A 278,440-nucleotide genomic window follows, 5' to 3' on the forward strand; every position below is an offset into this window, starting at 1 on the left:
GTTGGCTCTGAGCGCGACGTCGGTGCTGCGGTCTCGGCCACGAGGCGCCCCTCACCTCGCGTTGAGGCAGCGAACCTCGGCGGGCTGGCGTCCGCGGAGTTCCCACAGGCCCCTCGGAGGGGCAGCGGGCACTGGCCTCGCGTCCGCGTGGACCGTGGGGCCCCGCCACACGCTGTCCTCCCGGCTCGAGCGGCCTCCCTCGCGGACTCTCGCGGCTGTGGGGGCAGCCGGACGCCCCGGGCAACTTCGACGTCCCGCGTAGACGCGCCGCGAATGTGTTAACCCGTCTGCCTTTTAAAACAGCCTCGGCAGGCACGGCACTGACCGGAAGCGCGCCCACGGCCATTTCAGGCGAAGGGCAAGGACAGACATCGGGCAAGACGGACGTCCGGAGCCTGGGGGCTTGGTGCAGCTGAACTGAGACCGCTCGCCACCCCCGAGCCCTGGAGGGGCTGGTCCCCAGCGTCGGGAAGCCATCTGCCTGGTGCCGCCGTGGGCTGTGCTGGACGCGAACCCCGCACCTGCCTGCGGAGGGCCACCGTCCCGGGCCGATCCTCCCGGGGGAGGCTGAACAGGCAGGAGGACAAAGATCAGGCCACTGGGCCCAGGCGGGGGGCCTCTGCTCGGAAGCGTCTGCTCCAGGGTACAGCGGACTAACTTCGTTGTTGGGCCGGTGTAGCCCTCTACTGGCTCTGCCCGACTCTGCTTCCTCCTTCTTCCCTTCACACGTGTTGACACCCGGTAAACCGCTTGTGCCCCAAACTCTATCTCACCGTCTGTTTCTGGGGAAACCATCCTGCAACAGTTGGTACCAGGAGTCTGAGAAGGCAGGTGACAAGATGGCGTTTGAGGCTGAATCACTCACCACTTGTGGGGGAACACATACAGCCTCTGGCTGAAAGTGATCTAATTGTTAACTTTTCACCCATTTTGAAGTAGGAGAGTGAACCAGTCAAGTGAAATGGAATACACTAGTGGCCCTTTATGTATGATGGAAATGTGGAAACAGCTATACAGAAGGGTAACAGAATTGGGAAGCTATTTCTCAGTATTACTGATGTCCTTAATGGACAGCTGCCAGCTGCCAGCTGCCAGCAATGCACCATGGAAGCTATGGAGTCACTTTGGTTGCATGCAGAGAAACTCTGATCTACATTGAGACAATAAAGACAAGGGCCAGACCTAAGAATTAATACCTCAGAGATGATAAACACCCAATCAAGGCAGTTCTGTTACACTAAGTTTGGGGCCCTGGTTGGGGAGACCCGGGCCCAGAGATACCTGAGATCAGGGTAGATGCCCTCAAAGGTTTTGACTACCCCAGACGGCCTTGAACCTTTGCAACCTGCCCATGTGGCTCACCTTTCTCTACCAACCTAGCACTCCTTCCCTCAACCTATTGGATACTAGGCATATAATTATGACTATTAACATAATTAAGCTGGAAACATGGTGAGATAGAAAACACTAAAGCGCCCCCCCCTCCCCAAAAAAACCACTGTGCATTAGTTTGCTGGGGCTGCTTACAGAAATGTATTACAGATCTGGAGGCTAGAAGTTAGAACAGGGTGACCGAGAGCTATGAGGGAAGGGTCATTCCTGTCTGCTGTATTCTGGTGGTTTGTGGCAATCTTTGATGTTACTTGGCTTGTAGATGCATCATGACAGTCTCTGCCTTCATGTTCAGATGGCTTTCTCCCTGTTTGTTTCTGTGTCCAAATCCCCTGTTTTTAAGGACACTAGTCATTGGATTAGGACCTACCCTAATTAATTCATCTTAATTTGATCATCTGCAAAGACCCTATTTCCATGTAAGATGATATTAATGGGTACTGGGGATTAGGATGTCAACATCTTTTGGGGGGACACAGTTCAACCCATTACAGGCTGTAAGATCCAGCCAGCTGCCAGGAGCTAGGAAAGTTTGTGTGGGACTATGAGTGCTTGTTGAGTGGTGGTCCCCAGCATCCTTGTTTAGTTCACCAGCATGACCGCTGCAGAATTCAAGAGAGAGCTGGAGTGTAAAATCGGGTAGAAGACTATTATGAGCAGTCTTCTAAGATACAGGATTTAACACCCAGGCAAAGAGTGGTAGCAAACTCACTGAAAGGATGGCTCCTAAAATTGTGCTGTACCTTTGCTACATAACAAATTACTACACACACTTAGTGGCTTAAAATGAGAATCATTTATTAGCTCTCCAGGTGACTGTGGGTCAGGGCATAGTGGGGACGGCTTATCTGTTTCACAGCATCTGGGGCTTCAGCTGGAGCAGCTTGAAGGCTAGAGGTTGGAATGATCTGAAGGTTCATTTACTCACATGTCTGGCCATTGATCCTGGCGCCCAGATTAAGGAATGTTGGCCGGCATACCCACACATGGCCACCCCTTGTGGCCTAGGCTTCCTCACAGTGGGATGGCTGGGTTCCAAGGGCAGTTGTCCAGAGACAAAGGAAAGCCACAGCCTTTTTGTGAACTACCCTCAAGAGTAACATACCATCACTTCTGCCACTTCTGTTAGTAAATCTCACCTATAGTCGGGGAAGAGGAATTAGACTCCATCTTCTGAAGGGAGCTATGTTAGAATTTGCAGATATATTTTTAAAACACTACACACGGAGAAAGCTATGGCCCACAATAAAAAAAGCTGAAATGAGAAAATTGCTGGGATGGACTCGTGGAAAGGAGTAAAGGAGACAGGGATATAGTTGTGCTGAAATTTAAATACTCCGTGCTCCCTGAAGACCCACCAGATGATTGTATTCCACATAAAGGCACAAATAACACATTTACAAATAAACAGGCTGACGAAAGGGGCATTGGTGTTGTGATTCAGTGGTGGCTCAGCTCTGTAGGCAAGAGTGGACAGCAGGAGAGGCTGCTCCAGTACCTGCCTGGGCGACAGCACTGGGGGTGGTAGGGCCCTACAACAAGAGGCCAGGGGCAGCACTTAACTGAGAAGTCAGAGTATCACAGTTACGATCGCCAGCAAGGTCTGAGTGGCAGCCAAGGAAGCATAAGTGCAGAGCTGCAGAAATGGCTAATGAAACAGGGCGTCCCCAGAGGAACAGATAGCTACTGAGGCTTCTCCCAGCTGAAAAAGGCCGAGGATGGGTGATTTTGATATCCAGACACCCAGATCATCACCATGGCTCCCCCGTCAGAGTGGCTGCATATGGTGGCCAGATAATTAATGGGTCCTGTCCAAGGTCCAGCTTACGGGTTCACTGGGTCTCTGGACCTGCTGGGTGGTCATTTCCCCTGTCCCCAACTGAGTAATTGCATTGACATAGTCTCATGTGGGGTCCCTGACCTGTAGGTTTAGAGCTGTCACAATATGCCAAGTGGAAACCTCAGAAAGTGCCCTATTCCTATCAAGATCATAAAACAGTATCACATGTAGGGCTGGGGGGTATGGCAGAGATTGGTGCCACTTTAAAGGATCTAAAGGATACAGCATAGCGGTCCCCAAAATCTTTAGTTCACCAGCATGACCCCTGCAAGAATCAGAGGATGACAGCGTATTACAAACTCAACCAAATAATAGCCCTGATAGTAGAGACAAGGCAGGTGGCTATTGACTGGGTGCTCTTTTCTGTCAGAAAAGAGTATTAGAAGCATTTCACAAAGATACAGTTTTGCCTGAAGGCTGTGTTACCCTTCTTGCCCTCTCTCAGTCCAAAGACTTCACCATCTTGAAGAATATCACATTGTTCCACTGTATCAATAACATTATGTTGATTGGCCAGATGAGCAAGAGATGACAATGGTGGAGGCCTTGGTAAGACACAGGTGCTCCAGAGAATAATAGATGAACCCTATGAAAATTCCAGGACTTGCTACGTGTAACATTTTTAGGAGTCCAGTGATACCCTAGGCCATCCCTTCCAAAAGCCGGAGACAGTTAATGTGTCTTGCACCTTCAGCCATTAAGAAAGGAAGACACTGTTGGGCCTCTTCAGGTTCTGGAAGCAGCATATTCCACACCTTAGGGATACTGCTCTGGCCCGAATACTGGGTGATTTGGAAGGCTGCCAGGTTGAGAAGAGCCTAGAACAAGAAGAGTTCTGTAGTAGGTCAGGGCTGTGATGCAGGCAGCTCTGCTGCCTGGGCCATGTGTTCTAGCTGGTGGTACTGGCGGTTGCTGGCGGGGAACAGTGCAATGTGGAGTTCCTGGCACATCTCAGTAGAAGATCCACAAAGCCCGACCCTAGGTTCCACCATGATACTTGGAGCAGGGCGTTATGTACCTTTTGGGGGAAACACCACCGCCTTGGTGTGCTTCTGTGCTCTGTTAGAGGTGGAACACCTGACCTTGGGACACCAGGTGACCATGCAGAAAAAAACAGCGCTTTGTTAGGTGGGTTCTGCCAAACCTGCCAAGTCATGAGGTCGGATTGGCCTGGCAACAGTCCATCAGAAGGTGGAGAGTAGTAGATTCCAGTGAGTGTGAGACTGTTCGGAGCACGTGGCCCAGACCCACACGGCATCCACTGCTGTTGTGTCAGGGCCTCTCTCATCTCACCTGGGATCATGTGGGGAAGCTTTGAAGACCAGCTGACAGAGGAGGAAAAATCTCGAGCTTGGATCATACTAGATTGGCTTGGTATGTGAGTTCAAAATGAAAATGGACAGCAGCTATACGACAGCCTCACTCAGGGTGGCCTTGAAACGACATATCCTCTCAATAGGCAGAGTGCCCAGTCATTCACTTATTTGCGTGTAAGGAGTGGCCCAAGGTGAGGATCTATACGGACACTCGGGCAGTGGTGGATGGCCTGGGTGGCTGGTTAAGGGCCTGGAAGGAACACAGTTGGAAACTGGGGACAAAGGTCTGTGGTGGAAACGTGTGAGCAGATGTACCGGAATAGGCGCCAAGTGGGATGGTCTTTGTATAAACGCTGGTGCCCACGAGTGTCCGGGCAAGTACTAAACAGCCAGGCTGACGCTGGACAGCATCTCTTGCACGATCGGTCCACGTAATGAGCTGGAGGCTGTTCACAGGCCCGACGGGGTGGCTGCCTGACCAAAGCCTGGTCTAAGCACTTGCTGCCACTGAAGGTCTAACCTGCCAGCTGAAGAGACCAACGCCGAGCTCCCAGTGTGGCCCCTTTCACCGGGAAGTTCAGCCCAGCCGCATGCGCAATATTGGACTCGTCCCGTAAGAGTCACAGGTTTTCCCAGAAGCAGATCCACGTTCCACATACAGTCCCGTGTGCTGGTGTGTTAACTGCACAGATTAGCAAGGCGGCAGGCCCGGCAACAAGGGAGAAGTCTGGGTCACTGGAGAGCCTGCCTTACTGAGACCTGACCTCGTGGGTCTTGGGAGAGGATTCGAGCATCTTTGTTTTGAAGAATCTGTGCCCCACATCAGGCAGGTGTGTTTTGGCGATTAAATACAGGTGGATGAGGACAAATTCTTAGTAGCCAAAGGGTCATCTGCCGACGTGCCTTCAGATGGACTCCTGCCTGCCCCCGTCGGGCCTGGTGCACGGGAGGGCAGGAGGGCAAGGGCACCTCTCCCCTCCACGGAGCTGCAGGCAGCATCTCTAGGAGCTGATGCATCTCCTCTGGGGTTGGCTCCTGCCAGAGGCACCCTATCCCTGTCCCAGTACCAACTCTGCTGACCCTCCAGCCCCAAGGAAAGAGCAGCTTCTGACACAGCCTGTCTCTGGGTTACCACCTGTGCTGCCAGCCTCGCGTCTCAGCTCCACATCACCACGGCCATCATCTTTGTACCAAATTCCCTTGGTGTGAAAGCCCAGCGTGGTTTGTTTTCGCGCCTGGGCAGGCGCAGAACCCTGTAGTAGGTCGAGATGTCCTGGCCAGACTTCAGTTGGCTATGATGTGTTTTCTTCATTTTCATTATGAAAAATTTGAAAAAATAACTGCATATGAACTATGATTCAATCCAGATTCAACATTTTTAGAAGAGTTTGCATGTCTACCTAATGTTTACTTAACCCATGTAAGCACGTGTTTTTTTCTAACGGGACAATTCACAGTCCGTTGCTCCGGTCGTGGCTCCTTTTTCCTACAGTTCAGCGCACAGCTCCCAGGGACAGCTGCACTCCCAGCCATCGTCACACCCAGGAAGATGACCACCACGTCCCCTAACAATTCAGTACACGTTCAGATTCACCCAGTTACTCCCAGAAATGTATTTACAGCTGTTTCCCTCCAATTTAGGAACTAAGTTTCACACATGCACTGATTTTGACTCCTTAGATTCTTTCAGCATAGAACACAAGGCTTCTAACTTTTGTTTTCTAACACTGTTGATTTGGTGAAATCCAGCCAGTCTCTTAAAGAAGGCCCTGTCTGTCTCTGTCCTCGTGGTTTCGCGTCACCTGCTCCTCCATCTGTAAACTGGGAGCATGCCGCAGGAGCCGCCGGCACAGTGGACCTGCCAGGCCCTGTGCTGTTGGAAGTCCCACTCCCCCGAACGTCACCTTAGTTTAGGACCTGCCACTGAGCCTGACCAGAAGTGATTATTTTGCGGGGGCTGCAGAGTTGGAGATTCTCTAATTGTATTGTCCCCTCTGGCTTGTCAGCTAGTGCTTTACTGTGAAGAACTTCCCTCATCAGCAAGTGTGACCCGCATTCTCCCATGAAAACCAGGGAATGTCTCTTTCTTTTTAATTATCAACCCCCAGGGTAACGAGCTGGCGTCATGGTCACGTCCACTAGTGGCTTTAAATAAGCCCTCCTTCCCTTATTAGCTTGAGACTGGTGCACGTGGAAGTTCGTTTTTGCCACACTTGACAACCAACCTCAGTCATCATCCCTCCGGATGTGGAAAGTGAGGGACAGTTCTCGGGTCCCTCTTCCAGAGGCCCATCAAGATTTCGGCTTCAGCAGCGTCGAGCAGCAGAATGCAGGCCTCGGAGGAAACAGGGAAGGTTGTAGACAGCGACCCCGGCAGTGTGACTGCGAGGCAGAAAATGCAGACTTGCACCATGTTGTAGGTTGAGAGAAAATATCTCCCCAAAATACGTAAGTGGTGGTTTAGAAAAAAGGAGCTTAATATTAAAACCAAGCACAGCAGAGTAAATGTCATGTTCAAGGGTCCCAGAAACACACCGAGACACTTACTAATACTACATGGCAGGCAGACTTTTGGGCAAAGGGTGCCGAGTAGATACTACCACGTGGCACGAGTGGGCATGAGCAAAATGCAGAAGGCCACGGCGTGAGAAGTAAATACACGGTGGCAGCAGCTCACAAAAGCAGAATAAACCAGTCACGATTAACCGGTGCACAAGTGGCCATTTGTCTTACCAGGTGAAGAGTGCTTTCAGTTCCACTGAAAATTTCTGACTTGCAGGAGTTTAACATAAATTCTAAGTCTATGTTTTATTTTTTTGCCAGTGATAAAGGAAACTAGATAAAACTAAAAAACAAGGGCTATTCACAAATACAAGAAGGCTTTGATTTTATTATCTCTTTTTGTTTATGTTTTTGTTCTTAAACCAAGTTTCCACCAGTGCACTTTAAGAAAATAAACATCAGGAAGCCACCCCCTGCTCACCCTCCATGGAGGTGGCCAGGGTGGCTCTGCCGACACAGAACCGGCCAGCTGCCTGTCACTCATGAGCACGTGGCAACCCCTCCAAGTCAAGAAGCTAAAACGCACTGAAATTACATAGAAAATACTCCATTTGGCTTTGTAGCAGCATGAAGATGAGGACACCTAGGGGCTGGCGCCTCGGACATGTGCCACACATGAGCGTTCCTCAGAAAATCAAATCTTCTCCTCAAATAGAATGATCACAGGTCGGAGCCACAAGGATTTTATTCACTGTTTCGTCTTCTGGTAGCAGGGTTTCTTTGAAGTAGAATCTAAATACAAATAGAAATGAGGTAGCAATTTGTCAGAAGTCTTTTAGGAAGAATTTCCCAATTTTAAAATGCTAACACTGAATTAACTTATTTTTGGTAAAAATAAGAATTACAATTAAAACACACAGTGGTTTAAGGGAAGATTAAGACCCACTGGACAAACTCCATCCCGGCTGAAACACCATCTTCACGTTCGCTGAGAGAGAGAGAGAGAGAGAGACCTGGCTGGTGCCCGAGCAGCTCCAACCCGCCACAGCGCGTCCTGAAGGCACCTCCGACACTCGTCACCCATCTTCCGGTCCCACCTGTGATGGCTGGTCAGCCAGACTGAAACTAGCTGGCCACTAGCAGTCCTCCTCACACTGCACACTCCTGGACCAGTGAGACTACTTCAGAAAACAGGACTTTTAGTACCTGGTGGGACGCCTTCTAGTCTTTGCTGGATCATTTCTAAATGATGAATATATTCCGTCAAGGAATGTTCCGGATCTTGAGAAGCAGTCAGGGATCTTTCTGATCTGGAATTCAGAAATGAAATGGATCTTGATACAGATGAACCACACCAAGAAACAAACAGAGTTGAGCTCAGCAGATGGTCTGAATGCAGTGAGCGCAGACGGCAGTGGCGCTGGGGAAACGGGGAAAAGCAGGTGGCTGGTACCTCCATATTTCTTATTTACCTCAAAAGAAAGGCTTTTTTAAAAAGATGCTACATAGTGCTTTAAAAACCAACTTCTATACAACGTCTTCGAGTTAAAACAAGTAAAAACTATCATATATTATTTACTTCACTAAATCTTCAAGTAGGAATCTATTACCCCCACCGGATTCTGCCCAGTGTCCCTAAGACCCACACCTCTGTGCCCTGTGCGGCGCCCCTCCCTGACCAGCACAAACTGTCCCACTGCCTGGCCCCTCGCTCCTGGCCTCCAGCTGGGCCCAGGGAGCCCCGTCTGCATCACTGTTCGCTTTCTCTCCAGGGCAGGGAGTGGTTCTTAACCATCCACATGAAAGAGGCCTGGGCCTCGTCTGTTCTTTCAAAGGAATCGCCAACCTGGGCCCCAGGGAGCCACAACCAGACAGAGAACAGACTCACGCTGCTGCGGCCCCTGCCTTACTCTGGGACCAACACCTTCAACGTGCATCTCCCCGAGGAGCACAGACTCTGCTGGGACACTGTCAGCAGAGACGCACGGTGAGCGGGGACCTCGGCCTGCTCAGAGACGGCTCCTGGCTGCCGGGGCCGCCATGGCTGCGGCTTCTCCCATCATGGAGGGGCCGCCCAAGGCTGGCTCGCTCTTACCACGCAGCTCGTACAGAGTGCCCACCATCACCAGAGGCCAGCATCTCATCCCTGCTGGTCTGATGGCAGAGGTGGAGGACGCATTTCCCTCCAACAAGCTCCCTTTAGAACCCTGGGGGAGCACACGCAGAGATCGGAGCCGATGCGCTGGCGGGAGCCTCTGCGTGCGCGTGCAACACCACAGACAAATGGGCGTTTCTGTTCACCTCAAGGGAAGGTTCCAAATATTGGAAAAGTCAGAGTTGAAAGAATTGAATAAATGACTCATCATCATATTCAAGCATCTGGTAGGGTGATTCGTGTCATTTACGTGGTTCGACCTGGAGAAAGAGTCACGTCTTCCACGAGCTGCACTGGGATGAGAAGTCTTATCACGATGAAGACAGTGAAGGGTCAGCCCCGCACAACAGGCCACACCAGACCACTGCGCGACCCCAGGGCCTCAGAATGTGACAGTGACACCAACCACAGCCCAGACCATCAAAGCCATCAGGGAAGACTTTCTTCACAGCAATTTTTACACAAAATTACATCCTACAATCCAACCAGCAAGTCCCCTTAATTGTATTTTCATTGATAATGGGTTTTCCCCCAAATACGTTATGGATATTTAACCTTACCACTGTAACATCTCAATTGCCAAGTGGATCGTAAGTCTAAAGATACATCACATGTGCAATAAAATCCCAACTCCAAAGAAAAGAGATCATGTGAAGTTCACACTAAGGCCTTGCACGTGTGTATGTGTGTACATGTGGGGGTTCATGTGTGCCTGGGCACCCCCACAAACTGCCCAGGACACACACCTCCATGGACGGCCTTGTCTCTGCAGACGGGCTCCCACCGACGGCTACACCCGAGGCCCCGTTCATTCTTGCACTGGAAAAGCAGCCAAAGGCACCACAACTCACCTTTCCCTTCTGCGTGGGGAGGCTTTTGCCACAGGGTCCCTGGCGTGGCTGGAGGACACGTCCCGGGTCGGTGGGGACTCGCTGGCGTCGGGTGAGGACTGCTGCCGCTGCGGCACTGGGGGTCCTTCCCCCAGAATTATTTAACAAGAAAGGGGTTGAGAAAAGAGATGCCAGATGCACTTAGTAAGAAGGCCCACCCACCAAAATTTTAAATTTATGAGCTTTTAAGAGTGTGCATGGCAAGTTCAAAACATGTTAAGGGTCCCTGTTATAAAAGTTATATTTTAAAAACCTCTACAAGAAACCTGAGTTTTGATCACCTGCATTTCATTCCTACAAGGCCGGCCCTGACCCCTGGTGTGTGGGCAGTTCCCGGAGGAGCGCCCCGTGCCCTGAGGGAGGAGCCTTGAGGAGTAGAGGGGCGGAACCTGGGGACCACCGGGTGCCCAGAGGGGAGGCGGGGGCGAGGGGCAGGCAGGCAAACTCCCCTGAAGGCCTATGAAGCAGTGTGATTTCAAGTGTGATGACTCATACATGGACATCAAAGCTGACTGGCACGGGTGGGGAAGCCCTGAAGGTCGGCAGGGCCCAGGAGTGCGGCCCTGCACTGAGTGGGAAGTTCTCTGTGCAAGGCTGCCCCTGGGGGGGGGCCTGTGTGATGGGGTGGCAGACAACAGGAGACGAGATGGGGCTGAGGCAGAGGAGGCAGCGATGCCCCCACAGAGAGGTGCACAGGTGAAGCAGCATTTCACTCAGTTTTGGAGAAAAAGGACTTTTTATTGAAGAACATAAGTTATTAATATATTTAGCATTTCTACCTTCAATCCTCATTGCGCTCCTCTGAGCCACTTTTATTCCCCAGCGTGAACTGTACGAACTTGTGCTCGTTCCCAAGATAAAAACCATTTCCCTTCAAAAGCCCTGTCTCTGGCTGACTTTCTGATCCCTCACTGTGCGTCACTGATCCCCCGGGCCCTGAGGTCAGACGGGCATTGAGGAGGTGCTGCGGGTGGAGGACGTACCTGTGCGCGCCCAACCAGGCACCACGGCTCCTCTCCCGTCTACTTGTTGCCATTTCTTAACCAAAAAGCGCAACCTACCAAGAAAAGAAAGACACTGAAAACCAGAGCGAAACAGAAGTGAAAAGAGCCACGCAGATCCGGACGTGACCCGACTCCCAGCGTGGGAGCACAGTCAGGTCACCAACACACCTGCCGGGCTCAGGACAGCAGGGGAAACAGAGACCCTGGCCCTCCAGTTGTTCACTCCTGATGCCAGAAGGTATGCCATGTGGGGGCCCCTCTCCTCGACGTTCCCTCCCCGGTGGCTCCCCCTCAGCCCAGCTGCCTCTGAGCCCCACGGCCCCAGGAAGGCCACTGCTCCATGCTGGTGGGAAGATGGGAGGCAGGTTTGGGATGGATGGAGCGAGAGACAGAAGGACAGGCAGGTGGGTGGTGGCCTGAGGCCAGGAGAACCAGGAGGGAGGGTATACGTGGCTCCCACCCCCACGGGTGGGTGGGTGGACCAGATAAGGCAATGGGAGTCCTGCTGCCCCTTCCTACAGCCAGGCAAGCATGGCCTGGAGGACCACAGGGTGGACACAGCTGCACGGTTCTTAGTGGAACAGTTTTAGAAAAACAACCAATTTAAAAATTGTAAAATAAAATAGATTTTCACCACTGTTACTTCTGAAATAGTCAAAATCCCCCATCACACCAGGGAGTCCCATCCCCACTCCACAATGGCGCCCTGTGCAAATAAGGGCGGGGACGGGCAGGGCTGCATCGGGGGGCTTGGGGGCGAGGGTCCCCCACACACTTTGTGTCCGCAGCGGAAGCTGGGCCGTGCCCATGCCAAGCACACACCTGCTGGACCACGTCTTCTTGGCAATGCCCCACCTTGTAACACAGGATTGACTAAAATGAGGGAAACTGAAGTGTACCGAAAGGAAACGCAGCTTAAACTTGATCAACGTGCCTGTTGTCACAAGGAACCCCATTAAGGGTAAGGCTTTGTGTCACAAAAACTCTCTCCATTTCAGAAGGTGCAATTTTGCACAACGTGGCTTCCGGAGACAAGGATCATGGACTTTAAGGCCTCAAGTGTCACCCATCTCAGAGGAGAACACAACTGTAGCATTTCCCAGACGACAACGACCTAACGCGGAAGACGGGCACGTGCCTCCGATACCTGAGGACTGCGATCACCACCCGGACGGCCGTGCGGAACTTCGTGAGCGGGCGGGATGCCACAGCACCCTTCTCCGCTTTGGAAGGAAACACTCCCAAGTGAGCGATCATGGACAGCGTCTCTTGCTCAGAGTCCTGGAACCCGCCGATCAGCAGCAGGAGGTACTTCTTCTGATAGATCAGGGCTTTCCTAAAGCTCTCTGCTCGCAGATAGCGCAGGTACAATTTTTCCATCTCAAAGGGAAAAACAGTGAAGCTTAAGCACAGAACAAGACCTTCTGGTGTGTACAGCACCCTCATGCTGGGTGCTTTTTCCTCGGGGATCACAGGAGTCAGCCCACACGACATCTGCACCCACAGACAGCCCTGCTGTTCAAGGCTCGATCCTGTTTACCAGACAATACACAGAGACCAACGTCCCTTCACCCGCGAAGGCCCCGCAAACCTGACCATGAAGTTAGGTCCAAACTGGGGGTGGCGTCGGGGCGTGGGGAGCCGGCAGAAACCTGGATTATAGGCCGAGGCGGGTGTCCGTGTCCTAACACAGATATTCCCTCAAGAGAGGCCCACAGCCCGTGCCTCAGTGTCAGAGACGCGGAGGGTGAGCTGCCGGTCAGACCGTCTCACTATCATCTGGGGACTCGAGGCATCACAGGTTTCTCCCTTAACCCAGGATTTCAGAAGCACCACGGGAGCGTGGGGACTGCCGGGCAGTGAAAACATGTGCAGGACACTGTGGTGGACACGGGTCCTCGCACACTTGCCCAGACCCACAGAACGTACAGCCCCAACAGCAGCCCGCTGTGAACAGGGCATGTAGGTCTGTGGACTGGACACACCGTGGGAGGAGGGGTGGTCAGTCTGCACACCCCCCACCACACTTGGGCTCGGTCTCACCTTGGCTACTTCCGGCGTGGGCAGAGCTGGGTCTGGGGGTCGTGCTGAGCTGGGCGAGACTGTCCTGTCCTGCCTCCACACAGACCTGTCTGACCTCTGCAATGACCACAGACAGCATGTCCACACCGCTGCTCCCGTGACAGCATCTCGAGAGAAGCGGCTCAGAGCGGAGCGGTGCCCCCAGCCTGGAGCCAAACCCCGCCGGCTGCACCTCCCGCCCTGGCCCCGGCCAGCCTCTCCTCAGTGGTGTCCCAGCTGCTACATGGTTACTAGCCAGACCACCCACACGCAGGGGGCTGCTGCGCACCACTAACTGAAATGTGGCTGCACAGAAAGCGTATTTTCACTAAAAACAAGACCCCTAATATTTGTGAAGTCACCCTGAATACAAAGCCTTGAGCCTATTAAACACTCAGAGCTCCCTGGTCCTAGAAATGCTGACCCCTGGCAGATGCAAACAGCTCTGCTCCAGGGCCATCGAAGACCACACCTGGACCCCTGAGTGAGGGCAGCACACCTGGACCCCCGTGGGCGGGCCCCACATGGCAGCCACACGTCCAAGGGCCAGGCACCGGGCAGAGAGGGCAGCGTGAGCAGGCATGTGTCCCAACATCAGTGGCACAGCCTGGACCCCATGCTGTGCAGAGCACCCCTGGGGACACACAACAGAAAGAGAAGGACCCACGGTGAGGGGTCATGGATGCCGCCCACCACAGACGGCCAGGACCCGCCTGTCACTGTGGCCATGTGGTCAGTGGCCTCAAGGCAGCCTGGCTGTGCTGGCCACGACTCCAGGGCAGGACTAGGAAGAAGGAGGTGCAGAGCAAGGTGATCCCCGATGAGGCAGAGGGAAACAGCCACACTCTCCTGGTTCTAACAACAGCGTGGTCTTCTCTGGAAAGAGACACCAGCACAGATGTCATCTTGGGCACAAAGAAGGAAACATTCCACCTGCCTTCGGGCTGCACATCACAAGCACGTACCCCGTGCCTCCTCACACTTCACAGGAAGGACAAGGGTGTTCGGGCGACCACGCGTTAGTTCACACAGGGTGCCCTGAGCAAGGAGCCTCAAAACACTTCCCGGAGCAGCTTCCAGAGGCGCAGACAGGGCTCTCGTCAAGATGAAAACGTCCCGTCTGGGAGCAGACCCTGGCGCTACCTTGTGGCTGGGCCCAGCGTCACCAGCACAGAAGCCCCTTCACCTCCCACAGAGCCTCACAACAGACAAGGTGGGACTGGGTGGAGCCGAAAAGACACACAGACCCAGAGTTGCACCAGGACATCAACTCTATCCTCTCGGTCCTGACAGACCAGCAGGGACAAGGCCCAAACGTCCCCATGGACCAACTGGACTCAGCTGCCCTTTACGGGACCCTCTGCCCAACAGCTCCAGAAACTCCTTCTGAAAGAGAAAACACTGGTGCAGCCAGTCTCGCTGGTGAATTTTAACAATATTTAAGGAAGAAACAAATACCAGCTCTACATAATCTCCTTCAGAAAACAGACAAGGAGGGAACAGCCCCAGCTCACTTCAGAAGGCCAAAGCCAGGCAGAGACAACGAGAAGAAGCCCTCCAGGCTAACACCCCTCACAGAGCCAGACACAGAAACCCTCGACAGAACGTAAGCAAATCGAACGCAGCAGTACCTAAAAAGAGTAATACATCATGACCCAGTCGGGTTCTTCCTGGGGCCACGAGAAACTCCACGTGACCCACCACAGGAAACACCTCATCATCACGTCGACAGATGCAGAAAAAGCCTGACAAATGTCAATGTCCATCATGACAAAAAGTCTCAGCAAACCAGGAACAGAAGGAGCGTCTTCAAACTGATCCAAGGGCATCCGCCTTGGTGAAGACGGAGGCTCCACCCGGGATGGGAGCTGCATGTCCCCCTCCAGCCTGGGGAGGCCCAGCCAGTGCAACCAGCATGAAAAAGAAATCAAAGGTATGCAGACTGGAAAGAAGGACATAAACCCCCTTTCAAGAGCATACGACAAGACTGTCTATGGAGAAAATCCTACAAAAAGGCTCAGGGGACTAAAATATGAGGCTAGCAAGGCTGCAGGACACAAGCTCAGCCTATGAGCAGCAGTCACACCTCCGACACGAGCCACAAACAACTGGAAAACAAATACCTGAAAACTGCCATTTACAACGGCCCCCAAAAGTGAAATACTTGTGTAACAATGTAACAAAACATTTACAGGATCTGCAGGCTAATAGCTACAACACATTTAAGAAAGGAATTTTAAAAGATCCAACTACATGGAGCGACACACCAAGCACATGGATAAGAAGGCGCAAGTAGTTAAGCTTAGATACAGTTACAGACGTCAATTCCTCCCCCAATTTTTAATAACAGCATTACTGAGATATAATTCACACCATATAATTTATCCTCTTAAAGTGTGAAACTGAACTCATTTTCAGTCTGTTCACAGGTTGTGCAACCAGCACCATTACCCAATTTCAACACCCAAAGTGCTGCACCCCAGCAGTGACTCCTGACCCCTCCCGCCAGCCGCTGACCTGGGCCCTGGGTCTGGACTTGATTGTTCTGGACGCTTCCTGTCGATGGGGTCCGGCTCCCTTCACTGTTGTCACGTTTCCAAGGCTCATCCACCCTGTACATCCATCAGTCCTTAACTGCTTTTTATTGCCAAGTAACATTCATGGATATACTGTATTTTACCATACACTCCTCAGTTAATGGACATTTGGGTTATCCCCACATTTGAATGAGGACTCACGGTGACAGGAAAGCTTATGAGCAAGGTCTTACGTGGACACACATGTATTTTCACTTGTGAGTAAACACCAGAGTTGGGGCTGGGGTGAGACAGCAGCCCCACAACTCTGAGGACCTGCCAGACTGTTGTCCATCGTGGCCACACCACTTCTCCTTCCCAGTCCTCCCCACATCGATCTACAGACTTAATGCAATCCCAGAGTAACCAGCAAGATCCTAAAATTCATGCTGAAGTACAGAGAGACTACAATAGCCAAGCCAAACAATTTGAAAAAGAAGAAAAAACCAGAGCACTGCTGGACCCCAACATGTCCATAAATCTATGTCAATCAGGCAGCTGGTGGAGGACAGACGTACGGATCAGTGCAACAGAACAGAGGATCCAGACACAGACACGTGCACCAACCGGTGACTTCTGACGCAGGTAGAGACAGTTCAGGAGGGGAGGACCATCTGGTCGATGAAGCATGTAGGAGTAACTGGAGACCAAAGTGCATGAAAACGGGCCTCAACCCACCCCTCAGGCCACTACAAAAACTAACCCAACGCAGATCGTAAAGTAAAAAGTAAAACTGTAAAACTCCAGGCACAAGCCAAGAACAAGCTGATACGTACGACACCATCAAAATTAAAACCTTCTGTTTTGCAAAGGGTCCTGCACAGACAGGACAGCGCAGACCCGGAAAGAAGCATCTGCAGGTCTGAGGAGGGAGTCACGCCCAGGCTATTTAAGGAGCTCCCAAACTCAGCAATGAGAACACAAATGATCCAACGTAAGGAAAGGCAGGAGACGTCAATGGGCACTTCACCAAGGAAGACGTAAGAAGCTACTTCACACCTATCGGAATGCTGACGTAACAAGGGGAAACGCCACCAACACAAAGGTGTGGAGTAGCCAGAACACTCATCAAACCGGTGCCGCCATTCTGGAAATCACCAGTGGTGTCAAAGGCGGAAGTTCACACAAGTTGCCGCCAGACCCAGGGAGCCCACTGCTGGGCCTTTACCCAGAGAAAAGAACCCTCCGTCCACACAGCAGTGCGCCTACACAGATGTTTACAGAGGGCCCCTCGTAAGCTGGGTGCATCCGTGCCAGGTGGAGCCATGTGACAAAGAACAGGTCTGAGCCGTGGCCCACGGCCCCCCATGGACCTCAATTGCTTTACAGAGAAGTGAAGAGGCCCCTAGGCCCCAGCCCTGTGGTCCCACTCACAGACGTTCAGGAAAACCGGCAGCAGAGCACGGGGGCGCCGGGAGCCGGAGGCTGGGGGCCGGGCGGGACCGCCTCGCATGCTCTGCCAGCATGGTGGCTTCACGGTGAGCAAAGCTCAAACACCATCGTGCCAGCAAGAGGCAGGTTTAACTGGATGTAAATTTAAAAACAAGTTTTAAAAGATTTCATTAAAAAAAAAAAAGAGCAATTCACAAACAAAAAGGCTGAATATAAATAGAAAAACTGAGACATTCCAGAGAAAATGTCTATCAAAATACACAACCAGGAAAATTGTAATTGTTTTCATTAGGTGAAGGTCAAACAAAACTCTCATTTCATCAGCTTATTCAATTCCTAGTCAAAGTTTCCTCTCATGAGCAAGTATCGAGCACTGTCTCAGGGAAAGGGTCACTCATGAGAGTCCGAACACAGCATAAAACCCGGCCGCGGCCAGCGGGCCCGGCACCCGTACCTTGCGCGCACAGCCCCGGGGGGGCCTCTCCAGCTGGGACAGTGCCCGGTGCAGCTCTGCCTTCTCCCGGGTCACCGCGCTGAGAGCTCTGGTCAGGGACTCATTGTCCTTCAGCAGGACGTCCACCAGCTGGACCTGCAGCTCTGCCGCTGTTTTCTTCTTAAGGAGAAAAAAACTCCATGTATGAGGATTCTCTTTTAAAAGGCACGCACGTTATTCATGGCTTTTACTGTTGGCTATTTTCAGGGATTACAATTTTAAACATGTTTGGGCTTGGTGGGAGCTTGTGGGGCTAGGCAGAGTCCACCTAGGGGACGTGAAATAATAAAAACCATCAAACCACCAAACCACATTTCTTCTCAATCCTCTATGAAATAAACTCTGCACAAAACTGGGCCGCGTGAACAAAGTACGCCTGTTACAAAACGGCCCTCTTTCTTTGTTCCAAAAGCACTGCTGGCAGAGGCTGTATGTGACAGGTGGCCGGCAAGAGCGTGTCCCTCCCCGAGGGTCCCCCGGGACAGGCCCATTCCCTCTGGTCAGCCCCCGGCAGGCGTGGGACACTGAGGAGGCACTGGAACCCACCAGACAGGAGGGCAAGACGCACCAGACCATCTGAGGGTGCTCTGTGCACGCAGGTGGGTCAGAGGGAGAGCGGGCTCCGCGCCCCACTGCCCGCTGCTTATCGGGCACTCACAGCAGTAGCCAAGACCCAAAGCCCTCCGGACGCAGCAGACGGGCAGCTGGTTTCCAGCCCAGGGTCTCGACAGTGCACTGAGTGGCCCCTCCGGAGGCAAACCACAGAAGAGGCAGGCTCCAAGGCGGGCAGGCAAGCAGGCGGGCGACAATGAACAAGAAAACTGGACTCACCCGGCAGGAGCTGGATGCACCCAGTTCAGACTTCAGTGTCTCCAGCGTGTGCAGCAAAGACGCCACCGCCTTCTCGTTCGACGACGTCCAGTCACTGATGGTCCTGGGGAAGCACATGACACTCACGAGGGGCACACGGGTCCAGCCAACAGGCGGGCACCCAGCAGGCCCTCCAAGTGATGGCGGCACCGAGGGGCAGGTGGTCCCGGGGTAGGCAGTCTGGTGAGCCCAGAAACCTCCAGAGGCTGACCGCCGACCCCAGGGCTTCCTCAGTGTGCCCACCCCCCACCACAGCTCTCTGCATGACTCTGCGTCTGTTACCAAAATGCCGCCCAAGGCGAGGCTTCACTGCTTCATTAACCAAACCCAGTGCAGACTGGAGAGCCGTGCTAGCTGAGTGTCCGTGTGCCCAGAAAAGGGCACACAGAACGAATGCTATCGTGAGTAATTTCTGTCCATGCCAAACGGCAGGGTCTCGGCTCCTCACCCAGGCAGACGCGTCCCCCTGGGGCGCAGACACGGGCGCCACCTCAACCTAGTGGCTTGGGCAGAGGGGTGGGGCTGGCCTTGGACTGGACCCTCTGGGCGGTGAGCAGTGGTAAACGGCAGGGGAGAACTGCTCTGAAAGGAACCTGTGTTTCCTGTTACACTAGAATGCAAGAGACACAGTTTCATCAGCATCTTCCCCGAGTTCACCCTCACACGCGGGCAGAGAATGGAGTCCATTTTACGGAAACACGGATCTGAAATCAAAGACACGCCCCGAAGCCGGGCTTCTTCCTGACATCAGCGGCGCTGACCCGCCATCACGGTCCCGGGAGGCCCACCTGTCCACCATCTGGTTGATGAAGCTGGTCAGGAGCCCAGCCGCGCAGAGCAGCTGCTGCCGCACCTTCTCCAGGCCCAGCTGCTGCTCCCGCAGGCGCTCGGCCTCCGCCTCAGTCTCGGCCATCCCCGCCGCCTCCGTGGGGCAGGGCCGCGCCCCTGCCTGCTGCTCCCTCAGCGTCCGCTGCAGCTGCTGGATCTTGTGCTCGTCTCGCTGGTGCTGCAGCTCCAATTCCCGCTGAGGGTGACCGAGAAAACCGAAGAGACATCACCCACATATCCTGGGGCAGAGACCTCGACACACCCCCTCGACATGCTCTCGGCCGGTGCGACCCCTCAGATGGTGGAGCCACACTGCAGGGTCCCCTTCCTTTCTGAGAACCATTAAGCTTTTGCCAGGCCCAAGGTGAGCACCAGGGGACAGAGGAGGGACCTGGGACGAGGACACAAACGTGAGGACGATTCACAGCCCGAGTTCTGGTCCCTCCATCTCAACACATTCACGCAACACAGTGCGCTGCGCATGTGAACGCACACACCCAGCACCGTGCAGCCCAAGTCCTGGGAGGCCCTCTGGCCTCCAAGCCCAACCTCACCAGGTGGAAACAACTCCCTCGTGAGATCCCTCCACTGTGGAGGTGCTGGAGAGCCCGCCAGCCAGGCACTGCTCCCTGCCCCACATCCAGGACCCGAGTCTCTGTGGGGCAGATGGCAGATCACCCAAAGAAACCAGTCCATGGACTGAGAAGTATGCTGAAGACAGCTGAGGCATGGAGAGCATTGGGGCCACTCACAGGGGAGGAGGGCTGGGGTGGGATGGAGACGATGGGCAGGACTGAGCAGGACAGGACAGGGAAGGACAGAGCAGGACAAGGCAGGACAAGGCAGGACAGGGCAGGACAGGGCAGGACAGGACAGGGCAGGACCAGGCAGGACAGGACAGGACACGACTGGGCAGGGCAGGACAAGACAGGACAGGGCAGGACAGGACAGGACACGACTGGGCAGGGCAGGACAAGGCAGGACAGGGCAGGGCAGGGCACGGCAGGATAGGACACAACTGAGCAGGGCAGGACAAGGTAGGACAAGGCAGGACAGGATAGGACACGACTGGGCAGGACAGGAGGGCAGGACCGGGCAGGACAGGACAAGACAGGACAGGACCAGGCAGGACAGGGCAGGACAGGACAGGGCAGGACAAGGCAGGACAGGACCAGGCAGGACAGGACAGGACAGGACAGGACAGGACAGGACAAGGCAGGACAGGACAGGACACGACTGGGCAGGGCAGGACAAGGCAGGACAGGGCAGTACAGGGCAGGACAGGGCAGTACAGGGCAGGGCAGGGCAGGACAGGGCAGGACAAGACAGGACAGGGCAGGGTAGGGCAGGACAGGACCGAGCAGGACAGGGCAGGACAGGACAGGGCAGGCTGGGCAGGGAGCCCGCTACAGGCCAGCAGGCAGACCCTGCCGGCTTCCAGCCAAGCTCCTCCAGCCGCCACATGTGCAGCTCAGACCTGCCCTTTCCCGCATTGTCCCAGTCAGTGCTTGAGCCCCGTGGAGAAACTGGGACCCTCACTTATCCATTTTCCAGATGAGCAAAGTAACAAACCGAGGGACCGACAGCTTATTTCCATTAGAAAAGATGAAACTGGCCTTACATAACTCTGAGAGGCCTGGCCTCTGTGGCCAGAGAAAGACCCCAACAGTCCAGATCAAGTTAACCATCCACAGCGGAAATGCACCGAAAGGACCATGTCGCTTAAAGACACACCCTGAGGTGCATCGTGAAGGACAGTTACTGGTTTCACTTAGAAGACACTTTGTATTAATTTTTTCAAGCAACTATGTTATCACATAGTTTTACAAAAACAAAAGCCAAAAAAACCCCCTAAAATTGAATAAAACGGTTTGGCAGAAGACTCTACATGTGGTTTGGGGCACCCTCTGGGACGCTCGTGAAAACTATAAAGCCCTCTTCCCACACCCAAAACCCGGAACACGCCCTGGGGGCCCTGGGGGCCAGGCCCGCCCGCCTCCTCCCCCTCCGTCCTGTAACACTGGGGACACCTCCCGGCCACGCTCTGCCCCCACAAAGACTCCTCCACACCCAAGCCCTCCAGCTCCTCTGAGGGCTGCTTAACAGCACAAAAATCACAGACGGTCGCCAATGCGCCCCAAGGTGAGTGAACCCTGAAAACACCACGACATAAGCCAGAAACAGAAGCCCCCCGCCCCCGTAGGGGCCCAGTGATGAGAAACATCCAGAAGAGCAGACCCACAGGGGCGGGAAGTAGGCGGGTGGTGCCAGGGGCTAGGAGGGCCGCACAGGTGCAGGGCTCCATCTGGGGGACGAGCATGTTCTGAAACTGATCATAGTGACGGCTGCTCAACGCTTTGAATACAGCAAAAGCCACTGAATTGTGCAGTTTACACCGGTGAACTTGGTGGTGTGTATGAATAATAATGAATATTCATTTCTCAACCATTTCACGGCAGGCTAGCCATTAAAAAGACTGGGCCATTGGTTTTCATTGTGCGTATTAAAAGCTTTTTATAATTTCACAAAACACAGAAATAATAAAGGTGTGTTTTTTGAAGTTTTAAAATAATATTTTTAAAGAGAGCAAAATGTCAATTCATGAGAAGACAGAAGATATACTTCCCTTAGAAATAAAGGCTTCTATTGACATAAAATATGTTTAAAATTAAGGCTCATCCAAAAAATAAAGGAGGGAACATTTCCAAGCCCATCCTGCAAGGTCAAAATCATCCTAACAACAACAACAACAAAAGAGCCAAAACCAAAGCCAAAAAAACCCCAAAGCATCACAAAAGACTATAGAACAATACCCCTTCCACATATAAATGCAAAATACAATAAAATCCTTAATAAAATACCAGCAAACTGAATCCAACACCGGGAGAAAAGAACCTACACCAAACTCAAGTGGGAGCCTCCCGAGAAGGCAAGGATGTCTCGACATGTGAGAGCAGCACCAGGTATTGTAGCAACAGAAGGACAAAACCACAGATCTCAAGAAAAACTGAAAAACCAAATCCAGTGCCCTCTCATGATTGGAAATAAAGATAGGAAAGACCGCATAAACCAGAACAGACGGGCATTCCCCTGCTGAAGGTGTCCACAGTCCCACAGCTGCCATCAAACTCGGCGCCAGCAGACCGGCTGCTCCCTAATTTCAGGAATCGGGCTGGACGCTGCCCTCAGCCTGGCTCATGGTGCACCGGGCGTCCCAGCCAGGCGTCGGCAAGGCGACGAGAGAAGGGAACCCTGGTTGGAAAGGAGCAAGTGAAACTGTCTATTCGCAAATAACGTACTCTTTGACATGAAAAATTCCAAAGAACCCATTAAAAAAACCAGAACTAACAAACCAGTTCAGCAAGGCTGCAGGATGCAAGATGAAGGTATAAAAACCACCTGTATTTGTTACACGCTAGCAAACAACTATCTGAAAGTGAAAGCAAAATCAACTAAATATGTAACAGCATCAAAAAGTAATATTTATGAATAAATTTAACAAAAGAAATACAAAGCTTATCACCTGAAAGGACCAAAACATCTTTGAAAGAAATTAAAGAAAACCTAAATAAACGGAGAGAACTTCCAACTTCGCGGACAAGAAGACCTAACGTTGTTAAGGGGATGGTACTCCCCAAAGAGAACCACAGATCCACGCAACCCTGACCAAATTCCCAGGGGCCTCACTGCAGGGATGGGAAGGCCATCCTCAGGTGCTCATGAAGCTGCCAGGGCCCTGAGCACCCAAACCCACTTGAAAAGCAAAGACGGCACTCACACACTTCCCGACCTCCAACCTGCTACAAAGCGGCCGTGTTCTGAGGAGGGATGCACGGACACCAGGACAGGCCCCCAGGCCGCAGCGGGCTCACCAGCGTCTCCTTGTCTCTCTGCCACCTCCTCCACTTGTGCGCGTCCGCTCTGCTGGGCCTCAGCTCCGCTCCTGTCCTCGCGGCCTTGCGTCCTTCCTGCTCTGCCCGTCCCGCGTGCGGCTGCTCTAACTCTGCCTGGCCCCGCGCAGGCCTCTCCCGCTCTCTCTCCAGGGTCTGCAGGGCCTCCACGGTGGGCCTCGGCACGGCACTTACCTCCTGCTCCCTCTCGGCCTCCTGGGCCCGCCGCCGGGCTGTGTCCAGCGCCACCTCCAGCTCCCGCACGCGGGCCCCCTGGCTCTTCAGCTTCTGCAGCAGCGCCTGGTGCGCCTGCTTCTCCTGCGCCCGCCGGCTCAGCCGTTCGGTCAAGAGGCGCTCATGGTGCAAGGCCTCCGACAACTCCCGTGCCCGGCCCTGCTCGGCCTCCAGGCTCCGCTGCAGCTCAGAGAGGTGGCCGCGCTCCTGGGCCAGCAGCGCCTCGCAGCGCGAGGTCTCGATCTGCAGCTCCTTCCGGAGGTTGTCCTTTGCCGTCTGCTCGTGCTCCAGGGCGACACACAGCTGGTTACTATGAGCAAACTGCTTCTCCAAAGACGTTCTTAGCTCCTGTGTCATGCACGGAAAGACAGATCAGAAGAATTAAATCAAGGGCAAAAGTGTCTAAACAGTTTTCCTGCCCACGTCTGTTTGTGCCCCCAACCCAGCAGGTAAACGTTTGGACGTGATCCCTTGGGTGGGTGAGAGGAGTGTGTTGGCCCCCGACTGTGGGAACCAAGGGCCGGAATGGTAAACAAATTCTAAAAAGCTGCAGACTCAGAGGTGAGAAGGCTGGTTAGCCAAGGATGGGTAAGATCCCCAGAGGGAGGGCAACCTAAAACAGGAACAGCCGCCTGAGTCCAAGAAGAACGTTGTAAAGCAGCCGTTTCTCATACATTCCGCCCTGATAAGCTGTAAGGCTCACTGGTGCCAACATGAACATGATTTACCAAAACAAAGGGTCTTCTGACCTTGAGCCAGACGCTGCCTGTCAACTATTTCCTTTGTCATTCTTCTTTGCTATATAAGACCGTGCAACTTAATAAAGCTTCAGAGTAGCCATCAGCTCTCTCCACATAGCAGTGTATATGTGTACATGGTATCGCGACACCGACAGAGTATGTGTGTGGCTCCTCCTGTGACTCTGCCTGCCTTGTTTGCGGTCAAGGCACTTCTGACAGCAGCGTACACGTCCGGGTTCATCTCCCTGCCCTCAGCCACAACACCCAGGACTCAGTCATACTCGCCCCCCTGTGTCAACCGCAGCTCTGTGCTGGTAAACGGCAGCCTCGCCCTAACCACTGACGGTGGTCAGCTTGTCCAGGACCATAAAAGACCACCAGATATGGCCACTATGGCTGCCACACAAGGCACCACTGCACACAAGGCACCGCCGCACACACAGCCTCTGCCACAATGCTCTGATGCTGCGTCCACCTTGCAGAAGCAAATGTGCGGAGGTGGTGGGAACTGTGAGCAGCCATGCCGTCCGTCACCAAAGAGACACTCTGTGACCTGAAGGTGTGGCCCCCTCACCACCCCGAAGCCTCATCCACGGGCAGGACCACTGGCTGCAAGCCTCACCTCCAGGGTCTTGGCGCTCTGGCCCTCCCTCTGCAGGTACTGCAGCCGCTCCTCCTCCAGCCGGCTCTGCAGGGCCTGCCCCTTCACCCGCTCGCCCTCCAGCTGCTGCAGTGCGTTCGCCAGGTCCTTCTCCTTACTGTCCAGCACCGACCTGTGTGGGGACAGCACTCTCAGAGGGACATGCGCCAGCACCCGAAGCTCTCAGGCAGGGAAGGCAGGCCCTGCCACCTCCTGGCCCAAGTGCTCAGCCCTCCACGAGCACGTGGGAACAGAATGGTCCCCTCCAAACACGGCAGGAGCCATGCGAGTTCCACTGCTCCTCCTGAGGAGTGGAAGCCAGGGTGGGTAGAGGTGGCGAGGGCAGGCCAGTCAGGTGTGGACACACCTCAGCTGGAGGACCTCCTTCTGCACATCGTTGAGGGACCGTAGCAGCCTTTCGTTGTCCTGTTTGCACTCGCACAGCTCGGACTTTAGGTCCCTGACCGCACTCTGTTCCACCACCAGCAGCTTCCGAACATGATTTGCTTTCTCCTGCTCTTCGTTCAGGGTTTTCTGCAGATCGCTCGCTATACACTTTTCCTGCTCAACCTTATAGGCCAGTAACTCAACTGAAAAAGAGATTAAATGTGAAACATCATTATTCAGGAGGCCACAGTGAGCTGCAAATGACTTAACAAAATTAAAAGCAGACCAAGGGGACAGGATGTAATCATTTCGGGAGACCATGAAGTTTCCATGACCCAGAAGCGTTGATTCTGCTGAGAGAGGACATGTGGGACACACGCCCTCTGCTCACACCCCCGTAAGCCTTGCCCTCGTGGCTGGTGAGGAGCAAAGAGACACAGGGGCAGAGAGTGGGCAGGACATCCTCCAGCCTCGCAGGCCTTGCAGGTGCAACGCAGCCCCCCGGGCGTGGTCTCCCAGAGGCAGAGTTTGGAGGTGGGCCGAAAAGGACCTGACCAGGAAAGGCTGCTCAGACCCAACCCTGCCTGGTGCACGGAGAACAGATGCAACCATCCCTGTAGTCACCCCGAAACCCACCTTACCCACCACTCCTACACTGCCTGCCTCCCACCAGGCTTCACTGGAGAACTCTCCCAAAACCAAGGAGGAAATAATCCCATTTCTACAGAGTCCTGTGGAGAACACAGGGGCAGAGACACGGGTCCTCCAGGAGGCTGGCATCCCCCTGACACCAAAACCAGGACCGCCATGAACAAAATGCCAAAGACTAGCAAATCAAGCCCAGAAACATGCAGCATGAGGCTCCAGGCTGGGGTCGTGGCTGGAACGCAGGCCGCCCCAGGACAGAAACGGCCTGTCACCCAGCACTCGGGAGCCCCGCGAGCAGTGACGAGAACGGGAAGTAGACGGGGAAGAAGAATAAAGTAAAGTACTCTCTGCTCACAGACGTGTCTGTGTGAAAACCCCAGAGTCTAAATAAAACGCAGAAACTTGCAACAGGACCCTCAAGCCTCATGTGAGCTTGAGACCCTCATGCAAGTGGCCCTGTGGCGCCCCCAGCGCCGGCCCTGATCGGCACGTGTCCTGTGCTCTGGGGCCCAGGGAGCCCGAGGGCCGCGCGCACCCTGCCTCCGCAGCTGGTGCTCCCGCCGGCTCCCGCGGGCCTCTGTGTTGGTCAGTGCCACGCACAGCTGCTGCAGCTTCTCTTGGTTCTGCAGGTGCGTCATCCGCAGCTGGGCGCGCAGAGCCTGGATCTCTGACAGCAGGCGGCTCCTGTCCGACAGGTGAAGGTGCTCCAAGGACTTCTCCTGCAGCCCTCCCTGCAGATGGGGCGGGGAGGGGAGCGGTCAGGGGACATCACAGACATGGCAGGAGAAGGAGGTCCCAAGGGCTGCGGGGCCAGGCAAGAGCAGCCCCTGCTCTGCAAACTCAAGCTCCCAGCATCACTGCCACAGCTCACGGGTCTCAGTCTAGTCCTCGACCAGGGCAAGAGCAGGCTCGCAGGAAGACATGTGTGACAACTGTGTGGCACGGAACGTGGGCACAGTGGCCCTGGGACCCTCAGATTGCCCCTAGCACCTTGGTCTCACTTCCTGGGCCTGGTCAATGCCCGGCATCTGGACTCCAGTGCCCTCTCAGTGCAGACCCTCCAACCCTCAGACCCCAGGCTCAGCGCTCACAAGCCAGGGCTGGGCCGCCTGGAATTGGCCTTTTGCTTTCAAGGAAAGGCCAGTTATTTCCAGAACAGAGTGAGGCTGTGAAAGAGGGTCAATCTATAAAGCTTTCCACTTCACTGGAATTCACACATAAAAACGCAGCATTATCCTTAGACTGAAGCAGGGTCTGCCCCTCAATCTCCACCACGTTCTAAGGTCAGGTGAAACATGGGAACCAAAGCTCCCATCACCCTCTGTTAGGGGTGGGGGGCTCCGGGGGTCGAGGCTAGCTCACCTGCTCCTGGACCACCTTCTCCAGCCTCTCCAACAGCGTGCTGCAGCCCCCAACGTCCGAACCACAGAGTCGGGGCCGCAGCTCAACTTTCAGCATCTCTCGCTCTTTTTCAAAGGCTTCCTGGACAACCTGCAGAAATTCTCCCCTCCAATCGAGGCCCAGGTCAGAAGGTTCCTAAAGTATCAGAACAAGGAGCTCGGTGTTCCTACATACGCGTCCTGCAGATCTGACAGAACCTACCCCGACTGAAGAGGGTGCACAGGTGCCCAGGACCAGCTGGGGCACGAGGAGCCAGGGCTGCCCTCGAGGGAGGTGAGACGGGGCAACCCCCACCTAACTGTGCACCAGCCCCGGTCCAGGAGAGGCCAGGGCCCTGGGTGGCAGCAGGGCGTTTGCAGGCGTGTGTGCCGTGCAGGCCGTGAGCGGGCTGGCTGCCCTTTGCCCTCTGCACCCAGCCTGTGCTGCCCACCCCCCGCCCCTGAAGATCGAAGGCCGGCCTTGGGGTCTGGCCCACTGTTCCCTCCGCCCCGTGGCCTGTTGGCTCCCCTTGGGCGGCTTCAGTACCCAGCCATGACCTCTGTGCTGGCCCTCAGCTGCAGCGTGGACACTGAGACCCTGTGGCCTCAGGCCCGGCCTGCATGCCCATCTCCCCATCCCATCCCTTCCCCGCAGCCTCTCCTGCCCTAACAAGGCCTGGAAGGTGCCGGCATGTGGCTGGAGCCTAGAGAACACAAGTGAGGGGGTGGCTGGCTGGGACACGGTCTCGCTGCCGCCGCTGACCCACCTCTCGTTGCCTTATTCCCACCCTGTGGCCAAGCAGAGCCCTCAAGCTGGCCCAGCCCACTGCTCTTCTTTTACCCAGAATGCCTGTACCTTCTCTCCCTTTTGGGGTGCTGGGGTGGGGTGCCCCCTCGGAGGCGCTGCTGCCTCCAGCAGCCCCCGGCACCCCTGTGGGAGGCGCTCGAGGGGGGTGCTGGGCTCGCCCCTGCTCAGGACGCTGGGCGGTCCACGGCACTCGGACAGGGCCAGGATGTGGTGGCTCTCATCACACACCATCTGCAGCAGGGCCTGGAGTGGACAAACACCGCAGGAATAAGGAAAAGTGGCCGGACCCTCTTCTCCACCACTGCCCCACTGTCACCAGGCTGCCAGTGCGGCTTCTGCACCAGACACCAGAGTCCACTGCTCTATCTGTGAGGTCACCACTGTCAGAGACGAGTAACCGGATCTGAACGAGTCATTTCTGTGTGAGCTGCTCCAACGACAGCCCCCACAATTCAGCCGCCCCACCCACTCCCTCACCGCAGACACTCAGTTTAGGGACGTTCAGGGCCTTGGGCCAAATTGCACAAACAGGTCAGTAGGATGCCGGGCACCTCTCTGGCTCTCCTGGGACCACAGCTCCACACCAGGAGGTGCCTTGGGGGAGGGCACCAGCAGACAGCACTGGGCCAGCTACTGACCATGCCAGCCTGCCTGTGCCCCCGTCCCCGCCACAGGGCCTCGACGGGCACACCGGCCATCTGTCCCTCCCAAGGAGGCTGAGAGAAGGCAGCTTCTCTACCCAGAGCTGTCCCCCCAAGAAGCTGGTGCCGGACCCACACAGAGTTCAAAGTACTGGCGCCCGGCCTCACTCCACGTGCAGGCACAGATTCACACAAAGGGCACGGCAGGGAGCCATGTGGGGAACATGGCACTAGCAACCAAGGGGCCTACAACCAAGGACCAGTAAACTAGAGATTTACCTCTAATGGTGCGACCAGAAAAGTGAGACATTAACATAAAAGTGCTGGACACCAAACTATGCATCTTGTGTTCTGTGCAAGCAGCTATCTTTAACAATCTAGGACAACTTCACTTTATAAACAAGGCATGTGACATGAAACGATGCGAGTCACAGCCCCTGGGGAAGGAGAGAGGCAGGCGAAGCAGCGGGACACCCACCACCCCTGCCCCGTGCGGCTGCCAGAGCTGTCCGTCCAGAGAGGCCGACGAGACAGCATGACAGCCGCTGCCCTGGCTGCAGCCAACCAGCCACTTTCTACATGGGAACCCTTCCTGGATTGCAGCACGAAAAGAAATGCATCCCAGAAAGAACAGCCGTGATGAGTGAGGTCCTCCGCCCTCGCCAGCCAGGAGCACAGCCGCCCACGGGCCCCGTCCTACGGCTCTGAGAACCAGCATGGAACAGCACCCCCAGCCGGTGCTGGCCGGGCGTGGGGACCACAGGCACAGCACTGGGCTGAGAGGACCGAGGCACCTCCACTCTCAGGACCATGGCGTCCCATGGAGGGGCTGCACCGCCGTGGCCTCCGTGGGCAGTCTCGTGGATCCGCCCGTCACCCAGTGCCCCGCCTGCTCCAGCTGACACTCTTCCCGGCGTGGGGCCCCTCACACGTGTAGGACCTGCACCTGTGTCCCCGACTTCGAGGCGGCTAGGGCTGCGACCACACAGGGCCCCCGGGACCTGGCCCTGCGGCCGCACCCCACTAGGAACTACCTGGCTGGACGGGCGGCTTCCCTCACGGCGGCGGGCAGGCGGCTTCAGTCCACAAACAGGGTTGACACTTAAAATCAACCAAGGAAACCCCTAGTCCACAAAAGCCTGGGGAACGTGGGGAACACAGGAGGCCAGCCACCTGCCCAGGTGCCAGCGCCTGACTTCCCTCCGCTGCCTCCTCGTGGCTGCTCAGGAAAGGGTGCCCGGGCTTTGCTGGGTTCTCCCTTCCAATCACTAAGCATCAGGTGGTAAAGATCAAGGCCTGAGCATAAACACTCAACCTTTTCCCCAGAAAATTAGGAATTCTAGTGTTAGGTTGGAGATGCCAGCAGAAATGCGTCTTTAATGTTTTATGTCATATAAAAAATTGAGAAATGCAAAAAAAAAAAGCTAGAAAACATTACTGCAATTTCAATTCTTAAAGGAATAAAAACAGTTTCATGTTTTGAATACAATTTCAGACAAGATTTTACTTAACATCAAAACTGTTTCCTTCGGGAATACTTTGACACCCAGATAGGACACAACAGAGGTGTATTACCATTTACCTAATCAGTCAAGCTTACGTCACTGGTTTTGCCATAAAAAGTATGCAGTAGTGGAGAGAGAAGAAAACCTAAGAAAAGCTTCCCAAACACTCTGCCTTCTGGGGGTAGAGGCGCTAAGTGACCTGACTGTGACCGTTCTGCAACTGACACACGTGTCAGATCATCACAGTGCACACCTTAAACCCCTCCACTCTCACATGTGCATTCGAGCTGGGAAAAGTTTCAATTCTGTCTCCACGTTAAACCCCCAGACGCCGAGAGAGAACCCCGGAGAGAACCAGCTAGGAGGGCGTGTGCAGGGCGCAGCAGGCCAGCAGCCCCGCGGGACGGCTGAGGCTGACGTCTGGGCTTCCAGGAAAAGGGAAGCCGGGGCCCCGGTCTCTCCCGTCACCCCAAGGACAGTGGTCGGGAACATACAGGTGACATCTCGGGAGTGACCTGGGCCACCCGGAAACCTCTGCATGTGCACCACTAAGTGTGAACACTGAGCCGAGCCCAGGCTGAGACGCCCACCAGAACCACCCCGCCTGCCGTACAGGCCGAGGAAGAAACCGCGCCTGTTTCGGGCTCTGGATGAGACAGAAGCACCTCTTCTGTGCCTCAGGCTCCGACTTGGCCCACGCCCCCATGTCTGCAGGATAAGGCCCCTCCCCACCTCTGCAGGTGCCCAGGGTCGGGGGGCAGCCCTGGCACAAGAACCCCTGGGTCATCTCCGGAAAGGCTGAAGGTCAATCCTCAAAACCAAACAAATCACAACTGCTTCCCAAGACAGGGTCATATGTTCAGATGCCAGAGGGGGCCCTCACCGCCCATCCCATGCCCCTCAGCCGTTACCTTCACTTGCTTTGGATGGACCTCCTTCTTCACAGTGACCAGTGACCGTCGGAACCCTCTGGGGGCAGGAGGGGCCGCAGGACCAGCAGTGGGAGCTCCTAGTCTTCCTGAGCCGTGGGCTAGCATCTCTCCAGACCCCGAGCCAGCACCTAGAGGCACAGTAAAGGCAGGGGAGAGGATCGCAGCTCTGGGGGGCTGCTTGGGGTGAGGCCAGGCCCCCAAACGCCCAGGAGAGCCACGGGGGCTCCTCTCACCAGAGAAGACATCCAAGGAGCCCCAAGACTGGTGAGAGTACTTCACAAAAACGTAAGATGAGAACTACACACGTTAAGTAAGAAAACATGCAATCTGCACGTTTGATACGTGAACATCCACAACCTGAACATAAACCTTCAGGGAACTCGGCTCATTTTCACACAGACGCAGGGTCCAGGCCGACGCCCTGGGAGCCAGCACCGCCACGGTGGCGAGGGGGCCCCATGAGACACATGCACACCAACCCGTCTGCTGCAAATAGAAGGGCCACCGCTTGTGGGGTCCACGCCACACGGGGCCCCGGCCCAAGCGCCCCGCCAGGCACCTGGCCTGCCCTCACCAGTGTCCACCCCACAAGGGACACCTGGACACTTGGTGCCATCTGGTGCTCATTTCTGTAACAGGCACTGACGGGGCAGTGGGCAGAAACTCAGTGAGACCTGTGGACCGGACGTCACAAAACACACGGTGACCCTCCCAGGAGGGGACTGATAACAGGTCAAGTGACGCTCAGTGCACAGACCCAGAGGCAGACAGACGTGGGGGGAGAGGCAGAGGGGAGCAGGAGCAGGCAGACACGCCAGGTTACCACGGGTTGGTAGGGCAGGGGCGCTCCCCCTGGTCTACACGCCACAGCTGCAGAAGTAAAACTGTGACTGACTCACTTTTTTCAGCACTTTCTCCTTCTAACCCCAAAGGAGGTGATCTTGACTTTTCTTGAAAATCAAGAGATGTTACGATAAAATCTTCAACATCTTTCTCCTGTTCAAATAGGGAGATTTGTAAATGGTCATAAAATAATAACTTATTATGTCACAGAGTTCAACTTGCCAGCTGGAAACTAAGATCTGAGGCTGTCATCTTCCCACACAGAACCCAAACCCAAAAAGCGTTCAAAGCTGGTGGACATGAGGTTAAACGCTCATAATTTAATCAAATTCATCCACATTTCTCTAGGAATATGTTAAAGAAGTTACTGGCAAATATTTCATATTTTAAAGTCGTGCCTGCTGCAGGAGCACACAGACAAAAGACGGAAGCATGTGGGAATGAATGGTCGTATATGGACCCCTTAAATTACACAAACCGCATAATTTACCTGCCACTTTATCTAATCCAAGATACACAAAGTCTCAAAATTATGTCAGAGAAAATATAATCCAGCCCAAAAAAAATAAATGGAAGTGTTCCTGAAGTTAATTAGACTATATGTTGAACTCACTAAATATGAACTGCAACTGAAAATAAATCTAAAAAGACACGTTCTAGACCAAGAACCCTACGCAGAACACACGTAAAGATGTGTTTATGATTATACTTCCCATGAGTCAGGAAATGTGGGTCTGCTGTGAATTTCCGAGTAAGGCTAATGCATTTCAAGTGTTCTTAAGAACAACTGAAGTGCTCTATGTTCCTATCACAGTCGGTTTGGGTTCGTCCTGCAGGATGCTGACCATCCCACACCTGCTGACCAAGGGACTGCCAGATGCCCACCCAGGCCTGGCCACCAGGCCACATCAGGAGGTGAACCAACAATGGCTGCAGCTGTGACCCTGCCGGCCAGCCCCGCGGGAACATGCTGGGGCCTTGGGCGTCCCCTGGACCCGAGCCAGGACAGCACCCAGGAGACCACTTACCACAGCCCCTCGCTGAGCATGGTGGTCAGTAGAGGGAGTCCTGTCTGCAGCCAGTGGAGACTCCGCCCACCTAGGGGCCGTTCCTGCTGTGGACTCGCCCAGGTAACAAAGCAGCCCTGACTGGTCGGCCTGGAGCAGTGAGGTGACCGTCCCGTCCCATAGGGAGGTGTCCAGGCTACGCTGGCTCAGGGCATCCGAGCAGGGTGTCAGGGGCAGGCTGGGCATGGGCTCAAGGGTGGAGTCCTTCCTGGCGACCTCAGGGGAGCTCCAGGAGGCCAGGTCCATTGTCCTGAGCCCGAGCTTCAAGGGCTCGGGCCCCTCGGCGTGGGCGGGGTCCGGGAGGCATCTGAGCGAGCCCACCTGGGAGCAGAGCGACCCTTCCTGTGCAGCAACCTGCTCTACCGTGGGCGCATCCAGCATCCCACTTCTCAGCCACGAACCCTGACTTCCAACCGCGTCAACTAGATCCCAGGTGGTTGTATCGACACTAAACGCATCGACGGGAGGTGAGCTGCCAGTTTCTTCACTGTTACTGGAACCATCACTCAAACTATTTTCTAGAACATGTGAAGACGCCAGTGCCTGCTGAGATGTAAAGCCCTTCGTCTCGACGTCGACGTCTGGGAAGCTCATGGAATGCACCAGACGGCTCAGCTTCTCCTGAAGTTGTCTCGCCTGAGCTATGAGATCAGCTTTCCGAAGCTGACAACCTTCCAGTAGTTCGCCTTTATCCTGCAGGTAAAAAAGGACACACACACAGTGGAATAACGAAATTGCACTCTGCCACGTCTGTCTGTCTGTCTGTCTGTCTGTCTGTCACTTATGAGCCAATTTCAGGGTCTGAGCAAGTAAGGATGAGAGTCCATGATGAGCCCTCGGGTCCCTCTAGACTCCTACAATTTCCAGTTTTGTTTCTGTTTTGTTTTAATTCCCCTGAACCCCTGCCCAGCCTGCCCCTGACACCCTGCTCAGATGCCGAGCCGGGATCCTAGAGAGATGGCAGAGCAGGAAGCACCAGGAATCCCTCTCCCCACCTGGACAACCCGCACTGGCAGAACTGTCCAATACAACCATCCTGCCAGTCTGGGGTCTGTCAAAGACTTGCAACCCCCAAGGGGAAGACTTGGAGGTAAGCTGCTCTCAGCACTTGGCAGGGAAACAGCTACCTACCCCTCCATCGAAGGGCCCAGCAGGAATGATGCCTGTGTCCCTGGAGTACCTGCAGGGCCTAGGGTGGGCAAAAAGGACCATGTCCTCCAAAAACTGGGAATCTGTGCTCTGACTGCTGCTTCTGGTCACAGGGGTGCAGACAAAGAGGCAGGAGGCCAAGGCTGTTGCACCTGTCCCCCTCTTTGTTGCAGCCCCTGCCCCTCTGGCTGAAGTGACTTCCAGGGGAATCGAAGGGCAAGTGCTCTTTTTCCCTACCGTTGCATTTTCCTCTTTTATCTTTTTGGGGAAAAATTTAAAACTAGGACATTCAAAAACAACTGCATATATAAGGGAAATTCTGAAGTGACTGTGTGTGCCTAGGGAAAAGGCACAGGCTCAGAAAAGACCTGAGAACTTAACTTTACACCCCAGGCTGATCCTTAACTCAGAGACAACAATCTAAAAAAACAAAACAAAACAAAACAAAACAACAAAACAAAAACACCCAAACCAAAAGCCAAAAAAAATAAACCAAAAAAAAAAAAAAAACAAAAACCAACTCTCAAACAAACACAATAACAAAAAATAGCAAACACTGAGAAAGAGAGTCTGATTTCCAGATTTACCACATTATTAGGTTAAAAAGGTTCCATGTTCAACAACAACAACAAAAGTCACAAGCAAACAATGAAACAGGAAAGTACGGCCCAATCAGAGGAAAATGAATTAACAAATGAATTAGAAAATGAATTAACAAAAATTATCCAGGAAAAAGACCTGATGATGGATCTACCAAAGACTTCAAAAAAAGCCATTCAAGGACACATAAAGAATGAAGGAAAATGTGGAGAAAGTCAAAAAATAATGTATGAACAAAATTAAAATATCAATAAAAAAGGAAAAAAGAAATCAAAAAGAAATTCTGGCTGAAAAGTACAACAGCTGATATTAAAAACTCACTTAAGGGACTCAAAGACAGATCTCAGAAGGCAAAAGAAAGAATTAATGAACTTGAGAACAAAGGAAATTATCAAATCTAAGGAAAAGAAAAAAAAGATTGGGAGAAGTAAATGGAGCCTACGGGACCTGTGAGACAGCATCAAACAAACCAACACATGCATAATGGGAGTCCCAGAAGGAGAAGGAAGAGAGAAAGAGGCAAAGAGAAAATACGACGATACAGTGAATGAAAACTTTCCAAATTTGATGAAAGATATGAACATAAATACCCAGGAAACTCCACAAACTCGAAGTAAGATGAACTCAGAGACCACTGCCAAGACACACCGTAATCAAACTTACAAACAAGCCAAAGATAAAGAGAGAATGTTGAAAACTGACTTGCCACATGCAAAAGAACCTCAGTAAGATCAACAGATTTCTCCGCCAGAAACTTGTGGAGGCCAGAGGACAGTGCGTCAGTGTATTCAAAGTGCTAAAAGGAAAAGCACTGCCAACTAAGAATCCTAAATACAGCAAAACTGTCCTGCAAGAGTAGGGCAGAAATTAAAACATTCCCAGAGAAACAAAAGTGAGGCAGTTTGTTACCACTAAGACCTGCTCTGTGAGAAATGTTCAAGAGAGTCCTGCAGGGGAACTGAAGGAACCCTAGATAGTAAATGCAAGCTGTGTGGAGAAACAAAGATCTCAGTAAAGGAAAACGCGTGGGCAATTACAAAAGCTAACGTCACCGTAACAATGGCTTGTAACTGTGCATTTTGTTTTCATCATGAATTAAAAGATTTTTTTTATCTTTTAAAAATATTTTCTAAGTTATTAGTCTGAAAGGTAGTATTGTAATTTGATTTTGTGACTCCACATGTTTTCTACATAAAGAGATTAATGAATTTTAAAGAATTATTAGTTTATGTTTTGAGGCATACAGGCATAATAAGCATTAGCTTTTGTAAAAGAGAAACGAGAAGGGAATTTAAACATTTCACTATTGAAAAAAAATCAATCAAACACAAGAGAAGACAGTAATGCAGCAAATGAGGGACCAAAAACGCTACAAGGCATAAAGAAAACAAATAGCAAAGTGACAAGAGTACAGGGCTCTTTATCAGTAATGACTTTAAATGTAAATGGGTTAAGCTCTCCAAAGACAGAGATTGGCAGTATGTATAAAAACGCATGATCCAACTATATGCCGCCTACAGAAGCTCACTTTAGACTCAAAGACACAAATAGGTTGAAAATAGAAGGACAGAAAAAGGTATTCCATGCAAATAATAACCAAAAGAGAGCAGGGTAGCTATTCTAATATCAGACAAAATAAATTTAAACCAAGAAAAGTTACAAGAGACAAAAAAGGAGACTGAATCAGTAATTTAAAATCTCCCAACAAAACAAAGTTCTGGACCTGACAACTTCACTGGTGAATTCTACCTAACATTTAAGGAAGAAGTTACACCAATTCTTTAGGGTCTCTTTCACAGGACAGAAGCAGAGGAAATGCCCCTAACCTATTGTGTGGGGCCTGCAAGACCCTGAGAGCTAAAGCCAAAGACACTGCAAGAAATGAAAACTGCAAACCAGTATCCCTTATAAACATTTGTGCAAAAATCCTCAACAAAATAATAACAAATCAAATTCAACACTAAAGGGATTATACACCGTAATCAAGTCGTGTTTATTCCTGAAATTCAACATGGGAAACTCCGTCGATGCAACACACCACATCAACAAAACGAAGGGAAAAAAGCCACACGATCTTCTCAGTTGATGCAGTAAAAGCATTTGAAAAGCAAAACCCAATACCCTTTCATGATTAAAAAAAAACAAACAAAACACGCAAGTCAACACACTAGTAGAGGGAAACTACTTTAACATACAAGAGCCACACACGAGACACCCTCAGGGAACATCACACCTGAGGAAAGGCTGGAGACTTTTCCTCTAAGATCAGGAACAAGGAAGGAGTGCCCACTTCCCTTACACACAGCACTGGAAATTCTAGCCAGAGCAATTAGGCAAGAGAAAGAAAGAAAGGGCATCCAAGCCGGAAGGGAGACATAAAGTGATCTGTGTTCACAAATGACATGATCCTACATGTAGAAAACCCTAACGGGTCCACAAAGTATTAAAACTAATAAGTCAACTCAGCAAAATCACAGGACGCAAAGCCAGCACATAAAAATCAGCTGCGTTTCTGCACAAGGACAATCTGAAAAGAAAATGAAGAAAACAGTTCCATTTACAATAGAAAAAACAACAACAACAAAAATTAACCAACAATTCACCAAGCAAGTGAAAGACTCGTACAATAAAAGAACAGACATTGCCAAAAGAAATTAAGGAAGACACAAATAAATGGAAACACATCTCATGGTTATGCTCTGGAAGACAGTACCGTCAAGATGTCAGTATTACCCAAAGCGATCTACAGATTCAACGCGGTCTCTAATCAAAATTCCAGACATTTTTGCAGAGATAGAAAAACCCGTCCTGAAATTCATATGGGATTTTAAAGGACCCCAAACAGCCAAAACCACCTTGGAAGAGAAGAACAAAGCTGAAAGACTTACACTTCCTGGCTTCAAACCTTCTGACAAAGCTACAGTAATCAAAACAGTGTCACACTGGCATAAAAACAGACACGGGATAGAACAGGAAGTCCAGGAATAAACCTCAGCGTGTACTGGAAAAGGATTTTTGACAATGGTGCCAAGACCATTCAGTGGGGAAAGGACTGTTTTCACAAATGACACTGGGAGTACTGGATTATCCACACGCGGAAGAATGAGTTGGACCCTTCCCTAACACCACATACAAAAATTAAACCGAAAAAGATCAGACTTAAATGTAAGACCGAAAACTATAATACTCTTGAGGAGAAAACATGGCAAAAGTTTCACATCATTGGATTTGGCAATGATTTCGTGGATATGACGCCAAAGGTACTGGAAACAAAATATTAGACTTCATGACATTTTTTAAGTTTATGCATCAAAAGATACTATTAACAGTAAAAATGCAACCCACAAAATGAGAAAAAATGTCTGCAAATCAGACACCACAATAAGGGATTCATTTATCCAAAACTACAGAGAGAAATCCTAGAAGAATTAAAAGAACCAAACATCCTGATTCAAAAATTGCCAACGGACCTGAACAGACATCTCTCTAAAGAACATACACAAATGGCCAATAAGCACATGAAAAGATACTCAATATCACTAATCATCTGAGAACTGCAAATTCAAAACTACAATTAGGATGGCTACTAGCAGAAAAACAGAACATAACAAATACTAGCGAGGCTGTGGAGAACTTGGAACCCTTCTGCACTTCTGATGAGAATGAAAGCAGTGCAGCCACAGTGGGAAACACTATGGCAGGTCCTCAGAAAGTGAAAAATGGAACCACCATGTGATCCAGCAGCTCTGCTTCTGGGCATACACCTGACAGAGGTGACACAGTCTCTAAGAGGGATCTGCACACCCATGTCTACAGCAGCATGACTCACAACGGGTAGCGTGGGGAAGCAGCCCAGTGTCCACCAGCAGATGATGGATAAGCAAAATGTGGTGTATACACACAGTGGAGTATTACTCGGCCTGAAAAAGGAAGAAAATTCTGACACATGCTACGACATGGATGAACCTTGGTGACAACATAATGAGTGAAATAAGGCAGAGTGAAGACAAATGCTGTGTGACTCCACTTATGTAAGATTCCTAGAGCATCTCAGAACTCACAGGAACAGAGAGCAGAATGGTGGGCGCCGGGGGCAGGGGGGCTACTGGTCAGTCACACGGGCAGTTGCAGTTTTACAAGATGAAAACAGCTATGCAGACGGACAATCACACAATATTATGACTTTACTTAATATCACTGAGTATACATTTCAAGTTGATTAAGATGTATTTTTACCACACACACACGTCAAAACCTACTTTTTCAGGAAACAAAGCCTGGAAGGTTCTATATGCAAACACTGGAAAAAACAAAATTGTGATTTATGAAATGAATTTGGAATTTCCTTGTCAGTGTATGACTTCTAAGAATTTGGCGACCAGCTCTTGGGATCCAGGGCTAAGCTTTCCCTTAAGAGTCCAAATAGATGTTCCTACCACAGGGCACTGAGACAAGTTTGCCACAAAGTCAGTGAAGAGGTTCTCTCCAAACAGAATATATCTTCTGAGGGGACCTGATAAACGCACAAAACCAGATTCAGGTGTCCTCTATGAAACTGCAGGCCTTGGCCTGCGGTCCTGTGCGCTGCAGGATTCGGAATCTCCCAGTCTCCCAATCCCCAACATGGTGCCTGTGGCACAGCACAGGGGGTCCCGGGGGCTCAGGCTGGAACCCGAGCACAGTGTGCAGCGTGCACACAGCAGGGTGACGGGCTCTCACCCGAGCACCTGTCAGGTCTCAGAGCGTCTCAGCTCTATGACAGTCTGATGCTGCTGACTGCAGCCTCCCCACCTGGGACAGAAAAGTTGGCTTTCTTGTAGCTTCTGTCCTGGTGACCAGAATTTTAAACCTGCTGAGTTGAAGACTGCTCTGCTCTACTTGGCCAGGAGGACGAGCGAAAAGATGAAGGGAAAACCCTGGAGGGTCAGAGGATAAACGTGACGCCTTCAGGTGAAGCCGACGCTGCCAATAAAGGCTGCGGGCCACTCGTCCTCATGGGAAAACTCCAAGACACAGCCCTGGCCCAGTCAGACCCCCACCTGTATCAACCACAAGGGAAAAATAACTGCTCATTTTTTACAAGATGATTAGACCACGAGAAACGTGCGGGTGAATCAAACGTGGGAAATTTCAAAACGGATCTGAACGAGTGGCAGACTGCGGGAGGACGTCACTGTCTGCAGCCCATGTGCGTGACGCCAAGGGGTTCTCTGTCCATAACCAGCCCCCGTGCTCTGGGCCCCCACCCGCTGAACATGGCCAGGCACCCTCACCGTTCCGGACACGTGGTCGTGGTCCTCCACGCGCGAGCACATTTCCTTCTTCACCAGAAGCAGCTCGGACTCCAGGAGCCTCTGGCAGACTGTGAGCACGGACATCACGTCATCTTGCTTGCAAAGGCCTGCGCGGTTCAGCGTCACCAGGGCTTTGGCAGGCTGCAAGTCCGCCGTAGCTGGGCTCTGCAATGAGCAGAAAAAACCACAATGATGCCTGCGAACACGCAGCCTCAGACTCTGGGAGCTCCGGAGCCGGCTCGCCCGCCAGCAAGTCTCCCAGGGAAAGTCCACAGCTCGTGACCCACATCACACAAGTGGGGCAGGAGACCAGAGAAGCACATGCCCACAACAGGCCAAGACGTGCTGGAGGCTGGGGCAACCCCACAAAGCACGGCCTCCCGCAGACATCAAGCACACTGCAGCTCCTCCAGCTCCTGCCTGCACCCCAGTCCCCCTCCTATACTCCAGCTCCCCTGCCTGCACCCCAGTCCCCCTCCTACACTCCAGCTCCCCTGCCTGCACCCCCAGCTCCCACATGCACCCCCATATCCCCACCTCACCCAGCTCCCTGCACACAGAGGCTGCACAGCTGTAGCCCAAGGAGGAAGGACCCACCTGTGGGTCACCGCCATGGCCGTGGGGAGCCTCCTGCTCCAGCCCTTCATCACATGGCGCCTGGCACTGGGTGCTGTCGTCCATACAAGGGGGTGGGTGGACCCCGCACACCTGCTCCCTGTCCAGCTCCCTCTGGCACCTCACAAACTGCTGGTGGAGCACCTGCAGCTGGCGGCTGAGGCGGCGACACTGTGCTCGGAGCCGCTGCAGCTCAGGGGGCTCCTCAGCGGCAGCCAGGGGCTGCTGCTCCAAGGCATGGCGGAAGCGGGCCACAGCCGACAGGAGGGCCTCCAGCTCAGAGGAGTGGGCCCGCCTCTCTTTGTTCACGGCCTCGATTTCTAGGTCTCTTTCTGCAATCTTCACGTCCTTGGCTTTCAGGGCAGCTTCAAACTCCCGGATCTGGGAGGCCAGGCCTTGAACCTCAGCCTCCCTGAGGGCTGCACTCTGCTCCAGCTGGGCCAGCCTCCGCGCGGCAGCCTCCTCCGCATCCCGCAGGCGCCCCTGCAGGGCCTCTAGGGCCTGGCCGTGCAGGCGCTCCTGCTCACTCAGCAGCCGGCCCAGGGCTTCCTTGGCCTCCAAGGCGGTGTGCAGCTCGCCCTCCAGCACCTCGCGGGCCGCGGCTCCCTCTGCCTGCAGGCCCAGCAGCTCGTTTTTCAGGCTGCCCGCCCCGCCACTGTCACCGCCGCTGACCTCGTGCAGCGCCGGCCCCGCGATGGACAGCTCCCGCTGCAGCTTCTCGATGACCTCGTGGAGCTGGTCCACCTCCTCCGCTCTATCCTTCTGTAGCCGCTCCTGGTTCTCCCGCAGATTCTCAATAATGGATTTCAGCTCCTCAATTTCAGAACCCCTGTCACACATGACCTGAAGAAAAAGCACGTTTCAGAGGAAATTAAATGGCCGACTTCAGAATTTCCCCTTTCACCTTGCAGTTCAGCCTGAACTCACTCCCACAGAAGCGGAGGGACTCCACAGCTTAAACGACCAAACAGCTGTGGAAGCTGGCTAACAATGCCACCAAACAACACGAATGTCTGAAAACCACCCAAACATCCAGCTACTTCAGGTGGAGCGAAATGGTCAAAAAGCCACACGCGCCACCGCTGCCCTGCCGCCTGTTCAAATGCTTCGATTCCGGCCACGTCCTGCTGCTTCCAGACCTCACCCAACGCGGCTGCCCAGGCTCAGGGGACACTCTAACTTGGCCACATCTCAGTCACCTTTTAAATGTATTTTGTTAGCATGTCAACAACTTTGACGTGTTTGATTTTCCTAAAGGGGGCATTTAGATTGTAGGTGTCATTCTAACAGGAGAATAAGAATAAACGTGAGAAGTCGGGCTGGGGAATTTGCATTGGTTAGGAGTGTGAAAGAGCCAGCGCACGCAGCATGCTTTTCACACTGTGCGCAGCGGGGACAGGGGACTCGGCACGCCAGGTGCTGAAGGGTGCTTCTGCCTGTGCTATCTCACTCTCAACAGTCCGAAGGTAAGAAATGTTACTGCTCCTACTTTAAAGATGGGACAACTGAAATTTAAATATGAAGAATCTTGCCAAGACTGCAAAGACAGCAAATGGAAAATCAGGACAGAAACCTGTGTCCATACGGCTCCAAACTCCATTCTGTTAAGATTACATCACCAGTAGTGACCAAAAAATAAGAAAGTTCTAACCAATCTGTATTCTAGTTAACAATTTTCAACCAAATTGTCACAATACTGTTTTGCTTCCTAAAACAGGCCAATTTTACCCTGATACCAAAACCAGACAGACATCACAAGAAAAGTACAGACCAATATCCATGATGAATACAGATGCATAAATTCTTAAAATACTAGTAAATAGAATTCAGCAAATATAAAAAGCACTATACACCATGACCAAGGGGAGCTTACTCCAGGGATTCAGGACTGGTTCAGTATTTGACAATCCATCAATGTAATCAACCATATTAGAATTTAAAATTAAACAAAATGTAGCATTTTTTAAAATTAAATGAACATATCATTTAAGATAGCACCACAAAAAAAATTAAGTACCTAGACATAAATCTAACAAAATATATGCAGGACATGTAAATTGAAAATTATACAACATCAATGAAAGAACTGCAAGAAGACAAACAGTCATACCATGTTCATGGATTAGAAGACTCAACATTGTTAAAACGTCAGTTCTCTCCAGATCAATCTACAGATTCAAAGGGGCCACACAGACGACCAACAGGCACATGAAAAGATGCTCAACATCACTGATCATCAGGGAAACATAGATCAAAACCACAATAAGATACCACCTCACATCTGTCATAATGAACATCATCAAAAAGAACACAAAATAGAAATGTTGGCGAGGATGCGGAGAAAAGGGAACCCTCCTACACTGTTGGTGGGAATGGAAGTTGGTGCTGTCACTGCAGAAAACAGTAAGGAGGTTCCTCAAAAAACTAAAAATAGAACTACCATATGATTGAGTAATTCTATTTCTGGGTATATGTCTGAAGAAAATAAAAACACTAATACGAAAAGATACATGTACCCCAATGTTCATAGCAGTATTATCTATAATTGCCAAGATACAGAAGCAAACTAAGTGCCCACCAGCAGATGAATGGATAAAAATGTGGTGTATACACACACACACCACACACACACACACACACAGGAATATTATTCAGCCATTAAAAAGAATGAAACTCTGCCATTTGCAACAACATTGATGGATCCAGAGAGTATCACACTTAGAAAAGTAAGTCAAATAAAGACAATACTGTTATCACTTATATGTTGAATCTAAAAACAAAACAAATGAATAAATAAAACAAAAACAGACTCACAGATGTAGAGAACAAACTAGTGATTATCAGTGGGGAGAGGGAAGGGGGAGGGGCACGACGAGGTGGAGGATTAAGAGGCACGAACTACTACGTATAAAATAACTAAGCAAAAAAGATAACGTACAACCCAGGGAGATGTAACCATTATTTTGTAATAACTTTGAATGGAGTAGAATCTATAAAAATACTGAATCACTATGTTGTATACCTGAAATTAACACAGTATAATAAATTGATTAGACTTCAATAAAAATTTTTTTTAAATTGCAAACATTTCACCACCATATGGATGGCAAACAAGCATGTAGTAAGGTGTCATTAAGGAACTGCAAAGAAAAACTCCAAGGACACCCACCACACACCCATGGGAACGGCCACAGTGAAGAAGACGGGCCACACCAAGTGCTGGCGAGGACGGGCGCAGTCCTCGCACACTGCTCCTGGGGGCGTAAGATGGCAGAGCAATGGGCCAGAGTCAGGCAGTTTCTCTTGAGGTTAAACACACACTTACACGTGAATCAGCTGTTCTATTCGTAAGTATTTATCCTAAAGAACTGAAAACTTTTTTTCACACAAAAACCTACACATGAATGTTTACAGCAGCTCAACTCATAACTTTCAGTCAGAACCTAGAAACAACCCAAACACACCTCAGTGAGTGAATGGATACACAAACCACGGATTAAAGTATTAAAAGAATTAGTGGATGAACTGCAAACACATTGTGCTAAGTGACTGACAGCATTCTGCAAAGGCAAAAGCCGCAGGGCTGGGGGACAGATCGGTGGCTGCAGGAGTGGGGTGGGGGAACGGTGGCCACAAGGGGCAGCACAGGGCTCAGGCCTCCTGGGTGAGGGACTCAGTGAGGCGCCGTCTTGGTTGCAGTGGTGCTTACAGAACGAAACGCAGTTTTCAAAACGCATGGAACTGTACCCTGAAAAGGGAATTTTACTGTGTTGTGGATTTTTTAAATACTTTGAAATATTTATCAATAAGAAATGGTTATATTAAAAATAAGATCTGTCTAAAATTAACAACTGAAGGTTTCACCTAAAGAAGCTAGAAAAAGAATAGCAAAATAAATCCAAGGTACATAGAAGGAATCCAATAACAGAAATGAGAGAAATCAAAGAAATAGGAAAAAAATTGACAAAACTAGTAAAGCCAAAATTTGGTTTTTTAAAACATCAATAAAATTAATAAACCCCGAGAACAGAAAGATGTCAGAAAAAGAGAAAACACAGATTCACCAGTAAGAATGCAAAAAGGGTCATAGATGCCAAACTTACAGGTATTCAGTGACTTAACAGGAAATGGTTAATACGACTAATAGTTAACAAGGAAAGATTACAGATTCCTTCATGCCAAGAAATTTGACAATCTGGATGAAATCGACAAACTCCTTGAAAAACGCAACTTATCAAAACCAGCACAAGCTGAAACAGAAAGTCTCAACACCCACATACCTAATAAAGAAACTGAGTTCATCACCAAAATGTCCCCACTAAGTAGCCTCCAGGGCCAGATGGTTTCGTGTGCATTCTATCAAAACATTTAAGGGAAAAAAATCACATCCATTTAAATAACCTCTGTCAGAAAATGGAGAAAGTAGGAGAATTTCAGTTTACAAGCCCAGCAAAGTCTTCATACCAAAATCTGATAAAATATCACCAAAAACAAATACAGACTGGAATCCCTCATGAACACAGACGTGAAATCCACTAAAAACATCAGCAGCTCAGCCCCGGCGACGGCGACGCACTGAGAGCCGCCCGTCGGCACCCAGCAGGGCTCGCCCCAGGCGAGGCTGGCTGAACCTCCCCAACCACCCAGTGTAACGCACCCTGTTAGACAACGAGAACAAGAACACAACCACTTCTGAAGAGTCGGAGGACGGAAGCAGAAACAAAAGGGAACCGCCTCAACCTGAGGAAGGACCGCTAGGAGACCTGCAGCTGACACCCACCCCACGTGGGACAGCGAGGGGGCGGGGCCAGGACGGCCGCCTTCAGCGGTTGTGCTTAACCCAGCACTGCAAGTGCCCGCCCTGCAATAAGCACCAAAACGAAGAGAATACAAAGACTGGAAAGAGACAAGGCGGGCTTTACTTGCAGGCAGTGTGCTCTTCTGCAGAGAAAGCCCCAGAAGTCTGTCCCAACACTACCAGTATGCGTGAGTTCAGCAAGGTAACAGGGTACAAGGTTAACACGCAAAAATTACACACATGCATGTGTGTAAGTGTGCTCACGGCAAACAGCTAGATAATGAAAGAAGTTTAAGTCTGTTTACAATAGTGCAACAAGCCAAAAATACTCAGGAGTGCATCTAATAAACGACGTTCAAGACCTCGTCCTTGAAAACTACAGAGTAAGAGGGAAGGTCAACGAAAAATGAAAGAAACACCACTAACCAGGTACTAGAATAAACAATGAAGGAAGGGACACTGTGTGTTGAGAGTAAGGGGCCAGCTCGTCCAGCAGCTGCTGGAGAAGCAACCACAGAAAAGAAAGAACAAACACGTCAGAAGAGGTCTGAGCAGCGGGGGGTGGGGGGGGCAGGAGTGTTCAGTTTCCCACAAACCTGCAGACACCACGAGTCTACAAGATGAGAGTCTTCACTGACAGAAAATAAGGGCAGAAAATGCAACAAAACGTGGTATCCTTCGAAGAGTTAGAAGCCTACCAGGAGTTAGTCCTACAAACGGGATTTTGGTTTATTTATTGTATCAAAGCAAAGATATCATCAATATTTTCACAAAAAATTACAAATAGAATTACAGAAAACAAAGCATGTACAGACTGACATTTTTAGAAATAAACAAAAACCTCAAAGAAAGTATTTGAGATTATCTTTATAAAGCTTTCTACTATTCTTTAATTTTTTTGGGGGGGGGTAGTTAGGTTTATTTATTTAGTATCATTTATTTTAATGGAGGCACTGGGGATTGAACCCAGGACCTCGCGCATGCTAAGCACGCACTCTACCACATGAGCTATATACCCACCCCCTAACGCTTTATATTCCTAATAGAACTAAAATATTTTCCTCATAAACTATTTTCAATATTTACAATACTTGAGCATTCGCATGGCCAGTTCTAGAGCACTGTGGACAAGAAGCAGATATAACCTCCTGTTTTAAAGGCATTCCTCTAAGTAACACAAAAGTATATTTTAAAATTTTGCCAAATAGATAAGGTACCAACACAGACCCTAACTTCCCCACAGCCTGTCACGGCGACACTTGGGGTCATGAGGAACTGCAGACAGACTCCTTGTCCCCGACGGCCCCACCATCCTCACACCTCCTCCAGCATTAATGACAAACCACTGTGACCTCGTGTAAGGACACAGGCGCCCCCGCTGACCCCCAAACACCTTACAAACTACTGAGAACGTCATGCCTAAAACATCAGATCAGACTGCGGTCCCGCGCAGCGCCAGGCAAGGCCCACCTCGCTGAGGGCGCCATAGCCCGTCCCTGCCAGCTGCTGCTCGTTCTGCTCGCTCACACACGTCATCTCCCTCTCCTTGTTTTGCAGAAATGCCTGTGGAAATAATAACAATAAGACATAACAATAATGCCAACAAAGCATTACTATGGGAAATAGTCCTGACCCTGCAGATGCCAAATATCCTAATCAAACAAGCCTGCAGTTCTAAATACAAACGTTCAGTTTGAAAATGTTTTTCTATTAAAGTACTTCCTGCCTAAAATGACATATTAGTTCAGCTTTTAAATTCAATTACTGCATTTTTCCAGGCAATCTTGTTTCAAAGCAAGCACCAAAGAGCACGCAAAGTGTGCCTGACCCACCACTCACCTATTAACTATGGACGAACTCCCACCAGAAGGACATCCAGGGACTAGGGATGGCCTAAAACCCTGTTTTCACTGAAGATATTTTAAAACCATGCAGATGCAACCTTGTGAGGAATGGGCACAGGTGGCGTGACCTCCAGCTTCCCTGGAAGCGGTCAGTTCCTGCTCACCAAACCACCGCCAGGCTGCACCCACCGGCAACTCATCCAGGTCTGATTACCATCCGCACTATACAGAGCCTGTTTTTCATTTCTGCCTCAAAAGCACAATTGCATTAAGGCAACAGAGAAGACTTTAAAACCGATTTTTCTCCCGCTGCTGACAGGGAGTGACCAGGAACCCAGAGTCCGCCTCTTCTAGAATGTGGCGCCCCCGTAGCGGCCCAGAGCAACACCATGGTTTCAGAGTGACGATTCATTCCCTCCTTACAGTGTCCGTCATTAGGGAAGCGCCTCCCTCTCCTGCAGCTCTGCTCCAACAAGAATCCCCCAAAGGCCCGATCAACGGTGCTGCAGGTGGGGGCGAGGCCTGGCGCAGGGGGCAGCAGGGCTCTGCCAGGCCCAGTGATACTGCTTTTCCACTAACAGTGCTAGGAAGCTGCTTCCACCGCACACATTCCAGAGCTGCCCCGAGCACCAGCCTGGCGCAGAAGTCACACATCTGCTGAGTCACCTGCCAGCACCACGTCCCTCTGACTTCAGAAAGAAGGTCCCGTGTGTCCGGGGAGGCCCGAGGTCTGACCCTGTGACTGACGCCTGGCACTCACAAAACCGACTGAACGTAGGTGTCTGCGGTCTCCCAGCTCACCTTCAGACCGGCACTCTCTTCCTGAAGTTCTCGGACGCGCGTGGCGGCACTGCTGTCCTGCACGCCCAGCGTCCAGTCCAGATGGAGCACTTCTTCGTTTCTGCTCACTAAGTCATGTTTAGTTTTTTCTAATTGTTCTTTTAAGTCCAGAACCTTGCATTAGAGAAGGTAAGCATGAAAAGTCACCTAATATTCTGACTTAATAATCATTGAATTCACTTTGAAAGATTTAAAAGTACACGCCAGAGAAAGCCATCAACCCCCCACAGTCCACACAGAAACGTGCTTATTGCAGAGACAAACAGTCATCACAAAGCACAAACTGTTCTCACGGACACAGACGTGCAGACGCTGAGCAGAGGAGGCTGCCCACACGGACCTCGTCCTCACGCTCCAGCAGCGCCCTCTGCAGCGCCTCCAGCCGGACCTCTGGGCCCTCAAGACTGCTGCCCGCAGGAGGTACCGGGCACTTGCCCTCGTCCAGCCTGGACTGCAGCGTGGACACCAGAAGCAAGTTGCTCATCTGCTGCTCCTGCAACGCCGCCTTATCCTATTTAAGAGAACAAAGACTGATTTTTAGGCAAGCATTTCAGGAAATCAGAGCCTCAAACCACTGTTTGTTATTAAAGCACAGACTGTCCTCCGCCCGCCTGGAGACACCTGTGTGTACCAGTCCCACAACCCACAGGCCCAGCCACACTCCAGAGCAGACGTCTGCCTGGTGGAAGGCGCACCCCAGGCAGACCACAGTGCAAACCCGGGCCTCCGCCACGAGAAGCTGTCCTCAGTAATTACTCAAAAAGTACAAAATGGTCTCAGGACTGTTAGTGGTTTAAAAAGATTGGACAGAACTTGCCAAGGAACAAGGCAGTGGCTGACAAGACAGCCATACAGTGAATATTAACAGCCCTTTAAAAAGGTTTCAAGGAGCTTTCAACAGGAATAAAAGGGTCACAACATATTAAGCGGGGAAGAAACAGGAGTCCAAACTCGTACATGCGGTCCAGCTTTGAAGAGGAAACGAAGGCGTTTTCCACACCCGCACTGCTGCCTGCTGGGGGAAGAAGCCGCCAGAACGCCCCCCGCAGGCAGAGCGGCCGATGTGCTGGGCGCCCTTCCCAGACAGCAAGTCCTCAAGGAGGGCCTTGGCTTCATCAATGGTTCTCAGCAGTATTTTCGAGAACCAAACACCCCGATAAAAATTCCCCTCCTTGAAGCAGGATTTTCTTAAGGCCAAACCAGTGGCTCCAAAATAAGGTTTCTCCCTGAGCCTCAGACTTCCAAGTAATCTTTAAACCTCCAGTGACACGAAATACAAGAAACTTCAACTCCCTCAGACTACATGCGTGAAGGAGGGGGCGGCGCTGACTGGAAAGGCCGTCCCACCCCCGCCCCCCTCGCTGAGACTTCCCGCCTCCCCTCCAATGTTCGGACGCCAAGGTCTGAACATCGCAGAGGTGCGTTCCAAGCTCCGATGTGAAGAACGAGCACTGTTGGTGTTATCACTGAGGAACTGACGTAAACTCCTAGCTCAAACAGTGAACTAATCACAACTGGGCTCCACGTAAAATATTTGACGAAATAGGCTTTTCAGCGTAAAATCTTGATCATTCATTTTATTACTAAGGACAAGCTCGTCAGGTAGAGGAGCACTACAAAACTGGCGCAAAGTGGTACACGCTGCTGTCACACGAAGCGTGACGCTGGGATGTGACAGGAAACGCACAATTGGTTTTCATCCACCTCCTGGCACGGAATCCTGACACCCTTGGGGTCTCCGGCGCAGTGGCGGTGATGAAGGTGCCTCGGTACTCGTGACAAGCCCCTCCCGCCACATCTGAGTCTGTGGTACTGAGCGGACATTCAGGGAGACCCCAGGTCACCTAAGGATGGGGGCTGCTGGGCAAGTGAGCCAACCATGTGATTAAAGGGTCAGAGCTTTCCATCTCGCCCCTGACCTCCGGCGGGGAGGGGGCTGAAGGGTGAATCAATCATGGCTGCATGAGGAAGTCTCCACAAAAACCCAAAAGGACAGGCTCCCGGGCTTCTGGGTTGGTGCACCCCTCCCCACACCCTGCCTTCCACACCTCTTCCATCTGGCTGTTCCTCAGTTGTATCTTTTTTCTGATAAAAACCGCTCATCTAGTAAGTAAAATGTCTTGAGTTCTGTGAGCCACTCTACTGTATTCGTTGGACCCGAGGAGGTTGTGGGACCCTTTGATCTACGCCATCTGGACTTGAGATGGACGTCTGGGGGCAGGGGCAGTCCTGTGGGTCTGAGTCCTTAAGTTGTGGGGTCTGACGCCACCTCCTGGAAGACGGTGTCAGAGCGGAGCTAAGCTGTAGAACACCCAGGGGGGTCGCTGAGGATGGGGGACCTCACCTCTGGTGCCCCGAGTGTCATAAGTGTGGCGAGGAGTGCCCACAGGGGTCAGAGCCAGGGCTCTGCAGCTCAGCCCCACAGAGCAACGGGCCAGGAGCGCCCCAGAGCCGCACACCCTGCTGGGACCCCCACCCCGAGCACGACGCGGTGCTCACCTGCTCCAGGTCCTGCACAGTTCTCCTCTGTCTCTCCAGGTCTTCCTGGAGCTGCACGAGTCTCCTCGCGGTGCTGGCATTTGTCTCCTTGAGACGTCTAATCTCCTCTTCCTGGATTAGCACTTGTCTATCCGCCAATTCTTTCTTTAATATCAACTCATTAAGTCCATCTGATTTTTCTCGCAATTTTTCTTCTAACAATTCAACCTAAAACAACCAAAAAATGCTTCATAAATATTGGAAAAAAATCTTCTAAGTTAAAAAGTGCACAACGAAACTGCAAGGAAATCGACCTCTACGCGGTTTTCCAGACCTGAGCTGCATAGCAAGGCCTGGCGAGAGCGCGCGATGGAGTTCTCCCAGTAAAAAGACAGACTTTGTTAGTAAAAGAACTTAATTTGGCAGTATGGAGCAGACGCCCCTCAGCAATCACAAGGGCCAGGTGCGGTGCAGCTCAGCCCATCTCAGTCTCCAGAATCAGGCTGTGTGAAAACAGCCACCCTCCAAAGGCCACACACCTGCGATGTGTTTGCACAACAGCACAGAAACTGCAAAGCTACGGGGAGCGGCCAGGTTAGCAAGGGCCTGCGGTCTCCTGTCTGCATGCCCACCCTGGCCCTGACCTTCTGCAGGATGGCACCACGGGGTGGGGGGACTGGGTCTCACTTCTTAACAGCTGCGGGTGAATCCACAATTGTCTCAAAGTAAGTTTGCGTCTTAAGAAGAAAAAGCACATCGACCACAGCTAAACAGACAGGAGTGGCAGGCAGATCCCGCCCCAGGCAGAGGAAGCAGGACAGACAAGCCGAGAGAAGGGTCCTGTGCACCCCTCCCCGCGTGGCCGTGCAGTGGGCGGGCGGGCGGGCGGACACCAGCACGGAGCTCCCTACCTCCTCATCCAGCTGCGTCCACTGTCGCTGCTCACAGAAGGAAAAGCATTTGCAAAGATAAAGCTTAATACCGTCGCAGAGAACAGCCCCCCACAGGCACAAACCCGCGCGCCGGGCTGACTCACGTCGCTGTCGCAGGGGCCCCGGGGCTGCAGCCTGGCTGCCTGCCGAAGCTGCTCCTCCAGCCTCTGAATCTCCTGCTGAAACTCCTCGCGTTCCTGCTCCCTCTCCGCAGCCTGCTCCTGTCAGAGAGGCGGCCTGTTGGGACCCTTTCCTCTGAGCACCGTGGCGCCCACTACACAACCCCGCCCCGAGAAGACCAGTGCGGGTCTCAAGCGAGAGGGCAGAAGGGTCCCTCGCTGTGGGCACCATCAAAGGGTGGCCCTCGGGGGACCCAGGGGGCTTCTGAAACGTGGGCAGGATGGAAAGACAGAGCCACGGGGCTGCAGGTGCCTCCTGGACAGCGGTGGGCTGGGCGCGCAGTCCTACACCGGGGCTGTGGAGTGGAGCGTGGGCACCTTAACCCTAACGTCACAGCGAAGAAGTTACTTAAGGACCTGGGGAGAAGTTCCGACTACAATTCGACCCCAAAGAGATCAAAACTCTTACGTCCATGAACTGGCGCTGGCGACGCAGCTGCTTGTCCAGAGAGCCCATCTGCTGGCTCAGGGCAGAGAGCTCCTCAGCCTGCCGGGCACACGCCTGGTGCCGGGAGAGCTGCTCCTCCAGCTCGGCCTCCAGAACCCGCATCTGCGCCAGCAGAGCCGAGCGGTCCTTCTCACACTGCTTCCTGGCCTCTGACTGCTCCTCTGTGAGAGAATCCACCTCCCTGCGAAGAGCTGCAGGTGCAGAGAGAGCAGGCGGGCGCAAGCTGAGCTCAGGGTGCCTGTTCCCACAGAAACACAGAGCATCCAGCCGCCAGGGCAGCCCGAGGCCTCCCGTCCCCCACTCCCGCAGGCGTGTGACCTGACTGAGGATGCACGGCCGCCTGGAGAGGCCGAGCCCACAGCCTAGGAACAGCCACGACTCAGCCAAACACCCACTGAAACGAAGTCTAGAGTTCCTACAGATACTAACTAGCCTGTAAAGAACAGACAAGCAGCCAGTCCACGCTGTGCAGCACGGGGAATGACATTCAATGTCTGGTAGTGGCCTACGGTGGAAAAGAATCTGAAAACGAGTACACGGTGTCCGTGCACGACTGAAGCTTGTGCTGCCCCCGACAGGACACAGCGCTGTGAGCTGACCATGCTTCAACACAATACATACATACCGAAACAACGCTGAGCGCGTTCACAAAAGGGAAGGGAGGGGGAAGAACCACACCTTTTATTTATTTACTTATTTGTGTTGGGGGGGAGGTAATCAGGTTTACTTATGCATTTATTTTTAATGGAGGTACTGGGGGACTGAACCCAGGGCCTCCTGCATGCTGAGCACACACTCTGCCACTGAGCTCCACCCTCCCCCTCAATTACTACTTTTAAATGAAAATCAGCTAAAATGCACATTTTTAAAGCCTGAGAAGAGAACACATCTTGGTGTCCCCCAGTGACAGACCAGGTCACATACACTCTCCACTATGGAAACACACACTGTGAATTAAACCTGCCCCCGAGGGAGCCCAGTCCCTGGCAGACCGGCCACCAGCACAGGGCTCACTAAGCCGGGGATGACAAGGCCACAGCCCAAGGGGAAACTGCAGGTTAATAAGCACCTATGGGAAACGGTTTTCCCTGTGTGGGTCCTGACGTGTTGAAACAACCCAGAAACTGCAATATTAAGTTCATAAGTTTGTATCTACAAGTCATTAGCTTTCAAAAGTTAATTATTTTAGTTTGTAAAAATCAATCTTTTATAGCAAAGTACCATCACCACTGATATAACATTCTCAATAAAATTCCATGCTAGTAAGTCAGCAACTATGGTAAATCAGGCTTAAACATGCAGCCAGAGCAATGTCATTCCCAGCCCTTGGGGACTCAAAACGAGGGCTCGTGTGTCACTGTGACACCCGATACCCTGACAGCACCACCTTCAGGACTAAGGAGAGGTGTCCATGCAGCCACTGAGGCCACACTCGGGCTGAGTCCAGAGTCGGGAGGCTCCCGGGCCAAGCGCAGGACCCCGCCCAAGGACAAGCATCGCAAGACGTGGTCCCTGCAGCAGCAGCGTAAGCATTATGAGACCGACGCCTGCCCGCTTTTACGTGCTGAATACTGAAGATCAAAGTTATCGTTTTATGTAACCGTTTGCCACAAAAGCTCTGAAGCACTTTTTTTCTTTAGTAAAAACTTTCCAAAACCCGACGCAAACACAGCGCATCACAGAAATAACGCGTTTGTTCTCACAAACCTGAATCCTTGTGTGCTACAGTAACAGGAAGGCCTGCAAATGAGAACACACAGCATTTTCAGGGATGAAAACAGAGAACAGGAGGTCTGGGAGTGAAAGTCAGCAACAGAGAAGGGAGGGTGGCAGCAGCAGGGTCCCGGGAAGCGCTGGGGCCTCATGTGTCTCTAAATTTGTGCATCTCAGTAACATCTGTGCCCCCAGGATCCAGATGCTGGTGCTGGGGTGCGGCCCCACGATGGGGTTCGTGCCTTGATGGTAAAGGGGCCCACGAGCTCCTGCCCTCCTAAATGGGACGGACGGCCCAGAGAGACGGCGCCTGTGACCCGACAGCGGCTCCCGCTAGGAGGCAGCTCAGCTGGCGTCTTCACCTTGGATTCCGCCGCCAGGACCATGTTAGAAATGCCTCCAGCAGCTGGGCCGCCAGGTCTCTGGCATCAGCCACAGCAGCCTGGACGGACTGAGGCCCCTGTGGGCCCCGGCTCCCAGGGGCTCTGGCACCGACGTTTAAAGACGGTAAGGAAAAACACAGTACAGATGGCATCGCCCTGAAGGTGCCAGGGGAGGTCCAGGCCCAAGTGTGGGTGGATCAGGGCCTGCGGGCCAGTCCAGGCAGAGTCACTGGGGCCTTGGGCAGCCGGGACGAGGCTGCTCCCCGGCTCAGGGCTGTGTGGCCGCTCAGCCGGCCCCGCACTTCGTGTCTCCCACGGGGTCCCGACTCTGACGCACTCACACCCGACGCAAGGAGGGTGGGCTGCAGGCGTGAGAGGTCACGGTAACAAACACGGGTCTCAGACGGGACAGGCCAGGGCGCTAATACCTGGGAACAGGGCACTGCCCACTGGGACGTGAGGCCCACAGCACGTGTGGACAGGAAAGTATCAGGCAGAAGAGACGACGTTGAGGAAATAATGACGGACAAAGCCCCGGATGCAAGACGCCGGGCCCCCGGCAGAGCGGGACCTCCTAGACACAGTCCTCTGACACGTGAGAACATCCCAGCAAAGAGAAGCACCTGAAAACACCCGCAAAGACACACGACCGACACCTCAGCCGAGAGCGGGGTGCCAGAAAACGACGTCTGCGGTCTCGAAGTGTTAAAGGAAAGGAAATCAAGCCTAGGGCTGCATCTTCCAGCCACCACTTTATTTAAGGATGAAAGTGAAACACGGAAACTTTCAGGTCCTCAGGGTCTTGAAAGTGCCCCTCACAGTCCTTCTCTGAAAGAGTCCAGTCCACAGAGTCGGGGCGAAAACCACCCCCATCTCACTGCCACCAAGGGAGCACCGTGCACACGACAGGGACTCGCGGAGCACACGTGCTCTCACGCTCACACCCCCGTCCCTGGGCCTAGCAGAAGCCGGAGGGGAGAGAGGACCAGTTTCCATGCTGGGGGAGCAGACGGCCGCACGGTCAGCAGCGGCCAGCCGCCACCCCTCAGCGGCGAGGCGGGAGGGGAGCGAGTCCCAGGAAGCCCCGAGGAGACACAGAACAAGAAGACGCCGCAGGTCAGCTTTTAATGAACACCACGTCCATAAGGGACACAACCCAGAGTATAAAAAAGACTGAAAGTGAAGGGGTGAAAAAAGACGTCCCAGGGGAAAAAGCAAGCAGGTAAATTTTTTTAACATCAGAAATTTACATCAAAAAATGGAAAAGAGACAAAGGGAAGTTACACGTATTACAAGAAAACTGAACAAGAAGATCAAGTCTAGAAATGGCCACAGACAGTTTAAATAACTCGTGTGGACAGAAATTAAGGCAACGGTACAATCACTCTTTGCTTCAGGAGACTGCAGGCCTGTCAGGCTCACACGTAGACACAAGACCAAGGGTTAGCATGAGTCACAAGTCCCACCCCAGAGAGGTGACAAGGACAAAGGCAGAAATTAACCAAGCAGACAAAACAGGAATTTGGTAGTTTATCAATGAGAAAAATTAAAGAGAAGAACTTGGAGGAAGAGAAATGAGTTTCCTGACTGGCGGGGATGGAGCACGCCCAGACCCAGCTCAGCACAACCCCCGAAAGGCAGCAGCTCCCTCAGGGATGAGATGGGGCAAGGGCCCCCACACACCCCCATTTGCCTGGTCGGGAGAGGTCTGGGAACCTGGACCAGAACTCACGCAGAATCACATCTTACAGACCCGCTGATGACACCGCCTGCAAATGTCACATTGTAAGCTTTTTGTTTAAACTGTCTTTATATTAAATATTTTAAGATCAAAACTAAGAATCTAAAACTATCATGAACTACTTTTGCTGGAACTGCGTCTTCCTAGCTAAAGTTAACATTAGGCGCTTAGTTGGCGACTTTAAACAGAACCTTAAAGCAGCCCTCATTTTCTTCATGGTTTTGGGCTGTTTATCTTGTGAAACGTGAAGTAAAACGGAGTCGCCATGTCAAGGGGTTTGAACGCGGAGCCCGGGCCACTGAGGAGTGTATGGTACACATGTGCCCACAGGGCGCAGCCGGGAACTTCGGAACCAGGCCAAAGCATGGGAGTCCAAGGACTCGGCCAGAGACCTCACCTGCCCCTTGTTCCCGTTAACAGACTCATCCTCCCATACGGGACGGACGGCCTGAGCGCCTGGCACGTTCAGCCCAACTGGCTTCTGCCTCCAGTGAAAATTCCTTGTAAGGCAAATCTGCCTTCTGTGCCTTTAAAAGCCCCAACTTTGTTCCCCAGGGGGAACCGAATCTCTCTGCTCCAAATTGCAATTCTTCGATCCCAAATAAACACTTTCTGCTGCCTTACTGCCTTGTGGGACGTCCGGGCTGACACTGACAACCAGGCGAGCAGTGTTCTCAGCATCTCCTCTCGCTGGTGACCAGGCCTTGTGGAGAGCTGGGCACCGGCCATGCCCCCTGGCAGCCTGACCCTGAGAAGCCCACGCCCGCACCCTCACCTCCTTCACCTTAGACCTCCAGCCCACGAGCCAGCAGCTCCACCCGCAGCCCAGCAGCTCTATGTCCTACCGGCTTCTCTCTCTCCCGCTGCCACGGTCATGGCCTCCTTCTGGCCCTGCAGCGTGTGGTTCTCCTCCTGCAGCTCCGCCAGCTGCTGGGTCGCCCGCTGCAGCTGCTGCTGCAGGCCCTCCAGCTCCACCACCAGGCTCCGCTCACTCGCCTCCTTCCGGCCCAGGGCCTCCTGCAGGCCGGCCTTCTCCTCCTTGAACCCCTCGATGATGCCTGCGGACAGAGGACAAGGGGGACACGGGGGACACAGCAGCTGAGGCCCCGCTGGGAGCTGAGCGGCCAGGCCTGTGTCCTGCTCCCGCACAGATGGCTCGGGCCGCCTGCGGGCCAGTCGAGCGCCCGGCACACGAGGCCTCCGTGGGCGCCAGACACCAGGGCCGCGGGTCACCGAGGCCACAGCCCCTCCTGCCAGGCTCACCCCCCGCCTCGTGCAGCTCCAGTGTCAGCAGGGTCTTGGCCGTGCTCTCGGCGTCCAGGCACTCCAGCAGCTCCTGGTGCTTTCTCACCACCTGCGCTGTCTCCTCACTCTTGCAGCTGAGCTCCCTCTCCAGGCGAGAGTGGATCTGACGCGCCTCCTCCAGCTGCGAGACACGTTTGACGATGGGATTCGGTACCGAAAGTGATCAAAGCTTCACGGACACTGACAGGATGCTCCTCGCACAGAATTCGGGTGAAACCACAAATACCCCGTAAACAGCAACGTCAGTGTGTGCTGCCATGTCAGTCACTAAATAATCAACACATTCTCAACACAGAAAAGCTCTGTGCCCGCAGACAGACTGCCTGCTGCTCGCAAACACTGCCCCCACGTGCGTCTGTGGGTGGCACTGAGGGGAGAGCATCTCAAAGGGCCCGGGCAGGGACAGGCCACCTGGTGACCCGCAGGTGGAGGGCATGGAAGGGCTCGGTCACCACACCGAGCAGAAAACTCACCGCACCTCCACTGCCTGTGTGCGACTCTCCCTCCCCAGCTGGGTCACCACGAAGCCCCTCCTACGCTCCCCTGGTGGGCACGTCCCGTCTGAGGCTCCCAGGCCATCCACACAGGCTGGGGGCCCAGATCAATTTCTCAGTTCAAAACATGCACACACAACTATCCCGACAGAAAGCTCAGCACCTGGCCTGGGCCCCTCCGCCCCCTGCGTGTAACCAGCTCTGACCCGCCCAGGGCCTGGCCTCTTAAGGAAACCTGTCAGCTTCCCCTTGACAACAGCCCTGAAGCGGCCTGGCTGCCGTGGCCCCTTCCACAGCCCCCGCCCTCTCGAAAACCTGCCCGACTCCAGCTGGCCGGCCACCACCTGCTCTTCCTGCAGCCAAAGGCCCTCAGGCGGCCCCCACCACCGACCCCGACCTGAACAGGGCCCTCCTGCCAACCCCCACCTCCCACAAGGCTCACCCACCTCACCAAGCCCGCCCGCTGCCCCCACGGAGCACACTGGTGGGGGCAGGACTTCTGACGAGCCAGCGAGGCCCCCACACACCCGCGCACGAGCACAGATGCGATGCAGGGCCTGGCGCCGGGTCAGACCTGCAGGCGGGATGCCTGCCCACAAGACGCACCCGAGAGCATCTGCTTCCATTAACTGCACTTGGGAGACAGTCAAAAGCACCTGATGACTTCTCAGACGCAGCCCAACTCCGTCCAGTTTTTGAGAGAAGATGGAAAGAAACTGGAGGAGAAACGTCTGAGTTCAGCACTGCTGACCTACTTGCTTTCACTGCAGGGGCAACACTTTCTCGGTTTTTCTGAGATGGCAACAGCCTCACGTGAAAACACTCATCTTCTAACTGGACAACTTCGGAAAAAGGTCTCTATTGCCTTCCACATTTTCCTATTTAAGGTCTTCGATAATTTTCTGAAATTTTCTAAAAAGTTAACAAAAACTTCTCATTTTCGGTAACAATCTCTAAATACAAACATATTCAATGTGGAATTAAACCAGTGTACGAAGTACACTAAAGGCGGGTGGACACACATGCCCTAAAGTAAGTACACTGAGGGTCTAGTTTTCATCCACAGCAAGCATCCTTCCTCGAGAATTTCGGCTGAGGAAAGACTCCTACTTGAGGAAGCCACGTGGGTGAAATCTCTGGAGTAACAGGATCAGGACGGCACCAGCGGGAGACCCGGGAGAAGTCAGGGTCGCCTGGGAGGGGACACTCCCCGCCTCGCCTGCAAACCAGGAGTCAGGAACGCTGCAGGAGCAGCGCCCAGCAGAGCATCCAGGGCAGCTGCCGGCCCCGCTGCCCACTTGCTCAGCACCTCCCTCTGAAGAGGACCAACTGCAGGCCCCACGTGGGCACGTCTCACCTGCCGCGTGGAGTCCAGGACCATCTCCAGGAGGCTATCGACCGCCAGGCCCAGGCTCCGGTAGACCCTCCGGATGGGCTGTTCGCACTCCAGCGTGCTCTCCGGGCTCATGAAAAAGCTTTCGCGGATGTGACTGCTAATCTCGGCCACCGAAGACGTCTCCGCACACTCGGGCGAGGTCCGGTCCAGCTCCGGCGGGGCCGCGTCAAGCCCAGGCCACGTCTCATCAGGCACAGAGGCTACGACGTGAGCGGACAGGGGAGCTGCAGGCGGACAGGCACCCCCACCCTGCGGAGCGGCCTTGAGCGCAGGGCCGCGGTGCTTACCTGCGGGCGCGTCGGGTGGGCTCTCCTCCTCCAGGCATAGCCCCACGCGCTCGCCAATCCGGCTCCTCAGAGCGACGGCAGCCTCGAGCGTCTCTCCAAACAAACCCAGCAGCCTTCTCAGCGCGTCCCGGAGAGCTCTCCTGGGGGGTGTGCGGCAGGCGGCATCAGCCCAGACCCCAGCCTGCCGGCCCCAGGCAGGGGCCCTGAGCCACACACCAGCTGCACCCAGAGCCGCCTCACAGCTGCTCTCCCCTCGGCGGGGCTGTATGCGCCCAGCCTGTCCCACAGGAGCAGAGCCAGGCACCAACGTGGCCACGCAGGGTTCTACCCTCTCGTGAGACACCTCCTCGAAAGTCAGAAGTCACACCTAACCCACTGCCAGTATGCACGGTGAGCACTCCTGGTGCCTCCCTCTGGGGCCACACGAGCCTGGGAGGTGAGGGGCTCAGTTTCTCACAGGATCACAAGACAGTCTGCACCCTACCTCTGAGCTGCATCCTTCTGATCCGGCCCTTCCAGCTGGGGCTCATCATCTGTGGCATGGTGACCCCACTGGGGACGCGGTCCTGCCCCCGCAAGACGTCACCCCATCCATTCACAACTCACATCCCTCCCTCGGGCCCAGCACAGAAACTCCACTCAAACAGGAAGAGCCACCCCTCGGGAAGCGAAGCTCCAGGTGAGGGACAGAGACAGTGAGAACAGGGTCTGTGGACTGAGACAAGGCGGGCAGGAGCAGACTGCACGTAGCTGGGGCCCTGCCTCTGCAGGAGGCTACCAGGGCCGTCAGAGCCCTGCGGCGGGGGTGGACGGGGCAGCGTGAGGACCACCCTGGAGACGGGATTGGGCAGGCGGTGTCTGCTCTGCTCTGAGATAAAACACCAGAAGGCGCTACTCTCCCCCCCCCCAATCCTTGTACCGTGTCCAGGCCATGCCGACCCCTGGTCCCCGTCATGATCCTCACAAACGCCAAACGCCTGTGGGTGTCGGGCCATCTCAGCCACCGAGCACGCCCTCCAAAACCTCAGGTGCTTTGCTCCGCCACGCCCTCCCAGGTTCGCAGCCGGGCCTGTCACCCTCTGCCCGGCACACACCTACCAGCCACAAGGCAGCTACGAGCACGTGCTGGCAACAGTGTGAAAGGTCCTCAAGGAGACAAAGGAACCGGAAAGGGAGTGAACGGAGACTGCACCCGTGTGACAAGACACCTCCCCACCTGGCCTCCCTGACCCACAAGCCGCACACACCCCGACCCCTGAGCTCAGACCAGGGGTCAGGGTGGCAGGGACCACAGAGCACCGAGCAGCCGGACCAGACACTGGCAGCGATAGGCCAGGGGCTGCAGAGGGGCCCAGAGAGCCGGCTCAGGAGTTGCCTTTCCCAGCAGTGCCACTGAGCCGACTCCGCAGAGGAGACCAGCGCATTCCCTGATGTCAGGCGCAAACAACTGAATGGCCCCAGGCCAGGCCAGACCCGCAGGGGAAGCCAAACTAAGACCACAAGAAGGCACGAGGGGAAACGTGCGCGGCTCCAGGCAGGACACTGTTTCTTACGTAGGGCTCCAGAACAAACCAGAGGAAGGGACGGGTCGGCAACTGTGCCTTCACCGCGGCAGCAGACTTCACAATCTGGCAAAACGTGAAGGTCTGGCAAAGCGAGGTGGAGGCATGTGGTTCTGTGACATGACTCAGTACTTGTCTGGACGTTTAACATCTTCTTGAACGAGGGGGTCCGAGCACAGGGGTCCTGTCCCGCCAGGGGCCCATGCACACTCTGGCCATGAGCAGGGCTCGGGCGGCGGCCACTGACCTTTCGCCGTGAGACAGGTCGATGTCGGACTTGAGCATCGAGATGAGGTTCGTGCCCTCCTGGTTCTCCCGTTCCCGCCTCTGCTGGAGCCTCTCCAGTTCCGAATGACACTCTTCTATCTCGTGGTTTAAGGATAAAATTTGGTCTTGTAGCTGTTGAAGAAAAACAAAGCTTTAGTTAGAACAATTCAGTTAAAATTAAGTTTCTGTGAAGGGCTTTCTTTCTCCAAGAGCAGGTTTGTGGGGAGGAGAAAACAGATGAGGGAGCAGCAGGGGTCCCGTAAAACAATGTCAGAAAGGACACTGAGAGGACACCAGCCAGAGGAAGAGAGAGTGAAACTGTGAAACCAATTTACTGAAGAGAATGAAAGAAACTGTAAACGGCTTCAGTGTTGGGGGCAGAGAGAACTCAGGAAAGAGTGTAGATTCGGTAAACCACTCGTTATGACAGGCTAAGACATTCAGGTAGCTGAAAAAATTAGAGAAAATGGAAAAACTAAACAGGGTTCAAGGTGGCAAACAATGACCAAAAAATGGACAAAAGAGACAGAAGAGGAGCCGCGCCGCCAGCACAGGAGCCGCATGCCCGACGGGTCAGGGCTGCTGGAGTGCAGGCGGGGGCGGCAAATCCACGCAGAGCCCACGGGACAGCAGACTTGTCCCTCAGCCAGTCCTCCTTCCTCCACTGCTGAGAGAACACAGAAACTGGGGGAGAAAACCTAACAGGGATGACAAGCAACTTTGAACAAGAAAAAGTGCAAATAAAAATCTTAACAACACAGAAAATATGGTCTTATTACACTTTAAAAATCAGATTTTTACTTTAATGTCTTCCCACAAAGAAAGTTTAAGTGTAGGCAGCTTTCCCCTTAAATGATTTCATTAAACATTTAAGGAACAGATCATTTCAATCACATAAAGACTCTTCCAGAGAGTAGAAAGGCTGCGGGAGAGGACACTCCTCACTTGTTTTGAGACTGAACCGTGAAAGAAAGGAAAATTATAGTCAATCACAATGAAAAGAAACACGATGCCAAAGGTTTAAAAAGGATACTAGAAAATAGAATAGAGGAATACCTGGAAATTGTGTCTCATTTTATCACATAGATACGCTGGTTTAATGTTAGAAAATCATTGAAGTGATTTATGTTAACAGGTTAAATGAGAAAAATAATATATCAATAAATGGAGAAAAAGCAAATTTAACACCCATATGATAAATATCTATCACAAATTGGAGAGACGAAATCTTCCTTCACCTGAAAAAGATCACCAACAACTTCCCGTAGCAAATACTACCCTTAGTGTTAAAGGCGGAAAGACCTGTTAAAGACCTGACCCAGTCAGGTCAGGACACAAGAGCGGCTGCATTTCACACAGACCTTCCTCAGCTTACGACGGGGCTGCGTCCTGACAAACCCGTCGTAAACTTCAAACTAGACCTCTAAGTCGAAAATGCACTTAATACACCTGACCTACCAAACATCACAGCTTCGCTCCGCCTGCCGTTAACGAGCTCGGACACTCAAGCCGCCTACGGCTGGGCACAATCTTAACACAAAGCCCGTTTGATACTGAAGTGCTGGCTGACGCTGTGTGGAAGGGAGAAGCTGGAGGGCTGTCATCGCCAGCTGTTCATCCTCCTGACCCACGGCTGCCCCATCCTGCATGAGAGGGGATCGGACCATAGCACTAGCCCAGGAAAAGACAAAAGTTCAAAGTATGGTTTGCACTGAATGTGTATCACTTTTGCACTGTCATGGAATCCAAAAATCCTAAGTCAAACCATTTTAAGTTAGGGGCCATCTGTACTCAATAACCATCGGTTTTAAAGTGCAATTAAAGCACCTGATCACAAGTGTTGAAATACAGATCTAACAAACGATATGCAAGGTCTCCATGGAGAAAATTATAAAATCCAGTGGCAGCAACTACCAAAATCAATTAAAAAGAGGTATTCCAGAATCCCAGAACACATCCATCTTGTAAAGACGTCAGTTCCCCCTGAAGGAGTGCAGAGACAATGCATTTCGCCCACAACCCCGCAGAAGACTTCCGAGCCTGGTGCTCCCGAGAGCTGGGGGCCAGCAACAGCAAACATCCCTGAAAAGAGCGGAGCTGGGGCCGCGAGCTGCGGGCCACGTGCTGGGCCCCTGGAACTGCAGGGCATAGCTCGGGGCAGACAGACTGACCAAACAAACCTAGGAGGCAGGCCAGAGGCCACGCACATGCACATGTGAGCCTGACCCATGACCCATGACCCCGTGGCCCGTGGGCAGCAAGCAAGGCAGGGATAGACTCAACACGCAGGTCTCAGCCCTCATGGGAAATAACTCCGCTTCCGTGTATCCTTCCAAGTGAATTAAAACGACAACTCGGAAAATAATCAGAGAATGCTTATGTGAAATAGGAAATGATTTCTTAAGCAAGGCAGGCAAAGTACAAACTGCAAAAGAAAAAAGGTAATCGCATTAACTCATCAACCAAGAACACCTGCTTGTCAGAAGATAACAAAACGAAGGAAAAAAACACAAACTAGAAAAAACCCAGAAACACAAGGGACGTCCCTAGACCAGCAGGGAGCAGGCAGGCAACTGTTTCAAACAGAAAATGGCCAAAGACACAAAACGGCGTTTTCACAGATGGGGAAACAAAAGTGGACCACAAACACAGTAAAAAACACAGTCTCATCAGCAAATTAAGACCACCACGAAACAGCACTTCGTTGCCACAGAACTGGCAAGAATTAAAAAGCAGGAACATCCCAAGTCCTGGCGAGGAGGTGGAGTAGCAGGCACTCGAGGGCACGCGTGGTGGACGCACTCAGAAACAGGCTGGCGCCGCCTGACCAGGCTGCACGCGGGCGGAACACACTTGCAGGGATAAGAAGCTCCTAGAAAACTCAGGGCGGCTCGACTCATAAAGGCAGAAAACCAGTAATAAGCCCAGTCCACTGCTGAGCCGCTGGGGCACATGCACCGGACAGAGGACATCCGGCAACGAGGATGGTGGGGCAGTCCTGCCAGCGACATCGGGGCACCTGCAGTCAACCCGGTGACACAGCCACTTGTGAAGGCTGAAAACAGCCAAATCCCCACAGCAGAGCCTCAGGAACACGTCAGTGAGTGAGAAACCTAGGCAGATCGAAAGCGGTCACCTCGGTGGATGGAGGGTGGGGGAGGCCGGAGGAGTCTTTCAGGCACCTAACCTGGGTGGCAGGACACAGGTCCTCACTCCACAGCGTCACTTTACCCAACAAGCACATTTTAAGGGCACTTGTAAGATAACTTCACAGTGAAAACAGCTTCCTGCAAGTCCAGTCGGCCTGAAGGCCGCGTACCCTTCTCCCTGACCTCTGGGGACACCCCTGGGCGGCAGCAGAGCCCCAGGCCCATGCACCTACGCAGGTCTCCTGCTGCTCCAGCCCCACGTGTTCACACGAGAGCCCCCCCAACTCCCAGTGCCTTTCAGTCTTTCCTCTGCAATCCTCGCTCACACCCCTCCCAACTCTAAGTGTTAACCCACCTTTAAAGGTAAAGATACACTTTGCAGTTTCTCTCTTAATTCAGAGTTTAACATTTCTTCTACCTGTGCCAATACTTTAAATAGAATTGTCGTTGCTTTTGGGCTTTTGGAACTTGTTATAAAATCAGAGTTTTTCCTTTTGTTTAACTGAAGCGTAATCAGTTTACAATGTTGTGTTAATTTCTGCTGTACAGCACAGTGATTCAGTTACACATGCAGATGTATATTCTTTTTCATGTTCCTTCCATTATAGGCCTTCACAAGGTACTGAATTTACTTCCCTGTGCTGTACAGTACAACCTTCTCGTTTACCTATCTTGTATATAGTAGCTTGTACCTGCTAATCCCAAACTCCCAATTCATCTCTCCACCCTCCGCCTTCCCCTCTGATAACCGTAAGTTTGTTTTCTATAGCTGTGAGTCTGTTTCTGTTTTGTAAATAAGTTCACTTGTATCATTTTTTTAGATTCCACATGTGAGTGATATCATATGGTATTTTTCTTTCTTTCTGGCTTACTTCACTAAGAATGACAATCTCCAGGTCCATCTTATGTTGCTACAAATGGCATTATTTTATTATTTTTTATGGCTGAGTAGTATTCCATCGTATAAAAATACCAGTTTCTTTACCCAGGTCATCTGTTGATGGACATTTAGGTTGTTTCCATGTCTTGGCCATTGTAAATAGTGCTGCTACGAACACTGGGGTGCTTGTATCTTTTCAAATTAGAGTCTCCTCCAGATACATGCCCAGGAGTGGGATTGCCGGATCATAGGGTATGTCTATTTTTAGTTTTTTAAGGAATCTCCATACTGTCCTCCATAATGGCTGCACTAAACTGCCTTCCCACCAACAGTGTAGGATGGTTCACTTTCTCCACAGCCTCTCCAGCACTTACTGTTCATGGACTTTTTAATGATGGCCATTCTGACTGGTGTGAGGTGATGATACCTCATTGTAGTTTTGATTTGCATTTCTCTGATAATTAGTGATATTGAGCATTTTTTCATGTGCCTATTGGCCATTTGTATGTCTTCATTGGAAAAATGTTTGTTTAGGTCTTCTGCCCATTTCCGGATTGGGTTGTTTATTTTTTTGTTATTACATTGTACGAGCTGCTTATTCTGGAAATTAAGCCCTTATCAGTTTCATCTTTTGCAAATACTTCCTCCCATTCCATAGGTTGTCTTTTTGTTTTGCTTATGATTTCCTTTGCTGTGCAGAAGATCATAAGTTTAATTAGGTCCCATGTGTTTATTTTTGCTCTTATTTGTATTGCCTGGGTAGACTGACCTAGGAGAACACTGCTAAGATTTATGTGAGAAAATGTTTTGCCTATGTTTTCTTCTAGGAGGTTTATAGTGTCTTGTCTGATGTTTAAGTCTTTAATCCATTTTGAGTTTATTTTTGTGTATGGTGTGAGAGTATTCTAACTTCATTGATTTACATGCTGCTGTCCAGTTTTCCCAACACCACTTGCTGAAGAGATAGTCTTTTCTCCATTGTATATTCTTGCTTTCTTTGTCGAAGATTAATTGATGGTACTTCTGTGAGTTCATTTCTGGGCTCTCTATTCTGTTCCACTGATCCATAAGTCTGTTTTTGTGCCAATACCACGCTGTTTTGATTATTGTAGCTCTGTAGTATTGTCTGAAGTGTAGGAGGATTATTCCTCCAGTTTCATCTTTTTCTTCAGTAATGCTTTGGCAATTCTGGGTCTTTTGTGATTCCATATAAATTTTAGGATTATTTGTTCTAGTTCTGTGAAAAATGTCCTGAGTAATTTGATAGGGATCACATTAAATCTGTAGATTGCTCTGGATAGTATGGCCATTTTAACAATATTAATTCTTCCAATCCAAGAGCATGGGATATCTTTCTATTTCTTTAAGTCATCTTTAATTTCCTTAGTCAATGTTTTGTAGTTCTCCACTTACAAGACTTTTACTTCCTTGGTCAGATTTATTCCTAAATATTTTATTTTTTTGGATGCAATTTTAAAAGGGAATTGTTTCCCTACTTTCCTGATATTTCATTGCGAGTGCAGAGAAATGCAACAAATTTCTGTATGTGAATCTTGTGTCCTGCTACCTTGCTGAATTTGCTTTATCAGCTTTAATAGTTTTTGTATGGAATCTTTAGGGTTTTCTATACATAGTATCATGTCATCTGCATATAGTGACAGTTTCACCACTTCTCTTCCAATTTGGATCCCGTTTATTTCTTTTTCTTGTCTGATAGCTGTGGCTAGAACTTCTAAGACTAGGTTGAACAGAAGCGGTATGAGTGGGCATCCCTGTCTTATTCCAGATTTTAGTGGGAAGGCTTTCAAGTTTTCACCATTGAGTATTATGCTGGCTGTAGTTTTGTTACAAATAACTTTTATTATGTTGAGATATGTTCCCTCTGTACCCACTTTGGTAAGTAAGAGTTTTTATCATGAATGGATGACGAATTTTATCTAAAACTCTTTTTGCATGTATTGAGATGATCATGTGATTTTTGTCCTTTCTTTTGCTGATGGGATGTATCACATTGATTATCTGGGTATGTCGAACCATCCTTGTGTCCTGAGATGAATCCAACTTGATTGTAGTGATCTAACAGTATTTTGCCCACGAGCCATGTTACTTTTAGTATTTTTTACAGAATGAGAAGTTTTTTTAAGAATGCATATATTGTATCAGCAGAAATGCCTGGAACTTTGAAAAGTTTAAGATATACTTCGAAAGGCTCTCTTCCTCATGGAATCCCCTTCCTGCCTAAGCCCTGGTGCCTTCCTTGCTCTGCTGCACCCACCCCCAACCTCTCCTCCCTTCTCGTGGCTGGGCTCCTAGCACATGAGGGGCTTCTGCAGCTAGGAACATGCTCCTTGATCTGCAGGTGATGACTGACCTCCACAGACACATGCTGCCCTGAATCTGGCTGGGAGTGATTTTTACACCGTTGGTACCAAACTAAGTCAGACACACCCATGTGCAGAGTCTGCATTCAGAAGCCCTGGCCAATGGACCACTAGCAAATTAATAGAACCCTCCTAGGCCTCAGTGTCCCGAGAGGGAGAAAACTGCCTCATACTGTAACGCGCCTGTCACAATGCCTACACACACTCACAAGACTGTGTTAGTAAGTTCAAATCCAGTGACCCTATAATGATGGCAGAGTCAGAAAAAAAAGAAGCAGTACTACTACAACTTTGAAAAAGCTACACAGTGGGACTGTCTCTAAAAACAGTATGATTATACATCTATATTTTCAATAATAATGAACAACAACAAAAAAAAACCCAATTCAAAAATTCTCAAGGACCTGAACGGATGAAAATGGCCATTAAACCCATGAAAAGCTGTCCAACATCACTAATCAGTAGGGAAACGCAAATAAAAATGAGGTATCATCTCACTTCCACTACGATGGCTATTATTTTTAAAAATGAAAAACAAGTATCGACAAAAATGTAGAGAAGCTGGAACCCTTGTGCACTGCTGGTGGAAATGCACCATATGCCACAGCCTCTGTGGACATCTGCTCAGCAGTTCTTCAAAAAGCTAAACATGGAATTACCACGTGACCCATCACCTGTCCTAGACATACACCCCAAAAAGCCGAAAGCAGGAGTGGAAACAAACACCTGCACCCCAGTGTTCATGGCAGCACTGTGCAGCACAGCCAAAAGAGGAGACAGCCATCAGCAGATGGACAAGGGAACAGAATGTGTCATCTACACACAGCAGACGGACAAGGGAACGGAATGTGTCATCTACACACAATGGAATATTGCTCGGCCATGAAAAGCCGTGAACGGTGGTACGTGCTACAGGCGGATGGACCTAGAGTACACGTGTGAAGTGGAATAAGCCAGACAGAAGAACGAGACTGAGAGCCGCCAAATTCACGGAGGCAGAGAGGCCAGCGGTCAGTGCCCAGGCTGCAAGGAGGGGACGGGAATCACTATTCTTGGGGACAGAGCTTCTGCCTGGGATGAGGAGCAGGTTCCGGAAACGGATGGTGCTGATACCTGCACAGCACTACAAATGGGGTTAATGCCACCGAACTGTACACTTACCGTGGCTGAAAGGGTAAAAATTATGTTATGCACATTTTACAAAGAAAGTCTTCACCGAGAAGACACGTTCCACGAACCTGCAGAATCTGGTGATCCTTCTCCTGAAGCTGCAGAGACAGAGACTCCTTCTCTTTCTGGTGACGAGACTGTACCTGCTCCTGCTCAGGTCTATGCGTCTCCTCTTCCTCCCACAAAGCAGCTTTCTTCTCACCTTCAAACTCACCCTGCACAAAAGAACACTGTTAACAACGAAAGACTCAATTAAGCTATAAAATTACGCTTGCTTCACTGCATTGCTACCCACCAGAACCTAGCTCATTCAACACGTATTTACTGAGTCTGTACTCTCATAAGGCCAAGGCCAGCACCCGGGTGAATGTGTGTCCAACGTGCTTATCTCACAGAACACAAAGAAACGCCTGCTGCCTTCCCCACTGGTCATATTAAGGGTTCTCCATCCTCAGGGTACCACGACCATCAAAACCCAGAATACTCAGAAACCTAAGTTCCTCTGGTTTTAAAAAGAAAAATCCTGTTTCTTCCTAAACAGTAAAAGTATTTTAAACAACGTTCACCTAATGAATTAAACTATATTAATAAAATTACTTTTTTTTTAACCAGAGGTAGCACTTCAAGAATGGCAGAATAAAAATCCGTTCCTCTATAAAAGCACCGAGAGCACTGGCAAAAATTGTCAAGATCAACTTTTTCAGAGCTTTGGAAATTAAAGTGTTTATTGAAAACAAAAGTTGATTCTCCATCAAAATAGCAAGCTTCGGGGTGTTTGAACCTGCCCAACCCACCACTCAACCTCTAAGACAACCTTGAAAACGCAGCCCAGCAGCCATGGGCGAGGGGTGGGGGCAGAATGGGTCTGCATCTCCCCCAAAGCACCACTGCTCACTGCCACCAACTGACCTGTCTGGCAGCTCGCTGAACAGCTCTATTTGTAAATCTGGTCTTTACTTGATCTGATGCAAAGCTCACCTCAAAAGCCTAGCCCCAAGCTCTTTGTTAAAAAAAAAATCCGCAGCAACTGAGGCGGTGAAAACAGGAGGAGACAATGACCAAAACCCTAAGAGGAAACACTGGAGGAGGAAAGGTCCAGAGGCGGCTCTGAAAAGCTCTGGTACAGTCCTGGAAGCCACTAGTCCAACTGGGTAGGACTGTGCACCTGCCCTGAGGACCAGACAAGGCTCTCAGCTCTCACTGCTCACTGACCTTGCAGCTCTGCACAAGCAGGAGGTGACAGCGAAGGCAGAGATGGAAACTACCTGCCAGAGCACTGGAGGCATGCCCCAACCAGAGCCCCTCAACAAAGAGACAGGTTATAAATGAAACCAGACAAGATTCTGAAGCTGGAAAGCACAATTACTGAAATAAAGATTCACTGAGGGCTCAACAGCAGATCTGAGTGGACAGAAGGATCAGCAAACACGAATTCAGGTCAAATGAGATTATTCAGTCTGGGGAACAGGAAAAAAAAAAGAATGAAAAAAAGTAAGTAGGGCCTCAAAGTCCTGTGGGACACCCTCAAAGAACAGCATACACATAATGAGGGTCCCAGAAGAAAGGAGAAAGGGAACAGGGCAGAAGAATACTTGAGGAGAACATGGCCAAAAATTTTGCAAATCTGATGAAAAATATTAATCTACACACAGAAGAAGCTCAATGAACTCCAAGTAGGATAAACTCAGAGAGATGCACACCTAGACCCATCATAATCGAAGTTCTGAAAGACAAAGAACCTTGAAAGCAGCAAGAGAGGAGCAACTCAACAAAGCAGACCCTCAGTAAGATTAGCAGCTCACTCATCAGAAAGCACGGAGGCCAACAGGTAGTATCATGGCATACTCACAGCGCTAAAAAAAAAGTGTCAACCAAGAAAGTTACATCCGAGAAACTCTTTCTAAAATGAAGGAGCAATTAAGACATTCACAGATAAATAAAAACTGAGAGAACTCATCACTAACAGACCCTCCCCTGAAGAAACACTAACAGGAGCCCGTCAGGCTAAAATGAAAGGAAAGCAGACATTGCCAACTAAAAACTGGCACTTGCCATCTACCTCTGCTTGTATTAGATCACGAGCCGCAGCCGCGGACCTCCGGCATTCCCTGATCAGCACGCGGATCAGGAAGGAGGCGCTCTGTGCTCTGGGAAAACTGGCCGAACAGACCTTCAGAAAGTTGGACATCCTCAGAGGTTTTTATGACCCAAATTCTTGCGTCTCCTCTTATCTAGAAAAGCACTAAAATCATCAACAGTGACATCTGCTCCTGGTTTAGGCAAGTCTCTGCCTAAACGTGTGCTTGACCGCACGTCCCCCCTTCACTGAAATCGTCCGTGATACTGACGTGCTCCCCCTGCCTCTCCAGTGCAGCTCCTCAGAGCTCTGGGATGCTGTCTCCTGGGCTACAGTCTTCACTTTGCCCCCAAATAAAAACTGAACCCACAACTCTCACGTTGTGTAGTTTTATTTCAGTTCAACAACATTAACCTCAATCCACATGAAAAAATAAAAAACACTGGAAAAGGTAATTATACACGTTAATATAAAAGACAAAATAAACATAGTTTTTGTTTGCAATTCTTTTTTCTCCTATCTGACTTAGAAGACAACTGGATAAAGCAATGAGCACAAAATGTCCACGGATGTTCTTTGTATGACAATATTAGCACAGAGGGAAGGGAGGAATGAAGCTACATGGGACAGTTTTGTAAACTATAAAATTAAGTTGGTGTTAATGTGGACTAGACTGTTCAAGTGTTCGCTGTAATCCCTGGGGCAAGCACTAAAAAACAGCTCAAAAAATACGTAGAAAAATACACACCAAGGAAATTAAAATGAACGAAGGCAGGAGTGAGGGACTGGAGGAACAAGACAGGCGTGAGATGTGGAGACAGCAAACAGCAAGCACCGACACTCCCTACAACGTGCACGAGCCCACAAAACACTGTTCTAAGTGGAAGAAGCCAAACTCGAAAGGCCACATATTGCATCATTCAATTTCTATAAAATGTCCAGAAAAGGCAAATCCACAGAAACAGAAAGTCCACCAGTGGCGCCAGGGATGGGAGAGACGAGGGATGCTGGTGGGTGGGGCTCCTGTGCGGAGACGCAGAGGCTCGGGGACTGGAGGGCAGCAGCAGCTGCACAACCTCGTGAATACACCAAAAACCACCGACCTGTACACTCTGAAAGAGTGACTTTCAAGGTGTGTGAATCCATCTCTCAGTAAAGCTGTAACTAAAAAACGAAACAAACCTACAGTAAAAATCATCATGCGAAGCGGAGCTGAATCCTGCACAGACACCCTTCCATGAAAATAGGTCCATCAAAGCAAGAAAAGGCTGGACGTGGCTGCTGCTGAGTCACCAGGGCAGACAGTCAGCAGGACTCAGACTTTCTCAGATTTAAAGTACAACTGCCTTCTGAACATGGGTTTGAGCTGTGTGGGTCGGCTCTTGCACGGTGAATGACACAGCACCACTCGACCCACGGCTGGCTGAGCTGAGAATTCAGAGGAAGGGTGGGCACAGAGGGACCACATGCACTGAGAGCCAACAACAAGTCACAGGCAAATTTCTGACTGTTCGGACTCAGGGCCCCAATTCCCACGTTGCTCAAGGGTTAACTGTACTTGGTGACAACTTCTTAGCAGAAAGGTATGCTAACTAGTCAATTTGAAGATAATAATGAATGAAAAAAGTTGCCTGTTTCTAAGACAATCAAAATGTTTTAATTTTGCATATCAAGATTGTGAATAAACTTTCTCATTTACTTTGCAGACAGGAAAGGACAGCGCTAAAACAGATGACTCTTGATCCCGGTCCCTTTAATCGCGTGACCCGCTGCCCCAGCGCAGGGCTGACGGCCCCCGGGCTGCGTGGTCTCCTCCTCCAGCCCTGCCAGGGGAGCCGAGTGCTGGGCCCCGGCTGCCCTGTGGGAGGAGGGGAGCTGTGCTGGGCAGTGACCCTGAACCTGCAGCGCTGGCACTGGCGCTCACCCTCACTCCACGTGCTTTCACTGTGACAACACACAGGAGTCGGGTCATAGCTCCTAGAAAACTTCAAGTCACCGTGTGGGGCCTCCGACTCTCACCGCAATCACGACAAGCAGGAGACGGGTTTGCGCGGCACAACGCTACGATTATCCTCTCAAGTCCTAAAGGTCATTTCTGAATTGACACAGATCATGTTTTTAAACTTTCTCTCCTGAAAAGACTTAATCCCAATCTTTTAAAAGGAAGGATTCAAACACAACTTCAAGTTAGGACACACAGCAGCCGCAAAGCCCTTTAACTGCCCCATTCGCACCGCAACCACCTGCAGGAAGGGTGGGTCAGCCAGACAGCTCACGGCGCGGGGAGTGGCACCCCGAGAGCAGCTGGGTGTGACAGGGACGCCGGCGTGCTGGCGAACAGGAATAAAACCGCGCGATGGGCACCACAGACCGGCAGGGCGAGGCCAGGGACAGGGGACAAGCCACATGCCCTTTCCCCCAAAACAGACACCACTGAACCACTTCTGCCCACAGTGAAGGGCACTCAAAAAACTAAGAAAACATCAATGCCCAAGAAAAGGCAAATCCGCCAAGGCACGTGGTAAGCCGCGGCTAACGGTCAGGCCGGAGGCTGAGCCATGGTGTGCGGCCCTCTGGGCCCCGGGCCGCGGTACAGGGAGGGCTCTTTCCTCTCGGCACCCTGGGCGATCGGTCCCGGCAGCACATCCTGTGCGCCCCACACCTGCTGAAAGCTCTGCTGCAAGGAGGTTTAAATACGTGGTTCTTGAGAAACCTTTTTGAGCCACAGATCACATTCTTCAGGGAAAAGTCTTTCACAGAAGCCAAATATCTACAAACAGATAAATGCAACTTCCGTCTGAGGTCAGGGCAGGAGTCCAAGGGCACCTACACCCCACATGCCCTCATGGAACCTGGTCCCGAGCCCGGGGCCTGCCCTACACCACCTGGACGAGAGCCCCACACGGGCCTTTCAGGCCTCGGTGTCATTGCCCACACACAGAAGGGCACAGGGTGGATTCTACATGGGACCTGCGCCAGGAAAGGGGACCAAGAACCAGCCCACTGGCGCCACGCCCTCCTGCGTTTGCCCCGCGAGGCGCCCACGGGACCCCAAGGCAGAGCTGCACGTGCTGAGGCCGGCTGGAAGCCCAGTGCGACTTCTTTCTTAACCTTCACTTTGTCTCAGACAGCGTTTTAAGGCAGCTGAGGAGGCACGCCCAGCACAGCAAGAGGTCACCAACGTCAGTGGGAGCAGCAGACACAGCCCACCCACGTGGACCGTGGACGGGAGGAAATCACCCTCACCCGACACCCGCAAGGGCGGTGGGACCTGCGACCTGCCTGCCCTGTGCGCACCCTGGCCTGGAGCAGGGCCTTGCTGTGCACCAGGACGAGGTCCAGGCTCTGGGGCCGAGCCCCGCCGCAGCACTTGTGGGAGCTGGGAAAGGCCACCTGAGGGGACAGGCTCACAGCAGTTCTCACTCGCGTGACGCCCCCACCCCACCCCACCCCTCCTTACAGCCAATCGTTCTACTCGTAATTGGTCATGTTTTGAGTGGTAAAGTCAGTGTAAGAAAGGGTGTTGTCTGCAGGGGGAGGGTGTAGCTCAGCACGCGCAAGGTCCTGGGTTCAATCCCCAGCACCTCCATTAAAATAAATAAATAAATAAGCTTTTTAAAAACATAATTACCCCCAAAACAAATAAGCAAGAAAAGTTATTCATAGGTTTTCTAAAAATCCACAGAATTATATGGGAAATTTGTATTTTTTAATCTTAAAAAAAATCACAAATATGCCGGAAGAATAAAAACCAAGCAGCACTGCACGAGGAGCGCCAGCCCGGTAACAAGACAAACCCAGCTGGTCGCGGGCCACAGACACTCAGACATCACCTGAGACGACCACAGGCTTGCTCTCTCCGTATTTTCAAAAGTCACATGAACACATCTTTTTCCCAAGAGAGGCGAGCCTGCCTGGGCGTGCCTGGCGGTCACGCTGTGGTCAGGCGCTGCCCTCCCTCCGCTGCCCAGTGGCACCAGCACAAGGCGAACTTCTTCACAGGGTGCTTATCTCTAAGAAAACGGAATCAGGCTTACGTTTTCAGGGAACTTTTCTCACAAGCAGACTGCAAAGGGAAGTGACCTGGAAGGTAATCCGATCGCCTCACACCCACAGCAAACAGCTCTTCTGACAAGTGACAGCTTCTCCGACAGGTGCAGGGGTATTTGTGGCGGACATACAGCTCGTCCCTGCTATTTGGGGACAGTGACCACAGCCTCCCAGGAGACGCCAGCAAGGCTCTGAGGACATCTGCCTGCGAGCAAGCCTGAGGGAGACCAGGAGGCACACACCCGCCCAGGGGACTCTCCCCAGGACAGGAACCCGGATCCGCCCGCGTGCAGACATGGCTCCGGAGCGAGGGACGCTCCGCAACCTCATGGGGGGCAGTAAAGCGAGGCCCGTGTGGGTCCTGATTTGAGCAGCACAGGCAGAGGCTGGGACGTGGGTGGACATGTGAGGAACCTAGGGGAGCACCGTCAATCCCGTGGGTTAGGATGGAGAAGGGGGCACTGAGGCTGCCACTAGCCCCGTGGGCCACCGCATCCAGAGGTTTCCTGAACTCTTCTGCTCTGTCCGTGAAGCTTTCTCCAATAAAGTAAAACAGCCGGTCCCATGTCCCCACAAACCCAGTTTTGTGTGTGCGTGAGATCAGCTGGACAAACAGGGTCACTAAAACTGTATCTAACACTCACGTTCTTGGGAGCAAACAAAAGGGATAATGCACTTGAACAAACGTGCCCCCGACTAGAAAAGTTCTTCCAAATGCCCTCTGCGTTCAGACGAAGCTGAGCGAGCGACGTGAGGACTGGCGTGGCCAGGAGTCAACGAGGTGGCAGGGTGAACACAGACCCTCTGCAGGGCGGAGGGCAGAGCACTGCCAGCTGGGAACCAGGAAAGGCCCCAGGAAGGGCGGGCGGCAGGGTGGCCTTGCCAGAGGAGGCAGGAACGAGCACCAACACCGAAGCGGAGGATGGGCGCCCGCTCGGTCACCCCGACACCCGCAGACCCAGCCAGCAGGACGGGGCTCAGCCTCACGCGGAAGTCCTAGGCTCTCGGACCCGTATCCCTGCCCGGGGGGGCCGTCGGGAGACTCTCAGGGGGCCGGGCACGCAGGGCCCCCGGCACCCACGGACCTGCTCAGCCCGAGAGCAATGCGAACGTGGAGGAGCGGCCGGGACGGCAGGACCCACACGGTATCCGTGGTGGGACAGCTCTGGCAGCCGCTGGACCCTCTGTGATGGCCACTGGCTGACAGTGAGGGGCACCGGGGGGCTTGGGGGACGGAGGGGTCTTTATTCTTAAAAATGAAACTGAGCAGGAAGACGCTGTGGAGAGAAGATGGTTTGTGTGACACAGTCGGTGACCAGCTGAGTGCCTGGTCTCAGCCAGGATCACACCGGAGCATGTCTCTGAGCCGTCTTGGGGGCACAGGCCTCCCCTCGTTCATCCCTTCAAACCGGGGAAACCCACCCAGACTGGCCCGATCCAGGGCAAGTCAGTGTTCAAGGAGCAAATCAAGAAAAGTGCCAACTCCCAGGCTTTTCATCCAAAGGAGATGAATCTCACTTCTGCGCTTCCCTTTGTTCTTGTCACCTCCCCTCATTCTCACTCTGGGAACTTTCACACAAAGAAACAGTTTAAATACTAACTTCAGAGCAGTCAACGTGGACACACACAGCTAAGACCCTGACTTTAATCTAGGAACCCAGGTGATCGCTAGGGCCTACTTTGTAGTCAGAGATGAGACGTTAGCATGTCCTTTTGAAAAGCCCCACACAAACAGCACTTGCAAAGGTTTATAATCTGAGCAGTAACTCTGCACACACCTCACGTAAAACACCTACTGTTCTCACGCCCAGAGAGATCAGGAGACACGGAGGCACCAGCAGTTCAAATCCGAGGACGGTGCCCTCCGGCCCGCAGGGAGGAGACACCACGGGAGGTGGCGGCGAGGCATCCCCTGCACCAACTCAAAGGGCACTGAGGCCATGAGCCCCACACGGGTCATGAGGACCTGGTCAGGTCCCAGCCTCCATGGCGTCCCACGTGCTCAGAGGGCTCCAGCTGCTTTGTGAGACTTCACCAGAAGGACAACCTCACAACCTGGCACACTGCTCACTCACATTTTGATGCACCAAGTGTAAAAATCGGAAGGAGAAGCCACAGCGTGTGCAGAGTACCAGGAGCGTCTGCCGAGGGAAGCAGGGTCCGTGTGGACGCAGGTCAGCACACCCAAGGAGCCTGCCTGCTCCAGCCTCCACTCCCACAGCGAGGGCGCCCAGGCAGCCGCTGCCACCTCCTCCCACACAGCCAGACCCACCCCACCAGCCCCCCTAGGCAGTGCAGGCACCACAGCCTCACTGGGCCCCTCCCAGCGCCCCTAGTCTGGCTCCAGCAGACCCGAGGAGCACTTCCCTGGAGGGCCTGGGCCACCCTCAGCAGCCCCCCCATCCCCAGGCTTCCCAACAGCCTGGCTCAGCTCTTGCCTCGACTGGCGCAGTCGCCTCCACCCCTCCATCCGGCCACCAAGTGGCCCACGTGTGGGACTGACCCGCTCAGGGACCCCACCCGGACCCCAACCTCCGGGTGCACCACAGGCGGGCCCTGCCGCCCTCTCCACCCCCTGACCTCTGAGGTCGTAACCCGGTGTGGCAAGGCCTCAGACACCTCGGCGATAACTGCCCTGAAGAGGTCTGCAGGGGGGACGAGCAAAGTTGGTCCCTCGGCACCAAACCCTCTGGGCCCGCTTGCCAGGAGGTCACGGCCTGGGCGCCGCTGCGGGCCAGGGACGCGGGGCGGACAGAGTGTAAGCCCGGCAAGCCCCACACGGGGGCCGTGCTGTGGCCGCACGGGGCTGGGAGTCCTGAGGGGGCCGTCCGAAGGGCTCACTGAGAAGGCATTTGATGAGAAGGATGCGAGGGCAGGAGAGTGCAGGCAGGGGACACAGACAAGCGCAGGGGAGAGCACAGCCAGGCTGCTCCAGAACAGGAGGCAGCATGTGGCTGGGACCGCGAGAACCAGGGCGAGGACGGCGGTCAGAGGGTGTGGCGTGGAGTCCGTGCAGGGTCGTGTCCCTGGGTGGGATCGTGGGCCCCAGGGTTACGGGTGCGGCATGGGGTGCAGAGCTGGCAGCGCCTGTGGGGCACTCGGCACAGGTGCCCACTTCTGGACCTGACACGACCCCAGCTGACCCCTGCACACCGGCCATGGGGCCCAGCCCACAGAGGGGGGGCTTCACAAACGCTTGGGCTGCAAGCCGTGGCGCCGGTCACGAGAAGCCCAAGGAGGCTCTGCCGGTGTCACTGGTGGCCCGGTGGGGGCCAGAGTCTGCCCCAAGGCCGTCCTGGAAGCTGCTCAGCCCAGGAGAAGCCACACCGCCGATCAGAGCCGCCCCCCTGCGCAGCCTTCCTGGGGCACCTGCTGCTTCTGCATCTCACGCGTGTCCCCGAGCTCCTCCTGCCGAGCATGTCCACAGGGCGCTGCACCCCACACACCCGTCCCCCACCACACGCCTCCCACCTGCTTCTTACAATCGAATTTTGCACTAATACAATTAAATCATAGTTTTAAATACACAGGTTTTGCGTGTAAAACATACTTTCCTCTGTCTCAGTGTGCTCTCACAACGTCATTATCTTCAAATCACGTAAACCAAGAGAATCAGAATTAAATCCACGGGCTGGGAAGAGCCGTGTTCCCCGTGGCATGTACTAGTCTGTCTGTCTGCGTGGAAGGAAACTGAAGCTGACAACCGAGGGCCTGAGGCTCGTGAAGCTCGGACCTGCCAGGGGCCCCTCCCCAGCACCAGAAGGCCCTCTAGACCAGACCTCAAGGCCGACAGGGCTCCAGCTGCTTCCAGGGAGAAGTTCTGGGGCCCAAACGCAGGGACAGGCCAGAGGCTCAGACACGTGACAGTCCCTCCACCCCACGCAGAACCGGCCCTGCTCCGGAATCAGGAATTCATGGGAGATCCTGCCTGCAGACCACACTAGACTGGAGAGCCACCCATAAAATGAAGCCACCACACCCATCAAGGCGAGGCTGCTTCCTTCCTCCCATCCAGAGACACGCTGAACGGAGGCAAACGATACACTAACTTCTGGAGCGGAGCCCCTCCCACAAACCTCCGCTCGGAGTGTGCCTCAGTCCAGAGGGACAGCTCCTCCTGGTCCTCGTGCTCTCACGAGGTGGAGAGCTCCTGCTTTACGACGTGGAATGTCTAGTTTAAAAACGCAACAAAGCATTAATTCACCAGAACGGCGACTTTCAATCAACCATACCATCGCTGTGGACCATTCCGCCACCTCACGGGCAGCACCCGCCACCACCTGCCCCCACCTGCCCCCACCTGCGCCACCCCCACTCCAGGCCTGGTGCACACACCTAGCCCCGCAGGGCACACAGCAGCCATCCACGGTGAGGAGGTGAAACCCCATCCTGACTTCACGCTATGTGACAAACTTCCAGGCCAAATAAACGTGTCCTGTTCCTGAGACAGGCGCCACGGGTCACAGGGGAGCAAGGCTGGGCACCAGCCAGGGCGGCAGGGCCTCCCGCAGAGACCGCCTCCAGAAAAGCAGCTGCTGCCCTTGACGCGGGACACAAGGCTAGTGCACAGGGGTCGCCCGCCCAAGGCCCCAGGAGCACCCAAACCTTGGGGCCCCATGGAGAGCACTGCACGCAGCGGCACGTTCTCCAGGACCAGAGACCCAAGCCTTCCAGGAGCCCGGGACCAAACACACCTGAAAGCCCACAGCCCCAACACCCGCCTCACCTGGTGAGCCCCCCGCAGGGCTCCCGTGCGCGCCATGCCTAGCTCCTCTGCGGACGCAGGCGCGTCTTCTTGCTGCAGCTCCAGTTTCTTGAAAGCCCGGGTCAGGATCACATGGTGAGGAGCAGCCTCCTTCTGCAGCTGCTCCTCCAGGTCCACCCGCAGCAGCTCCAGGGCACGTCTGTGCTGGCCCCGCAAGGTCTGGATGTCAGACAGGTAACGGGACTCCAAAGAGTCCAGGTGTGACACGTGCCTGGCCTCCAAAGCCCTGATTTCGGCAGCAAGTTCTGCCTGCAGTTCAGCCTCTCGAGCGTCTGATCGAGCCCGCCGCTCACTCTGGAATGAAGCCCGCAGCTCTTCAAGCTCAGCCTGGTGCCTGGTCTCCAGCTCGGCCCTCAAGGACAGGACGAGCTGCTGGTGTCTCTCCCGGAGGAGCTGGAGCTCGCTGGCTTGCTTCTCCTGGGCCTCCTGCAGGAAGGCATCTCGCTCCTCAATGAACTTCTCTGTGATTTCTCGACGTTCTCCTAAGAATCTGAGGTGACCAGCCAAGAGAACACAGAACACCAGCATGGTCACAAGTGCTCCAGCCCCACGTTTCCTGCGGGAAACACCACGCCTCCTGGGAAGACCACCCCTCCTGGATCTGACTGTGCCTCTCTCTGCTGCAAACGGTCTGAGAGCCCACAGCCAGCAGGGAGCAGAGAGTGACGGGGCCCACGAAGCTGGAGGAGCTCAGAGGCCAGACTGTCCCCAGTCAGACTGACAGGGGGGAGGAGGGAGACACAGGATCCCCAGCAAGAAATCACACACGCGTTTCCACCAGACACCCCGGGAAAGCAGGCCTGACTACAACTCAGCAAAGAGAGCGCCTCAACAGGGAAGGCAGCGGGATCCCTCCGGGGAGCCGCGGGGCCGCACGTAACATCAGAGGACCTGAGACAGCTCTTCGGGGTACATCAGGGACGTGAATTCAAAGAGCTGCTGGTGGCACCGGCTGGCAGACGAGCAGGAAGACGCCTTTCTGATGGAAGCACCCAGACCCCAGCAGGAAGGGGGCGCCCAGTACACATCGGTGCGCACGGGTGACGAGAGCTGGGCTGGGCTCTCTGTGCTCACTGTCCCCAGAGCACGCCCTTCCGCCGACCGCCCGACACAGGGAGGACACGGAGGCCTCGTGAGTCTGCACGCTGCGTCGTGTCCGTCCAGCTCACACACGGTGGGCCGGGACCTGACGGATTCTCAGACCCCAGAGCAGCTCCCGCCCGCATCTCCCTCGCACACGAGCAGCAGAACCAACAGCAGCCCCAACGACCTCCAACCTCGGACCCCCACTACAGCCCAGGTTTGCAAAGAGGCACCAAACCAAGTCACGTTCTACGTTTGCTTAAAACTTCAGGGAAGTGGGCAAACAGCTTAGAAAAAGGCATGTGTTGAAAAGAACATCTGTTTGAGTTTAAAGTACAGAAGAAACCCGATGAATTCAGGCTGCACCGCCTTGCAGTAAACGAGGCCTCGGCTCTGCTGCCGGAGCCGTAACAGGTGCGGAGAGCACAGGTGACGAGAAGGCCGCACGCTCAGCCGCGCCCAGCCCGGACACGGGACGTCACCCACCTGCTCTGGGCCGGCTGCAGATGGTCACCGTCCTCCTTTGGCTCCCGCTCCTGGTCCGCTGGACCCAGGCCACCGGCCAGCTCCCGGCCACACTGGCTGCACCGCAGAGACTCGTCCCCGGCAAGGCTGAGCTCTAGCTGCCGCAGGCGGCCCTGCTGCTCCGTCAGGGATCCCTCCAGGGCCAGGATCTGGGCCGCCTGCTGGTCCTGAAGTTGCCTCATTTCAGCTTCTCGAAGCTCAAACCTGTCTGTCAAGGACCGCTTCTCAGATTCCGCCTGTTCCCGCAGGTCCAGGAACACCCGTGCCAGCCTCTCCTCCGCGCCTTGCCTCAGGCCCTCGCTGGTGACGTTCCACTCTGCCTCTCTGTCTCTGAGCTCTTGTTTCACCAGCTCGATCCTCTCCTCAGCGCTCTTCAGTTCTGCCTGGTGATCTTCCACTAAATTACGTTTTCCCTGTAGACAGCACGATTCCACTTGAGAGGGAACAAGTTAACTGAAAAGACCATTGGCAGCAATGACCCAATCCACGTCTGGAGACAGAGAAGTCCCGCAGCACATGGGCATGGTGCTGAACACAGCAACGGGAATGTGTCTGCCCTGACAGGAATGAAGGGGCTTAATGCGAACAGATTTAAAACCATTTGCTTAAGTAAAACGTGTCCCCATCCAGGCAGCCGGGACCGTCTATTATCTGCGGGGCGGGCAAGCCTGGGCACACGTGTGGGGCGCCTCCTCTGCTGTGCCAAGACCAGCACAGGGGAAAGCAGACGCATCGGGGCCCGCGGTCAAGGGGAAGGCCAACCCGCACACAGAGAACCCACTGTCGGCCGGGGGACCGAGCGCCACAGGAGAGCAGCAGCGGGCGGGGTCAGGCCCCGAACACACGGCTCACGCTCCAGGGTCACAGGGACCGAGCGGGAGGCTGATGGGCTAGAATCAATGCTCTCAAAGGGGCCTTTGGAAGGGAGGTGAGTCAGGAAGCGGAACGTAGGCAAACACTCTGACATTCAAAAAAGGAAAGAAAGCAGGTCAACTGATGATCAAAAAGAAGTAAAACCAGACCAAAAAGGTATGCGAGGTTGACCTCAACTCCTTACTCGAGTTGTTAGAACACAGTTTAGGGCCTGCCCATGGTGACAGCTGAGGGTCAGCTCTCATCAGACCTACGCTCCCAGACACGACTGCGGACTCTGCATAAAGTCCAGGAAAGACCCTGGGGTCGGGGCCTGAGGCCCAGAACAAAGATGCGGCCCTGCAGGGCTGACCCCTCCATGCAGTGAGCACAGAAACCATCCCCAACCCCAAGTCTTACTTGTTTGAACCAGAGCAGCTGGGAAGGGAGGGGGGCCTGTGAGGACGGAGCCGAGGAGGAGAGCTGCCAACTCTGCGATCACACGCGCCCCGGCCGACCCTGACTACACACGTGTGCACAGACGCAGGGCAGCCCTGCACCCAGAAAGCGGAGGGCTGGCCTCTGAGGGCGGGGGCGTCCTGTGGGGCCGAGACCGTAACCGGCGGGGTCGGCACTAACCTCAGGTCGACACTGTCACTAGATTAAAAGTACCATGGACAGGAAGAGGCACACCATCAACAAGACACAAGCAAAGCTTGGAACAAGCACGTGAATAGAGAAACAAGCAGATTTCAGCACCAAGACCACCACCGGGGCAAAGGGGGTCGCTTCACTGATGACAAAAGGGTCCACTTCTCAGGAAGACGTAACAGTCCTAAGTGTGTACACGTGGAATATCAGAGCTTCAACGTACTCACAGCAAAAGCCGACGATTAAAGGAAGAGACGGATAACTCCACACCGCTCTTCTAATAATTTATGTAAGTGGATAAAGGGGTGGTCCAGGAACGTCAAAGGCCATCGAGGCAAGTCTGTCCTTGAGTTAGGGTTCAGGTTTAGGCTCAGGCTGAGTGCCGACAGCTGCAGAGGCTGGCAGAGGAGCTGCCCGGCTGGGGCCACAGGCCCTCCACAGACCTCAGTCCCGAGTCAGCCTTGCCCCCGTCCTCACCCCGCCTTAGTATGGGGATAACACACAACTGGCCTTGCGGGTAGTAACGGCTTCTATGAAACTCTGCTCCGAGGAGAACGAGACCCCGAGGCGACCCCACCGGGAAGAGCCCAGGAAGAAAAGCTCCTGACGGGCCCCACGGCACAGTGAGGCCGGGCCCCGCCGGCCCCCAAGGAGGCCGCTAGTCACTTAGGGCAGTTCACGTCTCAGCTCGGTGAGCGAGCAGCCTGTACGCTCCACAGAAGCATGACCGTGGCCAGCGGGAAGAGCTGGGGGCTGAGGACACTCCGGGAGACACGGAGGCCTGGAGGCGGCACACCTCCCTGGTGGAAGGAGCGACAGGCCCCAAGGAAGACCCCACGAGCACTCCAGGGAGGGCCCTCCAGTCCCCACGAGGCCGCGGTGGACGCTGCGCAGCGAGGGGTTTCAACTTACCTCCTCCAAGTCCTCCCTCAGGCGGGCCTCACGCTGCAGCTTCTCACGCAGACTTCTATTCTCCACCCTTAGGAGGTCGACTTCGTCCTGGAGCAGCATCTGAAGCAGTGAGAGCTGAGCCTTGTGCTCAGGTCCCACGTGTGAGACTCCGGCCACCACCTGTGCCTGCGCCTCCAGGGCCCCGTTCTGCGCACACAGAAGGGGCACCCGGGCGAGCTCTGCGGGGACAGGGCGGGGCTTCAGGCTGGACAGGCCACCTACCTCCAAAAGCCTCAGACAACATCCCCTCTGACTCTGACCCCGGTGGGCTTGGTGGCAGAAGTGGCCCTTCAGCCGAGTGGTCACTGCAGGGGTCACTGTGCCCGGGGCCCAGACAGCAGCCCGTCCTGAGCCGCCCACACCTGCTGCTGCTCCTCCAGTCTGGGTGCCAGCTGACCCACAGAGGAAGGGAGCTCTGGGCCGCAGGCACCCGGCCCCCAGGGCAGCTCTGCCAGGGCCTGTGACCGTCCTAGGCTCGAGAAGGAGCCAAGCGTGACCGAGGCGCTCAGGGCACTTCCACCAGGGCCCAGCGACTGGAACGTGCTAAGAGGTGACCGCAGGGCACCTCTCAAGCAGGAGAGAAGGGTGAGGAGCAGAGAAGACAGGCCTTGTGCCAGAGCCCCCAGGGGACCCAGACCTGCTGGCCCTCATGCTGGGACCCTTTGCCCCACCTCAGCCCCATGCAGGAAGGCAGCAGCGCCCGCCCTCTCCTGGACTCCGTGTCCAGGGCCGGCCTCACATCTGCTCTCCTGGGCCCCACCGGCCACGCCCTGGGGACAACAGAGCTTCTCTGTCCCCAGCCGCCACGCTGCTGCCTAGGCAGGCCCCTCCTGACACGCCTGGCCTGCCCCTCGACCCCGCCCTGGGGCCTCAGCACCAGCCCTCTGGAGCACGGGCAGCATGTGCAGGTGTCCAGAACGTTCCCCGCTGGCCGACGCCCAGGACCAGCAAAGCAGAAAGGCACGCACCTTGGTCGGGCTCTCCTGAGGGCCCCACAGGCTGCTCCCCCTCCAACACCGGGGGGCCCACGAGGTCCACATCCTGCTGGACCTCCAGGCAGCACTTCCGCACTGCTAGCTGGCACCAGCGGTTTTCTTCTAATCGTGGCAAACACAGGCTCTCCTGCGGGGAAAGCACAGAGCAAACCTCACAACAAGTCCCCACCTGCCTCCCTCATCACCATGTCCACGCCATCTGCTGCCCCACCTGTTTGCAGAAGGGGGAGGGTGCGCCCACTGAGGCCGACCCGCGCCTGAGACTCGGCGCCTCCGCCACACCCGCTCGCCTGCCCACCAGACTCCGTCCTCACCCTCCCCGCCCCAGGTCAGGCCTCCCTGACCAGCCACGTGTCCAGGGCCTTGGCCAAGGCTGCCCTGCTCGGCCGCGGGGCTCCCAGGTCTCTCCTCACCCCTGCCCTGCACTTCCCATCCAGAGCCGGGAGCTGGGCCCACCCCATGAGGTCACTGCCGTGACCAGCCTGACAGGGCCCAGCCCGAGTGTCCCTGTTGGAGGGAGGGAGGGAAGGAGGGCAGAGGGGCTCAGCGCCACTTCCACACCTCCCACGAGGGTGTTTTGACACCCCTCGAAACACAACCAGTCACCCCCTTTCCCTCAAAGCCACTCACACAAGTCATGTCAACCTAAACGTCAGACTCTCAACAAGCTCGAGTCAACATTTAAATCGAGGCTCATGCTTTCACGTGGCCAAGGCGACCAAGACAAAACCTAAGTCAGGACTCGAAAGAACCAGAGGAAAACACAGGGAAACGCTGCGGTGCCCTGAGAATGGTGCGGAGGAGCTGGGGGCTCGGGGCTTCCGGCCTCAGACAAGGCGTGGGAACACGCAGCGATGACCAGACAAGGAAGAAGACACTCGGCCTCGTGACAACCACAGAGCTGCAGCCAGAGACAGTGGCCAGGGGTCGGCGAGGGTGAAATGGGTGAAGGGTCAAAAGACACAAACCTCTAGTCAGAGGTAAACAAGTCCTGGGGGCGCCAGTCAGGAATACTCTATTCTGTGTCTGAAAGCTGTTAAGAGAGTAGGTCTTAAAAATTCTCACCACAAGGGGAAAAAAATGACAACTGTGTGGCGACTGCCTCACGACACAGCCAGGCAGGGAGCCATTATGCTGTGCGCCCAAAATGAACGTTACACGTCCGCTATCCCTCAACAGAACGCAAGGCCGCCGGTCACCTCGTGCTGCTCCAGATGAAGGCTGAGCTGATCGAGGTGGTCTCTCTCTTTTCCAGACATCTCTTCTGAAGGGGCCCTGGATGAATTGAGGGAGAAATACATTTTAAGACCTTCCCACGTGGCACCTTCCCACCGATCCCAGCTTTGTCCCTGGGATCCTACTTCTGTGCCGAGGACAGGACGACCAACGGCTGTGCAGATCTGACCATGACAGTGACAACTCAGCGAGCGGCACAGCCCGGGGGAGACGCGGGGACCCAGCAGCCCACCCACCCACAGCCCAGCACGAGGAGCAGACCAACTCGCAGCTCATATGACATCTTGTTCCGAGACCCAAATATCAAGTGTTTCTAAAACAAAAGGTGCCTTGCCTGCACTGGCATAAATCACAGACCACACTAGACTCCTATTCAGCTCAAGGTGCCGATTCCAAAAACAAGGTTAAGGTGGAAACTGCCATGTCTACCTGATCTGCACAGACTCCAGCAGAGAGTCCTCCTCCATCTCCTGCAGCCGCTGCTGGAACAGGGCCAGGTCTTCCTGGTAATCTTTCTCAGCCTCCCTTAATTTCTTTTCAAAGTAAATCCTCAGCTGTCCCAGCTCAGACTCATGCTTGGTCCTCTCCTGCTGCTGCTGCTGCTCGAAGTCCCGCCTCAGACGCTCCAACTCCTCCACGTGGGAAGTGCGGGCCAGGAGCTGGTCGTGTAACTCTTTACGGGACGGAATTAACGATCATCTTAAAACGAAACACTCAGGGAAAACCAGGAGACAGTTAAGACCTGGGATGTGTACAGAGAAGACTTGTAAAAAGGGGCCCCAGTCACAGAGCCCATGAACTGACACGGGGGCCTCACGGGGAGGCCAGCTGGGTGGCCGCAGTGGGCCCCGGGCCCCCAGGGGCAGAGTGCATCGGCAGCTGGTGGCAGAGTCAGAGGGACCAAAGTGTGAGGAACATTCCACGTGCCGCTGGGGGCTCTGAAGGCAGAGGGGCCGCAGGGCAGGGAACGTGGGCAGTGGGCAGCCTGTAGGTTGAAGACCAGCAGGAGAGCAGGACCTCGGTCCCACAACCACAGGGCCTGGGTTCCGCCACAACCCGAGGGAGCAGGTCAAAGGGCGGCCCGACACCCGGACTTCGGCTGCAGGGGACTCCACCTCAGGCCTCCTGCCACTGCGCGTGGCGGCTGTAAGCTGCTGGGCTGGCGGTGCTTTGTTAGCAGCAACGACCGGTAACACAGACCACAAGAGAACTGGCACCACCACTCCTCTGATGAAGAGGATGCTGCCAGCCGGTCTACCACAGCCAGGGACTAGCTTTCAAACAACGTAGATGGAAATAGGTAACTATCCCGTACTCCAAATCACAGTTCCCTGGAGGGCCCTTACAGGCAAGCCTGAGGATTTCCAGTGGAACACGCACACGCTGAAACACATGTGTGATAGCACACATGAAGCCACCAGTCCACGAGCGCTGCCCACGGCCTCGTCAGTGACCCACAGACCAGGTGCTGGGCTCACCCACCCGCCAGAACGTCCAGTGTAGTTTCAGGTCCTTTCTCCTAACTCTGTTTGTTCCTAGTAACACTCACCCTCCCCAGGCAGTTCTAGATGTCACAGGCCATCTGGTGAGCGGGGGCAGGAAAGCCCCCGTTTCTCTGCCCTGAGTCTCATGACCTCCCCCAACCACCCCGAAGGCATCTCCTGCAAGAACAGATCCTCTGGCTTCTCAGGAGGCAGAGGCAGGTGTGAGTCAGAAGGAGAACCCGGCTAAGCTGCCCTCAGCAAATGTGGCGTCACTCTCCTCCAAGACCAGAGCCAGGCCACAGGGGCCTGAGCACACCAGCCCAGGGGAGCTCACGGGACCCAGGAGGCAGCAAGGCACATCTGCGACCCTGAACGCCCACTGAGAACGGTGCCCAACCAAGCCCACCCGCAAGCCCTGCCTCACACATGAACAGTGTGCAGTTAGCGCAGGAGAGACATGGGCTTCCCGACGTGCCTGACTCGTCTGCGATGAAGCCAAGGCCGCCCACCCACAATTTCCACCCTGAAGCCACAGACGTCAGTCTCCACGGAAGTTTACAAATCACTTTCTGGGGTTTTCAAAGCCATCAGATTCCAGCTGGGGGTTTCAACAGTTACAAATACAGCTGTTCGTGGACCTGAATTTTCAACACAAGGCTCCTCACCACTCAGCTCCTGCCTGCTGGACCGGGCAGACTCCAGCTGGACCCACAGGCGCTGGATCTCCTCCTGTGACTGGGCCTGCAGCTCCTCGTAGGACACCCGGAGGTTCTCTAACTAGAAGAGGAGGACGACAATGTGGGGCCCGACTGACCCAGCCCCTGGGGCAGGGCCCACAACACTAAGTGGGCCAAGTGCCAAGAACACGAGTTCTCACATGCAGGGCTGAATGCCACGTGTAGGTCAAACCCACAGATTCTATGTCCTGACCTGGTTACCTACCAGCTCCACCAAATGCTGAGAGTCTTTTTAAATAAAGGCTTAAAATATGGAGGTCCCTTAAAAAACCAAAAAATAGAACTCCCATATGACCCAGCAATTCCACTCCTGAGTAAGGGAAAAAATGAACACTAATTCAAAAAGACACCGGCACCCCAGTGCTCACAGCAGCACTATTTACAACAGCCAAGACACGGGAGCAAACTAAGTGTCCATCTACAGATGACTGGATAAAGAAAATGTAAATTTATACAATGGAATACTACTCAGCCATAAAAAAGAATTAAATGTTGCCATTTTCATCAACGTGGATGGACTTAGAGTGCATCGTGCTAAGTGAAATAAGTCAGGCTGAGAAATACTGTGTATCGCTTCATGTGGAACCTAAAACATACACAGACAGGTATATACACAAAACAGAAACAGACTCACAGATGCAGACAACAAGCTAGTGGTTTCCCGCAGGGAGAGGGAAGCGGGAGGGGCGAGGTGGAGGATCAAGAGGCACAAACCATCAGATAACAGTAAGTACATGGAATTGTGTGCAGCGTGGGAACAGCCAGTATTTTACAACAACCGTAAGTGGAGCACAGCCTTTAAAAACTGGAAACCACTAAATTGCACACCTATAACATGCAATATTGCACATCAATTATATTTAAATTTTTAAAATATGATAGTGTCAATTAAATACATAAGTAAACAAAATTTAAAAACAGTACAAACTACTACGTATAAAATACTCTACCAGGATGTAGCCATTATCTTACAGTGACTATAAATGGAGTATAATCTTTAAAAATTGTGAATCACTGTGTTGTACACCTAGAACTTACATAATGTTGTAAACCAACTATACCACCGTTAAATAAATACACACACGCGTGTGTGTCAATCAGGGCTTAAGTTCTGGCCAACAAAGAATGCACAACGACCCCAAGCCCAGACCCCGCCCACACTGACACTCAGACCCAGGAGCGCCTGCCTACCTCCAGCTGGCTCTCCTTTTCCCCTTCTCTGAACTTCAGCTCCAGGTCCTCCAGGCACTGGACACGCTCACGCTGCAGGTCCGCGCGTAGCTGCCTCAGGGCCACTTCGTGCTGAGCCTCCTGAGTCCGGAGGGAAACTGGGGGCGGGCATGGACCTCGCTCAGCCTGTGACCCAGCGTCCCCCTCAGCGCCGGCAGCTGTGCAGGGCGCCCCGGCTCCTTCCAGACCCCGTTCTCAGAACCCTGCTCCCTCTGGGGACAGAGGGCGGGGACGCAGGCCGGCTGACCCACAGACGGCACCTATCGCCGAGCAACAGGCAACCCAGGGCAAAGCGTGAACAATCGCGTGGTGCTTCTTGGGCAGCAATTCAGCAGCAGAACACGCAGGAAATCTCTCCGAAACGAAGGCCTCCAGGAGGGTTAGGAACCTGGAGGGGCTTGTGACCAAGGGGGGACCCGAGGCTGACGCTGCGCCGCCCAGCCAGCCGCAGGGCGTTTGCGCTCCGGCCACACAGGAGAGCGCAGTCCCTTCCTCACTTGCTCGTTTCAGTTAGATACTCACGTTCAGCCTGATTTTGGGCGTGAAAAATCTTCTCCAACTCAGCTTTCTGTTCTGCCAATTCTTTCTTATACTGGTTTTGTAAATTCTCCAGTTCTGACTGATGCTTTTCCAGTAATTCTCGGCGTAGGTTTTCCAAGCACTTACTTCTCTCAGATTCCCAGTCCTGCTTCAGGGTCTAGTTAAATAAGGAAAAGGGAGATGACCACCAACAGCAGATGCTCCACAGTAAGAAACATCAACAATGCGTCTGAAACCCTGGGTGGGCGGTCACCCCACCGAGGCCAGACCAGCAGCCCAGGACCCGGCTAGGAAGGTCCAGTCAACGGCCCCCCTACTCTAGAGGGACAGAAGCAGAAGCACCTGCAGGCAAACAGCCAGGACAAGAGCGAGGACCGCCTGCCACAAACAGAACCAGGCTCTGAGCAAACGCACACAACTCGGCCGATGGTCAGGCCCCCATCCCCTACCAAGACCCAGGCGCCACTGCGACACCCCTAAGCTGCCAGCGCCGGGCTCTGTCCCAAGAGCCCTGAGACACGAGCCCTCTCGGTCCAGCTCAGAGGGAGGGGGCAGGGCACAGCCCTCCCCCACGGATGGCCTGGCCAGCGTGGCCAGGACACAAACGTCCGCATGCTCTGACGTCTCACATGTCCTCCAGCGTCACCCGCGCCCCACCCCCACATCCTCCACCGCCACCAGTGCCAACAGCTCTTTTACAGACGTAGCCCTGAGAAAGGGGCAGGTCACAAGGACCAGGAGTTCAGTGACAGTCTTCCTAGAAAAGGCCCTAAAACAGAGCTCCTGCCCCCGAAGGGGCGCGGTGCGGGAGCAGCAGGACGGCCACAAGGCGCGGCCAGCACGCTGGTCCCACGCCACATCCCCCGAGTCCCCAGGGCCGTCCACCCAGACCACGGTGTGCCGGCGCACAGCCAGGGCCAAGCCGTGGGGCCGCCCAGGAAACCAGGCAGGGTGGAGAGCCTCGAGTCATACGGGCCACAGACACCGCGGGACGAGCTGCTCTGGGAAAGGAGCATGTCCTGCTCCCACTGACGCAGCTTGAGCTTCAACCGGGCTTTGTCAGAACTGAGGTGAGGAGCCCGGGCGGGGCCCGTAGGAGGGAGGGAGGAGGAAAAACACCGCGTGCACAGAACCACACTTTCCCATCCCAGCACCTCTATCATCTGGGCGTTCTTCTCCACTTCCGACTGTAGCTTCTCCTTCAGCTCAGCTGCAAGAGAAACGAAGAAAGTCGCTCAGATTCCCGAGGCTCAGACTGTTCCACAGTCTGATCCCCTAGGAGGCGAGAGGGCTCCCAGCACCACCAGCCGCTCCACCAAACCCCTGCCAACATTAACAGGACAGTGGGACACATCTATGAGAAACAAGGTGACGATGTCCAGTTTAATTAGCAAATCATATTCATGTCACAGCAGAGGACAGGAGAATCCAGCCCACAAGACAATCCAGGAGAAGCGGGCAAGGCTGGCCCTGGGGCTGCACAGACCACTGTGCCCTGAGCCCATGCCCTCTGGTCAAGAGGACCTCAGCCTGTCCACTCCGCTCCCAGCCCTGTGGTCCAGGATCCCTCCAAGCCAGGTTCCAGGCTAGGCGGTGGAAGAAAAGTAAATGGAGCAGGGCCCAACAGCTCTCCACCCGAGAGGGAGGACACACCAGCAAAGAGGTGCGGGCACCAGGGACAGAGGAGGGAGGGGGGGCTAGGCCAGATGGCGGGCTGAGTGTGGAGGAAAGGGGTGCACAGTGGGGGTGTAGCTGGGAAGGATGGCACCACCGGGCGGGGTCCACAGGACCCCTCCTCCCACCCCCGGCAGAGCCTCAGGGAGCGGAGAGTCGGGTGGGCTTCTCCGCAGGCCTGTTTCTGCAGCTGCACCTGGAGAAAACAGCCTTGGAACAGGCTTGACTAAGGTAGCCATGTTTCAAATTTTAAAAATTTAACAAAAGCAGGGGAGAACGAGCAACAATGCCTGAACCCACATGAAGAAGCAGGAGGCGCTGAAGGGCCCGCGGGGCTGCTCCTCTGGGTGGGCGGGTCCCCGGGAGAGGGAGGCTGCTCAGCAAACGGGCAGGAGAGCAGGGAAACGGGCACAGGGTCTCCTTAGGGGTGAAGAATGTCCTAAATGCAGACTGGATATGCTTGCCCAACCCCGTGGATCCACGAAAAGCCACCGAGTGCTCCCTTTAAACACTTCAAACGTGTGAATCACATGGTACGTGAATTACAGCTCGGTAAAGCTGTTTTGTAAAAAAACTGACTTGTACAAAGAGTAGTGACTAACAAAAAAATGTACCAAGAAACATTAAAATGAAAACAAAAGTATACGTCAAGGCCAGAGAATCAGCCCATGGAGAGGTGGTCCGGGCCCAGTGAGGGGCAGTGTGAGCTAGGCACCTCCGCTGATGGCCCGGAAACCACACAGCCTGTCGAGGGCCGGAGTGCGGCGCCAGGTGCGGAGACAGCCGAGCGGGACGCAGCGCCGGGCCAGCGGAGCATAGGAACTGCAGCCTCGGGCCGCCCCGCGCCGCCCACATACCTGTCTCCCGGCTGTGATGCAGCGCCATCTCCTCTAGCTCCCGCCGCGACTGGCTGCGCAGCAGCGCCAGCTCCTGGGCGTGCCGGCTGTTGAGCATCTGGCGCAGCTCGGTCAGCGCCGTCTCCTTCTCCCGCTGCAGGTTGGCCTGCGTCAGCTCCAGCTGCGCCGCGTGAAGGTCGCTCAGGCTCAGGCGCAGTGCCTCCAGCTCCAGGGGCGGCAGCGGCTGCAGGGAGAGGGCGTCGTGGGGCGGCGCCACCCGGGCACACCGTGCCTCCCACCTGGGTGGCGGCAGGACCAATCGAGGGGTCAGAAATTGTTTTTAAAAAGAGAAATGCACACAAAGCACTGCACGCCTGCGACGACGGCCACTTCCAAAGACACCGAGAGCAGGTGCCGGGAAGGGCGTGGAGGAACAGAACTTCTGTGCGCAGCTGGTAAGAATGTAACGTGGTGCAGCTGCTGCACAAAACAGTGTGGTGGTTTCTCAAAAAATCAAAACCAGAACTTCTACACGACCAACCGCCCCATGTCTGGGAACACACATATGCAGAAGAACCGACACAGGGTCTCAAAGAGATCATCTTCCCACACCCAGCTCCTCAGCGGCTGGGATGTGGAAGCAACTCAACTGTCTGCAGACAGGAACAGACGTGCCAGACATTGTCTAACCACACGGTGAACTATTATTCAGCCTTAAAAAGGAACAGCACTCTGACACAGGCTGCCACATGCACGGGCCTGGAGGGGGTCATGTGCAGGGAACTGTGCCGTCACAGAGGACAGCTACCTGAGCCTGCGTACACGAGGCACGCAGAGCCATCAGCATCAGACGGGAGGAGAGTGGCGGCGGCCGGGGGCCGGGGGTGGGGGATGCTGTTTCATGGGCAGAGTTTCCACTTCACAAGGTACCAAGAGCTCTGGAGATGATGATGGGACGGTTGCACAGCATTACGAATGTATTACCACCACTGAGCCGCCCACCAAAAAATGGTCAAAATGGCACAATATTGTAGAATATTGTATATTCTACAATTAAGAAGACCATGACGAGAACGTAGGCTTAAGGAAGTATAAACGGAGTTTGAGTATTTAACTAAGCCAGGTGAAAGTGAACTGCTGATTAAATTTAGACGCAGATGAAGTGCTGTGTTTAATAAGCCCTCCACTCAAAGAACAGAAACCATACATTACTACTTCAACATGTGTAAAGGGAGAATTTTTTCCAACCCCCTGATAAAAAACAATCCAAAGAAGGCGAAAAAGGAGAAATAAAAGAAAACAGGCAGGACAACAGAAAGGCCAAACTAAACGTCTGGCGTAAGAGCAGGCACCGTGGTGACTACATCAGACGTCAGACAGTTCACTGCCCAGTGAAAAGACAGAATCACTTAGAAACCACCCACACAGTTCGCCAGTCACACGCCCCAAACATAAGGTGCAGAGACATCTGAAATACAGGCAAGGAGAGACCAGAGCCCCATCTGACCCATTCACACACGGCTCTGCAGCACAACCGGCACAGAAGCCAGGACGGCGCCCATGTCAGGGCCTGCTGGGGCCGGGGGTCAAGCACCGCCCTGCTGCTGCTGACCTGCAGAGGGACAATGCGTTCACGCTGGGCTGCGCGGAAGTCTTCTGTACATTTCCACACGGACGCTACAAGTCAGAGTTTAAAACAAGCACACAAGTGTGTTGTTAAGGGTAGGTTTTATGATCCCACGAGACACCTTTTCTCCAGGCCCTGCTAGTGCAAAAATGCAGATTAAAAGCCAAAACTGCTCACTGCCTGAAAAGTCTAGCTAGAAGCAAATGTCTAAAATTTAGAATTTCAATTATAGCCATTATTTTGTACTAATTTTAATGGAGTATAATCTATAAAACTACTGAATCACTGTGCTGTACACTTGAAACCAACATAATATTGTAAATTGACCAAACTTCAATAAAAAGAAAAATAAAATAGAAGAAAACGAAGACTTTTAACATAGCACTTTGAAATTGGTCAGTATCTAATACACTTTCCTCCAAGTGCTAACAAAACTGAATCAATTAAAGAAAAGTAATCAATGCAACACATGGAATCCACACCACGCACTGTGCAGAAACTGGGACAGTAAGACTGTCCACAAGCCCACAAGCTCTCCTCCCTGCGTGTCTCCAGGTGACACACCCGCACACTCCTGCTGGAGCCCTGCCACACACGCACATGACCAACAAGAGGGCCACGAGGGCAGGGCCCAGGAAGCACCTGAGCAGTGACAGCCACCCTGATGCGTGAGCAGCAACTCCTCCCTTCAGCATCCAGGAGATGCGATCAAAGGGCACAAGACCGCAGATTCAAGGAGACCTTCCGTGCAGGGCGACTCAGGAGGCAAGACTCAGGGGGCAACTCAGGAAGCGAGGCCTCCAGCTTCTCGGCCCGGTTTCCACCTCTCTGGCTTGGGTTTCTACCACGCGGGGAAGAATCTTCCCACAAGGGCACACCTTATTACAGAATCTTGGAGAAGAATACCTTTGTGATGACCCCAGGCTGTTCCAGACAGTCGCCATCCAGCTTCTGCTGCGGCTCTGAGTCCTCGGTCCTCTCCGGGTCAGGGTCCTCCAGCTGAGAGGGAAGGGCCAGGGAAGAGCACTTACTGCAGCGCCCAGGGCACAGCCTCAGGCCCTTCCAGCCCCTCCACTCCCACCACCCCCTCTGCGCTCTTCCCCACAGCTCTCAAGCTCTCAGCATCTTCACTGTGACTCGTTCCCCTAATGACGCTGCTGCCCTCTTCTTAAGGGATTCTGCTGCTTCAAGTCATTTACCATGGGCTTAACGCTTAAATCACTACATTTTAGTTTCTCAACAAATTCTGTTCTTTCAGATTCATGCACATTTTCGAAGCTCTTAATTTTGTATAAATTCAAGTATTTCATCCTTCAAGATTTTCTTTTAGATAAATCTTTTCCTTAATTTGCAGAATAGTATTTTCAATTTCTTTTCTCAAACTTGAGTTTAAAGTTTTCCAATGAATTTTTCTCCCATAGTTTTGACCCATAAGTTTACAATGATTTGGAAGGGAGACCTCAGACAGAAACAGGGAGTGAGCAACCAGAAACTGGACAGAAGGTCATCCTGTCATAACATGCGGGGGACCTGGCTGGGCCCGGGTCTCCCACCTGGGGGAGGGCGGGCCTGGCTGGGCTGGGCTCTCCCGTCAGGGGGAGGGCAGGCCTGGCTGTTTAACGGAGGAGACTCCCAAGCAGGGTGCTGAGGGAGCTGCCGGCTTCTCTTCCAGCTGAAGGTAAAGTGTGGGAGGAGAGGGAAGCTGAAGGAACGGTTAAGCAAAAAGAACCAGGACTGGAAGGTTTGGTCAATCCTGAGCAAAGCAGGAGATGCGTGCTCCGGAGAGAACACTGCGGGTGGCTGGACCCTTGTTTCATAAGGAGATGGTGGCGCGAACATGGGGTTGACCAGCCGCCTTAGCAGAGGCCAGGACTGGAGATGCTGCCCGTCAGGACAGAGGGGGTGGAGAAAGCGGGAGGGGACACAGGAAGGTGTCACCTCTGGGATTTGACAGGACAACAGAGCCACCCACTGGGAACAGGACTGTCCTTCAAGGAAGGGGAAGGTTGACCCTGCAGGTGACTCAGAGGCCATCAGGGCTGCAGACACCTGGCCCCACCAAACCCCCTCTAAGCTCCAGGCCCAGCACCTAACAGCCAGGTCACTAGTGTCAACCTGCGTCCCATGGGAGCAACTCCCTCAACCAGAGCACGTGCCTGTGAGCAGGTCGCTCTGCCCTCAGTCCTCAGACTCACCCCCACCCCACAGGGAGGTGGTCTCACACCTTGGAATGCAGTCAGGGACTTTTGTTACACTCTTGAGTTCCATCCTGGGATCCCCCAATCTCCTGAATGACATTTCTAACTTGCATGCAAATACTTTCTGGTTTTTTAACTGACATTACCATACAGAATAGTTACACTGCTCTAAAAACCCCCACGTTTCCCCTGTTTAATTCTCCCCTCCACCAACCTCCAGCAGCCACTGATCCGTTCACAGCCTCTATAGTTGTACCTTTTCCAGACGTTATATAAATGGAATCTTAAGGTTGTAGCCTCTCAGACTGGCATCTTTCAACTTAGCAATGTGGACATAAGGCTCCCCTACATCTTGAATGCCATTCCTTTTTATTGCTGAATTTGTATTGCTGGTGGGAATGCAAAATGATACATCCACTTTGGAAAACAGTTTTTGGCAGATTTTTAACAGGCTAAACACACACCTACCACAGGATCTAACCACGCTACTCCCGGGTTCTGACCCTAGAGAAACGAGATGCTAAAAATTCCAAAGTGTGATGAGACTGTGTTAACGAGGCTGTTGGGAAACAGGTGTATCACAGTCTGCTGATGAAAATCCAACTGGTATATCCCTTATGGAAGGGAACTGAGCAGTACTCCAAAGAACTTTACATGCACTTACCTTCTGAATTACTTCCAGGAACTTACCCTGAAAACACATGTCCTAAAATATAAATTACATCCCAACAAGGTTATTCACCACAGCACTGCATGGGAAGCAATGGAAACAGCCTAAACGCTCTTTCCGGGTGAGCAGCTGAGACCAAAGCGTGCCCACTCGACACATGTGCTGTGTGGCTATGAAAAATGAGTGAGGGAGAGCGCTACGAACTGACACAGAGTGAGTCCAGGCCTGCCGCTACAAGAAAGAGCCATGTGCAGAAGATCGTCGCTAGCACGGAGCCTTGCCCATAAACAGGGATGTAAGAAAACAAACATGCACTTACTCGTCTGTGCAAAAGAAATACAAGGACAAACCAGAAATTAAAGAGACTGTTCGTCTGCAGGGGTGGGTGTGAATGGGGTGACAGGAAGAGGAGGAAATGACATTCTCTGAACACAGCTCTGATTTTTAGAACCCCGGCAATTAATCTTTCACTTACTCAGAAAACAGTTACATAAAATCAACCTGGATGTGAGAACCAAAACAGAATACAAACAACGAAACAAGTAAAACTGTACTGTCAGTGAGGAAAATAACCACAGCGAAGAGATAAGGAATCGAAAAGCCAAGCAAAACGACTTGGGACGCCAGACAATTAACCTTGGGACGATAAAGACAAAAAGAACCACAGGTTCCCCCACAATCCAAAAGCACAGTGCCCCTATGAAACCTTTCATAGGCCAAAATGGCCTCAAGTGAAGCAGCAATGACCTTTCTTCATAAAAGTGAAAACCCTTTTTGGAGTGCTTTCTGTCAGCAAAAACAGGTACTAACGTAGGTCCTTCGTAAAAATGAACGGGTGTAACGCAAACTTCCAATAACTGGGGAGACCTGCATGAACAAATACTCTAGTTAGTAAACCTGTTTTTCACAGGGGTGTGGATTAACAACTCTGAAACTAATCTGTGTGTATTTCAAGACTGAAAGAATACGTACAGATATTGCAGAGGAGGAAACCAGGTCTCTCACTATGGGAAAGGGGAGCTTAAAATAAGGAGAGAGGAAAAGCTAGAATAAATTCTGTGGTGTTGCACTGGAATTGAAGATATTGGTGTGAATTCATGGTTTGTATTGTACATACAAATAGACAAAGAAACAGATGTAGCGGTGTGTGTATATACGTACATTTATATTTTCCAGCTCTGTCTGTTGAAATAGCCTAGAAGCAATGACACCCACTGGCAATAAGCATACCTGGCACCCAGCTCTTGGTTTCTGAAGACCATTTTCCACTGAAAGGAACCAGGGCTCCTTAGAGAAACGGCTGATCTCAGGGATGCAGCAGGGAAAGGACAGAATAAGCCTGAGAAATCCTGGTGCCAGAAAACGAAGGCGTGTTGAAAGGTCACAGACAACAGTTCAAAAGTGTTCCAAATGGCCAAATGTGTTTATTTCAACAACAAAATAAACACAGACATGATGGATTAAAACTCACAGAGTAAGTATCCAGTAGTCCACGGCTGATACAAATTACTGAATAAATAAACAAACTGGAGAGCAGCAACAGTTTTTCCTTAGAGTAAAATGCCAGTTAATATATGTAGGTGAAAAGATAGAAACAGAAAGTCACCACGTGGCCACCGCCACCATATTAATTGCCGCAGGCAAGAATCTTAGATGGAAGCTGAAACTAACGGAAGAAAGTATGATAAGAAGCGGGATGTTTACAGGGTCTCCAAGCACCTCCACACAGCACACGTACTAACTACAAAGGAGAAACAGAAACTTTCCATCAAGACAAACCTGGCCAGCCCCTCCTTAGTTAAGAGGTCATGGTCGGCATCACCAGGAGTGAGACGCATCGAACACCAACACCACCTGAGCACGCAGCGCCGTCACCTCCACAGTGTTCCTGCCAGAACGCACACCCTGACTTCAATTGGAAGGAAACATCAAACAGACCCAAATCGACGGGTATTCTACAACATACTTAGCTAGTGCTCTGCAAGTGTCGAATTTATAAAAGACAAAGACGACTGAAAGACTGTCCTGGACTGGAGGAACCCTAGATGACAAGGCACTGAAATGCAACACAGACTCCTGGGCCAGAAAACAGGAGAAGTCAGAATGAGCTCTACGAATGAGCTCACAGTATCATTTCCACGTTAACTGAGCCTGATTTGCGATTTATGCTATGATTACAGAGGTGTCAATATTTCAGGAAGCTAGGTGAAGGGTATACAGAAACTCTTGGCTGCTTTTTGCAAGTTTTTTTGTAAGTCTGATGTTATTTGAAAATGAAAAGCTAAAAAATATAAAACTTTTAACTTAAAAAAGACTGGTCTGTGCTCACTTCCACAGCACACATCCTCTCCACGAAGCCGTTACTGACTCAGCTGTGATGAGACAAGGTTGCTGAGAACCACTGCTCCACCCAGAGAAGCAACAAGAGGAGAACATGAAGGCCACTGACCTCCGACCTCAGACCTGTGAGACCACAGGGAGTGGAGGGAGATTGATCCAGTCACAGGCTGGTCCAAAGGGTCAGCCACCAGAGGTCCGGCCAGCTGCTCCGGGCAAAGCGGGAGCACCATGGCTTGGGCTTCCAACTTTTCACAAGAAGCAACATTCCAGGTTTGCAGGTCGAATGTCATAAACTTTATATGCTGGCAGTCATTCCACTTTTTTCAATAAGGCAGCCCAGACACAGCACGATTTTGAGTCAAATTCTGCCCTGAACCCCCAGTTTTCAACCCATCTTCAGCCCAGCACACAGCTACACCCACCCTGCTGCACACAAGCAAAGGGTACCCCCAGTTCAAGGCCCCTTGCTAGTAACACACACAGCACCCACACACAGCACCCGCACACAGCAACTGGGAGGCCCAGGGCGGTCCTGCGCACTCAGCACCCAGGTCCACACCTGCCCTACAGCTCACAGGGCCACAAGCAGCAGACAGTGCCGCCCCGTCCAGCAAGACATCCTGACAATTAGGTGGATTTGAGAGCAGGTGAAGGGCTATTACGGTGTAAGTGTCCAAAAACCCGCTAGAGGTGCTGATGCACTCAGCCAGACCCCAGGGAGTCACACGTATAAAACTCCCAGCACCAAAGTGACACCAATACTGACACCAGCCCTCAATCAGTCTATCCAAAATTTCTCAAAAATCATGTAATAAAGACAAAACTTTAGTTAGGAATAAAACCACAAACATATACTTCCCTCTCGTAAGCTAAAACAAAGCCCCCTTCCCCTACTTGTGATGGGCCAAAGACCGCTCTCAGCAGATTGTGCCAGCAGTAACCAGAAAATAAACAGGAAACCTACCGGAGCTGCTCCCGCGCCAGCAGGGAGGTTGCCACACACCGAGCTCCTGCAAACGCCCCGTCCTCCCAGGAGCACCCCGTCCTCGGCGGCTACCGGGCTCTCCTCCTGGACAGGCGCATCGACAGCCGGGCCCTTCCTCTTCGCCGTCTTTTTCTTCGGGTGCGCACCGTCACCTTCGGTTTTTCTCTGTCGGAAGTGAGCAAGCTGCGCAAAAATGCAGAGAAGTAGTAGAGACAGAGGTATGCAAGGAAGGAGTAACAGAACCACAAAGCCGACAAGCTCGCGGGGGACATGAGGCCCCAGGGCTGGCTCAGTCCACTCGGCCCACCTGGCCAGCTCCCGTCAACCGACAGATCCCTGTACCACCAACACTGCCTCCATTAAAACCCACAATACTAGGATGTAAGTTCAGAATTACACCCGAAGAACCCAATAATGAGGACTGTTAACAATGCCTACAGACAAAAGAAAGCAGTAAGGCTGACTGGCAGGATAGCTTCTCTAGCCCCTGACAGTTTATAGGAAAAATTTTTTAAAAATTAAAAATACATCTATTTTAAAAACTGACAGTTTAATCAAGGAATGTTTAGGGTTTAAAACTACAAGAAAGCTAAATCTCTCCCTTTTTGCCCCATTTTCCCCCAATCAGGGAAATTTACAGCCTAGCCATCCTTGCCATGGATTCTGAGACAAGGTACAGAAATAGCAAAAAATTAATTAAGCCAGGTCAACCTAACATTCTCCTTTAAGAAATCAGATGTTCCATTTTTCACGACACAGCTCACCAAAGCACCAGGGACCTCCACAGAATGTCCCCGTCAGAAGGCACTGCTCAGTCCCTCAAATCTGGGGGTTTAGGCTCTGTCCACACACCATCACCCACTAGCCCATTATTCAAAGGTCCGACATCTAACATCAGCATTTCACAGGGGGAAAGAGCCCTCAAATGACAACTGTGGTCACAACAACAAACACATTTCACAAATGTTTGTGTGAATGATGACAGAACTGTACAATTTCATGGACGCAGAAAATCACATGAGGCAATTTACGTGAGAAAAACCATCTCAAGAACAGACCCTGGCTTCAAAACCAGCCCTGGACCTGTCTGTTTTGTGCCCTGTTCCATCAAATCTAACCATCCGTGAGCTATCTTCCTGCACCACAGTCCTGGTCTCTGGCCTGTGTGGTCACCCCAACGAGGGGTGTCTGTTTCTTCTTGAAAGGAAGTTAATCCTCCTTATCACCCTTAAAACTCCTTCAAGCAACATTTAGGCACACTTACAAACACTGGCAAGCTGGGAAAACAGTATTAAACTCCAGCTCCCTGGCATCTCCTGACCTTCATGTGTGCCAGGCATGTGCAAAGGGGGGAGAACAGGCTAAGGCCTCACTCTTCAAACCCCAATCAGGAGTTTCACCTGCAGTGAGTGACCTGAGGAGGCCACTCTGTCCTCTGCCTGTCACCCTGCTGTCCCTGCCTCTGCCTCACAACACTCTGAACGTTGTGCTCCGAATGATCTCTTAATGCAGCAGCCATGTGGTTTCCTCAAGGGAAGAAACTAGCACTGTATACCTCTTACTAGCTGGTCCACGTGAAATTCCCAACGTCTGGCCATGTCTGACCTCAACAGCCACTTCACAGGGCTCAACATTGCAGCGGCTCCCCCTTGACCAGAATGGGGTGGGGTGGGGCGGGGCTCACAGCCTTCTCCACAGGCTCGAGGGCCCGGGTCCGGTCAGCATACGGCTTAATTGCACAATATGCCCCAAAAGAATGAGAACCAGTCCGTGGATGTTAAACGCTGACCCCAGGACCGCCCTGAATTCTAGGGGGCATCTGCAGTTCAGGGATGTGACATCTCCCGGGAGGCTCTGTCCCCGCGTCTGGAGCTTCCAGGCCCAGCACGGGGACGAACCGGCTGAGCCCCTCAGCCCTCGCCAGCCCAAAGCTATCCACCTGGGCCCCAAGCAGCGAGGCGGCGGCACGGGCGCTTCGGGGCCCAGTACACCAGGGGTTGGGTCAGCGGGAGGCATCCCTCAGAGTAAACAAGTTGCGGGCTCTGGAACAGAACTCCGAAACTTTTCAAAACGAAAAAGAACCGCAGAATTCTGGGTAAAACGAGTATCTGCACGTAGTTCTGATCGAATGGAAGCGGAGCCGAGCCGTAGGCTCCTAACGCCCGACTGCAGTTGAGTCTCGGCCTCCAAGCCCTCCAGGAATCCGGGCAAGGACAGAGCCGCGCAGGTGAGAGCAGGTGTACACAGGTGCGCAGGTGAGTGACAACGCCCGTCCCTGCACCACAGGCTCCGAGAGCGGGCGGCCGTCAAGGACCCCGCGTCCCGAGGCCACCGCGGTCCATCAGCTAGGCCGCCCTGCCCACTCCCCGTGCAGACGTCGTTGGGGCGGGTGGGTCCCCGTGGGGGCGGGGGGGGAGAGGGCCGCCGCCGCCCCCGCCTGCGCAGGCGCATCCTCACCAGTCCCGGCGTGCCCCGCGCCCGGCTTCCCTGCAAGGCGCCGCGCGCACCCGGCCGCTGATTGGTTGCGACCGGGAGGGGGGCGGGTCCGGGCAGAGGGCGGCGGATTCAAGATGGCGGCGACCAGAGGGCGGCTTCCAGCCGAGTCGGCGGAAAGGGCAAGAGTGCGGCGGCGGTCCCCCTGGCGCGTCCCCCACTGGCAGGGGGCGGTGGCGGGCACTGGAGCCCGCCCTGAAGAGCCTACGCCGAGACAGCGGGGGGAGGAAGCGCTGCCGTTTACCTTCGCTCTCCCGGCCTCCACCTTTCTGCGCCGCTGCTCCTGCTCATCTTCTTCCATCTTCCAGGGCTCTCCGCGGGTCGCCCGGCTGCAGCACGGTCGACGCGGCGCCGCCTTCGCTCTATTTACACTCCCTCCCCCTAGCCTGGGCTCACCCTCCCCCCGCGACAACTGTCACGCAGATGTGGGTCCGCCCCGCGCCCGGCCCTGCCCCGCGCCCGGCCCTGCCCCGCGTGAACCGCCTGCGCGCGGCCAATCAGGGCCCGCGTTCCTACCCTCGCGCACGCGCTTTCAGCACAGCGCGCTCAGGACGGTGAGGCGCGCCGGAGCCCCGCCCCTGTAGCAGCCCCTCCGATTGGCGCGCTAACGGTCCCGCCTCCTCGGGCTGGACCAATGAGCGGGGCGCGGCGGCCTCTGTGCTCGCTGTGGTTGGTCGGTTTGAAGGGCTCCGCGCACGTGGGCGGTCGGAGTCCGGCGGGATTGGCCAGGCGGCGGATACTTGTTTCCCGCAGGCGGTGGTCGCTACCGGGGAGCCCTCGCCCGCATCCACTTGGGTCAGCTTCGCGAGCGCCTGGGGACATCCCAGGAGGCCGGCCTCGCTGGTGCGCGCCAGCCCGGGTCTGCCTCAGAAGTCGCGTCCGGCTCGTGGCGGGCTCCGGGTTTGCAAGACCCAAACCCTCGTCTCCAGGGTTCCTTTCGCCGGCCGGGGTGCTGGCCTTGTTCGTGTCACGGCCGCAGGTAGCCGACAAGATCACTTGATTCCGTTCCTATGCGTCCTTCTCTTGGGCCCCGCCAGCACCTGGACCCAAGGAGCCGGAGTCCCGGCGGCGGCCGGGTTGGTTCAGTGGGAATCGGATCCCAGCCCACAGACCCTAGAACTGCAGGGACAAGAAGCCACCCGCGGTGCTGACTCCTGGACCCATGGATTCTTCCTGCTGGGGACACGGTACCTATCCAGGCATCTGGTTGAATGCCCTACCCCGAGCTTGCAACTTCTGGGTGGTGCAGTTCACGATTTGACCAGTGGGTCCCACAGTCATGGGTCCATGGCAGTCTGGCACGTGTGCCATAAAGCAGTGCCCTGGGTCAAAGAGTGTTCGGAGGACCCCATGCTGGGGGTGGGGGTGGGGTGCTTCGGAGAGAAGGGCAGGAAAGGGAAACCCATACCAGGAATACGTGCCTATTCCTGTTAGGACAGTCCCTGGAGCCTTAGCGTGGAAGGGGCTGGGTAGCGCTGACTTGCCAAGTTGCCTGAAATTTTGAATAACACAGTAATTGTACCCAGTTCTAGATCACCAGAGGGAGAGAGCTGTTTCAATGATAAGCAAAAATTCATCACATTGAGATGTTTTAAGGCCTTGAAATGTTTGGGTAAATCATTCCAAATATACTGTAAATTATTATTTTAAAGGGAATATGCTGTTCCTGTTCAAATGTCTGTGAACCTAAAACTGATGTAAAAATGAAATCTATTAAAAATCCAAAAAAAAAAAAAGGAATGTGATGTTGGTTATGAATTCATGGTCTGTGTGGGAATCTGAAGCCTCATGAAATCATTGTTCCTTGACTTCAAACTCCACTTGAACCTGTCTGTTCAGATAAGGAATCAGTGCAAGGTTTTATTCCTAGCCCACAGTTTGGATTAACAGTCAAATACTGTTAGTGTAATCATGCTCACTGGAAGTGGATAAGCTCTGACTAGTTGACATTAATCCATAGCATCTCACCTGCACCTCTTGTTACTCTGATGTAACTGCCTGGTGAGTGTTCCCAACCATGTGGGCACGGTGGTGGGGGAAGGGGAGCAGGGATGCTCCCACCAGCGGGTGACCTTTACCTAAATGGGCTTAACCTCCTGGGTCTCATTTTACCTTTACTCCTCTCTGTGGGTAGCATCCTATTTACCGTTGAAAGGGAAATGAACGCACCACCTTGGGTTCGAGGCTGGGACTAGCACCACGTTTCATTGCAGGGTTGGGAACCGCAGAGTCCAGGCAAGTGACAAGGATGGGGGAAGAGGCCCAGGAGACCCCTGAGCAGCTGCGCCTGGATTTCCCTATGCGAGAAGTGGATATACCCATGAACTCACCCATATGTCACATCTGGGCCGTGGTAGAGCTGCATGGGGTGACAGTACTGCAAGTGGCCACTAGAGAGAAGGTGGCATATAAAGCAAGGTTGGGCAGGTGACTTTGTGCAGGGCTGTCCAGCAAACACACCTGGGTTTCTGGGTTTCCTTCACCCACTCCTGTGTCTTTACTGGAATGTGTTTGTGTGCGGGCCTCGTGCTCCCTTTCCACTCTCAGACTGAGTGGGCACAACTCCGCTCTTCCACTAATGTGCTGTAGTGACACCTCCCTTGACACAAGCTCATCGTTCATCCTCAGTGCAATCCTGGGAGTCTGAGCAGCCACAGCTTACACAAACCTTCAGGGAGCCCCAGAAACTCAACCACGTGAGTCACACCACAGTCCCTTGTGTGGTGAGTGGAGTTTCCAGTCTTGGCTCGCAGAATTAAGCAGCTGGAGCAGAGATGAGGCGGTGGGCTCATGAGACCAGGAGTCAGCAGGCAACACCAGCAGACCGAAGGATCAGACTCAAGAGCAGTCAGACTCCGATCTGTGCCTGAATCTCTCAAACTGCTCACGTTGCAATACATCTAAAACTGTGGGGACCCCGTGCACTGCCCACACTGCTTAGACCAGTGGTTTTCAAACTGTGTTCCTCAGAACCCCAGAATTATTTCCATAGATATTCTGTAAATGTTGGGTCTGCATCTTTATTTTTAACAATTAAAAAGCTGTCCAAATATGTAGATACTCTCAAGGAGGGAATCATAACCCGCACTCCTTATGTATGGGCTGTGTACACACACATACTACTTCCTCCAGCAGAGGGCAGTGTGGAAAGGGGGAGGAAAATGGTAGATGTGCAGTGGAGAAACCTCTGCCTGGTGACCAAGGTCATCGTCACTGCGAAGGTCATGGTGACGGCACGCACCCCGGATGGAACGTGATGAGAAGGGCCCTTCGCCTCCAGGGTCTTCCCCCTAGACCCACAACCCCAGTCAGATCATGAGAAATCATCAAACAAATCCCCATAGCAGAGGGACACCCTACAAAACAGCAGGTACAGTAGGTACTGATGTGCTCCAGCACTCCTCAGAAGTGTCAGGGTCGTCAAAGGCAAGAGGAGCCAAAGGGGGCACGATAACTAAACATCACGGGGTGTCCTAGACAGGGACCTGGAGCAACAAAGGAACGTTAGGCAAAATAATGAGGAAGTCAAATGAAGTGTGGGCTTCAGTTAATGTATCAATACAGGTTCATGAATTGTAACCAATCTGTCATACTGATGCAAGACGTTACTGATAGAGGAAGCCAAGTCCGTGGGAATTCTCTGCACTGTCCTCTCAATTTTTCTGTAAATCTAAAACTGTTCTGGGGGACAAGGTAGAGCTCAGTGGTAAAGTGTGTGCTTAGCATGCACATGATCCTGGGTTCAATCTCCAGTACCCCCATTAGAATAAACAAATAAATAAACCTAATTACCTCCCCCACCCAAAAATAAAAAATACTGTTCTTAAAAACAAAGCTTGTATTTAAACTAACAAACACCCACTGGAAGGTGTTAATTACCTCCTAGCACCCTGAGTTGACAAGTTAGCTCATTAGTGTGCACACTCAGACCTCCTGTTTGAATCTAAAGGTTATGATACATATAAAACTACAAATACTGAAGTGTATGGGCAACTTAAGGAACTTTTAGCCCAGTTTTGGCCATCTGATGCAAATCTCTTGATCCATTGCATTGAGGAGGGGCTGCAAGCAAGCAGACCCCCTGCTCTAACCCCAGCCGTGGACTGCTGTCCCCATAAATCTGAAATGGAAAGAATACAAGTGAAGAGCTGCTCTTATCTGTTCAGTGCCCTACCCTCCAAGCAAACCACCCTTTATAAAAGGTTCCCCTTTGCTGGGCATACCCCCTACCCCACAGCAGCCCTATGGACATGCACTCTAGCCGGCAGGTGGGTCACCCACCAAGGGCTGACCTGCTCCCAGGTGCCCCTGCAGCTCAGCCACCAGGATCCCCACCCCTCTCTGGGCTTGAGTCCCAGCCAGGCAGTCCCAGTGCTGGAATCACAACTGCCCTGAGGGATAGTGGCCCAGGGTGGCCTCATGTCCTCTGAGGTGCTGGCTGGGTGCCTTGGGATGGGCCCATCTGAGCCCTCAGCTGGAAACCCCCAGATGCCTCATTGGCCAGCTCCCTCGTGCCACCCCTTTGCCACCCAGAGTTTCCTGAAATCTGCTGGGGGTTGTGTCCACACCCTGTCCTCCAGGGGTCCGGCCATGGCTCTCATCTGGCTGGCAGGATCCCTAGGAGGGACAGGGGCTTGCTGGCCTCCTGGCAGCTGTAATGGACTGGGGGTGGAGGAGGCCCCTGCAGTGCTGGGCTCTGTCCTGAGGATGGGGCACTGGGGTGGGGGTGTCGGGACTGTCCTCTGGCCCCAGCTACTGCCCACTTTTTCCTTCCTCAGGAGCCCCACCTGGTCACACCTCAGAATTGGTGGTGTTTACGGGTAACCCCTGCATGGGCACCAGGCGGGGCTGAGGACTCAGCAGAAACCTGGCAACCCAGGGCCTCCCCACGCCTGCGGCACCTAGCAACCACCACGGAGGCACAGGCGTTGGCTGTGGGCACTCTGCGTCCTGGGGCAGGCGGCTGCCCTCCCAGGAGCTCTTCTCTGGCCCAGCGGCTGGTCTCCAGGAGCCGAGCAGAGTGCGGGAGCCCTTCCATGGCCCAGGTCTGGGCTGCTGCTCCCGCTGAGTGGCTTTCCTAAGGGAACTGAGAGCTGGGGGGGTGGGGAGCCTGCGGCGTCCCCTCCTGTGGTCCTGGGATGCTGGACTCCTCGGTGGCAGATCAAATGGCCCGACTGGCTCTGAAACTCCTAGAGAAGGTAAGACAGCTGGGCACTTGTGTTTTTAACAGCTCATTACAGGAGCACAGCTTTGAAAGGTAAGGTTATAGCTGTGAGCATGCCGGCTTCCAAGTAAAACCCTTCTCAGTGGTTTTAGCCTTGTAATGAAGAGCTGTGGTTTCCTGGTTCTTCTTTGTGTTTGTACAGAACCAAGTAGGCTCTCTGTCAGGTTCCAAGGCCAGGAGGCAGGCGCGCACCCTCAGGCTGGAGCACTTCCAGGGCCCCACCAGGCTCCCCCCCCCCCGGAGCCTCCTGGCTTCGTGTTTAAGGGAACACAGACTCTGCACCGTGCAGGACCTGGAGTCTCTCAGGCCAGGCCTGGGGCTCGCAGCCTGGTGGACCCAGCTTCACACCAATATTCTTCTCTGAGGGTCTGCGCGGCCCTCACAGGCTGCCCGGCCCAGCAGCCCTGCGGCCCCGCCACATCTGCCTGCTCTGTTCTGCTGCTGCCCTCACCCTGCAACAGCCCCAGCCCAGGTGGCCAGGGGCTGCCACAGAGGGAGTGGCAGGGGTCACCCCAGGTCAGCCCAGGGCTCAGGTGGGGCGATCAGGGTCTTCAGAAAGTGGCCTGCAGGGGCCTGTGTGTGTCAGAGCATCCCCTTAGGTTTCAAGGCAGGGTGTGTGCTCATCGTGTGGAGAGTGTGACCACAGGGCCCCACACTGGCCACCTGCCCCCAGGTCTACCTCACTCCCCTCCTGCCTCCAGCCACTCCTTCCGGGGCTCTGGGGCCTGGCTGGGCCCCTCACACGGAGCAGGTGCCTGAAACCTGTGTCCTGGTCGTGGTCTCGTTTCCCTACAGAAACTGGAGCAAGAGCGTGAGGATGTGGAAGGGGATTCTGAGGACCCCCGTCTCAGGCCAGGCAAGCGCCCCTGGGGCTGCGCAGGCCGTCGCGGGAAGAGCGCCCTCAGTCTTCTCCTTGACTTCCGGGTGGAAAGGCTTTTCGTGAACCTTTAGCACACACCCACACATACCCCCCAGTGCTCTGACCAGCACGCCTCTAGTCCGCACACCCAGGAGGGCACGCCCATTAACCCCATCTTGCAGATGAGAAGGAGGCACAGAGGGGTTAGATCAGAAGGGCCACGCTCGCACCAGACTGCCTTGCCCGGAGCCTGCTGGGGTGGGACGGGGGCTCACCCCACCCCCATCAGTCTGTGCATCCTTGGCCACCCAGACCAGATGCCCCATCTTCCGCCCATGTGGCCAGCGGCCCAAAGCTCAGGCCACAGGGACCGAGAGGGCACTGCTGTCCCTGGGCTCAGGGACATCCGGGCGAGGCACTGGGGAGATAGTGCTTGTTCTTTACTACGTGATGTAGCTTCTTGAGCTATCAGGGACCCAGGCAGCCCCTGGGCAGCGGGCAGAGCCCACGGCCCAAATCCAGATAGAAAATCCCAAACCAGGTCACCTGACCGAGGGCAAGCACAGAACATGGAGCAGCACAAATGGGGGACTCCTGGGGGAGTGGGGACCCCTGGGAATGTGGGGACCCCTGGGGAATGTGGGGACCCCTGGGGGGTGTGGGGACCTCTGGGGGATGTGGGGACCCCTGGGGAATGTGGGGACCCCTGGGGAATGTGGGGACGCCTGGGGGTGTCGGGACCCCTGAGCACCCCCAAAGGATAGGTGGTTCAGGCATCCCCAGCTCTGGGGGGAAGGGCAGGCCTGCTGCACCCAGAGGAAAGGAGGCTGGGGACCACCAGACCCCTCCCAGAGCCCTCTCTTCTTGGAGAGGCATGGACTCAAGGGTGCTGTTCACTGGACCACGCCAGCCTGCAGGCAGTTTGGGGCCAGTGGGTGGCTCCAGGTGGTGGGAGGCTGGGCTTTCAGCCCAGTCCTGGGCCCTGTGGGGCTCCTTCCTCTCATGGTGCCCAGCGGAGCCCAAGGGCTTTCTGCCGCAGATGCAGGAGCTGCGCAGTGCTTGGGACCAGCAGGAACCCGCACTCTGACCTGTGGCCCCTTTCCAGGAATGAGACTACCTACTGGGCAGGCCCCGAATCAGACACTGAGCTCTCTGAAGGGGGCGCCTACCTCCTTCTGTAGGACAGCATATGCAGGTCCCAGGGCGAGAGGCCAGGCGCTGGGACGGGTCTGCGGGGGCCGAGCCCTGATGCGTGTGCTCCCTCAGGAAACGGGGACGAGCCGGAGTCAGCCCTGCGGAGAGCTCGGAAGAGGAGGGAGGCTCTTCTGCAGAGATTCTGGGTAGGTCCACGTGGCCACATGGAGCCTCAGCCCAGCTCTCAGGGCTGAAACTGTGGGCCCCACACTCAGAGCAGAGGCACGGAAAGTCCTTCTGGACCCAGTACTGGTTCTGATGTTTGTGACGTGGGGGTGGACGCCTGATGGGCTGAGCAGCTGGGGGCGTCACTCCTGGATCGCGGACTTTGCAGAGAGCAGAGCACACAGGACTGCTTATGCAGGCTGGGCTCCAACTGGCTGAAAACACCTGCTTCGGGTGCACATGGTCCAAGTGGAAATGCTGTGGAAAGGGCCCGGTTTCCCGAGAAGTGGGGTCCCAAGATGCCCAGGGCTTTGTCCACACCAGACTCACCAGCAGCAGGGAGTGACCTGGGTCCAAACAGATAATTGTGATAAAAATACTGCTTTGTAGTGACGTAGATATGGACGCGTGTTAGAGACAGAATATACTCTATCAACTGGAAAAAAAAGTAGTTTTTGGTAAATTCCTCATGTGTGCACCACGTGAAGGGCCTGCCGGCTTTGCCTCCAGGGGCTGCCTCCAGTTCCAGCAAGGCTGTGCAATGGCCTTGCTCCGTGTGCCCTGGGTGGGGCGAGGGGAGAGCCCAGTGGACACCAGGGACACCAGCTGCTCCCACACAGAAGGCCGCACTCCTGGGCACTGGCACTGCCGTCTCCCTGCCGGGCCCAGGGCTCTCCCCTCCAGGCAGCAGGCTCTGCTCTGGTGTTGCAGGAACAACACCTCCTGGAAGAGGTCGCCCAGGCCTGTGCCCGGAGGGGGTTGAACAGAGGAGCCCGTGGGTCAGCGCTGCCCCAAGAGGTGCCCTCCATGGGCGTCTACCCCGCTGCCTCCTTGCCCCCGTCAGCCCTGGAGCTGCCTCGCATCATCCAGCCCTCGGTGAGTCTCCCTTGTGGTGCACTTGGGGGCAGAACCAGTGTGGGGAGAGACCCCCCCCAAATGGGGCTCAAAGAGGCTCAGTTGGCTGAGAGACCGCAGTGGCTGCAGGGCCGTCCAGCTGGCCTGTTGGGCACCTCTGCCCCCGCGTCTCATCTCCCTCAGGTCCCACGGGTGCCTTGATAACAGGCTTTGGGGGAGGGCGGTCTTATCTCCTGGTTACAGATGAGAGGCTGGCATCCCAGCTCGGCCCCAGGCCCTAACCCTGCACTAGGAGTGGAAGTGTTAGGGGAATTCAGTGTCGGGAAGACCTCAGGTTGGGGAAGAAGTGCGTCAACTCTCTTCCAAAACGTCCCAATGGCCAGGGAAGCTTAGGCCCCTAATCTCCAGGGCAGACTTTTGAAGGGTGAATGAGCGTCGCACTTTGAGAGCCTCACACCTGTGTTCAGCATTTTGGGCCCCAAGTGATGGAAAGCAAGCCTGGCTTTCTTAAGCAGAGGGGCCATGTTGGAGAAGGGCAGCTGCTGGGACCTGGCACATGGAGGCCTTGGGGACCTGAGTGCGTGGGAGAAGAGAAGGCGAGAGGTGGGCAGGGCCGAGCTGAGAAGGTTCTGGATGGGCTGGTGGAGAGGCTGAGGGTGCTGGCAGGCTGGGTCCGCTACCTGGAGGGCGTTTGCCTTTGGCAGAGGCCCCGGCAGCACACGCGGAGAAAATGGAGTGGGAAGGGGCGGTCTCAGGGGGTCCTACACCTGGAGCTCTTCCAGGAACGGGGGCTGGGGGTGGTGCTGGGGTTGCCGATGCAGGAGGCTCCCCCAATCCCAGGTGTGTTCACGCTTACTGCAGGTCCTCAGGGCCCAGCTGGGCTTGGGTGCTCCCTCTCAGCCCCAGTGACACCACGAGGGCAGGCAGGGCCCTTGGTTGTTGTGACGGATTTCCCAGAAGCTGGCCTCAGAGACTGAGGTGGGAGGTCCTGCCTGTCAGGATGGCACAGCCGCTCTGACTGCCTCGCCGGCCTGTGCCCCGGGGCGCAGGCTGTGGCTGCAGCCGGAGCTGGCCTGCCACTGTGTGTGCGTGACCTGCGAGCTGAGAGGGGTGGTAGGCTTTTAAACGTCCGGGAAAGAATCGAAGGAAGAAGATAGTTTGAAACACATGAAAAGTAGCCCTTTCTAGAAAACCCTGTACACAGCGCTTGTCTGTGTCGCCTTCCCACGAGCCAAGAAGGGAGGGGCAGGGCAGAGCCTCGAGGGCTGAGGAGGGGTTCAGCTAGGAAGTCTTCCAGTGCTCTGACACCGGGAGCGTGCTCGAAGTTCTCGTGCATTTGTCTGAACCCTGGAGAGAAGCCGGGGACCTTCCGCAGCGAGCTCCCTGGGTGCCTCCATTAAAGCAGAGCTAATGGGGCGAGGGTGAGCCTGCTGAAGCCAGGAAATGCGGAAGCATTAAAAACACTGTCTCTTACTCCGCGTGGGCTCCAGAACAAGATGCCGCGGGTGGCAGCTTACACACACACTGACTTTCTCAGGGTCTGGAGGCTGGACGGCCCACACAACGTGCCGGCCAGCCCAGCTCCCATGAGCTCGCTCTTCCTGTCTCGAGGCGGCCGCCTTCTCTCCTGACACACACAGACCTCTGGTGTCTCATCCTCTTCTTACGAGGACACCGACCCTACTGCGTCAGGGCCACCCTCATGACCTCCTGCCCCTTTAACGCCTCCTCACGGGCCCACCTCCAAATACAATCACACTGGGGGTTAGGGCCTCGACACGTGGATTTGGGTGGGGGCAAACTTGCAGGCCATAATGTGTCATGTCCTAAGTGATGCCCAGGCTCAAACACTTAACCTATTCGGCCATCTGTCCAACCTCAAGGGTGACTCATCTGAAGTTCCCCTTGGACGGAAGGATGATGGATGGATAGACGGAGGAACAGATGAATAGATAGACAGATGGGGTGGTGGGTGGTGGGTGGTGGGTGAGATGACTGTTTCCAGGGCACATTCAGGTGACGGATCACCTGGCTCTTCCAGGCCCCCCCACCGCCTGCGGTCATCATCCAGCAGCTCCCTCAGCAGCCTCTCATCGCCCAGCTCCCCCCTCCCCAGGCCTTCCCCACCCAAAGGGCAGGAAGCATTAAGGAAGGTAAGTGTCCATTGTGAGTGCTGACGTGGTTCACGAAATTCTCCACTGGAAGGAAAAATACTTCTGTAAGCAGGGCGGTCACTTAGGGCTGGGCTTTGGCTCCTCAGCTGAAGCTGCACATTTACTGGCATGAAAATAGCTTTACCTTTGCAACACCCGTTCTGATGGATACCTCCGAGGGGAGGAAGTAAGAAGCACAAGGAAGCAGCCTGGGCTGGGCGCCGAGGGGCTGGGCTCCAGCCCAGCTCCCCCAGCCGCCAGCCGCACAGAAGCCTTGGTTAAACTGCTGCTTCTCTAAATAACTTCTCAATACTCAGATTTTAAAATAGCTTTGTTGGGGTAGCACAGGATGAATCGCACACAGTTAAACTGTGCAGCTTGATAGTTCTGACACGTGTCCACACCTGTGAGCCCCTCACTAACCTTAGACGTGAACACAGGCGCCAGGCCCTGTCTCCCCACCGCTGCCTGCCCCCCCAGCAGTCGCCAGTCAGTTTTGTCACTGTGCATCAGGCTGTATTTTCTAGGTTTTTGTGTAAGTGGAGTCACTGAGGACACACCCTTTCTCGTGTGGCTTCTTCCCTCAGCATGACTGTCCTAAGACACGGCACCCTTGTTGGGTGCATCAGATTGCCAAGTGACGGTCCCCTGTGTGGATAGACCGGTTTGTTTATCCTCTCACCTGCTGGTGGACATCTGGTTTGTTTTGGTTTGTGGTTATCACTACAAAGCCTCCATGGACATTCACGTCTGAGTCTGGACGTGTTTTTATTTCTCTTGGGTAAATGTCTAGGGGTGGAACAGCTGAGTCACGGCAGGTAAGCTTGAAACTGCCCAAGTGTTTCCACAGGGTCTGTGCCCGTCGACGCGCCCACCAGCCCCCCGTGGTTCTCCTCAAGGGTCTCTGCTCTCAGTGGGGCTGCCAGACAGCCTTGCCACCAGCAGTCTGGCTCCACCCCACCATTGCTCCCCAGCCCTGTGCCAAAATCTGTGTCTCCCCAGAGAAGGAACCACAGAGAGAAAGGTGTATTTTAAGGAATTGGTCCACATGATTATGGGGGTCCACCACTGCAGGGAGGACCCAGGGCAGCGGTGGTCTGAGTGGGAAGAGCCTCTGCCCGCAGCCCCAGCCCCCGTGCGCTGAGGGGGCCCCCCACAGGGCCTTCAGCCCCTTTCTGCTCGGTTGGGAGTGTGAGTGGTCCTCAGGGGCTTGCCTTCCTCTGCTGAGGCTGACAAAGCCTCCAAGGCCACCTAATATCCAGGGCCTACTTGCTGTGGAAAGAAGTGATGTCTACCGCTCACAGACAGAAATTTGCTTCCCAGTATCCAGAGTTGGTGAATGCATTAGCTTCCTGGGGCGGCTGTAACAAAGGACCACAGCTGGGGGGCTTAGAACAACAGAAATGTGCTCTCCCACGGCTTGAAGGCCCGATGCCCGACGTCAAGGTGTCTCAGGGTCGTGCCCCCCGGGAGGCTCCTTCCTGCTTCTGCAGCTCCTGGGGCTCGGGGCGTCTCTCCAGCCTCTGCACCATGTTCTCTCCTGGCCCAGAACACCCTCAGCCACTCTCTCATGAAGACCCCTGTCCTTGGTTAGTGCCCACCTGGACAACCCGGGGTGATCCCGTCTCAGGACCCTCAATCACACCTGCAAAGACCCTTTTCCCAAATAAGACCAGGTTCGGAGGTGCTGGCCATTAGGACGTGGACAATGTCAGGCCACCACGTGGCCCCGCAGACCCACTGGCTCTGTGCCGGCTTGAAACGCGCAGGCGCTGTTTCAGCAGAGCGTTGTTCCAGGAGAGGCCCAGTCACCATCTGCGAGTGACCGGGCGCCTCCTTCCAGATGTGGTAGAGCTGATGCTCATGCAGAACGCGCAGATGCACCAGGTCCTCGTGCAGAGCCTGATGCTCCGAGCCCTGCCCCCGCCGCCCCGCGCCCCCGCCGCCCCGCGCCTCGCCCCACAGGTAGGCTTGACCCTGGGTGAAGAGACCACCCCAACGAAACCAGAGGGCCTGGTGGCCTTTATTCCGGGATTCTGTGCATCTGGGCAACTATGAAAAGCACATTCTGGCTCCAAGTCTGTGATCCCCAGTCCCACCCAGATGAAGAGTAGGTTGTGCAGTTTGGGGCCCAGAAAGCTGCCCCCTTGAGCCAGATGAGCTGTGCTGGACCCCTGTCCACCGCTGCTCTGACTGATGCCATCCCAAGTGAGGAACTAGGTGGAGGGAGGGAGGCTGGGGGCGGCTGGGGCCTTTGCTGAAACGTCCTGGTGTGTGTGTTGCGCTGAGGACCCGCCGTGGGCTCACACCACCTTCCTTCGAGCGGAGAGGCAGAAGCCATCGTCCGTGCACCACCACCACCACTACGCAGCCCCAGCCCTGCTGCAGGCGGTCCCTGCACCCGGCTCTCCACTGGATTACCCCACATGGCCCTCGGTGGTCTCTGCCACCACCCTCCCACCAGCTGCCGGCTTCCTGCCCACCGTGAGGCACGTGGCTGGCCCCGCAGCAGCCACCCTTAGCACGTAAGTCTGGGCTGAGCTCCAGGCCAGCCTCCTGGGCCTGCTGGGCAGGATGACCCCAGGGCCTGGGTCACCCCCTTGCCCTGCAGCAGGGAATTAGGGAAGGCTTTGCCGGCTCCCCAGGGACACATGGGGACCATGGCAGCCTGAGTCCCGGTTGCCATGGTTGAATGTTGACCCCATGCCAACCTTCCAGCAGTGCGCCATGAGGTTTGGGTCATTTGTCCAGCCCAGCGGTGGTTCTGGGAGTGTCTGTTAAAATCATGGCTCTGAGGGCCCCCACCGAGTCCTGGAGGCCAGACCTACCTGAGCATGGTGTCTCTGGGCCAGACCAGGGCAGTAGCTGCACCCAGAGACATCCTCTTCCCCTCAGGGTGGCCTCCGATGGCGTCCTGCCTGCACAGGCTCCCGGCCTGTGACCCCTCGGCTGGGCTTGGGTAAGAAGCAGCGCCTCAGGGGAATCCGGCTTGAAGCCCTCAGTACGGGGGTAGGGGCAGGGGTGGGGAAAGCAGGCATAGAGGGTCCCTGGATGCAGGCCTGCGAGGGTGGGAAGAGATGGCTCAAGGGCCAGGAGAGAACAGGTGGATAGGCTGAGCCACGGAAAATATAACCTTCCTCTGGGAAAAATGCCATGAACAAAGTCACACCTGTGGTGCCTGGGGAACCATGTGCACGTGTGGCCCAGGGGATGAGTCCTGGGGCAGTGTGTGCCCCGTGTGATCTGCGCATGGACAGAGCTGCAAGGTGGCTTGCACAGCTTCTCCTCCGGGAAACAGAACACAGGGACACTAGTGTGGCCCTCCTGGAGAGGGCCGAGGGAGGGCAGCTGGCTCCCCTGCCCTGGTTCTCCCATCTCCCCAGGGAACACACTACCTCTATGCTACTTTCTGCTACTCTTTCATTTTTCTCTTGGTGGAATTGTTTCCTTGCTGCTTTAATATAATTTTCACGTGAATGCCATTTTAAGCACTATGCATGTGCTCACTGGCCCCTTTCGGGGTAAATGGTCTCGCTCCCAAGTTCCACACCAGCAGGAGCCCGTCCTGGTCTTGCGTCCTTGGACCTTCACAGTCACCAGAATGCCCATCAGAGGAAGTGCGATGACCTTGGAGTTGCCTTTTGGCTGCACACAGACTCCCTCCAGGCTGCTCGGGCCCTGGGCGAGCTGCCCAGTGAGGCAGTGCAGGAGGCCTGGGCGCAGTGTGTCCCCAATACCCACGTGTCTGGTTAAATGTACAATTAAAGGTCTGACCTCATTTCCCTTTTTGCATTGACTTTTCTAACATCTTTTCACTTTCCTTTTATTTCTCTACATAATTATTAAGTTAACAGAGGGGAGGCACTGGATGGAAGTTAATTGTCTTCGGACGGCCTGGTAAGTTAGAAGAACTCAGTTGTCTCCGGCCCGAGGAGGGAAACTCAGCTCCTCCCACCTGCGTCTTCCTCTCCTGTGCACCTCCTTTCACTTCACTCTGTCACCAAACCTGTTTTCCCCACAACAAGCAGTTCTCTGTAACCCAGCTGGTGCCCTACAGTTCAGTCCAATTCTGACTCCATCTCCAGGTGGTAAGGTGTCAGACTCCATAGTTTCAGGGCTCAGTCCCACGTGACCGCCTCCCAATACCCCCGTCACGAGTTCAGGTTGTCACCTGTGCTTCCCGTGGACCTGGGGCACATCACCCTGCCAGTGTGGACGTGCTCAGCAACCTGGAAGCTCCGTGAGTCCCAGACCAGTGGGATGTCCTGGCGGCCTCCTCCTGCAGGGGTGCTCCTGTTAACTCCATTTCCAGCACTTCTCTACTCAGGAGGGTGGGGCGAGGCTGAAAGCTCCAAGGTCCCAGTCCTGGCTTGGTCCCTCTGCTGAGACCAGCCCCCACCCAGGAGCCCCCCCGACCCAAGTCACCTCATTAGGACACAAGATGGTCCCAGTGCTCATGTCACTTGGGAATTTGCAAGGGTTTCAGGAGCCCCGTGTCAGGAGCTGGGGGCAGAGACCAACACCTATGCTTCCTCCCACTGCACACCCGGCTTTGCCAGGTCAACAGGGACGAAGGAAACCTGTTCCCGGATCTGGGAGAGGCTGGGTGCTGCCTGAGCCCCAGCAAGGCCCTGGAGCGGGGTGAGGTCCAGATGTGGGGGTGCGGTGGGGGTTCGCGTGGCTCAATGAGACATGCTTGGTTCTGTTCTGGTTCCTGGCACAGATCGAACTCCTGAGATTGTGCTGGAGGGGACTCGGGCATCTGGAGAGCTGCAGGGCGGGGCTGGGCGCTGGAGGAGCCACCCCACTTGCAATCTGGGACTTCCAGCCCCACCAGCCTCGGGAGGGAGAGAGGCTGGAGGCGAGCTGATCACCCATGGCCGGGCCTCGTAGCAGACCCTCCACAAAACCCCCGAGGAGATGGGTGGTGAGCACATCTGGAAGGGGACACACCCAACTCCACGGGGCAGAAGTCCCTGTGTTCAGGACCCTCCTAGACCTCTTCATCTGTGTCCTTCACAGTAACCCAGGGTCTCCCTGAGTTCTGTGGGCCATTCGAGAAAACTACTGAACTAGAGGAGGGGTCATGGGAACCCTGATTTCTGGTGAAGCTGTACGGTGGGTGCCCTGGTCTAGAGTGTGGTGGGAGGAAGCACAGCCTGGTCAGTCTTTGGGCCTGAGCCCTTAACTCGTGGGTCTGCACTCGCTCCTGGCAGTGAGTGGCAGCAGTGTCGTGAGCAGAGGAAATCTTTTTTTACGGGCCGTGCCTTGTCCTGGCGGGGTGCTGCAGGGTCTCCTGAGATGCTGAGGGCCGTGGGATGAGAGGCACTGCCTGGGCTCAGCCCGGAGCCTTCAAGTGCTCAGTGGCCTGCAGACCTAACGTGATTGTAACGTGACCTCAGGGCGTCCGGTGCTCAGGAGCTGGATCTAGGAGACACTGGAGAGTAAAGGGCCGGGGAGCCCAGACGACTCCCGGAGAGGGGCCTCAGCACTGCGGGGTTTGCAGGGAGCTCTGGAATCCGGCAGTGTGGGCCCCGGTGCAATGGGCACGAATGACATAGAAAAACTTGACGGCCCTGTGGCCAGGGGCAGGCGGCCCGGCTGCTGACGGACAGCGGGGCAGCCTTCTCTCAGATTCAGGTCAGGTCACTTGCTCATGTTCTCTTTAAAATATAAGGGTTCTTCTCAATGATACATAAAACACCCCTGAATTAATAAGAAAAAAAAGTAGAAAGTGGGGATAAGACACAAGCAGTCACCTCCTTGGTGGTGGGAATTCCGAAGGGTCACTGGTGACAGGAAGTGCACAGGGACACTGTCCTAGTGGAGGGTCAGGGCACACCCAGGTCACTCGGTACCTGGGAGCAGGTAGCAAGACCACAGGGCCACTCCTATGGGCTGCTGATGAGGGGGGAAACGAGGGACCCAGCCCCTCGGAAGCATTCACAGGCCTCATCCTATAAAGCTGGACCTTCCACCTCTGGGCCCCCAGAGCCTCCAAACCCCTCACTGACGGGACCCCAGGTCTCAGGACCCCCTCAGTCCCTTAAAAATACCTGAGGAGCAGAGCTTTGGGGGGTTATCTTTGGTGTCTGCTTCACTTAGACTTAAACTGACAGCAAACTTAACTGGCTAAAAGCAGGCCATGCAGTAAGCAGTGACTCATGTCCCTGACACCCAGGGAAAGTCCAGGCTCAGTCAGGACAGAAATCCACTGGGAAATGCGTTTTCCTGTTTCTAAAATTGATTCACGGGAGAAAACCAAATTCTCAGAGTTGTAGTATCTTGAGCTTTAGGGCCAAATCGGGCCTCTGAGCTGCTGTTTTATTGCCTGACCTCTTTGGAGTTCCTTGAGGGATCTGTGCACTGTGGTCAAAACCAGTACCTGGGGGTCCAGGCTCAGCACCCGCCTCCTCCACGGCCTGCCCCAACCCACGAGGCCCTGAGCCTTGCACAGGTCTGGGGAAAGCTCTGTGACAACTCCGGGGTTTAACATTCAGAAGGCAGAACAGGAGGGAGGCTTTCCTACACGTCAGGTCAGGATGTGCAGTCGGAGCTCGGCGGGTGGGAGGGGGAACTGGGCGTGGGAGGTCCGCCACGCCGGGGCCAGGGCCACAGCAGGACAACTGCGCAGGGTCACTGGGTGTGGGCTCGGCCTGGCCTGGCCGCCCCCTGGGGTCCGCAGCGTCCCTCCCCTTGTAGAGGCACCAAGCAAAGGCTCCAGGTCTGAGCGCTCCTGCGAGTTGGAAGGCACGGACTCTGACAGGGTTCCAGCACTGGAGAGGGGTCACCCACCTGGCTGCTTGTTTTGTTCTGAGCAGCTGCATGGGTAGGAGAGAGACTCCTCTTCACCAAAGGCAGAGCCCAGGGAGGAGGCTCGCAGGCCCCATCACTCCCTTCTGAGAGTTCAGAGCTACTTTATTTACGATACTGAAAATGACACACTCGCTGTGTTCTGAACAAAGAAAGAGTGGACGTTTCTCTTACACTTTAACAAACTGTCAGGTTCCACTCATGGAGTTCAGCACTTCTGTGGCTCCCCCGGACAGCAGTGACCAGCAGGGCCTCCGTCTGGGGGGGCCCCCAATCCCTGGGGCCCAAGGTGGGGTTCACCTTCCATCCATACTGTGTCACTGTCGTCAGAAGAGGCCCCTGCTCAGGGGCTGGAGCCTGGTCCCCACGCGCCGGCTCAGCTCCTCGAGAACCTGCTTCTCCTTCTGGTACATCTGAGAGGAGGGAGCGGAAACCAGCTGCAAACCTGCCCTGAGGCCCAGCCTCCCTGGGCAACCGCTTGGAACCCCCCACCGCCTGAGGCCATGGTCCTGGTTCTGCTCTCCAGCCATGTGCTGCTCGTGGTGTGAAAGGTGGAGCTGGCCAGGGCTGGGGCCGGGGGCTGAGGTGGTGGTCACGGCTACGAAGAGAACCAGCTGGACCAAGTGGCCCGGCCCAGGAGGCACGTGGGAGTGTGTGTGTGAGGACGGCCCCTCCTGGGAGAAAGGGCAGGTGGGTGGGGAAACCTGGGAGGGCTGGGGTCCCGGAAGGCCCGCCATGCTTGAGGCTTTCCTGGAGATGCTGCCCATCTGTGGGTGGGGGCAGCGGTGGGGCTGAGGAGGGGAGTGAGGGGGCCGCTGTAAGGTCAGCATCTGACGGGGGTGGGGAGGCAGACAGGCTGTGGCCAGTGTGGACTCAGCAGCCTAGGAAGGCCTGGGGAGATGCCAATTGCATCAAGACTCTTTTTTTTTTTTAATGAGGAGGAGGTAATCAGGTTTCTTCGTTGATTTCCGCATGGAGGAGGTATTGGGGATGGAACCCGGGACCTCGTGGGTGCTGAGCGTGCGCTCTACCACTTGAGCTATGCCCATCCCCCTGAGACTCTTTTTGTTAATAAAGAAGTTTTCCTATTCCTTTCAGGGAAACTGTTTGATTACAAATACAATTTGAGTTTATAAAACACAATGTGGTGAATATACCAACACAGACCTTTATAAGCAGAGTAAACATTGGTACGTTTTGGGGAAATAAACCACCACGTAGCTTTACATGATGGGTCTGTAGCAGACAACCGCACATTCTAAACCCTGTTTCTAACTGACAAGTATCATCACAATTTCTCCTGTAAAGATTTTCAGCTTTAAGCCATTAGAATTTTATAGAATTTATACAACGTAGTCTTTCTCCTCAGACCTTCCTTTCAATAGAGAATAAATACGCGGTCAACAGCATTTGGGGAGTCCAATATTTAAAACAAACACTGTGAGACTTTTTCTATAAAGCAGGCATTTATAAAATTCCTTATTTCACTGTTTCTCCCCATTTGGTTTTTGTACATGACTGCAAGGGGCAGGCCAGGCAGCCCTGTCCCTGGGGTCCGGTGCACACTGCAGTGTACCCCCACGTGTATGTGTTGGGGATGGGATGGCTCCTACCTTCTGCCACTCGGCCTCCGTGCTGTGTGTGAAGCCCAGCAGGTGACAGAGCCCGTGGGTGGCAGTCACCTGTCAGAACAATTAAAAAGCCGCCTCAGGGGGTGGTCATGACTAAGCTATAAGCCAGGGAGGAGGAGGAGGAGGAGGGAAGTCAGGCAAAGGTCAGGGAACACCTGGTGAGAGGATAGGAACCCTCCCCCGGGCCCAGGGCTGCGGGCCAGCAGTGACGTCATGGGTTGGGTATGGGGAGCAGCAGGCAGGCCAGACCCCCATTGCAAGGGTGGAGATCAGGAGCTCCTCTGCAGTTGGGTGGGGAGCTGTAGACACACGGAGGGCCAGGGCAGGGGCCAGGGGAGGTATCTGGGGCCATTAGAAGGTACCCAAGTGCAGCTGGGCGCCAGCTGGTATAAGAGTGGCCTGGCCGGGCCCTGTACTGGGGGAGGATGGTCCTAGGGCTTGTGGGCTGGCCCTTCACCACAGGTTACGGAATCTTCAGGAGGCGTGGCGGGGGGGGGGAAGCAGATGCCCACAAAACTGCCCCAGACCTCCCAGGGGTGCACAGCTGCTGGCCACAGAGATCCCAGAGCCAAGACCCATGCTGAGCAGTCCCACCTGCACAGGGGGCCCACCAGTCTCAGGAAGAAAGCACATCCCCCTGCCAGCAACCCCAACGCCTGTGCTCACAGGGCCTCACAGGGGAGCTCTGCTGCAGGCCTCAGGAGCACTGAGACCCCCAGATGGTAAGTCAGGGTGCGGATGTCAGCTGAACAAGGACCCCTCAATTGAATCCATCAGGGAGTGAAAACATAATTCAATTGCGTGCTACTTTTCAGAACCCCACCCCCTCACTTCCTCACCAAACTGAGGAGAGACAGGTCTGAAAGTTTCGGAGGCTGGAATCCTGTCCGCTTTGGGCAGTTTAGTGAGAAGCATGTTTAGCAGGCCTGAGCTGGCCAAACACAGTCTGCTGATCTCCAGATGTAAAAGCCAAAAACAAGGCCACTTCTGGGAGCTTCCACTTTCCAATAGTTCATACAGATGTTCCCTGTCCTCTCCCCTCACCCACTGCCAAGGGACATACCGACCCCTGCCAAGCCTCTCCTCTCTCCCTGAGGGATGAAGAGAAAGGGCGCTGCTCGGGCTTGTAGGTCTCCCCGCCAACCCGTCCTACATGAGGATGACAGTGTGGCCGCCGGTGTCACCGCCCCAACCTCTTCCCAGGGCCTGGAAGAAGGACACCGACTGTCGTTTTGCCAGTCAGGGTCTGTGATTTCAGCATCCCACTTACAGTCAGGATGTCATAGTAATCCTCGTCCTCCTTGCACTGCTGGAATATATACTCCACTCCCAGGAAAATGTCTCCCAAATTGTAGTCATCTGGAAATTCAGGCTGGGGAATTTCCCCTGCTTTCAGATTCTGAAAATGGGAAAACACACTTTTGGAGAACATGACCTCAGGAACACGAACTGACCACGGGCCTGCCTGCGGGTTTCATCTGAAAGCCCTCGTGTCTCCAGTCCCAAGGCAGAGAAATCGGGGACTTGAGACGTCTCCACTCTGTCAAGAGAATTCCTTTCCATTTTTTTCATCCCATCCAATGCACCAACACCCAGATGCACAACTTCTATGGAGCTAAATCACGACATTGATGCAATTTCCTACTTCTGTTCTTTCTGCTTGTTCTTTTGTCCTAAACAGTCTTTCACATTTTTCCACATAAAGATCAGTCCGTTCGGCTCAGGACTATTCACACTAAGCCAGTGACCTGTGGTTTGGTGTTTAGGGTGTCAGCATTTTACATCCTACTACGGAAAATACTAAGTGGACGCGCTAATACATTTTTGTATTGCACATTAAACACGTTATTTTCACTCTTCTTTTGATTTATTTCCTTAGATGTAGCACTAGTGGATTAAAAATCAATATTCACTTCAACTAACTGGCCAGACTGCTTTCCGAAAAGCCCACGCCAATTTATGCTGCTATTAACAACGTGGGAAACCTCCAACGAAGCATTCACGGAACAGGGAGTAACTTGACGCATAACACGTTCGAGGGGAGGACCCTCAGCGGCAGAGCGCGTGCATAGCATGCACAAGGTCCTGGATTCAATCCCCAGTGCCTCCACTTAAAAAAATTTCAGTGAACCTGTATTACCTCCCCGCAAAATGTAACAAAGGGGGAAAAAGCGGAGATCATACAATTGTGTGTCTGCCCTTTACTTTCAAGTGATGCAGTAATTTCGATCCATACACACCCATACTGGGTCAGGCAAGCTGCAGAAGCACCCTCTCTAAGGCCCCGACAGCTCGTCGGGGGCCAGTCACAGCGTGCCCTCTACTTCTGTCAGAATAAAACCGTCGACACGGACCTCCACAGGAGGTCGGCAGGCAGGCAGGGCGAGGAGCGCGCTCCTCACCTCGTGAAACGGGAACGCGAGCACGTCGGTCGGGACGTCCTTCCGCCGGTAGCGCCGGTTAACCCGCCGCATGCGCTCGTTGTCCACGCAGACGACGCCCAGGTCGAAGCGCCGCACGCCCAGGACGCTCCGGAGCGCCTGCAGCCGCCCGCGCAGCGGCGCCCGGCGGAGCGGCACGGCCCGCTGCAGGTCCCTCAGCACCAGGCTCATTCCGCCCGGGCGGCCCGCCCCGGACGGGCCTCGTCGGCCCGGGCGCGGCGACGAACCCTGTGGCCGCGCGACGACGGCCGTGGCCCGCCCGGCGGGGCCCGCTGCAAACTGAGACGGCTTTGCCCGTCACCCCGGGGAGACGTACGGACGAAGGGAGGGGGAGCGGCCAGAGTCGGGCGCGCGGACGGGGACGGGCGGAGCGGCCCGACCGGAAGCGGGCGGACGCGGAACTGGCCGCTGCGCACCGGAAGCCCCGCCGCCGCGCCGCCGCCCGCTGGAGAGCGGAACTCTCGCGCGAGGGGCCCAGGCGGGACGGACCGGAAGTGCGTCCGCCGAGTTTTCCGCCCGCGGCGGGCTGCCCAGCGCTGCCTCCGGCGACCGCTGTCCTTGCGTGCGGCTCGTGCCCGGGCACGGCGGGCGGCGGCGTCTCTGAACCGAACGGTGAGCGCGGCGCGGGGCCTTCCCCGCCTCGGCACCCGTGTCGCTAGCGGAGCTGGGCGGGGGCGCGGGGGGCCGCGGCGCGCACGGGCGGCCCACGGTTTGGGCGGCGCTGCGCCCGCGTCCCTGCCGCCCTGCGGCCTGGGGGGCGGCCTCTCTGCTTGAGCGCGCTTGTCCTCTGAGCCAGTCTGGGGGGGTCGTCGCCGCTGTGTTGAAACGGAAGTCATTTCTTTGTCTGGCAAGAGTGTTCGGTGCCCTGGTTACCGGGAGAAAAATTAGAGGGGAGGAAACACTGAAACACTGACGTTTTAACAGTGTTACATTGTAGTTCTCTGGCTGTGGAGGTCGAAGAACTCAGAAGACGCTCCTCGTTCAGTCGAAAATTGTACGCCATTCGTTTTCTTAAGTCCTGTTTGAGGTCTCCTGTGAATTTACCGATGCGGTAAAGTGTTTTGTTTTGTTTTGTTTTTAGTCTTAAAGGATCATGCTTTAAATCTCTGTAACAAAATAATTGTTTGTACTAACTTCTACCCCCAACTCCAAAAAAAAAAAAAAAAATAGAAAGAAAAAAAGGAACCAATCGGCTCTTCAGAAAACGAGAATACTTAACCCTTTGTTTTGCCTTATATGTGATTTAAAATTCTTTTCTTAGTCTTCCAGCAGGACATCGCTGTGATGGATAGTCTGCGTTTTTGTCTTTCAGCTTATTGTGAAGATGAGGGGAGCTCCCTAGTTGAACAGACTGTTTGAGGAAGACGACTGCTTTTGTACACATAGTATTTATTATCTTTCATTGATTGGGTCAGAAGATGAATCCGACTAATCCTTTCAGTGGGCAGCAGCCTAGTGGTTTTCCAACATCTTCCAGTAGTTCCATAGGAACATTTCAGACTAAGCCACCATTTCGGTTTGGACAGCCCTCTCTTTTTGGACAAAACAATACGTTGTCTGGGAAAAGCTCAGGATTTTCACAGGTGTCCAGCTTTCCAGCATCTTCTGGACAAAGTCATTCTTCGGCGCAAACATTAGGGTTCTCCCAAACCTCATCCGTTGGGCTCTTTTCTGGACTTGAACACACTCCAGCCTTTGTAGCTGCTTCCGGGCCTTCGAGTTCATGTGTGTCTGGAAACCCAGGATTTAGTTTTAAATCCCCCAACCTTGGGGCATTCCCAAGTACTTCTGCTTTTGGACCAGAAACTGGAGAAGTAGCAAGCTCTGGTTTTGGGAAAACAGAATTTAGCTTCAAACCTCTGGAAAGTTCAGTGTTCAGACCAATATTGGGGGCTGAGTCTGAGCCAGAGAAAACTCAGAGCCAAATTACTTCTGGATTTTTTACGTTTTCCCACCCAGTCAGTGGTGGACCTGGCGGACTGGCCCAGTTTTCTTTTTCTCAGGTGACAAGTAGTTCAGCCACCAATTCAAATTTTACCTTTTCAAAATCAGGTAATAATAATTCACCATCTGCCTTTACCCCCACTTTGTCAAATCAAAATGTTGAGGAGGAGAAGAGAGGCCCCAGATCACTATTTGGAAGTTCCAGTAGCAGCTTCACTAGCTTCCCCGTATCTTCTTCAGGGTCCTTGGGTGAACCCTTCCCCAAAACAGGTGTCAGGCAAGGATGCGAAGAAGCTGTTTCCCAAATGGAGCCACTTCCCAGCCTCATGAAAGGACTGAAGAGGAAGGAGGACCAGGACAGGTCCCCAAGGAGGCACGGTCATGATGCAGCAGAAGATTTGGACCCTCTGTCGAGGGACGATCACCCTCCAGATAAACGACCTGTTCGCTTGAATCGACCCCGGGCAAGCACTTTGTTTGGTCGGACGATACAGGATGTCTTCAAGAGTAATAAAGAAGTAGGTCGTCTGGGAAGCAAGGAATCTAAAAAAGAAATTGGCTGTGCTGAGTCTGGGGAAAATGACCACGTGGCCATCCCAGGAGGGAGTCAGTCTGTCCTGGCAACTTCCCGGCTTCCAGGTGTGAATAAAGAGGAAGAAACTGAAGGCAGAGATAAAAAAGAAGGTGAGCTCTGCAGACGTGCAGTGTGCAGTGAACCCTGCTGACAGGTTCTGGTAAAACTTCCCTGGGTGTGTGTCTGAACTTCCTGGTCAACCCCTAGTAAACGTTAGGGCCCATAGGATCTCGGCGCAGGTCTTACAGCCATGAAAATTTCGTTTGCTCACCTAGTTGGTGTCTCCTGTTGCTTGAAAATGTCACATCTGATACATTTCTGTGCCCATTCTCGAATCCCCTAGATTCTCTGAGAGGAACACCTGGCCGTCAGAGTAAAAGAAGTGAGAGCACAGACAGCCTTAGGGGCGTGTCTCCCTCTGAGGTCACGGCAATCCAGTGCAAGAACATCCCTGACTACCTCAATGACAGAACCACTCTGGAGAACCACTTTGGCAAAATTGCCAAAGTCCAGCGCATCTACACCAAGCGCAGCAAAAAGCTTGCAGTGGTGTATTTTTTTGATCATGTGAGTACTCTAATGAAGTTCAGAGTGAAAAACATAGGTTTCAAAGTGGCAGAGTTAGAGTGAAATTTGCCACTTTAAAACCTATTTTTAAAAAAAATCTGTCAGTTATTTGCTTGCTAGAATGTAAAAAAGCACTCTTAACTTGGAGAGGCTGGAACAGCACTGCTTATTTCATAACTGGGAGTCATTTGTGGAAAGCTTGCAGTCCCCACTAAACACAGTGTTCTGGAAATGCCAGGTGAGCGAGTCTCATGAAGTCAGTTTCTTCAAGCACGCGGGAGTGGCTCTGTAACCACACAGCACTTTTTCAAACTTGAGTTTGCTTGCTTTGCTTTTGATTTTGTTTGTTTGGTTGTAGTACATTTTGCTCACTGTAAACATCCAAAACAATGCTGAAAAGTAAAATCCCCTGTAATCTCATGCTGTAACCGTTCGGCGTATCCCCGACTTAAATACCTGCATCTGCGTGTGTGTACGTGACAAGTTGGCTGCAGGGTGTGTGTGTACAGGGGTTGCTCACCTTGTGTCCTGTACACCTTTGTTATATTTCTGAATGTTCTTGTGGGGAAAATTGAGTTCATTTGGAATTTATAAAGTAGGAAGTATATTTCATACTTTCTAAAATAATAGAAGTATTACCTGTCGACATAGGGGAAGAAAACCCCAGAAAGTCCTGTGGGAGGGGGCACAAAATCTCCCATGGTTCTGCAGTGGATCACAAAATACTTGTTCTTTTGTGTCTGATTTATTTCATGTCTCTGAGGTTCATCCACGTGGTTGTACTGCATTTCTTTATTCTGTTGTACAGATGGACCACATTTTGTTTATCCATCTGTCCAGGGACATGGGTTGTTTCCATCTTTTGGATATTATGAATAATACTGCCATTGTGAATATGGTGTGCAGATGTCTCTTCAACACCCTGCTTGAATACAGTTCTGTTGGGTATATACTTAGGAGTGTAATTGTCGGGTCATACAACAATCTTGTTTTTTGTTTGTTTTTTTTTTTTAGTTATTTTCTGACTGTCACAATATGCTTATTCTTCAGCTGAACCCTAAAAATATAGAAAAATACAGTACTATATAAATACATTGTCATTGTAATTAGTTCATTGATACCTGCAAAGTTAGGTCCCCTCCTCACCCCATCTCTCCTGTTTGGGCAAGCACAGTTACCCGGTGTGGTATATGTTTTTCTGGACATTTCGTAGGTACAGCTATAGGTATACTAACATGTAGTTGGTTTTGTGTTTGTATATTTTATGGTAAGTTGTACCCCGTGTGTGTCATTTTGCAGCTTCCTTTTGTGTTAAGTGTGACTTAGCAGTCCTTCCATTGTTGCACAGGTAATCAGATGGTGAGAATCATCTCACCAAATGCCAGTGAGGCCAAGCTTATGGGTTCTAGCACAGTGAAGTCATTAATTTTAAAAAGGAGAAGAGCAAATACATGCTTGTGAGACAGGTCAGGGAGGTAAGGACTGTGGCTGCTGTGGCTAGAGGCAGACGGTGGGGTGGGAACGGGGTGGGAACGTGTGGCCGGCAGAGGCATAGAATTCTGCTAATTGCGTTTGACAGTTTAATCTCATTTCCACTGGCCTCCTGATGTCCTCATACTTTGTGTTGTGGACTCTTTTCCAGGCATCTGCAGCCCTGGCTAGGAAGAAGGGGAAAGGTTTGCATAAAGACATGGCTATCTTTTGGCACAGAAAAAAAATAAGTGAGTTTTCAGTTGTTCTTTGCACAGTCTCGAATGCTCTGTGTGCAAGGCCTTTAAGCTTGGAGTCTGAGCCCTTTCTCAGTGCTGGGTGGGGTGCTGTCTCACAGGGTTTCCTTGGGCTCCTTTTACCTTCCTGTAACAATTATAATAATACTTTCTGAGGAAAAAATTAAAAAGCCCAGTGACTTGTGGTATCATAAACTCTGTTCTGACTGTTGTGTCCTCAGGTCCCAACAAGAAACCCTTTTCCCTCAAGGAGAAGCAGCCCGGCGAGGGTGGAGCTGCCCCGAGCATGGAGGACTTGCCCTTTCAGCACTCCCCTCTGGGCAAGACCGCTGGCCTCCTGAGTAAAAGGTGCGGCTGCTCCTTCCCGGTGCCTGTGGTTCTTGGACTTCTGCTGTCACTGACCTGGAAGGCTTCACAGCTGTCCTGGCGGAGCAGAAAATCGGGTGGGGGATGTGCTGGCCCCCGAGTGGGGGCTGAGGGGTGGGGAGAGGCCCTGGAGGAGGCCAGGAGGGAGCTGTGCCATGAAGAGGCCGTGGGCTCTGCATCGTCCGCCCAGCCCCATGGCCCGCCAGCTGCTGTCCTGCAGTTCCGTCTGATGGATAAACAGGCAGCAGCTTTCCCCTAGAGCATCTGACCAACCGTAAGACCTGCGTGTCCCCAGTGGCCACTTCTAGCACTTTGGTGTGACTTCCCGTAGGTCCGGCTCACCCCTCCCCGCGCTACGACCGCACAGCCCTCAGGCGGGTCTGACGTCGTGTACGCCTCACAGGCCCTCGCTGTCCGAATGGGAGTCCTTGCTCCCAGCGGCCTCTTGCCCCTCCCGCCCTCCCCTTGTCTTCTGGCCTGAGGCTCCTGAGTGACCCCCACCTTGGTCCCCCAGCAGGCCTGCTTCTGTTTAATCCTTCACATGCTTTGGCCCGTGTATAGTTTCCCTCACTTTCGTTTTGTAGCTCACAGTTTAGTTGCAGATTTGCTTTTGCTTTTTCCTTTCTTTACATCTTCTTCAACACTCAAGTCCACAGTGTTGAAAGCCAGCTAGAAAAGGGGAAGCTGAGAGAGGATGCCCAGTTCTCTCTAGTGCACCCTGCCCCTAGGTGGCGCTGTGTGTGAAAACACGCAGGCGTGGTCTTTCCTCATGATGCCAAAATGGTGTATTTTCAGTCTTAGTTTCATTTCTTTCAGAAGTCTGCAGATAATTCATTTCAGCTGTTTAAGTGGGCGCATCTCACTTTTAAAGAGTATGGAATCGTTCAGGGTTTTTACATCACCGTGAATAACGGAGCCTTTGTGCTCACCACCAGCGCTCCGGACATTCATCTCTGGGCGTGCAGCTTGCCAGCTAGAGCCGCAGAGCGTCTTAAACAAGGAAGGGCGTGTTGGGTGTGGAGGTGATAGCCGCGCCTGGCGGGTGCGCGGCCCTCAGCGTGTCGTCCTCTCCGCAGCTCCCCGGTGAAGAAGCCGAGCCTCCTGAAGGCCCATCAGTTTGAGGGAGATCCTTTTGACTCGGGCTCCGAGGTCTCCGAGGGTCTCGGGCCGTGTGTGCCATCCCTCAGTGCCCTGATAGGTACCGTGGCTGAGACATCCGAGGAGAAGTACCGCCTGTTGGACCAGAGGGACAGAATCATGAGGCAAGGTATGGGTGCGCCTCGGCAGAGGGGGTCTTCCCGGGAGCCGTGCCCCCGTCTGCGGGGCTCCGCCGTCACTGAGTCTCTGGGCCTGTGATGCTCACACACGATCTCTTGCTCACTGGTCTCCCGAGGGGGTGAGTGTTGACGTGTACACAATGCAGAAATGCTTATAATTTCGTCTTATTTTTGGAAGAAAGTTGATAAGCCATTGATCCTTGCTAAATCAAAATAATTTGAAGGGTAATTTTTAGACATTGAGAAAGCACACGTAGAAAAGATAAAAATTTTCCATTTAACAGAAATCACCTATAAAATAAACTGTGAAAGATGTCAATCCAGGGGAAGATCTTGAACTCATCACACACAAAGGGCTGATTGCCCAGATATAGAAAGTACTGTAGAGTCAGTGTGAAAAAGACCAAATCCAGTCGAAAAATGAGCAAGAGGTCTGAGAAGGAAGCCTCAGGAGTTGGCTCTTAAGTGTGTGGAAAGTGTCCCTGTCACACAGCGGGAGAGGCAGACCACACCCCGGGCGTGGCGTGTCCCCAGCGGCCAGGTGCTGGCCGTGGGCAGGCTGTTCCAGAGGATGTAGGTTGGCAGTATCTTTCAGGCTCTGAGGACTCATGCCTTTGACCAGCATTCCCTGTAGGAGTGTTTCCCACAAGCATTCCCCATGTGAGTGTAGTTCGCTTGCAAGGTTGTTTGTGATGACAAAGATTGGAAACGGTCCACACAAAGGGATTCTAAACAGAAAGAAGACTGGGGTTTCTTTATGAAAATGGTCAATATTTATTGTGAAGTGGGAAAAGCAAGTGTTGGAAGTGCCTACCAGTTGTGTACGGAAAGGGGGCTAGGTGTGCGTGTGCCCATATATACGTGAGTGAGCCTGCTGGTGTGTGCATGAAGGTCAGGACATGTGGAAGGGTTGGTTGCTCATGGTGATGGGGCAGAGGAGGCAGGTGGGGGGCCATCTTGCACATTTTTGTACCTTTGGCACATTGAACCGCGTGGATGTATTTAAAACCTATTCAAAGGGTAGGCACCCTATTAACAGTGGATACTATGCGCAGCGACCAAAAATAAAAGGGGACAGCACACGTGCTCTTCTCTGCAAAGTTTTTTTAGAATTAAATTTTACCTTTAGGATTTTCTTCTTTGTAGAAGCTTGGATAAGTGGAATAATCACAGTGCCTCCTTAACACAGTAATAAAACCTGAAAATAATAAGAATAATATGTTATGGCGTTGACATGGTGATTTTCATATTCCAAAAATAAAATTATTACTAGATACCGGAATTTAAAAAAAAAAAAGTAAGATGTCAATGTGTTGAATTGTGAGGTCATTGCATTCCATTTCATTTAAGATACTCTTACAACTATTTCATTCTGTGGGTATTAATAGTGGTTTATTCAGGTCAGGACCCAGGTAACTTCCATTATGTGATTCCTGTTGTATTAAAAACGTGATGAAATACTGGCATGTTTAGAATACTGGTGTTTACCAAATGGACCCTGTTAGCAAGTACACCGCAGCAAGTATGTGAGCCCTGAGGCGGCGTTGGGGGCAGCAGATGCCCACGTGGGCTCCTCTGCCAGTGCCGGGAGGGTAGGCCGTGAGGATCTTCGTGACCTTGGTGTCCTGTCGCCCGGTGTGATAGGCTGTGCTTTCCTTTCTCTAAAGCCTGGTGTTTTTTAACGTTTTCTTTCCTTTCTTTTGTAGTTTGTGTGGTGTTTATTTTTATTTTTCCTTTTATCATCATGGAAATGCACCACTCTGGCGTCCTCATAACTGTGTGGTGCAGTCTTACTTTTTACTTGATGTTGTTCAGCACGAGTGAAAAGAACCGACCTGGATAAAGCGAGGACTTTTGTTGGGACGTGCCCGGATATGTGTCCTGAGAAGGAGCGGTACATGCGAGAGACCCGGAGCCAGCTGAGCGTGTTTGAAGTGGTCCCCGGGACTGACCAGGTGGAGTCCCGCGTCCCCGGGGCCCCCTCTCCAGGCTGCTGTCCCCGTTGGGTCTTCGGGGTGGAGGTGGGATGCGCTGGGGACGGAAGGCTTGCTTTATAATTTCTGTACACGTTGATCCTTGATTCGGATGTTTCCTCCTCTGGGGGTGGCGCGGATGTGCTGTTAACAACCATGTCACATTGTTCATGCTGTGAGGTGTGTGTGTGTGGCTGGACCACGTGGCTCCCTAAGGTGTAGAAGTAGACACAGACTTGTTTCATTTATTAAACTTTTTTTTTTACAGTTCTTTTCTCCTTTCACAATTTTATCCCTATCCTTTTTTTATGTTTATGTTTTGTGTACTTGAGACTATGCTCTAGAAGTGATCTGGCGTGACTCTTTTAAGATTTTATTGTGAGCATTTTCTTTTGTTATGGTAAAGTCTTCATAAGCACTTGAAATTTTAAATGTAGGCATATGATTTGATTGCTTAGCTCTTAAAGCTCCCCGTTTTGCAGCCATTTAATAGGCTGCTTCTAGTTTTTCAGTGTTGTGAATGGTTCTGTTGGGCATGCTGTGTGTGATGTGTCTGAGGTTCAGGTGGTTTCCTTCTGATGAACCTGAGGACGAAGAGCAGCAGCAGAGCTGCAACTTCCTTAAGGCTCCTGAGCGCGTCAGTGCGCGCGCCCAGATTGTTTCCCCAGAGCTCTGCACCATTTTAGGTTCTTTTGCTGTCTGTGAACTTGGCTTGCGTCTTCTCCTTTCCTGGCCGGTGGTTTTACGGCTGCCTGACTCGGGGTCCCCAGCACTTGTCCCGGCAAAGGCCAGGGCTCCTGCCCCCGGAAACTGAAGACAGCTGGTGGATGCCCGGGGCCCAGACTTGCTTCTACCCTCAGACATGTCTTCAGCCTCTTTCTGCAGGTGGAAGGTGCAGCTCCCCCACGCCCTGCTGCGCCCTGCCCCGAGGCCCTTCTTACTCTTTATATCTGTGTAGACTTAACCTGGCGTTTGAACATGGCTGAGACCGTTTAAAATCTTTAGCATCCTCTGCCTGTCACACCTCTGTCCTTGGAGCCAAGCAGGTGTATCTTCACTTACATTCCTTCTGCTTTTTGATGTAACAGCCTCTTATCGTCACTTCTTGTCATGTTTGCCAAAAACAAGTTCCTCAATTTGTTTTATTTTTGAATTTTGTCACCTCCAAAGAGAAATTTTATGTTTTAAACTTGTATTCTGCAGTACTGACCAAATTGGAGTGTGTGAGATTTCCCCCCTCATTTTAGGGCGCAGCAGCTGGAAGACTGGCCCAGCACCTGCCACCTAGCAGCTTGTTCCTATTTGCGCCCTCAGGTGGACCATGCAGCGGCCGTGAAGGAGTACAGCCGCTCCTCGGCCGACCAGGAGGAGCCGCTGCCACACGAGCTGCGTCCCTCCGCGGTGCTCAGCAGGACCATGGACTACCTGGTGACCCAGATCATGGACCAGAAGGAGGGCAGCCTGCGGGACTGGTACGACTTCGTGTGGAACCGCACACGGGGCGTACGGAAGGTACCGGCCACTTCCAAGAGGGGGCTGGAAAACACGTGATTCCAGAGTGAGGGCGAGAGTTCTTGTTTCTTTACTCAGTTACGTTTCATCTGTAACCAGAAACACGCTATTGTTTAAAACCAGTACAAAGCCCTGTTAAAATGTGCTTCAGGGGCTTTGCTTCCATTTAAAATCTGAGAAATTCAGGTACTAAGCGTGATTTTTCTAATAATGATTGATTCTTACAATGGGAATATGTTCATGAGATCTGTGTGTATACGATGTATACAAGGGTGTGTGTGTGTGTGTGTGTGTGTGTGAGAGTGAACGCGTGCATACAGGGCCGCCTGCGTGCGTGTGAACCGTGTGCACGTGTAACGCTCCGCCCCACTGTGCCCAGGACATCACGCAGCAGCACCTGTGTGACCCGGTGACTGTGTCCCTGATTGAGAAGTGCACCCGGTTTCACATCCACTGTGCTCACTTCATGTGTGAGGAGCCCATGTCCTCCTTCGATGCCAAGATCAACAATGAGAACATGACCAAATGCCTGCAGAGTCTGAAGGAGATGTATCAGGACCTGAGGAACAGGGGCGTCTTGTGTGCCCGCGAAGCAGAGTTCCAGGGCTACAACGTTCTGCTCAGTCTCAACAAGGGGGACATCCTCAGGTGAACCTCCAGACGCAGGAGCTCGCCTGGGCTGTGGGGGAGGGCAGGCTCTCACGGGGGAAGCGCTGCCAGGACGAGTGGTGCCGGTCGCATGCTTTCTCTGGTGTCCAGCGCTGGGACGTCAGTGGGAAGGCTGGGCAGTCCCTTGAGCTGAGCCACCAGGGGTGGAAGGGTCGGGGTGTGCACCGTCCCAGAGGGGACCCCAGGCGCTGCCGGAGAGCCCTCCCTCCTGTCAGCAGGAGAAAGTGAGACGGAATTGGCTCCGTGGGAAGAGCAGGCGAGGGGAGCAGGGCAGGAGCGCTGAGCGTCCCTGTCAGAGCTGCTGATGTGCACTACAGCTCGGCAAAGATCTGAGCGGTAGGAGGGGAAAACTGGGGGAGAAGTGCTCAGCGTGGTTAAGAATGAATTTAGACCTTGCTCTGATATGTCCTTAGGCATTCGTAGGAGAAATACGTCCGAGTCCCCTGGGCCCCTGTTCCTGGTTTGGGGAAACTGATTCCCTGTTTGTGCCGAAACTCTTTCCGCTTGGCATTTTCTCTGAGAACCTGGCTGCAGAATATCTAGATTTGGGATTGATTTTAAGTTTTAAAATTAAGCCTCAGAGATAAACTAGTTATGGAAAATGGCTTTGTAGTCTTCATATGTGATAGGCATTTGTCCCCTTTCTTGAAAAATTCAGTCGAATCAGTTTATTTTTAAACAAAACAAAGCTAAACTCTCTCTTAAATGTCATCATCAAACACAGCTGGCAGGCAGTTGGCACTGAAGTAGCTCTTCGATCATCAGTTCTTAGTGTTGCTTAAATTTGTTTACTTTATGCATCATCGCTTTGAAGAAAGCCTTTTACCGATCCAGCCCAAGGCTGGCGGCTTTGAACATTCGTGAACCGTGAAGGTATTGGCACACGTGACCATCTCAGTGAGGCTGAAATCTGTTTTATTATAAGATCTATTTTCATGGAAATTGTGTCTAATTAAAGATGAATTTTTAACTCCTGTCATCTCCTTTAATTAACAGAGAAGTGCAGCAGTTCCATCCTGCCGTCAGAAACTCCTCTGAGGTGAAATTTGCTGTTCAGGCTTTCGCTGCGTTGAGCAGTAATAACTTTGTGCGATTCTTCAAGCTGGTCCAGTCAGCGTCTTACCTGAACGCGTGTCTCTTACATTGCTACTTCAGTCAGGTGAGTGCTGTTGCTGTTGCTGCAGAAGGGAAGATCGCAGGTTGCTCTTCAGACCCGTGACCGGAGCGTCTCCGCAGGTCCTGGCTAAGTCTTTGCGGCGGCCCTGAGTGGATTCTGGTGGCACCCCGTTTACAGGGTTGGCGCTGCTGATCACCAGTGGACAAGACTATCCAATGGAAAATACTGTTCTCATGGTTCAAACGAGAAATTTCTTTAGAATGACCTAACGAGTTCAGCGCTGTCATCCGACGTGGAGACAAAGAAACCAAAAAGCAACCGTTGCACGCACAAATCCCTGAGCTAAGCTTCTTAGTGATAATCAGCCTTAATATTTGGAGCGAGCCTGATGGGTGCAGAGTTCATTTCAATAAATATCTTAAGCACCTGCTTTTTGTTGCCTACTGTGCTGTGCACTGGGGTTACAAAGACAGGGGAAGACTCGTCTCTCACCTGGTCTCACATTTCCAGTCGGGTCTTCAGCCCAGCCCCGTGAGGCACCTGGGGACGATAACAAGGCAGCCCCCAGGCCCGCCTCACAGCACGCCTGGTTCTGCCGCCGTAGCTGCGGGGGTGCAGGGGTGCCACCTGGAGTCCTCTCTGGGAGCCCCTGGGGGCCACTGGGTGGGGAGGGCCTGCCTGGGAGACCTCAGGAGCCCGCCTGGGGCTGCTGTTGTGACTCCGGGTCATCTTCCTTCTTCGGCCACAAGTCCTCAAGTGAACAGTGACTAGAGCACCGGCACTCCCCAGGCAGAGACTCTCTGCCTGTTGCTCATTGTCAGACCTGACCGTTTCCAGCAGGACTGAAATTCTGGAACAAGCGATGTGCCACGAGGGCATTCTGTAAAGTTGATAAATACAGCTAATGGTTCATATTTTTACAATGATTACTTAACGTTACTAGAATGTTGACCATTTGTGCCCATCTTAATAATTAAACTAAAGAGAAATTTAAGCGTTTTTTCTTTAGAAAAATGAAGCATTTCATAGCAGTGGCCCATGGGCCCAGTTTCTCCTGGACCTGCTCTCCTGCTTCCTCTGTCCTCAGCTGCACCTGCAGTGACACCTTCCGCCCCTCTAGCCCCCGGTGCACTCCTGCCGCAGGGCCTTTGCACTTGCTGTTCTCACTGCTGTTCTTTCTCCTGCAGAGCCGTGCAGCGCTGCACCCCTGGGCAGGGCTGTCTTGGCCACCCAGCCTGTCAACGCCCTGCCCTCCTCCTGTGCTTCCCCTCTGTTATGCTGTCACTGTTAAACGCACTGCATTTTGTATATCCATCTTGTTCAGTGTTGGTCTCTCCAGATGTCAGCTCTGTAAACACAGGGACCTTGTCTGTTCACGGCTGTGCTCTCAGCACGAATGACGCCAGCCACGGAGTGAGCCCTGTGAGTGCTGGTTGGGCTGATTACAGAGCACTGAGGAGGGGTCTCAAAAGTTACCGAGTTCTGGACCAGACCACTTGTCCGCATTTTCATGTTTCCCATCTAGTTTTAAAGCACTTGTTATGAGGGTGAAGCAGTTTTGTCTCTGACTTTTGTTAAGTTTCACTTTGCACACCATGCTGTCGTCCCCGTGGTGGTTTTAGCAGCTACACAGCTTTTCGTTGCGTGGATAACACACAGTGCTCTGCCCGGCCCTGCTTCTGGGTGGCTTGTTTCCTAGTTTTCTTATAAATAAAGCCTTCATGGCCCAGCCTTTTCTGTGTGTGAAACTTTGCTTTGCATCGTTCTGGCATATTCCACTGAGCAGACAGCTTGATGAGCACTCAACCTGGGACCCAAGTGGCTTCCTGGGGGCCTGAGCCACCGCAGGAGCTGGTCCCTGCACCGGCAGGTCTGTGGTCATGGGGCACTTGACCCATGAGACCACAGCGACTTGGCTTCTCCTTTCAGATCCGCAAGGATGCACTCCGGGCACTCAATGTCGCATACACGGTGAGCACGCAGCGGTCCACCGTCTTCCCCCTGGACAGCGTGGTGCGTATGCTGCTCTTCAGGGACAGTGAAGAGGCCACGGACTTCCTCAACTGCCACGGCCTCACCGTTTCCGACGGGTAAGAGCCGAGGGTGGAACTGCTGAGCCGTCGCCTTCTTTCCCTTTTACCTCTGGTCAGGGCAGGGGAGCAGGGGAGCGCGCTAGCTGGCCTTTCATAAGCTGCTGAAGGACCTGACGGCAGAGGCTGGGGCCTTTCTCACTCCATCCCTTAGATTCCTCGCCGGCCGACCGGTGTCGGCAGGCCAGGCTGGGACTCTGCTGCAGTCAGGGCAGTCAGAGAAGCTGGTGAGACTGTGGACACCCCCCTACCCCCAGTGCCCCCAGGAAGTGGCCTCTTGTGTCCGGAGTGGGTTTCCTGGCCCGTCCCCCTCTCACTCCTCACCCCACCCTTGCCTGCTGCCTGCAGACCTGCCATCGGGATGAGCCAGGAGCTCGCAGGCGAGTGTCGCCCCTGCGGGGCTGCTCGCAGCTCGGCCAGGCGGCCCCGTGTCAGAAGGAGGTGGCGGGCTGGCAGAGTGGGTGCTGTGGGCCAGGCCGTGGGATCAGCCTTTGTTGTCCCCCTCGTTTCCATGTGGCCGTCTGGTGACGCAGTGACTGCTGGGCACCGAGAGGGTGGAGGCTGGCTTCTCACTGTGTGGCACCTCTGTGTGGCTCTTTGTGGTTTCGGTAGCTGTGTCGAGCTGAACCGGTCCTCGTTCCTGGAACCAGAAGGCTTATCCAAGGCCAGGAAGTCGGTGTTCATCACCAGGAAGCTGATGGTGTCAGTTGGGGAAATTGTGAACGGAGGGCCATTGCCCCCCATCCCTCGTCACACCCCAGTGTGCAGCTTCAATTCCCAGAACAAGTATGTCGGAGACAGCCTGGCCGCGGAGCTGCCCGTGGGCACTCAGAAACCTGGCATGGACGCAGTGGGTAAGTGAGGCTGTGGTTGGGAGGGGCCGGTCGTATGTTCCTCTGCTGCCCCTCATGTGGGGTCGTGGACACCAGCTCTGTGCAGGAGCGGCCTGACGGCTCCCTGGGCCACAGAGCTTAGTTCCCACTGGTGGAGCGTACCCTGCCCTGTCACTCCCCAGGGGGTGCCCGTGGCGGTCTGCTCAGGGAGGGTGGCCTAGGGGGTCCTCACTGCCCATTTTGGCTTGTCCCCTTGCAGGTGGTGGGGGAGGAGAGGAGTGTGGTGCAGAGGCGGACGCACCCCCGCCGGCTCTCCCCCCGCAGCCTCTTCCCACGCCTGCACCAGCACCTCTGCCTCACCTCCCGGCACTGGCCCCAGGTGCTGCGCCCAGCCTCTTCCAGGCCCCCGTGCAGCCGGAAATCCTGCCTGCGAAGCCTGGACCTGGGTACTCCGATGCGGTAAGGAGCCTTCAGGCGGGGCTCTGAGGAGCCTGTTGCGCACGAACACCCCGCGGTGTCTGATGTCCGGTCTGACCATTGTCTGTGGACTGAACCCACCGAGCTGGTTGCGTGTGTGGCCTAGCATGGTGGATCACAGGACCCTGGCCCACAGGCCCAGGCCTCTGCCTCTCAGACGAGGAGCCTGAGGCAGGTCCCCTGCTCTGAAGGGCTGTGGTAAAGCTTTGGAGGATAAACCGAAGGGTTTTCGTCAACCTGATGCTATTAAACCAGCACTGCCTTGCGCCACGGGCTTCTGGAGCGGAGAGCTCTGTGCACATGCCTGTCTCTGTGGACCCCCGTACACTCCTGTAGTGTGGGCTGTGTTGCTGGTCCATGGAGGGCCTTGCCCACAGTCACTTAGCCTCAAGTGGCAGAGCTGAGGCCACCCCACCAGGTTCACCAAAGAGCCCTTGTCTTCATTGACGCCATCAGAGCAGTACCTGTTAAGTGCTCCCTGCCCCAGCGCTGTCCTGCGCCCCTTACGTGTCTGCCTTAAATGATGCTCGGGTGAGCTGGGAGACACATCGACTGGGGACATGTGAGATCACAGACAGCACTGCATGCCCGCTTGTGGGCATGTTCCTGGGGTCAGCATGCCCCTGACGGGTGGTGCTGGGGCCAAGCAGGGCCTGTTCACTACACAGGTCATGTGACTCAATCTCGCCGCCCTGTTGCTTGGGCAGACACTGGGCACCACCCCCCTGGGTGTCAGGGAGGCCTGAGGAGGAGAGTGAATCTGGACCACAGCAGCTGTGGATGTTGGATGTGGGGGGTGGCACTGGGGCCGTCGAGCTGGCGTCCAGGCGGGACATTCTGTAGTGTCTCTGTGGCTCTGTGCCCTTGACTGCAGAGTCAGAGTGTTTGGCTGTAAGCTGAGTCTGGATTGAGTCAGTGTTTCTCATGGCCTGCGCTGCTGACCCCATCTGACCTCTCCTTAGGACCTGGCCCAGGTGGTGGACGAGCTCATCCAGGAGGTTCTCCAGATGGACTGCGAGGAAGTTGGTGCCGCCGGGGCAGCCTTCGCAGCCACAGCCCTGGGGTAAGAGCTCTTGAGCGTCTACACTCTCGGGGGCCACTCTCTGCCTCTAGATGCTTCCTCCTAAAGCTGCGCTCAGTCTTCAACAGGAAGCTGCCGCTACCCGCTGGCACAGGTGTACATGTTGGTCTTGCCAACTAGGTGGGTGGAAGTCCCCAGGTTCTTGACCTCCTGAATGTCACTGGTGGGTAGCTTCTGTCTGTATGCTTTTTGAGAAGCATTGGATTTATTAACGTTGTAAATTAAAAACGTATTTTTCTTTAAAGGTTAAATATGACTTAAAAATCTAGTAATGATTAGTTCATTCTGTTAAAAAATAAAAACCCTCACTTGATCTTGGATTAAATTTCACTTTATAAATTTGACAGATTAAATTCCCTGAAACATCTTATACCATTTGTATTTTGCACTATGATGAAATTTCCTTAGGCATTTCAGTCTTCACTTATAAATTTTATATATCCGATTTTGTCTAATACTTCAAACATCTAGTCTTGTTAAATTTAACAATCAAAAATCTTTCTAAAATCAAGTAACTTTTGTAGTTAATAGTTAATTAAAATCTGGTAAATTTACTAAATCAGACTTCCCTAAGGATTTCAAACGACTTTTAAAAATCCTAGTAGACGTAAAATGACACAAAGATATGGAAGGGCATTATTTCACCCGTACAAATGTAGTTTACACAGAAGGCTTGATCTTGTTCATACTCTTGTTCATTTTTTTAATGCTAGAGATAGGTACATACTGTATGTGACGGAGCTAGAACTAAATAGGATTTTCATGGGCTTAATAATTTTTTTAAATCTGCGTAAGATATGTATAATAAAATTGACCATTTTAACCATTTTTAAGTGCACAACCCAATGGCATTACGCATGTTAACACAGTTGTGTGTCTTTCACCACTATTTCCATGTCTGTTTCTGAGTGGCACCCTGTTAAACGTGTGCACATGCGTACACACGTACACCGACCACGTTCCGTTTATTCGCCTGGGCTCGCGTTGTTTCCGCCACTCGGCTGTTGTGAGTAACACTGCTGTGGACACTGGGGCATGGGTGGCCGAGTCCCTGCTTTCAGATCTCAAGGGCGTCTGCCTGGGAGTGGAGTTGCTGGATCATATTTTCTATTTAAAATTTGGGAGGAAAATCATCAGACTGTTTTCCATAGTGGCAGCACCATTTTTGCATCGCCACCAGCAGTACACAAGGTTCCAGTTTCTCTGCGTTCTTGCCAACACACGCTATCCTTTTTTTCTTTTTTTAAATAGTAACCATCATAATGTGTGAAATGGTAGTGCATTGTAGTTTTAATTTGCATTTCTTTAATGACTGGTGATGTTGAACGTCTTTTTATGTAATTACATTTGGGCCACTTGTGTATCTTTGCAGAAATGTCTGCTTAGGTCTTTTGCCCTTTTTTGAATATTTCTGGTTGTTGAATTGCGGGGCGTTTTTCCCGTTCTGGGCATTAGTCCCTTATCAGACACATGATTTGCAGGTTTTCTTCCCATTTTGTGGGTTGTCTCTTCACTCTCTTGATGGTGCTCTTTGATGAACAAAAGTTTTCAATTTTTATGTAATCCAATTTATCTATTTTTTTCTTTTGTTGCCTGTGCTTTTTGTATTGTAGTCAAGAAACCATTGCCAAATTCAGTGTTGCGGAGATTTTCCCTTTTTTTTCCCTAAGAGTCTTATAATTTTAGCTCTTAAGTCTAAGTCTTTGATCCATTGTTACTGCATTTTTATGTATCGTGTAAGATAAGTATCCAACATTTTCCTTTTGTGTAGGGGTATCCAGTTTTCCCAGCACCAATGCTGAAAAGACTGTTTTTCCCTTTTTGAACGTCCTTGGCACCCTGTTGGAAAGCATTTGACCATACGCATGAGGATTTCGGGGCTCTCTGTTCTATTCCTTTGATCTGCATGTCTGTTTTCATGCTAGTACCACGTTTTTTACTTGATTACTGTGGCTTTGTAATAAGTTGTTATGGAGTTTTGAAATCACAAAGTGTGAGTCCTTCAACCTTGTTTCGACTTTGTTTCTCTTTTTCAAGACTGTTTCCCTACTTGGAGACCCTTGAAGTTCCCTGAGAATTTTAGGATGGGTTTTTCTATTTCTGCGAAAAGTTACGTCGGGGTTTTATTGGTGATTGCGTTGCGTCTGTAGATTGCTTTGGGTAGTGCTGACGTCTTAACAATATTAAGTCTTTCAATCCATGAACACGGATGTCTTTTCATTTGCTTATGTCTTCCTTAACTTCTTTCAGTGGTGTTTTATAATTTTCATTGTACAAGTCTTTCATTTCCTTAGTAAAATTTATTCCTAATTATTTTATTCTTTTTGTTGCTTTTGTAAATGAAATTTTTTCTCAATTTCACTTTCAGAACATTTGTTGCTAGCATACAGAAATGGCATTGAGTTTTGTGTATTGATCCTTACATTCCAACATAGCTGAATTTTTTTTATAATAGGTTTTGAGTGTATTCCTTCGGATTTTCTATATATGAGCATGTCACCTGTGAATACACATAGTTTTCTTCTTCCTTGCCAGTTTGGATGTTTTTTATTTTTTCTGTCAAATTGCTCTGGCTATAATTTTCAATATGGTGTTGAATAGAAATGGCGAGTAGGGCGCTCTGCCCTGTTCCTGGTCTTAGAGGGAAAGCTTCCTGGCTTCCACCGCGGAAGGCGGTGTTGGCTGTGGATGTGTCATGTATGGTCTTCATCATTTTGAGGAAATGCCCCTCTTTTTCTAATTATCGAGTGCTTCTGTCATGAAATGGTATTGAGTTTGTCAGATGCTCTTTCTTCATTAATGGAGGCGATCATTTTATTAATGTGATTGTATTATAGCCATTTTCACTTGTTGAACCACTGTTGCATTCCATGGATGAATACCACTCCGTCGTGTTGTATAATCCTTTCAATATAATTGCTTAATTTTGGTTTGTTAGTGCTTTGTTGAAGATTCTTACTTCAGTATCCATAAGGGATACTGGTGTGTCGTTTTCTTGTGGTGTTTGTGTCTGGCTTTGGTATCGGGCCAAGGAATGCTGGCCTTACAGATTCGTTAGGAAGTGTTCCTTGTTCCTCGTTTTTAAGAAAAGTTTGAGAAGGATTGGCGTTGTTCTTGAAGTGTGTGGTAGAATGTGGTCTTTTCTTTGCTGGGAAGGGTTTTAACACCCAAACTCTACTAATCGTGGGTCTGTTCAGATTTTCTGTTTCTTTCTGAGTCATTTTTGATAGATTGTGTGTAACTATGTGCTTGATTTTTATGTTAAAAGGCTAATAAGTGTTTTTTTCCTTGCTGGTGTTTGAAGTTTAGTGATATGATTTGCTTAGCTTTTAGTTATTCTAAAATTCAGAACAATATCTGTTTGCTCCATTAGGGTTGCCAGTGCTGCTATGGAGGAGCTGTTAACAGCTGCAACCACGGGCATTTTGAGGCACATTGCAACCGAAGAAGTGACCAAGGAACGGGAGCGGAAGGAGGAGGAGAGGCGGCGGGCCGAAGAGGAGAGGTGAGTGCGTTGTGCCTGCGCGGCACACAGGGCTCGGGGTGTGGACGTTGGGGAGCCCGCCCTAGCCTGGCCACTCCCGCCTGGTCCCCTGCGCTGGGGTCAGGCCTGTGCTCAGCCCGCACCTCAGGCACTGTGGCCGCGGGAGCTGGAGCGGGGTGGCTGTGTGGCCGTGTGGTGCGCCCAGGGAGTCAGGCCTGCCACTCCGGCGGCACAGCGCAGACCCCGCGTGCGAGCTCCCAGAATGTGCAGCACTCAGCTCTCCTGCCCTTTTCATCCTGCCCTTAGGCTGAAACAAGAGAGGGAACTGCTGTTGACCGAGCTGGGCCAGGGCCTGGCCGCAGAGCTGACGGAACTCGTGGTGACGGAGTGTGTGAGGGAGACCTGCTCCCAGGAGTTGAAGTGAGTGCAGCGCCGGCCTGGGCTGGAGGGAGTGGGACGGCTGTCGAAGCGCGGTCTTGACAAGAGCGTATCTTCTGATTTTCCAAACACTGAAATGCTGTCCCTGCTTCCAGAGAGGGCCTCTCTTTCCCACTCATCCTCCCGTGGACCCTGCCCGGGGCGTGAGGACATGTCTGTTAGTGGGAGAACGTGCTGGTGGTCTTCTCCGCTCAGGTTACTGGCCGTTAGTTTTTCTCAAGTAGAAGATCCTTTCACTTATTTTGAACGTTAGAAGATTTCCTTGTATCATCTCACTTAAGAACGTCATTAGTTTCAATGCCAGGCTTCAGGGAAGAAACAAGTTCAGTTGTGCAGGGAGATCTGTCCTTGGGCTTAAGCTCCCCTGAGAGCCCTGCCGCCTCCGGTGCAGGTGGGGAACACAGGAGGCGAGCGTGCTGTTGAATTAGTTTCTTTCCATTTCCGTTAACTGGGGGTCTAAGCGAGAGACCTCACAGTGATGGGTATTTGTCTGTTCTTAATCCTGGGGAGAGGCATTAGGAGATGAGTAAGACCCAGGACTCACTGACATGCAGGGAACCCCAGGGCTGTCCCACCCACCACAGCGGATGGCTGTTGGAAGTGGGTCTTGCCTGTTTAAGTGTCTTTGATTTTGGATATCTATCTACCTACCTGTCTATCCATCCATCCATCCGTCTGTCCATCTTTATTTTTTCAGTGGGGCGACTGGGGATTGAACCCAAGACCTTGTGCATGCTAAGCACACGCTCCACCACTGAGCTGTGCCCCCTGTGCCTAAACACCCTGGGTAAAGGCCTCTGTGCTCCCTTGGCGGATAGGACTCTCAGACGCTGGTTTACCTACTGACCGCTGACACGTGACCTTAGTCTGTCCGCCTCAGCGGTTGCCCTATCAAGTAGTGGAGACTCATCTAACTGCAAACATCAGATATTGCTGATGAGAAGATACTTCATTATCTTAATGGTCATTTAAAAATTAAAATTTCTAACTACTTTTTTAAGGTAAATATTTGCTTCTTGCCTATTTATAAGGGCCCTGCTGGAGCTGTAACCTGGCATCCTGTGCCATTTAGTTCCTTTTCCTCTGTCTTGCCAGATGTCTGTGCATTATATAAAGTGAAAATCTTAAAGCTTTTCTTGCAGCAAAGACATCGTTACATTTCAGTATCAAGGACGTGGACTCCTGCACTTCTGAGGCAAGCCCTCGGCATGGGGTCTTGGGTGCAGCGTCTCCCATGCACTTGCCCTCTTCCCTAGGAGTGCAGTGGAGACAGACCAGAGAGTCCGCATGGCCCGCTGCTGTGAGGATGTCTGTGCCAGCCTGGTGGGCTTGTTTCTCGGGGAGGAAATTTTCCAGACTGCAAAAGAGACCCTCCAGGAACTTCAGTGCTTCTGCAAGTATCTCCAGCGGTGAGCGCCATGTCCTTATGGATGAACTCAGTGTACACAGGGAGAATCTTTTACAAAGATTATACTTTCAGAAACAGTTAATCATCCACACATAACAGGTTGCTTCCTGAAGGGTATAAACTAAGGGGATAAATGAGGAATTAGACTGGGAAGGGGGTGGGTCTGTATTTCAACAAATACTCACAGGCAGCTTTCTGTTGTTTACCCTGTGTGCTGACGCACTGAGGTGGCTGTGAACAAGCCAGGTTACGTCTGCACACACGCATGTGGATGAATTTCAGAAACATGATGTGTGATGCCAAGCAGCAGTTCTTAGGGAAATATGTGCAACAGACAGTGAATGTCACACTCAGTAGGCTCTTTTGGATTTGTGTACAGTAGTCTAACCCTCAAGGAAGGACGGAGAACAGTGACATGAACCCAGCGTGACGGTTTCCTGTGGGGCGAGAGGGCACGTGACTGACTGGGGCTGTGGGCGGCAAGCGTAGGTCCGGCCACCGCTCCTCAGCTGGACAGGAAGGTGTGGGTGTTCGCTTTGTCGTGAATCTTTAAGATGGGTGCACGTGTGTTATGTATGTTGTGATTCATTTCACAATAACGTTTAAAATAAGGAGCAGTGCACTTGGCAGCTGCAGCTGTATACAAGGGAGTTCCGTGAGGAATGAGTTCCCCTTCCACCGAGACTCTGTCTCCCTCCTCGGAAGCAGCAGCTGCTTGTGTGCCCAGCCAGAAACCTCTGCCCTCTGTGTGGTGCTCGGCACGGTGGGCACGCGTTCCCTCCCCTGTGCTGAGCTTTTCCCAACTCCCTTTGGCAAGAGGCGGAGGCCTGACTGCGGCAGCTCCGTGGCCCTCCTGCACTGAGGTGTGGCGTTGCCAGAATGCACCACGAGTGACCCCACTGGTGGACTTTCACGTGGCTTTCTCTCTAGCTGAAAAAGACCTGAACATATTGCCAGAAACCGTTTTTTGCGTGTTAAGCTGGAGGTGTTTGAACCGTGAAAACACCCAGTGATGACGCTTTGGTTTGTGCTCCAGGTGGAGGGAAGCTGTTGCCGCCCGGAAGAAACTGAGGCGCCAGATGCGGGCCTTCCCGGCGGCGCCCTGCTGTGTGGACGTGAACGACCGGCTGAAGGCTCTGGCGCCCAGCGCAGAGTGCCCCATTGCTGCGGAGAACTTGGCCAAGGGCCTCCTGGACCTGGGCCATGCGGGGAAAGTGGGCATCTCCTGCACCAGGTCAGTGCCCAGCCTGCCCAGGGCCTCCAGTTGCCCCAGTTGCCCCAGCCGGCTTTAGAAAGAGCGGGGATTACCTTGTGTGTTTATGAGGAAGGCAGGTGGAGTCTGGGAAGGTGGAGACAGATGCAGGTTACTGTGGACGTCCGACTTGCTCTCCCCGCCGTGAGTTCACACGCATTTTCCCCTAAAACACTCCTGGTCCTGCTCATCAAGTTTTCCCTGGACTTACCTTTCTCCTCGCCTCCCTGGCTGAAGGACACATCCCGTGCACACTCGGTGGTGGAGCCAGAGGCCCCCAGGGACCTTGTTCCTCCCCACCTGTCCCCTCTGCTTCTCTGTCGTTCCCGCTGCTGCCTCGCTCACGCTGCCCTTTGTCTTCTGCGGCAGCATTTTAGCAACTCCTGCTCGCACCCTCTGGTCACTCCACTCGCAGGGCTCCCGCCTTGCATCCCCCAGGCATGGCCCTCCCTGCCTCTCCTCCCATCACCCTGAGCACACCCGGCTCCCTGCTCGGGCCCTTGCTTCAGCTGCCTAACCCTGGTCGTGCCGGGTGTGGCCTCTCTCTTCAGGCCACACCACTGTCACCTCTCAAGGGGGGGGCCTCCCAGTGGGGGCCTGAGGAAGGGGCTGCAGCAGCCCCCGTGCTGGGGTCTTGAGGTACACCTCGTCCTCCCCGGGGCTGTCACAGGACATTCTCTCAGAGAGCCATCTCCATGGGTTTCGTTCGGCTCTAACAACAAACTTCATGTGGTTGCCTGTTCTTGGCATCTGTAAGCAGGGTGGTCAGGGCGTTCAGGGTTCTCTCTGACCCATGGTGGCCTCTGCCTGGCCTCCTTGCAGACGGGGCTGCTTCACCTGCATCAGGACGGCTCTCTGCCCCCTCCCTGCCCCTCCAGCGCAGCCCCTGCCCCCTAGTCTCCCGTCCACCCCTCCCCCTTTCCACCCTGCATGCTGACAGCTCCTTTCAGCCGAGGCTTCTGCCCTTGTCCCCAGCTCAGTGTGGGAACTTAACCAGCTCCATCTGCCATGCTCAGTGCCTCCTGTGGCTCACAGGGTGCCAGCTGCCCTCGCTAGGCTGGCCACCCTGGACTCACCCACCTGTGCTCACCACGTCTGCTGCCAGCCCTTCTCTCATAGCCACCTGTCTGTCTGCTGGCTCCTGCCCTTGGCCATACACCCCGGCGTCCTCACCACCACAACAGGGTCGGGCCACCTCACGTCTCTAGCTGACGCCCCTGTGTGCTGCTCCCTGAGTTCCTTGTGGTGGCCCACAGCCACCCTCTGGCTGCCCCCCAGCCTGGGCTCGTTCTGTGTACACACCAGGCCCACTGCTGACTTGGAACGGCCCCAGAACCGTCACGCTGGCTCCCCTTCCTTCCTTCAGGTCTTTGTCACGTATCACCTCTGGCCACCCCGTGTCAGTCCACGGCGTGCCCCGGCGCCTGCCCGGCCGCCCCCTGACAGGCCCTTCTCTGACAGTGTGCCTCCTGGAAGGGAGGGTTTCTGTCTGTTGAGTGCTGATCTCCCGTGCTTGGGGGATCTCGGAAAGACTGCTTAGTATCTGTGGAGTGAACGAGTCCTCTGACTACACTGTTTCTTTGTCAGAAAAAGTCCTCTTGGTCTCCAAAGTGTTCCCACTAGGAGACGCTCACTAGCCAATTACTTTGCACTCAGAACATCAGTGGATGCTTCTCAGGTTCATCCCGCAGGCACTGAGCAGGCTCAGCAGGCTCAGTGCTGCCCTTTCTTTGTAGGTTACGGTGGCTCAGGAACAAGGTGGAGCGCCAGATGAAGGTCCAGCACTTCCACCAGCGCCTGCTGAGGTCTGACCCGCCCCCGCCGTGTGTGCTCCCCCGCTGTGTGTGCCGCCCTGCCTGGGGCCTGGCACAGTGGCTCACCTGTGGTGCTCTGTCCTTTCTAGTGACGCAGCGTGGGCGCCCCTGGACCTGCCGTCCCTCGTGGCCAAGCACCTCCCTGGGAGGCGGGAGCGTGTGTTTTGGAAGCTGGTGCTGATGTTGCCGGATGGAGAAGAGCAGCCCCCAGGGAGCCCTGGCAGGTCAGGACGGGGTCCCTCTGACGGGCGTGCTGCCGAGCAAGCGGCCTGGGCGGTGGGGCGACTTCTAGAGCGAGGGGCAGCAGGGCGGCGTGCACAAGGGTGTGGGTGTTGGACCCGCGTTCCCCTCTCACGCTGGGTGCCCTGACGCGTGCTTTCATTTTGCTGCTTAGTCTTGCAGGCTGTTTTTCTGTGGTTTGAAGTTGATGCTTTGGATTGTTCACATTTTTGTTCTGTATACTTGGCAACAGTCTTTGTGCAAAAATATTTAAGACTTGATTTTTGTGTAAAGCTATGCTAAGGTTCACTGGTTTGAGTCTGCTGTAATTCGTACTCATGGGGAAGACAGTTTAGTTTGTTTGCTATAGTTTAGCTTTTGGCATTTAAAAAAAAATCCAAAAAGTTGACATGGCATTATTTCCTGTAACCAAATTGCTTCCAGAAACCATACTTTTAAGTCAACTACAGAACATGTTACTTTTCTTTAGATGTAATTCACATGTCATCAATTTCACCCACATAACGTGCACATTCATTGGTTTTAGGGTAATTGGGCAGTTGTATAACCATCACCACTGTCTATCTGCAGGATATTGTTTCACCTAAAAAGAAACCCCACGCCCACTAGCAGTCACTCCTTTCCTCCCTACCCTTGGTCCCTGGCAGCCACTGATCTGTTTTCTGTCTCTATGCCTTTGCCTATTCTGGACATTTCACATAAATGGAACCCAAAAATATGTGGTCTTCTATGACTGGCGTCTTTCACTTAGCCTAAATTTTCTAGGTTCTTTCATGTTGTTGCATGTGTTAGTCCTGCATTGTTTTTGTGGCTGAATACTTGATTATGTGAACATACCACATTTTATTTCTCTGTTAATAATTTGATGGGCATTTTGTGTTGTTTCCACTTTCTGGTTATCATGAATAGTGTTTCTGCGAACATTCGTGTGTAAGTGCGTGGACACAGGTCTGCAGTTCTTGGTTATATACCTAGGAGTGGGATTGCTAGGTTGTATGGTAAACTCTGAAGACCTTTTCTAGTGCTCAAAATCTTTTTAGTGCTTCAGAAACTTAAATCACTATAGAATAAGTGCCCTCTCCTCGTCCCCAAATACATAACCCAGTAGCATTCCTAACTCCATTTAAATCACAGCCTGTTTTGTCCAGATGCCTCAGCTTCACAGTCAGGTTTGTTGTTGGCGGATCTGCATCTGTGTGGTTCTTCTCTTTCGTAGTTCACATTCAGAATTAGACTCTTCTTCACGTGTTATTTCCTTTATTCACAGAGTTCTAGCAAATTGGTTAAAAGTCAAGTTCATGGGAGGCGATGGCTCAGTGGATGACACAGACCCCGATGCTGGTGGGATCCAGACACTCACACTCTCTAACACGCTCAGCAGCAGAGGGGATCGGACGATTTCCGTCAGTGTGTGTATAAAGGTGAGTGGCAGTCACTTTGTGTATTTACTCCCTTGATTTTCTTATTTGCACTCACTCCCACACACCACTACGATCATGTAACTGCCCTGGAGTGGTTTTGAAACAGTGTGGGAGGCTCAGAAGCAAGTGTCACGTCTGTTCCTCCTCACGTCTTGTCAACATCTCATGGACACCTGCTTGGTGTGAGACCAAACTAGATTCTCAGGAGTGCAGCGAGCCCTAACTCCCTTGAGTCATGGACCTCTTTGAGAAGTTGATGAAAACCCAGAACCGTCCTGAAAAATGCGTTCTGCACATAATTCAGAAGCTCTGAACAACATGGGTCTCTGGTAATTAACCCAGGAGGGATGAGAGACAACATTACACAAAAATGCAGTGACTTTACAGCTCACGTGGTTTGCCAGCTGCTGACATCTTTGCTTCAATGGCTTCTTGGCACATTAGGTCATACCAAAAGATGGATGGATTTTAATCCTGTGCAGTTTTCTCTGCCTTGGTCCCAGCTGGTACATAGGTTCAATATTGGGCATTTCAGGTTAGTTGTTTTTGTCTTACATTCACGTTGTCCACAGGTTTGGATTATAAGGTCTTATTTTTGTTCTTTAAGGTGTTTGTACAACACTGAGCTTAACTGATTCCCTGAGAGATTCTTGTTTAATGAGAACCTGTTTCCTCATTAGATTCAAACCTGCATAAGTGAATTTTAGGTCTTACTGCGTGTGTTCAGAAATGAAACCAGATGTGTATTTTATTGACTTAGAAAAAAGAGCAGTGCAGGTAGGAAGTGTGGGCTTCAGGGTTGAGCAGATCTAGTGTTAATAGCTGCTCCTCCTGCCAACTCTTTGAGCTGGGCCTGTGCCTTCCACAGTGTGCTGACCACTGCGTCAGAGGCTCGTGAGGGCCGTCTGGGCTGCAGGCTCAGAGCAGGGCTCGGTGGAAGTCGCCCCTCCTGCCATGCCCTGACTGGCAGGCCTCCGCTCCAGGCCTCTCCCCTTCCTAACAGAGTCCCCTTCGTGGCATGCCCGGACATCTGCATGCGACACTGCAGTCCACGTCCTCTGTCCTTGGAACTTCTTCAAAGTGTAGTTTGATTATAGGGCTTTTGTTTCATTTTTTTTTCCATGTTAATACTATTTATCATGTTTCCTAAATGTGAAAGTAATACATGTGTAAAACTTCAAACATATGAGGAAACATAGAGGAAGTATAGAGTTAAGAGCCATCTGTGCTCTCACCATTCAGGGAGAGCAGAAACATCTTGAGGCATATTCTTCCCTTTTTACTATGATGATAAAGTCAGACTTTACCTACAGGATAAGTAATTTGTTCTTTTTGCCTTTATTCTTAAGTTAAGTCAAAGTAATACTTTGATGTTGTTAAAAAGTCAGATAGCACCACATGATTTATGATGAGAAATCACGGCCCCTGCCCCCTCCTGGCCCTTTCCCCAGGATGTCACGTGCTGACACTGCCATTTTTCTATCCACTTGAGATGTTCTCTGCTGACTTCTCATTAAAATCAGCATGTTAGTTATCTATTGCCACATAACAAATTACCTCCACATGTAGCAGCTTTAAATAACAAACATTTGTCACTCATGGTTTCCTGGGGCAGGAGTCCGGGTGCGGCTTAGGTGAGGCCTCTGGCTCAGCACTTGCCACTAGGTAGAGTTCAGGATGTAGGCCGTGGCTCCAGTCTCCTCGGAGAGGTTGCTCTCACTGCGGGCCGGCCGTGGCCAGGGGCTTCCTTGGTTGCCTGCCGCCTGGGCCTCTCTGTGAGGCGGCTCACGACAGGGCAGCCGACCTCCACGAGCTGAACAAGTGTCATAGTCCCTTTGTAACCTCGTCTTAGAAGGGGCTTCCCATCGCTTTTGTTTGACTCTGTGTGTCAGCAGTGTGTCACTGGGCCCAGCCCACGCTCCTGGCAGGTGGTTGCGCAAGGACCGCAGCACCAGGAGGTGGGACCGTGGGCGCCGCCGTGGGGCTGCACACCCCCGGGTGAGGCGTGAACTCTGACACCACGGTCCCGTGCAGCCTGCCCCGTCTCCCCAGGGTGCTCCCCAGGGTGGCTCCACTCCATATTGTCTCAGTAAGTGGGGTCACACGTTGGTGGCTGGGTGAAAGCTGTTTGTCCCAGAACCAGCAAGTGTCCTGTGACTACGTGTCTTCATCTTTTGCAGGTGGGGGTTGCCTCATTACCTCACCTTGGTAGTTTTACCTTCATCTCTCATTAACATTCCCCTAAGTGTGCGGCAGGTGGGCTGTATGCGTCTTAGAGCTTTCCAGGTGTTCTGCTGCTTCATTTACCCCTCCCTCTCAGAAGGGGCCATCCTCCTGCTCTCCTCAAGCTGATAGCGTGTCCCTGGGTGTGGCTGCCGCTGGGGCCTCCATGCCAGTAGCACAGTGCGGCTCTTCCACCTCCCACTCGGACCTTGGGCGAGTTCCTTGTGTTTTTGAGTGTCTTCTGGGCATGGGCACTTTTACTGAGGAGGAAACTGAGGCTCAGAGGAGTTACAGTAAATTGCCTCAGGCCATACAGTTGCGCTGTGGTGGCACCAGGCAGAGGTCCCCTTGAGGAGGAGCTGAGTTTTACGTACAGCCTCAGAGTGATGCCTGACAGTGCTGCTGCTGGTGGCAGCAGCAGTGAGATTTTTTTCTTGGTTTAGTCTTTTGTTTGATTTAGCATGTTTTCCACTTTCCTCCTAAGAAAGATTGCACGGGAGGAGAATTTTCTGAGTCCTTGCCTGTCTGAAAATGTTTTGCTCCGCTGTCACCTGGCGTCCAGCATTGCTGTTGAGATGTCTGAAACTGGGCCTGTTCCTTTCTCTGTGGCCTGGGCTTGTTTCTCTGGAGGCGGCTCTCTGTCCCTGCAGTCTGCTTGGGTGTGCGCTGGCGCCGACTCCCTCCCTCGTCACCTGGGCGTGGTGGGTACCCGCAGGCTGGAGACTCGCTCCACCTCAGGGATGTGCTGGCTTCCTAATGATACCTGCCGTCCTTCTGCTTTTTTCTGTTCTCTCTTCGACTCCTGTTAGACTGTTGTTGACCGCATCAGTTGAGCCTCTGCTCCTCTTCATCCTTTCTGTCCCGCTTTCTAATTGTTTTTCATACCGTGTTCTGGGAGACTTCCTTGACTTTATATTCCAGATGTTCTGTGGGCCTTTTATTCCACATAGAGTCCGTTTTTCTTACCCTTACTTGACTTTTTCATATCATCTTGTGATTATTTCTGGACACCTCCTCAGAGGACATTAGGATTTTTGCGTAAGTTTTCTTATGTTTCATGCATTATCTGTTTACTTTGGGTTTCTATTTCTTTGTTATTCTAGTCTCCCTTTTATGCTGGAGGCTCTCCTCAGACACCTTATCTGAGGCTGCCAATACCTGAGTGAGGCCCTAAAAGGCTGGTCGTAAGCTCTTGTTTGAGGTCAGGTAACTGAAATGGCTGGCCAGCCATTTTGGGGGGACCCCCAGATGTCAGGATCTGGGTGTCTATTCCCTGGGTTATTTGGTTTCTCTGGAAGGACTTGTCTCTTCCTCAGGCAGCTGCTGGCACTCTCAGGGTGCCTGCTGCCAAGTCCCCTCCTCTGTGCCTGACAACGCCCTAGTGTCTGGAGCCTCAGGACAGGACGCCGGCCCAGGGCCCAGGGGCAAGGCTGTGCTTACAGGCCACCTGCAGGTGAGTGGACGACCTGTGGGCCACTGCAGCATGTGTGACTCTTCCTCCGGGCCTGGAGCCTTGGGCACGAGGCCTTCTGCAGCCCTAGCCGGCCTGGTCCTTCCTCACTGTGGCTGCAACCAGTCAGTGTGGCTTCCTCGGCGTCCTTGCCCCAGTGTGATCGTTCTGTCTCTGCACAGCTCTCCAGGGGTGGGTAGGAACCCCTTCTCGGCTGCTGGCTTGCCTCTCCGCTTCCCTGTCATTATGGGCTTACCTGTTTGTACTCTTGTTTAACGTAACGGTTAGATTAAGTTGCTCAAACACAATTCCAGCCAGGGGCTGAATTACCTGTGGACCCACCAGTTTCTTGTACTACTTTTTGGCCTTCTGGGGGGAGGCTGGCCCAGAGTGCAGTGAGCATTTGGCTGTGTGCGCTCTGGGGCTGAGGTTCACTGTTTTTTTGTTTTAATTAATTTATTTTTTATTGAAACATAGTCGATCTACAGTGTTATGTTTGTCTCTGGTGTACGTGGTGTACAGCACAGTGATTTAGTTATACACACGTGTGTGTGTTCTTTCTCGCTGCAGGTGTTGAACGTGGGCCCCTGTGCTCTGCAGGTGGCCTTGTTGCTCATCGGCAGGCTCGCGGCTCGGGCTGGGGAGCACAGCGGGCCGTCTGGGGTCCTCTCTGTTTTGCTGTGCTCTCCTCTGAGCCTCTGAAGCTCCCTTTCCGTCCTGGCTGGTCTTCCCGCTGGTGAAGCGGCTTCCCAGCGTGAGGGATCATTCCCTCCTTCATCACTCTTTCCCTGGGGTGCAGGTCCCGTCCCAGCTCTTTCCATGGGGATTCCTCTTGTCTCCCTGCTAGTATAAGATCCTCTGCCAGAGTGCAGTGGATTTTCTGCTAAAATTGTTCCCTGTGTAGTTGTTTTTGATATATTTGTGGGAGGAGGTGAGCTCCACATCCTTCTATTCCACTGTCCCGAAGCCCCGCCTGATGGCCACTGTTGACCTGTCCCTGGGTGCGTCTATCTTGATGTTCCAGGTGGCCCGTGGCGCTCTTAGCGACTGTGTCCTCGATGCGGCAGAGACACAGAAGGAGCTCCTGGGAGCCAGTGGGCTCATGCTGCTGCTTCCGCCCAAAGTGAAGAGCGAGGACATGGCAGAGGAAGACGTGTACTGGCTGTCGGCACTGCTGCAGATCAAGCAGCTCCTGCAGGCCAAGCCCTTCCAGCCTGCGCTTCCGCTGGTGGTTCTTGTGCCCAGTCCGGGAGGGGCCGCCGTGGAGAAGGAAGGGGAAGATGGTTTGTGAAAGCTGCCCCGTTTATGGACCGGCATGTTTACTAAGTGGGTGGAGCCCAGGGTCTGAGAAAGTGAGGTGTCGGGAGTCTCGTGACAGCAGCCACTGCAGTGACGGGAGCTGGGCAGGGCAGGGTCAGGGCAGTGAGATGCCTCAGCGTGTGTACAGGCTTGCGAGCAGAAGATAGGTGACCTCCATCTGTTTCTCTTAAAGGTCTAATGCTACAGGATTTGGTTTCAGCTAAGCTGATTTCAGATTATAGTATTATCGAGATCCCTGATTCCATTAATTTGCAAGGCACAACTAAGGTAAGATTTCATCTTTTTTTTTTTTTTTAAATGTTCGTTTTTTTAAATTGAAGTACAGTCAGTTACAATGTGTCAATTTCTGGTGTACAGCAGTGTCCCAGGCATGCGTATACATACATATATTCGTTTTCATACTCTTTTTCGTTAAAGGTGTTACAAGATACTGAACATAATTCCCTGTGCTGTACAGAAGAAACTTTTATTAAAATCTATTTTTATATATAGTAGCTAACATTTGTAAATCTCAAACTCCCAAATTTATCCTTTCCCACCTGCTCTCTCTCGTAACCATAAGATCGTTTACTATGTCTGTGAGTCGGTTTCTGTTTTGTAGAAGGTTTCATCATTTTTAAAGGTCCAACAAGGTATTTTAGTTTTTCCTCTTTTGCTTTATCTTGAATTTAGTGTATGTTACTGCTTGCATTTTTAATTTTATATTTTGATAGGTAACTTTCTAAAAACGTAAGCAGAAATCAAAATAAAAGATAAAATTTGCCCACAGTCCTGCTATCTGCAACAAATTAAATTGTTCATGTACATTATCTTTTAGTGGCTTTGTTGTTACGGATTTAAAATACGACGGTTTTTGTCTTATATCTGAAGGTCAGATATGTAATTATTTTTGTAGGGTGATTGTTCTTGGAATACGAAGAAATTATGTTATCAGAAGTTTTCTTTAAAAAAGGAAGTCTGTGCTGACAATTACATTTAGGGAAAGAAGTCCTGGGAATTAAAATAAAAGTCACTGAAAGAGGAAAGATAACTACAGGGTGTGAGCAGCCAGGCACATAGCGAAGCTGTTGATCCTACTAAGAACGGGGAGATGTGGTTTCCCTTTCTGTTGTGGTGAAGGGGATGTGCAGGGCTGCTTTCCCTTACGTCCGCGGCCCTTCCGGGGGGATCCTGTAGGCCACACTCCTCGGGGATGGGGGAACGTGAGCCCCAGTTGGGTCCCCCCCCACCCCCATGTGGGTCTCTAAGGCTCTGGGAGACCAAAGGCAACTGCAGCAGACGCTTCTGCCCCGCTTCCTGGAGCGGTTGAGATGCTGGTGCTCCGGTGGCACTGCTGTGGCAGCAGTGGGGTGGGGGGGGCACTCCTGGAAAACAGCATGAATTGTTCACCCAGATCTTTCCAACTGTCTCTGCTTCTCAGGTTTTGCAGGCTGTGCAATGGCTGGTCTCCCACTGCCCCTGTGCTCTTGACCTTTGCTGCCAGACCCTTGTTCAGTACGTGGAAGACGGGGTTAGTCGGGAGTTTAGTGGCCGGTTTTTCCACGACAGACGAGAGAGGCGGCAGGGCGGCCTGGCCTCGCAGGAGCCCAGCGTGGTCATCGAGCTGTTCAACAGTGTGCTGCACTTCCTGGCCTCTGTAGCGTCCTCCGAGCAGCTCTGTGACCTGTCCTGGCCTGTCCCCGAGTTTGCTGAGGCAGGGGGCAGCCAGCTGCTTCCTCACCTCCACTGGAACACCCCGGAGCATCTGGCCTGGCTGAAGCAGGCCGTCCTTGGCTTCCAGCTTCCGCAGATGGACCTTCCGCCCCCCGGGGGTGCGTGCTTGTGCCGAGGGTTACCGGGTGGGAAGGAGTGGAGGGGCAGCCGAGTTCCCCATCTCCTTTCTTGCTGGAAAGACAGTCTGGTGGGTGTTGGGCACCAGCATGAGGTTTGTAGCCCCACCGCCACCACTGTGCACCCCGCCCACACTACACCGTTCTCACTGGCCTTGGGGTTCAGGGGCTGGGCTTGTGGAGTGGGAGCTGTTGGCCCTTCACCACCCACCACAGTCTGTGGGTATCTGCTCAGCCTCGGCGGGGAGGTGGCAAGTGGTGTCAGGAAGAGTGCCGAATCCAAGGCCTGGAGTTTCTGAATTAACAGCAGTTCCCATCCTGTCTGCACCACAGGGTTTGGGAGCAAAAAGCATGGGGACGGGGCAGCGCTGTCCTCACGCTGCTGGCTCCGGCGGGGCCACGGCACTCGGTGCTGCCTTAACACTGGGTTTCCTTCTCCGTCAGAAGCTCGTTCTCTGGCTCTGGCTGTGCCCGAGTCAGGCCTTTGGGCTGTTCTGATGCAGACTCTGTGGATCCCTGTGCCGTGAGGAAGCTGCCCCTCCCCTTGCTGATGCTGTTAGGAGGGAACAGGGCTGTTCATGCTCACCTGGCACGGCATGTGGCCTTGGCAGGGCCATTCTCCTTCAGACTGCGTAAAACAGAGGCCTCGGGCATCTTTCAGAATTTTGAGGGGCAGTCTCCTATAGTTCTGACAGACATTTGTTAACTGAAGGAGCCCAAAGGGAAACAGACCACACCATGCACATCCTCGGCTGTGAGCTGGGTCAGGGCTCCCCAGTGCCTCTGGGACCAGACCTCCCTGGGTGCTCGGTCAAATACAGATTATTGGGTGCAACCACAGGACTGTGCAGTCAGAGCCTCTGGGACGGACCCTCTGTTGTGAATTCTGACCTGGGTGACTGTTTGCATCCCTTACCTGGATGGTAAGGGAGCGGGAGATGCTTTTCCTCAATAGCTGTAGTTTGTTGTATTCAAAGTTGAAGGCAAACTTCTCGATTTCACAGTTGCTTTTTCCTAGGAAGATAGAGGGTGAAGAACATTTTACACAGGTTTCCACTTGTACTTTGGCCAAAGTGTGACTCACCAGGTGCTTTCTCTCCAGCTCCCTGGCTCCCTGTGTGCTCCATGGTTGTCCAGTATGCCTCCCAGATCCCCAGCTCTCGCCACACGCAGCCCGTCCTCCAGTCCCAGGTGGAGAGCCTGCTTCGCAGCACGTACCGCAGGTGGAAGAGCAAGAGCCCCTCACCGGGCCCGGGGCCAGGGCCCTCCGTTGCCGAGATCCCATGGGATGACATCGTTGCCTTGTGCATCAACCACAGGCTGAGGGACTGGACACCCCCCAGGCTTCCTGTCACATCAGGTGCTTAGCGCTCGGCACTGCAGGGCTGGCTCCTCGTGAGACTTTCCTGGTCCAGTTTTAGCTAAGAAAGATGTTTACTTGATGTTTGTTTCTTTCCTATGGATCCCCACCCTTCCTTTCCTTAGGACTGCCTCTTCAGGCCAGTGACTTCCAGGTGACTTATAAACATTGGGAAGAGCTGAGAAGGTTCTGGGAGAGCCTGGACTCATCTCCTTGAAATGGGTCCCCTGGGTTGATTTTAAGTTAGAGCAACTTCTGAAGCTCTGAGCAGTCACACCGGCTGTGCCCGTCTGGACTTGAGCCTCTCGGGACCTTGAATGACCATGGACACTTGGAGCATATTTAGCTCAAGTGTGGGAGAAACAGAATTGTGTGACTTTAATTAATCAGAAGGGCTTGTCCTTAAGTCGGTGAATTTAAGCAAACGTCAAGTGGTCACTTACTGCTCTTTTGATACTCTTGTCTCTTCTTATTTTTGTGTTGTTTTCTCAGAGGCACTGAGTGAAGATGGTCAGATATGTGTGTATTTTTTTAAAGACGACTTGAAAAAATATGACATTCCTTTGTCGTGGGAACAAGCCAGAATGCAGACGCAGAAGGAGCTACAGTTGAGTCACGGCCGGTGAGATCTGTGTTCATTGTGTGTTTCTGTCATCCCTCAGTCAAGACAGTGAACTATATTCTCTTCCAGAGTTCACAACCGAAATTCACTTTCTATACACAGAATCCAACCCATTGTGGGACAGTTCCCACAGTTGCTCAAAGAACAGATCATTCCCATGTAGTAGAAACTGATCTAGAGCTAGGAAAAGCAAGCATCTCATTTTGTTTATCAGATGAACCTGACCCTGAAATCCATAATATAACCACAGACTGCAGAAAGTTGACATCTTATCTCACTTATAAACCTGGGTCAGAAATACCAAGTAAAATGTTAGCATACGCAGTCATGCAGTACATAAAAAAATTCACAAGCTCACTTAAAAAAACTCACAAGCTCGGTTTATACCACACTAAACAATGTCAAGAATAGAAATGTGTTCGTGTAATTTGCTGCTGTAAGAGAAAAATAAATGATCATTTCAGTAGGTGTTGAAATGCTTTCCTTGAGATTTATACACATTCCTGCCCCCTCTCCCCGAGAAGAAAATTGGACACCCTTTCCTGATAAAATTTCTTATCAAATTTGAGTAAAAAATTCCTTAGCTTGATAGGGCTATCTACTGTAAAACTACCAAAAAAAAAAAAAAAAAAAAAAAAAACCCCAACAGAACATGCTTCTTGGTATTCTTGGTAAAACAGGAGAAACACTAAAATTTTAAGTTGAGCTCCCTGACATCACTGCTGTTCACTGTTGTCCTGGAGACCCTGCCCAGTGTAGGGACACAGATACAGTGGCATAAATTATCAAGAGGAAGGACAGACTGTCATTTCCAGACAGTAAAATTGTCAGTTCAAGATAATCAACAGTCACACCCTTCGAACTATTCAGCATTCAGCAAGATGAACAGACAGATCAACCTACAACGTACAAAAATTCTCATTTACAGCAGCAATAAAACTAGAACATATGGACACAAACTGACCAGGGGAGGTGCTCAACCCCTGTGAAAGTGATTCTCAGGGCCCTGAAGGTGCAAAGGAAACCAGAATAAATGAGGGGCAGGCTAGGCTTTGTTGATGGGAGGACACAATGCTATAAAAATGTCAGTTCTCAAACTAAAGTCAGGGCATTTCTGCTCAAAAACCCAAAAGAATGTTTTATCCTGATCTGGACAAGTTAATTCTAAAATTCATCAGGATGAGAAAATGTGTAGCAGTTGCTGAGAAAATTTTGACAAGAAAGGTTACTGTAATAGTTACTGTGGCCAAATGGGTCAGAATAGGAATAGAACCGTATGTGACACAAGTGCCACTCCAAATTAATTGGTGGAGGGAGGACAGACATTGGCACCTGTTTAGAAAAAACATTAGACCCCTGTCTCCTGCTGCTGTAAACTTTACTTCTAGATGGATTTAGGAGCTAGATGCAAACATAAGAACCATGCCAACGTTAGGGGAAAACAACCTGCTGATGACCCTGGAATGGGAATCAAAACTCAGCACAGAGAAGCTCTGAGAGCCCAGCTGCCCGGAGAGCAGAAAGTCTTGGAAAAGCAGAGGCTGCCCACCCTCTGCGCCCGTGCCTGACCCCGAAGCACCCCACTCTACCTGATGCCAGAGGAACCCTTCCTCCCTCTCCTGTTCTTACAGTTTCGGGATAAGGCCTCTTCATCCTTCTGCAAACAAGCTTTCCACCCCGTCTCTTCACATGCCCCGCCAAGCGAAGAGGAACGTGGAGCGTGGCCGAGAGGGGCGGCTTCCTAGCGCGGAGGAGCTGACGCAGGGAGCCTCTGCCCAGGAGCTCCTGGCCCAGTGTCTGTCTAGCGGTCTGCTGCTGGAGAAAGAGGAGAGCAAGAGGTGAAGCCCGTTCCCTGGGGTTCGTTGTGTCCTTTGGGCTGCTTCATGCTGGGTTAGCAAGGACGAGACTGTTTAAAAAAGAAGGCAAGTCAGACACGTGAAGTGTAAGCTCTCGGAGGACAGATGCAGTGCCCTCGGTGGTATGGCTTAAACTGTTGTTATTTGAAATCAGTTTCATTGATGGTTTATTCCTGAAAGTTTAAAGTTTCCTAGAGAGAAGTGAGTGCGGCTGGCTGGCTAAGCCCCTGGGTGGGCGGGGAGCGCTGGCACCTGCCCGCTCCCCCTCTAGGCTAGCCTCAGGGCCTCGATGCCACCCCGAACAGCAGGCCAGACCCTCCCTGCCTCTTCTTCCACCCTTGTTTATGGTTTTACTGAGAAAGAACCGGCCAGAAGGGAGTTTGCTGGGTCCTCATGCCCCCTTGCCCCTCCCCTCCACCAGCCTCCCTGTGTCTAGCCTGTGGGCAAAGTCAGTCTCTCCCCTTGGCTGGAATCTCATCTGCACCTGCTCAAGGACATTCGTCCAGTGAGAGTCCTTCATGTCCCCTTCAGCACACAGACGTGAAAACATGCTGCCATGTCTCCCTGTCTTGGCCCCATCTCCCTCCGTAGTCACCACCCCCATGTTTCTGCTCCCTCAATAGTCAATTCAAAAACAGTCTGATTCTCACTTCTTCGGTCCTCTTTCCTAGTCTCCTGCAGCCCGTCCCTGCTGCTCATATCTCCTCTGGTCAGGGTCACTGCAACCTGCAGCTGAACTGACCATGAACCCGAGGCTCCAGCAGCCCCACATGTCCTCTCCCACCCCCCACCTCCCTTGGCTAAGTGTGTTATCTGTACCCAGTCCCCAGTGATTTCATCCAGTTTGATGGATTTTTAAGTAACATCAATATTCTGACAACCCCAAATTTATATCTCAGATCCTAAGATCACTTCTGAACCCCAGATCTCAGTATCCTAGTCCTCCCTTAAAATCGTCATTAGACATCTATTAGATGCCTGGCAGCCATCTCAGAGCTAACATACCCAAATCTGATTGCCAGTTTCCCCCAACCAGCCCCTCCTACAGCGGTCTTCTCAGTTGATGGTGGCTCCACCCTTTCAGCTCCCCAGGCCAAATGCCTTGGGACCATCCCTCTACTTCCAGTCCACCCACAAACCCTGTTGGCTCTATTCAAAATGTATTCAGAATTGGACCATTTTTGCAGTAGTCTGTAGTCTAGTCTCAGCAGACTGGTATAAGCCTTTCAAGTGTAAGGCAGAGGTCGTGGTTCTCCTTTGCTCACAACCTCCCGGTGGCTTACTCTCACCAGGTCAAAGGCAGAATCCTCACAAGTGGGCAAGGCCCTGTGTGGTCCACCTCCCGTTTCCTTTCTGATCTCTGCTCCCTCCAACCGCCAGGTGGTGCCCAAGCAGGCCTTAGGATTAGCTTTTCCTTTTGCCTGGGACTCCCCAGCCACCCCAGTAGCCCCTTGGCTCACCTTGCACCCACTTCTGGTCTCTAGTCATATCTCCTCAGCGAGGACTTCCTTACTGTCCCTGTAGTCCCGCCTGTCTCCACGTCTGCTTGGTCTCTCTCGTCTTCAGACATCTCCCTTGTCGTATGTTCCTTGTCTGTCTCCCTCACTAAAGTGTAAGTTGCCTACAGCTGGGCCTTGTCTGTTTCTGTTTTTGTTTTCAGTGCTGTATCCCTGGTATGCAGAATGGCTCTAGTGTTTGGTAGGGGCTTGATAAATACATGTTGGAAGAGTGAATGAATGTGTCATGATTTCTAAAAGTAGATTTTCCTAGGTCTGTATCATTTAAGCAGTTTGGATCAGATTGTTTTTCTTGAAAAGACTAGTATTTGGAATGGACAGCTCTGGAGTGTGTGGGGTGGCAGTGAGATGTTACTTTGAGTTAATTTTAAATTGTAAAGATCAATCCATACATTTGGATAATCCAAAGAGACACAAATTAATTATAGACACACAATACCAAAATAAGCTGGAGAAGATAAACCAAATGAGAATATTACAAGCAATGTTAAGTAACATGTAAAAGCAATTGTTTTGGATAAATGCCACCTTTCTCATTAAATATAAATAGGATTTATAAGTTAAAGAGAAGATATTAATTTTTTAAGAGTACATTTCTGCTTCTCAGTTGATGTCATAACTTAGTTCCATCCTTAGTATAAAGCAAAGCTTTAAAAATTTAAAGTATACATAGGAGAAAAGTGAGTGATAGTTAAATTTTTGCTTCCTAATGCTCAAATGTTTCAGGTTTGAAGATCAGCTTCAGCAGTGTTTGTCAGAAGACTCAGGAGCATTTACAGGTTCGGTGTCCCTTCCGCTCTACCTTCCTCAGACTCTGGTGTCTCTGCCTCAGACTGCTGAACCTGTGATGAGAGCGTCTACGACCACCAGCCCTCAGGTGAGAAGAAAGTGCATTTGGCATTTGTATTCGAGTTAAAGACTGAGAGAATGGCTGGGGAAAATGTCATGTCTTGATTCATCGTATGCTATGATGACCAATAAATTATTATCTTAAATTAGATTTTTTCTTTAACTTAATCTGTCAATGTTAAGGTGGCTCAACGAATTCTGAGTTTCTGCTTATGAAATGAATGAAGAACGGAATTGAAACATGTTTAAGAGTTGAACAAAACCCATAGTCCTGTGCTGACACGCAGCAAAGCACTGAGGAGAGTAACAGAGGTGACCACAGCAATCCAGTTTCCGGAGCCCTACTGTCCAATCTGGGGCATTACACATCTCTCCTTTTCTGGGGTTAACTTTCCCTGAGGAAAATTAATGAGTGAGGAGGGTACGCTTATTGAAGTCAAGGGCCTCACCCATGAATGTTCAGTGGGTCAGTGGCAAAGCTACTTTTCAAAGCCAGACCCGACTGGCTCCAAAGCTCGAGGTCTTTCTACCTCAGCACCCTTCTTTCACTGGTAAAAGAAGCAAAAGCAGAGTTTCACTCATAGGTACGTGTACAGCTCTGGACAGGTCAAATGTGTGCTCCTGGAGTGGCTTTTAGGAAGCCCTTCATTGGGGAGAAAAACACATTAAGATGACATACTGTTTCCAATTCTTAGTTGGGCAGATACCTTAAAAATATTTGTATGCTTTGACTTAACAGTTCTACCCTAAAGAAAATACTATATATGACAAAAATTACTGTATTTTTGTTCACTGTAGAGTTAATTATGCATGAAAGTGGAAACTAAATATCCAAAGAGGGAAGTTTGGTTCAGCAGTTACAATATATATGATGTAATAGTTCCTAGCCTTTGAGAATGATATTTTACAAAAATGACTGGAAGTTGTTCATGGTAGAATCAGAAGAGAGGCATTCCATGTGCAGATGATACCAGCTGTACGTATACGTCCTGGAAGACACTGGCAGGATGTATGATAGATGCCAAGAGAGGGGTTTGTTGAGCCCAGCAGGTCCCAGCAGAGGTTTCTGACATGAGCCAGATTTAGTGCCTTTAAAGAGAATTTATCTTGGTTTATGGATATCCCAAAACTATTTTTAGTTTCTCTTTTGTTCAAATAGAATAAAAGGACAGGGGAGCAACTGCAGTTGTCAGAGGTAACAGGCACATCTCTGACTGAACGGCTGAAGCACCTAGAAGGGCTGATCCGGAGTTCAAGGGAAGAGGAAGTTGCCTCTGAGCTCCATCTCTCGGCACTGCTGGATATGGTGGACATTTGAGCTGCTGTGAGAGAGGGAGGGTCTCTCCAGAAGATTTTCTTTTACTCAAAATAATGTTATTCTCAGATGCTTGATGCATGTTGGAAATACGATTATTAATCATGCAAAATAAACCACTGGAATATCTAGTGAGGTCTTCCTCAGTTTCCAGAATGAAAGGCTGTTTCATCCTGTGTAATGTCTTTGATACTCTTACCTGTTGTCATGACCTCTTCTGACTGATGTCTGCCAACTCGTGTTTCTGTGTGTAACATTTATTTATTTATTTTTGAGTTATAGTCAGTTTACAGTGTTGTCAGTTTCTGGTGTACAGCACAATCCTTCAGTCATACATGAATATACATATATTCATTTTCAAATTCGTTTTCACTGCGAGCTACTACAAGATACTGAATATATTTCCCTGTGCTATACAGTGTAAACTTGTTTATCTGTTTTATATATACCTGTCAGTATCTGCAAATCTTGAACTCCCAGTTTATCCCTTCCCACCCCCCTCTCCCCCGGCAACCACAAGTCTGTATTCTATGTCTGTGAGTGTATCTGTTTTGTTTTGTTTTTTATATAAGTTCATTTGTCATCTTATTTATTTATTTTTTTTTTAGATTCCACATATTAGCGATCTCATATGGTATTTTTCTTTTTCTTTCTGGCTTCACTTAGAATGACATTCTCCAGGGACATCCATGTTGCTGCAAATGGCATTATGTTGTCATTTTTATGGCTGAGTAGTATTCCATTGTATAAATATACAATAACTTTTTGTCCAGTCATCTGTTGATGGACATTTAGGTTGTTTCCATGTCTTGGCTATTGGAGATAGTGCTGCTATGAACATTGGGGTGCAGGTGTCTTTTTGAATTAGGGTTCCTTCTGGATATATGCCCAGAAGTGGGATTGCTGGGTCATATGGTGTCTATTTTTAGTCTTTTGAGGAATCTCCATACTGTTCTCCATAATGGCTGCACTAAACTGCCTTCCTGCCAGCAGGGTAAGAGGGTTCCCTTTTCTCCACATTCTCTCCAGCATTTATCATTTGTCGACTTCTGAATGATGGTCATTCTGACTGGTGTGAGGTGATACCTCATTGTAGTTTTATTTTGCACTTCTCTGATAATTAGTGATATTGAGCATTTTTTCATGTGCCTATTGGCCATTTGTATGTCTTCACTGGAGAATTGCTCATTTAGGTCTTCTACCCATTTTTGAATTGGGTTTGTTTTTTTCTTATTAAGTGGTATAAGCTGTTTATATATTCTGGAGATCAAGCCCTTGTCAGTCTCATCTTTTGCAAATATTTTCTCCCATTCTATAGGTTGTCTTTTTGTTTTGCTTATGGTTTCCTTTGCTGTGCAGAAGCTTGTAAAGTTTCATTAGGTCCCATTTGTTTATTCTTGCTTTTATTTCTTCTAGGAGAAAATTTTTGAGATGTATGTCAGATAATGTTTTGCCTATATTTTCCTCTAGGAGATTTATTGTATCTTGTCTTATGTTTAAGTCTTTGATCCATTTTGAGTTTATTTTTGTGTATGGTGTGAGGGAGTATTCTAACTTCATTGATTTACATGCTGCTGTCCAGTTTTCCTAACACCATTTGCTGAAGAGACTGTCTTTATTCCATTGTATCTTCCTGCCTCCTTTGTCAAAGATGAATTGACCAGAAGTTTGTGAGTTCATTTCTGGGCTCGTGTATTCTGTTCCATTGATCAATATGTTTGTTTTTATACCAATACCATGCTGTTTTGATTACTGTAGCTCTGTAGTATTGTCTGAAGTCTGGGAGGGTTATTCCTCAAGCCTCTTTCTTCTTCCTCAGTAATGCTTTGGCAACTCTGGTCTTTTGTGGTTCCATATAAAGAAATTGTGATTTGATCTAGTTCTGTGAAATATGTCCTGGGTAATTTGATAGGGATCACATTAAATCTGTAGATTGTCTTGGGCATTTTAACAATATTGATTCTTCCAATCCAGGAGCATGGGATATCTTTCCATTTTTTTAAGTCTTCTTTAATTTCCGTAATCTTTTGTAGTTCTGCATGTATAAGTCTTTCACTTTCTTGGTCAGAATTATTCCTAGTTATTTTATTACTTTGGGTGCTATTTTAAAATGGATTGTTTCTTTGCTTTCTTTTCCTGTTGATTCATTGTTAGTGTATAGAAATGCAGCTGATTTTTATACATCAATCTTGTATCCTGCTACCTTGCTGAATTTTTTTTTATTAGTTCTAGTAGTTTTTGCGTGGAGCTTTTAGGGTTTTCTATATATAATATCATATCATCTGCATATAGTGATAATTTCACCTCTTCTTTTCCAATTTAGATCCCTTTTATTTCTTTTTCTTGCCGGATTGCTGTGGCTAGGACTTCCAAGACTATGTTGAATAGAAATGGTGAGAGTGGACAACCTTGTCTTGTCCCAGATTTTAGTGGCAAGGTTTTCAGTTTTTCACTGTTGAGTACTATGCTGGCTGTAGGTTTGTCATAGATAGCTTTTATTATGTTGAGATATGTTCTCTCTATACCCACTTTGGTGAGGGTTTTTTAAATCATAAATGGGTGTTGAATTTTATCAGATGCTTTTTCTGCATCTATTGAGTTGATCATATGGTTTTTGTCCTTTCTCTTGTTGATGTGGTGTATTACATTGATAGATTTGCATGTGTTGAACCATCCCATGTTCCTGGGATGAACCCAACTTGATCATGGTGTATGATCTTTTTTATGTGCTGTTGGATTATGTTTGCTAATATTTTGTTGAGGATTTTTGCATCTGTGTTCATCGGTGATATTGGTCTGTAATTTTCTTTTTTGGTAGTGTCTTTGTCTGATTTTGGTATCAGGGTGATGGTGGTTTCATAGAATGAGTTTCTGAGTACTCCCTCCTTTTCAGTCTTCTGGAAGAATTTGAGAAGGACTGGTATGATTTATTCTTTGTATGCTTGAAAGAATTCCCCAGTGAAGCCATTCGGTCCTGGACTTTTTGTTTGTAGGGAGGTGTTTTACTGCTAATTTGATTTCATTTCTAGTGATTGGTTTGTTCATGTGGTCAGTTTCTTCTTGATTTAGTCTTGGTGGACTGTATGTTTCCAGAAACTTGTCCATTTCTTCTAGGTTATCCGTTTTGTTTTCATATAGTTGTTGATAGTATTCTCATATGATAATTTGTATTTCTGTGGTATTGGTTATAACTTCTTCATTTTCCTTTCTTTCTTTTTTTAAAAATAGACTATTCTTCTAGATCAGTTTCAGGTTCACAGCAGAACTGAGTTGAAAATACAGAGAGTTCACCCATAACCCTCCCTACCCACACATATGTACTGCCCTTCCCTCAATATCCCTCATCAGTGTGGCATATTTGGTACAGTTGATGAACCAACATGGGCACATTATTATCAACCAAAGTCCATAGTTTACATTAGGGTTCACTCTTGATGTTGTACATTCTATGGCTTTTGACAAATGCATAATGACATGTATCCACTACTATAGTATCAAACAATAATTTCATTGCCCTAAAAATCCCTTGTGCCCCATCTGTTCATTCCTGCCTCCCTCCATCTCCCCAAACCCTTGGAAACCACGATCTTTTTATTGTTTCTGTAGCTGTGCCTTTTCCAGAATGTCATTTGGCTGGAATTGTACAGTTTGTAGCCTTTCCAGACTGGCTTCTTTCATTTAGTAATATGTCTTTTAAGTTTCTTCCATGTCTTTCATGGCTTGCTAGATCTTTTTTTTTAACTGCACATATATTTTTAAATTTATATATATGTACTGTTCATTGTTTCTAAGAAACTTTAGAGCTTTAGCTTTTTAAACTTACATAGTTATCAAAGGAATAAAGCCAACCACAAAATAAGAATTAATTCAAAAAGATACACACACCCTATTAACAACTATTAATTATTAACTATTTATAATTGCCAAGATATGGAAGCATCCTAAGTGCACATCAATTGTTGAATAGATAATGAAGATGCAGAGTGTGTGTGTGTTGTGTGTGTGTGTGTGTGTGTGTGTGTGTGTGTGATGGAATACAACTCACTCATAAAAAAGAAAGATATTTTGCCATTCGTGGCCCTTCATTCACTTTTTTTTTTCACTTCAAAAAGCAGAATTTTATAACTCACAGAGACATTTCCATTACATCAAAAACAACAAAATGTGTAGATATAAACTTAAACAAGGAGGCTACCTATACTCCGAAAACGGAAATGACACAAAGAAATGGAAAGCTTTCTTGTGCTCTTGGATTGGAAGAATCAATACTATCAAAATGGCCACACTACCCAAAGCAATCCACAGATCCAACACAACCCCCACCAAAATACTCACGACACTCCTTGCAGAACTAGAACGAACAATTCCAGAATTTATAAGGAACCACAAAAGACCCCCAACAGCCAAAGCAATCTTATGTTGATCTCTTTTTTTCTCTTTCTTCTTTCTGTTCTCTTTTCTTGTGGTTTGATGACTTAGAGAAGGTCCTTCAACATTTGTTGTAAAGCTGGCTTGGTGGTGCTGAAATCTTGTAGCTTTTGTTTATCTGTGAAGCTTTTGATTTCTCCCTCAAGTCTGAAGGAGAGCCTTGCTGGACAGAGTGTTCTTGGCTGTAGGTTTCCCCCTTTCATCACTTTAAATATACCGTGCCACTCCCTTCTGGCCTGCAGAGTTTCTGCTGAAAACTCAGCTGATAACCTTGTGGGAGTTCCCTTGTATGTTGTTCGTTGCTTTTCTCTTGCTAATTTTAAATATTTTCTCCTTATCCTTAATTGTCAATTTGATGACTGTGTGCTTTGGTGTGTTCCTCTTTGGGTTGATCCTGTGTGGAACTCTCTACGCGTCCTGGACTTGGGTGACTGTTACCTTTCCCAAGTTGGGGAATTTTCCAGTGATTATCTCTCCAAAAATTTTCTCAGGTCCTTTCTCTCTCTCTTTTCTTCCTGGAACACCTATAATGTGAATATTAGTGTGCTTCATGTTGTCCCAGAGTTAACTTCATTTCTTTTTATTCTTTTTTCTTTTTTCTGTTCTGAAGTAGTGATTTCCACTAATCTGTCTTCTAGCTCACTGATCTGTTCTTCTGCTTCATTTAGTCTATTCTTGGTTCCTTCTGGTGTATTGTCCATTTCAGTGATTTTATTCTTCAACTCTGGGTATTCTTTTTATTTTCCAACTCTTTGCTAAAACTTTGTGCATCTATACTCCTCTTGAGTTCTCTGAACATCTTGGCCATCATTAAACTTTAAATCATTAAACTCTTTCTCAGATAAATTACCTATCTCCTGATCACTTATTTCTTCTTCTGGGATTTTATCTTGTGCCTTGGCCTGCGAGATATTCCTTTGCCACCTCATATTGTCTATCTTTCTGTGTATTTGTGGATTTCCTTCCACAGGCTTTGGGATTATTGTTTTCTTATTTCTAGTATCTGCCCCTGGTGGATGAGGCTGGACTAGAGGCTTATGCAGGTTTCCTGACAGGAGGAACCAGTGCCTGCCCACTGCTGGCTGAAGCTGGGTCCTGGGCCTCTGGTGGGTAGGGCCGTGTCTAGAGGCCTCTGTGGCTTGGGAAGTCTGCTGATGGGTGGGGCTGTGTTCCCACCCTGTATGTTGTTTGGCCTGAGGCTTCCCTATAGGCTGTTGGATGGGGCTAGGTCTTGGTGCTGATGATCCAATCAAGATGTCAGCCTCCAGGAAAGTTCATGTAGATTAACACTCCTGGAATGTCCACCACCAGCTTTTATGTCCCCTGAGTGAGCTGCAGCCATCCCCCACATCCCCAAGAGACCCTCCAAATCCAGCAGGCAGGCCTGGCTCAGGTTCCTATGAAATCACTGCCTCTGCCCTTCGACCCGGTGCACGTGAGTTTCTGTGTATGTTTCCCAAGCAAATGGAGTCTCCATTTCCCCCAGTCCCGTGAGGCTCCCAGAGCCAAGCCCCCCTGGCCTTCAAAACCAGATGTCCTGGGGGTCTCCTCTTCCCAATGCTGGAACCTGGGTTTGGGAGCCTGACGTGGAGCTTACAGCTCTCCTGTGGAAGGGCCTCTGCGACTTAACAAATCTTCAGCTTGTGGCTTGCCCACCTGAGGGGTATGTGGCCCAATTATATCGCAAGCATGCCCCTCCTACCGTCCTGCTGTGGTTCCCTTTTTGTTTCCAGTTGCAAAGATGTTTTTTGCTAGGTTCCAGTCTTTTTTCGATGGTTGTTTAGCATTCAGTTGTGGTTTTGTTGTAGTCACAAGGAGAGGCAAGCTCGTCATCCTACCACTCCAGCATCTTGACTGGAAATCCATTTTCCTTTCTTATTTTGTTTATTTTTGCTCTCTCTTTTCTCTTCCTTGTGGGCTTGGCCAGAGGTTTCTCAATTTTGTTTACTCTTTCAAAAAACCAGCTCTTGGTTTGATTGATTTTTTTTCTATTGTTTTTTTTATTTTCTATTTTACTTATTTCCTCCCTGATCTTTATTATTTCCTTCCTTCTGCTGACGACTTTTTTTTTTTTTTTTTTGGCTCCTCTTTTTCTAATTCTTTTAGCTGGTAGGTTAGATTGTTTATTTGAGATTGTTCTTTTTTGAGGAAAGCGTGTATCACTATAAACTTCCTTAGCACTGCCTTTGCTGCACCCCATAGACTCTGTGTGGTTGTGTTTTCATTGTCATTTGTCTCAAAGTATTTTTTAATTTCTTTGATTTCATCATTGACTCATTGGTTTCTAGTAGCATGTTGTTTAATCTCCATGCTGTCATTTTTTTCTCCTTTGTTTTTCTATACTTGATTTCTAGTTTCATGGCATTGTGGTCAGAAAAAATGAAATAATTTCTATCTTCTTAAAATTGTTGAGGCTTCTCTTGTGCCTGACTACATGATCTATCCTAGAAAATATTCCATGTGCACTTGAAAAAAATGTATATTCTATTGTGGGAGGATGTAGTGTTATGAAAATATCAACCAAATCTAATTGTTCTATTGTATCATTTAATTTCTCTGTTGCCTTATTAATTTTCTGTCTGGAAGATCTGCCCAGCGATGTTAATGGGGTGTTAAAAGTCTCCTACAACGATTGTATTCCCATCAATTTCTCCCTTTATATCTGTTAGTATTTGCTTTATGTATTTGTTTAGCTGCTCCTATATTGGGTGCATATGTTAATGAGTGTAATATCCTCATCTTGTATTGCTACTTTAATCATTATAAAGGCCTTCTTTCTCTTTCTTTATGGCCTATATTTTAAAGTCTATTTTGTCTGAAATCAGTATTGCTACTCCTGCTTTCTTGTCATTTCCATTTGTGTGGAATATCTTTTTCCATCATCTTACTGTAAATCTGTGTGTGTCCTTCTTCCTAAAGTGGGTTTCTTGTATGCAGCACATTGTAGGTTCTTGTTTTATTATCCAGTCTTCCACTCTATGTCTTTTGATTGGAGCATTTAGTTCATTGGCATTTACAATAACTATTGATAGATGTGTGTTAATTTTCATTTTGAACTTGGTTTTGCAGTTGATTTGGTATTTCTTCTTTGTTCCTTTCAGTTTTCTTTTTGTGGCTTCATAATTTTCCTTTGTATTATCTTGGTTTCTTTTTAGTGCTTGTAACTGTATTGTAAGCTTTCGGTTTGTGGTTACCCTGTTTTGCACATATATTAACCCATTACTATATCTGTTTGTTTTAAACAGATAGTAATATAAACTCAAACCCATCCTACCAAGAACAAAAAGAAAAAAGAAAAAAAGAAAAGAAAAAACTCCATTATATTTTCTTGCTCCCCTCTCCCACCCTTAATGATTTCGATGTCCTCTTTTACAATTTCGTGTTTATTCTGTTGTAATTCATTGTAGCAATCACCTTTCCAATCATGGTTTTCTCCTTTTTGTAGCATCCTGCTTCTTTTCTGTTTAGAGTAGAACTTTCAATATTTCTTTTAGCATAGGTTTAGTGTTGCTAAATTCTTCTAGTTTTTCTTTGTGAAATTCTTTATCTCTCCTTCTATTCTAAAGGATAGCCTTGCTGGATAAAGTATCCTAGGTTGCATCTTTTTTTTCATTCAGGACTTTGAATATATCTTGCCACTCCCTTCTGGCCTGCAGTATTTGTGTAGAGAAATCACCTGAAAGCCTTATGAGGGTTCTTTTGTAATTAAGTCTTTGTTTTTCTCTTGCTGCCTTTAGAATCATTTCTTTATCCTTAACTCTGGCAATCCTGATTATAATATGTCTTGGTGTGGGTTTGTTTGGGTTCTTCTTGTTTGGGACCCTCTGTGATTCCTGTACATGGATATCTGATTCCTTCTTTAGGTTTGGGAAGTTTTCAGTCATGATTTCTTCAAATACCTTTTCAATCCCGTTTGGCTCTTTCTTATCCTTTTGGGACCCCTATTATGCCTAGGTTGGCACGCTTTATATTACCCCATAGGTCCCTTATATTGTTTTCATTGGTTTTTGTTTTCCTCTCAGCTGTTCTGATTGGGTGATTTTGTTGTCCTGTCTTCTAAGTCACTTATTTGTTCCTCTGCATTATCTAGCCTACTTTTTACAGCCTTTAGCTCAGCTCTCATCTCAGCAAATAAGTTTTCCAATTTTAATTGGCTACTCTTTATAGTTTCAATTTCCTTTTTGACATATTCTCTGTCTCTATATACAGTCTCTTTTAGTTCCTTCAGTATTTTGATCACTGCTTTTTTGAAATCATGATCTAGTAGACTATCAAAGTCTGTTTTATTGATTATTCTTTCAGGGAATTTCTCTTGTTCTTTTAATTGGGAGTGGCTCCTCTGCTTCTTCATTTTACTTACATCTCTCTGATACTATGGCTTATGGAGTATCAGTTATCTACTGTGGTCATTAAGGGGTTTATTTATTTATTTATCTAAAGTGGATGCAGAAATAAAACAAAAAATAAATTTAAAGAAAAAAATATTTAAAAACAATATAATCTATAACAGAAGAACAAATTGAAGAGACATAAAAATCGAGTTGAGAGCAAATTTTATAAAACTTAAAGGAGGAAAAAAACGTGAAAACAGTGTAAACAGTAACAGAAGAACAAAACAAAAATAAAGATCAAATTGAGACAAAAGAATAATAAAAATATTTTAAAAAGAAAAATTTAAAGGGATTAAAAAATAGAAAAAAAATTTTAAAAGTAAAAATTTAAAAAGTTAAAGAAAAAAGAAAAGAAAAAAAGTGGATGTATTCCCATGGAGATTGTTCACTCTTAATCATTTTGTTGAGGGGTCCTTCTTAAGTTTGGGTGGTTGCCAAGTCTTCCTTCCCTGCCTTTTGCCTGTTATCCCTTTGGTTGGGGGTGTAGCTGGTGATCTGGTAGCCAGAGCCTGCCCTGGCTATTGAACAGGGCCTCCTTTGTGTTTTGTGGTTGTTGCCGATCCTGCCTTTTCCCTGCTGTGAGAACTTCACTCACTGGTCCCAGAGGCCCTCTGGTTGTGCCCCTGGTCTGTGCTGCTCCCAGTGTTGGTAGGGAGGTGGGTCACATCCCCCTTTGCTGAACTAGTGCATGGTAGGCAGGTGGGTTGCTCCCCCGCTCCAAGCAGCTCCCTGCACCATGTCAGGTCCGTGCTTCATAGGTGGACTCAGAAAATGGCTGCACCAGCCCTTGCCCTTGCTCTGTGCCAGAACTCTGCTCCTTGTTCATTTGTCTTAGAGGCATGAGTTCACAGAGGCACCGGGGCAGAACATTCCTATCTGCCTGGGGCTATAAACAAATCAGTCCAGCCTATGAAGTTGCAGACCCCCCTAGGTACAGGAGCCCCTACATTCAGGTTTCAACCCTGCCTCTGCCTGGGTGGCACGCAGCAGAGGATATGGTTGCTGTAGCTGAGCTCCGCCTCTTTTCTCCCGAGAACACGCCAGTAATCGTGCCACAGGTCTGAAGAGACAAAGGCTTTAGTACCCCTCCCCTCACAAGCACACCAGCAATGTCACTTTACTTTTTTTTTCTTTCATATTTTATGAGGGACCCAGGTTGTTCTGATCTGTATACCCTCCCAGCAATGGCACACAGCACACTGCAGTCCCCCAAGGTTGCCTCTGTACAGACTGCTGGAGTCCTCCACCAGGCTCGAGCAGTCTATCTCCTCCCACACCTGCCAGTTCGCATCTAGGGCTGGGAGCCGTGGGGATCCTTAGTGCCCGTTTAACTTAGTTCTGTCAGTCAAGGGCTATTCTGTACAGATCCAAGCCTAGGAGATTCCCCCTCCATCCTGCTGACTCTTCATTGGAGAAGGGGAGACCCAGGGAATGAGGGCTATTCTTCCTTTGCCGCTCCCTCCCCATGGGACCAGTCCTGCACTATTTTCCTTTTTCTTCTTTTTCACTTTTGTCCTATCAGATTAGTGGCATATTTTGTCTTTTGAAGAAGGCAATGTTCTGTCAAAGTTCAGCAGGTGTTCTGATTGGATGGGTGGGTCTGTGGATGTCAGTCTTGGTGTATTGGTGGGAGAGGGTAAGGTACGAGCATCCTTCTACTCAGCCATCTTGACACTTCTCTTTTCAATTTTTAATATCTTTATCTTTTTATTCTACTGTCCTAAAATTCCTCTATTTTATCTCCCTGCTCTAGTGACTTTAAAACTGCTGCCACATTATGAATCACTATATTGTACACCTGTAACTTATATAATATTGTACACCAACTATATTTCAATTTAAAAAGTTAAATTTTTTTTTTAAAAAACTGATGCCATATTTTTAATTTTTGAGTTTTTTCCCATAATGTTTCTTATTTAGAGAACCCTATTCATTCATTCACTCAGTATATAATTTTGGAGTATTCACTATGTGCCAGGCATTATTGCAAGTACTGGGGATATGGCAACAAATGAATAGAGCTTATATTCACAGAGTTTATATTTTAATGGAGCGATAGTCAGTAAACAAGATAAATATGCAAAACACTTGGCATGCTAATTGATGATAAGCAGAAAAATAAGGCAGGGAGGGAAAGAGTATGTCAGATGGTTCTTGTTTCATGTGTATAACATCCAAAACATGTGAGGACGTGTTTCGCCAAAATCGTCTTCCATAACTTTCAATCGCCTCCATTTTAAAAAAATTTCCTTTTTCTCTGTTTTCTTGTCTTTCATGGTAGAGATTTTCCTCAAATGTCTGGCTCCTGTTGATGATGGGGCTCTGAAGAGCTTGCTGGATGCTCTAAGCTAACAGATACAGCCTGCCAGCTGATAGGCTTCTCTGCTTTTCTGCTGGGTCCCAGTTGCCAATGTTTGCAGGTCTTTTGGGGGAGCCATTTTCACCAGAGAAATCCTCCTCCTATTGCCTGAAGATATATAGCTGAGTGGGAGAAGTGGGACTCCCACATGAATGTAGACTTTCACTCAACTCCCCTGCTTTCAGTGGCCCTCAGCTGTGCCTTGTGCCTGAGTTCACACCTGCTCTACTCAACTGTTGTAGGCTTCCACACAGGTAGGGGAAGGGATCTATTGTCACACTGCTTCTTATTCAAACTTTTCACCAGTTCTTCTAATTTCTGCACCTTCCTGGGGTTCACTTGCAAGAAGGGTCTCTTTTCTTAATCGCTTCATCCCTACACATGGGTTTCAGCTTTCTCTGGCTTGTTAAGTCAGTTATCAACTCCTCCTTACATTTCCAGCCTCTGTATTTTGTTGACCTCTCTTGTTTACTGGTGCTTCCACTCTCATTCTTTCACTGTGTGTTTTTATCTCTTTTATTACTTTACGTAAGTCTAGTTTAGGTGGGAAATAGAAGTCAATGCCTGTGCTCAGTCTAACATGTTTAACTGGAAATCCTCCCCACCCTTTTTAACTGCCACTAGGATTTTCTCCTCACATCTCCTGAGATGCTCTTGTCAGTCACTAGTAAACTGTCTTTCCACATCTAGTCACCAATTCTCTGACCTCATTTTACAATCCTTTTAAAACCTCTGCACAGATCACCTTTGTCTTCACTGGCTTCCCTGACTCCACATTCCCCTACTTTTTCTCTTCTCTCTGGCCACTCCTTCCTCTCTAGACTGGAAATGGTTGGTGCCCCAAGGCTCATCCTGGAAATTCTTCTGTTTGGAATATTCACTCCCTAGTTGAGTTCATCCAATACTGTTTTCAAACATCACCTGAAAACAGATGACTCTCAAATTCCTCTCTCTAGTCTTGTCCTCTCTCTCTTGAACACCAGTATACTCAACCTGTCTACTTAAATGTTTTATGGGTATCTCTGTCTTAACATGTTCCTAATCTAAGTTGACAATTTCCTCCAAACCTCTATTTTAGTAAATATGCCCAGTTGTCCATGCCAAGAACCTCAGAGTCTTCTGTGTCCTGTTTATTGAACAAGTTGGAATTGGTAGGGTGCAAGTAGAGAGAAGCATTATTTTTTCTCATGACTGTCCCCAGAAAATCTTATCTGTGACTTCTCAGATAGATTTTACAGTTTTTCCCTTTTCTTCTTAGAAATTAAAAAAAGAGAATCATCATTTTGCTCATAAAAGTCCAGTCCAGTAAAATACCCAAACTCAAACTCTGCTTCAGTTGAAACCTCTTTCCTTCCTTAGCTCTGCCAGAGTCAAGAGTTTGAGATGTCCACGTGGAACCCTTATTCCTACGCTTTGTGTTTCCACATGGTGGGACATCCCTGGAGAAAAACTTCCAGCCTTTTTTACACTCCCAGGGAAGTGTGAATTGGTGAATTTTGGAGAACAGACAAGGTCAAGTGTGCTCAGTCTCCTCTTGGTACACTCTCTGGGGTCAGCAGGCTGACAGGCGTGTTCCCATTTGCACTTGGCTGCACGTGCTTGATGCAGCAGCTCTGTGGAGGCTGCAGTTTTCCCCCTGGGGCAGAGACTAGGAGGTATCTGTGTCTGATTTATGGGTGGAAGTAACTAGTGCTCTTGATTGTCCATCTAAACCACATCCTCCAGACTAGCCTTTTTTCTGTAGCAAGGCTGGTATTTGCTATATATTCATCTTATTGCTGTATCTTCTTCATTGGTTTCTGAACTAGGCTAAGTAGAGGAAGTGTCCTTTACTGATCATCTAACAGCCTGATATTCTACTAGGGGGAAGATGTACATGTGTTTTCCTTTGCAAGCCCCCCTTCCCCTCTGGCTTTCTTGGGTTCCTGGCATGGGGATAGGACTCAAGGGATTGATACAAAAACACTCACCTGACTGGGAAAGCTGTGACCTGATGTCAGGGCTTCTGTGGAAGATGAATATATGAGGCTGTCTGTGGGTTTCTGGAGAGCCACTTTCAGGACCTCAATGTCCACACTGTTTCCTCCAACTCCGCTGAGTCCCTGGATCCTGCTGCACACCCTTTGACCACTTTACCTGCCCCCCAATCCCAACCCGTCCTATAAGCAGGGTCTCCAACTTTCTTTCCCTTCCCATAGAGTTCAGGCCTTCCACCTTTACTTATACCAGGGACCTCAAAATTGCTGGGTCTCCTCTAAGTGGCCCAAGCTCTCCCAATGTGGGTCCCTCCCCTGGGCTGGCAGGTGCTTGGCACCTCAGCCTCCCAAGTCCCACAAGTGAAGCCCTCCCTAGACTCAGCCTCCCTGAAGATACACTGACCCCTAACCTGTCACCTTCCCTCCTGTCAGCCCCTCTCCTGTCACCTCCTCTCCTGTCATCTCCCCTCCTGTCACCTCCCCTCGTATCACTTCCCCTCCTGTCAGCCCCTCACCTGTCATCTCCCTCCTGTCACCTCCCCTCCTGTCACCCTCTCCTGTCATCTCCCCTCCTGTCACCTCCTCACCTGTCACCTTCCCTTCTGTCAGCCCCCTCCTGTCACCTCCCCTCCTGTCACCCTCTCCTGTCATCTCCCCTCCTGTCACCTCACCTGTCACCTCATCTGTCACCTCTCCTGTCAGCCCCTCTCCTGTCATCTCCCCTCCTATCACCTCCCCTCCTGTCAGCCCCTCTCCTGTCACCTCCCCTCCTGTCAGCCCCTCTCCTGTCACCTCCCCTTCTGTCAGCCCCCTCCTGTCACCTCCCCTCCTGTCACCCTCTCTCCTGTCATCTCCCCTGTCACCTCCTCACCTGTCACCTCATCTGTCACCTCCTCTCCTGTCAGCCCCTCTCCTGTCACCTCCCCTCCTGTTAGCCGCCCTCCCGTCATCTCTCTGCCTCACTTCCTCTCAGGTGCCCCCCAAGAGCCCCTTATCCCCCAGGCCTTCCCCTCTCGCTGCCAAGTCTCCCGTCACACTCACCCAGAGCCGCCAGTCTCTGGCTCTTCTTCAAGGGAACTTGCTGCTCTCCAGACCCCCTGCCTTCTGGCCTTGGGAGGGACCCTCCTCAAGGGTCAGTCTTCCTCAGGAGCCCCTTGGTGGCCTCGCCCTGAAACTTTGCTCCATAGGTAGCTCGGGGCTGACGGACTACGGCGTCTGGCGCGACTGGAAGTCGCGCTCCTCCTGGCCTCGCCCAGCCGCCAAGCCCCGCCCCGCCCCGCCCTCAGGCCCAGGCCTCGCCCCAGACCACCCAGGCCCCACCCAAGCACCGCCCACCAACACTGGCCCCGCCTCCCGCTCGGGGGCGCGGCGCGCTCCGCCTCTGAGGTGGCCGGGCTCGGCGTTCTGATTGGCCGCGCGGGCATCTGCCCATCGCGCTCTGGTGTCGGCCGAGGCGCGCGCCTGCGCAGTGCGCTCGGTGTCGGGCCAGCGGCGGTACAGGTCCCGGTACAGGCGGCGAGGAACCCGGAGCGCGGCGGTGGTCATGACGGAGGGCACGTGAGTGCCCGCGCGCCGCGACCCCGCGCGAAGGGAGGGCGCGGTCGGGGGCGCTGAGGAGGGGGCTCGGCAGCTCGGAGGCTTCCCGCGAGGCTGCTGCGCCGTCCGGCCTCGCCCGCCTTCTGTGCGGCACACGGGCCCTGGGGGGCGGTGGGGGCCGGCTGTCCTTCGGCGGTGTCACCTGGGGCCGCTTGGGGCCGCTTGGGGCCGGGCTGAGGAGAGCCCGTTGGGGCGGGGGACGGGGATCCCGGAGGCAGGTGCCTCCACTGCCGGAGAAATAGTGGCGCGGTGTTAACTGGACGCAGAAGCGCGCCAGGCGGGTTTGTTTTGCAGTTAGAGGAATCGTGTCTGCTTTTAGGTTGTTGAAGTGAAACGCTAAGTTCGTTGCGCCCTGGCCTCTGACCCAGCGAGCAGGAAGGGTGGTTACTCACTTGAGCCTGATCGTTTTCAGGTGTCTGCGCCGAAGAGGGGGCCCCTATAAGACAGAGCCGGCCACCGACCTCAGCCGCTGGCGACTCAGCAATGAGAAGGGAAGGCAGACGTGGGCGTATTTCCCAGAAGAGAGCCCCGGCCGAGGGCAGACTGGGCTGGAAGCTCACCTCGTGGGACTGGACACCGTGAGTGTGGATTCTGCCCCTCCCCTGCAGTGTCTGGGACACGACCAGAAACCTGCCTCTCCCTTCTTGCTACAAGCACCAAGAACCAACAGAGAGCTATGAACAGCTAGATGTGAAGGGTGGTTTTTCCCCTTTGTTAAAAAAGAAGGGACGTGTAATGTGTACCTGTGTCACTTGCCACCAAAGCTGGTTCCTGCAGGAGTCAATTGGGGTAAAGATAGAGCATGAATTGAATGAACCCCTTCGCTTCAATCCCTTTATTACTAAGCTGTGTGTAAGAAGCTGCTCTAACTTTGTTTTTATGCAGAAAAAGAAGTTTTTGATCCAGTGAATTTCGTATGAGAAATTCAGTTAGTCAGAGAGTAGCATGTACAAATGGGATCTCCCTGTCACTGTGCCATCCCTTGGTCCCTTTCCTAGAGAGGCCTGAGTTCCAGGTCTGGATGGGCACCAGTGCCCCACCCCACACTCTTGGACATGTGGTTTACTTAAGATGTCTCGGAGAAGTTGTGAAGAAATTTGCAAATGTGTGACTGGAAAACAAAGCCATGAGAGTGTAGAGCCATTCTTTCACTTGCTGAAATGGCAGTACCATCATCAGAGTTTCAGACTTTTGATTGAAACAGCTGAAACTTTCAAAGTGGTTCAGATTTGTTACTTTGACTTGGGCTGTAAGTGCTGAAGGCTTCTCTGACGCAGCCGCAGACCCCTCAGCTCTCATCTCTTCTCTCCTTTGCAGAGGAGTTACTTTAAGGAGTTGCCCAAAGCCCACACCGCCTGTGAGGGGGCTCTGAATGGGATGACATTTTTCGCTGGGCTGCAGGCTGAGGATGGGCACTGGGCAGGTGATTACGGTGGCCCGCTCTTTCTCCTGCCAGGTAGGAGGGTGCTGTTGTGACCTGTGGGTAAGGCCACCTTGGGGCATACTTGGGGTCCTGGCTTGATCTGGTTCAGGCCCTTGGTGAATGTTTGTGGTGTGAATGAGTGAACAGGTAAAAAACCAGCTCACACAGAAAAGGGCTGGGCAGGTTGTCCTGGTGTTGGTGCTGGGGGATGGGAGTGGAAGGCACAGCTAGCTAGTGTCCTGAAAAAGGAAGCAAAGGGTCCTGGAGGTGCTCAGGGTGGTGGATGGGGATCTTTAAGTCCTGTGTGGGCAGCCTGTATGAGGGAGCTCACCTGAAGGGGTGGCTGGAAGAGCTCAGATGGGAGCTGTAGGTGCAGGCTGGTGAGTTGTAGGAGGCTTGCGGTTGGGCCTCCTGGGTACAGAACTGGTTTGGCTAGACAAGACTGTTTTGCATTCTGGGAATGTTTTTCTAAAGAAATGCTCAGTTTTGTAATATGGGAAACTCTCTTCCATGAGTTTATGCAAAAGGACCTTTTCCCTTAGTGGGAGCAGCACTGGGAGTCTGTCACCTCTTTGACTCCAAGCCCTGCTGCCTCCTGGACTGTATAGCTTTGTGCCTTCCTGTCCGGGGACCCATGGGCTTGTCCTTGGGGGCAAGTCACTGGGCTCTTTCTTACCTTGGCCCCCTCTGGAGCCTGTTGAGACTGTCCCCAGGGATCTTCCTGGGGAGTCAGTGACTGCATTGGCTTGCTCTGCCCCTGAGCAAGGTGACAGGACTTCACCATGCCTCGGTTGCCCCATCTGTGATGTGGGGGTGTTGAGAATTGGATGTGGTCACACGTGCGCAGCACCAGGCCCTCTGTGGGCGATTGGTCATGGGGAGGCTGCGTTGGCTTGTGCTTGCTACTGCAGCTCTGGGCTCTGCCTGCTGCCCTGCTCACACCCTGCAGGCTGGGGCTTTCCTCTCTCCCTCTGGACTCTGGACAGACCATCTTTCTCAAGTTGACAGTGGCCTGTTTGGGAGTGCCATACCAGAGGTCTTCTGTGGCTGGCTGAGGTTTGCGTGGTCTTTTCCTGCTTTAATTTGGAAAATGCCTGTGGAGGTCAGGATTCAGCGTGGCCCGTATGACTTTGAGTATCACTGTGGTGATCACTGATTCTGTGGTTGGACCTCCTAGGCTCTAGCTCCAGCCCCACATTTTAGAAGCTGTGCTTCAGTTTCCTGGCCTGTGAAATGGGGAAGACCCTGGCTCTGCTTCCTGCCTGTGTGTTTCCCTGTCTTGACAGTATCAGACCTGTTATGAAGGGAGATGAGCTGTTTTCTGTGAATTTCTGTGGCATCTTCGCATCTATCTGCCCTTCTTGGGTGGGTGTGTCCACCGGGGCTTCTCATGCCTCTGAGTCAGGCATCTGTTCTATGGCGTGCGTTGTGGCCGGGGCCTGCCTGAGACTCCCTATGCTGGGTGCCATGGGCATTGGCTGATAGAGCCGATGCCAGGGGTAGGGTGGAGGGATGGGGGTCGGCCTGTGAGCACCATGCTCAGGAGGGCCAGGCTGGGAACAGAAGTTTCTTTGTGGGTAATATTTATTGTTGTCCATCTTCCCTTTTTGCAAAGGAACATGTGCTATTAAAAAATTTAATAAAACAGGATATGTACAATTAAGCAAGTAAATGTTACCCCATTCCCAGAAGGTGTGTCAGTAGCACGGGACCTGGAGTGTCCGAGTGGGCTATGCCCGCCCCATGTGGTGCAAGTACCTGTGCTGTTGCTGCTGCTCCATGAGGCCACAGTCCCAAGGTCCCCGAGAGGGCCGGGAAGAGTAGCCTTCCCAGGCTCGTTTCCTTGCGAAGGAGACCCTAGCCAATAGTTCCTTGTTGCATGGGGTTCTTCTCGGGAGGAAAGGGGCCTGGGCTTGGCAGTGCTGAGTACTTGCTCCCAGTGAGGAACGTCTTTTCTGCCACACAGGCCTCCTGATCACGTGCTATGTGGCGCGAATTCCTCTGCCAGCCGGATACAGGGAAGAGATGGCACGGTACCTGCGGTCTGTGCAGCTCCCGGATGGCGGCTGGGGCCTGTGAGTCTGCCAGCCTGGCATCACTGCACGTGTGTACATGCATGTGCACACGTGGTCTTATGTAGGGGTTGCACCTGTTGAGGGATAGGGTGACTGTCTATGGGCCTGGGGTCAGAGGGAGAGCCTGGCAGGAAGGAAGTAGGCTGGAGGCTGTGTGCAAACTGGGCCTGGGTTTCCCTGGGGGTCTCAGAGCAGGGCTGTTCACACCCTGGGCCTTGGTTTCCCAGCTTGTGTTGTAATGGGTTTCATGACTGATTGAGAAACTCTTGAGACCCACATACCACAGTGAAAACCATCTGGTTGTCATCACTGAGGCAGAAGAAAACTTTTCCACTCTGGGACGGCAGCAGGTAGAGGGGGAGCCGGGCGGTTCTCCCCGCCTTTCGGCCTGCCTTTCTGTGGTGTGCTCGCTCTGGGAGCAGGGCCTCTCCCCAGGTGGTCAGCCACCTGCCCTCCTGGTGGCGGTGGGCCCTGGTGCCTCTCATCCTGCAGTGAGGACTTGGGCCCCTCCTGGGTTGGCTATAGCCACACTGCCAGCCTTTGTTACAGAATCCTGGGAGGACAGCGCAGCTCTGCTGGCCTCCTGTATGGGCTCATGGGCACCTCGAACTTCAGGTCCCAGCTCTCTGGCCTGTGGGTCCTGGGACAGCCTCAAGATCTCACCAGTGCCTTCGCCTCCTCTAGCATGCTGCCCCTGGAGTATGCTCCGTGGGCCCTGGTCATGTGTGGTCTGCGGTCGGGTCACTGCCTTGGGCCTGGTCGTGGGATTCAGGGGTGGGAAGTAAACAGAGGAGGCGGTCAGGTCCTGCAGGGTGATTTTGGGACTGTTCAGCTGTCATGGGAGGTGCAGGAACTCTTGCTGGAGACTGACTGTTCTGGGTGTTCTTGTTATTCCATTCTTGATTTTTTGAGGAAATTTCACTGAAAGTAATGGAAGATGCCATTTTCTCACCTATCTCCTGCTCCCATAGGCACATTGAAGACAAGTCCACGGTGTTTGGGACTGCACTCAACTATGTGTCTCTGAGAATTCTGGGATTTGGGCCTGACGATCCTGACCTGGTACGAGCCCGGAACATTCTTCACCAGAAAGGTACACCCTGCACGGCACGTGCTCCGTAAAGAGTTCATGTTACGTCAGCACAGCGAGTGCTTGCACATGGGAAGTAGGCAGGTGCACCTCCACTTCAAACACAGCAAAACACGTGAGCCAGGAATGCATCAAAGCAGAAGTAGGTAGAAACTGTCTGACCTCTCCAGTGCCTTTTTAAAAAGCAGATTAAGGAGGGAGCACATAATTCTGCCTGTTTTACTCGGCGGCGTGGGCTCAGGGCAGCGGCTTGTGCACTGCTCGGGGGTGTCCTGGCAGGGCCGCCCAGCCGCGCAGGAGTGGCAGGAGCCAGTAGCGCTCCGCTTGCACCCTCCAGCCTCGGTCTGCTGTGTGCCCGGCAGGGTTTCAAGGGGGTGGCTCCTCTCCCCTCATCCCAGGGAGGCCCCGTGTCTCCTGCTGCCCCTGGAGCATTCACTGCTGCTCTGCAGAGCCTGGCGCAGTCTTGCCCACCCACCTCTCAGGCACACTCCTCGATCTGCTCGTCCTCCCTGCTCTGCTCACACGCAGGGGCTTCCGTCAGCACCTTGAAGCCCCTTCCTGCCTCTGGGCTCTGCGTGCACCGCTTTGTCCACCTGGGACATCCTGCCTTCCACCGCATCCCGCTGCCTCAGGAACTCCTGTCCAGCCTTCACGCTGGGTGTCACTTTTCCTGGTCTTCCAGGCTGGCAACACCTCCCTTGTGCTCTCTGATGACAGCCTGGCTTCTCCACACAAATGTTGCTCTTGTAATGGATTCATCGTTAGCTTCTGGGCTCCCTGCTACGGGGTATCGGTGCTGCTTTCTGGTTCCCTGCCTGTGAAGGAGTGTCTTCTGGCCACACTTGCCCAGTAGCTTTGTGGGTCTCTGACTTCTGCACACCTGCGTTTGGGCTGAGGCCTCCTGCTGAAGCACATCCAGGACAGTTTTTCTGTGCCTGGGATGGGTGCTTCTGGGGTGGCTCCACACGTGTCCCCACAGCCGCATTGAAATCCAGACTGTGCCACGTGGGGTTAGCACAGATGGGGGCGACAAGGCGGGGCCCCAGGAGGGAGAAGGCCGAGGGCTCCACTCACCTCCCCTCATCACCGACCCCCAGCTCACATGGACGCGGGCTGCCCTGTGCATCTAGGTCACTCCCCTTCCCAGGTTGCTCCCTGCCTGCGCTCTTTCCCGGGGGGAGGGGCTGGATGCACCTGTCCTGGGGCAGCTGTTGGTTCCACTGGTGGCCTCGGTCCTGAGCAGTTCTGGAACCTGCTTCTCATGACAGGGAGAGGAGCCTTAGTGGCCTGCCTTCCAGAGGGGTGTGCGTGATTCCTGAGGGTCTAACCTTAACAGCCAGAGACGTGACGGGGGCCTGGTCTCTCCCCCCAGGTGGTGCTGTGTTCATCCCCTCCTGGGGGAAGTTCTGGCTGGCTGTCCTGAACGTGTACAGCTGGGAAGGCCTCAACACCCTGTTTCCAGAAATGTGGTATGCTTCCCTCTACAGTTGATTTGGTGGCCTGTCGCCACAGTCTGATGAGTAGGGTGACGCAGCCCTGGGTCACTTGCTGCCTGTTGGCCAGATAAGGGACTGTCCATTCTCTGCAGTGGGCTGGCGTCAGAATCCGGGCGGGCCCTCGCTCGGCTGAGTCCCACAGACATTGGAAGGGTGCTCCCCGGGGACGGGAGGGAGGGGGTGCTGTGGGCTGGGCCTGGGGCAGGGGCCTGCCAGGCTGACTTCGGGACTGCTGGGTGGGGAGTGGGGCGCTGGCCTTGTTGCACGGGTGACTGACCGTGTCGTGCTGTTGTGGGCTATTGGAGCGCCTGTAGGAGTAGAGTGAAGTGACAGTGGCACCGCCCTCACTGCCCCGCACGGGGTGCCGCACTGGCCTCCTGTCCCCGTCAGGCTTGTGGGTGAGTGTTGTTAATCCCGGACCTCTGCTCCCCTGTGAGCATGTCAGTGTGCATCTCTAAAAGATGAGAGCGCTCCTTTCAGCAAAACCACAGTATTGTTTAAATACTTAGCAAAATCAACACCAGTTCCGTGTTGTGTGACACCCGTAAACCAGCATTTTTAAAACATTTTGTGAGTATCTAATGAAGGCTGCGGACGTCTCTCCAGAAAACGTCACGTACATATAAGTGCCCAGCATCACCTCGAGGGGGGGAGATCCCTGGAGCGCTGTCCGCAGGATTGGGCCCCCAGGAAGCGGTCAGGGCGGGTGCGGGCCTCGCGTTAGATGAATTTGGTGGTGCAGAGGTGTGAGAGGAAGGGGCCCATCAGGAGATGACAGCAGGGACCTGATGAAGGGCCGAGGGCCAGTCTGTCGGGCAGACCTGCCTGTTAGGGGCAGGGCCCCTCAGGAGCATGGCTGTGAGGTGCCGGCGGCTGTGCCCACTTGCTCTAGAGACAGCAGCACCCCTGTGTCCACACTTGAAAGGGCCCCGGGCTGCAATAGGGGGCCGGGGCCCCTGCTGACACACTGCCCCCCCCCCCCCAGGCTGTTTCCTGAGTGGATGCCTGTGCACCCCTCCAAGCTCTGGTGCCACTGCCGACAGGTCTACCTGCCCATGGCCTATTGCTATGGCACCCGGCTGAGCGCCGAGGAGGACCCGCTGGTCCAGAGCCTCCGCCAGGTGAGCCTGACTGCGCATGCCCACTGGCCTAGGGGCCCCTCAGAGCTGAGAACCCTGTGGTAGAGCCTCCACTCCTGTCCCCACACAACGGACAATGGTTCAGGGGCTTGTGGGGTGGGGTGGGCTGCAGGGCATCTGTGGAAGCAGCCCTGGGATGGGATTTGGGGTGTAGTGTGCTCATGAGGGCCTGCCCTGGGAAAGGGGAGGGGGAGGGAGGTCTGGGTCTGAGACGCTGCCCACCCCCTAGGAGCTCTACGTGGAAGACTATGACTGCATCAATTGGCCGGCGCACAGGAACAGCGTGGCCCCCGACGAGCTGTACACACCGCACAGCTGGCTGCTCCACGTACTGTATGGTGGGTGCCTCCAGGACACCAGAGTGCCAGGAAGAGTGGAGGGACACTGGCCCACGATGAGCCCCCTCCACTCTTCTCACTGTCCTGGTGTCTGGGTCCTGCGGGGACGGGGCCAGCTGTGTGCACCTCGTGTCCAGTGGACCTGCCTAGGGCTCCGGCTCCTGGACAGAGGATTCAGAGCCCAGGGCCTTGAGGGGCCTGTGGTCCCATCTCTGTCGGGGGGAAGGGGCAGAACCCCACGAGGCCCAGTCCAGGCCTGTCTCCCACGGGACCTCTTGGCTGCTCAGAGTGGCCGGCCGGGGGTCGTGTTCCCTCCCGCGTGGGTGCGTTCATTCCCTCACTCATTCTGCAGACAGGCTCTGGGGTGGGAGCTGGGACCCTGCCTGGTTGCAGTCAGGAGCCTGCCCTCCACCTGCTGCAGGGGGGCAAGAGGGTTGGTGGGAGGACTGGAGGGGGGGCCCAAAGACTGCCCATCGAGGGGCGCCTGTGCCGGGGCTGGGCGGAGGCCGGGAGGCCCTCCATGTCTGGCACCCCCTGATGCCCTTGCCCCCCGCAGCATTCCTAAACCTGTATGAGTGCCACCACAGTGCCAGCCTGCGGCAGCGGGCCATCCAGAAGCTGTACGAGCACATTGCGGCCGACGACCGCTTCACCAAGTGCCTCAGCATTGGCCCGGTCAGTGCCCCACCCCCACTGGGGGTCTGGGCTGGGGTTGGGGGAGGACTGGGGCGGGTGGCCCAGAGGCCTGTGTCCGTGGAGCTGGGAGGGGGTCTCACGGGTGTGAGGTCTCCCACTTGAGGCTGTCAGTCCTTTATTTGGCACGTGGGTCTACTTGGGCCTCTGATCCCACAGACTCCTTTGCTTGGCCCTCCCTTCCATACCTACCACCCCGTGTGTCTGGACCGCTGCCTCCAGCGGGGAGGACTGCTTTTCCGCCCTTGGCCCCCCCACCTCTAGTAAACCACTGCTTGCCCTTCTACGGGGGTTGGAGTGCCAGGGTGCTTGCATTCCATTCCTGGTTCCTGCCCAGCCTGGTGACTCGGGACCCTTGCTTCTCTGAGCCTCTGGGCCCCTGATCTGGCTTTGCCTCGTGGGGCCATGCACCCCAGCGGCCAGCGCAGGGTTGGGGAGGCTGGCCGCAGACCCGGGGTGGTGGGTGCCAGAGGCAGGGTGGTTGTGAGCCTGTGGGCGGGCTGTGACGGTGGTGCTATGCTGGGTCTGCCCATGGGTTCTCTGAGCCCAGGGGGCTCTGTCCACGAGCCCCAGCCCGGCCCTGCTCCCAGGCGTTTTCCAGGCCATGTGGGACCCCAGGGGCTATAAACCACAACTGCCCCACTGGAGTGGCTCGTTGTTTCCCTGTCAGTCAGCAACAGCGGGTTCTGTGTGGGCTCTGACTTAATGCTGTGTAAAGCAAGTTACAAATGAATCTTAATGGGGTTTTGACTGATGAGACCCCAGTGGGGGACGTCTGGGCCTCTAGACTGTCTGCTCTGACCACGCAGACCCTGCCGCACAGGTCTCGTCTCTGAGTCCCTGCTGTGCCCCTCAGACAGCCCTGTCCTTGGCCCCCTGAGTTATCTAAGGTAGCTCAAGACGCACCACACCCTAGGTGCCCGCTCGGGATCCCCGCCTTGCCCATTACCTGGTGGCTGGCTCTGCTCACGTCACCTCTGTGAGTCACCCTGCCTCCTTCCTCCACCGCACATGTGCCTTGGCCCCTTTCCCGGGGCAGGGCTGCAGCCCGATCTCTCCATCTTGGGGCCTGGAAGCAGCAAGTGCTTGGGAAAGTGGCCGGGAGCCAGGCTGTGCTGCAGCCTCGTGGGGTCGGGCTGTGGCCCTCCAGCCCAGGAACCCCTGCAGGCATGGAGCAGAGCCTGACCAGGCTGTGTCTCCTCCAGATCTCGAAAACCATCAACATGCTCGTGCGCTGGTACGTGGACGGGCCGGTTTCCACTGCCTTCCAGGAGCACGTCTCCAGGATTCCTGATTACCTCTGGTAAGCACGGCAGGCAAGGGCGGGGCTGAGGGAAGGCCAGGCGTGATCCCACAGTGTGGCTTCCTGGTAAGGGTGCCATGCACCTGGAGTAACACTTGGGACCAGGAGTTTGAGGGTTTGTGGAAGCTTGGAAACTTCAGGTAGTTCCGGAAGGTAGAGTAGGAAGCCTTGGGTGGCGTGTCAGGAGGGCCTTGTTGACCAGGAGAACTGGTCAGTCGTGGGTGGTACCCAAGAGTGGGGCCCCTTGTTGCAGGCGACCACGGAGGGTAGGCACGGCCCAGTGTCCCACAGGGTCCTGTGTTCAAGGGCGGCCCTCTTCCTCTGGTGGCCCCTCATAGCTGGGTGGGGTTGGGAGCTGTCCCGTCGCCCCTGCTGAGCGAGTGAGTTGCTCTCTGGACCGGGGCTCTGGGCCACCTTGACCTCCAGCTCTATGCCCTGTACTCCCTGACCTGGATGCCTCTCTTAACAGGCTGGGCCTCGACGGCATGAAAATGCAGGTGAGGGCTGTGGGGCCTTAGCTACTGGCTTCCTTGCGACCATTCCTGCCTTTCAGATTTGTTAAGATCCCCAAGTCACTCCTCCTGACTAGTTTTGTCAGCGCGAGGTGAGCGCCGCAGTTCCCACCTGGTCCTGCATCTGGCGGCCCCTGGCTGTCCCCTGGATGTGTGCCATCCAGCGGGATGCAGACAGGCTCTGCCAGCCTGACTGCTGCTGGACAGCTGATCTCAAAGCTCGCATGCTGGGTCTGGCCGATGGGGGCAGGACAGCAGCTGGGTCCTGTCAGGAGAGCCCGCGCTCCCAGCTGCCCTTAGCTGAGCACCTGCAGAGCTGCCCCTTCAGGGTCCTGAGACGCACTCTGGGTATGCCCTTCCCTGGCATACCAGGCCACCGTTCCGTGCTGTTTGGCTGGTTCGGTGGTCTGGTTATTGTAGGTGGTGTTCCCCTGGCTTATTTCCTGTGTTTGGGGCCTGGGCGTGGGGCTGCTGGGTCCCAGGGCAGCCTGGGCTAACCTGGTCCTGTACTGGCTGCAGGGGCCTGGGAGCTGTAGGGCCCCCTCGGGGCTGTCTGCTGTCACTCTGTGGAAATGTGGCTCCTCCAGCAACACTCTTGGGTCACACTGGCCTCTGGGCCCTTTGGGATGGGCACACGTTGGCCCAGCACCACCCCTGCCCCACCCCGTGCACTTACCAGATGTGCCTCAAGCCCCACGCCCAGCTCTCTGACCCCTACGCTGCCAGTCTTGCATGAATGGTTCCCAAAAAACTCAAAGTGGAAGAGGGTGACGGGCCCCTGAGTGGCCCCACGTCCCCTCTGACATTCCGGCGCTGGAGCTCACGGGACTTCTGGCTCTTACAAAACCTCTGTGCCAGCCCCATGGAGCTCAGTGGGGTTTCGCTGTGGGATCGCTGGTATCAGGATTCCATCTGAGAGTCTGAACCTTGAAGTTGCCTTGTTCAGCAGTTTCCTGAGTGTTCTCTCTGGGGTGATTTGTCCCTAGAGTGCCCGCCTGCTCTGTGCCCTGTATTTTCTGCGAACTGGTGTTAGGCCCTGAGGCTTGATCTAGTTCAGATTTCCTTCGGCCCGGCGGCTGTCCTGGCTCTGTGTTCTTGCCACACATCGTCCTGCAAAGCCGTGATGTCCGTGTAGCCTCCCCTCCCCATTACCCACATGTCTGTCACCATCCTGCTCACCCTGCGCCATTATCCATAAAGCAATGGGCAAGCAGTGGAGGCCATGGGAAGTGGTCATCCAAATCCTGGTAGTGCTCTGAGAAAGCCCTGTCCCAGCTGCTGGCTTGCTGAAGGCAGGTGGGGCTCCTGTCCATGTCCACCTTTAGGACCAGTCCCTCTCAGGCCCTCGTGGGCTTTAGGGCTGCAGGGCCCAGAGCCTCGGGTCAGGAGTCAGCTGGGCTCCTACCTCTTTGCAGGAGCTGGTGGAAGCCCTGAGACCCTTGCTTGGCTCTCTAGGCGCCCGTCGGATCCAGGAGGTGGGGGGTGGGTGGGGGCAATGCTGCGGCTGGGTAATGCTGTCCTCTCTGCAGGGCACCAATGGCTCCCAGGTCTGGGACACCGCGTTCGCCATCCAGGCTCTGCTGGAGGTATGTGGCTCTGTCCCCCATTTTCCAGCCTCCAACTGCCCTTTCTGTGTGTCCATTCCTGCGCCTTGCTGGGCATGGCACCTGCTGGCCCTGACCCTTCGCTCAGCTGGGGTCTGAGGCAGTGGCTTTGCCTGGCCGCTCTGGGAGGGGCCTGGCATGAAGGCTTCAGGAGCAGGGAGCCTTGTGAGGGCTGCTCCCGAGGAGATGATGTGGGTCTTCTAGGTGGGGGGGGGGGGGGGCTCCAGGCTCTTCTTAGAACTCAGACTGCTCTGACGGGTACCCTTGAACATGTACTAGTGAGAAACAGGAGTGTGCTTTTATGCTGGTGGGAATGAGGTTGGCACAACTTTCGGGAGCCTTGGGGGGTGGTTTGGGCCACGTTGGGGGCCTGCCTTAGACAAGGCAGGGACCCTTTGGGCACAGGCCGGGGCTGGCGTGGTGTGGACCATCTCTTCTGCCCGCTTCGTTGCTCCAGTACACCTTTCTGACTTGTCTGCAAAACCCAAGCATCCCTAGACTTGGCTGGGTTGCTCCTGGTCCCCAGTGGTGGTCAGGTGTCGCCAGGATCGTCCAGAGACCAGTCGCCCGTGCAGGCCTCTGCTGGTGAGCCACTCACTTCCTTCTCCTTTCCAGGCGGGTGCACAACACAGGCCTGAGTTTTCGTCCTGCCTGCAGAAGGCGCACGAGTACCTCCGGGTCTCCCAGGTGAGACCAGCCCAGCCATGCCTTCCCTGGGCGGGGCACTTTCTCACCTCTGTGCTCTCCACTCAGGGCATGGCCCACTCAGGGTGGGGCAGTGGGGCAGTCGGCACCGCCTGGAGGGCCCCGCACGTCCTGCTGTGCCAGCCCCTCCTTGCTCTGGTGTCTGTTCAGTGATGACATCCCCTCCCTGTTTCCCACATGTGCCCTCGGATGCTGCCCAGGTCCCGCACAACTTCCCCGACTACCAGAAGTACTACCGCCAGATGAGCAAGGTACGCGCCAGCCCGCCACCCAGGTAGCCTCGCCTCGCCTCTGAGGCGCTTTCCTCAGCCTCCTGGGGCCTCCTATTCTGATGGACGTACCCAGGGTGTTCCTGACTAAGGAACCTGCACAGACGTAGCTGAGCCACGTGGGCATCACGCCACGTGTCACAACAGGGACGTTAGAGAAGTTGTCAGAACATGAGCTAGAGAGATGGCAGAGGCAGGGAGGGCAGCTCCTGTGGCGCGTGAGGTGTGGGCGCTGTCACAGCGGGCCGCTTGTGCCCGTCCCGTGGTGGAACCCGGAGGGCATGATGCTCAGGGGCTATAGTCCTTGTAGAGTCGGACACCCGTCCACGTATGTGTGGCCTAGGGCGGCGGCTGTCCCTCCGCAGTGGATGGGCCTCGGCTCTGTGTGGGTGTGGGAGGCGCCACAGCCTCGGGTGGCCCTGAGGCCCAAGCGTGCTCTCGGCCTCTGCCCATACTCACAGCCCTGCACTTTCCAGGGTGGCTTCAGCTTCAGCACGCTGGACTGTGGCTGGATTGTCGCCGACTGCACCGCTGAGGCCTTGAAGTCTGTCCTTCTCCTGCAGGAAAAGTGTCCCTTTGTCACCCAGCACATCCCACAAGAGCAGCTCTTCGACGCTGTCGCTGTGGTGAGGCTGTGGGGGTGGTGCTCTGGTCACAGGGTGCTGAGGGCGCTGTGCCCTCCCCTCCCCATGGGCTCTGTCTGGCGAGCTCCTTACCAGACTGTATGAGCCTGCAGGGGCACGTCCTCTGACAGCATCTGTGCATGGAAGACTGTGAACTTGCACAGGGCCAGCGGGAGGCCCTGGCTGGGCATGAGCCTAGACCCTCTGGGAGGGGCCCTGGGCTTCCCTGGTGGGTGTGAGCCGGTGTCCTGGGCCAGCCAGGCGGCGGGGGGCAGGATCCCTGACCAAGGGGGTTCTGGTTCTGGAGGCTTATGGACCCAGCTGCTCCCACAGGCCTCGCTTGGGAGGGCTGGCATTCTCCACTGGTTGCATGAAAACAGGAGAGCTGTTTGGTTTTGGGCAGAACCCTCCTAGCACGTCTAGGTTTTGTCCAAGTTTTACGGAGGAGATCACATAGTTCCGTGGCACGCACGTGACTTGTAAGTGATGAGCGTGCGCGTGTCGAGAGTGATCCCAAGTGGTCACGGAGTGCCTGGTTGATAAAGGTTGCAATCCACTGTTCTGGGCACCCGAGGCTCTTGGTTTAACATGAAAGCCGGCTTCCTATTCCCCTTGGTTCTTAGCCTTGGGATGTTTCCGGAACACTCTGTCATAGTCTGTGGGCTCCTGTGTGTGCTTGGTGCGTGGGCAGGTTCTCAGGACCTTCCCTCTCTGGTTTTAGTTGCTGAGCATGAGAAACCCCGATGGGGGGTTTGCCACCTATGAGACCAAGCGTGGGGGACACCTTCTGGAGCTTCTGAACCCCTCAGAGGTCTTCGGTGAGTAGTCAGATGACTGTACAGCCGCAGATGTGGGGGTCCTGTGTGTCTGAGATGGGTTCTCCTCCACAGCCCAAGCTCTTTCCGCTAGCAGAGGGCAGTGTCAGCGAACGCATTGGCAGACGTTGGCGGATGCTCCAGGAGCCCGCAGGCCCGGGGGGGTTCCGTGCTCCTCAGCTTCCGAGGGTGGCACTGACCCTGGGTGTAGGTGGCCCAGCTGCTGTCCGTCTCTCAGAAATTGGCAGGATTCACACCAGCTATCTGGCCTGAACGTGGGCTGGCTTCATGCTCTCTTCCATGGAGGCCGGCCTGTCTCCTGAGAGGTCCTCACGGAGCCCCTGGCTCCTCGCAGGGAGGTGACAGCAGGAACCCACTTGCCCGTGTCCTCCTGCCGCGGCGTGCGCAGGTAGCCTCTGTGCCTCGTACCCTCCTGCCAGGTCTGCATCGATCACTTTCCTGTAATTGACAAACAAGGTCCAGTCGATGCCTTTCCAGAGAGTGCAGCTCTGCTGTGTGCCCTGCTCCTTCCCCTACTGACCTGGCTGTCCTGCAGCACAGATGGGCCCCGGGCCACCCGTGAAGGTGCCACCCTCCCACTCAGTGGCTGGTTGCTGTGACACTGCCTCGTCTCCCCTGGGGAATGGGCAGGCTTGTGACGTGCTGTGCAGACTCTGCATGACTGCCCAGTCGGGAAGTTGAGGGCAAGCTCACCTGCCTAAATCCACCCTTCCCTTCCCAGGGGACATCATGATTGACTACACGTACGTGGAGTGCACCTCGGCTGTGATGCAGGCCCTGAAGCACTTCCACAAACAGTTCCCGGACCACAGGGCCCGGGAGGTCAGGTAAGGGCGGCCTCGGCAGGGAGGCGCTTGGTCACTCAGCACAGGTGCCGTCAGCTCGGGGCCAAGAGCTCAGACACCGCCAGCCTTGGTGTCAGGAGTGAGCCACTCACTTAGGCCCTGGGGCTCAAAGGAGAATGTTTCTAATACTTCTCCATTAGGAATGATGTTAGCCTTAGGGTTTTGGTAGTTACCCCTTTTCTTGTTAACAGAGTTCTTTCCCTTCACAGTTTGCTGAGTTGTGTTTTCTCTCTGTGGTGAATAGGTGTTGTATTTTAGCAGATGACTTTTCTGTCTCTACCGAGATGATTATATATTTATCTCCTTTATCGTTTAGTGCTATAGACGATTATTTTAGGTTTTTCTAATGTTAAAACACCTTTGCACTTCTGGCCAAACTTAACTTAGTACTGACAGACCGCTGCTGTGTTCCGTCTCCCCATGTTTAGTTCAGGTTTCATTGTGCTCATCAGTGAGCAGCCTGGAGTCTTGTCTTCACCACGTCGCGCTCGTCTGCTTGCTGAAAGGCTACGTCGGTTCGCAGAGTGGACTGGGGAAAGTGTTCCTTCCCCTTTCTGTTCCTAGAGGAGTTTGTGTAAGATCAGGATGATTGCTCTTGATAATCTAGTAGCGTTCACTTGTAAAACGCCAAGACCTGGAGTTCTTTTCCTGGGCAGAGTTCACATTTTGGATTCATATCGTTAGTGAATAGGATTGTTCAGGCTCTTTATTCTTGAGTCAGTTTTAATAAGTTAATTTTCTTATTTAATAAGCAATTTGCATGTTTTACCTAAGTTTTCAAATGTATTGTCTGAATCTTTCTTGCTTCCTCTTCACTTTCTAATTTGTACTGTCCCTGTAGCTGCCCCTCCTTTCTCTGCAGCTGCCGCCAGCTTGTGCCTTCACCCTCAGTGCTGGTGTCTGCGCTGAGGGGCAGTATGACCGCAGACTCGCTGGCTGTCAGCTCACAGTTACTGTGGGTTGGGGTCCAGGCACGGCTGAGCGGGGGCCTCTCCCTCGGGGCTTTCCCAGGTTGCAGTCACGACACTGGCCAGGCCTGGGTCCTCGTCTGAACGTCGACCGAGGACCTGCCCCGAGCTCATTGCTTGTTGGCAGGTTTCCACCCCCTGTGGAATGCCAGCCTCAGGGCCCCCTTTCCTTGCTGACTGTTGGCTGGAGCCATACTCAGCTTCTTGCCCACAGGCCTCTTTGGTGGCTGCAGGAAAGCCAGCCTGCGGGTCAGCTGGTCACAGACGGGGCACCGGCGCCAGCTGGGGCTGCATTCCCAGAGGCGGGTCAGGGTTGGGTGGGTGCTCACCTTAAAGGCTGTGCTCGCACCTTCAGCTCTGGCCTTTTCAGAGAAACCAGGCCTTTTTCATAAGTACCGGTTAGACCTATGACGGGCTTTCTTTGTCTGCTGAATGTGTCATTTTTCCTCATTTTTAATTTATTTAAAAAATTCCATCTGTGCGTTTCACTCAAGCCTGTGTCAGTGGCCTTGTCTTCAGGGAGCCTGAGCCTGTCTGTGGCCGCTTCTCATGTGGGTTCATCCCTGAGGTCCGACTGTCGTCTTGCATTTCCTCTCGCTGCCTCTTTGCTCCCCTCCCGAGCCTGTAGCCACTGCTCTTCAACTTGCAACTCCGCTCGGAGTGGTTTATTCCACGTATTCTAAGGGAGCCCGTGGAGCGGCGGAACTGGAGTAGTAGGTGAGTTGCTGTCTCTATGGAGTGTCCATCAGGTCACCCTCCTGTATTCCAGGGAGACCCTCGAGCGGGGCCTGGAGTACTGTCGGCAGAAGCAGAGGGCCGATGGCTCCTGGGAGGGGTGAGTGGCGCCTGTGGGTGCGGACGTGGTGGGGTCGCTGGGGCTCGCACTGCCCAGAGGCCTCTGGACGTGTTCCTGGTGGGCCTTCTCCAGTTTGAACACCAGGCCTTCGCCCTGGTGGTGGTCGCGCAGCACGTTACTCAGAGGAGTTCAGCTGAGTGTGCTGGAGGTGCTCGGGCTGACGGTGGTGGTGGCTCCTCGTCCTTTCCTATGGGCTTGGGTCAGTTCGTCTTGCTCGGTGGTTCCAGCACATGGAACTATCCGTGAGGCCAGGCTGGGTGGGTGTGTCTTAGTGTGGAAGGCCCCGTGGATTCTTTCTTGAAAATACCTGCACCCCTGCCCTCACCCCTGGGCTGGAGGGCGTGCCAGAAGCCTGTGGTCTTTGCCCTGTTTCCTCCTTGTCTCCTGGCAGCTCCTGGGGTGTGTGCTTCACCTACGGCACCTGGTTTGGGCTGGAAGCCTTCGCCTGCATGGGACATGCATACCACGATGGGTGAGTGTGGGCGTTCCCCCCGTGGGGGAGCGGGGTAGGGGAGCTTCTCAGCAGGACACTCTCCTGGGCATGTTTCTCTCTTCGATGTTTGATTTGGGGGTGTTACAAACAGTAAGATAAGGTCAGTGTTCCTGGAAACATACGAGCCACCAGGTTGCACTGAGGACTTTCCTGGGCTGCTGAGCCAGGAGCACCGTCTGGTAAAAGGTGCTTCCTGACTCGTGTGGTGGAGGGCGCCTCTGCCCTCTGTCCTCCCGCAGCTGGCCTGGCCCCCACACGCAAACCCCACACTAGGCAGGAACAGGAGGGCCGGAGGCCAGGACACTGGCTGGGCTGGGTTGGGAGAAGGGAGAGGCCTTGGGTCAAGCTGTCTCTGTCCACTTCCCCCGGCTCTGTTTGCTGGGTAGGTGTTTAGGGGGTGGTCCCCTCTGGGAGGCCATCTGCACGGACATAGCATCTCACTCTGTCCTCCAACAACCATGGGAGCAGGTATCCGCCTCGTCACATCAGATGTGGGCTTCCCCTGGTGCCCCTGCCACGTGCCCCGAGGAGGCCCGGCCAAGGTGAGGAGAGGGCCCTGGGACCCCTGGGTGATGTGGCTCCTGTCTTCCTGGCCCTGCAGGGTGGCCTGTGCCGAGGTCTCCCAGGCCTGCGACTTCCTGCTGGCCCGGCAGATGGCAGACGGAGGCTGGGGGGAGGACTTCGAGTCCTGTGAGCAGCGGTGCTATGTGCAGAGTGCCCAGTCCCAGATCCACAACACGTGTTGGGCCCTGATGGGGCTGATGGCTGTCAGGTACGGGCAACCAGACCTGTCGCTGACCGGGGGTCAGGTGAAGGAGGGACAGTGAACCCGGCAGCTGTGGCAGGTGTGGCGGCCAGGCCGAGAGCAGGGGTTGGAGGAGTCAAGGCCTGCGGAGCCACCCTGACTGGTTCCCAGGGCCAGGTGGTGGGTCCTGCAAAGAGGGTGCTGCAGAGAGGACACCTGACAGTGGCAGCAAGGGTAGCAGGGACCCACCGACAGGGCGAGGTGAGGCAGCGCCTGCAGCCACTCTGTGTCCACAGCCAGTGCTGGGCCAGGGATGTGCTTAGGCACGTGCACACCCAGCACACACACGCAGGCGCACACAGATACACGTGGACCTACACACCTGCAAGTGTGCACGCGGGTGCGCACATATGTGCACATGGAGTACACACACGCAGGTGCACACAGCATCTCAGTTTGTGTTGCCCTGTCGGGTTTGGGACCAGTGGGAAGTCTTCCTAAAATCCCCTCAAACATGGCCCATGTCAGTGTGAGCAGGAGCAGTGGAGTCTGGGGGCCCCGGGGGCAGGGGGTTTGGGACTGGCCTCAGTCTGCCTCCACTGCTGGGCTCCTTCCTACACCGTCGAGCCTTCCGTTGTCCCACCTCTGCCCTGGATGAACGAGAACTAGCACATGTGGCTTCTGTAGCCCGCAGAGGTCTCTGAGGACCAGTGGCCGGGTGGACACGTGTCTGGGGGGCAGGAGAGCACAGCGCGTGGCAGGGCCGCTTGGCCCCATTGTGGGCAGGCCTCCTGCCTGCTCACCTCCACCGTGCAGCGTTTCCCACCTCCTGGGGGTGCAGCGTGTGACTGCGGCCAGCGGGTGTGGCGGTTCAGGGCTGCCCCTCTTTGTGCGGCATTCCACGTTTTTGTTCCTGTGCTTTGCTGTGTGAGGGTGAGGACGCAGGGTTGTCTGCAGCCAGAGCTGGTCTCATCCAGTGGTGGCAGGAGTGTTCGGCGCTCTCTTCCCCCAGGCACCCTGACGTAGCGGCCCTGGAGAGAGGAGTCAGCTGTCTGCTTGGAAAACAGCTGCCCAATGGCGACTGGCCCCAGGTATGCGTGGGCCGGCATGACCTCCATGAAGTGTGTTCGGGCCCCACCTGCCCCCACGTCCTCACGGGGCTCACAGACAGGGTCTCACTTTGGGGATCTGAGAGACGCAAGCAGTACCAGTGAGGGGCCTCTGTTGGAAGTGGGTCTGTGATGCTGCTTGGGTCTTGAGGTCCTGTGCTGTTTGCAGATGAAGCACTGGCTTGGGGGCAGGGCTGGTGGGGCCAGGGAGGAGCTGGAGGGGAGAATCCCACGGCCAGCACACCCTGGGGCTCTGTCTGACGCCCCGCACTCAGAACGAGGCATAGGAGGCAGCCTCTACCTGCTTTTGCAGGCGTGGGGTCACGGGTCACAGGAGGCTGACCCCTGACCTGCCGTTGGATGCGTCTGGGGTTGATGTGGCTGTGAGGGGATGGGGCCCCGCACTGGAGGGCTTGCTGCAGGCATGGGGTCCGAGAGCTGGGATGGTGGGTGGACCACCTGCCCAGCCACCCGAGGCGTGTTTCTCTCCCTGTGTCCTCCCAGGAGAACATCGCTGGGGTCTTCAACAAGTCCTGCGCCATCAGCTACACGAGCTACAGGAATGTCTTCCCCATCTGGGCTCTCGGGCGCTTCTCCCGCCTGCACCCCGACAGCACCCTCGCTGGCCACCCTTGAGAGCACATCTGTGGGGCTTGGGGGGCTGGTCAGTTCTGGGCGAGGTTGGGGGTCTCGGCTGGGCCGCGCCAGCCCCCACACTGCCCACTTCAACAGGAGTCCTGAGACCTGCCTGCGGCGGGGATGGGGCAGCTGGCCGTAGACACTGCTTTTTTAGGTTTATTTCTGAGAACAGCTGAGGGAGGGACGGGATGAGCTGTGACCCTGCGTAAAGTGGTGCACGTCCTTGCTGTGGGCGCGACCGGGATGGCTCTCTGGACCAATGACTGAGTTCCCGGGAGAGGAGCAGCTAGGCGTCATCCGTCTCCTGCCTCTTCTGAGTCTCCGGCTGAGGGACGTGACCTCCCCCAGACAGCCCTTTGGGGAGAGGCTGGGCGGCCCTGGTCACCGTGGCTGCTCAGAGGGGAGCCAGACCCTGCGGGTGGCCCTGCCCCGGCTCTCCAGCCCACCCACACCCGCCAGCATTGCCACATCCAGAGGTTACAGTTGTCTGGTAATGACAGAAATGCACCCAGGAGGCCACACGTAGCAAAGGGGGACATTAGTGGTCTGATGGTTACCCCAGGGGTCACCATTGTGTGCCGGGGGCAGCCCATCACTCACCACCTGCTGCAGACAGCCAGGCGGGCATGTCACCTGGACCCAGGCCACTGCCCCAGGGCACCCTCGTGGCTGCCTCTGACCCCCTTTGTGCTCTGGCTGACGTGAGGGTCCAGTCTCCATGGTGCTGCCTGTCAGGTAGTAAGCCTTCAATTCCCTTCTGGCTTCTAGACCCTCTGGTTTGGCGTGTGTGGCCTTGGAACTTAGGATGGAAAATCCAAGTTCTGGAATTGCGTCTGACCCACGAGGATGAGTGGTTCACATTCTCAGGGCTCGCGGGGTATGGCTGTGAGGGGTCACCAGGAGCTTCAAAGAGGGCCAGACCTAGGCCTGATGTCGCCCCAGGGCCCCCACCTGCTTCTCGTGCACTCGAGGGTCCCCACGTGGTCTGGCGGCCCTGGCTATGCTCCCGTCCAACTGTCCTCTCTCAGGCAGCCGGAGAGACCTCTGGATGCTGTTCTGCTCCGCCTTCCCTGCCCGGAACCCCCAGCGTCAGGCCATCTCCGAGGCCGTGCACCATGTGGCCTTAACTCCCGCAGCTCCCTGTCTCTTCTCTGCGTGGGGTTCACCTGCTGCAGGGCCTTCACCTGAGCTGACCCGCCCCAGGGTGGCGCTCCTGCCTGCTCTGAGTCCTCAGGGCCTTGTCTTGGCTCCACTGGCTGCCACACCGTGTGGCACGTGGTGGGTGCTCAGCCAGCGCGAGTTGAATGCCACCTATTCCCTGGCATCTTCCTCTGGGGTCTGTTCTGCTGAGGGACCTGTGCTGGGGCCCCTGTGAAACCTGGGGGGTTGCTCTTGCACGTCCTCTCTTGGCCCGTGGCCTCCCCAGCCCCCGGGAGCCAGCAGCGCAGACGGTGAGTTACCAGTCTGCTCCTTGCAGTGGCCGCTGCCCCTTGCTGGCTCCCAGCCATGGGCAGAGCCCTGGATGGAGCACAAAGTTTCCAGAAAAGAAATGAAAATCTCCTTTTATACAGAAAACGTTATTGAAAGTCACTTACCTGACCGGCTACCTTGACAAGCGGACGTTGAGTCCCTTAGGCAGAAGCCCATCCTGCTTGTGTGTTGTCTCCTCATGGAAACGGTCACGGTCCCTCAGGCACCACACCGGACGCTGGCCCACTGTCCCTGAGTCTCAGGGAACAGGAGAAGCTGTTCAAAGACGGGCAGTTGCACCTCCAGTTATCTGAGGGGAAACTATTTGCCTCGACCTGATTAAAAATCAAGTTCTCGCTCCTGGGGTGAATGAGTGAAGATTCTTGAATTCAAATCATTTTATTTTTGATTATGGGGAGCAGGTTTTGAACGTGTGGGAAATTCTCTCTGGAGCCATGTTGGCTTTTCTGTGTTCACCGGGATGTAAACTTGAGGTCTGAGCCTGTATGGGTTCTTTCACTCACAGTGGAAACTTGCCTCAAGGAGAACACTTCCTTACTGAATGTAACCGATGTTGTTACGTGATTTGATCTTATTCAGGCAACAAAAGTGTTTAAAAAAAAAATCAATGCCGTCAACTGTTGCTTCCTCATTTTTCTCGTTTCTTAGCAACTAATGGTAGGTTAATTGGTTGGCTTGATTTATTTTCATCTCTCCATCTGCAGTGTAAAGTATTACTAATAATTCCCATTGTTTCAAAAGGAAATTAAGGTTGAAAATAGACAAGGGGACGTGAGGGCAAGAAGGTCAGGTGGGGCTGGGAGGGACGTCAGGACACGGGGTACGTGCCGGGGTCTTGCTCACTTGCTGTTGTCGGCCTCCAGACACAGTGCTGGACTTTCTAGGAGGCAACTGGAGAGGGAAACAGCGTGAGACAGGCCCCTGTGGCTTAGGAGATGCCCGTCCCACTGCCTGTGGGGTGGGTCTCAAGAACGGGGCATCTCGGCCGCTCCTTGCAGCGCCCTCCACCAGGCGCTGGTCACCGCGGACTCCACAGGGACCGCCTAGTAACAGGGCTTCAAAACACATGAAGCAAAAGCTGGTGGAACTAAAGAGAGTTAAAGTGGGAGATTTCAATAATTGTCTCAGCAACTGTAGAGAAAATCTTCAACCAGCTTGCGTGGTTGACATTTGTGTAACTGCTCACATTCTTTCCAAGCGGCCACGGACGGTTCACTTAAGATAGGCCGTGCTGGGTCATGACACAAGTCTCAAGAAATTCAAAAGGATTGAAACCATACAGAGTGTATTCTCTGACCACAATGGAGTTAAATTAGAAATCAGTAACGAGATTTGGAAAGTCCCAAATTTTTGAAAATGAAAGGATACACTTCTAAGCCGTCTATGGTAAAAAATGGAAGCACGAGGAAAATTAAAAAATATTTCAACCTGAATGAAAATAAAAACATGACTTCAAAATTTGTGTATGTAGCAAAAGCAGAGCTTAGAGAAATGTTTACAGCCTTGTTATTAATGCTGTAAGTAAGGTTTAAAATTGGTGTTCAAAGTGCCCACCTTAAGAATCTTAAAACCGAAGTAAGTAGAAGGAAGGAAACACTGGATAAAAGAAATCAAATGCTCCAGAAGACGTGGTGGAGAAGATCAGTGCAACCGAAGTGAGTCCTCCAGTCAGGGGAGGTGAGAAAGCTAACCACTTAGGTTGAGACTGAGAAAGGGCGCACCGCCACCCACCCTGCGGAAGAGAGCCGGCCAGACTGCGCCCGCCTCGGGGCCACGGCTCCCACTGCTCTGCTTTACATCCTCCTGCAAAAGCCTGCTGACGGCACGCTGGGTCTGCATGGCCACAGTGTGGCTTCCGCCTTGACTGGACTGATTAGTCTCAGAGGTCACAGAGGGGTGATAGGGAGCTGTGAACTATGTGATGCCAGCATTCCAGGCTTGCACCATGGGGATGACGTGGACAAACTCCTTGAAAGATAGTTGTTATCTAGATGGGCGTGAGAGAAAATGGAAATTTTAAGTAACTTTACATCTATTTGAGAAATTGAATTAGAAGTTAAGAAATTCCCCAGAAGAAAACTCTAGGTTCACACGGATTTGCTGGTGAATTTATCAAACATTTAAGAGAAATAACAGTCTAACACAAATATCCAGAAAATGGAGGAGAGAACCCTTTGCAAGTCACTTTATAAGGTCACTATGACCTTGATAGCAAAACCAGACCAAGTCATGGCCAGAAAAGGAGACAGATCAATTTCTCTCACGAACATAGAAAAAGCCTAAACTGTTAGCACATTGAGTGTATTAAAAGAGCATTACATCAGGACCAGAAAACAGGAGGGATGTTGGCAGGTCCCCGGCTGGCAGGACCCTGGAGAGGGCTTTCTTGGGGTGGGAAAGAAATGTGAGGGTTGGAGGCAGCAGAGGGAGCCGTTCGCAGCGCCCTGGCCTTGTCCTCAGGGTCCTGGAGGCCCCTGCCTGCCTTCCTCAGTGGGCGCTGTCCGCGTTCCCGCTGTCTGCATTCCCGCTCTCCCGGGATGCAGAAGGGATGGCTGGGACTTAGGGATCCTTTCTCTGCCAGCCAACCCGAGGATTTCTGCCCTGAGGTGACTACCTGAGCGGTTGGTCTGGGGGACCTAAGGGCTGTGCTCCGCCTGGAGGCTGCTTCTCCTCCCTGGGTGGGCATCAGGGCTGAAGGGGAGGGAGGACGTGCTGTTCCTTTTCTGGGCTCTGTTCTTCCTCAGGATACAGTGCTGAGTTTACCTTACGGGTAGTGAGTGAAAGGGTAGGGGTGGGATTCACGGTGGTCACACCAACGGGACTGGAGTCTCACTTTGGTGGGACTGCGTGTGTGGTTGGTCCACACGACCCCGTGCCCTGGCTGGGGGCCCTCAGGTCCAGTAACGGTCAGTGTCCCAGACACTCAGTGCTCGTGGTCCGTGTGAGGAGGCTGAGGTGCTGCCTGGATCCTTCGGGGAGTGCAGTCAGCAGGTGGCCTCCCCGGAGTCCACCAGAGCTCCGTGGGCTGTGGGAGCTGTCGGGGGGCACCCTGGGCCTGCCTCCCTCTGCACCCACTGTCTCCTCCTTCCTCAAATGTGCATCCCAGGGGTGCACTGGAATAAGAGTCTGCAGGCCAGACACTCACTGCCCAGCTTCTAGGGGACAACCACCTGCCTCTGTGGGCTCGGCTGGCCCTGCGGGGGGAAAGGGTCAGGGAGCCGCACTGCAGGGCTGGTGGCTGACAGGGTCGCTCAGTGAAGGCAGGAGCCCCACCAGGCCTGTGGACGTCTCCCTCAGCCCTGGGTTCCCAGAATGTGCTGGAAAGCTCCTGCCTCGGGCCTTGGCACCTGCTGTTCCCTCTGCTGGGGTGCCCTCCCTGCGTGAGTCTCAGCCCCCACCCTGGAATCTGCCAGGCCCCACTGCTCACAAGCCCTCCTCTGCTTGCTCGTGGGCGGTGCTCCGTGTGGCCAGGGGCCAGGAGCCAGGGGAAGGCGGGAAGGACACCATTGCTGCCTCTTTAAGGCGACATCACAAGGCTGCGGAAGGCCGGGCCGCTGGAACTCCGTGGTCTCGGCATTTCTGGAGCATCTTGGGCTCCGATCTCCACCGCCATGGGGCGGCAGGCCCGCACGTGAGCGCCTGTGGACGGACACGGCCATGGCCGAGGGCAGCGAGCTGCTCAACAGGCTCGTGAGCGAGAACGCCGACCTCAAGAAGCAGGTGCGCCTCCTGAAGGAGAACCAGATGCTGAAGCGCCTGCTCCGGGAGGGCTGCCAGGAGAGCGGGGGGCCAGGGGCCCACGACCCCCTCTTCCCCAGGGCGCCCGCCTACCCTGAGGACTGCTCCCCCGGGAGTGCAGGTGAGCCCCAGGCCTGGGTGGACCGGGGCCGAGCTGCTCACCCCGCTGTGTGTCCTGTGTGTCCCCTGTCTCTAGGCCACCAAGGCCACCCCTGCAGAACGGGTGGCAGGTTACTCACGTGCGCGGGCGAGACTCTGTCCGTAGTGGCCGCTGAGGGCCACAGTCCTGGGGGGTCGGGCGGGCCCGGCAGCCTCCTCCTCCTCTGGGCCCTGAGGGCCTCGCCCCCCTGGGCCCCGCATGCTCGTCCCAGCCATGGCATCTTGTGTGCCAACCGCACCAGCCGTCCACCAAGGCAGTCACGTGGCTGAGCTGCACCGGGGCGGGAAGCAGCCATTGGTGGAAGTAAGTGTAGAAGCCACTCAAGCCTTCTGTGACTTCACAGGAAAGACAGACTTTGGTCACTTTCTGCAGAAGTCGTTGGTTCTGCTTTAAACTTTTCTGTGAGAAAACGCTCTCTTCACGTGTGGAGAGTGTGAGCTGGGGCTTGGTGGTTGCCATGAACCTGGTCTCTGTGTGGTTGGGGTGTGGACTCCAGACAGGGCCCCTGATGCCGGAGGAGCACTGGGACCTGGCGAGCGCCATGTGCCCTGGAGCAGGTGGTCACTCGCACTGCCTGGCCACCCAGCAGTGCGATGGTGAGGGTGGGTGGATGCTGCTCCGGTGCCCTGTGGACTTGGGTGTGAGGTGTTTTTCCATTGTAGCAGCTGCTCCCAAAGCTGCCGGTTCCCCAGTGGGATGTCCGGGTGCTCTGAGGACTGGCCACTGGGATCTGCATTGGGTGTGGTCACTCCCTGGAGTCCACCCAAACGCCTGCATGGCCTCTGAGCCAGCATGGCAATGGCCTCCCAACTGCGGTCAGTGTCACCCATCAGGCCCCTGCACAAAGCTTGTGGGCGCAGAGCCCCGAGGGCGAGCATGTCCCAGGTTGTGAGAGTCCCTCACAGCATCTCCACGCCTCCAGCCTCGAGGGGCCCTTGAGGAGGGAGCTCAGACCAGCAGGGGGTCCTGTGGGGGGACGGTGGGAAGAGAAGTGGCAGCTGGAGAAACCCTGGGGCCCATGCTCTGAGCCCCCACTGGTGGCCAAGGCACAAGCTGGCATCGGGCACCTGTGGAGGAGCGACTGGCCTCATGGTGCTGTGTCCTGGATGTGACGTCTTACAAAGGGTCAGGGCTGCTTCTCAGCCTGCAAGGGACACCTAGTGGACAGTGGCTGAAAAAGCACTTGTCCCCAGGCCTCGTCTATGCTGTGACAGCCTCTGAGTCACGTGCCTCATGCTGCTTTGTCACCCTTTGTCCCAAGAACTGAGTCTTTCTGGGTCCTCCCCTCCAGGCTCAGATCCAAACATGTGGTCAGCAGGGGACAGGCTCTCTGGGCTCCCTCACTCCTAGCCTCCCTAGGCTGGAAGGGTGGGCTTTGGGCGAGGTGTAGGCCCTTGCTCAGGCCAGGCTGTCCCTGTCAGGGTCCGAGTCAGGGCAGAGTCTCTGGGACTGTAGCCAGCACCCCTGCCCGTGGGCAAGCCTAGAGCCTGCTGGACACCAGTCTTGGGAGGAGCCCCAGCCCCTGGCCAGCCCGAGGCCACCAAGCCTTCCGCAGAGAGGCCGTGGGGCCCCAGCCACAGGGTGTGGGCCAGGGTCACCGTGGGCCACCTCCATGCCCAGGGTTCAGCCTTCTGCAGAAGGTGCAGCCTAGGCCTTGGCCTTGGCCCTGGAGTCTGGAGAACCAGCAGGGGTTCTTGGAGCAGCTCAAGGTCACAGACAGAAGGTGCCACTGCACAGCAATGGCTCGTGGTCCACCAGTCCCTTTGTGTCTGCACTTGAAACAGAATGTGCTTTAAAAACCGTTTTTTCTCTTTCAAAAGCATCACTCAGGGCAGACTGATAAACACCCCAAGGCCGAGCCTGTGCTCCTGGCCCCATGCCCAAAAGCAGCCACCGTCAGTGTTCTCTCGGGTTCCTCTCCAAGGGTTTTGGTGGATATTCACGTGGTGCTATGGGTCCTTTGGTGCCTAAACGGGGCCCCTGGGGGGCGGACTATCCCGGCGGTTCACTGCCACCCTCTGGTCCGGACCCCGCCACAGGCAGTGCCCTTGCGCTCCCGTGACCACAGACGGCCTCCTGCCTGCGTGCTGCTGTGGGCTGTGGCTGGCTAGCCGTTGGGGAACCCTCGAGTCAAAGGCTGTGTGCAGCTGAAAGTTAAAACAGACCCAGAATGCTCTTCTGGGGAGGCTGCGGCCTCTACACGCCGCAGCGAGGCCTCCCTGCCGCATCTCCCAGCCCCACGTCACCAGATAGACGTCTGTTTCCGCCGAGGGTGAGACAGCCCCGCCGGGGTCTCTGGGTCCACAGCTGACGCATGTCCTCAAAGGGACGGAGGGGATGAGCAGGGCCCTGGTGTCACCAGAGCCTTCACTGTCCCCTCGGCTCTGGTGTCCTGGGTGGGCCGTCTGCTAATTTTAAGTAGTTTTGAGTATTTCCTTTGCCTCTTTCTCTGTTACATCTCAATACAGTTATTTCTGTATAGTTATAAATGTGCTTTTAAATGGCTGTGTAATGTTCCAAAATCACATGAGCCTGTTTAATGAACTCTCTCCTTATGTCTGAAATTCCGTTCTTCTTTCTTACCCTGAGATAAACGCCAATGCAAAAAGCACTTTATAGCAGGTTTCCTTCCTTAGGAGGCGGAATCACTGGCTCAGGAGACAGGGCGATTCCTTTTCACGTTTCTTTTCTCACATTTACCCAGAGGACGATTTCCCCACTGTGGTTTCATTAAGCTGCTCTGGCTCTCGGCTTCTTCGAGTCTCTTTAGCCGTTTCTCACAACTAGCTCTTCCACACTGATCACTGAGTCTGCCCCTGAGCACTTTGTCCCGCGGGAGGGGCTGGCCCCTCTCCCGCTTGTCTCAGGTGCCAGCGCGGCTGGATTCTGGGAAGATTCGTCCTGTGTCCAGCCTCTACATAACTGTTTTATTCTACTAAGGTTTTCAATTTGTTCTCCGACGTTTTCTGAGTCTGTAGCTGCTCTATTTACAAACGTTTGTTTTAAATGAGATTTTAAAAAATTGAGGTATGGTCAGTTTAAATGAGCTTGACAGCACACATGCTCGCTATTTTTTCCTCTGTCTTTTTCCCCATACTCCCAGGACCGCTGGCGTCGGCGGCCTGTCCCCCTTCCTCCTCGGCGTGGTGTGCAGTGACAGCCCCGTCTGCCCCGGGGTGCAGGCTGGGTGCTGGGGACGTCTTTCTAGTCCTTACTTTTAAAGAACAAAAATGTTGAGAAACGGCTCGTTTTGTTCAATCTTTATGACCTCGTTTCGGCATCAGTGGCGGTGCCTCTGCTACTCCCCTCGGGTTGTTGGTGGGTCTCATTACGCAGTTTCCTGGTGAGACCCCTGGGCCCTGGGCCTGCATTGGGCCTGTGGAGCCATCTGTTTGGTGGGGCTTCAGCTGGGGTCTCTGGACTCTGTTCCCATGTGCACGTGGGCTCGGTTTTCTTCCTGTGGGTTATCCTTGCAGTGATCTGATGCTGGAGCTGTGGCAAATTTATGACCTTAATAATCAAGCATCTTTTGACTGTTCAGTGTTCCAACCTCATTTATACGATGTAGGGGTTATGAATAAACAGTTCATACTTACTGAACTTGAAAGAAGTCATCCACGAACCACGCAGGCCTGCAGACCTTTGGGTCATTGTGAGTCTGTAACTTCCAGGTTTTTCTTGTGCTCACTGGTCCATTTAGGTTATCTCCTTCTTACTGAGTCATTTAAAAATAATTTCCCAGAAAATGTCTCCTTTTATTAAAAGTTTCAATTAATATTCACATGTAAAGAATACTTTCATAATTTGAACATTATCTTTCTAGTCATTCTTTTATCACTTTTCTCAGTTCCAATTTAATTCATTTTTTTAAACACCTCTACTGAGGTAAAATTTAATTCCTTTATGTTTTCTGTTTCTCTAAAGTAGCTTCCCACAGCTCTGCTGTCTCACAGGATGCTCCGTGGAGCTGTTTCAGGTTCATTTCTGCTGTCTTTTTTGTCATTTTCTAGCTTTTCTTTCTTTAAGAATTCATGTCCATGTGAATGTTTAATTTTTTGATGTTTTAAAAGTAATTAAAGGATTTAAGTTGCTAATTTTACTCTACAATTTAAAATATACTGGTGTCTTAATACATAGTGTTCTGATTTTAATTATTTCTCAATAATTATTTTTTCCTATTTTTATATTCTCCTTGATATGATCATTACTGAAGAGAATGCTTTTAATTCTGAGATGGAATTTTGTATTGACTCTTGTTATTCTTTTATAATTTTATTATAATGTAACCTGAACATTTGGACTTGACTGGGGATTTTAAAAATTCTTTTTAATGTTTGACACAACTTTATTAAGGCTTGGGAGCAACAGAAGGGAGTTACAATTCACTAAATAGAAACTAAAAGCAAAGTGCAAACCACCTGGCCACACAACAGTCCGTTTAAAACTGGGTCATGGATGTGGCTCTTCCATGAGGCAAGGTTGTCGAGCCCTCAAGCACTGCTGGGACAGCCCACCTCCCCTTGGAGAATCTGTGTCCTGGGCACAGGGCTCCAGTCTTCTTTGGGGCCCAATTGCGGGGAGAGCCCAGCTCTGGGGATCTTTGATCCAAATGCTTGGTGACTCCTGAAAGGTGTCTCGCTGACAGTTTCTGGGCCGTGTGGTTGGCTGGGGCAGGAGGAGGTGACGCCCTGAGAGGGGCCGCCAGGATCGACTGTGCTGGCCTTGTGGACAGAAGGCAGGACACGGGGGAGGGAAGAGCTTGGTGGTAGAGCATGTGCTTAGAGCATGGGCTCAATCCCCAGTACCTCCGTTGCAATAAATAAGTAAATAAATAAGCCTAGTTTCCTCTCCCCCAAAATAAAAACAAAAACAAAATTAAAAAAAAAAGGCACACATTCTGACGACTTTCCTTCTTTTGAACATTTGTTTTCCCCTGGGGAAGTATCGTGGGGATAGATCAATTTGTTCCTGAGTAGGCACATTTTAGGATATAATTTTTCAGTATAAATCTTAAAAAACAGTTGCTCAAATATATATTTGCATTATTGCTAGGAGAACAAATTTATGACATGGAGATAGAAGAGGATTTCATAAACCACGAAAGAATCGATATGTTAAAACTTATTTTAAAATTTGTTAAATCAGATGAAAATTTAGTGAAACACATTAAAGCTTTAAAAATTCCACATGAGAATAATTAGCATTAAAAAAGGTTGAAGTATAAACAAGGCACCCGCTGGGAGAAGACACAAGGCATTTCATCAACAAGGGATTAGTACGCAGAATACAAAAAGAACAGGTGTGTGTAACCCTAAAAGACCAGCCAGCCAAAACAGGGAGCACACGGAGTTCATGGAGACGAAGCCTGAGAGGCCAGAGAACACCTGAGGAGGTGCTCGACGCCACCAGGGACCGGGCAAAAGCCACGGGTCACCATTAGCCTGGCCCGAGCTTGCCACGCCCTGGTGAAGTGGCTGGTGGTCGTGGAGATACCACCGTGGCTGGAGAGAGCAAGAAGGTTGAAGCACACACACCCCTGGGCCCAGGTGCCCTCAGCGGACGGCACTCGCCGTGGCAGGGAGGCCCACGAAGGCTGCTGAGCACGGCTTTGCTTTGCAAGACCTGGAAACAGCCTCGTGTGCATCAGTAGGGCGATGGGTAAAAAATCTGTGTGGGTGTGTCTGTGTGGGTGTGCACATGTGTCAGGAAATGGTTAAGTGAACCATCCAGCTACCGAATGACCCACTCACCATGGGTAAATATCGAAGAGAAATCTACAGCTAAAAGGTATGTTTCAGAGTAAAACGCGTCAGATGACACCATTTGGGCAAGATTTCGGAGCGTAAACAGTCACAGTGCAGTACAGAGTGTGTGGGTGCATGGGCGGCAGGGGGGGGAAGCGTCTGGAGTGGGCGGGGCGTCCCCCACCCCTTCCCCTCCCTGGGGAGCGTGCGCAGGTGTCAGAGCTCGGGCTGGCTCGCGAGTGCTCCCAGAGCCATCTCCTCGCTTCTCGGCTGTTTCAGGGACATCAGCTGACCTCTCCCCCCTTTCCTCCCTGCCTCAGTTCCAGACTTTGGAAGGTTCACCGGTGTCCCCGAGGCCCCCTCCCAGCTGCAGACGTCCTCCCTGGAGGACCTGCTGTGCTCACACGCCCCCCTCTCCAGCGAGGATGACGCGTCCCCGGGGTGTGCCACCTCCGCCCAGGCGCCCTTCAAGGCTTTCCTCGACTCGGCGGAGCTACGTGTGCCCCGTGGCTCCAACAGGAAGCTGTCCCCGCTCCTCAGCCCCTCGCAGGACCCGCTGGTGGACAAGACCCTGCTGGAGCCCAGGGAGGTGGTCCGGCCCAAGAAGGTGTGCTTCTCGGAGAGTAGCCTGCCCTCCGGGGACCGGACCAGGAGGAGCTACTATCTTAACGGTACACCGCCGGGGGCAGGCGGGGCGGCCGGCAGCTGGGAGGGTGGTCGGGGCGCGGGTCCTCCACCCTCATCCGTCCACAGCAGGAGGAGAGTGTGCCTGGGAGGCCGGGTCTGGTGCTGTGTCTGTTCAAATCGTTGGCCATTTGAAAAAATGAGTTGCTCATCTTATGACTGAGTTGTGAGAGTCCTTTGTGTATTCTGGACACGGCCTTTTGGGAGTCTATGTTTTGCAGACGTGGGCTCCCAGTCTGGCTGCTCCGTCTTCTTAACGGTGGTTTTTGAAGAGCAACACTAGTTTGATGAAGTTCAGTTTACTGGGTTTTTTCTTTCATATGCATTCTTGCTTTCTGTGTCCTACTCAAGGAATCTTTGACAAACCGGAGGTCACAGACATCCTCTCCAATACCCTCTTCCGGAAGTTTTATAGTTTTTGGCTTTACATTTAGGTTTCTGCTCAATTTCAAGTTAACTTTCGTGTGATATGAGGTTTGCATTAGGTATCCACTTCCCCCAGCACCAATGTTAAAATTTTTTTTGCCATATGCCTTTATTATTTTTAATAAGATTATGTATTTTATTATGAAAACAGAATTCCAGCAGAGGCCGCGTTCTCGCCATGTCTGGGGGTTTCACTGACTGCGCAGTCTTTATCTCCCACCTTGCTATGACCAGAGGGTGCTGATCACTCTCTAGCCCCACGTCCCTCTCTCTCCCTCCCCAGCTCAGCACAAGGCAGCCCCTGCTAAGACCCAGTATACAGGACTCCGGTGGGTAATAAAAGTCTCCCAAAGGCCATGGTTCCTGGAAGGCTGAGGCCCCAAATTCTAAAGATTGATACTTACAGATAGGTTCACAGTAATCACCACTAGGACCTTTTAAAGATAAATATTCAGTGGCCGCATCTCTGGAAACTCTGGTCCCGGATGCCTGGGAAAACCCAGTGTTTTAGAAGATTATTCTCTTCCCATTGAATTGCGTTGACGCCTTTATCACAAATCGTTGTCCTTGTGTGTGTGTCTCTGGATTCCCCAGGCTGTCCCATTTATCTGTGTCCATATTGGTTCCAACACACACTGTCTTAGTCACTGTGGTTTTATAGTAAGACCGCAAATCAGAGGATCTAAGTTCTTCAACTTTGTCCTTTTCCTCAAAGTTGTTCTGGCTATTCTAGGACCTTTGCATTTTCATACAAATTTTAGAAACGACTCGCCCATCTCTACAAAAAAAGCTTCCTGGGATTTTGATTGGCATTGTCCCAGACCTCCAGGTCACGTAGATCAACTTTCAGAGAAGTGGCATTTTGACAATATTGCATCTTCAGAGCCATGAACACCGCCCAGGCACGTCTTATTTTATAGCACTTCGCTTCACTGTGCTTCACAGATACTGCATTTTTCACAGATGGAAGGCCGTGGGAACTCTGCCTCGAGCAAGTCTGTCAGTGCCGTTTTTCCAACAGCATTTGCCCCCTTCACATCTGTCACGTTCTGGTAACTCTCGCAGTGTTTCATACTTTCCCATTATTACTGTCTTTGTTATGGTGATCTGTGATCAGTGACCTTTGATGTCTCACCTGGTGACTCTAAGTTGAAGCCAGTGCTCATCTACCACTCTGAAAATCCTCGGGCCCTAATAGCGATGCCCAGTCCACTCTGCCTGTGCTCTGCAAACGGAACCGCAAAGCCCGGAGGACAGCACGTTTGTGTACAACGCGGTTTACTGAGTATTTTAAGGTCACTATTGAGGTCTCTTGCTCAGAAAAAAAAGATTCCTTTGAAAGTATGTCTGCTCACTGACAACTCACCGGTCTCCCCAGAGCTCTGAGGGAGACGGACAGTGGATTCATGTTGTTTCTGAGCTGACACAACACCCCCTCTGCAGCCCGTGGATCAAGGAGTCCTGTGGACCGTCGAGCCTTGTTATTTAGGAGACGCACTTCATGAACCTGTAGCTGCCATAGACAGCGATTCCGCTGATGGGTCTGGGCAAAGTAATTGGAAAACCTTCTGGAAAGGATTCACCAGTCCAGATGCCATTAAAACATGGTTCGAGGGAAGAGGTGCAAATGTCAACACCAGCAGGAGTTTGGAAGAAGAAGAAGTGGATTCCAAGCCTCGTGGGTGACTGGAGGGTTTAAGACCTCAGTGGAGAAAGGAGCTGCAGACATGGTGGAAGCAGCAGGGGAACTGGAAGTGGAGCCTGAAGATGGACCCTAACTGCTCCAGTCTCAGGACAAAGCCTCAGCAGAGGAGGAGCTGCTTCTTACGATCAGCAAAAAAAGTGTTTTCTTGAGATGGAACCTACTCCTGGGGAAGATGCTGTGAAGACTGCTGAAGTGACAACAAAGGATCTAGACTACTACATACACTTGGTTGATAAAGCAGCGTCAGGGTTTGAGAGGACTAACTTTAATTTTGAAAGAATTCTACCAGCGGTTAATTGCTACGAAGCAGCATTGCATGCTACAGAGAAGTTGTTCATGGAAGAGTCAATCGATGTGGCAACTTCACTGTTACCCTTTTAAAGAAATTGTCGCAGCCACTCCAGCCTCCAGGAACCACCACCCTGATCAGTCAGCCGCCATCAACACTGAGGCAAGACCCTCCACCAGCAAGAAGATTATTACTCACTGAAGGCTCAGAAGATGATTAGCATTTTTTTTAGCAATAAAGCATTTTAAAATTAAGTTATGAACATGTATTTTTAGATACAATGCTATTGCACATGATAGACGACAGTATAGTGAAACTTCATATGCCCTGAGAAACAAAAACATCCATGTGACTTGCTTTTTTTTGTGCTATTTGCTATATTGTGGTGGTCTGGAATGGAACCTGCAGTATCTCCAAGGTTTCCCTCTATATTTCTCCATTTATTTAGTTCTTTAAAAATGTCTTTCAGCAGTATTTTATGGTTTTCTATGTACAGACATCACACAGTTTTGTTGAATTTACCCCTTAATATTTCATGGTTTTGATGCTATAATAAATAGTATTTTTTTGTTAATATGAATTTATGATTATTTGTTTCTGGCATACAGTAACACAATTGATTTTGTATGTTGACTCTATGATGGTTAATTTTATTTGCCAACATGACTGAGCCATTAGGTGCCCAGATATTTGGTCAAACATTATTCTGGGTATTTTTGTGAGAATGTTTTTGGATCAATTTAATATTTAAATCAATAGACTGAGTAAAGCAGATTTGCCTCCTTAATGTGGGTGGGCCTCATCCAATCAGTTGAAGGCTTGAGCAGGACAAAAGGGCTGACTCTCTTCCAAGTAAGACAGAGTTCCTCCTCCCTGACTGTCTTTGGATTGCAACTGAAATAACAGCTCTTCTTGGGTCTCAAGTCTCCGGTCCTTTGGACTATAATCACACTATTAGTTCTTTTGGTTCTCAGGCTTTTAACTCAGACTGGGGCTATAACAACTTCCGAGCCTCCAGCTTGCTGATTCCCCCTCACAGATCTTGGGACTTGTTCGTTTTCATAATCATGTGAGTCAAGTCCTTATAATAAACACATACATGGTTCTGGTTCTGTTTCTGTTTCTCTGAAGAACCCTGACAAATACAACCTTTTATCCTGTAACTTAACTGAACCCACATATTTGTTCTAGTAGCTCTTTGTGTAGATTCCTTAGGATAGATGATCATGTCATTTGTGAATAAAGGCAAACTCATTTTTTCATTTCTAATCTGTACGCCCTTCCTTCCTTCCTTCCTTCCTTCCTTCCTTCCTTCCTTCCTTCCTTCCTTTCCTTCCTTTCTTTCTTTCTTTCTTTCTTTCTTTCTTTCTTTCTTTCTTTCTTTCTTTCTTTCTTTCTTTCTTTCTTTCTTTCTTTCTTTCTTTCTTTCTTTCTTTCTTTTGTTGTCTTATTGGCTAGAACAGTGTTGAATAGAAATGGTGACAGTGGGCACTGCTGTCTTTCCCTGACTTGGGGGGAGCGTCAGTCTGCCACCAACACGCATGGTGTTAGCTGAGTTTTGTAGATGCTCTTCATCTGTTTGAGGAAGTTCCTTTTAATTCCTTGTTTGCTTTGAGTCGCCACGAATGGATGTTGGATTTTGTTGAATGCTTTTTCTGCATCTACTGAGATGAGCATTTGGTTTTCATTTGTAGTCTGTTAACATGGTAAATTACACTGATTGATTTTTGAATTGTAAACCAACCTTACATTCCTGAGATAAATCTCATGATATATTAGTCATGATATATTATAGTTTTTGTATTGTTGGATTCAATTTGCTAACTTTTTGTTAAGAATTTTTGCTGTCTGTGAGGAACACTGGTCTATACTTTTCTCATAATGTCATTTTTTGTGTGTGTTTTGGTATCAGGTTAGTGTTAGCCTCAATGAATGAGGCAGAAAGTGTCCCTTCCTCTTTAATTATCTAGAAGAGTCTGTGTAGAATTGGCACTATGTATTCCTTGGGTGTTTGGTAAAATTCACCAATGAAACCACCCGAACCTTGAGCTTTCTTTGTAGGGACACACCCCTCTGCCCCAACAGCTTCAATTTCCTTGGTTGGTATAAAGCTATTCAAATGATCTATTTCTTCCTGAGTGAGCTTTGGTAGTTCACTGACAAAAGCAAACTTTAATATCTTTTAAAGAATTGGTCTGTTTCATTTAAATTGTTAAATTTATTGGCATAAAGTTGTTCTTAATATTGCATTATTATCCTTTTAATGTCTGTAAACTCTGTGGTGATGCCATCTCTAATTTCTGACAGTGGTAATTTTTGCCTTTTCTCTTCTTCTGTAGTAAGTCTGGCTAGAACTTTATCAATCTTATTGACTCCTTTCTTTGAGGAATAGATTTTTGGCTGGATCTTGGAAGATCCAGGTTGGGTGACAAATGATTTCTAGATCATTTCAGGTGTAGCTTGTTTCTTCCACCTAATTTGTGCTTTGGAGTGGGGGGCAGGGAGAGAGACTGAGTCCTGATAAGAGAAACGTACTAACTTCGAAGGAGGAGTTTGTGCCCTGCCCCTCCATGCCCCCTTCTCTAACGTGGTTCTGTGCGACGCATCTGGTTCTCAGCTTTAATTCCTGGGTGATTTCTGTGGCCTTGCAAAGTGATTAAGGAAGGAGTACACTAAAAACTGCAAAACATTGTTGAAATTAATGAAAGAAAACCTAAATAAATGGAAAAACACCTTCTGTTCATGGATTAGACTTAATATTATCAAGATGACAAAACTCCCCAAATTGATCTATGAATTTCAATGAAATCCCATTCAAAATCCCACCTAGCTTCTTTGAAGAAATTGACATGCTGATTGTAAAATCTGTGTGGAAATACACGGAACTCAGAACAGGCAAAAATCTTGAAAAAGGAGAACAAAATTGGAGGATTCACGCTTCCCAGTTTCTATGAACTTTGCTATGAAGCCACAGTAACTGAGACAGCACGGTACAAATAGGTCCAACCCCAGCGCCTACATTTAAAAACATGCATTTACAGGGTTGGTGCTTGACAAGGCACCAAGACAATCCAGTGGAGAGAGAACAATCTTTTCAACACATTATGTCGTTATGTTGGGAAAGCGGAAATCCACATGCAAAAAAATGAAATTGGACTTCACACCACATATGAAAATTAAAATGGATCAAAGACTTAAAAGACCTAAAGGAGCTAAAACCATAAAACTCTTAGAAGAAAACATAGACATAAATCTTATGACTTTGGATTTGGGAATAGATTCTAAGCTGTGGCACCAAAGGCACTAGCAACAAAAGGAAAAACAGACACATCAGGCACTTTGATGTATTTTGGTGAAATGAAAGGGACATTTCAAGAAAGTGAAAAGTCAACCCACAGCATGGGAGAAAATATGTGTATATCATGTGTCTGATAAGGAAATAGTATCCAGAATATATGAGAACTCTTACAACTCAACAGTAAAAAGACAAACAATGCAATTAAAAATGGGCAAAGAACTTAAAGAGACATTGCCCCAAAGAAGACATAGCAAGCCCCATAACCACATGAGAAGATGTTCAGTACTGTCAGCCATCAGTGAATGCAAATGGAAACCACAGTGAGACACACGCACACCCACTAGGGCGCTTGCAATACGAACGACAGACAACGGCAAGTGTTGGGGAGGATGTGAAGGAGCTGGAACCCACATACATTGCTGCTGTGGAAAACAGTTTGGCAGTTTCTGAAAACGCTGCACATAGGGTTATCTTGTGTCTGAGCAATTCCATTCCTAGGTATGTTGCCTAAATAATTGAAAGCATTTATCCACACAAAATGAATGTTTCTATATGAATGTTCACAGCAGCATTATTCATAATAACCAAAAAGTGGAAATGGCCCGAATGCCTGTTCACAGAGGACTGGATAAACAAAATGTGTTGTACTCACACGCTGGAATGTTATTCAGCCGTAAATAGGGACGAAGTTCTGACACACGTGACAATGTGGATGGACCATGAAAGCATGATGCTGAGTGAATGAAGTGGTCACAAAAGACCACATATTGTGCGAGTCCACTTCTATGAAATGTCCGGAATGGATAAATCCACAGGGACAGAAAGCAGATTTGAGGCTGCAGGGGAGAGACTTGTGAGTGGCTGCTGATGGCTACGGGGGTTTTGCTGGGTTATAAAGCTGTTTTCGAGTTAGATTGTGGTGACGGTTGTACAACTTGGTGAATATACACACTGCATACCTGAAAAGAGTGAATTTTGTATCTCATAAAATATTTAAAAGTGCTTGGGAAGTGGTGTTACAGCCTCAGATCCTTTGTCTGTAAGTGGGGTCCGAGGCCCCTTGAAGGTCACCTTGAGGATGAGTTAGGTCACAGAAGGACAGGAGGTGGCCTTGGGACAAGGAGCAGCCACAGCCCAACTGTAGCCGGCTAGGAGCTGGTGGCCTCCGGGGCCCCTGTGAGGGGCTTGAGCCCCTGCCGCCAGGACCCTCCCTGCCCAGTTACCTCTGACCCAGCCACAATGCCAGACACAGGTGTCTGAGGTTTTGGAGGGGAGGGTAGATGATGTGCTGGGTAACGCTGGGGAAATATAATTAGAATCTCCTGCCAATCCAGCAATCCTCTGCACAACGTAGGAAAGAAAGAGTCAGATTATCAAATAAACATTAGACCAGCCTGTGATGCACAGGGGTTGCCAAAACAGTCTCACTGTTCCACATAGCCACACAGACCGGACCCACACGTGTTACATATGTGTTCTTGAGTGACCTAGGACCCCACCCTCAGGTTGGGGACACACCTAGCCTATCCCAAGTTCACCTGGTCATAGGGCCAGGGCCTCAGGGTGGTCACCTCAGACCAGGTGCTGGTAGACTCGCTGGTGACAAGGGGAAAAAAAAAAAAAACAATCCTGGGCTGGGCTGTGAAACAGGCTTTTAACGTGTTCACGTCCATCTTAGAGGGATGAAGAAAGGACCTGGGATCTGGGCTGCTTGGGGAGTCTCACCCCCCCCCCTCCCCGCCCCTGCAGAGATCCAGAGCTTCACCAGCACTGAAAAGGATGGGAGAATAGTCGGGGAGATCGCCTTCCAGCTGGACCGGCGCATCCTGGCCTATGTCTTCCCAGGAGTGACCCGGCTCTATGGCTTCACCGTGTCCAACATCCCTGAGAAGATCAAGCAGGTAGCGTGGCTGGGCTCCCTCCTTGTCCCAGGACCCCCCGACCCTGCCTGGGGTCCCTCCCTGCCCCAGGGTGTCCCCCTCCCTGCCCTGGAGTCCTCTCACTGCCCCCAGAGAGTCCCCTCCCTGCCCGGGGTCCTCTCCCTGCCCGGGGATACCCTTCCTGCCCTGTGACCTGTGATGCCTATACGCCTGCAGGCCTGGTTGAGGCTGAGTGGTGTCTGAGGCACACATGCCAGGGGAGGCAATGAGCGGGCTGTGAGGACCTCTGCTTCTGCCCTGTCCTTTGGTGGCCTGGGACAGTCTCAGGAATGGCTCTGGGGCCACGGAGCCCTTGAGGCTCAGCTCTGCCTGGCAAGCTGCCCTCTCCCAGTGAGGGTGGAGACCCCTGCCATGTCGGAGGTGGGGTCTCCTGGAGGGCGAGGCCATCTCCATTGGGATGGCGGCCTGGCTCCGGGCTTCAGTTACCCATCTACAGGCTTTGCTCACGGAAGCTGGGTCCCTGTCCCCGCCCTGGCCCCCTGTCCCCGCCCTGGCCCCTTCCTGGTGGGGTCGCGGGGCGCCGCCCACCACCGTCTGTGTGCCCCCAGACGTCCATCAAGTCCCTGGACGGCTCGGTGGATGAGAAGAAGCTGCGGGAGCTGACGCACCGCTACCTGACGCTGACGGCGCGCCTGGAGAGGCTGGGCTACAGCCGCGACGTGCACCCGGCCTTCAGCGAGTTCCTCATCAACACCTACGGCATCCTGAAGCAGCGGCCCGACCTGCGCGCCGACCCGCTGCACAGCAGCCCGGCCGCCCTGCGCAAGCTGGTCATCGACGTGGTGCCGCCCAAGTTCCTGGGCGACTCGCTGCTGCTGCTCAACTGCCTGTGCGAGCTCTCCAAGGAGGACAGCCGCCCGCTCTTCGCCTGGTGAACCCGCGCCCCGGCCTCCCTGAATAAACGCGTGTTCCAACCCGGGCGCCGCGCTCCTCGTCCGCTCAGCGGGAGGGCGCGCCGGGGGCGCCGGGGCCCGGAGGGCGGCCCCGCGCCGATGCCCACCGGCCGGGCTGCCGCCGAGGCGCCCAGGCCGCCGCCCACACCTGCGCGGGGAGTCACACTCTATTAAAGTCGTCTGTTTGCTTCTGCTCCTCTACCGCTGCTCTTTGAGGGCGGAGGCGCCCCAGGGGGGGTTGGAACGAGGCCCCCAACCCCAGGGCCTGCACCTTCTCCTGGGGTCTCGTCCCTCTTCCCAAGGGGCCAGCAGGTCCTGTCCGGGTGTGGGTTTCCCCGGAGGCAGAGCCGGAGGCCAGGATTCAGAGCAGGGCTGTGGGCAAAACGGAAGCACAGCCCCCTGTTCAAAAGTTGGGAATTTCAAGGCTGGGGCAACAGAGCCTGAAACCAAGTGCGGGGCCCCCACTGTGCGTGGCCCCCACTGTGCGTGGCCCCCACTGTGCGGGTACTGCTGGTGAGGCTGGCCCGGGAGGCGGCTTACCTGGGAGGCGATTCAGGAGGCAGGACCCCGGGGTGGGGGGCCCGCACGACGTGTGTGAATGGCTCTTGGAGCCTGCTTCCCGCCTGGCTCTGGGACCCGGGGCCTGGGGCCCTGGTCCCTGCGGCTGGAGGATGGTAATAGAAGCCAGCATCTGGGCACTGGTGAGATGGCTTTTCCCTGTAAACAGCGGGGCATTCCAGGGCCGCCTCATCAAGGAGATATTTATAACACCTGCCAGAGTGTCAGCGCCTCAAAATCACCCCCAACAGCTGGCCCCAGCATCATGCTGGGTCCCGTCCCTGCGTCTGTGCCCCCAGTCGTGGGCAAGCCCTGGCCCAGAACCGTCTCTGAAGGAAGCACAGAGCCCCTGGCCCATCTTTCCCGAGGCCTGGAGAGGGCAGGTGCCCCCCGGGCCCCACAGTCAGGACACCTTCAGGGTTGGGCTTCGAGTGGAGGGGCTCTGGCTCCTCCTCTGCTGTGCATATGCGGGTGCTGGGGTGACCTGTCCCTTGGTCCTCACAGCCTGGGGTGTTGGTCCCAGAAGCCCCAGCTCCTCAGGCCTCTGTCTGTCAGCTTGGGTGCTGTGACAAATACCACAGACGGGGCAGCTTAACAGAAACTCATTTTCTCACAGTCTGCAGGCTGGAATCCAAGATCAGGGTGCCACAGGGCTGGTTCCTCCTGAGGCCTCCCTCCTTGGCGTGTAGACGGCCGTCTCCTCCCTGTGTCCCCATGTGGCCATCCCTCTGTGTGTGTCCGTGTCCTGATCTCCTTCTCACAAGGACGCCAGTCCTATTGGCTTAGGGACCACCCTAGGGACCACGTTTTAACCCAACTACCTCTGTGAAGACCCTGTGTCCACACGGTCACACAGGATCAGGGCTTCGACACACAAACTGGGGGGATCACAATTCAGCCCAAACAGACCTCACCCCTCCCAGCTGTCAGGCTTACCCTGGCTGAGGCTGCCCACCACCTGGGGCCTCTGCTGGGGGCAAGGCCATCTGGCAGGCACCTCCACCCCACCCTGGGGCTGCGGGTGTGTGGGAGGGACTGGCGTCGTGTCGGAGCCTGGGTTTGGAGAGCTGCGCTGGTTGAGCCTTTGCGGGGAGCCAGGTGCTGCTGGGACCCGCAGTAGGAGGCAGTACGGCCGTCACCCACACTTACCCGCGTTCACCAGGGAGAGCCGCGGCGGGAGAGGGCCGGCCTGTCCCTGGCCTCCGGGGGTGTCGGCTCACCGAGCCGCTCGTCCCTCTTCCAGTCCCCGTAAGCAGCTGCTGGAGGTGGGGCTTCCTGAAGCCCAGAAGGCTGAGGGTCTGAGAGATCTGGGCATCTCCTCGACTGGCCCCATGGTGACTGCTGAGGAGGGAAGTACCTTCAGATGCTGGTCGCTCAAGGGCTGTGTGGGACGCCTGCTTCCGGGAGACCGCAGATGGGACGGGGGGTTGCGGGGGTCCACGTGCTGCCAGCATGACTGCGTGATCTGTGGGCCTTTGCGGGACAGAGATATCCACGTTCGAAAATCACTGAGGGTTTCAAGCAGCATCGGCCTGAGCGGCCCCCTGAACCGAGGGCCCTGGGCTGCTAACTGGGGGTGTGTCGCCCCCTGTGGGGGTCCCCTGGCTGCAGGGAGCAGCAGCCCGGAGAGCTGGGCCCTGTGTGCCTGCCCCACGGGCAGCGCCTTCACACCCGCCCTCACGCTCACCCGCGTGCTCTCCCTCCTGACCAGGGGAGCTGACTTCCGCTGAGGGGAGGGCCCAGGGCTGGGCCTCTCACACGGTCCCCCTGCAGCCCTGCAGCTCCAGCTGTCACCGGAAGAAACAGGCCAGAGGCCACTTGGAGGGCCACACAGGGGGTCACTAGCTGGGACTGGAGCCCGGGCTGACCTGAGGCCATGGCTCATGAGGGCCTCCCCCTCAGGTCCAGGTCACACGTCCTGCTTTCAGGGGAGCCCACCCCAACCTGGGCGGAAGCGTCCATCCTCCTCCTCCGTTGGCAGCCCCACAGGGGTCCCAGTTCTGCCCCTCACCCCTGCCACGCCTGGCCACCCCTGGTCGGCTCTGAGTTTGCACAGGTGCCACAGCCCTCCTCGCATGACTAGTGGTTAATGAGAAGCCTGCCCAGGGGAGGGCCCCGCCCGGTGCATAAATGTCCTGCCAGCGCCGGAGCTCATCGTCCCTCCTTCCCGCCTCTGCCCTGTGACAGGAGCAACGGATCAAGGCCTGGACCATGTCCCAGCTGGTGGAATGTGTCCCCAACTTCTCGGAGGGGAACAACCAGGAGGTGAGGGGACTGGGCGTGGCTGGGGGCAGCACAGGGGCTCAGACAGGAGAGGGTTGTGCTTGGTGTGGGGCTTAGGGATAATTTTCTCCAAAAGGGACGTGCCCTATGAGGATGGGGGCTTGGACGTGACCAGCGGGCTGTGAGGATGTGGCGCGGGGTGAGCAGCCAGGCAGGGGTCCTGGCCTGGATCTGGGCGTGGGGTCTGGGCAGATCACTCGGCCTCTCGTGTGAAAAGGAGACCCCTCCAGCCGACCCACCAGGTGGGTGAAGGTCTCCGTGGGGCGTGGCCTCCCCTCCCCACACCTTACACGGCGGGCACTGCTGTTATCTTGATGTGACCTACAGGAAACTGAGGCACAGAGAGCTGGGTAGGCCTTCCTGCTGCCTCAGAAGGTTCCGGACCTTTCATGCACCTCCTCCCGTGCAGGCCACCTGGGGGCCGGGGCCCTGACCCTCTGTGACCCTGTCCTATAGATCACCTTCTTAGGGCCCAGGCAGCCCCTCTGCCCAGGCTCCTGCCTCCATGTGTCCTGCAGGGAGCTGCTCGTTCCTCCTCCCTGGGGCTCCTGCTCTGGGGAGTTGCCAGATGCTTGGCACCAGCTCCATGCCCGTGTCTGGGTCGGGGCAGGACAGGCATGGCCCCCCAGTCCCTGCTCCGTCCCCCACGGGGAGACCGAAGCACAGAGTGGCTTTTGTCCCCAGGTGATTGAGGCCATCTCCCGAGCTGTGGCACAGACCCCGGGCTGCACGCTGCTGGACGTGGACGCTGGCCCCTCCACCAACCGCACTGTCTACACATTTGTGGGGCGCCCCGAGGACGTGGTGGAGGGGGCCCTCAATGCTGCCCGGGCCGCCTCTCAGCTCATCGACATGAGCAGGCACAGAGGTGAGGGGCCGAGCACCGGTGGCCGGCCTTGCCCACAGGGCTTGCGGGCGGCATGGTACCGACAGGCCAGCCCGATGCCCCTTGGGCCCCATACACGTTTTGGGGGCCCAGGTGTGACCAGCAGTGAGGCTCTTGTGCTCTGAGCAGGCTCTGGGAGAGGACGCTCCCCAACCTGTCAACAGCCCACAAATCAAACACATTTCCTGGGCAGCAGGGTCAAAGGTGGGTGGACACCCAGGGAGCTGGTCAAAAGGGCAGGGTCTCTGGCCGCTCACAGTGGGGGAGGGAATGCACAAGTGATCCCATTGGTGAAGAGAGATGGAGGCTTATCTCAAGCAGAGGAGCCGCCTGACGGGAGGGGGACATGGGGGCCGCCTTCTCTCGGGGAGGGGGTGCTGCTGATCCAAAGCTGGCAGCTCCGTCTGCCCCATGGCGAGTCTTGGGTTTGAGAAGGAGGGGGAGACTTTCTGAGAGCTTGGAGTTACCCCTTTTAGGAGAGGATGGGGCTCCCTACAGAGATGCCGGATTAGCCGGAGTACCTGCTTCTTCCTGCGCTCCTGTGGTCTGAGTGGACGGCTGGTGTGCGCGTGGAAGGGGCCAGAGAGGGTGGGGTCCACCCCGCGTTCCCCACCGGGACCTCCCGTTTACCAGCCCCCTTCTCTCGCAGGGGAACACCCTCGGATGGGCGCCCTGGACGTGTGCCCCTTCGTCCCGGTGAGGGGCGTCACCATGGACGAGTGCGTGCTCTGTGCCCAGGCCTTCGGCCGGCGGCTGGCAGAGGAGCTGGGCGTGCCAGGTGAGTGCCCTGGAGCATGCCCGGTCCCAGGGGCTCCCCCAGCCGGGCCTCCTCCTTTCACTTCAGTTCCCACCAGCAGCAGCCATGCCTCAGGTCCTCTGCTCTTGGATCCTTCAAAATGCAGACTGTAAGGAAAAAAACTTATTAAGCGGATTTTTGACAGACAGGAATATGTCCCTCTTCTCCCACACTGAGACAAAGTGCAAGGCTGGGCCCGCGTCAGGGAGGTGCTGCTCCCGCGCGCGGGGGCGTGGGGCCGAGTAGCCGCCCTGTAAGGACTGGGCCTGACGGATGGAGAACCCTAACAATCTGCCCTTAACGGAACGACTTCACTTTGGGGAATTAACCAAATGGAGGCGAGGCCCCACACAGGGCCTCGGGTGGACACGTGAGCCCAGTCTAGCCCCTGCGACCTGGGCGATGTGGGCGGATGGACAGGCCTAGGGGAGGGACACACGGGGCGCAGTCTGTCACAGCGCTTGTGTGGGTGTTGGGAGTCGGTGGGGGGTTCCTTTGTGCAGCTTAATTTACGGGCAAGTTTATCGTTCAATGAAAATGTATTTTGGAAGGAAACACGACTCTCCCTCCAGCCCTGCACATCCACTCCTAATGCTTGTGGTCGCGTGCCGGCTTTTCCTGGGGCTTCTGTGCAGGGGCAGTAGGGGTGGAGTGGAGGGTCCCGCCCATACACAGTGCCCGTCCGAGACCCTCCAGGCCCATCCGACGAGGCGCAGAGGTAGGAGCGCCGCCAGCAAAACGGAGCTGCGGCAGGCCTGTCCGGTCGCTCCTCCGGGGACGGGGGCTCTGCGCGCCCACCGGCCGAGGGCCTGACCAGCCAGGCCCGCCTTGCAGTGTACCTCTACGGCGAGGCGGCGCGGACGGCGCATCGCCGGTCCCTGCCGGCCATCCGGGCCGGGGAGTACGAGGCCCTCCCTGAGAAGGTGCAGTGACCCGCTAGGTGGGGGGTTGGGGGTGGGCTCTGCGCAGGGGCCCTCCTTCCCCTTCCCTCACCCGGGGGCCCGCCCCACAGCTCAAGCAGGCCGAGTGGGCACCCGACTTCGGGCCCAGCTCCTTTGTCCCCAGCTGGGGGGCCACCGTCACGGGGGCGCGGAATTTCCTCATCGCGTTCAACATCAACCTGCTCGGCACCAGGGAGCAGGCTCACCGCATCGCACTCAACCTCCGGGAGCAGGGCCGCGGGAAGGACCAGGTGGGCGGAGCTGCCTCGCGCACGGGGTTGGGTTGGGGGACCTGTGGAACCCCGAGGGGCCCGCCAGGGAGGCTCAAGGCTGGGCCACGTGGGGAGCCTGTCTTTAAAGGACATTTTCCATGGAAGTGGGCAGGGCTACAGCTGTTGTTAGAATATTGCAGTATTTCCTCATGGATAGGGAGACAGCTGCTTCTGAGTCCCAGGTGCCCCCATGTGCCTCCAGGTGTCCCCAGGTGCCCCCATATACCTTCAGATGCCCCCGAGTGCCCCAGGTGCCCTAATCCGCACCACAGTCTACCAGGGCAGCTGTCACTTCGTTTGAGCATCACTCCTGGAGAAGGTTCTAGTTGGACGCAGGTAGACACAGAGACACCTGGTGAGGGGGTGGAGGGTAACATCCTGCAGACCTGTCAGCTCCCACCCTGGGGACCTGGGCCCTGCCAGGCAGCCAAGGCCCCGGGAGCCCAGTTTCCATCTGCAGACTCAGTTGTCTGCAAGCACAACACAAACGTATAGCATCTCCCAAATCCTTCTTTATGCTTCAGTTGAAGTCAGAGGTCAGAGATCTTCCTGGATGGACTGAGTCACCTCGAGGAGTGAGGGCTGAGAGCTGGCCTCTGGGGTGAGGGGTGGGGTGGAGGGAAGGGACGGGCCCACAGGACAAGCTTGTGTGGAGTGCTGGCCTGGAGGCAGCGCCTCATGTGGGGTGGGGCAGGCATCTCGGTGCTGAGCCCTGACCCTTAGGGGCCTCCGTTTCTTGTGGTGGGCAGGCCCCTCTCTGGCTCCACAGAGACAGTGGGAGAGCCGCCTGGCACTGGCCATCCGGGCAGCACCGCACAGGCCAGGCCTGCCTCATCCAGGCATCTGGGGATGAAGGGAGCCCCCTGGCCAGCTGGGCAGGAGGCTCTCAGAACGGGGCCCAGGAGAGGCTGTCAGGGCCAGGTTGGGAAAGTCTTGTCCTTTGCAGCCAGGACGCCTGGAAAAGGTGCAGGGCATTGGCTGGTACCTGGATGAGAAGAACCTGGCTCAGGTGTCTACAAACCTCCTGGACTTTGAGGTCACGGGGTTGCACATGGTCTTCGAGGAGGCCTGCAGAGAAGCCCAGGTGAGCAGGGCTGTGGTCCCCCCCAGGGCATGCTCACGCCCAGCCCCTGGGTGCTGACTTGGCCTGACCTCTGACCTCCCCAGGAGCTGAGCCTTCCAGTGGTGGGCTCGCAACTGGTGGGCCTGGTGCCTCTGAAGGCCCTGCTGGACGTGGCCGCCTTCTACTGCGAGAAGGAGAACCTCTTCCTCCTGGAGGAGGAGCACCGCATCAGGCTGGTGGGCTGGGCCCCAGGGAGGGTCGGGCTGGGCTGGGTTGGGCTGGGCCCTGGGCCAGGGTGGGGGGGCGGGGGCCCTGCCTGGAACCCCTGGCTGAGTCTGAGCCTCCTCCTCTGCCTCTTTGCTCTGTTGTCTGGGCCCCGAGGTTGAGATTGTGCTGCTTTCATTTGGGGAACTCTACTGGGGTTTTCTTTGAGAACTGAGATATGTTCCATCTTGTAAAACCTCTGCGGAGAGGACAGCGCCTGTGTCTCCTGGGGGGACCAGCACCCCTCCGTCCTCCTGCACGGGGGGGGGGGGGGTTGGCTGTGGACATGACACTCAGCGTCCATGATTATTCACAAAGTGGCTCCTTTGTCCCAGCTCCGCCTGGCCTGCTCTGGGTGTGGCAAGGCCTTGGCTGTCCTGTTGTCCTGGCCTCTGAGTCATTTTGTTTTGAGGGTGTTTCTCACAATGAGCACATGATTGGATTTCCCTGAAAGTTTTTGTTTTTTGGTAGTTGAGTTTATCCTTTTGTATTGACTAATTTAGCAGATATGTCTGGAATTACTTTTGTCCTGTTTTTAAGCATGTGAGGCTGTAGCTCCCCTCCGGTTTATGGAGGAGTTAGTCTAATTTTTAGGTATTTTGGTGATTACCTTTATTACTTAATATATTTATCTCTATTTTGATTTATTAATTTAAAACCTTTATCCAAATGTATCAATTTGATTTATCAGTTTTTCTTATCACAGGCGCACATTGGACATATCGTAGGTGTGGTTCCAGACCATTTCAATAAAGCAAATATCGCAATAAAACAAGTCACAGGAATTTTTTGGTTTCCCAGTGCATATGGAAGTTATGCTTACACTCGACTGCAGTCTGTTAAGTGTGCAATAGCATTATGTCTAAAAAAAGTGTACGTACCTTAAGCACTTTATTGCAAAAGAACGTTAACCATCATCTGAGCTTCCAGCGGAAATCTTTGTGCTGGTGGAGGGTTTGAAGTATTGCTAGACTTACTGAAATGTGATGGAGACACAAAGTAAGTAAATGTTGTTGGAAGAATGTTGGAAAGATGGTGCCAATAGACTAACTCGATGCCAGGTTTCCACAGACCTTCAGTTTGTAAACAAGCGCGGCCTCTGAAGCGCGGCAGGGCGAGGCCCGCCTGTGCCCCGGCTGCCGCTGTGCAGGCGAGAGAGGACGTGCTCAGCACTTGCTCCCTCTTCTCTTCCTGCGCCATTTCCTGGTTTTTTTTTTAGAGCTGTGGTATTTTTTAGGGGGTTGTTTCAGTGGCTAAGTATCTGCCTTAGAACCTGCCTCGAAAGGCGGAGACTCTGCCGCGCGCATCTTGGTGTTGGCTGGTCTGTGTCGCTCTCCCTTTGGGACGAGGTCTCACTCTTGTTTCGTTTCAGGGATGTTTTCTTCCGCTGTATTTTTGACCCAGTTTTCGGTTCCTTTCCTTCACAGTCATCAGCTACACCGAGGTAGTGTTTTCGTCCTCCACACGGTCTGTCTTTTCTCCGCTTTCTTTCCACTCCTCTCCGCCAGGTCCGCTGTGGTCTTCGGAGGCCTGGCTTCTCAGTCACTGTTGCAGTCTGCGGCCCGGTCTTCTCTCCAGCTGTTACAGAGTTTTGCGTAACTTTTAATTCTGATGTAATTTCCTCCTCGCAGAGAAGGTGCAGCAGTACCAGGAGCTCCCTCATCTCTAGGTCCACCCATCGTTTGCATTTTGCCCCATTTGCTCTATTATTCTTTCTCTGTATTCACATATAATCGCATTTCTTTTTTCTGGATCATTTGTGAGTAGATTGAAGCCACTGTGCCCTTAACCCTGAATTCATTCAGGGTGTATTTCTTAAGATCAAGGACGTTCTCTTACACAATCACAGTGCGACGTTCAAAATCAGGAAATTCAACCCGGTACAATCTAGTATCTAATCTGCGACCACAATCAAATTACATTACTGTCTCCACTCCAGGGTCCAGCCTAGACCAACAGTAGCTTCAGGTGCCTTGTCTTTTGTGGCCTTTAATCTGGGCCAGCCCCTTCCTTGACGGTGGTGATGGGCTGTAAAGCACAGGCTGGTGGTTTTGTGAAGTGCTGCTCGCTGGGTGCCAGGCTGACCTTTCTCGTGCCTTTAGGCAGGAGCAGCCCAGAAGTGACGTGGGGTCCTCCTCAGGGCCTTACTGGGTCCCTTGGTCAAGCTGGTGTCCCCTACCCAGGGTTATTCACTGCTATGTTTCTGTTTTCCCTTTTGTCGTTAATTAGCACTGCCTGGGGAGGAAGTTGAGGATGTGCAAATGTCCTGCTCTTCTTGAATTCCAGCCACAAGTTTAGCAGCATGGAGAATTTTCTGACCTCACCCTTTCTCTGTGGGAGCTGTCGCCTCTCTGACGTTTGTTTACTCCTGGTCAATGTGTTTCATACTCTCTTCTTTTTTTGGGGGGGAGGGGATAATTAGCTTTATTTATTTATTTATTTAATGGAGGTGCTGGGGACTGAACCCAGGACCTCATGCTTGCTGAGCACGCGCTCTACCACTGCGCTGTACCTTCTCCTTCACTTCTTTTCTTTTTAAAATGTATCATTTTATACTTTTTATCTGAAAGTTCTGAGGTCTGTAGTCCCGGAGGTCTGACTTTGCAGACCGCCGTGCCTGTGGATTCTCACAGCAATTACTTCTTCACGTGTTCTGTGATTTTTGATTGTGAGTGCCTGTTTGGAGTCTCATCTGTGGCAATTCTTGGTTAAAAGTTTGTGTTTGCCTCTTTTAGATGCTTGGGCCACTTTAGATGAGTCTTTTGCTCGGAGTTTTGGAACCACACAGTAGGGAGTTCTGCCTGAACCGCGGCCCGTCTCCCCATCAGGGACTCTTATGGTTAGAATTTCCAGGAGAGATATTTCTCCTGCTTCACCAGAGAGAAGGCCGAGACCGGAAGTGTCCCAGTTATTTCCTGTGGTGGGTGTTTTTTTTCCCTGTTTCATCTTTGGAGATGTCATCTTTCAGGGGTGTCCAGTCTGACCCCAACTTGTGCGGTCTTAGGACCCCCCAACTCTTGGGGGCTGCTCAGATGCCTCCAGGGTGGACCCACCTTCTGGGCGAGACTTTCTGGGCATTTCTGGCCTCGGATGGTTTCCAGGTGCTGAATCCGCTCTGACAGTTCGCTCCTCTGAGGTTCTCTGTGGCGGCTGCTGGCTCTCAGCGTGCGCTCAGCCCCGTCTCCGGGCTCCCGGGGAGGCCTCCCGACTGTCCCGGGGCCGCTGCTTCATGACTCTGAAGCCTCGCTTGCCCGTGTCTATTCTGCTTGGCTCCGGTGGCCCGGGGCTGTGCCGTGGGCACCTGGCACTGCGAGTGTCCGGAGCGTCTGCTCCTCACAGGGCTGCTGCCACCTCTGCCTCGGATTTAGGGGAGATGCACATCTCCCCCGTAGCGAGTCTCACATTTGGGCAGATCAGGCCGCTCCCGGACTCTAAGGACCAGGCAGATCTGGCCCCTGAGGAGCTGGAATCTTGTCCAAAGAGGCAGTTTTCTTGGTCCCTTCCAGCAGCAGGCTCATGTGGGGGCAGCATGGCTGTCAGTTCTCTGGGGGAGTCACCAACAGGCCCTGCTGTCTCGGGGCCTTGGTCTCCGAGTGGGCAGCACGGTGGGTGTGTCAGGCAGCCCTGAGGGTGCCTGAGGGCTTGCGGTCAGCAGGGCTGCTGGTGGGCAGGGGTGTGGCCTCTGCGCCCGGGCTGGCTCCCCACAAGGGTGCGGATGCACCACGGGCTCAGGCGGGGCCAGCACCAGAGCCTGCCTTGCTGGGGGCTGGGCCGGGCGGCTCCCTGTCACCTGCCTCTCTTCCAGGTGGTCAGCCGGCTGGGCTTGGACTCTCTGTGCCCCTTCAACCCCAAGGAGCGGATCGTCGAGTGAGTGACACCCCTGACCCCCACGCCTGCGTGCAGACACCTGGTCCTTCCAGAGCTCTGCTCTGTCGCCAGGCGTGGGGCTGGGGGCCTTTAGGGAGGGGAGGTGCAGTGAGGCCCCAACAAGGTCCTGCTCTGTCCTCACATAGCTCCTGGCTGGTCACAACCCCTCCCTGGGGCAGCTGCTCTGCAGACTGGGCCCTGTCCCCTCCCCATGCTGGTGCGGGTGGGGTGTGGGGCGGTGGCCTGGAGTCAGGGACCCTGGCCTGGCCAGCCCACACTCTCAGCCAGGCAGTCACTGCCAGGACCCTTCTCTGATACCCGTCCCTGCACGGCCTGAACCCCACCCAGCACCCCATCCCCGCAGGTACCTGGTCCCTGAGGGCGGGTCCCAGCAGAGCCTGGTGGACCAGCCCCTGTGTGCCTTCATCCGTGAGGTGGGCGCCCGCTCGGCGGCCCCGGGGGGCGGCTCCGTGGCAGGGACCTGTGCAGCCATGGTGAGTGCAGGCCCGGGTCAGGCGGGGATGCTGGGGAGGCCAGGGCAGGGCCTTGGGGCAGGTCACACACAGCTCTGCTCGCCCCAGGGTGCCGCGCTGGCCTCCATGGTTGGCCTCATGACCTACGGGCGGCGCCAGTTTGAGCACCTGGACGCGACCATGCGGCGTCTGATCCCGCCTTTCCACGCAGCCTCGGCCAAGCTGACTGCGATGGTGGACTCTGACGCCCGCGCCTTCGAGGCCTACCTGGTGAGTTGCAGCCCTGGGCGAGGTTGGGGGTCAGTGGGCAGTGCTGGTCTGGAAGAAAGGTGGGCCTGGAGCACAGGGGGCTGAAGCCCAGAGAGGCTGGAGGGACAGTGGTCGGCTTCTACTGGGCCTTCCCTCCCTGCTGGTGCAGGGCTGAGCCCAGCAGGTCTGGTGCAGGCAGGACCCCGGGTTGGAGTCTCTGTAGGGCTTGGTGGGGGGAGGGAGAGAAGGACAGCTGCCCGGAGGGTCAGCCAGGCTCAGTGTCCCCTGGCCAGCTGCCCCTTGAGTCCCCTTGGTGGGTGGCACCCAGATCTGCCCACGCTGGAAGGAGGCAGGGTCCCCAAAGGAGAACTCACATGCCAGGAAGGGCTGGAACAGAAATCTTCACAGGGGAAATGCGGGTGAGTCAGGGTCTCAGAGAGACCAGAGAAGACATTCAGCCATAAGACAAAAAGCAGGCCACTGGAGAATGTTCACATCACACGGACACACAGGTGGTTAGGTTCAGACAGCGCTCACCTAGGAGGGGAGCAGAGGAGGGGCCTCCATCAAAACCAGGGGCAGAAAGGTCGAGATGCAAGTTCAAGGCCAAGAAGCCCCAGGGCAGGTCCGTGAGCAACCCCAGCAGAGAGGACCCGGGACAAGCGGGCGTGAGGGAGCTCGGACTCCGTGGGTGTAGGAAGACCAGCCTGAGAAGGTGTGAGCTTCACCGACACCAGGCATCCCAGGGCCTTCCAGACAGAGCCGCCCCGCCGGCAAGACTGGGCGTGAAGGGAGGACGTGGACCAGGGGACCTCCGGGAGGGGACCTCTGGGAGCTGGGCACCTCGGAGAGCATGAACAATCAGAGCTCCGTCTGAGGAAGTTGTGATGCTGGAAGAGGTGACCGTCTGACTGGAGCGGGTCTTCAGGGAGGCATACAGACCGATACCCTCTTCTGTAAGGACTCTTAAGGCTGAATTTCACTTACTTGCTTTTTAAAATAAGTGAAACCTTCAGGGGTTCAGAGTTCACAAGGGCAGAAGGTAGCTGGTGCCCCCAGCACACCTGCCCTGCCCCCCGAGCAGGTGCAGCTGCCAGTGCCCAGTTCCTGGGATATTTGTGTACATTCCTGTGGCCCCAGTTTCTCTTTTTCTTACACAAATGGCTCAGTTTTGCCTCATTAGCCCTTCACGTGACGTTCTCCTGGAGTGGGGACACCCTGAGGCCCGCTGGGCTGCCTGGGGCGGAGCCCTGCTGGGGATGCAGCTGGGACACGCAGGGTGAACAGACAGTGTCCGTGCGGAGGCGTGTGGTGGACGGGCAGTAGGAGTGACTCGGAGAAGGACTCTCGCCCCAGGGTGGGTGCGCCGCTCACTTGAAGGGTGCTGTCCGGCGGGCCTTGTAGAGGTTGTGCGGTCCTCACGCCTCTTCCCCTGACCTGCGAGCTGTCAGACGGGGCGGTCTCGCAGCCTGTCTCTTGGTGCCGCCCTGGTGAGGGCGGCTCATTGCGGGCGGGGCAGCGGGAGGAGTGTTTGCCCCCTTTTCAGGGAAGTGAGTGTCCTTTTCTTCTCCGTCTCTCGTGGTGAGCTCACTGGGACTCTTCTCGATCCAGGAGCCCCAGCTCGTGCTTTGACCTTCATTTCGCTTGTACTGGTTTCTGACAACGCGAGCTGTGTCTTTATGTCGCCGAGTAGTCAGTCTTTCTGCTCTTTCCTGTGTTTTGTGTCATAGTTGAACGGCCTCCCCAGGCCAAACTTACTGGACTTCTCCCTCGGAGTTTCCAGTCGCCGGTGCTGATGAGCTCACGACACTGAGAGGTGACTAAGGAGAAACGTCAGCTTACATGTAAAAATTAGTGTGTAATTATTAACACTAAAAATATTACAAATTCTTACCACTACAGATTAGAAATAAGACAAATATAAAAGAACTGGAGGAGGAATTCGAAACATGAAAATCTAATCAAAAGGCAGGAAAGAAGAAGAAAGACAGTTAGCGAAGCGGAGTGGTTCAGAGAAAACCTAAACCAAAACGACGAGACAGAGACACACCCAGCCAACAGTCACCCGCACACATACGTGAGCCGGGGAGACACTGGCGCGGTTTATGTTCCTGCTGAGCAGCAAGAAGAAGGACTTCTGAAAAAAAATAAGGGAACCGCCTTATCTTGCACCAAATACGTTTGCGATCTCTGGATGGAGTCAGAAGCTAGATATATACCTCCCTCTGCCCCCTAGACAACCTCACAGTAGCTCAGAAAATACGTCCAACTCTGGGGGCCAGGCCTCCTCAACCAGGCACAGACGTGGCCTCGTGAAAGACAGACGTGATTAAAATTAGCAGAGTTCTGCCCAGTGGAGAAGCCACCACCAGGGTCTGGCCACACAGATCCAGCAGGGTCCTGCGTTCATGGAAAGGAGCAACGAGCCGTCGCAGGACAGGACACCAGCGGGGCCCCGGGGAGGTTGGTGTGTCAGGAGGGGCAGAATCAGCTTCTGGGGTCCTGGGAGAGTTTGCTCTTGCGCAGGGCTGATGGCCCAGCTGACTGGTAACAACTTCGGGGTGGAGATTTGGCCAAATCTGCAAAACTGAAAGGCACAGTCCCCACCCAGTGATCCTTGGACCTGTCCAGAAGCCCTGCACGTGGGTAGGGCTGGGACACTGAGGTGTGAGCGGGAGAGCCTGGACATGGCCGCTCACAGCACAGGGTGCTCGGATGAGGACAGGCCTGCCCGACCCAGGGGAGTCACACACCCGCGTGACCACTGCTGGGTGGCGCCTTTGGGGAGGGAGGGACATGCCCTGAACTTTTATGTCTGCTCTTTGGGGGCCACGCAGTTGCCTTGAATGGAGCCAGTGCTGTGGGGAGGTCAAGGGTTGGAGGATTTGCTACCCTTCGGCCCCTGAGGGCACAGCCCCCTCCTCTCTAGTCCCTCAGTGCCCAATGTGGAGGCCTCGCACCATGTTGCCTTCCTCTGTCTGGGGCCGAATGCCGAGAAGTTTAATCCACGGACCCACTAGCAGTGCTCATCCGAAAGTGTGTCTGTGCCCGGTTGCGGCGCTGGCCCTGGAGCTGTGGTCCGGGTGTGGAGGCTACCTGACTCCCCCAGGCCCCTGTGTGGCCAGAAGGCCCTCTTCCTCAGTCACTCCCTTGGGCGTTTCTGTGTTTGCTCTGACAGAAAGCAGTGAAGCTGCCCAAGAACACACCTGAGGACAGGGACAGGTGAGTACAGCAGTGGCCGTGGGGTGCCATACCAGGCTGTGGACGCCAGGTGCCCTGAAAGGCCCTGGTACCTTTCAGTCCACCTCTGGTGTGTTGTGCCTAAGGAACGATGTCCCTGTGGCCCCCCCAGTTCTGCCTGCTTGGGGTGGAGCTGTTGGGTGGGGCTGGCGGTGCCTGGGTGCCCTGGGCTTGGACCACTGAGCCCTGCCTTTCAGGCGCACAGCTGCCCTGCAAGAGGGGCTGAGACAGGCGGTGGCCGTGCCCTTGGAGCTGGCGGAGACAGTGGCCTCACTGTGGCCAGCGCTGCAGGAGCTGGCCCTGTGTGGGAACCTGGGCTGCCGGTCGGACCTGCAGGTACAGGGAGGGGTCCACTGCCCGCTGGGTGTGGGGGCAGTGTGGAGGGTCGTTGGGCACCACAGCTGATCACTGTATGTTTAAGGAGCCCGGCCTGGACCCGAGCACTTCGCAGGGTGTCTTGGCCGGCCTCAGCCAGCAGGGCCGGCTCAGTTACCCACCTTAAGGTGGAGAACTAAGGGTCTTGTTCAGAGCATCCCAGCAGAGAGGCAGAACCTCAAATGTGTCTACAGAGTCCATCCCTAACCATTTCCACAGACCCTGCCCCACTCCTTCCCAGCGCCTGTCCCTCCAGAAAACCCCACAGCAGCTCACAGATGTGTCCACAGCTGGTGTGCGGAGGGCGTGGGGACCAGGGACATTAGAGCAGGTTCTATAGCCTGTCCTGAAGCTCCAGGGCTCTCAGGGTCTTTACAAGACAGACACCTGTGTTTGGTGTCCAGCCCTGAGGCCCCTTGAGAATGCTGACAACGTATGGAAGCTGCTGAGCCCAGAGACCAAGGTCCCTGCGTTCTGGGCACCCCCTTGGCCCATGAGGCCTGTGAGCACCTAGCACACGGTGCTCACTGTTGAAGGCCTCCTTGTGGCCTGCTCTGGCCAAGGGCCATGCAGCTTTGGTTGTGGGGTCATGAGCACTGAGGCCAGTGAGGTGTGGACCAGGCTGTGGAATGGTCAGCTGAGGGTGGGCCTCTGAATTCTCAATGGCGTGGGGGCCCTGGGACACCCCCAGGGAGGGCCAGGCCTCTATCCAGTGATTCCCCAGCTCCAGAGGGCTGTGTAGATGCTCCCCCTGCCCGTGTGACCTGAGGGGGAGGGCTGTGCGGGAAACTGGGCTCCCGAGGCTCCAAGACTTTCCCCCATGGCCAGGGAGAGGGCCGGGAAGTGACCGGCCTGGGCCTGAGCCGTGCGCCAGGAGGCTGGCTTCGCTCAGATGAGAGGAGCTCGAAGCGGGGGTGGATGGGGGGTGTGTTACCTCCGTCTCTGGATGGGCCTTCTATGCTCGGAGAGAGGGCCGGGGACTCCTCAGAGCCGTCCTGCCGCCTTGCGGGAGCTCCCGGGCGCTTTGCGGACAGGGCACGAGCTCCTGCGGCCACGTCCCCGGCTCCGGAGTGGGCCTGGCGAGCCTCTGCTGGTCGCCCGCCGTGGTGGCCGCCCTGTCACGGTGACTCTTGCAGGTGGCAGCCAAGGCCCTGGAGACAGGCGTGTTTGGTGCGTATTTCAACGTGGTCATCAACCTGAAGGGTGTCACCGATGATGAGTTTAAGGACCAGGTGTGTAGGAGCGTGGGCCAGGCCCCAACGGGGGGCTGGAGGTCCACCGACGTGGGGCCTGGGCACCTGGCCAACAGGTCCTTGAGGGAGGGGACGTCCGTCTGATGAGACGGTCCCGCACCTCCTGTGGGTGGATGAGGCCTGGCCTGCAGAGTGTGGGCACCGGCGACGGCCGAGGTCTTCTTTCAGGGTCTCTGTGGAGGCCTGGGCGCCTGCCAGCACTCCCTCTTTCCCTCCCCTGCAGCTCTGGCCAGGCTGGGGACCCCGAGCTGGGCTGGGCTGTAGCACTGGCAACACGAGGTCTCGAAGACCTGTCACCAACCTACGCCATTATTCCACTGATAATTTAATTGCTATTGTTATTAGAGTAAAATTCACAGAATGTGCAGCTCACCTGGTTACATGGTACAATTCAGTGGCATTAAGCACATTCATGGTGTTGTGAAGCCACCACCGCTTCAAGTTCCAGAACTTTCTCACTCCAGAGGGGACCCTGCAGTCACCTGTTCCCAGCCCTGCCACCACCCATGTGTCTCTGTGATTTGCGACAATCTTTAAAAAGCAATTTCCTGGCTCGGAATGGGAGCACTGTGGCCTTTTCGAAGGCCAGCCTGTCTGCACCTGCCTGCTGCAGCCAGGCTGGGCTTGGCCATCAGGGAAGTCACTGTCCACCACCTGGGCACTGAGATAAAGGACAGACTACTTGAGTGCTGCCCCTTCGGGCATCGGGGACTCAGCCCTGCCCTGGGCAGTCATGGCTAAAGTGGGATGGCCCAGAGCGTTGAGACTGGGGTCTGGCTGGCCCCACATCTCAGAAAGGAGAGGGGCCCCTCCCACCCCCACCAAGAGACCCATGAGGAGCTGAGGTCCCCAGGTCAGGGGCTTGGGGTCACCTGGAGTGGACACGCTAGGGAGGTGGCAGAGAGGCCTGGCCAGTGGGGTGATGACCAGGTCTCTCTGTCCGTCAGGTCCGTCAGCGCATCTCCAGCCTCCTGCAGGAAGCCAAGACCCAGGCAGCACTGGTGCTGGACCGCCTGGAGGCCCGGCAGGAGTGACAGCCGGGGGGGGGGGACCTCCCTGTCGGGAGGACAGGGCGGCTGTGGGGCCCAGAGCGGGGAGGGTGTGGGGGGCAAGGAAAGGGGGGCTGTGGTGGGGGTGGGCTCTGTCTGGGGTTGGTGGTGTCACCCTCTGTCACCTGCAGCCTCCAGTAAAGTCACAACACACCAGTGCCTGTGGAGTGCCTGCGGGGTACCACAGGGTGGGGGCTGGGCAGGGCTGAGCTGAGTGGCAGAGACAGGGACTCTGGGACCTACGTGCACGAGGAGACGGGTGGGAGGAAGTGGGGGCACAGCATGAGGAGACAGGAGCTCCTGGGGTGCCCGGGGAACAGGGCCTCATAGCAGGACCCCTCACATCTCACGGAGGGACGAGGCCTCGCTGCTGCATGGGTGGTAGAGTGCGTAGTCCTCCGAGGTGAGGGGTGGCCGCGCCAGCTCCTCGCAGGGCAGGAGAAGGGGAAAAGGAGCAGGTGGCCAGGAGTTCCTGGGGAGGTAATGGTGACATGAGGGCCAGTTCCCGAGTCCGGGCCGGAAGAGGGGAAGCATCGGACCCTGGGGTTCTGGGTGGGGGGTGTCCCGGGCACCAGCGCTGACTTGTCTCTTGAAAGCTCTGGGGCCAAGGCCCAGCAGTGGGGGTCCTAAGAGGGTGGCTCCCCCACCTCCCAGCCCATGACCCCTGTGGGGCCTGGGTGGTGGCAGGGGGTGTGGTGGAGAGTCCCAGGCCTGGGCGCAGTAAGACAAGACACAGCCCCACAGCAGACCCTGGTCCAGGGTCATTGCTGCCCAGCCGAGCGATGACGCAGGGCAGTCTGTGGGGTCCCGGATGCGGCTGGAGGAGGAGGGGCCGAGCACAGAGTGTGTGCTGGGTGCCCTGTGGGGACGCCGGGACAGGCCGGGGCAGGCGGCCGTGGTGCCCCAGGAAGGCAGCATCCTCCAGGCTTCGAGCTGTGAGGGCGTGAGGGTCGGCTCTGCTGGGGGAGACTGGGCACCAGGTGGCTGCAGGTGGAGGTTCCCAACTCAGCCTTAAAATAGGCGATGCATCACACGGTTCAAAACCCAGCACTTTACAGATTCCTGCGGAGAAGCCCCACTGCCCGGTGCCCACCAGCCCCTTCCATCCTCTTTAGGAAACCGTTGAATTCCCTCCTGTGCGCACTTAGCGTGTGTTTATGCAAACACAGACGCACATGAGCACATGTTCTTGACTCTTCCCTGCTCTGTAAAGGGAGCGGATCAACAGCTGAGTTTTGCTCCACTTAACAAGACGGCCCGGAGCCCTTTCTCGTCCGCACTGAGGGACTGACTTCGTGTTTGTTTTTCCCCATGGTCCCTTCACCGGTTGTGAAGTGCAACATACATTCCGAAAGGTGCTCCCACCCCCAGCCTGTGACAAAGCATGTCCTGGGTGGCCAGAGTCCTCCTGACCCCTGCACCTGACCAGCACAGCCCTCCTCCATGGTGACCGCATCTGCTTTCCGGTGGACGTCTGGTGCAAGTACACACTTCCCACAGGGAGGCTCGGTTCCCCTGTGAGCTGCTGCTGGGGTCTGGAAGCTGGCCCACACCCTGGGGGGACCCCACCTACTCGCTCACCAGAGTCTGAAGTCCCTTCCAAAGGGATAGGCGTTCCTGCCTTCCTGGGGCCGGAGGCTGAACATGAGGGGCTGGCATCACAGAGAGGGATGTCCTTTCCTCTGAAGAGGGGGCCCTGTGCAGGGTCCAGCAGGCAGAACTCTGGACACGTGGAGGGAGGGGCCCCTGCCACCCCCATCCTGAGCTCTGACGGTCACAGGCGCCAGCGCTGCTGTCTGAGGCTGGGGCTGCTGGACTCTTCTCTCTCTTGCTGGCACTTTGTACGGTTCTTTGGGGGGATGGAGGGGGTGCAGAGGAAGAGAAGGCACTTGGTGTGAGGCCCTCCCCTCCAGCTGTAGGCTGTTCAGGCAGATGACAGGAGGGGCAGAAGTGCCACAAAATGAGTTGGTCACCCCAGAGGGAGGTGACTAAGGTGTCAGTGTGGTCTGGGCTGAATCGCCCCCCTCCCCAAATTTTCATGCTGAAGCCCTAGCCCCCAGGACCTCAGAATGTGGCCTTATTTGGAAACAATCACTGCAGTTGTAATTAGTTTAGCTGAGGCCGTCCTGGAGCAGAATGGGCCCTAACCCAGCATGACTGTGTCCTTGTCACAGGGGGGAGCAGGGGCACGGACACGCCTGGGGAGAACACCGAGAGAGTGTCCCAGTGACGCTGCAAGTCCAGGGACTACAGGAGAGCCTGGAACAGACCCCTCCCTGGAGTCTTCTCAGGGGTGCGGCCCTGAGAGCACCTGGCCTCGGCCTTCTGGCCTCCAGACTTGTTTCAGGCCCCAGGTCGTGGTGCTTTGTTAGGCCAGCCCCAGCAGACGATACACAGCCAGGGGTTTAATAGGACACTTGACAGAGAGTGAGCTTAAAAGAGTCCCTGAAGTGGCCACAAACCAAGACTCTGTGTCTCATTTCTCATCCATCTCTCTCTGCTTCTCTGTCCTGCTCATGTGTGCATGTGTCCCCTTCGTGTCCATCACTTACCCATTCATCACGTCACCTATTTATCTCTCAGTCACCTATCTATCACCCATCCTCACTCTCCCGTCTCTCTCTCTCTCTCTGTCCACAAAATTTCCTCATGCAAACCACCCACATCCCTAAAGTGCTCTGGCGCTGGTTTGGGGACAGACAGAGACTCCACTAACCAAGTACATTGTTTTCAGCTCAAAGCCAACTGGACAAAGGTGGAGTCCAGAGTTGATACTGTCCAGTTTGTACCCTTGAGGGTGTGGTGGCCAGTGCCTGGAGGCAGCACCTGCCTAGAAGGACAGGAGGCCAGGCTTGGCACATCTGGGTGCACAAAGCAACTGGGGGGTCCCGGGGGTATGATCAATCCTGGGGATTAATTGCATGGCCTCAGCAACCCCTTGGCACAGACACTTGGAAACCGGGGGGCAAGAGGGGTTTCAAAGCCTTTATTGGACTGGGGTGTGTGCACACAGGGGCATGCAGGGTCTGCTGTCACAGCTGAGTCTGATGGCGGAAGGTAACCCCCAGAGGTGAAGTGGAGACCTGGGAGCAGGGCTAGGAGGGCTGGAGGGGCCAGCAGAGAGCCTCTGGAGGGCGCCAGAGGGGAGGTCGAGTCTGGTAATGAGGCTTGGCTGAGGGAGATGGGGCCCCCCAGTGAACCCCAGGAAGCCTCTGGGGTCCTGGGAGGGCGTGGGGAGTGGGCAGGGGGTGGATATGGGCTGGGCGGCGCCCAGGGTGCCAGGAGCCCGAGTGGGGGGTGCGGGGTCCTCTGTTTCTGATTTTACACCCACATGTGAGGAGACAGTCCTCCCCGCGCTGGACCTCTCAGTGGGGTCTGAGTAGCACCACGGACAGGAGGACAGCGCCCGCGGGACTGGGGGCGGGGGGCGGACGTGCGGGGGAGGGCAGGGCGGGGCGCGGGGGGGGGTGGGGCTAGCAGATCCAGCGGATGAACCTGTCGAAGAAGCCAGGCTGGGCCAAGCTGTCGTAGTCCTTCTCGCGGAAGACGGCAGCTGCGTCGCCCAGGCTGATCTTGGACAGCACATCGGCGTCCACGTCGCTGCCCACGGCCACCACGGTGGGCACCACGTTCTGCTTGCGCATGGAGTGCACTGCCTCCTCCAGGCTGTCGTTGCCCGTGACGCCGTCCGTGAGGAACACGAAGGAGAGCTCGGCGTGGCGGCGCGCCCCCGCCTGCGCGCCCAGCACCACCTGGTTGATGGCGTGCACGATGCCCGCGCCCACGTGCGAGAAGGAGTTGAGGTAGCGCGCGCTCGCCAGCGCCTCCTGGATGACCGTCAGGTTGGAGGTCAGCGGGAAGGCCACCTGCTGCTCGCGTGGGCCCCCAAACTGCAGCAGCGCCACACGCGCGTTGAGTGGGTCATCGTCCCTGCGTGCCAGTGTCAGCCGCCGGGACACCTCCTCCACGAAGCGCCGCGCCTTGTGGAAGTTCTGCTCGCCTAGCCGCTCCGAGCCGTCCAGCAGGAAGACGATGTCCACGGGCCGCTGTGTGCACTGGGCCACGTACAGCTCTGCGGGCGAGACGGGGTGGTGCGCAGGCGATCCAGGTGAGGCCCGGGTGCCAGGCCAGCACCCAGCTCTTTATGCGCCCCGCCCACAGGAGCCACTCAGACTGCTGGGGCTTCACCCAAGGTCACCCGTGGTTGGGAGCCTTCCACCCCCCCAGCACCCAGGACAGGGGTCCAGGGTCCCATCCGGTCTCCCTGGGACAGACACGTCTCTCCTGGTTGTGCTCCCACGGGAAAATGTCCCCAAAACGGAGGCTGAGGGGCCCCCTTCCACCCTCCCAGCACCATCTCTGACCAGTGGCCTCCTCCAGACCCTTGTGGGCAGGCTGGAAGGGGTCAGTAAAGCCCCTTCTTTTGGCCCAAGAACTGGATAAGCCCAAAAGGGCCACGGTCTGTGGGAAGTACGGGTGGGAAAGAGAAAGGCTGTCATCACATCTGTGATTGTGTAGAAGGACCTCATGAGGACCCCCAGATGCACGGGCCCACCTCTGGCCATGAGCCCCCTCGCTTCCTGCTTCCCAAAGCTGCCTGGTGCTGACCGGGCCACATCTCTCCTGGCCCTGGGAGCATCAGAAAGAAAATGGGCGTGTCCTCTCTGACTGAAAAAGGCTTTAGTGGGCAGTGCCCCCTGGTGCAGCCCAGGTTACCTGAGGAGACCCTTGTCCCCATTTGGACAGTCACCAGCCCTGGAAAGGCTGGACAGCATGGGGACAAGGCTGCAGTCAGTGCTGAGGCCCGACCTCTGGGGGACATGGGCACCACTGCACTGCCTGAAAACCCACTCCACATGTGGGACCACAGGCTGGGTCTCCATCCAAACACCAAGAGCATGCAGCCAAGCCCCTCCCCCGGGACACAGCCGAGATCCCAATTCTAACCGCCAGTGCGGCTGGGTAGGAAGGGGGCTGGTCCTCCTGCGTGGGGCCAGCTCCTAAGCCCCTTGGGCACCTCTCCTGACCAGGCGGGAGAGGTCTTGGTCACAGCCCAGGTGTGCTGACCCGGGGCCGGGAGCTCAGGGATCCCATCAGAAAGAGGTGACCCGTGGCACCAACCACAAGGGTCTCAGGATCCTGCCTGGGCCCCGCAGGCGCCAGGGCCCCCCTGCATGGCAACCCCTGGGTCCAGGCGAGCAAGCAGCAGTTCACCCCAGCAAGTCGCCGACCGCAGCACACAGTCACACTCCTTGTTTTTCAGCTTTTATAGAAAGTTTGAGATGAGCTCCCAGCACACGAAGGACACTTCTGGGTGCGTCTTCTCAGTGCTGGGCTACCGGCGGAGGAGTGAGTTCCTCGCGGGCGGGTTTTTAAGGAGATTATTAATGGTGCAGCTTATTTTGGTGGCAGAGCGAATGAGGAGCAGCTTCTGATTAAAACCCACACAGCCGGGGCGTTCTCTCGTGTCCCTGGACCTCTAAGTCCGGGCAAGCAGAGACAGGTGTGCAGGGGTCGCTGGTCTGGGGGGAGCCTTCCTCGATGGATCAGCCAGCAGGGCTACAGAAACGCGTATGTAGTGACCTCGGGCTCAGAGGACTCGGGGTTCTTTATGAGGCTCTGCTCTCACGTCTTTCTTTTTGGCTCAGTAATGGCCCTAAAAGATGCGCACGTCCTGATCCTGGAGCCTGTGGCTAGGACCTTATATGGCAGAAAGGACTTTGAAGATGGGATTAAATTACAGACCATGAGATGGGGAGACTGTCCTGGACTATCTGAATGCCACCACAAGTGTCCCTATAAAAGGGAGGCAGAGAGGCTGGGCTTTGGAAGGGGAGAGGCCATGTGGCCACGGAGGCAGACATAGGAGCTGGAGGCCCGAGGGGCGCGGCCCTAGGACACCTTGGTTTTGGACTTCTGGCCTCCATACTGAGAGAACAGGTTCCTATTAGCTTAAGCACCCAGTACAATGGAGGCAGCCCCTGGAGCTAGGTGTAGCCGGGTAGGGGCTGTGCCCGTGGCTTCAGCAGAGTGCCAGCGCGGTCTCAGGGTCCCCCACAATGTCCCTGTGCACCAGCTTAAAGGTGTCAATGAACAGATCCATCCAGTCCTGCCGCTCGCCTCCTGTGGCGAACTTGGCCCTCTCCGCGGTGTAGACCAGCACGGCCACCAGCCTGGAGTAGGCGGCTGGGTCCTGCGTGAGCTCCGTGGCGTTTAGCAACTGTTGGATCAGGGGGATGGTCCTGGGGAAGGAGGCATCCGGGCCCTCTTCCGTGCGGAGGAAGGTGACCGGGGGCTCGCCACCAGGCCGTGGTCCATCTGCAGGGATTCCAGAGAAGGCTTTAAGGGACTTGGTCAGCGTGAGTGGGTCTCCGGCCACCTCTCTCCTCGGAGACGAGGAAGGACCAAAGCCAGGAACGTGGACTAGGCTCAGTGAGGGGGTTGGACGAGGGGCCGGGAGGCTGTAGCTCCCCTGCTGTCGGCTTGGGTGCCAGAGCTGAATAACCAGGGTGTTGAGCCAGCAGCACAGCACGGACTCGGAGGGACAGAAGCTGGAGAACCGCAGGGCTCTCGGCACAAACAGCTGAGCTGAGACAGACTGGGCTCGGGCAGTGGCTGCCTGCTCAAGGCGCTGCCCTGGGGCCACCCCGGGCCCCTTAACTTGCTCAGCGTTGCCAGGATAATTTCCTGCTCGTCCCAGCCTAGACCTGGTGACAGGCAGGGGCCCCTCTCAGAGCAGTTACCTTGGCCACTCCTGGTGATGAGTCCTTCTCTGCCCTTCAGACGTACCTCTCCCCACCCAGGGCCATCTCCCTGGGACCAGGGAGCAGACACTCACTCTCTCCCCGTCCCGTCCCTGGGGAGGTCAAGGCCCAACCTCCGGCGCCTTGCTCAGTGCACCACTGCCTCCTGCCCTCAGGGTACCTCTGGGCACGTCCAGTTAGCCCACCCGGGTGGCCTGGTCACGTGGCCCCCACCCCGCCCTTGTGCCTCCCCTCCAGGGCGCCCGCCTTCCGAGAGCCTCCTGCCCGGGTCTGGGGACGCCAGGCTCAGCTTCCCGCATCTCCCGCCTCCTGCAGCAGCTGTCACGGAAGAAACCTGCCTTTGCTGCCTCTGACTGGGGTCCGGCTTTGTTTCTCTTTCATGGCCTCATGGTTCTGTCCCAGGGGAGCTGCCCTTGGCCTCGTCTAAGCTCAGATGTGGCTGGGCGTCTGGGTGGATGGGGCCGTTTGGCCCAGAAGGGCAGGGCTGTGCCAGAGCTGGTGGCATCCATCAGGTACCCCATTTGCTCAGCCTTCTGCGTGCCGGAGTCACTCGTGTCAAGAAGGTCATTTGTAAAAGTATATTCTATAGTTCTGTCTGCTTTCTTCCCCTCTGGTCACAACGTCTAATTTACTTGGAAATTTCTAACTGCTTTAAAGGAGAATGAGCTTGTGAGTTTAGTGGAGATGGTAGTTAGGAAAAAAAAGGTAGGGGTCTCCAAGGGGCTGGTCCCTTGCATTGTTGGGTCCTGGAGGCTCAGGGGAAGCAAGATCACTGTGCTGTGGGCTGGTGCTACTCCAACACTGAAACCAAAGACATCACAAGAAAGGCCACTGCAGCCCAAGCTCTCTCATGAACACAGATGCAAAAACCCTTAACAAAACACTAGCAAAACAATATACCATAACATTTATACACCACCGCCAAGTGGGCTCTATCCCAGGTCTGTAAGGCTGGTTCAACACTCAAAAATCAATGACCGTCGTCCACCACACCAACAAGCTGAAGAAGAAAGCCCACTGACCATACCAACAGGTGCAACAAACAGCAACTCAGAAGCCCACACTCGATCATGAGAAAGCGTCTCGTGACGAGGAGTGGGGGGCCGCCCTCAAGCTGATAAGGAACATCCACAGAGACCTCAGCTGACTTTGTTCTCGTGACAAACAAAGCTTTCCCACCAAACTCACCGCTGGGCCCTGGCACCAGGGGCTGGAGTCAGGTTTCTGCCGCCCAGGGACCAAGCTGACTGCAGGAACCCCCCCCCCCGGGGGGGGACCCCGGGCGCCCTTAGCGCTGGGGCACAGCCCATAGGTTGGCCGGGCCTCTGTGCGGACACCAGCCCCTTTGGCCCAGGCAGAGGCTGGGGTTGGTGCTCCTGGGCCAGCCTCTGGGGCTTCGGGTGCTTCTGGGCGCCTCACACAGCTATCTCCAGCTGGCTCGGCACCGCGGGCCCAGGTCGTCTCTGGGACGACCCCACAGCTCGCCGACGGCCATGGCACGATCGCTGGTGTAACCCTGGTGAGTATTTCCTTGGAAGTTCTCTGTCAGAGTATGTGTGGGGGCCCCGGTCCCCAACTCAGCACAGCCCCTCCTCTTGGGCCCCCTTGGCACCTTTGAATCTGCCCAGGGGCCCACCTGACGCCTGGGAGGAGCCTGCCCAGGCCCAGGAAGCGTGACCTCGTGGCAGACGTGGATGTGGACGCAGGACCCGCGGTTCCCGCCATGCTGGACCTGCCAGCACAGCCCAGCCCCACCCTGGCCGTGGTGGCCCGCCCCCAGCTGGCTCTGGGGGTCCCACCCTGGCGCTCTGACAGGCCCCGCACCCAGGGCTCAGGGGGACAGTCCATGCTGGCTCCAGGCCCACAGCTGGTGAGGGCAGGGCTTGTCGTGGGGCTCGGCTCCTGGCGCCTAGGGCAACCCCCGTGGGCTCCAAGGCCCAGTCACTGCAGCAGAGCTGCGGAGGGAGGAGTGCGATGCCCAGCGGAGGTGGGCGACACCATCCTGCCCCTTCCCCATCCCCACGGGACACTTTGGGGATAGTCTCCAACATCCCCAGCCCCGAGCCTCCCACACCAGTGCAACCATGTCATTGGTCAGGAAGGGTGTGGAGGGAGGGGCTGAAGCCCCCTAAAGGTGTCTGCTTCCAGAGGGAAGATCAGACCACAGCCACTACGGCTGTCAGTTCAGAGGCCAGCATGCAGCCACAGTGGCTGGTGATGCATTTGCCTCCGGGAGGGTTTAACACCAGCCATTTTGTTTACTGGATCCAGTACTTTGGCCTGCGGGAACCGGAAGTCCCCTGGGGTGTCGGTCCCTCTGGGCACCTCAGCCGTGGAGGCTGTGAATCTGTGTTTGAGACCAGGGCCTGGAGAGCCCGGCGCAGTGATGGACCCCCTCTCCGCATGTACCAGGTGAGTAGGGCGACCTAGGGGCTCTAGGTACCAACTGCACCCTCCAGCATTCTCCTCCGAGTGCTGGGGTCCTGGAGGCCCGGGAACCCGCAGGTCTGGAATCAGATTTCTCATGGCAGACCCAGACCCACAGGGGCACTTCCTGGGGTCCATGCACGGCCCTTCCCCCCAGCCCTGGGCTGCAGGCTCACGTGGGGGCGGGGCTCAGCGACGCCCTTCATTACCTGTTTGGCAGGGAAGGTCCGGGCACACGATCTGGGGGTCTAGGAGAGAGGAGAAGAGTCGGGGGTCGTGGCGGGCTCCCTCAGTGGCCCCCAGCCCCTTCCCTGGCCACGTCCCCCGCCTCCTTGGGCCGGGCCGCATGCTCACCCGGGCACAGGACGTCCTCCATGTCGTCGATGAACTTCTCGGCCACCAGGTCGGAGAAGAGCGTCATGTTGCGCACCTGCTGCGGGTTGTCGCAGGCGATGGAGTACAGGTTCTCGCTCTCATGCTTCTCGTGGAACATGTCCCCGATGCCGATGGCCGTCACCGTGACGTCGTGGTTGCACAGGGCCCGCAGGTTGAGGTCGTCGTCCCGGGGGTCATGGCGGCCATCCGTGAGGACCACCGCGAACACGCGGGTCTTCTGACGCCGGCTCTCCTTGATGAGCTGGTTGTAGGCGAACTTGAGGGCCGAGGGCGTCCAGGTGCCGCCGGCAATCCACTCGAGGTTCTTGACGGCCTCCTTGAAGCTGGACAGTGAGTCGATGCGCTCATCGTCCAGCTGGATGGCCTCGAAGGTGCCCTCGTGGCTGTACTGCACGACGCCTACGCGGGTCCCTGGGGGTTGGCAGGCATGAGAGGCGGGCCCTTGGTAGAGCTGAGACCCCCTCGGAGACCCCTCCCTTGAATTTGTTTGTCCACACTCTCTGGTGACCGGTCCCTCTGCTCAAGAGTGAGGCCTGGAGCATCCCTGCCCCGCCGGACAACCCCCGTCCCCGCCCCCTGCCAACCGCCGTGCAGCTGACCCGTCTCTGACTTGGGATCCTTGGCGATGGCCCCCAGCCTATTGACCACGTTGATGACGAAGTTCTTCTCCAGGGTGAAGTTGGTGTAGCCGATGCTCTCGGAGCTGTCGATGACGAACACCACGTCCAGGGCACCGCAGCGCTTCTCACAGTCTGCGGGGGTGGGGGGAAGGGTGAGGGGCGGGGTGAGCAGGGGGCGGGGTGAGCGGGAGGGACTCGGTGAGTGGGGTGAGTGTGTGTGTCCGTGGACAGGGCGAGTGGGGGGCGGGGTGAGCGGGGTGAGGGGTGACAGCACTGACCCCCGGCACCGGGAGGCACCCCTGGACGCTAGGGGCGTGCAGCCAGGTGCACCATGGGAAACAGTGGCCATGAGCGGGAGGACAGGCCTCGGACGATGACCCTGAACCCTGGACAAGAGCCCGCAAGGACACAAGTGCCCAGCCCATCCATGGTGGCCCAGCTCCCCCACCGCGTGGGAGCCGCAACTCACCACAGCATCCGCAAGTCTCCCTCACGTAGGTCATAACGTCGCACTCCTGCAACACAGCCAAGTGAGTCCCGGCCCAGCTGGGAGGCGCTACTGCAGGAAGTCTGTGGCCCCGCTGACCTCATGCTCTGACCCCGCCCCACTGACCTGCCCTCTAATCTGCCCCTCTGCCTTTTCTTTCAAGTTTTAGGAGGGAGGAGGACACTGATTCCATCGCCCGCTGACACCTACCGTGAGGCCAGGGTCTCCCGGGGGGCCGGGCTCTCCCTGGAGGAGGAAGGGTGGCAGTGAGTGAGAGGTAACACTTGTCATGGCCGAGGCCAGAAGGGCCTGACTTATTCTCATGCGGGCCCTTCAGGCCCCCGCACACTGACCCCATGGGTCAGAGTGCCTGTTGGCCTGGCTGGCCCAGGGGCTGTGGCCTGAGGGCCGACGGGACATGCAACTGACCTACCTCGGGTCCTGGGGCTCCTCTCTGCCCCCGAGGGCCTGGCTCACCAGGGGGACCAGGATCTGCCTGAGAAGGAAAAGGGCAGGTGGGCTCCAGCAACACTCTGGGAGGTCCCCACACTTGGCCCTGCCCTGGGCTGCGGGTTGATTGGCCAGGAGGTACTTACAGGCTCACCCTTCTGGCCCTTCCTCCCAGGTTGTCCTTTGGAGCCAAAGTCACCTCTGCCGCCCTGCGACAGAGGACGCCAGCGTTAACAGTGTGGAGAGCTCAGCATTGCTCCCACCCGGCCCCCAGACCTCCGGTGATCTGCTTGGGAGGGACACGCTTTTTTCAGGAGAACCCTAGCCTGGAAGTGCGGGTCAGTTACATGCAACTGCACGTGGCGTTTCAGGCAGGCCCAGGTTTTCAGTCTGAAAGAGACTAGAGCATGGCCGGCTCCCACTAGCGACTCAGATGAGCAGACCACCCCATGGTACGTACCTCGGGGCCGCGGGGTCCAGGCTCGCCTTTGTCTCCCTGGGAAGCAAGCACAGGGGGTCACTGAACACGGGACCTAGGGCTGAGCAGCCGGGGGCATCCCGCCCAGCTCTCTGCAGCCCCTCCCTTCCCTCTCGGGTGGGCTTGGTCATCAAAATCTGTACAAAGCCATGCAGGTGCCGGAGGAAGCCTGAAACGACTCCTGGGGGTCCTGCCTCTGCTCCTGACAGCACCCCGAGCCCTCCCCAGCCTTGCCTCGGGCCCCAGGTGGGAGGCTCTGGGGGGCACTAGCAGGAACCTTCTAGTCAGGGCCCTCCCGACAATGTCCGCCCCCTCCCTCGTGTCCCTCTTGCCTGCCAGGACTTACAGGTGCTCCTCGGGGTCCAGGGTAGCTGAATCCAGGCCTGCCGGGGTCTCCCTGGAGGACAAGGGAGGCCAGTCAGGGCAGATCCAGTGGGAAAGGTGGAGGATGAGCTGTCAGCTTGGACTGGGTGGGAGAGGGGCCGCATGTGCAGGGCCAGGTCTTGGGAGGACCTGCCATCCCTGAGCGTGAGAACACGGGGCTGGGGTGCTGCTTGGCCCCCTGATATCCTCCCACAGCAAGGGGGCTGGGCCTGGCGTGCTCCCAGAAGCTTGGTGGGGGCTCAGGCATCCCCAGGCTCATCCTGCCTGGTGGGGAGAGGGCATACCTTAGGGCCAGGCTGTCCTGAATCTCCGCGGGGACCAGCGTCACCAGGGTCTCCCCGAGATCCCTGAAAGCAAAGAGGAAGCAGGGAGTTGGCACAGATGGGAACTGACCACGTCCAGCTCTAACCCCCAGACAACACTGCTGCCCTGTGGGTCTGTCCTCTCCACCTGCCCTGTCCCAGGCCCCACACCACCTCTCCCTTGCGTGCTCCACCTGGTAAAGTTGGACCCCTCAAGGCAGGATGAGGGTGTGAGGTGCATGGGGGCCCTTGGCCTCCTGTCCCACTGCCCAAGTTTACCATGAAGACAGTATCCTGCCTGAGGGCATGAGGACCCAAGTGGACTGTAGGGTAGGGGAGGGGGACAATAAGGTCGAAGGGCAGTGAGGGGCTTGAGCCCCAGAGTCATGGGCCCTCCCTGGCGTCCTGCTACTGACCTGCTTCCCAGGCTCCCCGAGAGCCCCCTGGGGGCCTCTGGGTCCAGGTAAGCCTCGGTCTCCCTGGAAAGAAAGGGAATGAGGATGCTTCAATCACCATCAACACTGGCAAGGGCAGGACCCTGTTGCTCTCCAGGAGATCCCCAGCCCTGACCACAGCGGCCCCGGGAAGGGTCTGCAAGGGTACGGGCAGGAGAGGGGCAGATGGGGTCCTAGGTGCGGCCCCTCCAGCCAGGGAGCTGGGTGCCACCCTAGGAAGGCACATAGTCTTTCTGACAGCCCACCCATTGCCCCACTTACCTTGGCCCCTTTGTTGCCAACCTCTCCAGCCAGGCCCCGGGGCCCCTCAGGGCCAGGGTCCCCCTGTGAGAAGAGAGGCCAGATTAGTCTGGGGCACATGTGGGGGAAGTGAGGACAGGGGACCATTTAACTCCCTGGGGAGGAAGCAGCCTTGCCCACCCAGCCTCATGCAGCATAGGCAGGGGCCATCATTTGTCTCCCGGAGGAGGAGGCCCCTCCTTGGGGCCCTTCACCCACGTCTCACAGGGAACTGGCTGCCCTCAGATTTCACCACAGAGACCAGGACCTGCATCAGCTACAGAGGCGCGTGTGTGTGGTGGGATGCTGTGGGGTGAAGCAGTGCACAGACTGCACAGCTGTGCATGGATGCGTGGAACTGGCCCTGCCCAGGCCCCTCAGCCAGGAGTGCCAGTGAGGGCCAACCTGTCTGCCTCCTGCTCTCCCAGACCCTGCAGGGTGTGCACCCCAACAGTCAGACTCCAGGGGTCGCTTTTGTTCTCCTAGGTGGACCTTGGAGGGGGTTTTGGTCATCCTTTGTCATAGCGCCCTGCTGGCACCAAGATGAGACCCCTGTGTAGACGCGGACATGGCCGATAATGTGGACACTCACCTTCTCACCCTTGGGGCCGTTGCTGCCTGGGCCACCCTTGGTTCCGGGGTCTCCCCTGCGCCCCTGCAGAGAACAGGCATGTGGGGGAGGGCCCTGATGGTGGGGGCCACACAGGAACCCCACACTCTATTCTCCCCACAAGCACTTTGGTTTTGGGGTCTGGGTTCCCTCCAGAAGGCTTCAGCATAGACACTGTCCTCTGCTGGGCGGCTTGGCCCAGCCAAGGATTCAGGAACTGACGAGGGCTGGTCAGCTTGCCCAGGAGTTTAGGTGACAAGATTAGGACCTAGCTTGGACCAGCTGTCCCTGAAGTCACTCAGTTTCCTTCTGGGTTAGGCCAGGCCTCGGGATGTGTCCCCTTGGAGGACCAGCCCCGGGGCTGGGCCCCACCCATCCCGCGACAGGATACTAGGGGAGGGCTGGGTAGGGCCCCTGTGCGGGACCACAGGGCTTGGGTCTAGGTTTGGCCCTTGGCAGTGTCCTGCCAGGGGGGCAAGGTGGGAACACAGGGCCACTTCCCTGGCAATGAGTGTCTGGCAGGGGTGTGGCTAGGTGGCCCTTCCTGGCGTCTGCTGTGAGGGGACAGGGAGGCACACTGGAGGAGCCCGAGGACACTGGGTTTGTAGGGGCCTGAGCAGGGTGTGTGCTGAGGGAACCCGCAGGAGGGTGAGGCAGGCGGGCTGGGCCTGGAGGGAGCTGCCCGCCTGGCCACTGTAGCCAAGCTCTGGACCCAGGGCCTGTGGGCGAATGTGAACTCACGGGTTCGCCTTTGGGTCCTCGGGGCCCAGGCCCACCCTTGGCTCCTTTCACGCCGGGACTCCCCGGGGATCCGTTGTTGCCTTGATAGCCCTGCAGAGAGGAGACAGCTTGGCCATGGTGGCACAACCTGGCCGCGTGCGGGCGGCTTGTGGGAAGCGCCTGCTGAGGGGCCCTGAGAGCCCAGCCTGCTGCAGACTTGTGCCCCCGCCTCAGGTGAGACCATGTTTGCCTCGGGGTGTAGTCTGCCCAGGCATCTGGCAGTGGGGATGGAGAGGCTGGCCTTCCTGCCCTCCCCTGCCTCAGGCACCACTGGTGATGGCTGGGGTGCGAAAGCGGGGACACGCCAGGAACACTTGCCTTGCTTCCTTTTGCCCCGCTTTCCCCTGGGGGCCCTCTGCGTCCTGGGCGGCCGGCGTCCCCCTGGAAGGGTTTGGAGAAATCAGACTCATGTCCCTCTGATCCTGGCAGCAGGGCAGGACCCGGCGGTGCTAGGGGCACGTGCCTCCTGTCCCATGTCCGTGGAGCCTGCCCCGTGTTGGGGCACCCACAGCCCCCGCCCGATTTGCTGGGTGTCTTGGCCAGGTTCCCCCCTCCCCAGAGGCCTGGAGCTGCAGGCAGGGGAGGCCCTAGTCTGCTCTGGCCAGCACACTGCCTTGGCCAGGCCACCTACCTTGGCGCCTTGGTCTCCTCGCTCCCCAGGGCTGCCTGCTTCTCCCACGTAACCATCGGGGCCCTGCAAGTAGAGGGCGGGTTGTGCTGGGGTTGCTACCCAGAGCAGCCCTTGCGTTCTCCCTGTGAACCCAGAGCCAGCTGACGAGGGGGAGGGTGACCAGCACCCTGTCGTTTGACTGGCTACTGGGACACCCCCTAGGCCTTGGTGGGACCACCAACAAGCTGCCCACATCGGAGGCCCTCAGGACTTGGAGCAGCCACCCTTGACCTGACCCAGGAGCGCCCAAGGTCATCTGGTCAGGTTGTGACCCCAACTAGGGCCAAGGGCTCAAGCAAAGTTGCCACGCTGTGCTCACCCGGTCCCCGGGGTCTCCCTTGCAGCCAGGAGGTCCGATGCGCCCCAACTTGCCCTGAAGGGGAAGAGGGGGCAGAAGATTTGTCAGTGGGGCATTCGGGGGGAAGGGGAATGGGCAACTGCCGTGGGGCGTGCACATCAGTGGCTTGACTGTCAGGGGGCACCTGTGCGGGGCCTGCAGTCTGCGGTGTGACGTGTGAGTGCATGTGAGCCTGTGTGTGAGTGTGAACTGCCACTCAGGCTGAGGCGGGGTCTGCGGGCCAGGCTGGGATACTCCTGAAGGCTGGGCCTTGCTTGTCAGGAGCAGGTGTCCCCTCGTGCTCCTGCAATGTTCCTGTTTGCCGTGTCCACCGGCGAGGTGCAACCTGGGGCCGCCCAAGCCACGGACTGTGAGTGTGGACGGTGGGGCCCAGAGGTCCAGGCTCCAGAAGGACTGAGTCTCGAGGGGGTTGTGCTGGTTCCTATGACTTGGAAATGCCGGCAGGCACTCCCGCCCCACCCAGGGACGGAGCCCCACACCCCCTACCTTCTGTCCATCGGTCCCGTTCTTGCCGGCCAGGCCAGGGGCGCCCTGGGGGAGAGGGAAGGAGGGACTCTGTTACCCCTGGCAGTCCTTCCCTCCCTGCGGGAAGGGGGGCCCACCCACCCAGTCCACCTGTCTGCTCACCTTCCGCCCGTCGGCGCCAAACTCGCCCTGCGCAGGAGGAAATGGGCTGGTTAGCTCTGGTCTCCAGCAGCACAGACGCCGCTGCCTCAGGGGCCCAAGTCTGCCCTCGGACCAAAGACGAGGCCAGAGGGGCCCCAGAAGGCCACTGCCTGCACAATGCTGGGTCTCGTGCCCCAGCAGGGGCCCCACGCCCGCAGAGGGAAAGGACCATAGCTGAGGGGTGGGGCCAAGGCTGGAGCTCGGCTGGGAGGTCTGGCCGCTCAGAGTGGAATCTCACCTTCTCTCCTTTGAAACCAGGAACACCCTGAGGTCGGAAGGAAAGAAAAGCAGGGTTAGCAGGGGCATGTGTGTGCACTGGGACCCAGCAGGCCCAGGAGAAGAAGGTCACCAGGCTCGGGTGGAGACGGGCCACCAGGGCTCAGGCTGGACGCTTGGTTTGGGGACGACGTTGGAAAAACAGAAGCTCTTCACTCCCTTGGGTCAGGGGCGGGGGTGGTGGGCTGTGCTGGACACATCCTGCCCCCATTGACCCTTGGCTTGTCCCTGTGTCCCCCCAGGGCAGGGTGAGCAGCAACTTGCCTTGGGTCCGGGAAATCCAATGGGGCCTTCGATGCCTGGGTCTCCCTGTGGAAGAACAAAGGGCCATGAACATAATCCCAGCCTTGGGGAGCTGGGGCCAGCAGGGCGGGGTGGAGAGTACACTCACCTGTCGTCCCTTCTGTCCAGGCTCTCCGGGCTCCCCCATGTTGCCCTTGGCACCCTAAAAGTAGATGACAGAAAAAAGAGTAAACTGAGGCAGGGAGGGGCAGGGTGGGCCACCAGGGACCCCGTCACAAGCTCCTGGGAGGTGGAAGAGGGGCAGTCTAGGGGTCAGCATGGACCCACCCAGGGGACGATGACAGTGCCACGTAGGGACATCCCAGAGTTGGGTCACCTGACCCTGAGAATCCTGGCCTCCATCAGAACAGGGCCCATTTTTACCGGCTTTCCTGAGCCCTGACTGACGGGTCTCTGAGCCGCCTGCATGATGGGGCGGGAGCAGCCTGGGGCTGGGGTGGGGGCGCCCAGACCAGCCTGCAGGGCTCCGATTCTGCACCGGCCTGGCGCACGCCCACACCTTGTGCTGCTACATCGGTTCCTCTAGGTCTGGCGGGGACAGCTGTCACCTACCTGGGACAGGCTGGGGCTTTAGGAAGCCACCAGGGTCCTCAGAATCAAAGGTTTGACTGCATAACGTAGGACTTTATTAAGTCAACGGATCTACTTGTTAATAGGCTTCCAATTTCAGCACAAAGAGTGCAGCAGGAGAGGCAGTCAGACCAGGGCAAACTCAGGAGCAGAGGGTCGGGGGAGCCAGGAAGAGGGGGCGGACAGACACGGGAAGCAGGGGTGGGCAGAGGCTTCTGCACGGCTGTGCCCCGAATGGGCTTCCTTCTGTGTCCCTGCCACCAGTATCACTGCCCCCCCACTAACCTCGGTGACCCCTGGGCCAGCTTCCAGTGACCTCCACCCACAGGGACTGGAGTCACAGCCCTGCCACGGGCGGCCAAAGCTGCCTCCGGGGGCAAACTCATCCCCGATACTGGCTGAGTGGTCCTGAGCCCCACCCTGGAGAGGCCAGGGAGGCAGTGGGAGTGTCTGGCCAGCAACCTGGCAGACGAGCGTCTAGACACTGCTCTCCCAAATTCAGAAAGAAGAAAACAGGAGCCACTTGGTAATAACTTTCTCGGGAGCAGTACTTCAGACTGCCTCATCTCCCCAGAGGCTTCTTTCCTCCCCTGCCTTTTTGACCACCTTTGACACGAACACTGGCATTTCTGATACTCTGGTAGTGATTTTGGAAGGATTTCCTTTTACATACCTCTGTTGATACGAAAATGCAGGGCCAGCCTGACCCCTTAAAACCTCCTCATTTAATAAATGACAGGGGGGCGGCTGGGACGAATTAGCACCGTGCTACTAGCAGGGATGTGTTTCGCATTTGTTCGGGTACTCGGCGTGCTTGCTTGCTTCACGGGAGCATTTTATCGGCAAGCCTTAATTTAAAAAAAGTGTTTCTACTTTCTCAAAGTACCAGTATAAAAGGAAGTCGATCAGAACTGAACGTTTGTTTCTCAGGGTGAGAAGTGGTGAGTCCCCTTGGAGTGCAGTTGGCCCTAAATCTGGAGGTCCAGAGAGGTCGGGGCTTTCCTGCCGCGTAGACCCCACGAGTGGTCTGGGCATCTTACCTTCTGTCCGCGGTAGCCCTTGGGCCCGGGGGGCCCTGGGATCTCCAGACAGCTCACCTTGTAGCACTGAAACAGGAAGCAGGGGAGCGCATGAGGCCAGGAGGGCGGGAGGGAGGGCGGTAGCCTGCGGCCCACCAGACGCTGGGCCACCCTGAGCTCGGGGCTGCGTGCAGGAGCAGGCTTGGGAGGTGCCCAGGAGCCTCCTGTGCCCACCGAGGCGGGGGCAGGGCTCCACCTGAGGCTAGTCAAGCTGAGGAGCCGAGGCCGAGGCCGGGTTGAGCCGAGGCCGACAGTAGAAAGGATGAGATCACTGTGGCTTGTCCCCTTCGCGCTTGCGTGTTAAGCTGCTGTGTTTGAGCAGCTCTGCTTGGACAGGGCGTGCCCTGCAAGAGCCTGGCTGAGGGGAGCAGCCCTCCTGGGCTGTGAGCTGGCTTGGGGGCGCCCAGAGCTGCAGGCCCCATGCTGGGTGCTGGCTGGCCACCTGCGTTCCCCTCCTGGTCTGGCTCAGGGGGTCGGAGCCCATCAGCCCAGAGGGCGACCCTGCGCCCCGACCCTCATCCGCTGGTGTGTGCTCGGTGGGCGACCCTAACGCCGACCTCCTGGGCTAAAGGGCCTGGTTTAGCCCGGAGCCTTCGTCCAGGCCTGGTCTCCGGCCCTGCGAGGAGCAGAGGGTATTGCTCCCTCGCCCCCTCTCACTGTCCTGCCCCAGGGAGCCCCAGGGAGCTGGGCGCGGGGGACGTCTCCACAGGTTACTGCCTCAGAGGCCCCGGCAGCTCTGGGCAGGACCAACAGAGCGGAAATGATCTCACCTCTCCATACGCTTCGTGTTTCTGCGGAAAAGAGAGAGAGAGAAACCCTGGTTACCTGGGAGCTGGTGATGTAGTTGCTCTGTGCCTTGGGTGGGGCGCAGGACACAAGGGCAGACAGGACCCTGCCTGGGGCTCACCCTCTTCGGTCGCCTCTCTCACAGAGGGGTGAGCTGAGGCCCGGGTGGCCGACTGCCTGCTGCTGGGCTGAGTGAGCGGACCCCAGGGCTCTGGACCCTGCCCTCCATCCCCAACATGGCGGCCCCAGCAGCTCACCATGACCTTGATGATGCGGTTGATAGTGTCCTGGTCGATCTCGGTGGAGTCGGGCCGCATGGTGGCGTAGTTGTTCCGGTAAAGCTCGTGGGGCGTGTTGGCGATGTCCCGCAGGCCCTGCTCATTCACCTGCATGTTGGGGGGCACCGCGAACAGCCGGATGCCCTCCTCGCGGGCCCGCTCGGCCTGCAGCTTGATGCCCCCACACGGGCTGCCGGTGACGTGGCCGTCAGTGATGACCACGGCGAAGTTGACCACGCCCTTGCCCACGTGCTGCCGGACCTCCCGGGTCATGTTGGCCAGCATGCAGTCAGTGAAGGTGCCGCGGCGGAAGGAGCTGATGCTCTGCAGGCTCTTGGTGAAGGAGGCCCGGTCACTGCCCGGCGGGCTGAACACCTCCACCAGGTCGGAGAAGTGCAGGCCTCCGTAGCGCCAGCTCAGGGCCACCTGGTCCAGGTAGAGCTCATCCTGCAGCTGGCTGATGAACTGCAGCACAAACTGCTGCATGTGGTAGAGCAGGCTGTCGGTGGGGGACTGCATGGTGACGCTCTCCGACGTGTCCAGCACGAAATACACGTGGATCGGGCAGTCGGCCTTCTCTGGGGACATGAGCACGTCACCGGGGCGCCCGGGGTCCCATGCAGAGAGGTGGTCTGGGGCTCTGCCCACCAGGCCTTTCTGCAGCCCGGCCCCGCCCCCTGTCCTCGCCTGGCCTCACTGCACCCTCACCAGTGGTACCTGGGCAGCTGTTCCTGTCGGAGGTGGTGGGGGCGATGACCTCCTGCTGCTGGGCGTGGAGGGCCCCCAGGAGCCCCCAAAGCAGGAGGGCGGAGCAGGGGCCTCGGAGCATCTTGGCAGCACCCATGGACCCTGATGTCCTGCGAAAGGGAGGAGCGCCTGCTGCAGACAGTGCTTCACCAACACATCACCGCGCCCCTCCCCGTCCCCAAGCCCTCCTCCTCGAGCCCTCCTCCCCAGATGGTGGGGGCGGGACGCACAGTGGTCAGCCAGCACGTAGGCTCAGGGGGGCGCCCTCTCCCCCTGCCCTGGGTGGGGTCCACAAAATTTAGTGGGTACAGAGACTGCGAGCTTCAGGCTCTGTTTTGGGTGGGATGTTCATGACCCCTCCCTGCCCTGCAGAGCCTGGGTGCACTGGGCAGACAGGAGCATTCTGGGCACTGAAAAGCCAGTGACTGGCATCAGTGATGACAGAGCAGCGAGGGGGCCCTGGGGGTGGGCATCAGGGGAGGAGGATGTCAGAGGAGGAGGGGCGTCAGAGGAGGAGGGGTGTCGGGGAGGAGGGGCGTCGGGGGGGGGGAGGAGGGATTGTCGGGGGAGGAGGAAGTGTCAGGGGAAGAGGGGTGTCGGGGGAGGAGGGGCGTCGGGGGAGGAGGGGCGTCGGGGGAGGAGGGAGTGTCAGGGGAAGAGGGGCGTCGGGGGAGGAGGGGCGTCGGGGGAGGAGGGAGTGTCAGGGGAAGAGGGGCGTCGGGGGAGGAGGGGCGTCAGGAGAGGAGACAGGCCCAGGCTGGGGTGGGCCTTGCCTTAAGCTTGACCCCAGTTATCCTTCCAACCGAACTGTGCTGACTAGGGAGGGGAATGGCCTGCAGGTGGATACTGACAGGGCTGGCAGGCAGTGGGTACCAGTCCCACTTTGCTGGGAGACGTGGGGCCAGCTGCATGGGGTGGAGGGGACCCCTCCCAGAGCGGTCACTGTGCCCTGGCATGTCTCCATGGGGTCTGATGCTGTGTCCAGACAGATGCAGGGAGAGGACCTCGAGGCGTGGGTGGGGTGGCTGGGCCCTGAGTGCCAGGTGTGAGGGGCAGGGGGACCCTCTGTGGAAGGTGAGGGAGGCGACTGATGCCGTGCTGTTCCGGTGGGGACCCTGCGACCTGGTTCTCATACCCACTCTGCTGCCCCCGGGAGCCCCTGGGACAGAGGGAGAACCTGCTGCAGCTGCAGCTGCAGCCCCACTGGGCCCGGAGCCCCGCCGGCGGGCAGTGGGGGCCCTCGCACAGCTGGGAGACAGGAGGCGCCTGGAGGGCTTTGTGGGGAGCAGAGGTGTCAGAGGCACTTTGGTGCAGTTTTCCTGGAGATGCCCCTCGACCCTGCGGAAACCTGCCCCTCCAGCCAAGACTTTAGAGGACCACGGCCCTGGCCAATGTCTTGACTGCACCTCATGACAGACCCTGAGCTAGAGCCACCCAGCTAAGCCTCTCCTGAATTCCTGACCTGAATGAATTATGAGAAAGTAAATGCTTATTGTTTTAAATCACTAAATTTGGGGTACTTTATTACACAGCAATAAATCATTGTAGAAAGAAGACAGTGAGACAATAATTTCAAATTTCAACAGGAAAACAAAATGACCCAAGGATGTCTCCCCATCCACCTTATCTTTCAGGTACAAGGATAAACATCTCAGATGTAAATGAGCTCAGATCCATGCCACCTAAATGGTAAAAAAAATTCTGCAAGGAATTTCTGCAAACAGTAGGGAAATGAATAAAAATAAACAAAAAGCAAAGAAACTTGAGGGGAGAGGGTACAGCTCAGTGGCTGAGTGTGTGCATAGTATGCATGAGGTCATGGGTTCAGTCCCCAGCACCTCCATTAAAAGGATGGAAGGAAGGAAGAAAAAGAAGGAAAGAAAGAGAAATCTAATTACTCACCCCCCAAACAAATAAACAAAAAGCAAAGAAACTTGAGAAATACAGTAAAATGTATGAAGGGAAAAGAGCCAGGAAGCATAAAATCAAAAGCCAGAAATATCATGTAGATCACTGTGAAAATAAGGGTGAATGGCTTAAATTCTACTATAAAGACAAACATCTCTGAGTTGGGTCAAAAAACGAAATTCATCTGGATGAGGTTTGTGGGTTCACACTTCAAAAAGAAAGTCACAGATGATGCAAAGAGAGTGGAGTGGGGAGGGATGGACGCAAACGGAGAGGAAGGGGGCAGTGTTGCTGAGACCCCGGAATTTAAGACAGAAGGATGAGGGATGGGGCCCAGGAAAAGATAAAGGCTGCTGCAATCCAATTATAAATCTTTATGTACTTAACGTCACAATACATATAAAGCAAAATCTGTGAAAAATCAAAGAAAAAACTGACAAACTGCAATCATAGTAGAAAATTTTAACTCATCTTTTAAAGATACTGACAGATCACATAAAAAAACAGAATTGGAAGTCGTGTTTTATAAAATTTTGACAGTAACAAGTAGGGTATAGGGCCAAAACTATAATCAGAAGAAAGTATGTAGCCTTAAATGTTTTTTGTTACAAAATAAAAAATTAGTGTAACAAATTTGGCATGTAGTTAAAGACACTAGGGACAAAAAAATTTAACAAGATAAATCTCAGGAAAGCAGGAGAGAGAAAGTAGTGAAAAATAAACCGACAGGTTTAAAAAACTCACAGTAGAATAATAAATATATTTGAGAGCTGGCTTTTTGAAAAAGCCAGTAAGAGAAAAAAATTTTAGCAAGTCTAAGCAAGAATAAAAACGATAAAGCACAAATATGGAAATAAACAAATGTAAGAATGAGTAAAATAATGACAGATGAGGAGGGTTTTTATTGTCGTTGGTTTTTAAGAGCACACCAAGTGCAGTTCTAAGCTAATAAATGTGAGAGACCATTTTCTGGGAAAGTGGTCTCATCTCTCGAGACGAGGTACAAAACATGGACCAAAAAATCTTTGAAGAAACTAGAAAAGATGAAATGACAATGAAATGTCCTTCTGTGATTACTCTGCACCAGACACTAGGCTACATCTTTTCTTTTAACCTTCACAACAGCCCTCAGACATTGGTACTATTATAACCCATTTCACAGATGTGGAAACTGAGACTGAGCTGCGTAACTTGTCCCAGGTGCTCGGCTAACCCAGGCACCATCGTTCTGAGCCCAGACGCTTGATAACTGGGCTCCCACGTATGGCTTTCATTACAACAAAGCAACACGGGCAGAGCGGACACAGACCAGGAGCCGGGCAACCCGATGCATGGCCAAGCTCTCACATTCTTAAGGGTTAAAATTTCCATGGCCTGTTATTAAGTGTGTAGATGTTCACATCTGCAGTATACTTTTGTTGTTTTAAATTCTGCATTAACACATAATGACCTTCTTAGTGTCTTGTAACCCTTTTGATTGGAAGCCCGGTTTGCCTGGTATTAGTACAGCTACCCCTGCTCTCCTCTGCTTCCTATTTGCACAGTGACATTTTCCATCCTCTCACTGTCAGCCTCTTTGTGTCTTTGGGTCTGACTGTCCTGTAGACAGCATATAGCTGGACCTTGTTTTCTTAAGTCCATACTGCCAGTCTCCGTCTTTTGATTGCAGAGTGTAATCCATTTACAATTAAAGTAATAACTGACAAGGAGGCTTATTTCTGATGTTTTGCTATTTGTTTTCTATACACCTTGTAGCTTTTTTGTTCCTCATTTCCTGAATCACCGTCTTCTTTTGTGTGTAGTTGGTTCTCGTACTAAAACATGTAAATCCCTCCCTCACGTCTTTCTGTGCTTATTCTTTAGGTACTTTCTTTGCGGTTACCATGGGATTGCACTTGACATCCTCAAGTTGTAACACTCCAACTTGAATTTATACCAGCTTAACTTCAATAACATACAAAAACTGTTCCTTTACAAGCTCTCTCTGCCAGTCAATTTATTTTTTAAAACGTCTATTTGTTCTCCTCTCCTGTCCCAAATGCCGCCTCCCCCACCAGAGTAACTGACATCCTGACATTTGTATTATTGTGCCTTGCTTTCTGCTTTTTCTTTTTAAATAAATTTTATCATATATTTATTACCAAAAAAGTTCCCTCCCCATCTCTTTCAGTTATTGATGTCACAAAATTACATTTGTATACATTTTGTGTCCAAAAACATAAACAAATATTATTTTTGATGCATTGATCCCTTAAATTATGTAGAAAACAAAATGTAGAGTTGTAAACCAAAGTTACAATAATACCAGCTTTAAGAAGAACAGAGCTGGAGGACTTCAGACTATACTACAAAGCTCCAGGAATCAGAACAGTAGGTTAAGGACACAAAAAGACACATAGATCAAAGGAACAGGATAGAGAGCCCAGTACTAAACCCACACACTTATGGTCAATTAACCTACGACAAAGGAGGCGAGCATACGCAATGGAGAAAAGACAGGCTCTTCAACAAGTGGTGCTGGGAGAGCTGGACAGCTGCCTGCGAAAGCATGAAATGAGAACATTCTCTAACACCATACACAAAAATAGACTCAAAATGGATTAAAGACCTAAGAGTAGGACCAGACACCATGAAACTCCTAGAGGAAAACATAGAGCACTCTTTGACAAAGATTGTAGCAAAAAATTTTTGGATCTGTCTCCTAAAGCAAAGGAAGTAAGAGCAAAAATAAATAAATGAGACCTAATTAAACTCAAAAGCTTTTGCACAGCAAAGAAAACCATTGACAAAATGAAAAGATAACCTACTGAGAAAATATTTGCAAATGATGCGACAGAAAAGGGATTAATATCCAACATATATAAACAGCTCGTACAACTCAACATCAAAAACACAGACAACTAGATTAAAAAATGGGCAGAAGAACTGAATAGACGTTTTTCCAAAGAGGAAATAAAGATGGCCAACAGGCACAGGAAAAGATTCTCAACTCTGCTAATCATCAGGGAACTGCAAATCAAAGCCACGATGCAATAGCACCTCACACCTGTCAGAATGGCTGTCCTCAAAAAGAAAACAAATAACAAATGTTGCCGAGGATGTGGAGAAAAGGAAGCCCTCCTATACTGCTGATGGGGATGTACATTGGTGCAGCCACTGTGGAAAACAGTATGGAGGTGTCTCAAAAACCTAAAAATAGACTTACCATATGATACAGCAATTCCACTCTTGAGTATATATTAGATTAATATTAGTTTTTTTAAGTACTAGTCTCTCAAATTATGTAGAAAAAAAGTAGAGTTACAAACCATTGTTACAATAACAACAACAACAACAATAATAGTAACAATGGCTTTTATAACTGTTCACGTATTTACTGTCACTGAGATATTCATATGCCTTCAATTTGCTGTCTAGTGTCCTTTCATCTCACCTGCAGGGCTCTTCTGAGCATTTCTTACAGGGCAGGTCTAGTGGGCATGAACTCCTTCAGCTTTTGTATATCTGAGAATGTTTTCATTTTGCCCTCACTTTTGGGGGACAGTTTTGCTGAATATAGAACTTTTGGGTGACTTCTTTTTTTCCTTTTAACAGTTTGATATATCAGCCCACTGCCTCTGGTCTCCAAAGTTTCTGATGAGAAATCTGATAATCTTATTGAGGAGCCCTTGGATGTGACGAGTCACTTCTCTCTTGCTGATTCCTAAATTCTCTTTGTCTTTGTCTTTTGACAGTTTGGTCACAATGTGCATCAGTGTCTCTTTAAGTTCACCCTACTTGTCTTGGATGTTTATGTTCATGTCATCCATCAAATCTGGGAAGTTTCTTCACACATCCCCTCTGCCCCTTTCTCTCTCTTCTCCTTCTGGGACTTCCAAAACATGTATGCAGGTCCTTTAAGCTCTGTGCACTTTTCTTTAATCTTTTTTCTTTCTGTTCCTCAGACTCAATAATTTCCATTGTTTTATCTTCTACTTCACTGACCCTTTCTCCTGTCTGCTCAAATTGGCCTTTGAATCCCTCTAATGAAAAACTAAAAGTTACTGTAGCCTTCAGCTATAATATTTCTTTTTGGATTCTATCTAGGCTTTCTATCTCTTTATTTATATTTCTGTTTTGTTCATACATTACTTTCTTGACTTTCTCCACATCTTCCTTAGATCCTTCAGCATCTTTAAGATGCTTGTGTTAAAGTCGTTGTCTAGTCCATCCATCATCAGGTCTTTTTCAGGGACTGTTTCTGCTGGTTTATATTTTTTCCTTTGAATGGGCCATATTTTCCTGTTCCTTTGTTTGCTTTTTGAGGTGTTGTTGTTGTTAAAAATTGGACATTTGAATCTAAAATGGTCACATCTGCAAATCAGATTCTTCCTTTTCCCCAGGGCTTGCTGTTTTTGATTTTTTGTTGGTCTGTTAGTTTTTGTTTTTGAATCACTGTAGGCTGTCTCTGTGCCAAGGATCAGCCTGAGGAGTGACTGTAAGGTTTTCTCACGTCTTTTCTGAGCCTGCACCTTCCCCTGAGCTTGGGCAGTGCCTGTCTAATTTTCCTTCTATATACAGTTGCTTTTAAACATCATAGTCTTCAATGTCTGGCTCCCAGAAGGAGAGAAAGAGAAAAATGAATGAAAGAAAAAAGATACCAACCCTTTAAATCCCCTGGAAGTCAACTCAGCCAGAGAGGGAGCAGCTGGCAATGACAGGGAGAAGTGTAATAACAATGGCAGCCTCAATAGATTTTAAAAGAAAGTATCATAAAAGTATCTTCTCTGATTACAACGGGATGATGTTAGGCATCAATAACAGAAGGAAAACTGGAAAATTCACAGAATTGTGGAAATTAAACAATGCACTCTTAAACAACCAATAGGCCAAAGAGGAATCACAAAGGAAATTAGAAGATAATTCAGAGACTACTAAATGTGAAAACAAGTCACACGAAAATGCAAGAAACACAGCAGGAGCAGCGTGAAGGAGCAAGTTACAGTCATAAAGGTTTACATTAAAAAACAAGAAAGAGCTCAAGTCAGCAACCTAACTCTACAGCTTGAGGAACTAGAAAAAGAAGAAACGAAACAGCTAGTAGAAGGAAGGGAATAATAGCAATTACAGCAAAGATCAATGAAACGGTTAATAGAAAACCAACAGAGTAAACCAATGAAACCAAAAGTTGGTTCTTCAGAAAGATCAACATCGACACACCTTTAGCTCGATGGGCTAAGGGAAAAAGAAAGGAGATTCAAGTTACCAACATCAGAAATGAAGGTGGGAAATCACTACTGATTGCACAGAAATAAGAATTATGTGAGAGCACTGTGACCAGTTGTGCAACAGCCAATCAGATAACCTAGATGGAATGGACAAATTCCCAGAAACACAAAATTGGCAAAGACAAAACCACGAAGAAATAGAAATTCTGAATTGACCTATAACTACTGAGGAGATTGAATCAGTAATTGAAAATCTCCTGACAAAGAAAAGCCCTGGTGAATTCTTCAGATCATTTAAAGTTAGAACTAATACGAATACTGCTCAACCTTTTCCAAAAAACTGAAGAGGAGGGAGTATCCCCAAACTCACCCTATGAGGACAGGGTTACCCTGGTATTAAAGCCAGACAAAGGCACTACAAGAAAAGAAAGCTGCAGGCTAATATCCCTTATCAACGTGGATATAAAAATCCTTAACAAAATATTAGCAAACAGAATTAAACAGGATAGAAAAAGTACTAAACATCACGACCAAGTGGGATTTATTCCTGGAATGCAGTGATAGTTTAATATATGAAGATCAATTAATGTAACACACCACATTAACAGAGTGAAGGAACAGCCCACGTGACCATTTCAGTTGATGCAGAAAAACCTTTTGATAAAATTCAATGTCCTTTCATGATTAAAAAACTCAACAAACTGGGAATAGATGGACACTAGCTCAGTATAATAAAAGCCATATATGAAAATCCCATAGCAAACATCATACTCAATGGTGAGAGACTAAAAGCATCACAGGAAAGGTGCTCAGCATCACTAAGTCACTAGGGAAATGCAAGCCAAAATTACAGTGAGATACCACCTCATACCCATTAGGATGGATAGTACCAAAAACCAGAAAACAACAAATGTTGGAGAGGATAAGGGGAAACTGGAATTTTTGGTGGGAATGTAAAATGACAGCTGTATGGAAAACAGTATAGTGGTTCCTCAAAAAAATAAAAATAGAACTACCATATGATCCAGCAATTCTACTTCTGGGAAAATACATACTCAAAAGAATTGAAAGTGGGTCTCAAAGAGCTAGGTATACACCCTGTTCACAGTAGTATTACTCACTCTAGCTAAAATGTGGAAGCAATCCAAGTGTCCATTGATGGATGAATGGATAAGCATAACGTGGTCCATCCACACAATGGAATATTATTCTGCCTTAAAAAAGAAGGAAATTCTGACACACACTATGACATGGATAAACCTTGAGGACATTATGCTGAGTGAAATAAGCCAGTCACAAAAAGGCAAGTACTATATGATTCACTTATATGAAGTACTTAGAGTATCTCAGACATCACAGAGACAGAAAGTAGAATGGTGGCTGCCAGGAGCTGGGGAGCTGGTGTTTAAAGGGACAGTTTCAGTTCTGCAACAAGGAAAGCGTTCCGGAGCTGGATGGCGGTGATGGTAGCACAAAAATAGGAGTGCATTTAGCCCCAGTGAGCTGTGCACTTAAGACTGGTTAAGATGGCAAATTTTGTGTTATGTGTATTCAAGCATAATTTTTAAAAATGAGGGAAAAAACCCTCTTACAAATTAGTAAAAAATGATCTCTCATTAGGAACGCAGGGCAGTCATAACCAGGAAACAAGCAACAGTACAAATGGTCGGTGGTCAAACTGCACAGACACCAGGGACACGCAGACAGATCAGCTCGCACCGCCCCACGCAACTGGCCAGCACTGAAGCACGGCGGCGGCGCCACCCACAGTGCCGGAGCCAGGCCCACGCCTCCGATGGCTCTGACCACACGCCTGGGAGCCTTGACACTTTTCAGAAATTCTGACCTGGACTCTGCTCTCCGAGGAGCAGAGGCCCCTCACAACTGGGATCCCTGCCCTCCATGGGCTCCTTACAGGATCTACAACGGGCCCCCAGAGGCTGCCCACCGGTGTGGCTCAGGTGCTGACGTGTTCAGACCTCCTGGGCAGGTGCGCGTCCGGCTCTTGGAGAACGTAGCTGTGAGATATGGCCCAAGCCCAACATGTGCTCCAGGCGGGGGTCAGGCTCCCCCAGTTCCCAGTAAGCAGCACTCCATGAGCCCGGCTTCGGTACCAGTGTGCCCCACACCAGGGTCCCATGGCTTTGCACAGACGTTTGAAAGAAACTGCAGGGAGGACCGACCCATTGGAACGTGGGAAAGAATCAAGCTATTTGAGTTTTTCTTGAGTTAATCACAAGAGCTAGGTTTTCCAGCATCATAAAGCACTTGGGGCTACGAACACGGTCTACTTGCACTTGAGCGCCTGGAGCCCCGGGTGGCCCTGGTGCTAAGAGGGCTGCGGCTCCTGAGCCTGCTCCCCTCCTACAGTGAGGGCACGGGCTCAGCCCACACCCTCCCCTGCAGCCCCGGGAACACCCTCAGGGTCCAGCTCCTTTTCCTGGGCCCTAGACCCTTCCAGGGAGCTGTCTGAAGGCCTCCTGCTGCCCGTGGCTCCCCACGACCTCCGAGGGACCTTAGTGGGCCCCTCCCCTCAAACAAAGCTGCCTGCGCTGGCTGGTCATGCAGGGTCACCGCTGGGTGTGGAAGTGCACTGCCTGGCGCAGGGGCCCGAGCCCCACCGACAGGTGACTCAGTGGCCTGAGCCCAGCTTTCCTCCTGGACGTCACCGTCCCGTGGCTTCCAGCGCAGACATGCCCCACTGCTGCCCCAGGCCTGCTGCCGCCCTCACAGGCCTCTCAGCTCACTCTCAGGCAGCAGCTTCTCAGTGGCCAGAGGGCCCAGTGGCCCCTGAGAACCATGTCCTGCTGAGGGGACACACCTGGGCCCCTGTGTCCAGCCCCTAGAGCCACCTATGTCCTGGGGGCACAGGCCTTCTCTCCAGCCCTGCTCTTCTGTCTCCAAATGATGGTAGGAAGGCAGATAACTTACCTCCTTGGAGCCCCAAGTGCCCGTCTGGCCTCCTGGCTCTGATGAGGTAGGCGGGAATAAACCCCCAGTGTAAGATGGCCTCCAGGCCAGAACTCCTTTACTGGGGAAACCACCCCAAAACCAGGGAAATCTGTGGACCTCAAGCCTCCTTCTTGTTGGGTGTCAACCGACAAGGGACATCCTTTCCTTGGGGACAGTGGGGTGGCCTGGGAGTGTGGGCGTGGGAGCCGTCGGCTCCTCGCTGGCATGGGGCAGCACTCCTCCACGGGCCCTGGGCAGGGCAGGGCGGCAGGCACGCCGGCCCCCGCCCTGCCCTTTCTGTTGTTGCTAGTACCAGTAGAGGCCTCTCAGCAGTTGACCCCCCCCACCCCCCAGTGGGTGCTGGGCCCGGTAGGCGCTCTGCTGAGCCCTGTGAAGATTCCTGGGTGGGTGTGGGGCCGGCCCAGCAGGGGAGCCGCCGGGCACAGCCAGCTGGGCCCCCACCGCACTCCCTGCGCCCCCCCCCCCAGCTCCCCAGCTTGGTCTCCCTCAGCTGAGTTTGCAGGGGGGTACCTGGGGAGATGCCCGTGGGCCACCAACAGCCTCAGAGGAACTGGGGTCCTGCTGAGTCCAGTCCTGGATGGGTGGGGTGTGACCTGCCCTCTCTCCCTGTCCGCCTCACCCGTCCCTCTGGCTGTCAAGAGGCTCTTCTTCCCCTGCTGTCCCAGCTGGGAAGCTGGTCCCTGGGGAGCGCATTCGAGGGGCCACTCCGCCCAGGGCCCAGGAGGAGGAGGGACACCCGCTCCCTCCCGGCCCAAGCGGGAGGCGAGGGGCCAGCAGCACTGGAGACCCTGCGCCCAGTTTCCAGCGTGGGGGACCATCCCATGGGGGTGAGTTGGGCTCCTCAACCTCTGAAGGTGTCCCCGGGCCAGAGACAGAGCCGAAGCTCCCAGAAGCGGCCACGGGTCCGGCGGCAGACCGGGGACCTGGGCAGGGAGGGCGGACGGCCCGCAGTCTCAGCGCCAGGCAGGGGGCCCAGCTCGGCCCCAGGAGAGGAGGGGACAGCCGGACGGCCCTCGCGCCACTTCCCGGGCGCGGACGTTGGGGAGCCCAAGCGAGGGTCGGGGTGGAAATGGGGGCCACCCGGCGGGCAGGGCCCCACAGGGCGAGCGGCAGTCCAAGCCGAGTGGCCGCGTCCCGGCGCCGAGCGGGGCGGCGCTGCCCGGGCCTTACCTGACCGCGCGTCGGGCACCCTCCCGGACCCGTCCGCAGCGAGGAGGCTCCGGGCTCTGACCGCGCCGAGTGGGCAGGAGGGAGGGGCCGCGCCTACTCCCCGCCCCCCGCGACCCCGCGCCCGCGCCCCCCCCGCCCCCGGCGCCGCGGCCACCGGGCGGCGCTGCGGCCCCGCGGATGGCGGCGGGGCGGGGGGGCGGGAGGGTACCCGAGGGAACAGGGTGCGGCGAGAGCAAGGGCCGGGTCGGGACGGGGCGCTCGGGGGGCCGGGAGAGCCCCCTGCCGCCAGGCGTCCCTGCGAGGTCCGAACCCCTCCCAGCCCTGGCCGCTGCTCGGACTGGGACTTGACGTCCCTGCTGCCTGCTGCCCGCCCCCTGGGACGTCTATTCCGGGGTCTGGGGCGCCTCCGACTCGTCACTCACTCAGACCTCGGAGGAGCAGCCCCGGCTGCAGGGTCCTCCCGCCCGGCGTCCCCTCGCCGTGCTCCCCTTGCGCACGACCTGCCGTTCTGGGACACGCAGCTCTGAGACCCACGGGTCACAACGTGTGTCACCGCGGTGGGGTCCTCGCCCCTCGGAGGTGAAGTGCCGGCTGGGGAGGGGCGAGAGCTGGTGCTCTGGGCAGGGAGTGCGGGCCTGGTGGTGCTGGCTGGACCCCGCTTCCCTGCAAGAGCCCAGCGACGTGTGTGTGTTTAGGGCCACTGTGAGGCCCTACCTGCGTCTGGGAGAGGGTGGGAAGGGGTCCCCACTCCCCTAGGAGCGGCAGCCCCCGGGATCAATGCTCCTCTGTGAGGTGGTGTGTGGGCAGGAGTGGGGACAGGTCCCTGGGCTCTGGGACAGGGTGCATCACAGCCATCCTCGGCCTCGAAGGGGACCACACAGCGGTAGGGGTGGCTCCAGCCTCAGAGGAGCAGCTTTGAGGGTCTCCGACTTAGTCCCTCCTCCCCAGGGGAGAGGGACCCCAGAGCCCCTTGGTTGCCTGTGTGCTCCCTGCATGCAGCACCTCTGGTCTTCCTGAACATCTCCCTCCCTCTGCACCCTGATTCTGGTACAGCCAGGTCCCATCTCCTGGAGGGATAGTAAGGTGGCCGAGAGGAGGGGTCTTTATGTCCCCAATGAGCCCAGCAGTAGTGACTGTTCAAGCAGAGGGGGACACCCTCCCATGTGAGGAGGGACATGCGGCCCCTGCAGCCTGGCGACAGGACAGGAAGCCCCTGCTCTACCCTCCAAAGGGCTTGCAAGTTATGCCCTGGCTGCAGCACCCTGCCTCCCACCTGCTCCCGGCCCCCAGAGACCCCTCAGGCTGGACTCCATCAGTGCCTCCCACCCCCCACTGCCCACACCTCCCTGGGCAGCACGGGTCCCTCATCTCCTCCCCAGCGGCCTTTCCCGGGTGCGGTGGGTGCCTGGAGCCGGTGGCACTGAAGGAGGAGGGTGAATGTGTGAGGATGTGTGTGTGTGTGACGTGTGTCTGTGTGCAGCTGTGAGCGTGTGAGTGTGTGTGTGTCTGTACAAGTGTGCATGAGTGTGGCAGCCACGTGGTAGCCAGGAAGACAAGCTCAGGCTCCCACTGCCTGGAGCCCAGCTGAAGCTGGGGGTGGGCAGGTGCCTCGCAGGAGCTGCTCCTCTGGGTCCTCCGCACGCTCTCTGGGGCAGCACTTCCCAGGGGGCTGCTCCCGGGGGTGTGAGCACAGGTCCATTCCTACCAGACCCAGATCTTTTAAGGGGTTAATTTGGCTCCAGTGTCCCCATCAACATGGCCAGGGCAGTCTAGGAACGGCTCTGTGGGCAGCCACTCCTCCACCCAGCCCCTCCCCTTCCGGGGGGGCTCACCTCTGGTCTGAGGGCTCGCCCGTCATCCTCGCCTCCTCCCCTGGGTCCTTCAGAGCCAGCGCCCCATTAAACCTCTGGTCACATCTCGCCCAGCCCTGGTGCCTCCTTCTCAGAGGACTCCACTGAACACAGGAGCACTGTAGGGGGTTCACGCTGCCTTGCCCCCAGCTGGCAGGCCAAGGGCCCCGTCCAGGTTGGTGGGGGGGGGCAGATAGCTCCCGGCACAAGGTGGATGCCCCGGTGCTAGATTCCACTAGGGGTGACTTGGGAAAATGTCCTGGTAGAGGGAGCACCTTGCAGGTGTGACCACTCAGGTGGCTGAACGTGTCTGCGGGTTGGCTGCTCAGGGCAGAGTTGCACTGGTGGTCCTGCAGAGAGACAACGGGAGACTGAGGCAGTTAACCAGCAGCTAGAAGCTCAGAGTGGGAGCCAGAGGCATCTCTGGCCTAGAAAGAAATCTCGTCTCCTGCAGGAGAAATGCTGAGGGCTGAGCAGCGGCTGATGGTGACAGTGAGGCGTCCCCAGCTCCAGGTGTGCTGACGGCTCAGCCATCGTTGGTCTGCGACAGCCAGGACCCTGGCCGAGAAAACCTGAGACCCTGAAACCTGGGCTGGGCCATCTGGGTGGGAGCCCTGAGGATGTGGATCTGCAGACCCCTGACCCCTTGGAACTTGCAGGGCCCCATCCTCCCCTGCAGAGCCAGCCCTTCCTCTGTGCTGGGAGAGGATACAGGGGCCTCCCTGCAGCAAGCAACAGGGGTCCCCGTCGGAGGCCACCCTGGCCTGCCTCCTGGCTGCCAGGCCAACGCCTGGGAGAAAGTCCAGTGCAGCCTGGGTGGGGACATGCGGGGCCTGCTTAGAAGGAACCAGGTTGCACATCAGAGGAGCTGCCAGAGCCAGGCAGCCGCCCTGGGGTTGGCATTGGAGCGTCCTTGATCCCCGGACCAGAGCAGGAGACTGGATAAGCAAAAATCATCGACTTGGGGACAGTTTCTCAGAACTTAGGATTTAGTATTCTGGCAGGTCACAGGGCAAACTCAATTCTGGGATGGCGCACAGAAGCCCAGAGAAAGTGAGGCCCTTGTTGAGCAGCGTACAGGTTCTGGAGCTGCCCTGGAGGGCGCGGAGGAAGGGACGGAGGGCCGAGGGCAGCGCCTCCAGCAAAAAGCCAGGATCCTGAGTCTTTCTCAGATGGAGCTAATGTTCCCATCTGGAACTGCTGACTGCAGAGGTGGCCTGGTGGCCGGGCCATGCCCTGGCAAGTGTATATTGTGAGTCCCCAGTTCTCCCCAAAAGGCCTGCAGCGTCTACTTGGGTGACTCAACACAGGGGATAGGGGCCCGTCAAGACATTCTGAGGGTGACTGAACACGGCGTCTGTGTGGACACTGGCCCCTGGAGGCCCACAGCGTCAGCACGGCCTCCCTGTTGGAGGAGGGGCTTAGTGGGCCTGTTGATGAGAGTCCTGGCAGAAGTGTTGGTCACAGTGGGGTCCCTGGTCAGACTGCCCAGTGATCATTTTCCTTGTCCCCAAGTGTGCAGCTGGCCATTGGAGTCACTGCAATTGGGCTCCCTGCGGTGTGGTCACAGACATCGCAGCGGGGACCCCTCTGCGGCCGAGGCAGTGAACCACAGGCTGCGTGACATGCTGGAGGTCACGGCCTGGAGGATGCAGGCAGGTGGGCCCTCACGTCTCTGGGGCGACAAGGGCTGCAGACTGGCGGGTCCTGGAGAGGCCCTGCAGACCAGTGGGACTCAACTGGGCAGCGGCCCAAGGGCGCCTGCTGTGCTGGACGTGGATCCTCGTTGTAGTGGATCAGTGAGGCTGTGGACCAGCCATCAACTTTCCAATCCAGTTAGAAGAGGGGCTCAGAAGCTGCTTGCAGTCACGTGGGAGGATGTCAGTCCTCGTTCAAGGTTCGGCCTCAAGGCCGAGCTGCCTCTCCCCTCTGCCCGTCGCAGTCGAGGAGCCTGGGCCCCTGGACAGCCCCAGGGCAGGACACAGATCCCTGCAGTGATGACATCGCGCACAGGCCTGCGAGGGGGGAGGCGAGTGAGCAGGAGGCCATAAGACACAGGTGCCCCAGAGGGTGGGAGGGAGCCTCCTGAAAATCCAGGGATCTGCACTTCAGGCAAGTTTCAGGGGCTGGTGGTCAGGGGCACCAGGATGCCCCCCAAAGTAAAAAGTGGCTGCGTCTTGGTCCCCCTTCGAGGAAGGAAGCACAGGCCTGGCAGGCCTTTTGGGCTCTGAAGGCAGCACATTCTGCTCTTAGCAGTGTCGCTCTGACTCAGGTCTTAGGTGACCGGGAGGCAGCTTTGAGGGGGCCCAGGAGCAAGAAACATCTGTGCCGCAGGCCGGCTGGGTGCAGGCAGCGCTGTGCTGGGCCCTGGTGCTGGAGGCGTCAGTGGGAAGGGTGCCTGCGGGGCCCCTGGTGGGTCCCGGGCTCTGGAGCAAGGCCAGCACCTGCAGAAGATGCTCACCTTCAGAGGAAGGCGGCCCTGAGCTGGGGGAGGGGGCAGCCCAGCGTCCCGTTTCTGCCCCCGGGGGACACCAGGCTCTGGCTTCAGGTTGGACTGCCGGAGGCGAAGCACTGCTTTGTGGCCCTGCTGGGACGCTTGCCCCTACCCCTTTCTCCTGTGGAGGGGCTGTCAGCACGCGGCCCCTGCGAGGCCTCTCTGCCTCTCCACGAGGCGGTGACAGCATTAGTCACTCAGTGCTCCCCACTTCCATGGAGGCAGCTGGCAGCTCACCCTGCAGCTGCCCTCGCTGTGGGGGAGTCTGGGGGTACCTGGCCAGGGCCTGCAGTAACCTTCCTGGGATGCGCAGCCCGCGGAGGTGGGGCGGCTTCCAGTGCGTTCCGGCCTGCAGGGTGGTGCCTGGCTTGGTGTGGCCCGGAGGCGGGGGCTGAACCAGTAAATCCCTGAGCCTCTGACAAGCAGGCTTTGCAGGGCCTGAGATTCTGTGGACATTCATAGGAGACCCTCAGAATTGCCCTCTGGGCCCAGCCCACCTCGGCTGTAGGGGTGACTGGGCATCTGCGCGGTGTGCAGCTGACCTCAAACTGCAGTGGTGAAACCGGAACCCCCGGGGCCCCTGCTGTGGCTTTATTTAGGCAGCCCTGGGGGCATCGAACTCAGGCCTTTACTGTCTCTTGGGCCAGAAGAGCCTCGCCTTGTCAGTCCCAGGTTAGTTTTCCTCGACTTGTCGAGAGGGGCTCGTCTGACGTTCCAGAACCACGGGGGGGCTCGGTCTGTGCCCTCCCGCTCAGCGCCACGTGCAGGCTGAAGATGGCTGACCGTTCATCCTCGGGGACGTGGGACTCACGGTCACACCAGCGCCCACACTGGCTCCTGCCAGGCTGTTCCTGCAGGCAGAGGTGGGCAGCTCAGGGATTCCGAGGGGCAGAGGGATATGGGGGCCCCCAGGGTGAGCTGCGCCTCAGCCAGAAGTCCCGGGTCCAGGGCCCTGGCAGCCTCTCTGTCCTGCTGAGGTCTGCAGCCCGGTGCTCTCAGCACCCGAGATGCTTGGGTCAGATGACACCTTTTCACTGCTTTCAGTTCCATTTGTGGGGGACAGTGTGAGTGTGAGCAGCACAGATACACTTTGACGCCTGGGAGACTGGCGGGTGCCAAGGAGAGACACCTGTGAGCCTTCAGAGGGGGAAGGAGCTGTATCTGGCTGCCGCCCCGCACTGGCCCAGCGGAGGAGAACTGGAAAGTGCCCTTTCCTTCTCTACCCACCTGTCCTCGGTGGTTCCAGGTGCAGAGGCCCTCCGTGGCTTTCCCGGCTTTCCGGTGCTCAGTGCATCTGGTGGGGCGGGGCCAGGTGGCGGGCATTGCCCTTGGCCTCAGAGATGCATCTTAGAGGATGACTGTGTGCCCACATTTCCTTTGCTCACTCCTGGAGCGGACGGAGTAATTCTCCGCTCTCCAGGGACAACCCCGGAATTACAACCCCCGCCGTTGACGGGCGATGCCCAGGAGTCAGTGTCAGTGTGAGGGCTCCAAGTCGGTGTAGAGCAGAGGCTTTGTCGTTTTAAGCTGAAGCTACATCACTAGTCTGAAGACTCTTACCTGGTGTCGGGCTGCGGAGCGCTGTTCTCATGATGACGCAGGGCGCTGTGAAAATTTGTGTGGCCCGCAGTTCACATCTCCCGTGGGAGCCAGGATGGAGGCCATGCCCTGGGGAGGGGCCCGCGTGGGGTGTACCAGGTGGCAGGAAGGTCGGGGAACACGTGCTGGCAGTTCAAGAGCTGCCCCTGGTGGAAAGGGTCTGTGAGTGTCCAGTGGACCCAACCCAGCCACGTGGTGCTCCTGAGGGTCCTCACACCCTGCATGTCCGGCCTGGGGCATGTGGTCACTTCTGGGGAAGTGAAGTGGCTGGAGGACAGCAGTCCCCAGGTGGTGTCCACCAAGCTCCCCTCGCCAGACCTGATGCGGGCCTGTGTCATGGGAGCCTCTGAGACAGGAGACAGGTGCTCACGGGGAGGACAGGTGTGGGAGGAAAACTGAAGGTCTTTGAACGTCCTGCCCAGTGGTGGTGGGTTTTCCCCTCCACCACCTCTGAGTGCATCTAAACTACATGAACTTAGTTTACAAAATGCTTCAAAATATTTACGCCTCCTCTGACCAGCTGGGCTGCACTGAGCTGAGAGGGTCCCCGGGATGTCCCTTCAGCTTCTGGGGGCACAGGAGGGCCGCCCTGACACACACTCCAGGGTCCGCCTGGCCTGTCGGGGTGTGCAATCGACTGGCGGCCCCACCTGGGGCCTCTCGCTGGGGGCCTGCCCTGGGGGCCGGACACCGTGCCCCCACAGTCTGAGTGGAAGCTTGCCCGCGGGCAATTTCCTGGGAAGAGGCCCACAGCTCTCACAGGATTCTCAGAGGTGTAAGTAATTCCCAAGGCACTGCATAGTTTCAAAGAACTGGGACACAAAATTTTTCACAAAAACCGTATTAGACAAAGTGTAATCTCTCTAAGGCGACTAGGCGGGCTGCAGCAGCTGTCGCCACAAGGCGACCCGCTCCGTCCCTTCCCCACTGCTGCCCCCCCCCCCACCTCCATGCCTGAGTTGTTACCTGCGTCCCATACAAACCATCCCCACACTTAATGGCTTAAAACAGCACCTAGTTTACTTGCTTGTTGTGGGTGGGGTGGCGCTGGGCTGGGCTCAGCGGGGCAGTTCACCTGAGCCCACGCACGGGGGGCAGTCAGTGAAGGCTGGGCGGGGGCTGGACGACCTAGGGCCACGTTACTCACTGTTACTGGTGGGTCCTGTGGGGCTGGCTGTCGGCTGTCCCCTGGAGGCCTCTCTAGGAACTCAGCCCTGCTTGCGTGGGTCAAAGCAAGACACGCAGACCAGGACGGAGGGCTGGAGGAAGGGGCAGCAGTGCAGAGGTTGTCGCCTCTGTTCTTGGTGGTCCTGCTGCACAGGCGACGATGGAGACGTGGTGCCGGCTGAGTGGACAGTGGCGCTGGGACTCACTCACGCTCGCTCGCTGCCGAGGGAGACAGCGGGGCGGGCCTGGGGGCTGGCTCTCCCCCCGGGGCCTCTGTCTGATGCGGGAGCAGCGTGTGTCCACACGCAGGAGTGTTCTCTTGGTCAGTTGTGTGTATGGTTACTCTGCACTGCTTTATGAGTTTTTACTAACTAAAAAAATTGCTAATGTTTGACATTGAATGTTTGTGATATTTTAAAATTTATTTTGGAGAGATAATGCCTGCTCCCTGTGCAGAATTCAAAAGGTGCAGCAGGACGCAGGATGGAGAGCAGGCCCCCAGCAGCCCGCTGCGGGCCCGGCTGCGGAGGACCGCCGCCCCGCTCCCAGGGCCACCGGGCCGCCTGGGGGGCTGCCGACCGTCACGCCCAGAGTGTTCAGTTTGGCGCAGTGTATCTTTTCAGTTTTCACGTGTCTCAACAACTTTTTATTTAAACTTTGGTTATGAAGGCTATTGCCCTAGGTAAGAATTCCATCTCAGTGGGATGAGAAAGATGGCGTTCCATTGTCCTTGGGCTCCCAGACTTGAGGGAAATCTGCCCTCCTGCTCCTTGGAGGACAGTGGCCTCTCCTCCCCAGCGGCTTCTAGCTGCTCACGCTGCCTCTGGTTTACAGCAGCTTCCCTGCGGTGTACCGGGGCGGGCTGCTCTTTGCATTTACCCCGTTTGGCATGTGCAGGTTTCTGTTTTTGAATCTGTGGTAGGTATCTTTTGTCAGTTTTAGAAAATTCTTGGTTATTATCTCTTCAAATATTGCCTCTGCCGCATTGTGTCTTCATTCTCCATTTGTGCCTTAAATTTCACATACGTTAGACACTTTTGTTACATTATATGTGTCTCTACTGCTCTTTTCTGTATTTGCTTTCTGTTTTTAATTTGTCCCCAGTCTTGACCATTTTCTACTGACCTATTTTCCAATGAATTTATCCTCCCTTCTGCTGTGTCCAACCTGCTGTTAATCCCATTCAGTTTTTACTACTTGTTACTGTATTTTTAAGTTTCAGAATTTCCATTTTCTCTTCAATTTATAGATTACAGTTCTCTTCTTCAGTTCTCTAGCTCACCTTCCGTTTTCTTGAGATGTTAATCGCATTTACTTTAAAATTCATGTACGTTAACTCCAAAGCCAGGACCTCTTGTGGATCGATTTCTCTTGTTTTTTTTTAAACCGTATAGCAATGTAGTCCTGTCTCTTGACTGACCTGGTGATTTTTAAAAACTAAATGTTGGACTTTACTTGTGAAAGACTATAGAGGGGCTTCTTAACGCTCGCTTCCTTCTTATAGGAGTTGATTTTATTCTGGTGGGCACTTAGCTTAGGGGCAGATGGCTTTTTTCCAGTCAGCGGTCGGTGCAATTCAAACCTAGGGTTATGCTTCTGTGAACACCGGTGTGTCGCTGGTTCTCCCTCACTTTGTACGTGGCCCAGTTGAGAGCCTGGTGTGCTTGCCACGGAAGGTCCTGAATTCTAGCTAGAATTCTCCCTAGAACTGAGAGACTGGCAAAGGCTGTGCAGAGATTTTTTTTAAAACAGGGTTATTGAGGTATATTTTATATAATTCAAAATTCATCATACTTAGGTGGGTAATTCAAGATTTCCGGTAAATTTACCAAGTGGTGTAGTCATCATCACATGTCAGCTTTAGACCTTTTCATCATCCCAGCAAGAGGCCTCGCCGTTTACAGTGAGCCCCTCCCCGCCCTCAGCCCCGGGGGCCGCGTCTGCTTCTGTCTCTACAGACTTGCCTCTTCCGAGTGTGTCGTCGAAATGGAACCGCATAGTGTGTGGTCTCCTGGGTCTGGTTCTGCCACCTGACACAAAGTCTCTGAGGGTTGTTCACGCCGTAGCACGATGCAGTAGTTTATTCTTACCAAGATACAGTAGTTTTTCTTGAATGAACTCTGAAGATTTTTGCAACCCTCTGATTAATCTCCAGAGCTTGGGAAGCGTAGTTTAGACAATTCTGGCGGTGATTCCATCGCTTTTAAGGAGTGGATTCACAGAGACCCTCACTCCAGCACACCTGAGGCCCTGCCGTATACCTGCTTTTGTGTCTCGAGCCTGCGCTCTGCCAAAGTCACCTGCAGGCCCGTGCAGCTGGCTTTTGGTAGGCTCCACAGGGCTCCTAGGTACACAGTCATGTCGGCTGTGAACAGGCAGTTCTACTTCTTTCCCGTCTGCATTTCTTTCACTTCCTTTCCCCACCTTTGTGCACCAGTTGAACCTCCAGTACAATGTCAAACAGCAGGACTCAGAGTGGACACCTTTACCGTGTTCCCAAATTTAGAGAGAAGGTTTTCTGTTTTTCATATTAAATGTAGTATTAGCTGTGGGGTATTGGGTTTTTGTGGATGGCATTCTTT

General features: G+C 53.8%; 8 protein-coding genes and 1 long non-coding RNA gene across 28 annotated transcripts; 5 read left to right on the forward strand and 4 right to left on the reverse strand.

The window, feature by feature from the left end:
* Nucleotides 1–7,410: 7,410 nt before the first annotated feature.
* Nucleotides 7,411–103,520, reverse strand: PCNT (pericentrin). 13 transcript variants are annotated; one of them, XM_032485869.1, is made up of 50 exons: nucleotides 103,182–103,496; nucleotides 100,424–100,627; nucleotides 95,158–95,250; nucleotides 92,646–92,868; nucleotides 91,269–91,324; nucleotides 90,097–90,271; nucleotides 89,536–89,672; nucleotides 88,273–88,384; nucleotides 86,553–86,796; nucleotides 86,087–86,162; nucleotides 84,861–85,014; nucleotides 83,854–84,071; nucleotides 81,727–81,851; nucleotides 81,400–81,642; nucleotides 79,792–80,320; nucleotides 69,007–69,153; nucleotides 61,339–61,490; nucleotides 59,530–59,669; nucleotides 59,204–59,442; nucleotides 57,311–57,473; nucleotides 56,893–57,105; nucleotides 53,918–53,950; nucleotides 52,172–52,401; nucleotides 51,688–51,804; nucleotides 51,563–51,589; nucleotides 50,673–50,879; nucleotides 48,514–48,684; nucleotides 48,135–48,287; nucleotides 46,960–47,052; nucleotides 40,674–41,534; nucleotides 40,056–40,241; nucleotides 32,995–33,726; nucleotides 32,023–32,119; nucleotides 31,103–31,251; nucleotides 28,094–28,288; nucleotides 27,221–27,394; nucleotides 26,394–26,589; nucleotides 25,191–25,413; nucleotides 24,806–24,956; nucleotides 23,192–23,791; nucleotides 19,280–19,515; nucleotides 18,453–18,555; nucleotides 17,583–17,741; nucleotides 13,660–13,794; nucleotides 13,143–13,238; nucleotides 12,238–12,479; nucleotides 11,079–11,152; nucleotides 10,057–10,180; nucleotides 8,257–8,360; nucleotides 7,411–7,842 (listed from the first exon to the last, which is right to left on the reverse strand). In XM_032485869.1, the coding sequence occupies exons 1-50, from the start codon at nucleotides 103,236–103,238 to the stop codon at nucleotides 7,799–7,801; spliced, it is 9,612 nt and encodes a 3,203-aa protein (XP_032341760.1). In that variant the 5' UTR covers nucleotides 103,239–103,496; the 3' UTR covers nucleotides 7,411–7,798. The 13 variants fall into 13 exon arrangements, 12 of the variants coding, with proteins under 12 accessions (XP_032341760.1, XP_032341886.1, XP_032341485.1 ...); XM_032485995.1 differs by having other exon boundaries at nucleotides 23,405–23,791; nucleotides 81,400–81,851; XM_032485594.1 differs by having other exon boundaries at nucleotides 17,583–17,738; nucleotides 81,400–81,851.
* Nucleotides 103,521–106,715: 3,195 nt separating this feature from the next.
* Nucleotides 106,716–117,322, forward strand: C1H21orf58 (chromosome 1 C21orf58 homolog). The gene is made up of 8 exons (XM_032487629.1): nucleotides 106,716–108,135; nucleotides 108,957–109,017; nucleotides 110,287–110,360; nucleotides 111,091–111,255; nucleotides 113,276–113,387; nucleotides 115,231–115,352; nucleotides 115,677–115,912; nucleotides 116,283–117,322. The coding sequence occupies exons 1-8, from the start codon at nucleotides 108,076–108,078 to the stop codon at nucleotides 116,326–116,328; spliced, it is 876 nt and encodes a 291-aa protein (XP_032343520.1). The 5' UTR covers nucleotides 106,716–108,075; the 3' UTR covers nucleotides 116,329–117,322.
* A 2,965-nt stretch (nucleotides 117,323–120,287) lies between these two features.
* YBEY (ybeY metalloendoribonuclease) lies at nucleotides 120,288–124,636 on the reverse strand. The gene is made up of 4 exons (XM_014562968.2): nucleotides 124,234–124,636; nucleotides 123,102–123,230; nucleotides 121,814–121,882; nucleotides 120,288–120,613 (listed from the first exon to the last, which is right to left on the reverse strand). The coding sequence occupies exons 1-4, from the start codon at nucleotides 124,441–124,443 to the stop codon at nucleotides 120,527–120,529; spliced, it is 495 nt and encodes a 164-aa protein (XP_014418454.2). The 5' UTR covers nucleotides 124,444–124,636; the 3' UTR covers nucleotides 120,288–120,526.
* Nucleotides 124,637–124,744: 108 nt separating this feature from the next.
* Nucleotides 124,745–165,030, forward strand: MCM3AP (minichromosome maintenance complex component 3 associated protein). Of its 5 annotated transcripts, none has more exons than XM_032486346.1 (30): nucleotides 124,745–124,884; nucleotides 125,197–125,323; nucleotides 125,585–126,900; nucleotides 127,134–127,357; nucleotides 129,000–129,078; nucleotides 129,306–129,432; nucleotides 130,527–130,717; nucleotides 132,543–132,682; nucleotides 134,015–134,212; nucleotides 134,592–134,860; nucleotides 135,878–136,040; nucleotides 137,928–138,088; nucleotides 138,701–138,942; nucleotides 139,181–139,380; nucleotides 140,361–140,461; nucleotides 143,853–143,984; nucleotides 144,270–144,383; nucleotides 145,658–145,810; nucleotides 146,846–147,043; nucleotides 148,798–148,866; nucleotides 148,965–149,099; nucleotides 150,383–150,536; nucleotides 155,234–155,492; nucleotides 155,702–155,796; nucleotides 156,950–157,340; nucleotides 158,461–158,718; nucleotides 159,211–159,340; nucleotides 160,972–161,178; nucleotides 163,440–163,590; nucleotides 164,722–165,030. In XM_032486346.1, the coding sequence occupies exons 3-30, from the start codon at nucleotides 125,691–125,693 to the stop codon at nucleotides 164,878–164,880; spliced, it is 5,910 nt and encodes a 1,969-aa protein (XP_032342237.1). In that variant the 5' UTR covers nucleotides 124,745–124,884; nucleotides 125,197–125,323; nucleotides 125,585–125,690; the 3' UTR covers nucleotides 164,881–165,030. The 5 variants fall into 5 exon arrangements, with proteins under 5 accessions (XP_032342237.1, XP_032342412.1, XP_032342347.1 ...); XM_032486521.1 differs by having other exon boundaries at nucleotides 125,197–125,266; XM_032486404.1 differs by having other exon boundaries at nucleotides 124,747–124,884; nucleotides 125,210–125,323.
* A 9,802-nt stretch (nucleotides 165,031–174,832) lies between these two features.
* On the reverse strand, nucleotides 174,833–179,348 carry LOC116666040. The gene is made up of 2 exons (XR_004322901.1): nucleotides 179,073–179,348; nucleotides 174,833–178,060 (listed from the first exon to the last, which is right to left on the reverse strand). It is a non-coding gene; the product is annotated as an uncharacterized LOC116666040 (long non-coding RNA).
* Nucleotides 179,349–179,473: 125 nt separating this feature from the next.
* LSS (lanosterol synthase) lies at nucleotides 179,474–201,496 on the forward strand. The gene is made up of 22 exons (XM_032487819.1): nucleotides 179,474–179,588; nucleotides 180,040–180,205; nucleotides 180,945–181,083; nucleotides 183,017–183,125; nucleotides 184,097–184,218; nucleotides 185,588–185,684; nucleotides 186,697–186,832; nucleotides 187,080–187,188; nucleotides 187,745–187,863; nucleotides 189,087–189,184; nucleotides 189,654–189,681; nucleotides 191,226–191,282; nucleotides 191,916–191,987; nucleotides 192,206–192,256; nucleotides 192,751–192,900; nucleotides 193,619–193,715; nucleotides 194,455–194,560; nucleotides 196,316–196,381; nucleotides 196,794–196,874; nucleotides 197,497–197,667; nucleotides 198,653–198,731; nucleotides 199,254–201,496. The coding sequence occupies exons 1-22, from the start codon at nucleotides 179,575–179,577 to the stop codon at nucleotides 199,383–199,385; spliced, it is 2,199 nt and encodes a 732-aa protein (XP_032343710.1). The 5' UTR covers nucleotides 179,474–179,574; the 3' UTR covers nucleotides 199,386–201,496.
* A 2,960-nt stretch (nucleotides 201,497–204,456) lies between these two features.
* Nucleotides 204,457–219,945, forward strand: SPATC1L (spermatogenesis and centriole associated 1 like). The gene is made up of 4 exons (XM_032487928.1): nucleotides 204,457–204,738; nucleotides 210,842–211,192; nucleotides 218,673–218,824; nucleotides 219,412–219,945. Exons 1-4 carry the CDS (start codon nucleotides 204,537–204,539, stop codon nucleotides 219,736–219,738), a joined length of 1,032 nt encoding a protein of 343 aa, XP_032343819.1. The 5' UTR covers nucleotides 204,457–204,536; the 3' UTR covers nucleotides 219,739–219,945.
* Nucleotides 219,946–222,439: 2,494 nt separating this feature from the next.
* On the forward strand, nucleotides 222,440–237,390 carry FTCD (formimidoyltransferase cyclodeaminase). 3 transcript variants are annotated; one of them, XM_032488216.1, is made up of 15 exons: nucleotides 222,494–222,579; nucleotides 222,674–222,736; nucleotides 223,282–223,465; nucleotides 224,133–224,261; nucleotides 225,114–225,202; nucleotides 225,292–225,471; nucleotides 226,439–226,576; nucleotides 226,660–226,791; nucleotides 230,625–230,686; nucleotides 231,051–231,180; nucleotides 231,268–231,429; nucleotides 234,587–234,630; nucleotides 234,846–234,984; nucleotides 236,160–236,255; nucleotides 237,224–237,390. In XM_032488216.1, exons 2-15 carry the CDS (start codon nucleotides 222,725–222,727, stop codon nucleotides 237,308–237,310), a joined length of 1,584 nt encoding a protein of 527 aa, XP_032344107.1. In that variant the 5' UTR covers nucleotides 222,494–222,579; nucleotides 222,674–222,724; the 3' UTR covers nucleotides 237,311–237,390. The 3 variants fall into 3 exon arrangements, with proteins under 3 accessions (XP_032344085.1, XP_032344107.1, XP_032344116.1); XM_032488194.1 differs by lacking the exon at nucleotides 222,674–222,736 and having other exon boundaries at nucleotides 222,440–222,579; XM_032488225.1 differs by lacking the exon at nucleotides 222,494–222,579 and having other exon boundaries at nucleotides 222,722–222,839.
* Nucleotides 237,391–240,292: 2,902 nt separating this feature from the next.
* Nucleotides 240,293–268,806, reverse strand: COL6A2 (collagen type VI alpha 2 chain). Of its 2 annotated transcripts, none has more exons than XM_032488077.1 (28): nucleotides 268,749–268,806; nucleotides 257,461–257,600; nucleotides 256,723–257,321; nucleotides 256,450–256,470; nucleotides 255,641–255,706; nucleotides 254,119–254,172; nucleotides 253,992–254,036; nucleotides 253,690–253,716; nucleotides 253,413–253,439; nucleotides 253,272–253,316; nucleotides 252,747–252,800; nucleotides 252,389–252,451; nucleotides 252,076–252,138; nucleotides 251,719–251,808; nucleotides 250,960–251,022; nucleotides 250,350–250,412; nucleotides 250,050–250,112; nucleotides 249,616–249,678; nucleotides 249,294–249,344; nucleotides 248,930–248,965; nucleotides 248,616–248,678; nucleotides 248,453–248,515; nucleotides 248,230–248,265; nucleotides 248,002–248,047; nucleotides 247,512–247,664; nucleotides 246,871–247,323; nucleotides 246,726–246,764; nucleotides 240,293–241,397 (listed from the first exon to the last, which is right to left on the reverse strand). In XM_032488077.1, exons 2-28 carry the CDS (start codon nucleotides 257,585–257,587, stop codon nucleotides 240,799–240,801), a joined length of 3,072 nt encoding a protein of 1,023 aa, XP_032343968.1. In that variant the 5' UTR covers nucleotides 257,588–257,600; nucleotides 268,749–268,806; the 3' UTR covers nucleotides 240,293–240,798. The 2 variants fall into 2 exon arrangements, with proteins under 2 accessions (XP_032343968.1, XP_032344027.1); XM_032488136.1 differs by lacking the exon at nucleotides 240,293–241,397 and adding an exon at nucleotides 242,575–243,643.
* Nucleotides 268,807–278,440: the final 9,634 nt, after the last annotated feature.

This window comes from Camelus ferus, chromosome 1 (genome assembly GCF_009834535.1).
Source record: "Camelus ferus isolate YT-003-E chromosome 1, BCGSAC_Cfer_1.0, whole genome shotgun sequence".
NCBI classification, from domain to species: domain Eukaryota; kingdom Metazoa; phylum Chordata; class Mammalia; order Artiodactyla; family Camelidae; genus Camelus; species Camelus ferus.

Coding starts and splice junctions, on each gene's coding strand:
- PCNT (XM_032485520.1), bottom strand. CDS start 103,238: ATGGAAGAAGATGAGCAGGAGCAGCGGCGCAGAAAGGTGGAGGCCGGG. Junction 88,385..89,535: donor AAAAGGAGAGCCAGCTGGAG/GTAGGCAGGCGC, acceptor CTCCTCTTCTAG/TTAGAGAACCTCCGGGTGTC. Junction 53,951..56,892: donor AGCGGGAGAGAGAGAAGCCG/GTAGGACATAGA, acceptor TCTCATTTGCAG/GCCTTCCTGTTACTGTAGCA.
- C1H21orf58 (XM_032487629.1), top strand. CDS start 108,076: ATGCTGGACTCCTCGGTGGCAGATCAAATGGCCCGACTGGCTCTGAAA. Junction 113,388..115,230: donor GGCAGGAAGCATTAAGGAAG/GTAAGTGTCCAT, acceptor GCCTCCTTCCAG/ATGTGGTAGAGCTGATGCTC. Junction 115,353..115,676: donor CCCCGCGCCTCGCCCCACAG/GTAGGCTTGACC, acceptor TGTTGCGCTGAG/GACCCGCCGTGGGCTCACAC.
- YBEY (XM_014562968.2), bottom strand. CDS start 124,443: ATGAGCCTGGTGCTGAGGGACCTGCAGCGGGCCGTGCCGCTCCGCCGG. Junction 123,231..124,233: donor TCGCGTTCCCGTTTCACGAG/GTGAGGAGCGCG, acceptor TCCCATTTTCAG/AATCTGAAAGCAGGGGAAAT. Junction 121,883..123,101: donor ATTACTATGACATCCTGACT/GTAAGTGGGATG, acceptor TTGTTCTGACAG/GTGACTGCCACCCACGGGCT.
- MCM3AP (XM_032486346.1), top strand. CDS start 125,691: ATGAATCCGACTAATCCTTTCAGTGGGCAGCAGCCTAGTGGTTTTCCA. Junction 129,079..129,305: donor TTGGCACAGAAAAAAAATAA/GTGAGTTTTCAG, acceptor TTGTGTCCTCAG/GTCCCAACAAGAAACCCTTT. Junction 149,100..150,382: donor CCCCCAGGGAGCCCTGGCAG/GTCAGGACGGGG, acceptor CTTTATTCACAG/AGTTCTAGCAAATTGGTTAA.
- LSS (XM_032487819.1), top strand. Junction 196,382..196,793: donor GCCGATGGCTCCTGGGAGGG/GTGAGTGGCGCC, acceptor GTCTCCTGGCAG/CTCCTGGGGTGTGTGCTTCA. Junction 198,732..199,253: donor CCAATGGCGACTGGCCCCAG/GTATGCGTGGGC, acceptor GTGTCCTCCCAG/GAGAACATCGCTGGGGTCTT.
- SPATC1L (XM_032487928.1), top strand. CDS start 204,537: ATGGCCGAGGGCAGCGAGCTGCTCAACAGGCTCGTGAGCGAGAACGCC. Junction 204,739..210,841: donor CTGCTCCCCCGGGAGTGCAG/GTGAGCCCCAGG, acceptor TCCCTGCCTCAG/TTCCAGACTTTGGAAGGTTC. Junction 211,193..218,672: donor GAGGAGCTACTATCTTAACG/GTACACCGCCGG, acceptor CCGCCCCTGCAG/AGATCCAGAGCTTCACCAGC.
- FTCD (XM_032488194.1), top strand. CDS start 222,526: ATGTCCCAGCTGGTGGAATGTGTCCCCAACTTCTCGGAGGGGAACAAC. Junction 234,631..234,845: donor ACACCTGAGGACAGGGACAG/GTGAGTACAGCA, acceptor CCTGCCTTTCAG/GCGCACAGCTGCCCTGCAAG. Junction 236,256..237,223: donor ATGATGAGTTTAAGGACCAG/GTGTGTAGGAGC, acceptor TCTGTCCGTCAG/GTCCGTCAGCGCATCTCCAG.
- COL6A2 (XM_032488077.1), bottom strand. CDS start 257,587: ATGGGTGCTGCCAAGATGCTCCGAGGCCCCTGCTCCGCCCTCCTGCTT. Junction 254,037..254,118: donor CTGGACAGAAGGGACGACAG/GTGAGTGTACTC, acceptor GTTCTTCCACAG/GGAGACCCAGGCATCGAAGG. Junction 253,317..253,412: donor TTGGCGCCGACGGGCGGAAG/GTGAGCAGACAG, acceptor CCTCTCCCCCAG/GGCGCCCCTGGCCTGGCCGG.